The 231,354-nt window shown below is 44.2% G+C and overlaps 2 protein-coding genes across 6 annotated transcripts; one reads left to right on the plus strand and one right to left on the minus strand.

Moving 5' to 3' along the window:
* The first annotated feature begins 18,255 nt into the window (after nt 1-18,255).
* On the plus strand, nt 18,256-24,037 carry LOC308330625 (uncharacterized protein). Its single transcript, XM_080785575.1, has 3 exons — nt 18,256-18,424; nt 20,061-20,183; nt 23,021-24,037. Exons 2-3 carry the CDS (start codon nt 20,111-20,113, stop codon nt 23,659-23,661), a joined length of 714 nt encoding a protein of 237 aa, XP_080641701.1. The 5' UTR covers nt 18,256-18,424; nt 20,061-20,110; the 3' UTR covers nt 23,662-24,037.
* A 9,291-nt stretch (nt 24,038-33,328) lies between these two features.
* Nucleotides 33,329-153,740, minus strand: LOC308330619 (R3H domain-containing protein 1-like). Of its 5 annotated transcripts, none has more exons than XM_080785562.1 (26): nt 153,624-153,740; nt 104,617-104,923; nt 101,076-101,804; nt 97,093-97,131; nt 96,291-96,383; nt 92,547-92,688; nt 91,770-91,848; nt 91,185-91,244; nt 90,065-90,205; nt 89,428-89,536; nt 88,315-88,410; nt 87,897-87,925; nt 87,664-87,717; nt 86,637-86,857; nt 75,219-75,373; nt 73,215-73,316; nt 70,105-70,416; nt 69,160-69,286; nt 62,983-63,149; nt 61,996-62,147; nt 58,295-58,398; nt 53,156-53,331; nt 43,974-44,118; nt 43,251-43,348; nt 42,057-42,147; nt 33,329-34,067 (listed from the first exon to the last, which is right to left on the minus strand). In XM_080785562.1, the coding sequence occupies exons 3-26, from the start codon at nt 101,760-101,762 to the stop codon at nt 33,466-33,468; spliced, it is 3,981 nt and encodes a 1,326-aa protein (XP_080641688.1). In that variant the 5' UTR covers nt 101,763-101,804; nt 104,617-104,923; nt 153,624-153,740; the 3' UTR covers nt 33,329-33,465. The 5 variants fall into 5 exon arrangements, with proteins under 5 accessions (XP_080641688.1, XP_080641689.1, XP_080641690.1 ...); XM_080785563.1 differs by lacking the exon at nt 153,624-153,740 and adding an exon at nt 117,308-117,434; XM_080785566.1 differs by having other exon boundaries at nt 33,920-34,067; nt 42,070-42,147.
* Nucleotides 153,741-231,354: the final 77,614 nt, after the last annotated feature.

Below are 231,354 nucleotides of genomic sequence, written 5' to 3' on the forward strand. Positions count from 1 at the left end.
TTGAAAAAAATGAAAAAATGAAAAAAACGATGGGTTATAGCCCATGTTTTTTGAAATTTTGAAAAAAAAAGTTAGCCTCGTTTCTCATCATTTTGGACCGTGGGCTATAGCCCATATCGTATGGCATACTATGGCACGCCGTTTTTAATCATTTTTGAGGATTTGAAAAAAATGAAAAAATGAAAAAAAACGATGGGTTATAGCCCATGTTTTTTGAAATTTTGAAAAAAAAAGTTAGCCTCGTTTCTAATCATTTTGGAACGTGGGCTATAGCCCATATCGTACGGCATACTATGGCACGCCGTTTTTCATCATTTTTGAGGATTTGAAAAAAATGAAAAAATGAAAAAAACGATGGGTTATAGCCCATGTTTTTTGAAATTTTGAAAAAAAAAGTTAGCCTCGTTTCTCATCATTTTGGACCGTGGGCTATAGCCCATATCGTACGGCATACTATGGCACGCCGTTTTTCATCATTTTTGAGGATTTGAAAAAAATGAGAAAATGAAAAAAACGATGGGTTATAGCCCATGTTTTTTGAAATTTTGAAAAAAAAAGTTAGCCTCGTTTCTCATCATTTTGGACCGTGGGCTATAGCCCATATCGTACGGCATACTATGGCACGCCGTTTTTCATCATTTTTGAGGATTTGAAAAAAATGAAAAAATGAAAAAAACGATGGGTTATAGCCCATGTTTTTTGAAATTTTGAAAAAAAAAGTTAGCCTCGTTTCTCATCATTTTGGACCGTGGGCTATAGCCCATATCGTACGGCATACTATGGCACGCCGTTTTTCATCATTTTTGAGGATTTGAAAAAAATGAAAAAATGAAAAAAACGATGGGTTATAGCCCATGTTTTTTGAAATTTTGAAAAAAAAAGTTAGCCTCGTTTCTCATCATTTTGGACCGTGGGCTATAGCCCATATCGTACGGCATACTATGGCACGCCGTTTTTCATCATTTTTGAGGATTTGAAAAAAATGAAAAAAACGATGGGTTATAGCCCATGTTTTTTGAAATTTTGGAAAAAAAAGTTAGCCTCGTTTCTCATCATTTTGGACCGTGGGCTATAGCCCATATCGTATGGCATACTATGGCACGCCTTTTTTAATCATTTTTGAGGATTTGAAAAAAATGAAAAAATGAAAAAAACGATGGGTTATAGCCCATGTTTTTTGAAATTTTGAAAAAAAAAGTTAGCCTCGTTTCTCATCATTTTGGACCGTGGGCTATAGCCCATATCGTATGGCATACTATGGCACGCCGTTTTTAATCATTTTTGAGGATTTGAAAAAAATGAAAAAATAAAAAAAAACGATGGGTTATAGCCCATGTTTTTTGAAATTTTGAAAAAAAAAGTTAGCCTCGTTTCTAATCATTTTGGAACGTGGGCTATAGCCCATATCGTACGGCATACTATGGCACGCCGTTTTTCATCATTTTTGAGGATTTGAAAAAAATGAAAAAATGAAAAAAACGATGGGTTATAGCCCATGTTTTTTGAAATTTTGAAAAAAAAAGTTAGCCTCGTTTCTCATCATTTTGGACCGTGGGCTATAGCCCATATCGTACGGCATACTATGGCACGCCGTTTTTCATCATTTTTGAGGATTTGAAAAAAATGAGAAAATGAAAAAAACGATGGGTTATAGCCCATGTTTTTTGAAATTTTGAAAAAAAAAGTTAGCCTCGTTTCTCATCATTTTGGACCGTGGGCTATAGCCCATATCGTACGGCATACTATGGCACGCCGTTTTTCATCATTTTTGAGGATTTGAAAAAAATGAAAAAATGAAAAAAACGATGGGTTATAGCCCATGTTTTTTGAAATTTTGAAAAAAAAAGTTAGCCTCGTTTGTCATCATTTTGGACCGTGGGCTATAGCCCGTATCGTATGGCATACTATGGCACGCCGTTTTTAATCATTTTTGAGGATTTGAAAAAAATGAAAAAATGAAAAAAAACGATGGGTTATAGCCCATGTTTTTTGAAATTTTGAAAAAAAAAGTTAGCCTCGTTTCTAATCATTTTGGAACGTGGGCTATAGCCCATATCGTACGGCATACTATGGCACGCCGTTTTTCATCATTTTTGAGGATTTGAAAAAAATGAAAAAATGAAAAAAACGATGGGTTATAGCCCATGTTTTTTGAAATTTTGAAAAAAAAAGTTAGCCTCGTTTCTCATCATTTTGGACCGTGGGCTATAGCCCATATCGTACGGCATACTATGGCACGCCGTTTTTCATCATTTTTGAGGATTTGAAAAAAATGAGAAAATGAAAAAAACGATGGGTTATAGCCCATGTTTTTTGAAATTTTGAAAAAAAAAGTTAGCCTCGTTTCTCATCATTTTGGACCGTGGGCTATAGCCCATATCGTATGGCATACTATGGCACGCCGTTTTTAATCATTTTTGAGGATTTGAAAAAAATGAAAAAATGAAAAAAAACGATGGGTTATAGCCCATGTTTTTTGAAATTTTGAAAAAAAAAGTTAGCCTCGTTTCTAATCATTTTGGAACGTGGGCTATAGCCCATATCGTACGGCATACTATGGCACGCCGTTTTTCATCATTTTTGAGGATTTGAAAAAAATGAAAAAATGAAAAAAACGATGGGTTATAGCCCATGTTTTTTGAAATTTTGAAAAAAAAAGTTAGCCTCGTTTCTCATCATTTTGGACCGTGGGCTATAGCCCATATCGTACGGCATACTATGGCACGCCGTTTTTCATCATTTTTGAGGATTTGAAAAAAATGAAAAAATGAAAAAAACGATGGGTTATAGCCCATGTTTTTTGAAATTTTGAAAAAAAACGTTAGCCTCGTTTCTCATCATTTTGGACCGTGGGCTATAGCCCATATCGTACGGCATACTATGGCACGCCGTTTTTCATCATTTTTGAGGATTTGAAAAAAATGAAAAAATGAAAAAAACGATGGGTTATAGCCCATGTTTTTTGAAATTTTGAAAAAAAAAGTTAGCCTTGTTTCTCATCATTTTGGACCGTGGGCTATAGCCCATATCGTACGGCATACTATGGCACGCCGTTTTTCATCATTTTTGAGGATTTGAAAAAAATGAAAAAATGAAAAAAACGATGGGTTATAGCCCATGTTTTTTGAAATTTTGAAAAAAAAAGTTAGCCTCGTTTCTCATCATTTTGGACCGTGGGCTATAGCCCATATCGTACGGCATACTATGGCACGCCGTTTTTCATCATTTTTGAGGATTTGAAAAAAATGAAAAAATGAAAAAAACGATGGGTTATAGCCCATGTTTTTTGAAATTTTGCAAAAAAAAAGTTAGCCTCGTTTCTCATCATTTTGGACCGTGGGCTATAGCCCATATCGTACGGCATACTATGGCACGCCGTTTTTCATCATTTTTGAGGATTTGAAAAAAATGAAAAAATGAAAAAAACGATGGGTTATAGCCCATGTTTTTTGAAATTTTGAAAAAAAAAGTTAGCCTCGTTTCTCATCATTTTGGACCGTGGGCTATAGCCCATATCGTATGGCATACTATGGCACGCCGTTTTTAATCATTTTTGAGGATTTGAAAAAAATGAAAAAATGAAAAAAAACGATGGGTTATAGCCCATGTTTTTTGAAATTTTGAAAAAAAAAGTTAGCCTCGTTTCTAATCATTTTGGAACGTGGGCTATAGCCCATATCGTACGGCATACTATGGCACGCCGTTTTTCATCATTTTTGAGGATTTGAAAAAAATGAAAAAATGAAAAAAACGATGGGTTATAGCCCATGTTTTTTGAAATTTTGAAAAAAAAAGTTAGCCTCGTTTCTCATCATTTTGGACCGTGGGCTATAGCCCATATCGTACGGCATACTATGGCACGCCGTTTTTCATCATTTTTGAGGATTTGAAAAAAATGAGAAAATGAAAAAAACGATGGGTTATAGCCCATGTTTTTTGAAATTTTGAAAAAAAAAGTTAGCCTCGTTTCTCATCATTTTGGACCGTGGGCTATAGCCCATATCGTACGGCATACTATGGCACGCCGTTTTTCATCATTTTTGAGGATTTGAAAAAAATGAAAAAATGAAAAAAACGATGGGTTATAGCCCATGTTTTTTGAAATTTTGAAAAAAAAAGTTAGCCTCGTTTCTCATCATTTTGGACCGTGGGCTATAGCCCATATCGTATGGCATACTATGGCACGCCGTTTTTAATCATTTTTGAGGATTTGAAAAAAATGAAAAAATGAAAAAAAAACGATGGGTTATAGCCCATGTTTTTTGAAATTTTGAAAAAAAAAGTTAGCCTCGTTTCTAATCATTTTGGAACGTGGGCTATAGCCCATATCGTACGGCATACTATGGCACGCCGTTTTTCATCATTTTTGAGGATTTGAAAAAAATGAAAAAATGAAAAAAACGATGGGTTATAGCCCATGTTTTTTGAAATTTTGAAAAAAAAAGTTAGCCTCGTTTCTCATCATTTTGGACCGTGGGCTATAGCCCATATCGTACGGCATACTATGGCACGCCGTTTTTCATCATTTTTGAGGATTTGAAAAAAATGAGAAAATGAAAAAAACGATGGGTTATAGCCCATGTTTTTTGAAATTTTGAAAAAAAAAGTTAGCCTCGTTTCTCATCATTTTGGACCGTGGGCTATAGCCCATATCGTACGGCATACTATGGCACGCCGTTTTTCATCATTTTTGAGGATTTGAAAAAAATGAAAAAATGAAAAAAACGATGGGTTATAGCCCATGTTTTTTGAAATTTTGAAAAAAAAAGTTAGCCTCGTTTCTCATCATTTTGGACCGTGGGCTATAGCCCATATCGTACGGCATACTATGGCACGCCGTTTTTCATCATTTTTGAGGATTTGAAAAAAATGAAAAAATGAAAAAAACGATGGGTTATAGCCCATGTTTTTTGAAATTTTGAAAAAAAAAGTTAGCCTCGTTTCTCATCATTTTGGACCGTGGGCTATAGGCCATATCGTACGGCATACTATGGCACGCCGTTTTTCATCATTTTTGAGGATTTGAAAAAAATGAAAAAATGAAAAAAACGATGGGTTATAGCCCATGTTTTTTGAAATTTTGGAAAAAAAAGTTAGCCTCGTTTCTCATCATTTTGGACCGTGGGCTATAGCCCATATCGTATGGCATACTATGGCACGCCTTTTTTAATCATTTTTGAGGATTTGAAAAAAATGAAAAAATGAAAAAAACCATGGGTTATAGCCCATGTTTTTTGAAATTTTGAAAAAAAAAAGTTAGCCTCGTTTCTCATCATTTTGGACCGTGGGCTATAGCCCATATCGTACGGCATACTATGGCACGCCGTTTTTCATCATTTTTGAGGATTTGAAAAAAATGAAAAAATGAAAAAAACGATGGGTTATAGCCCATGTTTTTTGAAATTTTGAAAAAAAAAGTTAGCCTCGTTTCTCATCATTTTGGACCGTGGGCTATAGCCCATATCGTACGGCATACTATGGCACGCCGTTTTTCATCATTTTTGAGGATTTGAAAAAAATGAAAAAATGAAAAAAACGATGGGTTATAGCCCATGTTTTTTGAAATTTTGAAAAAAAAAGTTAGCCTCGTTTCTCATCATTTTGGACCGTGGGCTATAGCCCATATCGTACGGCATACTATGGCACGCCGTTTTTCATCATTTTTGAGGATTTGAAAAAAATGAAAAAAAGAAAAAAAAAACGATGGGTTATAGCCCATGTTTTTTGTAATTTTGAAAAAAATAGTTAGCCTCGTTTCTCATCATTTTGGACCGTGGGCTATAGCCCATATCGTATGGCATACTATGGCACGCCGTTTTTAATCATTTTTGAGGATTTGAAAAAAAATAAAAAAATGAAAAAAACGATGGGTTATAGCCCATGTTTTTTGAAATTTTGAAAAAAAAAGTTAGCCTCGTTTCTCATCATTTTGGACCGTGGGCTATAGCCCATATCGTACGGCATACTATGGCACGCCGTTTTTCATCATTTTTGAGGATTTGAAAAAAATGAAAAAATAAAAAAAACGATGGGTTATAGCCCATGTTTTTTGAAATTATGAAAAAAAAAGTTAGCCTCGTTTCTCATCATTTTGGACCGTGGGCTATAGCCCATATCGTACGGCATACTATGGCACGCCGTTTTTCATCATTTTTGAGGATTTGAAAAAAATGAAAAAATGAAAAAAACGATGGGTTATAGCCCATGTTTTTTGAAATTTTGGAAAAAAAAGTTAGCCTCGTTTCTCATCATTTTGGACCGTGGGCTATAGCCCATATCGTACGGCATACTATGGCACGCCGTTTTTCATCATTTTTGAGGATTTGAAAAAAATGAAAAAATGAAAAAAACGATGGGTTATAGCCCATGTTTTTTGAAATTTTGAAAAAAAAAGTTAGCCTCGTTTCTCATCATTTTGGACCGTGGGCTATAGCCCATATCGTACGGCATACTATGGCACGCCGTTTTTCATCATTTTTGAGGATTTGAAAAAAATGAAAAAATGAAAAAAACGATGGGTTATAGCCCATGTTTTTTGAAATTTTGAAAAAAAAAGTTAGCCTCGTTTCTCATCATTTTGGACCGTGGGCTATAGCCCATATCGTATGGCATACTATGGCACGCCGTTTTTAATCATTTTTGAGGATTTGAAAAAAATGAAAAAATGAAAAAAAACGATGGGTTATAGCCCATGTTTTTTGAAATTTTGAAAAAAAAAGTTAGCCTCGTTTCTAATCATTTTGGAACGTGGGCTATAGCCCATATCGTACGGCATACTATGGCACGCCGTTTTTCATCATTTTTGAGGATTTGAAAAAAATGAAAAAATGAAAAAAACGATGGGTTATAGCCCATGTTTTTTGAAATTTTGAAAAAAAAAGTTAGCCTCGTTTCTCATCATTTTGGACCGTGGGCTATAGCCCATATCGTACGGCATACTATGGCACGCCGTTTTTCATCATTTTTGAGGATTTGAAAAAAATGAGAAAATGAAAAAAACGATGGGTTATAGCCCATGTTTTTTGAAATTTTGAAAAAAAAAGTTAGCCTCGTTTCTCATCATTTTGGACCGTGGGCTATAGCCCATATCGTACGGCATACTATGGCACGCCGTTTTTCATCATTTTTGAGGATTTGAAAAAAATGAAAAAATAAAAAAAACGATGGGTTATAGCCCATGTTTTTTGAAATTATGAAAAAAAAAGTTAGCCTCGTTTCTCATCATTTTGGACCGTGGGCTATAGCCCATATCGTACGGCATACTATGGCACGCCGTTTTTCATCATTTTTGAGGATTTGAAAAAAATGAAAAAATGAAAAAAACGATGGGTTATAGCCCATGTTTTTTGAAATTTTGGAAAAAAAAGTTAGCCTCGTTTCTCATCATTTTGGACCGTGGGCTATAGCCCATATCGTACGGCATACTATGGCACGCCGTTTTTCATCATTTTTGAGGATTTGAAAAAAATGAAAAAATGAAAAAAACGATGGGTTATAGCCCATGTTTTTTGAAATTTTGAAAGAAAAAGTTAGCCTCGTTTCTCATCATTTTGGACCGTGGGCTATAGCCCATATCGTACGGCATACTATGGCACGCCGTTTTTCATCATTTTTGAGGATTTGAAAAAAATGAAAAAATGAAAAAAAAAACGATGGGTTAAAGCCCATGTTTTTTGAAATTTTGAAAAAAAAAGTTAGCCTCGTTTCTCATCATTTTGGACCGTGGGCTATAGCCCATATCGTATGGCATACTATGGCACGCCGTTTTTAATCATTTTTGAGGATTTGAAAAAAATGAAAAAAACGATGGGTTATAGCCCATGTTTTTTGAAATTTTGAAAAAAAAAGTTAGCCTCGTTTCTTATCATTTTGGACCGTGGGCTATAGCCCATATCGTACGGCATACTATGGCACGCCGTTTTTCATCATTTTTGAGGATTTGAAAAAAATGAAAAAATGAAAAAAACGATGGGTTATAGCCCATGTTTTTTGAAATTTTGAAAAAAAAAGTTAGCCTCGTTTCTCATCATTTTGGACCGTGGGCTATAGCCCATATCGTATGGCATACTATGGCACGCCGTTTTTAATCATTTTTGAGGATTTGAAAAAAATGAAAAAATGAAAAAAAACGATGGGTTATAGCCCATGTTTTTTGAAATTTTGAAAAAAAAAGTTAGCCTCGTTTCTAATCATTTTGGAACGTGGGCTATAGCCCATATCGTACGGCATACTATGGCACGCCGTTTTTCATCATTTTTGAGGATTTGAAAAAAATGAAAAAATGAAAAAAACGATGGGTTATAGCCCATGTTTTTTGAAATTTTGAAAAAAAAAGTTAGCCTCGTTTCTCATCATTTTGGACCGTGGGCTATAGCCCATATCGTACGGCATACTATGGCACGCCGTTTTTCATCATTTTTGAGGATTTGAAAAAAATGAGAAAATGAAAAAAACGATGGGTTATAGCCCATGTTTTTTGAAATTTTGAAAAAAAAAGTTAGCCTCGTTTCTCATCATTTTGGACCGTGGGCTATAGCCCATATCGTACGGCATACTATGGCACGCCGTTTTTCATCATTTTTGAGGATTTAAAAAAAATGAAAAAATGAAAAAAACGATGGGTTATAGCCCATGTTTTTTGAAATTTTGAAAAAAAAAGTTAGCCTCGTTTCTCATCATTTTGGACCGCGGGCTATAGCCCATATCGTACGGCATACTATGGCACGCCGTTTTTCATCATTTTTGAGGATTTGAAAAAAATGAAAAAATGAAAAAAACGATGGGTTATAGCCCATGTTTTTTGAAATTTTGAAAAAAAAAGTTAGCCTCGTTTCTCATCATTTTGGACCGTGGGCTATAGCCCATATCGTACGGCATACTATGGCACGCCGTTTTTCATCATTTTTGAGGATTTGAAAAAAATGAAAAAATGAAAAAAACGATGGGTTATAGCCCATGTTTTTTGAAATTTTGCAAAAAAAAAGTTAGCCTCGTTTCTCATCATTTTGGACCGTGGGCTATAGCCCATATCGTACGGCATACTATGGCACGCCGTTTTTCATCATTTTTGAGGATTTGAAAAAAATGAAAAAATGAAAAAAACGATGGGTTATAGCCCATGTTTTTTGAAATTTTGGAAAAAAAAGTTAGCCTCGTTTCTCATCATTTTGGACCGTGGGCTATAGCCCATATCGTATGGCATACTATGGCACGCCTTTTTTAATCATTTTTGAGGATTTGAAAAAAATGAAAAAATGAAAAAAACGATGGGTTATAGCCCATGTTTTTTGAAATTTTGAAAAAAAAAGTTAGCCTCGTTTCTCATCATTTTGGACCGTGGGCTATAGCCCATATCGTACGGCATACTATGGCACGCCGTTTTTCATCATTTTTGAGGATTTGAAAAAAATGAAAAAATGAAAAAAACGATGGGTTATAGCCCATGTTTTTTGAAATTTTGAAAAAAAAAGTTAGCCTCGTTTCTCATCATTTTGGACCGTGGGCTATAGCCCATATCGTATGGCATACTATGGCACGCCGTTTTTAATCATTTTTGAGGATTTGAAAAAAATGAAAAAATGAAAAAAAACGATGGGTTATAGCCCATGTTTTTTGAAATTTTGAAAAAAAAAGTTAGCCTCGTTTCTAATCATTTTGGAACGTGGGCTATAGCCCATATCGTACGGCATACTATGGCACGCCGTTTTTCATCATTTTTGAGGATTTGAAAAAAATGAAAAAATGAAAAAAACGATGGGTTATAGCCCATGTTTTTTGAAATTTTGAAAAAAAAAGTTAGCCTCGTTTCTCATCATTTTGGACCGTGGGCTATAGCCCATATCGTACGGCATACTATGGCACGCCGTTTTTCATCATTTTTGAGGATTTGAAAAAAATGAGAAAATGAAAAAAAACGATGGGTTATAGCCCATGTTTTTTGAAATTTTGAAAAAAAAAGTTAGCCTCGTTTCTCATCATTTTGGACCGTGGGCTATAGCCCATATCGTACGGCATACTATGGCACGCCGTTTTTCATCATTTTTGAGGATTTGAAAAAAATGAAAAAATGAAAAAAACGATGGGTTATAGCCCATGTTTTTTGAAATTTTGAAAAAAAAAGTTAGCCTCGTTTCTCATCATTTTGGACCGTGGGCTATAGCCCATATCGTATGGCATACTATGGCACGCCGTTTTTAATCATTTTTGAGGATTTGAAAAAAATGAAAAAATGAAAAAAAACGATGGGTTATAGCCCATGTTTTTTGAAATTTTGAAAAAAAAAGTTAGCCTCGTTTCTAATCATTTTGGAACGTGGGCTATAGCCCATATCGTACGGCATACTATGGCACGCCGTTTTTCATCATTTTTGAGGATTTGAAAAAAATGAAAAAATGAAAAAAACGATGGGTTATAGCCCATGTTTTTTGAAATTTTGAAAAAAAAAGTTAGCCTCGTTTCTCATCATTTTGGACCGTGGGCTATAGCCCATATCGTACGGCATACTATGGCACGCCGTTTTTCATCATTTTTGAGGATTTGAAAAAAATGAGAAAATGAAAAAAACGATGGGTTATAGCCCATGTTTTTTGAAATTTTGAAAAAAAAAGTTAGCCTCGTTTCTCATCATTTTGGACCGTGGGCTATAGCCCATATCGTACGGCATACTATGGCACGCCGTTTTTCATCATTTTTGAGGATTTGAAAAAAATGAAAAAATGAAAAAAACGATGGGTTATAGCCCATGTTTTTTGAAATTTTGAAAAAAAAAGTTAGCCTCGTTTCTCATCATTTTGGACCGTGGGCTATAGCCCATATCGTACGGCATACTATGGCACGCCGTTTTTCATCATTTTTGAGGATTTGAAAAAAATGAAAAAATGAAAAAAACGATGGGTTATAGCCCATGTTTTTTGAAATTTTGAAAAAAAAAGTTAGCCTCGTTTCTCATCATTTTGGACCGTGGGCTATAGCCCATATCGTACGGCATACTATGGCACGCCGTTTTTCATCATTTTTGAGGATTTGAAAAAAATGAAAAAATGAAAAAAACGATGGGTTATAGCCCATGTTTTTTGAAATTTTGGAAAAAAAAGTTAGCCTCGTTTCTCATCATTTTGGACCGTGGGCTATAGCCCATATCGTACGGCATACTATGGCACGCCGTTTTTCATCATTTTTGAGGATTTGAAAAAAATGAAAAAATGAAAAAAACGATGGGTTATAGCCCATGTTTTTTTAAATTTTGGAAAAAAAAGTTAGCCTCGTTTCTCATCATTTTGGACCGTGGGCTATAGCCCATATCGTATGGCATACTATGGCACGCCTTTTTTAATCATTTTTGAGGATTTGAAAAAAATTAAAAAATGAAAAAAACGATGGGTTATAGCCCATGTTTTTTGAAATTTTGAAAAAAAAAAGTTAGCCTCGTTTCTCATCATTTTGGACCGTGGGCTATAGCCCATATCGTACGGCATACTATGGCACGCCGTTTTTCATCATTTTTGAGGATTTGAAAAAAATGAAAAAATGAAAAAAACGATGGGTTATAGCCCATGTTTTTTGAAATTTTGAAAAAAAAAGTTAGCCTCGTTTCTCATCATTTTGGACCGTGGGCTATAGCCCATATCGTACGGCATACTATGGCACGCCGTTTTTCATCATTTTTGAGGATTTGAAAAAAATGAAAAAATGAAAAAAACGATGGGTTATAGCCCATGTTTTTTGAAATTTTGAAAAAAAAAGTTAGCCTCGTTTCTCATCATTTTGGACCGTGGGCTATAGCCCATATCGTACGGCATACTATGGCACGCCGTTTTTCATCATTTTTGAGGATTTGAAAAAAAAGAAAAAAAGAAAAAAAAAACGATGGGTTATAGCCCATGTTTTTTGTAATTTTGAAAAAAATAGTTAGCCTCGTTTCTCATCATTTTGGACCGTGGGCTATAGCCCATATCGTATGGCATACTATGGCACGCCGTTTTTAATCATTTTTGAGGATTTGAAAAAAATTAAAAAATGAAAAAAACGATGGGTTATAGCCCATGTTTTTTGAAATTTTGAAAAAAAAAGTTAGCCTCGTTTCTCATCATTTTGGACCGTGGGCTATAGCCCATATCGTACGGCATACTATGGCACGCCGTTTTTCATCATTTTTGAGGATTTGAAAAAAATGAAAAAATGAAAAAAACGATGGGTTATAGCCCATGTTTTTTGAAATTTTGAAAAAAAAAGTTAGCCTCGTTTCTCATCATTTTGGACCGTGGGCTATAGCCCATATCGTACGGCATACTATGGCACGCCGTTTTTCATCATTTTTGAGGATTTGAAAAAAATGAAAAAAACGATGGGTTATAGCCCATGTTTTTTGAAATTTTGAAAAAAAAAGTTAGCCTCGTTTCTCATCATTTTCGACCGTGGGCTATAGCCCATATCGTATGGCATACTATGGCACGCCTTTTTTAATCATTTTTGAGGATTTGAAAAAAATGAAAAAATGAAAAGAACGATGGGTTATAGCCCATGTTTTTTGAAATTTTGAAAAAAAAAGTTAGCCTCGTTTCTCATCATTTTGGACCGTGGGCTATAGCCCATATCGTACGGCATACTATGGCACGCCGTTTTTCATCATTTTTGAGGATTTGAAAAAAATTAAAAAATTAAAAAAACGATGGGTTATAGCCCATGTTTTTTGAAATTTTGAAAAAAAAAGTTAGCCTCGTTTCTCATCATTTTGGACCGTGGGCTATAGCCCATATCGTACGGCATACTATGGCACGCCGTTTTTCATCATTTTTGAGGATTTGAAAAAAATGAAAAAAAGAAAAAAAAAACGATGGGTTATAGCCCATGTTTTTTGAAATTTTGAAAAAAATAGTTGGCCTCGTTTCTCATCATTTTGGACCGTGGGCTATAGCCCATATCGTATGGCATACTATGGCACGCCGTTTTTAAAGGCGCAGTGAAATGAAAAATAAGTTTTTCACACTTTTAGACCATATCCGTGGTCATCATATGGGCATACCTAACAATGGATGCCAAAACAATGGGAAAATTCTCATTTCTGTGTGTTTTTATATCAAAGGTCCATAAAAACGATTGTATTATTTATTTATTAAAACGAAAACGTGCTGCGTGATGACGTGTAGAGGTACACATCGATAAAAGCCAATAAAAATGAAGCTCACATGTTTAATTCCCCATGTCTGCGCATCCATGCAACACAGCTGCTTCTGATTACAGATTTCTCCGTTTTTATTTCCATTCAAGATAACATTCAGACAGTGTATTACTCGGTTTCAACTTAATCATCACGCTAAAATATGTTTCTGAAAACATTATAGGGTAGAAATAAGCCACATAACAGTAAACTGGTTGTGCTGGGCGACCGTCTGATTTATAAACAAACAACACCACGCTGTTGCGCATAGCATTAGCCACCGTCCCTAGCTACCGTCCCATCGCCTGAAGGGATGCGACACTCTGATTGGTTCAGAAACTTCAGACCGGTGTTTCATGTGGAAACACCATTTTCATGTTGTTCTCCATTTCCGTTTCACTGCGCCTTTAATCATTTTTGAGGATTTGAAAAAAATGAAAAAATGAAAAAAACGATAGGTTATAGCCCATGTTTTTTGAAATTTTGAAAAAAAAAAGTTAGCCTCGTTTCTCATCATTTTGGACCGTGGGCTATAGCTCATATCGTATGGCATACTATGGCACGCCTTTTTTAATCATTTTTGAGGATTTGAAAAAAATGAAAAAATGAAAAAAACGATGGGTTATAGCCCATGTTTTTTGAAATTTTGAAAAAAAAAGTTAGCCTCGTTTCTCATCTTTTGGACCGTGGGCTATAGCCCATTAACCTGACGCTGCCAGATGAGGGCGGTATTGCGGAAACATATTCCCCAACACAACACTCATCTGGGATCTCTGACGGAGTTGAGCCCTGAGTCAGATCTGCTTCGTACCGAACCAATCAGCGTGAGCTAAAGGCGGGATGCGGATGTGACGGTATATAGACACGTCGATATGATTGGTTGTGTTTGCACGCCCACACGGTGATAGACAGACGCTCCCATCCAATCATCTACCATGTATCTTGAAAAAAAGGAACAGCCCCGTCATCGAATTTGCTTCCGCGATCCCAGATCCAAATAAGCTGTGAAACAAATTTGTGTAGCAAGCTTTTTGGATCTGGCAGCGTCAGGTTAATAGCCCATATCGTACGGCATACTATGGCACGCCGTTTTTCATCATTTTTGAGGATTTGAAAAAAATGAAAAAATGAAAAAAACGATGGGTTATAGCCCATGTTTTTTGAAATTTTGGAAAAAAAAGTTAGCCTCGTTTCTCATCATTTTGGACCGTGGGCTATAGCCCATATCGTACGGCATACTATGGCATGCCGTTTTTCATCATTTTTGAGGATTTGAAAAAAATGAAAAAATGAAAAAAACGATGGGTTATAGCCCATGTTTTTTTAAATTTTGAAAAAAAAAGTTAGCCTCGTTTCTCATCATTTTGGACCGTGGGCTATAGCCCATATCGTATGGCATACTATGGCACGCCGTTTTTCATCATTTTTGAGGATTTGAAAAAAATGAAAAAATGAAAAAAAACGATGGGTTATAGCCCATGTTTTTTGAAATTTTGAAAAAAAAAGTTAGCCTCGTTTCTCATCATTTTGGACCGTGGGCTATAGCCCATATCGTATGGCATACTATGGCACGCCGTTTTTCATCATTTTTGAGGATTTGAAAAAAATGAAAAAATGAAAAAAAACGATGGGTTATAGCCCATGTTTTTTGAAATTTTGAAAAAAAAAGTTAGCCTCGTTTCTCATCATTTTGGACCGTGGGCTATAGCCCATATCGTATGGCATACTATGGCACGCCGTTTTTAATCATTTTTGAGGATTTGAAAAAAATGAAAAAATGAAAAAAACGATGGGTTATAGCCCATGTTTTTTGAAATTGTGAAAAAAAAAATTTGCCTCGTTTCTCATCATTTTGGACCGTGGGCTATAGCCCATATCGTACGGCATACTATGGCACGCCGTTTTTCATCATTTTTGAGGATTTGAAAAAAATGAAAAAATGAAAAAAACGATGGGTTATAGCCCATGTTTTTTGAAATTGTGAAAAAAAAAATTTGCCTCGTTTCTCATCATTTTGGACCGTGGGCTATAGCCCATATCGTACGGCATACTATGGCACGCCGTTTTTCATCATTTTTGAGGATTTGAAAAAAATGAAAAAATGAAAAAAACGATGGGTTATAGCCCATGTTTTTTGAAATTTTGAAAAAAAAAGTTAGCCTCGTTTCTCATCATTTTGGACCGTGGGCTATAGCCCATATCGTACGGCATACTATGGCACGCCGTTTTTCATCATTTTTGAGGATTTGAAAAAAATGAAAAAATGAAAAAAAACGATGGGTTATAGCCCATGTTTTTGAAATTTTGAAAAAAAAAGTTAGCCTCGTTTCTCATCATTTTGGACCGTGGGCTATAGCCCATATCGTATGGCATACTATGGCACGCCGTTTTTAATCATTTTTGAGGATTTGAAAAAAATGAAAAAATGAAAAAAACGATGGGTTATAGCCCATGTTTTTTGAAAATTTGAAAAAAATAATTGCCTCGTTTCTCATCATTTTGGACCGTGGGCTATAGCCCATATCGTACGGCATACTATGGCACGCCGTTTTTCATCATTTTTGAGGATTTGAAAAAAAATGAAAAAATGAAAAAAACGATGGGTTATAGCCCATGTTTTTTGAAATTTTGAAAAAAGAAATCCAGGCCCATGATTTGAATTAGAGGATAAAGCTCACATGTTACCCAAATAGTTGAATACACAAAAGCTAAGGCACTGGTGTCGTACTTCTGGTTTACCGGAACGGGGTTCAACTCCCTGCAGTGCCCTGCTCAATGTGTTGTATTTACCGGAAAGTGTTGAGAGTGTTGCGGAGGATGAAAAACATTAGCAAATTACGGAGTGTTGCGGAGGATGAGAAACATTAGCAAATTGCGGAGTGTCGCGGAAAAATTGTGAAAAAACAAAAAAAAACGATGCGTTATAGCCAATCGGTTTTTGATTTTTTTGTTTTTAATTGCGGAAAAATTGGGGAGGAATTACGGAAATTGCGGAAATTGAAAATTGCGGAAATTGAAAATTGCGGAAATTGGAAATGCAGTGTCCTCATTTTTGAGGATTTGAAGAAAAAAAAACAAAAAAAAACGATTTTCACCTTTTTTTAAATCCTCAACAATGATTAAGACTATAGCGATGACCTCTGAGACCATGAACCATGTAAATACAACAAATTGAGCAGGGCACTGCAGGGAGTTGCACCCCGTTCCGGTAAACCAGAAGTACGACACCAGTGCCTTAGTTTTTGTGTTGTCATTTACAGGTCCTTTCGTTGAAATGTAAATTTTACATTTCAACAGTAAAGTAATATATAAAGAAGAGAGTACAAAAATAACATTTTCGAATTACCTGTATTTGCTTTGATTTTTTAAACTTTCTCTAACCATTATTTGACACTTTTGGTTGTTGAAAAACAGCTTCTAACCATTATTTGACACTTTTGGCTGTTGAAAAATAGCTTCTAACCATTATTTGACACTTTTGGTTGTTTCAAAATTTCAAAAAACATGGGCTATAACCCATAGATAAAAAACGGCGTGCTATAGTATGCCGTACGATATGGGCTATAGCCCATGGTCCAAAATGATGAGAAACGAGGATAAACATTAGCAAATTGCGGAGTGTTGCGGAGGATGAGAAACATTAGCATTTATCCTCGTTTTTCATCATTTTGGACCATGGGCAAATAGTACAACTTCACTGGATACAACTGGCAACCATTGCAATAAATTTCATTGGTTTAATTTTTTTGACCAGTAAAATGCATTTCAGAAAACAATTGGATTTTCTGGGCATTGCTGTAAATCACAGACATTCTAGGGCTAGTTCTTGTGTAGCCTACTGCAGGAAGAAAGGAAGGATCAATGCATGGATCATATGATTGGAGGAATTAAATGGAGAGAGCTGTATTAGCAGGAGTAGGAATTAAGGTGAGACACCCCAGGTGAAATCATGATTTTTCTTTTTTTTTTTTTTTTGCTATTTTGCTTCCTAAACATGTTTTCTTTCAAACTAAAGCAAAATACACATTAAAAATACAGATTTAGATGTTTAGTTGGATAGTTTATTTTAGCCAATGACAGCTCGTTTTTCGGGGTGAAAAGCCACCATCTCTATTTTCATGATTGGTTGTTGGTACAAAGGAAGTGACCATATTTGGATCAGACCACAGTCAGCTTGAGGTCCAGACCTTTCCAATGATATATGCCATTATATGTTTTTGCCAAGGTTTGGATGAGATATTTTGTCTCAAAATAGTGGCTTCAAATAAAACGTTTTGGAATTTTACAATTCAAATCTTTAAAGGCCGTTTTCTCAAAATGAGTTTTCCTCATACTTGGGACAAATAATCTCCACTTCAGTTGAACTCACATACACCAAACTTTCCAGTCTTATTCATAACTATATTCCGCAGACATTTACACATGGATTTGTTGATATATCATTCACAGCCTGATTTACATCACATTTTATACCAAAAAAATGCCGAAAATTGGGTTTTTTATGCCTGTTGACACTATTTTCTGATTTGTGGAGTGATAATTAGAGATATCAAAAATCCCATGTGTAATTTTCTTTGTCTCTAATGTGTCAACAAAATTAAATGATAATTTTGAACCTGGCTTTATCCGATCTTCAGATTTATCGTCCCGAAATGTATGCAAATTAGTGCATATAATGCCTAATTTGCATATTTAAACATATAATTTCAGAAAACTTGTAATACAAAAAATCTTAGTTTTAATATAAGTAATCAACTGGAGAAGTTTCATTGTGATAGCTATTATTTAACTTTTTTTCCCTATTCACCTGGGGTGTCTCGCCTTAATGTAGTGGAAGTGTTCAGGGAACTGCTGTCGTCCATAGCTCTAATGCATGGTACATAGTCTAATGCATTTGATTAGAGCTATGGACCAGAGCTAGCAGGGAACTAAAGATAACCAAACTGTTAGGAAGAATAATGGGAAGATGTAGGAGTTAAATAACTCCAGCAGGTGGCAGGAATGCAACACAAATGGATGCGAGCTGCCCGTTACGAAGAAGTTCCGGGGTAAGGTTTCTGTTGACTGTTGGTAAAGCGTGAATCTATAAACCGGGCACACGCACACAGTCGGCTGCCTACCACGGAGCTATAATATAGCTTCTATTTTCATAGTTTGATTACGGTAACGGTAAAGTAAGCACCAGCTCTGAACTGGTTGTGAATAATGTTGATGTGAGCGGCCTTCTCAGCACCGTCTGTCACACTGAACTGCAGTCTGCATCTGAAGGTACAACAACACAGGCCTGCATTTTTGGGGGGATTCGTTGGAATAGAGCTGACTGAGTAGCGTGGGGAAAAAAGATATGATTCCAACGCGATCAAATCTATGATCGTCTTGGTCCAATAAGGTAGCCCGGCCCATTTGGAACCTCCCTCCGATAGAGCGCATAAAGACGCGCTTGCCTTTACAAGTAACGAGGACTGTAAAACAAAGGCACGATATTTCAAATGTAAAGTTCAAACAAAGCGTTGGAATCATGGAAGGCTGGCTGAAAAGTAATTATTTCTCAGAATGGGTTCCATGCTGGACCTCCATGCAGGCGGCAGTGGCAGTATTAATTTAGTTGAAGACTAAAACTTTTCTGGAAAATGTAACATTGCATTAAAGGACCACTTCGTCACTTTTCAACTATACCTTCATTATAATTGGTAGATACTATAGATATACTTTGTTTGTCCTTTTGGGAATTTGACTTGTGCACAGAAATCGTCAGGATACAGAAAACATATAGGCTAAAGGCCGACAATAAAGAAACAATGCCAACAGGAGGCCACCAGTCATAGTTCCAAGAGGCATCAAATCACACTTTATGCACGGAACTGAGACGGGGCCTGCTTGTTCATAAGTCCTACACTTATAGGAACAAACGATCTTGAGGTCCTCATCATGTTCATGATAAAATATTACCATTTTTTTTCCTGTCTCATGGGAGGGCTGTGTGGGCAGTTCAGAAATCCGTCCATTCCACATAATCCACGGGGAATCAAAGCTAATAGAAACTGCAGGCTTTCTATTCCTGAAAAGTTGCAATGCAATAATGGAAGCCATCGTTCTCACGATAATACAAATCTAAATATTTTTTCAAAAAAATATTGTTTAAAACATTTGTCTAATGATGATGTCACTGGTGGACAGGTTTCTGAACTGCCCACAGGCCACAGCCCTCCTATGAGACACAGAAAGTAGAGACACAGACTACGGTTCTGTGACCATCCTCTGGCAAGGATGTTTTGATGATTGATTTGACCTCTATGGACCTTTTACCGAGTAGGAAAAAAATGTAATTTAATCATGAACATTAGTGAGGACCAATTATATGAAAATAGGTTGAAAAGTGGTCCTTTAAGACTAAACGACTAAGGGTAAATAGGACTAAGACTAGGTGTGTTATTCATGAGACTAAATAAAAATATTCTGAAACAATTAACACTGCCCTAGAGGTTTCCTCTCCTATAGTCCCAGCAGACAGTAGAGATGATTGGTTTGCTAAATTGCTAGAGTATGGAATCATTGCTGCTGCTGTGTGTGTGTGTGTGTGTGTGTGTGTGTGTGTGTGTGTGTGTGTGTGTGTGTGTGTGTGTGTGTTGTGGCGGTGGCAGTGGCCCAGGGGTAGCCGGACGGTAACCGCAAGGTTACCAGTTCGATCCCTGTGGGCTCCCCCAGAGTCCGTGTCGAAGTGTCGTTGAGCAAGACACTGAACCCCTTAATATTGCTCCTGATGTGCTGGTTGGTGCCTTGCATGGTTTACGCCGCCATCGGTGTATGGATGCGTGTGTGAATGGGTGAATATAATGCACAATCTATGTAAAGCACCTTGGATAAAGGTGCTATATAAATGTACCGTGTGTGTGTATCCGTCCAGCAGGGACAGACTGTCATCTATCTGGTCACAGCGATCACCCTCAGGACCACATGCTAGCCAAGAGTCAGAGCCTGAACGCTGCTGCCCCCTGTAGGACACTGGAGGACAACAACAACAGCTGCAGTGAGTAACAGACACACACACCACAGATACAAAGATCATACAGTTTTCCATCCATTTTCATATGGAAGGCAAGCCAGCGACATGAAGATGCAAAGATACATCCGACGTTTGTAGCTGCTGCAAAAGGTACAAAGTGCCAGTGTGACCACAGCATTAGGGCGCAAATTATAATTCCAGGACTCATTCCAGCCCACTGCTGGCCCGCCCCAACGTCATTCGGCCACTTGGGGGGCGAATTATCATAGTGAGATCAATAACCTGATTGATATGGTGATCAAAATCGATATAAAAGCAACTATCCCCAGACACGGCGCGCCTCCGTCATTGATACAAAAAGCAAACGCTCCCGTAGTTTCACTTCCGGATTTCCCATGGTGCTGATCACGAACAGTCTCTTGATTAAGGGGTGATAACATCGGAAGTGGGTGGTTGGATTGGGGGTACGTCCCTGCGACATACTAGCGTCATGTCCAGGGAGTGTAATTGTCAATCAAGCTGCCTCACACTACAGAAACAGGAGATAGGCTCCTGCCCCTATGGGCCTCATGGCTACAGAAACAGGAGATAGGCTCCTGCCCTATGGGCCTCATGGCTACAGAAACAGGAGATGGGCTCCTGCCCCTATGGGCCTCATGGCTACAGAAACAGGAGATAGGCTCCTGCCCTATATGGGCCTCATGGCTACAGAAACAGGAGATAGGCTCCTGCCCCTATGGGCCTCATGGCTACAGAAACAGGAGATAGGCTCCTGCCCCTATGGGCCTCATGGCTACAGAAACAGGAGATAGGCTCCTGCCCTATGGGCCTCATGGCTACAGAAACAGGAGATAGGCTCCTGCCCCTATGGGCCTCATGGCTACAGAAACAGGAGATAGGCTCCTGCCCCTATGGGCCTCATGGCTACAGAAACAGGAGATAGGCTCCTGCCCTATGGGCCTCATGGCTACAGAAACAGGAGATAGGCTCCTGCCCCTATGGGCCTCATGGCTACAGAAACAGGAGATAGGCTCCTGCCCTATGGGCCTCATGGCTACAGAAACAGGAGATAGGCTCCTGCCCTATGGGCCTCATGGCTACAGAAACAGGAGATAGGCTCCTGCCCCTATGGGCCTCATGGCTACAGAAACAGGAGATAGGCTCCTGCCCCTATGGGCCTCATGGCTACAGAAACAGGAGATAGGCTCCTGCCCTATATGGGCCTCATGGCTCAGCAAGGCTTACTTACTTATCCTCATCCACATCCACACAGTGTTAATGTTTTATTTTAAATGTTTTTGCATGCCATACACATTGAGTTGCTATCTCAAACCCTCACCCTAAACCTAACCTCCCACGGGGCAGCACACCTAAACCTAACCGTAACCCATGTCTAACCAATGACTAGTCCAAACTAAGGCCCAATCCCAATCCCAATTCGTTTTTTAACCCTACCCCTCAGCCCTTGCCCCTTCCCCTTGTCCCTACATAATGAGTGTCAAGGGGTAGGGAGATAAATCATCCCCCTAGGAATTGGAACGTCCCTAAATATTGAAGGTCCCTTGTAGATATTGATATACAACCTGTTCTCAGAAAATAGCTGATCTGCAAGCTCACTACCAGTGGTCCCCAAACTTTGATGGCATTTCTGTCTCTAGGACCCCCAATTTATATTGTAATATCAATGTCAATTAACTCTGAGTGTACAAACTATCATTTAGCCCATAACCCACTTTGGAAACTGCTTTCCATTTGATTTAAGCTGTAGAGATGGAACGTAAATATAACATTGCTGTGGTTATGATGAAATAAATATATTGTAATTTTATCTCATGTTGGTAGCCCACCATGCAGAATGTAATTCAGCTATATCATTCTGACACCTGCTCAACAGTTGTAGCCTATTAATTGATTATTGTATTAACAGTTTGTATAGCATGGGTACAGATATAGGGTTAGAAAAAGGAAAAACTATTTACAGTACAGAAAGAAGGGGCTGTGGTCACTGGTCATTGTTTTTAATATCATTAAGAACAGAGTAACTTTCTATCAATGAAAATGCCATCGTGATTCATCTCCATCCAATGTACAGTCTGCACAGCAGCTTGCAATCTGTTTCCATAGCTGGTTTGCCTGGGGGAAAAAACAACAAGCATTGCTAATTAGTTATGTAAGTTTTGCAACTTGTGGGGATTATCTTAACATTGGTCATGATAAAACCATAGCTATCACTGCAGCGAGTAACCAACGTTATGCAGCGTCAGCGTTATGTAGGTACAGTAGGCTATTTCACGGCTTTTAAGAGCTCCAAATGTTGACATATCGTGGTCTGGGGGGTCGGACTGATGCCTGCTAATAAGCTAGCTTGCATCCGAGTTGTATCACCGGCGCACCGGCGATAAATAAAAAAGAATAAAGCGCCGATGCGGTGCCAAATGAATGGGTAACGTTGTATGAATGCAACGCCGTATCATATCGTTAGTTCACGTGAGGTAACGTTAACCTTTGCTAGAGATTGCGATATTTTTGCCGATGCAGATTGTTAATACATTCAAATAATATTGGTTATTATAATATTTTTCCATAATAAAGGACATAAAAGACTTCTTACCTCGTCCGCCTTTCAGCCCTCAGTGATGTTGCTCCGTTTTAAGTCCCGTCGAGACATCCCTTCAAACGAAAGGGATTCTACCCCTCGCCCTTGGCCCTACCCCTCCATCCAAAGACAATTGAGATAACACTTCCCCCTCACGTGAACGCGCATAAGCAAGGGCAAGGGCTAAGGGCCAGGACGAAGGGAGGAATTGGGATTGGGCCTAAGTATGCACCCCGTCTGATTACACCTCCCCTCTCCTCTATAGGTTTCCTGCAGCTCTCCGTGTGTAAAGAGGATGATGTGTTCCCTGAACAGCAGGAGAGGAGCTCCAGTCTGCTGCAGGAGGAACCAGAGCCTCCACAGACTAAAGGAGAACAGCAGGAGAGGAGCTCCAGTCTGCTGCAGGAGGAACCAGAGCCTCCACAGACTAAAGGAGAACAGCAGGAGAGGAGCTCCAGTCTGCTGCAGGAGGAACCAGAGCCTCCACAGACTAAAGGAGAACAGGAGGAGGACATCGTTCAAAGACCAGAGGAGGCTCACGGGTCAACGAGCAGCAACTTGCCCCGGGACCTGGAATCAAAAGCACAGACTTCATCGATAAGATACATACAGGGGAAGAAAATCCACAGTTGTACGGAGTGTGGCAAGATCTTTTTAGAGAATAGTCATCTGAAAATACACATGAGGTTTCACACGGGTGAGAAGCCCTACACCTGTACGGTATGTGACAAGAGTTTCACGACCAGCAGTCATAGGACGAGGCACATGAAGACTCATGCGGGTGAAAAAGAGTTCACGTGTGCTACGTGTGGCGAAGTCTTTGGTCAGAAGGGCAGTCTGACGATACACATGCGGATCCATACAGGTGAAAAACCCCTCATTGAGTATATGTTGGCAAAGTCTTAGGGCGCATGACACGAGTCATCTGAAAGAACACACACATGGATTCATGCATGGAAAACCCCTTTAAACTCTGCTATTGAAGGAAGTCTGACAAGGGGAGGACTCAAAACGGGTGAAAAACCCTTTACTTGAGTGTGGCAAAGTCTTTGGTCTAACATGATTTTTTTTTTTCTTCCAAAGAAGCAATTTGTGGTGATCTCAAACACGCATACATATTCACTGTAATCCAATATGACGGTTACACAATCTGACCATGTCAATATTTCAAAATAAAAACAATTCATCTGTACATTCAACATTGTTTTTAAAATAAAGTCTGTATTTCAGCACTCAATCTTACACTATTGTTGTAACTGTTGGTTTATAAAGCACTGAATGTATGCCAGATTAAAGTTCTCTGTTCACTGGTTTCATTCTTTTTTATTAATTAAATATATAAAGAGATATCATACTCGGAAGTTATGCAGGAATGCCTACTGAGTGGTGTAGTAAATTAAATATGGATAATGCCATAATGGTGGAGAATATACCTTGCAGGTTTCAGTAGAACAGATCGGAGAATCCAGGCACATCTCTTTCTTTCAAATAGTATACAAGTTTATTCGGATTAGCCAAAACATGTGACATACAAGGCGGAATGCATCCTTGCAAGTGAGTTCTCACCACGATGCTCCGCTCACATATACATTCAATTGTCCAGTTTCAGTTAGTGCATGTACGTGCATGTGAGTAGACTTTCATTGGTGTTACTGTGTGACAGAGGTGTGTGTGCTTCTTATTTCCTAATGACCCAGGTTACCTTCTGGTACCTTCTGCTCTCTCATGCCCTGGTGCTGACCCCTTATTTTATGGGTCTAAACTGTCTGAGTCACTATCAATAAATCACCTCGCCCAAACTCAGCTTTGTCCTCATCTCCTCCGGCTCTCTGACCTGTATGACCCTGGCCATAATAGACCCTCTGTGTTCAGGCCTCCTGGAATATAACTCCATATATCTCAATGTAAAGTCTCTCACCTGTGCAGCACATACTCCATATGACATTGTGTTTGTGTATGCAAATACAGGTGTATTATTATGTATACTCATGACTTGATCAAACAATTATAACATACTAAAGATGAACGGCTCTCTCTGTCTCTCCAAAGGGGAGAAGCCTAGGGCAGGGGGTGGTCATGGTCTCTTCTGCATACCCACTTTGAGTTCCTCCCGCTGTTTTAGTTGGAGGGAGTCAGATTACTGGGTCTCTTCACATATCTATCCCAGAGTGTGTCTCCACCTCTATTTATCTATATATATATATATGCCTACTGTATAATGCCTATATGTCTGGGCGCCAATACACAACAGTGGCAAAAAAATACAGTGCCTGATATTGAGATGGGAGGGGAGAGACATGACGTAAACATGTGTACGTTATAAAATATTAACATTTTATGTGATTGTATTTATTAAACCATCCGTGGTTCTAATACCATAGTTCAGTGATACTCAACCTCAGGCCCGCGGGCCACATCAGGCCCGCGGGACCATTATGACTGGCCCACCAATGAAAATCTAAAAAAAAGAAAAAAAAATCTGGAAAATGAAATAAAAAAAAAAAAATCTGAATGAAGTTATCTTTAATTACATTATTATAAGTAATACTATTAGAGTTGTACTATTGCTCGAACGAAAATAAAAGCTTGGGGGGGGGGGGGGGGGGGAGATGCAATGCAAATGAAAGACATATACTGTGTATCCCTATTCCCTGACATAATTTTATAGCTAAACGGACAGAATTCTATTTTATTTGAATGATGAAACCCAGCTGCCATTAATAGTTGGAAATGGAAGCGGAAATTGCGGAAATGGTGGAAATGGAAATTGCGGAAATTACGGAAATGCGGAAATTGTGGAAATTGCGGAAATTGCGGAAATGGTAATTGCGGAAATTGTGGAAATTGTGGAAATGGTAATTGCGGAAATGGTAATTGCGGAAATGGTGGAAATGGAAATTGCGGAAATGGTGGAAATGGAAATTGCGGAAATGCGGAAATGGAAATTGCGGAAATGGTAATTGCGGAAATGGTGGAAATGGAAATTGTGGAAATTGCGGAAATGGTAATTGCGGAAATGGTGGAAGAGGAAATTGCGGAAATGGAAATTGCGGAAATGGAAATTGCGGAAATTGCAGAAATTGCTCTTCACTTATAGCTATCTATTTTCAGGTAGATTGTTTTATTTTACTCAGTCAGCCATATCACTACTCATTTTTTTTCATGAAAAAGGTCATAGCTGGGTAATCTATTTTCAGGCAAATTGTGTTTATTGTATTTTATTTTACTCAGCCATAACAATTTATTTTCTGTTAACCAACTTGCTGGCTGGCAGGCAGGCAGGCAGACAGCTACTCATAGACAGGCAGACAGACAGACAGCTACTCATGTAGAATTGGACAGGCAGGCAGTCAGACAGCTACTCATAGACAGGCAGACAGACAGCTACTCATGGAGAATTGGACAGGCAGGCAGACAGCTACTCATGGACAATTGGACAGGCAGGAAGGCAGACAGCTACTCATAGACAGACAGACAGCTACTCATGGACAATTGGACAGGCAGGAAGGCAGACAGCTACTCATAGACAGACAGACAGCTACTCATGGACAATTGGACAGGCAGGCAGACAGCTACTCATAGACAGACAGACAGACAGCTACTCATGGACAATTAGGCAGGCAGGCAGACAGCTACTCAGACAGGCAGACAGACAGCTACTCATGGACAATTGGACAGGCAGGCAGGCAGACAGACAGACAGCTACTCATAGACAGGCAGGCAGACAGCTACTCATAGACAGGCAGACAGTAAGACAGCTACTCATTGACAGACAGACAAATAACTACTCATGGACAGACAGGCAGGCAGGCAGGCAAAGAGCTACTCATGTTATGTTATGTTATTATAACAGCTACTCATGTTATGTGCAATAATTTGTGCAGTTATGGAAACAGCTCTTTGTGTTTATGCAAGAAAATGTAACACATTTATTTATTTACATATTGTGTGCATGCACATTGTAGACTTTGATACATTTTGCGAAAATAAAGCAATTGAAAGAGAGAAGTTATCAAGTATCATTAATGTCGTAATTTTATCTACTGGCCCCTGGCCCCTTGCCATTTTTGTAATGTGGCCCACAGGTAAATCTATTTGAGTATCCCTGCCATAGTTTGTAGGATGATGGTGGCCAAAAGCTGTTGTCTATAGCAGACCTACGCTGCCATCTAGTGGTGATAAGGACTTATTGCTCACACGTTCATAAAGAATATAAAACAAATCGCTCAATACAGCAAGTGGATTCATGAATGTCCCAGATACACTTTTGTCGTTTCCGATCCGATCCCGAAACCACCATTTCTGTGTTAGCCGATACTGAATACCGATACCAGAGAATATTATTTATTTTTATATATCTAGTGTTGTGTTTATAGCAGACTCCTCACTCAAATGTGCACTTGCAGTTTGGGGCAACTCCAAAGCAAACTCTGCATGCCTCAACATTGTATTTACCTGCCATACACTGATACGGAACAATTAAGACAGGAACGCCCCAAAACGTCACATCCGTTTTTTTTTTACCCTGGGCAGAATTTTCTATGGCTGCCAATGCAACTTTTTCCAATCCTTAATCACATACGGACAAACATCTATGCCGATAATATCTAACTTGCGGAGGTAACGTGCCTTGTCCACGCGGGGCAACAGATCTTTCAACGTATGGCATTGCAAATACGTTTGATAATCGCTACTCTGCGCAATATTGTTTTGGAAATGCCGCAAATTGCATTGCAGTGAACGAGAGCAAATCACAACTTACCCTGGGGGGTGGTGACTCCGCCCTGAATACGTGTTGTCGTGTCAGTGTATATAGTATCAACCCCCTTGACACTATAATCTGTGGTTAGACTGGCATATTTGCCGATACCAATACAGTATCAGCACATCTCTAATGTATATAGACAATATTTTAGGCCAAATTTCCCACCCCACAACCGCGGCTGCCGGACTATTATCATAATGGGTTTTTTCTTGCCATGATGAACGGTGTACCAAAGCCAGAAATCACACTATAGCCTCACCAACTGTAATTAAAATAAAATGATTCAAATATGGTCACCAGAAGAAAAAAAAAGTAAGCCCAGAGAATAATTACTTTAGACCAATATAACCCATAACATGAAGACTGAACAGTCAGTAAATGTTCAAATAGTAATAAAAAAAAAACGTCCCATCCAAATAATGCCAGGCAGTCGTTCACTTCTTCCTCTGAATCCTTGGCACTTTATAACTTGATCAAGTGATAATGATCCTTCCGTCCGGGTTAAAGTTTTGAAACGCATCATTGGATCCTCATTTCTTTCCCTATATGTCGACTAAACTTGAGACAATCATTTTCCAAATGTGGGTTCAAGCTGTAAAACATTTGAATATTCAAGGTTGAGTACAGTAAGTTGCTAACTTGCTACTGTATACTTTATACAGGCTAGTATACAGACTGTATACTATAGAGCCAGACGGCTGCTGAGACGTTTCGGTCTCTCCTTTCCACATTGTATATAATGCCTCGTCATCATCACACCTGCTCCAAATGACCTATACCGGGTGTGCGGAAGTCATCTCTCTATGAGCCGTGCAAACCAAAACACTATTATTTCCCAATCAACCACCTGATGAGTGGGTTAGGTGGAGGAGGCTCTGTCTGCACAGCTGGGGAAGTCAAGGCCCATCCCGCTGCATCTGCACAAAAAAAATACATTTTTATCCGATTATGTCTTCACCCCCGTCTTCTAAACTCGATCAGAAATCGCTACATTACACACATGATCTCTGGAGTCATGATGTGATGAATAAACATGGCTGTATATCCGACCCTGTGGCGCCACAAATTAAAGCATTATTTACCTCCACGGCTTCCTCAGGTCCCCGACAGCTGCAACCCCCAACTTATACACAGCCCTCCAGGTACAGTAGGCCACACACATGGCCTGGCAGAGATAGGCACTCCATGGAGTACACCTTTTAACGTTGCATGGCACATGTGGATTGATTGTGCATCTGTGTTCTGAGCAGGCGCACTAGGACTTCAGAAGCTTCAGGGCGATAGAAGCATGCGCAGTATAGCGTTTTAAATGATGACGATATTGCGTGGAAAAACTGTCCCGATATGGAGCAAAGCAAAGTTCTTTGTTTACCCAGGGAAGTGGACTAAGCTCGAGATGCTTGTTTACAGCCACACCCTGCTCATAGAACATTTCATGGTAGGGGTTCAATGCCTTGCTCGAGGGCACTTCAGCGGTGGTAATTATAACGTGCCGGTCCGGGGATTCGAACTGGCGACCTTCCGGTATCAAGACCGGTATCGCAAACCGTTCGGCCACCGCTGCCCGCTGGAGTGTCGGTCATTGCGTTGTGACGTAGTCTGAACCAATCAAATAACCAATAAATAGTAGCGTGTAGATCTCAACCAATAAAAGTATTTGGGGCCTCGAAACCTCACTCAAATAGAGACTCCGCGAGCGAATATAGGAGGGGTGGACGACGTCGCATTCTCATTGAAAAACATTTATTCTAATGACATTTCAGCGCTCACCTTCCTTTCGTGTAACTGCCGCTAACTTGGGAGCTTATTTATGATTTCACCCACTCAAACCTGCAAATAAAAACAAACCTGAAAGCAAGACAAAGCCTACGATAATATTGCCTAGGCCCATTTGTGCCTGTTTTTAACACACAAGCCATTTATTTGCCTTTGGTCCGTTGAGAAATAAAGCTAGCTAAACCAAAATTCTACAAAGTTTAAAAACGGATCGACTCCATCTCAACATGATTGTACACACAAAGAAATAACCAATAATATGCCTCAATAAATTATACATTGATAAATTAAAAGCAATATTTCTATCATACCCCCCTCTTTGCAGACCTACTGATTATTATTTTGCTTCCGAGAACCCCCGCAGTGATTAAACTCGGCTTGCCTGGAGTAGATGAAAAGGTGCAGTGGGAGGAGGTAGATTGGTACGGATACATAAGTGAATTATAACCACGAAAATGTTTCACAACCCGTGTTGAAACAGCATGAATACAGTCTAACACATTTTGAGCAGGAACCCCTTTTGGTGTTAGTATTATGTTGTGCTTTAGCTATTGAAAAATAGCAGATCTACAAGCTCATACGAGCTTGTAGGTCTGCTATTTTAGAAAAATCGAAGAACGACTGACATAGAAACATAGCTTTTTCAGAAAACTGTCAGGATGTAGAAGACATTTTTAGAATCTGATCTCAGGTCAGAATGGTCTAATTGGCCATTAGAAACGTCCAACTAATTGCTTATTAGTGGGCCGTTTCTATCCAGTCATTCGAGGACAGATTGCGGTGGGCCCAGTGCGCCTGGACTTTATACACGTTTATGGCTGAATTAATTCTAATTTAGATCCAAGGTTGAGATTAATTTAGGCTAACCTGCAGTGTCTGTGTTTAATGGCTGTAAAGAATGTCAGTTATGTAAGCCTAAATCTAATAAAATTACAGTGAGGGATACATTAAAATAACCCAAAAAACCCCACAAAAGGTAATAATAGTCTGATACTGAAATGTCCCAGACCAATACTGGAGCGACCGATTCAATAGAGCAGGCGACTTCACAGCCCGTTATCGCAAGTATACACACGACGCGCACACAAAATGTGGGAACAAAGGGGTTGCATAAGGACCGCTGACAGGGACACACCATGCAATTTATCTCCGTCAAGACCAGACGCGGTGGCACCTTAAGTTATTGTGTGTCAGGACTTCAGAGCTCCATTTCCTCTAAAAAGGTCAGGAGGTAGAGGTACAGATATACATGGTCTAGTTCTGTAACATGGCATCAATCTCTTCCCCGGGGCCGTGATCTGCTATAATGAATCACTTACAGTAAAACCCATTTAGACCAGAGGACGGGTCAAACATTTTCATGTCAACGACCCCCACAAATATATATGTATTTGGCTGCCGACCCCCCCATCTGAAAATATGTTGTTCCGAGATTTGAGTTAAAAAAATGTTCGCTCTGAAAGAATATGTTCAAACATTTGGGCCACATTTTCACAATTTTTCAAAAATAGCAGACCTACAAGCTCATAGTGCTCAGAGTGCAGTACTCGGTTTTCATATGACAGAGGGCAGGTTGGTATAGGTTTTCATATGACAGAGGGTAGGTTTTCATATGACAGGGGTTGGTATAGGTTTTCATATGACAGAGGGCAGGTTGGTAGGTTTTCATATGACAGAGGGCAGGTTGGTAGGTTTTCATATGACAGAGGGCAGGTTGGTAGGTTTTCATATGACAGAGGGTAGGTTGGTAGGTTTTCATATGACAGGGCAGGTTGGTAGGTTTTATATGACAGAGGGGCAGGTTGGTAGGTTTTCATATGACAGAGGGCAGGTTGGTATAGGTTTTCATATGACAGAGGGCAGGTTGGTATAGGTTTTCATATGACAGAGGGGCAGATTGTGGTAAATTGTTCTGAACATTTAAAGAGATGAGGTTGGAGGGAGGTTAATGTAGCACACAAATGGCCTCATACAAATGTGAATTGAGATGAATTGCACCAATGACTAAATTAAATGACTTAATAGAGCCCCCATCTTCAGAGCACCTCGGTCCAACGAGCTGTTGCAACTTAATTTAAACTCATTTTACATTTTAATTGGTCAAATATTAAAGCACAAAGTCAGCTGCGAATTACGTCAACAGTCCGAACTTGAGAGAGAGAGAGAGAGAGAGAGAGAGAGAGAGAGAGAGAGAGAGAGAGAGAGAGAGAGAGAGATCGAGCTCAACTTTGAAAAAGTACTTTGTCCTCTGAGCAAAACATCCATTTTGGTGTAAACATTTATTGGTTTTTCCAAACTGAAATAAAAATGACTTTCACCAGCATTGAACAGCCTTTCAAGAATCCACACATTTTTTTTTCTTTGAGAGAAATAAAAGGAAAAAATATAGATATAATATATATTCAGTTGTATAAATGTGCAAACTTTTTTTTTTTTTTTTTTCTTTTCTTCCAGTGACCCAGTTTTCAGTCAGTCGGTTTTAAATTTAAGAAAAAAAAAAACGCAACCTCCTGATGATGAGTAAATAGACACTGTTGGCCTTTTGCCCCGGGGCAGACAGGAGGACCTTTTGCCCCGGGGCAGACAGTAGGACCTTTTGCCCCGGGGCAGACAGTAGGACCTTTTGCACCCCCGGGGCAGAGAGGAGAACCTTTTTCCCCGGGGCAGACAGTAGGACCTTTTGCCCCGGGGGCAGACAGTAGGACCTTTTGCCCCGGGGGCAGACAGGAGGAGGAGGAGGACGGCGGAGATGGGAGGAGGAGGCGGAGGAAGGAACAAAAAAAAAAGAAAAAAAAGAAAATCAAAAAGCTGAGGATTGCTAAAAAATACATTGTCGGTGGAGGAGTTTTCAATTTTGTTTTATTGTATTATTCTCTCAACTTTTTTTTTTTTTAATTTAAATTAAGTTAAAAACCGGGGATGTCAAACAAAAACAAAACAAAAAAAAACAAAAGGAAAAAGAAGCCTTTTTGTCATTCTCACCTGTGCCTGTGTGACCAACGCGTATATCTGTTCACTGTTGGAAAGAGAACTGATTGAATTCTTTATCTACTATATAAATTATTTACAAGAAGCGGGTCTTTTTTTTCTTTCTTCCATTACAATATGGTTTTAAGACACTGCTGTGTCTTCATCTGTGTGTGTGTGTGTGTGTGTGTGTGTGTTATTTTCTTGGAGAACAAAAGCAGTAGACTCTGGAGAGAAGGCACAACAAGAGACCCATTTAGTGTAGCAGAGAGAGAGAGAGAGGGAGAGAGAGGAGGGTTCTGGTTCCGATGTTCTGTTCTGGCCACAATATGGGGCAAAGGTGGGCTGGTGGAAACTTGGGGGGGGGGGGGGGGGTTGTTGGGCGGTACTAAGTTTTATCCATGGGTCATGGGTGGGGGAGGGAGGACGACAGTGGAAGGGGGGGGGGGGGCTTTGGTGAAGTTCTGCTGAGACAAAAAAACAGAACCTCCAATAGAGGGGGGGCGGTAAGACCACTGAGCTTGGTTTCAAACTAAAACAAAACAAAAAAAACATTCACAACTAGGCAATAAAATAAAAAAAATTAAGAGGTTAAGGGGTGTGGGGGGCGGTGGGGGGAGGAGAAACAAGACTGCTCTTTTTGAAGTGTTTTCGCGTCGACCTTCTTCAAAAAGGGAGATGGAGGAGGGAGACCGGTGGTGTCACCAGTATAAGAACTTCAATATAATCGTTTTTTTCTGTCTTTCTCGTTACTGTGTTAACTTTTTGGGATGTTAAAATCTCGAGGGGGACTTTTTTTTTTTTTAAGTTTGTTTGTTTGTTTGTTTGTTTCGCTCCCGCGCCATTTTAATATCCCTCGAAATGGGTCGATTTGACAAAAACACATTTTTCCCCCCAAAAGAAGTCTCTACAAATCAAGTGTAAAAACAAACCCTAATACATCAAACCAGCATCAGGTCGAGTGCGAGGGGGGGGGGGGGGGGGGGGGGTAGGGGGGGGAGTGGGGGAGGGGGGGTGTGTGGAGGGGGAGGGGGGGGGGGGGGGGGGGGGAGTGTGCTGCTGGTGAGGGTGGGGAGAGGGTCAGAATAAAGCCAGAGGTCCTTTTTCGTTGTCGTCGTCGTTGTTAGCAGCCTAATAATGCCCCACCCCCACCTCCCCCCCCACCCACCCACCCACCCTCCTCCCTCTCCCTCCCCCCCCAATTAGGAGCTGGCCCTCTCCAGGGTGGGGGGCTGCTGCTGGGGGCCGGGAGGACCCTTGCTCGTCGCGAGTCTCAAGGTGGCGGAGCGGGGGCCGTTGTTGGCGGGCGGTGGGGGGCGGGGGGAGGAGGCACCCTGGTTGTTGTTGTTGGTGGTAAAGTTCCTGGAGGAGACGATGGCGGCGGGGGACGGCCCCGCCGCGGCATGGGCCAGGATGGTGTAGGCGGAGGCAAAGTCCGCCGGGCCCGGGAAGGTATGTTTGGCATGGTGTTGGTGGACCTGGTGTTGTTGGTGGTGGTGCTGCTGCTGCTGCTGGGCCTGGTGGTGGTGGTGGGGGTGGTGGTGGTGCGGGTCACCGTTGGCCCCGGGCTGACATTCCTGGTGGTGGGGAGGGTGGTGTTGGTGTTGTTGGTGGTGGTGGGGCGGGTGGTGGTGGGGGTGTTGTTGGTGGTGGTGTCCCGGGAGCCTTTGGATGTTGCCCGCCACGCTGGGGAGCGCCACGCCCAGCACGGTGCCGCCACCGCCACCGCCGCCGGCCTGGCCACGCCCCCCACCCCACGCCGTCCTGTCGGGCAGCTCCGTCACCTCCAGGAACCGCCCACTCACTGCAGGAGGAGGAGGAGGAGAGAGAGAGGAGGAAGACGACGTCATCGTCGAGGTTCTTGACCACAATGTTAACCCGTTCGGACCCCGAGGACGAGTTTCTGAAAAACCCAAAACCTTATGTTTCCGTGTCAGTCGGTTCTCCCAACATTTTCATGTCAAGGACTACCCAAAAATAGATGTAATTTTCCAAAAATAGATCAGAAAAAGCAGATCTACAAGCTCGTATGAGCTGCTATTTTCCCAATAGCTAAAGTAAATGGTAAATGGTGCATTTATATAGCGCCTTTATCCAAGGCGCTTTAGATAAATTGTGAATCAATTCACCCATTCATACACCGATGGCAGAGGAAACCATGCAAGGCACCAACCAGCACATCGGGAGCATTCAGGGGTTCAAAGTCTTGCTCAACGACACTGCTCAGGGGGGGGGGGGGGGGAGCCCGGGTTCGAACTAGCAACCTTGCGGTTACCATCCAGCCACACTACCCCTGGGCCACCGCTCAGTAAATACCGCCGAGTATAACATAATAAAATGCTTAAAACACCAAAAGGGGTTCCCGTCCTGCATGGGCTAAAAATGTCATTTAGATAACATACCTGACAAGTTTAGTCAAATGCTAGGTTCATTTGGTATCCTTCAGTTTCAATATACAGATCATTTTCTGATTTTATATTGTTTTTATTTGGGTTTTTTTTTTTTTGACCGATGCTCGGTTCTTCGTTTACCGACTACTTCACCGTCTCTCTGCATTTGGTGTGTTTACCTCACGTTTACCCTAAATGCCTAAATTGTAAGTTGTCATGTCAAGAGGTCACACAGTCTGGCTATTTTTCCAAGTATAATGCTTAAAAACCCAAAAGGGGTTCCCCGCCCAGAATGGGTTAAGTTGTACCCGGTTCCACTACACTGAGATGTGAACGACCCTATAAGGTTTACCTGTGTACACCTACACTGAGATCTGATCTGAGATGTGAGATGTGAACGACCCTAAGGTTTACCTGTGTCACCTACACTGAGATCTGATCTGAGATGTGAGATGTGAACGACCCTAAGGTTTACCTGTGTCACCTATACACTGAGATCTGATCTGAGATGTGAGATGTGAACGACCCTAAGGTTTACCTGTGTCACCTATACACTGAGATCTGATCTGAGATGTGAGATGTGAACGACCCTAAGGTTTACCTGTGTACACCTACACTGAGATCTGATCTGAGATGTGAGATGTGAACGACCCTAAGGTTTACCTGTGTACACCTACACTGAGATCCGATCTGAGATGTGAGACGTGAACGACCCTAAGGTTTACCTGTGTCACCTACACTGAGATCTGATCTGAGATGTGAGATGTGAACGACCCTAAGGTTTACCTGTGTACACCTACACTGAGATCTGATCTGAGATGTGAGATGTGAACGACCCTAAGGTTTACCTGTGTCACCTACACTGAGATCTGATCTGAGATGTGAACGACCCTAAGGTTTACCTGTGTACACCTACACTGAGATCTGATCTGAGATGTGAGACGTGAACGACCCTAAGTTCTATTTCGTCCCTGCTGACCGCCAGAGGCGGTGCTTTAAGCATGAATATGTCCTTCGCGCATGCGTCGTCGAGTGTTGTATACAAACAAAGTCAATTTTGACCCCGTGATGACCCGAAGTAGTCTATATCTTCCGGTAGTCTGCAGGGGATCAGTCTCTAATTTTTCTCGCGCGTCGTGGTGAGAAATTTGCACTGGGCTGCGAGGTATTGCTATGCAATACAATATGCAGCTACGGTGCCTGTACCTGGTCGCCGGTAGTTCTGTGACGGCGTGACTGCCTGTCGGAGTAGCGTTTGTTCGCCCTCCAGGAACTGCGACTATGGTTTTCTATCTCCTCGATGAATGGAGTTTATTTCGCGGATTCACGTGGACGCAGGAGCGTCCAATCTCTCTCGCCGGTAAGGAAGGCTAACCCCCCTCGGACAAAAGGTACGTTATCGTTTAAAGTGGTGCTATCCCCGCTAAACAGACGTCCAAATGATATGATATATATTTTTATCATGGCATAACCTCTTGTGAGTATCTAGGCTGCGTTCGCGCCGCCTCCCTGCTCTGCATAAAAGTTTTGTTCGACTGTGAACGCTAACAGACGTTCAAATTATATGATTATTGTATCATGGCATAACCCCTTGTAAGTATAGGCTGCGTTCGCGCCGCCTCCCTGCTCTGCATAAAAGTTTTGTTCGACTGTGAACGCTAACAGACGTTCAAATTATATGATTATTGTATCATGGCATAACCTCTTGTAAGTATAGGCTGCGTTCGCGCCGCCTCCCTGCTCTGCATACACAGTTTTGTTCAACTGTGAACGCTAGCTTATTATAAGCGACGATAAGACCTGCCGAAGGATATATTACCTTCGTTTGATAAACACGCTACTGTCAAGCTTTGGTTAGCCCCTGCTGATGGCAAGCATTGTCGCTACATACTCTCAGCAGTCGACATATAACTTATGACTTAAGTTAGTTAAGGCTAACCGGCATTTTCTGTTTGACAAGCCCCGCTGGCCAAAGCCATATACCAATATTGGCAGCATTCAAGCTTAACCGCTTTTGCGAATTGCTTGTATTCTTGTTGTTATTATTAGCCCGGTACAGGAGCAGCTACCTGCGTCCTCCCAGGGTATTGATGTTGCTACCAGTATAGTCTGTAGCTAAATAGCTATTGGTGTACATAGCCTGTCTGGTTGTTAACCCAGCTGGCCCCCAGCAGTGGGCCTAGCTGAAGCTGCCACCAGTATGTATTATTATACAGTATTTTATATTATTTTATTTTAATGTGAAGCACTTTGAGTTACATTTTATGTATGAAAATGTGCTATATAAATAAAGTTTATTATTATTATTAGGTCTGGAGCTCAAAGCTCCATTAACAGTTTCTTGCATATACAGTGGGTACAACTTGGTTTGTCCACCTGTAGGTCCCATTAACCCAGCTGGTCCCCAGCACAGGGTATCTGGCACTGCTGCCAGCGTAGCTCACAGCAGCTACCAGTAGTTTAAAGTTAAAGCTGTTTATGAACAGGCTATAGCTTGTCTTGTTTTTTAGTAGCCCAGCTGGTCTCCAGCATAGATCTCTAACTGGCGCTGCTACCTGTAGTTGTAGCCCAAGCGCTTATTATACTATCTAAGATAAAAAAAGCTATCTGTGTATAGCTTGCTTTACTGTTTGTTGGCCCAGCTGGTACAGGGCAGGCAGCGTATGCGCTCCGCTCCTCCAGCATACGGCCAGCTTGATGTTACTTACTACTAATGTTTGTTAGCTCAAGCATTTATTAACAGCTATCGGTGTATAGCTTGTTCTGTTCTTAGCTGCAGCTGATACAGGCAGCGTACGCGCTCCCTTCCTTCGGCAGGCGGCCCCTATTGGTGGAGCCATCGGTTGTAGCCTTTTCTCCAAAACTAGCTTGTGTCGGTTTATTTAACCAAACTTCTGGCTGGGGTAGGCAGCGTTAGTGCTCCCTCCTCCCAGCATGAATGCGTAGTAGTGCACACTTGACTAGTGTATTGGAAGTGTCTTTTGTTTCGCTCTGGACTAGCAAACATAAATTACAATAGTCTGGTTGCCCTTTTAGGGCAACCACACTAATAATAATGCACTTGGAGTTTGGATAAATGTCATAGTGCTGGGATAAGCGTTCGCATAGGAAACACTACAGCTGCTACATAGCAGCGTCCAAACCTTGACTGGAGGCTACTTTATTATCATAATTTATAAGTAAGCCTCCGCCGGGGGTACAGGTAGCGTACGAGCTCCCCTCCCCCACCGCGACCATGCAGGTCGCACAGTCTATCTAACAGCAACATTTGTGTGCTGTTTCTATGATGCACTTTACATCTGGTTGAATCTCAAAGTGCTACAATGAGCATTTGCATAAAGCGTAAATGCATGCTGCGGCAGGTATAGCAGCATTCAGTTTTCGATTAAGTCATTAGATGCCGATCTAAGTTAAAGCCTCTGCTGGTACAGGCAGCGTCCGCGCTCCCTTCCTACAGCATACGGCCCCACCCCTAGCAACCAGTAGCGTCCGCGCCCTGGGCTAGTTGGGACTGGTGTGCACCGGCCGGCCCAAAGGAACCGGTGCCACCACAACGGAAAGTTCCCACTTTTGTACCTGGAAAGCCTCTGCTGGTACAGGCAGCGTACGCGCCTCCTCCCCCCAGCATACGGCCAACACCTAGCAACCAGCAGCGTCCGCGCCCTGGGCTAGTTGGGACTTGTGCGCACCGGCCGGTCCAGAGTAACCGGTGCCACCACAATGGAGAGCTCCCACTTTTGTACCTCGTGTGAAGCTCTCCTTCAGCCGTGAGCCGACCTTGGTCCTGCCCCGTGTGCCAGGAGGAAAAGGTCTGACCGCTGGCTACAGCAGATCCGAGAGGGCTCAGCTATCTGCGGAGTGGCCCACATGAGGTCCATGCTCACTTCGGATGACACCTAGGCACCTCGGAGGGTGCCGAAGCGCCTCCCTCTCTGATGCCACAGCTGACTCGAGGTTGATGTGCTCTCCCCGACAGCTTAAGCTATGCACTTCCATGACTATGAGGAAGATGCAGAAGGCAGTGCCTCCCAGGCATCAGAGCCAGCCTCCCACTTCTCAGCTCATGCGCATAGCCGTGGAACGCATACTAAAGCAGGCAGTCGGCTCCTCCAAGCGCCTTCTGCAGACGCGGCTTTGCGGTCTTCGCCGTCCCCCACGCCTGTACCTGAGTCAGCTACAGGCCTGCCGGGCGGACGATCAGGGCCTTCTCCCATCTCTATACCGATGGTGAAATCCTGGCAGCCCTGCCCTGATTGGAAAAAGTGTCCTGAGACAACCCGTTGCGACTTGACACTTTAATAGATTGGAACGCACAAGGCGATAAGGGCTGGCCTGGGTTACATGCCAGCCACCAAGCCTGTCACTGCATCCCTCATGGTGTTCTCCAGCGAGGCCCGGCGGCAGAACGCTAGGTGACCTCGACCCCAGTACAGGAGCACAGGCAACCTGCTCACTGGGGCCTCCTTTTCACACCTAATAGTGGCAACGTTAATACTGGCTCAGCCACCTTTGGTGTATCACTGGAGGCATTGGCGTCATGTCCTCAGAGCGCGGACGGCTGATGTCCATCGTACCTCTAGCCCGTCGCCAAGCCGGGTTTTCACATTCAAGCTTGACTGATGAGACTAGGCCAACTGTCCGTAGTCTCCCTGAGGAGCCAGGAGCACTAGGTGGTTCAGCTGGGCGAGAAGCGCTGGAGCGAACCATCCAGGTGGGGAAGACCAGGCTGCAGCTTGCAGGCCTACGACACATCACGCCTCCCAAAGGGCCGAGCTCCAACATTGATGAAATCATCTTGACTGCCCTCGGAGCTCGCGTATCACCGCCGGCCCACACTAGAGGCCAGCGTGTTCCCTGGCGTCCCACGCAGGGACCTGACTGTGACTTTCCGGGCTGTGCAGCGCCTTCTGACGCCAGCCCCCCATATCCGGCGGGTCAAATTGGCCATTTTCAGCAACATGACGAGAGCCCTACTATCAGACCAGGAGTGAGGTGTCCTCCTGCACAAGGGCGCAACAGAGGCTGTATATCCTCAGTCACACTAAGGGAAGTCCGATCTACATACTTCCTTGTGACGCAAGACAGACCGGTGTCGTCATGTCTTGAATCTGATGGGACCCAACAGGTCTATGAAGTTCGTGCCAGTCTACTGGGCCGAACACGGCAATGTGCTGGAGCGGCAAGTGGTGTGCTCCGCTCTACAGCACTTCCTGCCGTACAGGAGAGGCGAGCACATTCTCATACGTTCGGGCAACACCTCGATCGTGTATCACGTAAGTCATCGGGCAGGGCCACGTTTGCTCGGCTGCTGTAGGTGTCTATGGACCCCCTCCTGACTTGGGCAGCCTCCCCGCCCGATCAGCCTATAGGCAATTTGTCTGAGTGGAGAGCGGGACTACACGGTAGGCTCTCCCTCCCATCGAAAGCTTCCATGAGGGGAGCAGTACCCCATCCAGTGGTGGTGAACACTAATCAGAGGCTACCCCGGCAGAGCGGAGGTGGACCTCCTCACCCTGGACCTCACTAACCTCCCTGGTTCTCCCTAACGGAGACACCCAGCCCACCGGGCCAGGACGCAAGGGTCCGACGGTTTCATAGAACCTGAACGCCACAAATGGCTGTCAGCCTGCTGGACTTCTTAGGCTTCCTGCCACATGGCCAGTATGAACGGAACGACCTACATCGTTCCTGACACACATGGCCCTAAGCAGACCACCGCCCACAGGGCACTATCCTTTTAAATGCGCACTGCCAGAGGCACTGCATATGCCTTGCCACTGCCTCTCTGATACGACCAGCGCCTCAGAGTTATTTAGGAGGGTCACACCATACTGCTGGTTGCCCCCCCCCCCCCCCCCCCCCCACCCCAGCCAAGAAGTACTTGGTCTCCTCTGCTGAACAGCCCCAGTCGGAGGACGCCATGGCGTCTCCCTGACAGAGGTCTCCCCCAACTGGGAGGCGGTCGGATACGGCATTCAAATGCTCAACGCCCCCAACTGTGCGCTTGGCCACTGGCGGCCCTGAACCGCTGTGTGGAACCAGCCAGGCATGCCACCCTGAATTCAAGGGTGACATCCATGACATCCATCAGGCTACTGTACGATAACCGATGGAACCTATTTCCAACTGAGGCCAGAGCAAAGACCTAGTGCGCTGCCCTGCCTACCTGTCTGGAGTTCCGCAGTCCCTCCTAGACAAGGGCCGATCTCCTACTCTAAAAGCATAAGTAGGGGCAATATCATGTTGATATGCTAGAATCAATATTGCTGTAACGAAGCGTGTCCGTGAGCGGCACGTCCTGTCTGTTAGTGACTTGCGTCCGAAGCAAAGCTCAGACGGCCTGAGTGTCTCTGTGGCCGAACAGTGTTCCTCCTGAGGGTGCTGTCACATACACACCTCAACCAGCCTATACGGCTAGCATAGTTTTACCCTCCACCAGGAGAGTGGATGGACGAGCGGGAACTATTGCGCCCAGTGTGGGCCCTGAGAGCCGCTTGTTAGACCTGCCGAATGCTTTCGGCGGTCAGAATGGCTGTTCCGTTGTGACGATGGCCCTTTCAAAGGTAGCGCTCTCTCCAGACAGCGCCCGCCCCACACTATTGTGGATGCCATCAACCACGTTTATGGGGCGAGTGATCGTACCTTACCATTTGGCGTGAGGTGCCACTCTTAACGGGAGCGTCCCCACATCATGGGCTGCCCCGAGGGAAGTACCCCTGGAATATATCTGTGCCGCTGCCTCATGGGCATCACAGCGAGTTGTTTATGTTCCTCTGGGTGAGTGTTGCCACTCCCCATCCGCTGGACGTGGTCCTCTTACGAGAGTCCTCCAAGCCTACTCCTTATGGTTTGTGATCAGGATCCCTCGTGACTTGGCTGGCATAAGTCATTCATGCTTAAAGCACCGCCTCTGGCGGTCAGCAGGGACGAAATAGAACGATAGTTACGTATGTAACTACGGTTCTATGAGTCCCGAATGACCGCCAGAGGCACTCTGTCACTCAGAATCCTCGTTTTCGCGCGAGAAAATTCTGTAGAGACTGATCCCCTGCAGACTACCGGAAGATATAGACTACTTCGGGTCATCACGGGGTCAAAATTGACTTTGTTTGTATACAACACTCGACGACGCATGCGCGAAGGACATATTCATGCTTAAAGCACCGCCTCTGGCGGTCATTCGGGACTCATAGAACCGTAGTTACATACGTAACTATCGGTTTACCTGTGTACACCTACACTGAGATCTGATCTGAGATGTGAGATGTGAACGACCCTAAGGTTTACCTGTGTCACCTACACTGAGATCTGATCTGAGATGTGAACGACCCTAAGGTTTACCTGTGTACACGTACACTGAGATCTGATCTGAGATGTGAGATGTGAACGACCCTAAGGTTTACCTGTGTCACCTACACTGAGATCTGCGGACAAGGCTTTCCTGGGCTGTTTCCTCCCTCTGCCGCCTCCACCATGTCTCATTCCCATCGGTACCTGGAGGACAAGGGAGAGGCAGTGGACGGAAAATTACTCACTTTTTTTTAGTATCAATACTGTAATTGTAAAGGTTCATTCATTCATTCACAGGATTTTCGGTGGTGGGGTGACCACCGAACTATACAACATGACGTCACGAGCCGCGGTGAAGAGCAAACCACCGCTCCAGCCCTTCTCTCTGTTTTTTACTCACCACCGCTCAACGTACTCGAGTACATTTGATTCAAAAGTACACAACAGTGTTGGCAATTGGCATCAAAATGTACTTTGAAAAAGTAAAAGCACTCATATGGGAAGAATGTCTCCATTTAAAGTTTAACAATTTCTACAAATATTTTGAAAATAGCAGACGTTCTGTGGACCACTGCGTTAAAAAAAAAACAACTACAGAAAATATTTTAAAATTTACATTTTACTAGATCGGCTATTTTCACCAATTATTTCGTATGAAATGTAAATACGTTTGGATCATGGGGGTGATGGCAAATGTATTGTTTGGGGGGTCTGGAGCTGAACAGTTTGGGAAACACTATACCTAAAAGGCCTTTCCCAGACGGGGAGCAACTAACGTGCCTAATAATCCATTTCCAACGAGAGGCGGGTGTTTATTTTGGACGTGCGGAGGCGTTGAGGAGTGATTACGCAAGCATATTTTCACTGGCGCAGTCCCATGAACATGTTGCGTTCGTGGTTGTTTGTGCACCCGGCCGGGGGCGACCAGATCACGATTGTGGTGAGCTTTCCCCCCACGCTACACGTGAGCCCCTCGTGAGCAGGACACCGCTGATCCAGACGAGAACACCTGCATCATCTTGGAAGTACACCTCTCAGAATCCGAGCAAAGGAAGCTGCCATTTCGGTTCACGGAAAAATGCATTTCAAAATATCTGCTAAGCAGCTAGCACGCTATATATATGCTTAGATGATTTAGATTCATATTAGGATGAATGGAAGTGGTCGAGGAGGCTACAATAGCTACAGGCTTGGTGGCGCACTATGAGACCGACCACAGAAACATAGCTTTTTCAGAAAACTGTCAGGATGTAGAAGACATTTATAGAATCTGATCTCGGGTCAGAATGGGTTAGAGGGAGACTCACCTGGTGACTGGGAACCATGGGGGGTGCGTGGAGGAGAGGGGGACGGATCTGTGGGTTGTACTGCAGCGGCTGGCCGAGTAGGGGGTACCGTACGTCCCCTAGGACACACACACACACACACACACACACACACACACACACACACACACACACACACACACGATAAACGTATAGAACAGTGGTTCCCAAACTTTTTTCACGTCAAGGACACCCAAATTGACACTAATTGGCCCCGTCATCATAACAGGCAGACAACATAAATCACATAAAATACAGTAAAGACACATGGTTCACATAAAAAAAACAATAAAACAATGCTCTGCTTTTTGCATGCCATATGAAAGCAGGGAATCATAGCTTCAAATTGACATATTGGTTGTTCAGTTTGACCCACCAGTTTTGGAGATATTAAGCTTATAGAGTAATGTCTTTGCAGAAAACAGCGAGTTGAGAAAACAGGCTTGAAAAGGTTCACTTCTGTGGTCTCTAACGGTTACACCTATAGCTACATGTTTAAGCATTTATTTCATATTTACATGTCGATTTCAGCTCTGACGCTTGTTTCAGACATGCTCTAGTATGTGAAGAGTCAGCCTGTTGTATTATTAAGTCATTTTGAAAACAAATAAAACGTTTTTCTCCTATGGTGAAAAGCTGGAATTTGCGCGATGGCAGTCTCTCAGTCAAATCTGACACAGTGTGTCAGGGAGCCTGGTGTCTTACCTTGCCCTGGCATGAAGGGCCTGGAGAACTGTGGCATGATGGGAGCCGAGGACAGGCCTGGACGGATGTTCTTCACATTGGTCAGGTGAGTGGGCGTTGGTGACTGGGCGGGGCTAGGGGAGGGGCTGCCGAGCTGGGGGCTGCTCTGTAACACACAATAAAACACAATAAAAAAAACTTATTTTTTTTACAATAAAGAAACATTGTTCTATTACATACCTACTGACCGCCAGAGGCGGTGTTTTCAACACCTGGATATACATCGCGCGCACGCGCAGAGGTCGAATATTAATACCAAAAATGTCACTCGTGACCCCCTGTGGGCGTACCGATATAGGTGCCCAGTTCACAGGGTTCATCCTCTTTCATCTTTTCGCCTTCGCAAGTCGATTTATTTTGAGCTCCTGCTAGCCCTTCGAGGCTGCATACAGGGGCTCTCGACGCTGGCCATGCCTACGGAGCCTCTACGCAGGTCGTTGAAACTGAAACAGCTATGCTTTTGTGTCTCGAAACCGACACGGTTGGAGCTGCCTGGTGCCCTCCAGAGACGCGTGGTTTGTTGTTTTTCATGACTGGGGATCCCCCCCGTGCGTTCGGTAGGAGCCACCTTGCGTCCTCCAGAGGCTGCATGGCGGCGATAATTCCCCGCCGGGCTCCCTGGTCCAACTATTATGTTGGACTTTGTTTTCTACAGGTAAGTTGTGTTACTTTACTTGCCCGGCGGGCGCGCCTGCTACAGCGTTAGCTTCGCTTTGCTGTCTGGCGTTACATTGGGTTGGTGTCAGTGTTTGCTCGCTGAAATCCAACTTGTATGATTTGTTACAGTGGTCGGTGGCGGCAGGGGCCGTCCATCCTCCCGACTAATGCATTAAGGGTTAGCGGTTGTGTGTGTTCACTATTAACCAAGAGCTAACTTAATGCTTCGTGGTGCTGTTGTTGTGGTCGCGCAGGTTCGTCTCGACAGCGACCGTGGCGGCGCTTATTTGATTATTAATCAATACTCATGTTGAATGGCCGCACGATGCTAAATGAGCAACAGCAATGTTTTCTGCAAGAAGAGTGTGTTCGCTCTGTCGCAGATGTGCAATCTACCACATATATGTGGCGCTCGGTTGCGTTTGCAACGATGCCTACTAATAAGAGGTTTGTGTGGTCGTGACGTTAATGAGCGTTCCTCCCCAGACGATTTCTGGTTAAGGAACAAACTTTTTCAAAATGCAGGTCAAGTTGTAAACTCAGCTCAGTGCTGACTTGCTAGTTTGTTTTGCTCGTTATATCAAGCAGGAATATGACAATGTTGTCACTATGTGTAGCGTGCTTAACGTCACTGCTTAACTTGAGTGTATACTGCTATCTGAGATGCGCATAGTGTTTGTATCTCATAGCTTGAGTGTGATCCGCTCAGCTGCTTTTCGGGCAATACCCGTTTGTGCTTGGCAGTATAATTACTAATATAATGGTTCAAGCTTCTATCGCTTTACCATTGCGTGGTTATCAAACTACGCCTGCATAGTATTGGTAACTGACTCATTGTATGTCCTTTTGCAAGGCCTTCCTCAGCATTATACATGTACATAACATGTACTGATAACCAATAGGAATAATGCTGTGCTTATCCCTATTTGGACTAGTCCTCATTAGCTGGCTTTGCAGCGACTGCCCTGATCCTCCTCGGGGGCAAGACAGCAGAATACATTGACTAGTACATATGTCATGTACTTGATACTGTAGCTTGAGTGATCCATGCTTTTTGCTGCATTATCACTGACACTGGGGTTGTGTTTCGCTCCACTGCTGTCAGACTGTGTGCTTGGAACTGGCTTGAGTGGCCTTCGCTCTTCGCCATACATAGTATTGTTGACTTACTGTGTACTGATGGTCATCTTTCACTAGCACCGAGGGCATATTCCGCCCCGCCACTATCATATTGTGCACTTGACACAGGCTTGAGTGATCCCCGCTCTTCGCCATGTCGGTATAGTACTAATGACATACTGTGTACAGATGCTTGGCTGTGTTATCACGGGCATTGAGAGTGTGTTTCATTCTGCTGCCTCCCACCGTATTACAGCGTGAAGGCTGCTGGTGTGAATACTTTGTGGTATCCGGTTAACTCATTCAACGCCAAGTGCTGAGTTAACTTAAATTCTTATTAATTGCCCTGTACTAATTGGCATTAATATAGGCTTTGAGAGTGCTTTACGCTCTGCGGCCTGCCACTGTGTCTCAGCATGAAGGCTGCCATAGTGCCCACATAGGCATTAAGAGAGTGTCCCTCGCTCCGCTGCCTGCTGTCGTGGTTCAGCGTGGGAACTACTGTCACGGTGTGCCATTGACTAGTATAAGCACTGAGTGTGTCTCGCTCCACCGCTTCATCTAGTATAAACACTGTGCCCATATAGGCATTAAGAGAGTGTCCCTCGCTCCGCTGCCTGCTGTCGTGGTTCAGCGTGGGAACTACTGTCACGGTGTGCCATTGACTAGTATAAGCACTGAGTGTGTCTCGCTCCACCGCTTCATCTAGTATAAACACTGTGCCCATATAGGCATTAAGAGTGTCCCTCGCTCCGCTGCCTTGGCAACTGTCACGACGTACCGTCACCTAACACAAGCACTGAGAGTGTGTCTCGCTCCACCGCGTCATCTAACAAACGCTGAGAGTGTGTCTCGCTCCACCGCTATTGTCATAGTTGGATAGTATATTGATTACTTCCTACTGTTGTTTCACAACGTGTGTTTGTGCTAACGTAGCAACGAGAGTGTCCCTCGCTCCTCCGCTATCGTTGTAGCTGGATAGTATTTTGATTACGTCCTACTATTGTTTGTCAACGTGTTTAAAGCCGGCGCCGCACGTTTGCGTGCTGTGTTTGTGCTGCTGACGTGAGCAACGAGAGTGTACCTCTGCCGCCTGCCACTGTATTTCAGCAAGGCCTGCTACAGTGTGGTTATATTTTGGTTGTATTGGTTAACCCATTCAACGCCGAGGGCTGATTTGATTTATTTAATTAATTAATATAACTCATTCAGTGCCGTTTCGGTGTAGTGCCCATATAGGCATTAAGAGAGTGTTCCTCGCTCCGCTGCCTTGGCAACTGTCACGGCGTACCGTCACCTAACATAAGCACTGAGAGTGTGTCTCGCTCCACCGCTTCACCTAACACAAACGCTGAGTGTGTCTCGCTCCACTGCGTTATCTAACATAAGCACTGAGAGTGTGTCTCGCTCCACCGCATCACCTAACACAAACGCTGAGAGTGTGTCTCGCTCCATCGCGTCACCTAACACAAGCACTGAGAGTGTGTCTCGCTCCACCGCTTGCCATCATGGACAGCATCTGTACTGAATGCTCAGCCTTACTGAGTCTGGAAGATGGCCATGATATGTGCCCGGGCTGCCTCGGCATTGCCCATCTAAGACAGGCACTGACAGAGGAGGCCTGTACCAACTGTGCCAGCATGCCCTATGCGGCAAGAGTTGTGAGGCTGGCTGCAGTGGAGAATTTCTTTAGCAACACAGCTTGCTCAGTAATGCCCACCTTGAGCCCGGTGAGTGATCCCCGTAAGCGCAAGGGTGTGAGGGCAATGGCCAAGGGCTCAAAGAAGCCCAAAGTAGCCACTGTGGTTAAAGAAGCCACTGTCACCAGCGATGACCCCTTGGCCCACAAGGTGGACACGTTGGCCTCTGAATTTGCGCAGATTAAGGCCCTCCTGCTCAATCTGCAGCCTGGTGTCCCTACCGCCGATACAATGGCTTCAGTGCCTCGGCGCCGGGGCGGAGATGACCTCTATGGTCATGCCAGGGAGGTCAGAGGGCGAGATGAAGATGCCATTTCCATCACAGCCTCTGACTCCCTCTTCACTAGTCTTGAGGACCAGGAAGAGGACGAGGGGGGGGGCACATTCGCTCCACTGCTCAGAGACGAGTTCTCTGGCGTCGGAGGGGGATGCTGCTCGGATGCCTGGGGACGAAGTCTCTTTAACCAGGCAGACCATCCTGGTGGCGTTGTCACGGCTGGGGCTTGACGCCTCTGGGAATACAGCCCCAATTCAAAATGCCTTTTTTAAGGGCACTGAACAGCCGGCCCCCTTCAGTGTGCCTCCCTCTGCAGACTTCATAAGGGAACTCCAGTCGTCTTGGGGGGGACCCGAAGTCCAGGCCCCACGTCCCACGGGACTGCAGGGCCTTGTCAACCATGGAGGGTGCGGCCGCATTGGGTTTGGACCGCATGCCTCCAATTGGTGAGACCATTGCCTCTCTGGTAGTGTCCCCAGACGATGCCCTCAGGCCTGATGCTCGTTGTCCACGAGCGCAGTGCAGAGTCACGGACGACTTCCTGACAAAGAGCTACGACACAGCAGCTCGTATGGCGCGTCTCGGCAACTCCCTCTCACAGGCCCCACTTCCAGGGAAGTACAGTGGGACACTTAACACTGTGCCTGTCGTTCCAGGCCGGATGTTTGGGCCTGCTACCCAACAGACCTTGCAGCATAGTGCACGCTGAACAAGCAGCTTGGTTCAACTGAAGGTTTCTCCTTGATGCATGTTGTGACTGATGGTGGTGGTTTTCGCCTGATCCTCGATCTCAGACCTACCAGCTGCCTCTGGTCATGTATGCTGGGCACAGTGGATGTGCTCCAGGTGGTGCCATATTGAGAATGGGCGGCAAGCATGGCCTTGCTTAAACTCTTAGAGTTAGTGGGGGGCTGCCAGACAGCTTCCACTGACCTGTCTCGTCCTGGATGAGTACAGTGCTGCCAGCCACTCCCTCTGGTTGTCGGGCACACCGAAGCGACATAGACAGTTGCTTCTCTAGGGCTGCTTTCATTGCACCCTTTTACATGTCCTGTCTATAATTTCTGGGCCTCAAACCCCAGAATTCTGCCTACCACCGTGGATACGGTTGGGTTACTGTTTTCAGTTATGTACAGGCATTTAAGTAAGAGCGTGCTTCGCTCTACTGCCTACCACCTCCAGCCAGTGTCTGTGATGTACACAGCCAGTGTGCAGTGGACTTGGCCCTTGGACTTTGTTCGTAACACATGTCAACAGTCGATCTTCCGACCCATTAAGGGGTCGCTCGATCCAGTCAGTCTCTGCAGGAGGTCTTGCCTCATCTTGCCGGTTTCATAGCAATGCTCTTGTTGGGTATACAGTCCAGGTGGCGGACATGCTTCCCATTTAAGCTTCTTGGATCCGATGTTTCGGATCACTCGGCATATGTACGGCAGAGCAGGGTCTTTGGCCTTGAGCGCTTGGTGCGTGGCCAACTGTAGTTCTCCCTTCCGGCGCTGGCCGTTAGGGCAGGACACTCTGGCCCACCCCTGGCCAGGCGACTTTGTAAGTCTTCTCTGCACTGCCACTTTTGGTGTCTTGTATCCTTCACAGGATAGGCAGAGGCAGTCGCACAGTAGTATGGTGCTACCATACCGGTCAGGAAGTATGAGGTTCCATGTTTCCGCCTCAATTTGTCTTTCATATTGGGCGGGCTATAGCGACTAGAGGTTTGTTTTTGGTTACCACTGCAGCCGTGCTTTGGCCTCCCCACAGAGACAGAATCCCTGTCACAGTTTAGGGAGAGGGTGCTTTCTCACCCGGGTCACCTTCAGCGGCGTAAATTGACCACTGACAATCATGCCTATTGTCCGAACCCTACTTCATTCTTGTGCATCCTGCATATAATAAAGGTTGCGCTCTCCCTGGACAGCGCCTGTCTCACTTTATTGTGGGTATGCCATCAGCCACGCTGACGGGGCGAGTAATCGCCCCCCTACCATCTGGTACGAGGTACCACTCTACCAGGTTGGGATGGACTTTGTCCCCAGCCCTTGGATAGGGCCGTTCTCAAATGGCTATCTGCTAGTACCATTTGCCCTCACTGCGACTCTATGGAAGTGAGTAGGTTGTCTTCATGCCCTGCCCGGTGCCTGAGACTGGGATGCCGATGGGTCTGGATTTACCATTCGCCAATCCCTCTTATGTCTTCAAGGACTTTCCGCCTTTCAAGTTGGCTAGCCTATCATTTTCAGTTTGCTCCACAGCCGGGCATGGAGCATTCTAGTACCTACCTATTGTGCCCTGTCCGGGCTCTGTGGCACGGCATAGCCGTCTGTCTGTGATGAAGGGCACAGGAAGGGCTGTGCCTTGATTCGACAGAGACTAACGCAACACTTAGAGGTACTTTGGTTGTTGCGTTGAGGTAGACTTCTTCAGTAGGCCACAAGGCCTCCCCAGAGGCATTTTGACATGCCGGACCAGGGGGTGGACATCTGTGCTGCAGTGCAGCCAAATGGTCTCCATCTGTTTTGGGCTTTTGCCTAGAGCCAGCCAACCGGACTCTCCCTCACCCTGTGGTGATTGATGTTTGGCTGTCTATTAGATCTGCAAACCGACCTCGGTAAGCGCAGATTCCTCGTGACCTTGTTGGTATGAGTCATCCAGGTGTTGAAAACACCGCCTCTGGCGGTCAGTAGGTATGTAATAGAACGCAAGTTATCTATATAACTATGGTTCTATGAATACCGGATGACCGCCAGAGTTCATTGTCACTCGGAATCCCGACGAAAAGATTTCATGAGGATGAACCCTGTGAACTGGGCACCTATATCGGTACGCCCACAGGGGGTCACGAGTGACATTTTTGGTATTAATATTCGACCTCTGCGCGTGCGCGCGATGTATATCCAGGTGTTGAAAACACCGCCTCTGGCGGTCATCCGGTATTCATAGAACCATAGTTATATAGATAACTTGCGTTTTTTATTGTCCATTCTACAATTCTATTAGTAAGATCGATCAAAATCATGAATTCATATGGTTGGAGGACTTCTAGAAACTGAAAGGCCTATTTTCAAAAGTACACCTTTCATTTGCCTCATTCCTTGGCCAAAGGCCTGGTCAATGAGGAGGAGGAGGAGGGCCATTTACATATAAAATGGCCTTGTTTTATTTATTTTCATTTTTATTCAAATTCTGTACAAATATGTATTCATGTATTTAATAATGCATTTCGGAATATGAACAGGAAGGACTCTGTCATATAATCCCATATGGGATGGGCCAAAGTGGCATGACACGAAAATAAATATTACACACACACACACACACACACACACACACACACACACACACACACACACACACACACACACACAGAGGAAGGGGTGAGGGACCGCTAACTAAACGACAATGGCCCAAGCCCAGTCTATAATTCATAGTACATGATGCCGTTGCTTGCATAAGAGAACAGATTGTAAAGGCAACAACACAACATAATGACACATCATCATGCGATGGATGGAGTAAATGATAAGCTTCGCTCTGTAAAAAAACAAGAGCAGCGATAGTTCAGGAAGGTACACGGAGACCAGGAGCTAGACATTAGGTTAGCAGCTCAACTCTCCCCGGATGCTGTTCTTGTGGGTTGTGATCTCAGGAGCACAGTCACACCATTAAACTACTGAATGCAATATCATTGCAGTACATGTTGAATGTTAATCCTTGAGCTGAATTGTCTAATTGATTAAAATTATTCAAGTGAGGAGGTTGTCGTGACTTTGAAATATCCCCCCCAGCCACCAGGAGTCAAAGAGCGGAAATTCAGACTTCAAATGTCAGAACGCTCCACGAGTCTCCGTGAGTAGAAACACGACATTTTATTTTTGAGTGAAAGATAGTCGAGGACTATAATACAATTGTCCAGAATCGATTAGAGACTTGCTAAAGGAAAACCTTATTGATTTCAGTCCACTAGACCAGAGGTTTTCAACAGGTGGTCCGTGGAACCACTGGTGGTCCGTGAAGGTATTTCATGTGGTCCCTGACCTGACCATACATTTAGTAATGTAGGATTTGTTGATTTTTGTCATTTTCTTCCCAATGATGACCGTCCATGTAGCCATTTAATTTACCGACAAGTTGGAGGTCAAGAAATTCATCAACATCAAAAGGGAGTTAGAATCTCAAGAGGGGGAAGTGCACCGGATTGTCTGGTTGAGTCATTATCATTAGGACATTAATAGTAGTCAATGGCTATACACATGGGATTGCATAGCAAGTGTTAACTTACAAAAGCACTAATCTTAGCCCCATATCCCCACCCAACACAATAGTGGTCCCCAGGTTGATTTTAAGTCAGGGTGGTGGTCTTTCGTTCACAATCAGTTGAAAACCCCTGCACTAGACTCCTCACAGGTACAACCAACGAGACTAGACGAGGCGATTCTGGATTAACCCATTTTAGGCCCGACATCGAATGCTGACAGTTTTCTGAAATTCCCCATGTTTCTGTATCAGTGGTGCTCAATATTTCATGCCAAGGACACCGAAAAATATAAGTAATTGGCCGCCGAACCCCATCTGAAAATAGAAGAAAGAGAGGTCGCACAGCTCGTAGTCACGACGCAAAAAAAACACATTTTAATATGAAACCAACTTTTCGGCAACACAATGCCTTCTTCAGGGTACACGAGTAAGTACTTCATCTATCCATTTCCAACCTTTTCTTTTATGAAATAAATGTGCGATCGTCAGGATTTGATCGGGACGACTGAACATGCATTCTATTGCTAGTTTAGCCACTTCAAATTCTCTTTTAATCTTAAAAAAACAACAAATAACCTAAACTAGACTAAAATGTTACGGAGGGGACTAGTGGACAAGAGCTCCAGTACGAGTCATTTTACACTCGGTCGCCTGCTGAAAATAGCCGATCTACAAGCTCACAACGCGTGCGACACAGCGTACGACAGCATCAAGGCCCTGCCAAAATACAATTTAGTCGACTAAATCAACTACAATCTAATGACATTTAGTCAACTAAAACTAGACTAACACTAAGACATTCCAGGTGACTAAAATGTGACTAGAACTAAACGAAAAACGATTCAAGAGACTACGACTTAAAGACAAAAAAAATCTAAATTTGCTGCCAAGAAAGCAACACCGCCAGGCTTTAGTTCCGACATACTATTGATCCCAAACCTCAATCCCTTAACCTAACCATAACCGCAAAGCACGGGAGCAGCGCATGTCGGGACCATCGCATTTTCGCATCGCATGTCCCCGCGCTTCGGAACCTTTGGTGTGTGGGATCTGCGTGTGCACCCCCTGGGCCAGTTGTCAGTACCTGTGAGGTGTGTACCAGTGGGTCAGTACCTGTGAGGCGTGTACCAGTGGGTCAGTACCTGTGAGGTGTCCAGCGCCGACAGCTCCGTAGCCTTGGGGGGGCCTCGGTGGTGGTCCAGGCTGTAGTACTTGTTGTGTTTCCACTGCGGAGGCGAGTGTGGTCGCGGCTGCTGGCCCGGGGGCAACGTCAGCTGCATCATCACCATACCGCCACCTGGTGGAGGAGGGGGGACACCTGCAACGCGCACACACACACACACACACACACACACACACACACACACACACACACACACACACAAAGGAACAAGAGGGTTGAGAAGTTGGTTGCTTTTTTATCATCATTATTTTAATTCGTACAGTGTACACACACACACACACACACACGAGCCACTAACCCTATGCATTTGTTCATGCATCTGTATTAGGTACTGTATATTAGATTGATGCATAAAATAACAGTTTTAACAACTCTCATGATCTGGCACCACACTAATTTAGAACAAACACTAGAAGGAAAGTATACCCGATCTACTTTATTTAAAAAGAAAATAAACAATTTGGGACATTTTCAACTATAACGACATCCTGCCCAGTTTGCCCACAATCGGGTTGTCACAGCCAGGGATGGAAGTGGTTAATTAAGGGAAATAACAGTTATACACGACATTATGAAATCCAACATGTTATCTATCCCCCCTCGAGAACATATTCCAGTTCATCATTATCACCTGGATAACAGTGGATAGAAACACGTTCTAAGTGTCATCGTCACCACACAGCCTCTCCATTATGAGTGTTTTCCTGCTCATTCTAAATGTGATGCCACAGTTATTACATTCAATCCCCTCGCCGTGCAAAGGCGCTGCTGGTCATTAACCCTTTCAGGCCTGGCTGGCGGCAAAAGAATGTCTTCTAAATCATGACAGTTTTCTGAAATACTTATGTTTCTATATCAGTGGTGCTCAATATTTCATGTCAAGGACCCCCAGAATTATCTGTATTTGACGACGACGGACCCCCCCCCCCCCCCCCCCCCCCCCCCGGAAGCAATGATTTCAGTAAAAAAAGTTCGCTCTGAAAGAAGATATTTTCAGATTTCAGAAGATTTGCGCCACATTTTCACGATTTTCCAAAAATAGCAGCCGTACAAGCTCGTAGTGCGCCACTCGGTGGCGCGCTATGAGCTTGTAGATCTGCTATTTTTTTCAATAGCAAAAGTATAACGTAATGCTTATTAAAACACCAAAAGGGGGTTCCCGCCCAGAATGGGTTAAATCCCTCTGTATAAACAAGGTGTTTGCAGAAGCACACACACACACACACACACACGTTATTCGAGTCTGTTTGGCACTGCAGGCCAGCCTTTTCTTCAAGGACAGCCATGGCATTAACTCATTCTGAACGGGAACCCATTTTGGTGTTAGCATCATGTCGTGCTTTAGCTATTGAAAAATAGCAGATCTACAAGCTCATAGCGCGCCACCGAGTGGCGCGCTACGAGCTTGTAGGTCTGCTATTTTTTGAAAAATCGAAGAACGACTGACATTTTTAGAATCTGATCTCAGGTCAGAATGAGGTTAATCAGACCAGTGTGTGTCCTAGTGGAAACCTCGTATGAATCTGATCTCAGGTCAGAATGGGTTAATACTTAATAATTGCGGCAGGAGAAAAACCGCGCCGCCCAAGCATCCAATTAAATTTGTTTGCCCAACAGTAAAGGTCGGGGGGATTTTTATGGATCTAGCGCTGGGGCTTATTACAAGAAGAGCTTATAGCTTTAAATGTAATTATTATTTTTTTCGCTCAAAGTAAACCGTTGCGGTGCCACAGAGGAAAGGAAGCCCTCATCCTGGGTTCCTTTTCTCTGCGACGGAGAAGCAGAGGCTTTTTTGCTTTTGAACTGAACACGTACTGATCTTTATTCAGACTTTAACAAGGAGGCCTTGAGAAAAGGAACTGCCATTAAAGCAGTTGCATAAAAAGAAAAGACACTGGAATAGAATCACGGCACAGACACGCATCCTAAACTAAAAAGGGGGTTTCATATTCACATTATTTAATATTTACCAAAGATATTGTGGTGGTGGTGGACAAAATGTGCTTTAGGGCATTCTGACGGAGAATGCAAAATAGTAATGCACAATAGGGCATTCACTTCTAGTCATTGTTACTAGTTGACTAGTTGCCTAGTTTACTAGTTGTTTAACTCCCTATTTATTTTAAATATTTGTACATTTAAAAACTGTGTACATTGGTGACTATAACTATAATCTACCTGATCTTGAGGCCTACAAAATCGGAAAAAATAAATAAATAAATCAACTAGTCAACTAGTACCAACAAGGTCGACTAGTGGATTTACTAGTCGACTAGTACATTAGTCGGCTAGTTGCTTAATTAATCCCTAGTTGCTTATATGTAATATGCCGCAGACACCCATCTGAAAGTATGTAGTTCCAGGGACCCCCCCCCCCCACGAAGCAAAGATTTTAGTTAAAAACATTAGCTCTGAAAGAATATATATATTCAAAGAGTTGCGCCACATTTTCACGATTTTTCAAAAAATATCAGACCTACAACCTATTTTCCAATAGCTAAAGTATAACGTACTGCTTAAAACACCAAAAGGGGTTCCCCATCCCCGCCCAGAATGGGTTAAAGAGTGGAGAGAACAGCCCCACACACAGACCACCAGAACCACTTCGTTCCAACGGACCCAAAATAGAAATGTGGCCCAATTCTTTTCACTCGGTAATCCCGGCATGAAATTTAAAACATTCCCGACCACCTGCTTTTAGAAAAGGGGCAATCTAATTTAGACATTTTCCTTTTCCCCCGCTATAATTAGTTATTTGAGGAGCGAAGACGCGGCGAAGCAAAAGATCATCAGGGAGAGATCACGGGGGTCTCGTCACCAGAGGAAATTCACATTAACCCATTCAGGACGGGAACCCCTTTTGGTGTTTTAAAGCATTACGTTATGCTTTAGAGCTATTGAAAAACGGCAGATCTACAAGCTCATAGCGCGGCACCGAGTGCCGCGCTACGAGCTTGTAGGTCTGCTATTTTTTGAAATATGGCGAAATGTGGCGCAAATCTTTCAATATAGATCCGTTCAGAGCGAACGTTTTTAACTCAAATCTTTTCTCCCGCGGAGGTTTCCTGGAACAACATATATTCAGATGGTGGTCGGCGGCCAATTTCATATATTCTTGGAGGTCTTTGACATGAAATATTGAGCCCCACTGATAAGGAAACATATCAGGTATTTCAGAAAACAGTCATGATTTATAAGACTTTTTTTTCAGGCCTAAATGGGTTAACGACGGCGACATAAAAACGGAGCAAATTAGAATCAAAGAGAACCCCGGCGTGAAGTCTCTTTTCCCCTCCAAGAGACGGCCATAACCGGGAACAAAGTGGCAGAGGAATTACTTTTTAATTACCACCACCCATATCTGTTCGATAATTAGGTCGTTAAGGCGGAGGAGAGAGTGTAATTTCAATTAGAACTAAAGGCTGAACAAGCGGCGGCGGCGCCTGATGCTGGAGGGTTTGGCTGACGAGCAAGACGTCCGTCGCCATGACTACCTTTTTCCCCCTTTTGTCGTCTGAACCCCCCACCCCCCCTCGTCCGTCCCCGCCCCCCATCCACATCCACACATGAATCGATTCAATCCATTTTGATTTGCCGCGAGAATTTCAAGTAATTTCTCCTGCCGACACCCCCGTTCCTTTGTCTATAGCCCATCTTGGGCGGGAACAACCCCCTTTTTGGTGTTTTAACTATACTAAGCATTATGTTATACTTTAGCTATAGACAAATAGCAGATCTACAAGCTTCATAGCGCGCCACTACGAGCTTGTTGTAGGTCTGCTATTTTTGAAAAAAATCGAAGAACGACCGACATAGAAACATAGCTTTTTCAGAAAACTGGTCAGGATGTATAGAAGACATTTTTTAGAATCTGATCTCAAGGCCTAAATGGGCTATAGTAGTGCAATCTAATTCCAGGGTTAGGTAGAGACGATCTTCCTCCCTTTTTCTTTGAGGTGAGCGGAGCAGAGGTGGGGCCTAAACACGGTCTGTATGTATGTGGTGGGTGGAATTACGTGCGGACAGCGTCGGGAGCTGAAACGGAGGAATGAAGAGGCGAGCCTAGGTAGAGCTGCGGCTATTGATTTTCTTCTTAGCCATCAATTACCGTTTTTCCGATGAAACGATTAGCAAACCGTTTTGTTTTTAAGACAAGTTGGTGGCACTGTGAAACCTGTCAATCTGTGGTGGGAAATATCCTGGGAGGTTTCGGATTTATTAACCCATTCTGACCTGAGATCAGATTCATACGAGGTTTCCACTGGGACACACACTGGTCTGATTAACCCATTCTGACCTGAGATCAGATTCTAAAAAATGTCAGTCGTTCTTCGATTTAAAAAAAAATAGCAGACCTACAAGCTCGTAGCGCGCCACTCGGTGGCGCGCTACGAGCTTGTAGATCTGCTATTTTTCAATAGCTAAAGCATGACATGACGCTAACATGTGGGTTCCCGTTCAGAATGGGTTAAACAGTCGAGCCATATTTTATACTTCTTTGTACAATGGCGTCAAATAGCGGATCTACAATCGTTTGGTGAGGTTGTTGTTGTCGTCAGGCTGAAACTGGTTATAATCAGGAGCACGGCAATTCTGAAATTGTATACCGCTCCGTTTAAAAATCAAAAAACCAAATCTAATCTCATCCGTTTTGTATTCTATACATCCTGTGCTGTCGGATACAGAAACCTCTTATTTCCACACTTTTCATGTTTTTTCCTCCCGTAAATTAATGTCCTGGCTTGATCATACTACAAGTGTCAGCTTCACGCAAAAAGCATCAAAAGTAGCAGATCTTGCAAGCTCAAAAAACGGCAAGTGAAGCGACCCGTCTTGACCTTCTTGCCAGTGTTTTTGTATTGTAATACTATATCTAGAAAAGGCTTCAGGTTGTTGCGATTATTATAGCAATAAGGAGCTCACGTCCAACCAACCAAGCAAGCAAAAAAAAATAAAAAATGCCGGGGGCCTTCGCTTTGCTCGACTCCCTCATCGAGAGCTATTGATCTAGCCTTTCGTGGGTGAAGCCTCCACACAGTAATGGACTGGGGGAGGTGTGTGTGTGTGTGTGTGTGTGTGGGGGGGGGGGTCACAGTACCTGAGCACTGCTGTGTAGGGATCTGCTGGGAGTTACAGGGCGAGGACGGCCGCGGGAACTGCATCTGCTCCGACCCGGGAGGGGGCAGGAACCCCACTGAGGAGCTGCAAACAACAAGAACAACAAGAAGAGAACAACTTCAAGACAAAGAAAAGACTGGTTAATTTAGGAAAAGACACGCCATGCCGATTGGAGCCACTAGAGGGTGGGCATGGTACACACAAAACACTACAAATGGGTCTCCTAAGTGGGAGTGACATGGGCAAAATCGCGCAAACGTGCTAGGTTTACTGGAGCGATATTTTGTATCTTTTAAAAAGTACTACGTGCGACATAAGTATGATGTAGTGAGGAAGAACGTCGATTCAAGCTATAGCCTTGGTGAAGCCCAGCACAGCTACACAGCGCCACCTGGTGGTGGTCACTCTGGTAGGCTGCACTCTTGATTTCATGCTTACTAATCCTTCCGAGAGGCGTTTTAACCCATTTAGGTAGTAGATCTGCTATTTTTCAATAGCTAAATTATAACATAATGTTTAACGGCAGTAATATTGTAAAACTTAACGAGTTCCTTCTAAAAAGTAGCGTTACCCAACACAGAGACCTACACCAGCAGCCCTGCTTCCCTCCCTGTGTTCAGAGACCTACACCAGCAGCCCTGCTTCCCTCCCTGTGTTCAGAGACCTACACCAGCAGCCCTGCTTCCCTCCCTGTATTCAGAGACCTACACCAGCAGCCCTGCTTCCCTCCTTGTGTTCAGAGACCTACACCAGCAGCCCTGCTTCCCTCCCTGTGTTCAGAGACCTACACCAGCAGCCCTGCTTCCCTCCCTGTATTCAGAGACCTACACCAGCAGCCCTGCTTCCCTCCTTGTGTTCAGAGACCTACACCAGCAGCCCTGCTTCCCTCCCTGTGTTCAGAGACCTACACCAGCAGCCCTGCTTCCTTCCCTCCCTGTGTTCAGAGACCTACACCAGCAGCCCTGCTTCCCTCCCTGTGTTCAGAGACCTACACCAGCAGCCCTGCTTCCTTCCCTCCCTGTGTTCAGAGACCTACACCAGCAGCCCTGCTTCCTTCCCTCCCTGTATTCAGCATTCAAGCTCATTGGCCTAAAAGTGGGCTAAATTAGCCAAGTGGAACACGGTGTACACGAGGGGATCGATAGCCTGTATTACATTAGAAGGGCAATAAATATCCTCATCACATGGTAGTGATGGGGGGGAGGGGGGTGGGGGGTATGTTGCCTGCTGGGTCTGGGGGGGGGGGGGGGGGGGGGGGAGCAGGGGGGGGGGTAGTCACGACGGACCTCATTTTCAGCCAAATCAAAACAAATCAAGGGCAATGAGCATTTATCATTGCGGGGCCCCTTCGGTAACCAAATTGCCGGCGTGCCACTTTCGCCTTTTTCTCTTCCCCCCCCCCCTCCTCTCCCCCCTCCTCGCTTTCGAGGGGCTGCGGCTGCTCCTCCTCCATCCTGATTTAACCCATTGTGGACTGAGGTTGATTTAAAAAAAATGATGTTTCTGTATCTGTGGTGCTCAATATTTCATGTCAAGGACCTTCCAAAAATTATATGTAATATGCCTCCGCCAATCTGAAAATATGATGTTCCAGCCGGGACCTCCCCCCAGAAGCAAAGATTTGAGTTAAAATGTCCACTCTGTAACAATATATATATTCAAAGATTTGAGGCCTACATTTCTCGCGATTTTTCAAAAATAATAGCAGACCTACAAGCTCGTAGCGCGGCACTCACGCTATGAGCTGCTATTTTTCAATAGCTAAAAGTATAACATAACGCCAAAAGGGGGTCCCCTCCCGTCCAGAATGGGTTAATAAGGATATAAGCAGAGCGATTGGGGCGGGGGGGGGTGATGCGTCAGCCCCCAAAGCACCGAGGCAGCAGCTGCAGACAGGCGGCGGCAGGCCGCGCGGGAGAGAGAGAGAGAGAGAGAGGCGAGAGAGAGACCCTGAGGAATAGCAGCGCGGGTAGAGAGAGAGAGAGAGAGAGAGAGAGAGAGAGAGAGGCGAGAGAGAGACCCTGAGGAATAGCAGCGCGGCACAGTCAGCGGCGGCACAGCGGTCCAACATGAAGGATGGTTGTAGCTCAACACACGGGACCCGCCGCCGTTATATTAACCCACTCCGGGCGGGAGAACCACCCTTTGGGTTGTTTTAATTTAAAGCATCATGTTAAGGTGTTGAGAAATAGCAGATCTACAAAGCTCGTAGTGGCGGCACTGAAGTGCCGTGCTATACGAGCTTGTGTAGGTCTGCTATTATTTGAAAAAACGTGATTAAAATGTGTGGCGCACAAATCTTTGAATATATGTTATTTCAGAGCGAACGTTTTTTTAACTCAAAGCCATGCTTCTGTGGGGTCCTTGGAACTACATATTTTTAAGATAGGGGGGTCAGCGGCCAAATTATGCATATTATTATTATGTATACTTGGGGGTCCATGTTTGAGAACCACTGACATTAGAAACATGAGGTTTTTTTTTCTCCAGAAAACTGTCAGGATTTAGAAGATATTTGTATAGAACCAAAGCTCAGGTCTGAATGGGTTAAGACTCACTGGATATCTGGCCTTATAAATCATCTTGAAGTTGGCCTACTAAAAAAGAGGCCCCTGGAGGGGTGGGGGGGGGGGGGGTATGGGGGGTGGTATTTCAAAGTGACCCCTTCCTTCCCAAGCGCAGGTTCCCACAGAGGTGACGGCAGCAGCAGCGACAGCAGCAGACTGATGATCGGGGTTGGGGGCGTCTAGTTTTATGCTCTGAACTTGACAAACTTAGTGATGTTTTTGCGAAAACAACTTCTTCTCCTCCTCAGATTAGATTTGTCTTTGCTATCAATCGTACAAAAAGGTTCTCTGGGTTCAATCACCGGGCAGATACAGTACTACTACAACTCGGCATGCGATGTAACACGGCTTGGGGTAAACTATACGTTGTGTGGCGGGTTAGTATACCGGTGCACGCTCAATCTCAGGAATCCACGTCCCAGGGGGCGGGGGGGGGGGGGGGGGGTCTAGATGGCCTGGTTTGCTGGTACTGTACCTACAATAAATTGTCCTGACCTACTTATAACTTAAGGTGGCCTTGCTTACACTAGCCGATAATCGGGCATTTTTGACGCTCGGGAGCGATTCTCGGGCATGAATTATCGTCTAGTGTGAGTGTATAAAAGATCCAATCGTAATCCCTCCGATCTGCTCGGGGAACGCTCACAGCGATCTGCTCGGGGCCGATCTGCTCGGCCCGATCAACATCAAGAATGTTTGATATTTGCGCCCGAGTTTTAAACTCGTGTAGTGTGTGTGCTGTATAAAATAATGGGGCCGGATCATCCTAGTAGTGTGTGGTGATATCACATTTCAGAATGGGCTAGTGTGTAAGGCCACCTTTATGCAGTTAAACCCATTTTGGGGGCGGCCGGGAACCCCTCTTTTATGGATAATCCCTAAAAGTTAGTTACACGTTTCTTTTTGGCTTACTGTACCTCAATGGAGTTCTTTTGGGTTAAAACAAAGTTAGTTAGGAGTGTTCTTTTTTAGCTTACTGTACCTCATGGAGTTCTTTTGGGTTAAAACAAAGTTAGTTAGGAGTGTTCTTTTTTGGCTTACTGTACCTCATATGGAGTTCTTTTGGGTTAAAACAAAGTTCGTCGGGAGTGTTCTTTTTGGCTTAATACTGTACCTCATGGAGTTCTGTTGGTTGGGCGTGAGAACACTGTAGTAAACCTGGACCCCGGAGCCCGGCATGGGGCCCTGGTTGGACTGGTTGGGGATGAGGATTGGCTGCTGATATGTCTGCTGTGGAACACCCTGGGACGCTTGAGGCATGGATACCTGGAGCACACCAACCACAGACACACATTATTAACCACAGACACACATTATTAACCACAGACACACATGATATGTCTGTTGTGGAACACCCTGGGACGCTTGAGGCATGGATACCTGGAGCACACAACCACAGACACACATTATTAACCACAGCCACGCATGATATGTCTGCTGTGGAACACCCTGGGACGCTTGAGGCATGGATACCTGGAGCACACAACCACAGACACACATTAAGGCTGAACTTCTAGTCATGTTTACTATAGTTCACTAGTTGCCTAGTTTACTAGTCGACTAGTCGTTTGACTAGTATGTGAAAAGAAAAAAAAGGGAAAAAAAATTGGTTTGTTTTAGAAATAAATATTTGTACATTTAGAAACATGTGTACATTGGTGACTATAATCTACCTGATCTTGAGGCCCTCAAAATCAGGGTTAAGAAATAAAAGAAATACACATTTTTTTTAATCAACTAGTCGAGTAAACTAGTAGTAAACTAGTAGTAAAACTAGTAGACTAGTTGTTCAAATAACTTATACAAAAAGACATACATTTCGATAATTGCATACTTGGAAACATTTAAACACTAATTGTGGAAATAGCTGATCTATAATTCGTGTCACGTTGTAAGCTTGTAAATCTGCCATTTCAGATTTATTTTTTTGGTGAAAATGTAAGGACATTTTTCCACATGGAAACGATATAGAAGGCTATTAATTTACATTTATTAAGAGGAGAATACACACCTGATAGGACGGCATGGAGGAGTATTGATTATGTAATAATTGTGACGTAGAAGGCTATTCGTTTACATTTATAAGGAGGAGAACACACACCTGATAGGATGGCATGGAGGAGTATTGGACCATCATGCCTTGCATCTGAGTCCCCATATTGCTGTGCTGGCCCGTGACCAGGTTCTGGTGGCTCTGGTTCTGAGGCTGTTGGAGGCCTATCACGCTCTGATAGCTCTGCGCTTGATTTGGCATCACAGTTTGGTAACCTGGAGCAAATGAAAAAACAAAAACAAAATAAAAGTCTATTCTTCAAAAGCAAGTGAGCAGACATGAGTAATGATTTCAGATGATCACGAGAGACTCTGGTGTTGGGGTGAAAAGTAGATTTATGTGACGAATTTATGTGGTGAGATGGTCAATTGTGACTCAATTTGACTGAGGGACTGCCATTGTATTTTTCATGTCATAATTATGAAAGCAGGGAATCATAGCTTCAAATTGACATATTGGTTGTTCAGTTTGACCCACCAGTTTTGGAGATATGGCTTATAGAGTAATGTCTTGCAGAAAACAGCGAGTTGAGAAAACAGGCTTGAAAGGTTCACTTCTGTGGGTCTTTAAGCATTTATTTCATATGTACATGTTGATTTCAGCTTTGACACTTATTTCAGACATGCTCTAGTATGTGAAGAGTCTGCCTGTGCTATTAAGTCATTTAAAACATAAATAAATAAGTTTTCTCCTCTGGTGAAAAGCTGTAATTTGTGCGATGGCAGTCTCTCAGTAAAATCTGGTCACAATTAATTTGGAGTAATCAATGATTCAAGTCGACGAGGAGGCTGAATAAAACAGCCTCAAGTTGGTTTGCTTGAAAAATTGTTTATCCCAAAGTATATTGGTAAGAAATAAAATATTCAATGGAAATGATTGTTAGTGGTTGAAGGACCCTTTGAATATAATAATAACGGCTGGTTTTCTTTCATTGCATAGCATGCACCTCCAGGGTCAAGGATACCCAGCCTGTGCTTGGTGTGGAGAAAGGAGAAAAAAAGCTCCAATGTGAGCGGCTGGAGACCGTTTTCAAACCTGCCGCGACGCACGGTAAGCTCGTATTAAAATTGTTGGCTATTTTCAGCACGCAACTCCCTCCCGTGCACAACCAAGTATAAATGAGGGAGACCGGCGTCTGTGGGGAGACGCAGTGGGAGCGGTGGTGGGGGGATAATTCTTCAATTTCTCCCGGCTTTCGGGCTGAGCGACAGTAATCAATTTGGCCCCAAGATGAGACGAGGAAGTGGGACACAAAAAGGAATGGATGGCCTCCGGCAGGACGGCGACTAGGCAGGGTTATTTATAGACGTCATTCTCTCACCTCCACTTAACCCATTTATGTTATAGTTTTTAGCTATTGAAAAATAGCAATCTACAAGCTCATAGCGCGCCACCGAGTGGCGCGCTTACGAGCTTGTAGGTCTGCTATTTTTGAAAAATCGTTATGTGGAGCAAATCATTGAAGATATATATTTCAGAGCGAACATTTTTAACTAAAATATTTGCTTCTGGGGGGGGGTTCCTGGAACTACATATTTTGAGATGGGGGGGTCCGTGGCCCAATAGAGATAATTCTGGGGGTCCTTGACATGAAAAAGGTTGAGCACCACTGACACAGAAACATGAGTTTTTCAGATTTTTTGGGTGATTTTGAAGCTTTTTCTTTTTTTAATCGACCTCAGTCCAAAATGGGTTAACGAACCCGAGCATGAAGGGATGAAGCCAATATAAAATTAAACATCGTGTCTCTTTGCCCACTGATACATTGTGTCTTTTTGCCCAATGATACACTGTCTCTTTGCCCACTGAGCACACGCATTATTTTACAAGAGCAACAACTGACCCGGGTCCATGAAAATAAAGCCGTTTTACCACTTCAGCCCTATTTGAAATGAGCCGATCTACAAGCTCACAACACGACGTCGCCGACGGTGCGGCGCGTTGTGAGCTTGTAGATCGGCTATTTTCAATAAAATAATCTTGAAAGAAATGCAAAAAATGCTGAATGTTTTACATGGGAGTCCTCAGTCAAATACTGTATACATATTAATTTGGGCCGGCTTTGAGAACCTTTGGTTTAAAACGACATTAGGAAGCAAGAACAAATAATAAGCAACTACACTTCAGAACCCCCCCCTCCCCCCTCAACCAACCAGCAACGAGCGATATTCACAAGCTACTTTACAGAAAAACAAGCTTAAAGTCGCTTATAATGAGCAAACAATGTTGAAAAGAAGAGGTTGAAGTTGGGTGTTTGCAGTGTGCGCTGCCTGTCAGGGCCTTTATAGGAGATACGATGAATCAGGCCTGTTTCACTGCTCCTTGTCATCCCATTCTGGGCTGGAACCCCTTTTGGTGTTTTAAGCATTATGCTATATACTTTAGCCATTGCAAAATAGCAGATCTACAAGCTCATAGTGGGACACTTGGTGCAGCACTATGAGCTTGTAGATCGGCTATTTTTGAAAAATCTTGAGAATGTGGCGCAAATCTTTGAATATGTATTATTTCAGAGTTTTTAACTCAAATCTTTGCTTCTGGGGGGGGTCCCTGGAACTACATATTTTCAGTTGGGGATCGGCGGCCAATTACGTAAATTTGTTCCATGACATGAACAATTTAAAACTCAACAAATTACACATTAAGCTTTCTCATGGTAGGTACTGACCATACATATTCAAGCACTTACAAAAAATATCGGGTGTACATTTGAAATAAGGCATATGCTAGGCTAAGGCTAGGCCATTATTTTTTGCACATTCAAAAACACAAAGTACTATAATAAAGAGGCACAAGTATTGATCAAGGGAACATTTTATTGAGGCTATAAGCAGATCACAACACAGAATAAAGCACCCACAACTCTGACAATCAATATAATGGGTTAATTAACACGATTCTGGTGTTTTAAGGCATTATCTTATGCTTTAGCTATTGAAAAAAAACAGATCTACAAACTCATAGTGTGTCACCGAGTGCCGCGATACGAGCTTGTAGGTCTGCTATTTTTGAAAAATGGTGAAAATGTGGCGCAAATCATTGAATATATATATTCTTTCACAGCAAACGTTTTTAACTAAAATCTTAACTTCTGGGGGGGGGGGTCCCGGGAACAATATCTTTTCAGATGGGGGGGGGGTCAGCGGGACCATTACATATAATCTTGGGTGGTCCTCGACATGAAAATGTTTGAGAACGACTGACAGAAATATGAGGTTTTTCCCCAGAACTAAACGGTCAGGATTTTTAGAAGGCATTTGTAAGAATCGTCCTCAGGTTTAAATGGGTTTTAGGAGGAGGAGGAGGAGTGAGGAGTAGTGAGGGGCAAGAAAAGAGACCGGTTCACTGTGAGAATTATAGGCCTCTCAGACAGCGTTCCGGCCCCGTCTCCGGGCTCTCTGCTTCTTATGCCGCGGCCCCGGTGGGAGGCTGGCGGACGGTGGGACGGCCACTCGTCTCCGGGCTCTCAGTTTCCACACCGCGGGGAGGCCGGTGGAACGCCACTAGTCTCTGGGCTCTCCGTTTCCACGCCGCGGCCCGGCCCGGCGGGCGGAGGCCACTCGTCGGAAGGAAGAAGTAGAGATGTTTCCGATGCCACGTTTCCCTTCCCCCTTCGATAACGATTCCGATAAACTCCCATTGATTCCCCATGACTTGCGGCATCGTCGGTCGATCATACAGAGCACTCCGGGAGGCCCAATCAGGGTTCTTTGAATGGACCTTTATACAGGTCTGTAAACTGGGTCATCATGGGGGGGTCCGTGAAAATTAAAAGGTTTGAGACTGAGCCAAGTATTATTGTGAAGACCCCCCCCCCTAAACGAACCGGAAAAGCCAAATTGGCTAAGCTAACATTGGCTATAGCGTCTTTTTATAAGTCATCCGAAGTGTTAACGTTGTAACCGTGACGTATAGCGACGATTTAATAACAAGCCGTTCTGATAAAAACACCGAAAGGATTCAGAGAATAAAAAAGGGTTTTAAGATTGCAGTTAACTTGGCAGCGGACGAGGGGGGAACCATTTAATGGACGGACCACAGCCGAGCGTTACCTATAGCGACGGAGACGCTGCTAGACGTGAAACGGAATTAATAAAAAAATAAACAAAAGTCGTCAAAGTTGTCTTAGGCAGTGAGAGCCATTGGGGGGGAAAAAAAGTCGTACTGGGAACCACTATGCCGTGCACTCCACGAAACCACTTAAACCCGATAGAAATGTATACACACACACCAGTGGTTTTCAACCCTTATCATATCAAGGCTCATTATTGATTCTGCATTTGAGCCACGGAACCACCGTTTGACGACATTTAGCCTCTCAGACCCAAAACTAAAAGAATGTTCACATTTTTCCATGCTGTATTGATGTTGGTACGATAGGAGATAACAGGCAACAACGATGACAATTCTTCTACAATCTCAAATTGTGTAGACTACTAGACTTCCTGTAAATTAACTTAACCCATTCTGACCTGAGATCAGATTCATACGAGGTTTCCACCGGACACACACTGGTCTGATTAACCCATTCTGACCTGAGATCAGATTCTAAAAAAATGTCAGTCGTTCTTCGATTTTTCAAAAATAGCAGACCTACAAGCTCGTAGCGCGCCACTCGGTGGCGCGCTATGAGCTTGTAGATCTGCTATTTTTCAATAGCTAAAGCATGACATGATGCTAACACCAAAATGGGTGCCCGTTCAGAATGGGTTAAGCAGGCCTAATGCAAGATGTCTAACAATACTTTAACTCTCGAGTGTAAAATGAAACCAAGTGGAGCCAAATGGGGTCCACTACTGTGGCAAAGAGAATGACATATTAAAGGTTTTATGACATTCATTTTTTTTTTTGGTTTTATGGCCTCAATTACACCCAAAAAAATCTGAACTTTGAACATTCAGTGGATTTTCTGTGGTCTGAAATTTTCTTTGGGGTTTGGAAGCCTTTTGAGCTACAATGAAAACAGGCAACACAGTGAAAACAGTGACATCTGCCGGCAAATCCCATTGACATATATGGGATTTGCAGGCTCTTACATCACAAACTGCCGGCAAATCAGAGCACCTGTTTGAGCCAGAAAACCCCAGATCACAGAAAATGTTAAAAGTTCATGTTTTTTGGGTGCAATTGAGATTAGAAAACAAAACAAAAAATAAGAACAATTCCAAAACCTTTTTTTTAATGTCACAATCCCTTTAATGTAAAATGGCAGCCAGTTAGAAAGGTGAGAGAAAATACAACATATGGTTAAATATCTCGGGGCGTTGCAGAGAGTCTCGTCTTCCCCAGACAGGTTTTGGTGCATAACGGTATGTAGTTATGCTGAGCGTGGCAGAGGGGAGGAAAACAATGCTAATTGTTCATGTGATTGGGGACGGGGGTTATTGCGTGGGATTGGATGGACACCAACACAACGGGGGATATATTGCGTGGGCTAGCAAAGACAAAGGGGGCCGATGCCCGAAAAGAAAGGTCGCTATGCGCTGTAATTAGCTCCTAGCTCCTGCTCCTCACACCCCCTCAGGGGGCGCAGACTAATTTCCCTGCCGCAGTTCGCTGCTCGAGATGAGCCCCATTGTGGACCTGCCACAAGAACGCAGAACACGGGGAAAATATAAAAAGTGCTGAGTGCAACAGAAAGAAATGTGGAGGAGGAGGAGGGGGAGGGGAGGTGGGAGAGGAGAAAGTGTGGTAAGCAACTTCCCTCTGCCGTCGCAATCCATGCAGAGCAAACAGAAACGAAGTATTGATCACACATATTGGAGGTGGAGGGGAAGAAGGTACAGGCGTATTTAGCCCATTTTGGGTGGGAACCCCTTTTGGCGTTATAGCATTATGCTATGCTTTAGCTATTGAAAAAAAAAGCAGATCTACAAGCTCATAGCGTGCCACTCGAGCTTGTAGGTCTGCTATTTATTGAAAAATCGAAGACTTGACATAGAAACATAGCTTTTTGAGAAAACCGTCAGGATGTCAGGAAGACATTTTTTAGAATCTGATCTCAGGTCAAAATGGGTTAGACGACGCCCTGGTATCAACTCACGAGTAACAATGAAACGGGAGTCTCTGAACAAGCAGAACACATGCTGGGGGAAGATCTAACGCGCAACACCTGCTTTCATTAAAAAAAAAGATAAATGCTATAAAAAGGGAAAATGCTGGCACCCAGCATTTATAGACTTTCTTTCTTCATGCTCATCACATGTCTGGCTGTGTGTGTTTTACCTGTCTGTTGCGTGGGCGGGGGCATTGGCTGGCTCTGTGGGGCGGTGTTGTACTGCACGGTGCCCACGGGGCGGTACTGCTGGTTGGAGAGGGGGTACTGGCCGGGCGCACAGAAGCAGGCTGGCATCTAGACACACACGCGCACACACGCACGCACACACACACAGAGAGAGAGGTCGAAGCATGCATACATTAAACATGACAGCCAAAAAAAATAAAGTGGTTTGTGTATGTTTTGCAATATTAATCCAAAGCTACAAAGTGTAAGTATAGTAAAAAAATTGCCCTCGAGATGTAGTGGAGTAGAATTAAAAGTAGAATTAAAAAACAAAAAAATTAAAGGTAGAGTAAGTGATTTCACTCAAAAAACCTTCGTTTCGTTTTTGGCTGTGGGACCTAAGCCTTCGTCCAATCAGGATATAGAGTCAAAAACGAAACCTGGTGGTCAGCACATTCTATAGTAGAGGATTATCACAACAAAACAAAAAAAATAAGTGATATTTGAATTAAGTGAAATCACTTACTCTACCTTTAAGCCACAACGACTAAAACTATGACTCAATATCACTGTCGACTTTGTCAACAAATAAAAACTAGACCAAAATGTTAGGAAGAGACTATAGTGGACAAGATAGGCGCAAATCATTGAATATATATTCTTTCAGAGGGAACGTTTAACTCAAATCTTTGCTTCTGGGGGGGGGGTCCATGGAACAACATATTTTGAGATGGGGGGGGGGGGGGTCCATGGAACAACATATTTTGAGATGGGGGGGGGGGGGGGTCCATGGAACAACATATTTTGAGATGGGGGGTCGGCGGCCAATTACATATAATTCTAGGGCTCCTTGACATGAACATGTTTGAGAACCACTGACTGATAGAAACATAGGTTTTTTTTCCGGTCAAAAATGGGCTGAAATAGTCACCAACACGGTTTCTAACCTGCTGCAGGGTCTGTTGCATGTAGGCCTGCTGCTGCTGCATGACTGGCTGGTTGACGGGCGGCGGGCCCCCCTGGGGGCCCTGGGGGTAGGCCCCCTGGGGGGTGAGGCCGGGCTGGGGGACGGTCTGCTGGGGGCCTACCGGGGGTCCCACCATGTAGCCGCCGGCCTGCTGCGGAGGGGCCTGGAGCACCACGGAGGAGGGGTACATGTCCCCCACCCCTCCCCGGCCCCCCTCCACCACGCCGGCCACCACCACCGCCTGCCGACCCCCCAGGCCCAGGTGGTTGAACTGGACGCCCAGGCTGTCCTGCTGCACATTCATTCATGGGGGGAGGTGGAGGAAAAATAAAATATTAGAAATATTATAAAATTCATAAACAAATCGCATGGATTATTAACCGTGCGGTGTACTTAGTGGGGATATATTTTCTTTGTTTTTGAAAATAGCCGATCTATACATGCTCGAGACATGATCGACGTGTCGATATCGTGAGCTTGTAGATCTGCAATTTTATTTCACATATTTTTGATGGCCCGTCCCTCCCTCCCTCAACACTACTCTAGTTAGGTTCTCAAGCTGTGTACATGACGGTGAAGTGACAAGTTAAGGGACTTTTAAGACCTATTATTAATACCTTTTGTTAAAAAGAAATAACAGAAAAAGACCATTACTGCAAAAGTATAATCAACAAACTACTATACTATTAAAAAAAAATGCTATACATCTGCCAGGATTTATTTAAATTTTTACCTGTGGAACGGAGTCAAACATAATTAAATGCCTCGACTCCTTGTTTGGTTGGGGGTGGGGGGGTCCCCAGTTCAAAGAAATATATATGTTGGGGGGAGGGGTTGCTGCATGAAAAGGTTTAGAATGTCTGGTCTACTGTACAGTCTACTGTACAGTCATGCAACAGGCTGTTAACCCATTCTGAACGGGAACCCATTTTGGTGTTAGCATCATGTTATGCTTTAGCTATTGAAAAATAGCAGATCTACAAGCTCATAGCGCGCCACCGAGTGGCGCGCTACGAGCTTGTAGGTCTGCTATTTTTGAAAAATCGAAGAACGACTGACATTTTTAGAATCTGATCTCAGGTCAGAATGGGTTCATCAGACCAGTGTGTTGTCCAGTGGAAACCTCGTATGAATCTGATCTCAGGTCAGAATGGGTTAAGAACTTTCATGGCTGTCCCCATTTTTAAAGCTACGATTTACTTTCTCTCCACCGGGTGCTGGGAGGGAGTGGTGAGGGACTTATTGCCGTTTCTATTCATAGATAAAAAAAAAAATCTAATTCAACATCTGCCGCTGGATTAATTATTCAACACCGTCTTCTACAAATGTAAAACTTTAATCAGTCGTTAAGGGGATATTTATTAGGAGAGTGCACATAGAAAGAAAAAAAAAACCCAAAAAGAGGGTTAGCGGTTAGCACTCGTTTTGCATCAACGGAGGGTAACAAGGGGGCAGCAAAACACAACAAATGAAATGAAATAAAATGACTTCCATAAATCATTAATTGACATTTTAATTGAACCCGACTAAGAAGTGTAATGCTCCGGCTTAAATTTGGAGGTAGAAAGGGCTACACAAACTCTAAAGGGCTCACACAATTATTCTGTTCTGGGCGTTTTAACTAAGCATTATGTTATACTTTAGCTATTGAAAAATAGCAGCTCTACAAGCTCATAGCGCTACGAGCTTGTAGGTCGGCTATTTTTTGAAAAATCGTGAAAATGTGGCACAAATCTTTGAAATATATATTCTTTCAGAGTGAGCGTTTTTTAACTCAAATCTTTGCTCCATGGGAACGTCCCTGGAACAAGATATTTTCAGATGGGGGGTCGGCGGCCAAATTCATATAATTCTTGGGGTCCTCGACACGGAAATGTTTGAGAATGACCGACATAGAGAAACATGAGGCTTTTCAGAAAACTGTCCGGATTTAGAAAGACATTTGTAGAATCGTTTCCAGGTCAAAATGGGTTAAGAAAGAGACATTTAAAGACATATTTAAAAGGGTAAAAATTTAAATAAACCTGACTTTTTTTGTACAGATTTACTACCACCGCTGTACGTCAGGATGATAAGGTTACATTATGTATGCAGAGGTCCAGCGGACATGACACCTAAAATAGAATTAGCTCCATTCATTCTGCTCCATTCATCCCCCCCCCCCCATCTTTCCTAATTCATGAGTCTTTCATCACCGTCCTTGTCAAATTATGCTCCAACATTCTCATCCGTACGGCTATTGGCTACGACGACTACTCAACGCAGAGATTGGAGAACAAAATATATCATGGGCTGTCGGGCAGAAACCTTGTATCTCTGGGTTTCAACTTCTTTCTTTCCGACACTTCTGACGCACCCCTCACCAACCTTAATCTGGTCGTCTTAACACACCCCTCACCAACCATAATCCGGTCGTTTTAACGCACCCCTCACCAACCTTAATCTGGTCGTCTTAACACACCCCTCACCAACCATAATCCGGTCGTTTTAACGCGCCCCTCACCAACCTTAATCTGGTCGTTTTAACGCACCCCTCACAAACCTGATGTCTAACCAATGACTAGTCTGAACTAAGTATGCACCCCGGTGAAGAGAGGAGGAATATGAGAGACGAGCAGGCGTAGGTACCACAGTGTATTGTTGGTTAGTAGCCTGGGCACCATTTCATTTAAGGTATATGATCCTATCGGGAGCGTTACGTCATGTTGTAGTATTGTTTTGTAGTCGACAGGCAGGAACAATATGGCGGCAACATCCTTTTCCCTCAAACCGATTTTTCTCAATAAAAGCTACAGGCTATACGAGAGCTTTTATTGAGAGGGAAAAAGGAAGTTGCCGCCGCCTGTTGTTCCTGCCCGTCGACTACAAAACAATACTACAACATGACGTAACGATATCATCCGCTCCCGACAGGATCATACAGACTTTTGAAACAGAGACCAGGCTTTCCTCCGAGGTGGTGGAAAGCCTGGTGAGGCGAGGTTAGTTGGTTAGAGGAGGAGGAATATAAGAGAAGACTATAGGCATAGGTACCACAGCGTATTGTTGGTTAGGGGAGGAGGAATATAACGGAAGAATAGGCGTAGGTACCACAGTGTATTGTTGGTTAGGGGAGGAGGAGAGCAGAGACGGTGGATAAGAGACCGTCGAGTACTGGATAGTCTGAGCAGAGGGCTGGAGAGCTCTTCCCGGCTGAGAGAGAGAGAGAGGTCAGACAACACAGAGAGGGAAACAGAGAGAGAGAGAACAGAGGAGAGGAGATTAAGAGTCGGAGGGGAAATGTTTGGAGGGCCCTTATTTATCAACGCAGTGTACACCAAAAATTTGGATGTACACCTGGTGTAATTTTTGGTGTACACCGCGTTGATAAATAAGGGCCAAGGAGAGGAAACAGTGCATCAAGAATAGGAACCAAAAGAAAGTTGTGTCCTGCCTAAACAAGTGGCAGAAAGGCCATTAGTTCATGATCCAGAGACAGAAAGAGGGATTGAGAAGCCAGACAGACAGAGAGAGAGAGAGAGAGAGAGAGAGAGAGAGAGAGAGAGAGAGAGAGAGAGAGAGAGAGAAGTCTGAGTGTGGAGTGAGCGAGAGAACAGCCATCCAAGGGAACGATTGTGACCAGTAATGATTCTAATTAAGACAAAGGGGCTTAGTCAACGAGATGACCAATGATACGACTGCTTCCGTCAAGGTCGACTGATGGAAATCAATTAGACAGGCGCTAATGTGAGAGGCGTGGGGTGGGGGGGGGGCTCTTGACTCAGAGCAAACACCTCCTATTCCCAGCAGAACGCCTCTCATCAACCTGCTCTCCCCTCATGGCTGACGGTGTCGAGTATGTATTATTAGGAAAGGGATGTCGTTTTCCCCCGCTGGGGCGAGATTCGAAGCAGCTTCCTTCAGCATGACCCCCGGGGCTGTGCACTGGTGTCACCACCAGGGGTCAACTCAATTTCCAGTCCTGCTATTTCCCACTAATGAAACTCAAAACCTTATGGCTCAGAGTTAAGTAAAAAATAATAATAAAAGAAAAGAAAGAAAGAAATCTAGCCAGAACTTTAGCATGACAGCTTGTGACAAGGAAGTGGGGGACGCTCGCATGATTGCTATTGGTAACTCTACCTGGCCTCTATGAATGCTAATGATAATCGTTTGGGGCTTTCCAATACACCTGGGGCCAGTGGGGGGGGGGGGGGGGGAGGGGGTAAGGGTGGCAATGTTTAATTGACATTTGAACTCAATTCATTTACTCTGACGGGGGCGGCGAGCTACAGGTCGCCAACTTGTGCTAAACGAATGACACGCCGGCGTGAATATCAAGCAAACGCCAGGCCATCCGTGAAATGATTTGAATGATCCGTGCCGCGTGGCGTAATATCTTCTAAAGTGGATTTATGCAAGGACAGATTCGACAAGCATCGACCCGAAGCTAAGGGGATAAAACTTGCTTATACATATTATATTCTATTTTAAGATTATAATCATCAGTAGAGTTCTAACCCGGTTCTCTTTTTTTCAATAGGGGGAAAATCCTGGATACTTCCCCACTGCGTGAAAAGAGGAGTTATAACGGGCAATTATGGTTAAGTTTAGCAAGCATATACAGTTAATATACAGGTGTGATGGTACAATTCGGGAGTTTATACCGGAGTTTGTCGGAAAGTTTAACGGGAGTTTTCCTGTAATATACACATCCGAATTCCATGCTTTTTTGCGCAGTGACTACAGCAATATATAAAACACATACATTGAACTTGTGACGTTGGGTTCTTGTTTAAAGGTAGAGTAAGTGATTTCACTTAATTCAAATATCACTTATTTTTTTGTTTTGTTGTGATAATCCTCTCTACTATAGAGTGTGCTGACCATATAAGGAGTTCCTCCCTGTCCCCAGTTAACCCCTGGGGGTCAAAAAACCGTAGGTTTCGTTTTTGACTCCCTATCCTGATTGGACGAAGGCTTAGGTCCCACAGCCAAAAACGAAACCTACGGTTTTTTGAGTGAAATCACTTACTCTACCTTTAAGCCCTCGTCAAAAACAAATCTACAGTAATATTTATTTGATTGCGACGCCTTTTTGGGCACTAAGCAGACCTGGGAGAGGACATGATTGGCCGGCTGGTGCTGGTGGGGGCCGGGAGGGGGCGGCGGTGGTGGGGGCAGGGGCTGCTGCTGGCTCCTGGCCTGCTGGGGGGCCAAACCGGGGCTGTAGACCACCGCGCTGCCATCTGGGTTCACAAAGGGCTGGCCTGGTGGTGGGAGAGAGAGAGGAGAAACAGCCACTTTGAAACCACTGAAACAAGCCACCGCTCTTCAATGAGAATAATTATTATAAAGCACCTCAATAATTCATCAAACACAATAATTCATCAAAGGTTTAATTAAGAATTAAAAATGCCGTTCACAAATATTTCACGATAACCCCCATCACATGGTATGATTTACAAAGCCCCATCTTCGTGGTAAGATACGTGAATTAGAAAGAAAAGATGAAACTATGATATTTTTCAACACTAGCAACTTGTCAAAATAAATAGATTATGCCTTCCCTCATACTGTGCAGAAGACTGGGCATATTATATCGTATGTATTGTATTATATTACAAAGAGATCCACTCGCATACGCCTGAAGTCCACACAGTTCTTTGCAAAACCTCTGTAATAAATATGTACTGCACTTTTTAATTCAGAAAAATGGCTGCGAATAACAGAGGCACATTATGTGTGGAGAACGTAGTATAATATCTAGCCAGGGCTAGATAGTGAATTTAACCCATTTAGGCCCGACGTCGAAATTAAAAAAAAAAGTCTTCTAAATCTGACAGTTTTCTGAAATACCTCATGTTTCTATGTCAGATGTGCTCAATATTTCAATGTCAAGGACCCCACAAATTATATGTAATTGGCCTCCGACCCCCATCGGAAAATATGTTGTTCCAGGGACCCCACCAGAAGCAAAGATTTGAGTTAAGTTAAGAAAACATATATTTGCGCCACATTTTCACGATTTTTCAAAAGCTAAAATTATAAGATAATGTTTAAAACACCAAAAGGGGTTCCCGCCCCAAAATGGGTTAATATATTTTCCCTCTTTTTTTTATTTATCCCAGGGTTCATATCTGAATTCCTGATGAAAAGAAAAACGTAGAAAAGAAAAGAACAGCGCAGTTCTCCTCCTCTTCCCTCGTGCCTTCCCTGTGCTGAAACATTGTGAATTCATAATATGTATGAATGCATTTCTTCCCGAGGCTCACTGTGAAATAGTACCCGGCTCGGAATGTTGAGCCTTTTGAAAAAAATGTGATTTCTTTTTATGTAAAAAAATATAATAAATAATAATAAAAAAGGTTTGCTGCCTGGCAAGGAGCAAATCTCAGTTTGTGTGTTTCTACCCATCCATCACTTTTATCGATATGTGCCTCACCCGCCTCAGTGCTGGCATTCATTACATGGGTTATCTAAGGCAGTGGTGGTGGTGGGGGCGAAAACATAAATAGATATAAATATGAATGTCTTCTACATCCTGACAGTTTTCTGAAAAAGCTATGTTTCTATGTCGTTCTTTAGATTTTTATAAAATAGCAGACCTACAAGCTCATAGCGCGCCACTCGGTGGCGCGCTATGAGCTTGTAGATCTGCGAGTAATAATGAGGGGAAACTGGACGCAGCTGATCACAGTCGTCAATTGTTACCGATATTAAAATGTGCCCTTTCATTCTTTCAAAATGGCGACCCAGGGTGCCGACTTTTAGACTTTTTTTTTACCAAGACGTCCACAGACGTCCTGCAGGGCACTACATGCGGTAATTCCTAGGACGTCTGTGGACGTTTTGGGCACAAAAAGTGTTAAAAGAAAATACGAAAACAGGCCTCAAAAAGGGGGACTTGGCGACGGGTGAGTTAAAAGCAAGACAGAAGCACTTCATTGGCTCCCCTCAACATCCCGTTTTGGTTCACTCAAAAGTTTTACACAACATGTAGTACTTTTTAAATAACTTTAAAACCAGCTGACAGACAAGAGAGGCCTTGAGAAATTGAGCAAGGCGCTATAGGCGAGGGAGTACACCGACCATGCAGCTGATGCTGGCCTCATGGCGTTGACAGGTGTCACCGTTTCAAGCAGTGGACGGAAGAGGATATTTGCGTTAAACAAAACAAGCGCTCCTATTCCCCCGTCTCAGCAAATCACAGGGCATCTAAGGTCCACACATGCCATCCTAGTAAAAACATTGCCTAGAGTACATACAGTACACATATAAGCCCCAAAATAAATTATGCTTCCAGAGAAAAGATCATGGTTTGACCGAGGCTCAGTTTTGCCCAAGGTGCAAAGAGTCCTTACACTACCCTAAATATTTCGTTGACCGCGGGGGGGGGGGGGGGGGTACAGCTGCCTGTACTTGGTACCTCCTTTTTTGTCCAACTCTCCACCAAATCCAAAAACCAAAAACAGCTGTTCTACAAGCTCACAAGTCACAACCCGTCCTATCGCATTGCATCACGCTGCAAGCTTGCAGATTGGCTATTTTCAAAAATAATGTCGGCCGGCCCCCAGAATAGCCCTCAAACATATCCAGAGCGATTTATATTATTAAGCAAGAACAAAAAGCACGGCAATACATCACAATACATAAAAAGTAGTTATCATAAAACATGGGCAAGCTAAGAGCGTAACCGTGGAATATCTATACGATGAAACTACACATACACTATACATACTATACTATAAAGTGCTAAGACTGCATAAAATGCAATTCTAGTGCCGTCTACGTAACATGCTATAAGTCTGTATGAAATTCTATCCAAGTCTACATAAAGTGCTTATCTAAGGGGGTATAGGGTAAGTGCTATACGGGCCATGATGGAGTCTGAAAAGGTGGGTTTTCAGACTACGACGGAAGGTTGGGGAGTGATGCTGCAGTTCTGATTGCAATGTACAACTCCACATCAATAAGCACTTACAGTGCTTGGTCACACCCTGACCAGGGCGCTATATATATATATATATATATATATATATATATATATATATATAATATAGTCATACACCCTTGCCTTCTCGCCGCCCGTCATGCATATTTAATATGAGCAGAGTGAAGGAGAATACATTAAGACATCAAGAGGCCAGACTATCCGTTTTCCTCCATATTCAATTACGAGTACAGTATGGCTTCATTATCCCGTGTCTCGGCAACACTTTGGGGAATTTGTTTTGACCGGCGTCGGCTGTATTGATCTTGGGTGAGACAGCTATCGTTTCTCAAAGTGCCTTCACGAGTCTAACCGTGGGAGGGAGACGAGGAGTGAAGAGGAGGAGGAGGTCTAATTTGCATGCGAGTCCACATCGTTAGCCGTTAGACTCCCCCGTCGGTTTAAGAATCATTTGGGGGGGAAAACGATACACTTTTCCGCTCATTCAAGTTTACTTTTTAAAAAGGGCACAATCAAAGCAGACGGCGAGGCACGTTCTAATTATCGTCCTCTCTGCAAAGTACTCACGACTTACACATCTCCAAACTCAAATACCCTTTAATAATGCATGACTCTTTGTTTGGACGGCATTTTCACTGTCCTACCAATTTGGCTGTGAAAGGAACATCCCCATCGCCGCGCACACACACACACGCACACGCACACACACACGCACACGCCTACCCCATGGTTGCACTCTGTCTCATTACACCCAGACAAATGAACAAGTTGAGCAAAGGGTTACGCGCTTTAGCTGTGTAAATGTAAGTTGTGTTCGTTTCCAGTTTAGCTGTGTAAATGTAAGTTGTGTTAGTTTCCAGTTTAGCTGTGTAAATGTAAGTTGTGTTAGTTTCCAGTTTAGCTGTGTAAATGTAAGTTGTGTTAGTTTACAGTTTAGCTGTGTAAATGTAAGTTGTGTTAGTTTCCAGTTTAGCTGTGTAAATGTAAGTTGTGTTAGTTTCCAGTTTAGCTGTGTAAATGTAAGTTGTGTTAGTTTCCGCTTTAGCTGTGTAAATGTAAGTTGTGTTAGTTTACAGTTTAGCTGTGTAAATGTAAGTTGTGTTAGTTTACAGTTTAGCTGTGTAAATGTAAGTTGTGTTAGTTTCCAGTTTAGCTGTGTAAATGTAAGTTGTGTTAGTTTACAGTTTAGCTGTGTAAATGTAAGTTGTGTTAGTTTACAGTTTAGCTGTGTAAATGTAAGTTGTGTTAGTTTACAGTTTAGCTGTGTAAATGTAAGTTGTGTTAGTTTACAGTTTAGCTGTGTAAATGTAAGTTGTGTTAGTTTACAGTTTAGCTGTGTAAATGTAAGTTGTGTTATAGTTTACAGTTTAGCTGTGTAAATGTAAGTTGTGTTAGTTTCCGCTTTAGCTGTGTAAATGTAAGTTGTGTTAGTTTACAGTTTAGCTGTGTAAATGTAAGTTGTGTTAGTTTACAGTTTAGCTGTGTAAATGTAAGTTGTGTTAGTTTCCAGTTTAGCTGTGTAAATGTAAGTTGTGTTAGTTTACAGTTTAGCTGTGTAAATGTAAGTTGTGTTAGTTTCCACTTTAGCTGTGTAAATGTAAGTTGTGTTAGTTTACAGTTTAGCTGTGTAAATGTAAGTTGTGTTAGTTTACAGTTTAGCTGTGTAAATGTAAGTTGTGTTAGTTTACAGTTTAGCTGTGTAAATGTAAGTTGTGTTAGTTTACAGTTTAGCTGTGTAAATGTAAGTTGTGTTAGTTTACAGTTTAGCTGTGTAAATGTAAGTTGTGTTAGTTTACAGTTTAGCTGTGTAAATGTAAGTTGTGTTAGTTTACAGTTTAGCTGTGTAAATGTAAGTTGTGTTAGTTTACAGTTTAGCTGTGTAAATGTAAGTTGTGTTAGTTTACAGTTTAGCTGTGTAAATGTAAGTTGTGTTATAGTTTACAGTTTAGCTGTGTAAATGTAAGTTGTGTTAGTTTCCGCTTTAGCTGTGTAAATGTAAGTTGTGTTAGTTTACAGTTTAGCTGTGTAAATGTAAGTTGTGTTAGTTTACAGTTTAGCTGTGTAAATGTAAGTTGTGTTAGTTTCCACTTTAGCTGTGTAAATGTAAGTTGTGTTAGTTTACAGTTTAGCTGTGTAAATGTAAGTTGTGTTAGTTTACAGTTTAGCTGTGTAAATGTAAGTTGTGTTAGTTTACAGTTTAGCTGTGTAAATGTAAGTTGTGTTAGTTTACAGTTTAGCTGTGTAAATGTAAGTTGTGTTAGTTTACAGTTTAGCTGTGTAAATGTAAGTTGTGTTAGTTTACAGTTTAGCTGTGTAAATGTAAGTTGTGTTAGTTTCCGCTTTAGCTGTGAAAATGTAAGTTGTGTTAGTTTACAGTTCAGAATTAAAAAAGGGACAGGACAAGAAGAGACAGACACATATACAGACACATATATACAGACAAACGAGTGACCTTCAAATATGGCTGGTCGTGACTCGTGGGACCACCTGGCTAATATAAAGCAGACTTAAATACTACAACTAGGGTTGGGATCAGGATTTTCATTTCAATCCATTCCTTAAACGATTCCCTCTTAAGAGTCTGACTCTTATAGCGGGTTCCAAAATGGACCCTTAACACAGGTCTGTAACTCTCGAATGGAACCAAAAAATCGACCCGAAATTTTGACATTTTTTGCCTTATACAGGGTGTTAACGGTACGGTCACATATAAACCACAATACAAATAGTTTCTCAATACAGACAGCCGGGTCAGCAAGTGGATTCACGAATGCATGTATATAGACAATATTTTAGGCCGATACAAAAACAATCTATATATATACCAATTTCCTACCCCACCACAACCCCGGCTAGCCGGACGGTACCAGTACGACATACCAGCTTCCGACAGTGTTTCCTCAAAGGAGGAGAGGTTACCCACCTGTATGCGGGTTGACCAAGATACTCCCCGGCGGGATCCCCGTGGCTTCCAGCGGAAGCAAATAGTAGCTAGTGTTAGTCTGAGGAGGAGGTTGTTGAGGTGGTAGTTGAGGAGGAGGAAGAGGAAGAGGAGGAGGCAGGGGTGGGGGAGGTGGAGGCGGGTGGTGGGGGGGCCCGGGGGGGTGGTGGTGGTGGAGCAGCACCGGCACCGGAGGCCCACTCCGGCCCCCCCCCACCACCACCTCGTAAGACACAGAACCACCAGAACTACTAGTGCAGTTGAGCAGCGGGTAGGCGGAGGCGCCGGAGGCCACCACCGGGGGCAGCGTTGGCGGCACGGTGGCGTTCTTATGGTGGCCCGCCTGGGTTAGAGCTGGGATGGGGAGGGGCGGCTGGGAGCGAGAGAGAGACCCCGTGGAGGACCCTACGCTACTAGACGACTCTGAACCTGGGGGAGGGGAGGGGGGGAGGGGGAGAAGGAGGAAAGAGAAGGAAGGCCTTAACCACTAAGGACTAATTCATACCTTCTTTTTTTTTTTGTGTGTCGCTGGATGAAAACCTGACGTCTAAATAAATAAAATAAAACTAGTTTTCTGAAATACCCATGTTTCCATATAAGTGGTTGCTCAAATATTTCATGTCAAGGACCCCCAAATTATATGTAATTGACCACCCAACTGGAAATATATGTACCCACTACGCAAAAGCAAATATTTTTCAGAAATAGCAGATCTACAAGCTCGTATCGGGGGCACTCGGTGCCGCGCTACGAGCTTGTAGATCTGGTATTTCTCCAATAGCTAAAGTATAACATGATGCTTAAAACACCAAAAGGGGCTAATGCATTGCAGTTAATTATTTTGTGGGGTTGGTGGTGTTTGGTGTTGAAAACGGGTTATTTTCATCAAGCGACACGCTCGTATAAGTATAAATTAGGCTTCAGGGCACAGCAAAGACTTTTAGTTTTAGTAGAGAAAAGACAGCACAGGACAGTGAGGACAGTAAGGACCGACAGTAAGGACAGGACAGTCAGGCATGCGGTGAAGGGGTGGAAGGTGGAAGAGTCGATGTTGGTGGTGTTGGTGGAAGAGAGACAAACTCACAGTTTGACTCCATAAAACTAATATTCTACGCTGCCGAGATTTTTTTATTACCTTTAGAGGCATACGCTGAAGTATTTGCAGCTTTCAACGACGAAAACCCGGCGAAAAAAGGTCCGTCGGCATGTTATGATCATCAGTACCTGCAGCGGCCATTACAATGCGCTACAGGATCCGCCTCCATGAGGCATTGTAGTCCAAACAAACCCCCCCCCCCCCCCCCCCCGTCCACTTACACTGAACTCAATTTCCCAGAAGCCCTAGCAGCCCAAGACGATGACTTGATTTTCGGGTTCCGTCATCATAACCTGACGGCCTCGTCGTCATCATCAGGTCCCGGATAAATCCACTGTTTCTTTTTAATTATTTTTAAAACGAATTAAACTCATTAAACAAAAGGTCGGGTATTGCGATTTACGCAACGGTGGAACACTGGATTAAACAATTAGCAGCCGTCAAACTTTTAATTTAGAATAGAACTGCGTCTTCGGCATAGCTTAGCTGCACCGACAAACAAAACTCAAAGAAATACTTTGAGGGGTCAAAACATCAAATTGCAAATGTATATAACTCATTATCTATTCTAATTACCTGTGGGAGAGATGCTGCCATAAACTGGGGAAAAAAAGATAATGATATTACCATCTCTACATGACATGTTAATTAATTTTTTGATTAATGTCTTCATTTAGTTTTTTTCACGTTTTGTTTTTATATATGTGCCACAACTAACTGTGGTGAGTGGGAGCACTTGCGACGTCCCAATATAATTAGCTTATTAAATGATCGGGATCTTGGAGTAAGCCTGATTGAAGGGAGGATATTTGCTTTTGAAAAACAAAACCTCACGGCTCTTGTGATGCAGACAAGATCGACGTCTCAACTTTCTTCCTGGCGGCTTGTTGAACTCATTTTGAAGTCACGCCGTTCTGATATTCTCTTTGCCAATAATCTAATCTAACCAATAAATTAAAAGGGGTGAAAGGGGGGTTGAGTGAGACGAGATGGGAGCCTCTTATACAAGAGGACTGTTTTGGAGACATTCTGGGGCGGTTAAGCCTTGTAGAGCAAACGCTGTCAAGGACAGCAGGAGTACTGGAGATGAGTGAGTGGAGGAGTAATCTGCAGCACAACAGCAGCTACTCTTAACCCATTCTGACCTGAGATCAGATTCATACGAGGTTTCCACTGGACACACACTGGTCCGATTAACCCATTCTGACCTGAGATCAGATTCTAAAAATGTCAGTCGTTCTTTGATTTTTCAAAAATAGCAGACCTACAAGCTCGTAGCGCGCCACTCGGTGGCGCGCTATGAGCTTGTAGATCTGCTATTTTTCAATAGCTAAAGCATAACATAATGCTAACACCAAAAGGGGTTCCCGTCAAAAATGGGTTAACTACAAAGACCTCAGTCTGCTACTGCCAAGCAACGGCCAGGCAAAGCGCTTCGTCAACGTCATCTACTTCCGTCACAAAACTGAAGGAATCAAATCAAATCAAATCGACGGCAATGAAAAAAAAGGAGATGAAAAGATGCATGGCTTGATGGATGATTTCCTGTTGTTGGCTGTATATATATATATATATAGAAGTGTATATTTGTGTATACGTCTCTAAATGTTACGACGAATTGAAAAACGGTGGTGGACCCTCTTGTAAACAAAGTGGTATGTGGTCTAACACTCACAGTTAGTAGTTTTAAGTATCGAGGTGTACTTGAAATGTACTGTAATACATACTTCAATCAATCAATCAAAGCTTGTTTTTCTCTCTAGAATGGCGGCCTGCGCCTGGTGGTGTCAGCGGCGCTTTGGGCCTGTGAACAACGAAGCACCCCGATTTAACATTAAAGGTATATTCAGTGATTTCACTTAATTCAAATATCACTTATTTTTTTGTTTTGTTGTGATAATCCTCTCTACTATAGAGTGTGCTGACCATATAAGGAGTTCCTCCCTGTCCCCCAGTTAACCCCTGGGGGTCAAAAAACCTTAGGTTTCGTTTTTGGTTCTCTATCCTGATTGGATGAAAGCTTGGGTCCCAAGGCAAAAACGAAACCCAAGGGTTTTTGAGTGAAATCACTGAATATACCTTTAAAGTCTGAGCTTTAAACATCCGATGGCTCATTCTAATCCAACTCTAGACGAAGGAGGAGTGGTGCGATGGCGGGGAAGGTGGTTCACGACATTTGTCTTTGTCGGAAATTAATTTGAATATGGGTCACATAATTATTAGACAAGACTAGAGTTGTTCCGGCAGCAGAGAAATGCCTGACAAAATGGTGGTATCGGCTTGTATGCCAATCGGCGTGTATATGCCAGTCTATAATGCACTGATCAAATACCACCCAATATATCACATTATGCTACAGTAGCTTGTTTATCCCATTTAGGCCTGACGTAAAAAAAAAAAAAAAAAAAACATTCGCTCTGAAAGACATTTTCCACGATTTTTCTAAAATAGCAGACCTACAAGCTCGTAGTGTGCTATTTTTCAATAGCTAAAGTATAACATAATGCTTAGTTAAAACACCAAAAGGGGTTCCCGACCAAAATGGGTTATGCTACACGGGTAAACAACAACAACAACATGTGCAGGTGTTTGTTAGCAAGACAATGTAAGGTTAGACTGTCAAAACCATATATCACGGCATTCAATCTCTTCGTGTATTTGTTCATGTATTATTTATTTACTAGGAATAGTAAAGCCTGGAAATCAATGAGGTCTAAACGGAGACTTGGGGGTCCTGTAAGGTTATACTTCTCTCCAGAGACAGGGAGCGACACCGTTTAAATCAAACTGCTGGTGCACAAACATTGGCTGTCGTCGAGTTTTTTTTTAAATACGATTGAATTTCCTGCCAAGTGCCAACTTGGCGATAAAACGCTATGCACGGTGTTGTGTGTTGTCAAGCCAACTTCGTTATTGTACCATTGTGCTTATAATGCTACTAAGCTGAAAAGCTATAAGCGAACGCAAGTGGCCTAGAAAGAAATGACATCGTCATCGAAACTGAAATCTCTTAAAAAGTGACAACCTAAAAAAAATGACAATACAAACATTAACCTTAAAGTGACAATACCAAACATTAACCACAACACCTGAGCCAGGCCATCCCGAACGCCCGATAGCAACTATATCACATCCCGTGCGGGGGGTTAGTGGTATACAGCTTTATACATTTATTTTTTATTATTTTCATTAGTATCACTATTATTATTATTATTATTTTGTTAGGTGTTTCAGTGCAGTTGCTTCTGGTCTTGATGTAGTGTTTGAGTGGTTTGGAGAGAATCTATGTTTTGTTGATGTTGTAAGTGTATTGTTCTGTGTCGCCATGTTTAATGTATTGTTTATGTTTACTGTATGTACTGTATTCATTGTGTTGTGCCCGAGGACCCCCTCTAAAACGAGACGATACATCTCAAGGGGCTATCCTCTAAAAAGGAAATACAAATTTCAATATATTTATTTTTAAATGCACTGGTATCGGACCACTACACTGTATAAGTCAGAAACTCAATTTCAGGTTATCGGGATGGGGATGGGGGGGGATGGTATGGGAACATCTCCAGCTGTGATGTTCTGCACTAATGACCAGCAGGTGGATGGGGGGAGGGGGGGGGGGTGCATGTGGGCTGCTGAGAGTGAGTGGGGGAGTCAAAATAAAAATGTGTGGAAGATGATGGATGGGTATCTAAAGGCCATGAAACCAACCACTTCATCAACTGGCCACAGTGGCATGCGGATTCACCCCCCATAACATGAACAGAGAATCAAGGTTGAATTTAGTTTGTTAGTTTTAACAAAAAAGGGAAAAAAAAGACAGATGGTCGTTGTCCGTGTGGCTACAACAAGGCCAGGCATATAAGCCAAAGTGGCAAGATCAGATTCTAAAAAAAATGTCTTCTACATCCTGACAAGTTTTCTGGAAAAAGCTATGTCGTTCTTCGATTTTTTCAAAAATAGCAGACCTACAATGAGCTTGTAGATCTGCTATTTTTCCAATAGCTAAAGCATAGCATAATTGCTAACACCAAAAAGAGGTTCCTGCCCAAAAAATGGGTTAAATAAACACAGAAACACTGCGGTTGACTTCCAGGCCCCTGGATGAGGAGTAGGAGGAGGATGAGGAGGAGGACACACTCACAACCATGAGCTTACAGTACAGTAGATGCTATTTCTGTGGTTAATTTAAACAAACACAGAAACATAAGGACCCTGGATGACGAGGAGGACACCGGGGACTCACCGGTCTTAGAGAGGAGGACGGAGGACAGAGGAGAGGACTCACCGGTCTTAGGGCCGATTCATACTCCTATTTTAGAGCCGAATAAAAGTCGGTTCGGCGCTGTAGAGCCTACAATGAGACATCATTTGAGGTTCGGGGGGGGGGGGGGGGGGGTACCGTCCTAAAGTCGGCTCTTCGGTGCTACTGAAAATTTCTGACTCATTTCGGCACTACAGCGCCGAAACAGGCGTAAAATAGGAGTATGAATCGGCCCTTAGAGAGGAGGAGGAGGACAGAGGAGGACAGAGGAGAGGAGAACTCACCGGTCTTGGAGAGGCGCCCCATGCTCTTGCTGCTGCCCCCCGAGCTGTCCCCTCGGATGAGAACGGAGATGCCGCTGAAGCTGCTGGCCTTGGTCATGGCCGGCCGCAGGTTGCGGTTGGAGCTGTCCGAGTCCGTGCTGCTCCAGGGCCGCGGGTCGCTGTACTTGGGCTCGTTCTCCGAGCTGCTCTGGCGGCTGTTGGCCGAGCGGCCATCTTTTAACCTGAACGAAGGTGAAGGAGGTCGTGTTAATATACCGTGGCACGGCAACAGCCTGGGTAGTACCGTACCGACGGGGAATTGATTGCCAAAGTATGACAATGGTGTATAGGTTCACAGTTGAGGTCGAATAAAAAAAAAAGGCTCCTAAACATTTTTCTGAAAAACCCATGTTTGTGTCAGTGGTGCTCAACCTTTTTCACGTCAAGGACCCCCAGAATTATCTCTATTGGGCCACGGACCCCCATGTATGTAGTTCCAGGAACCCCCTCCCCCCCAGAAGCCAATATTTTAGTTAAAAATGTTATATAATGTATAACATATTATATAATATATATTAAAAGATTTGCGCCACATTTTCACAACTTTTCAAAAATAGCAGACCTACAAGCTCGTAGTGTGCCACCGAGTGGCGCACTATGAGCTTGTAGATCTGCTATTTTTCAATAGCTAAAGTATAACATAACGCTTAAAACACCAAAAGGGGTTCCCGCCCAGAATGGGTTAAGGTAAAGGTGAGGAAGGAAATGAAAATAAAATTAGCAGAGTCAGTCTGTGGTTCTTTTTTTATGTATCAACAAGAGCTTGTGACTAAATAATAACTACATTTGATACATATGCTGAAAAAGGGCAACTGTTTGACATACAAGGCTTTCAAACCTGACAGTGCCAATATTCTTTGTATAATGCGTTTAATGTCTCAATTGTAGCTGAGAGCACCCCAGACCCACCCCTCGCACTAATAAGAGTGACAATCAAATCCATTATGACCACATAAAAGTACAGTTATGGAAAAAAAGAGACATTCACCTAAATATCTGCCGCCTTTGCTGAGTGCTGTTGCAGGCGTCATCTTCTTGTATCCTGTGGAGTGGACAGTGGACACAGACGATAGCATAATATTATATATTATTATATAATGTATCCTGTGGAGGACACAGACGATATAGCATATTACAATGCAAGAACCTCGCAGGCATAATTCATTATCATGCAAATGAATGGTTCACCTTCAAACAGGTGAGAGAGAGGAGGCGGCATACCTTTTTTCGAGAGCATAGCCATCTGGACCCTGGAACGTAAAATATTGAAGCGTTACTTTACAGACCCAAACTTCCGTCTCAATGTGTTTTTTTACTGGTTAACCCATTTTGGGGGCGGGAACCACTTTTGGTGTTTTAACTAAGCATTATGTTGTACTTTAGCTATTGAAAAATAGCAGATCTACAAGCTCATAGCTTGTAGGTCTGCTATTTTTTTTTTTTTTTTATCGTAAAAATGTGGCACAAATCTTTGAATATATATTCTTTCAGAGCGAACGTTTTTTTTTATTTCGACGTCAGGCCTTAAACTTAAAGGGTTAAAGAAAGGTTAAAAAAAAAAGAATACAGTACAAATTATACGTATATATAATCTCCATTTGTTGATAAAAAAAAAGAAATAAAGAAGAGAAACACTCACGTCTTGAGCAAATATCCTGTCTCTGGCTCGCTGGTACTCCTCCTCTCGCTCCTCGATGGACTTGCTCCGTCTGTCGTCCTTCAGCCGCATTCGCATCTGGAAACGTGGAAAAAAAAAGCCAAAAAGCCCTTTTAATTAAACCACTTAAACTGTACACATTTTGTTCACCGGTGTCCCACAGGGGTCTATACATAGTCCCCTGTTTTTTTTTACCTCTTTACACCAAATCTCTTTGGCGTGTGTGTGTGTATATTGCTCGCCACGACCAGATTGTTGACCTAGTGTGTCTGATGCAGTTTGAAAGTATGTGCCATCTAGTGCAGAAATGTATAAACATTCAAGAGTGTTACCATATTGGTTTAACTGTCCATGCGATGTCTTCGCTAACATCCCGAATACACCTGATGTTGTCTTTGTTGACACCAGTCACAAGGAGGTCCTGATTCTGGAGGTGGGCTGTGTCTTTGATTTGTACATGGACCAGGCATTTCAAGATAAAACATTCCAAGTATCGACCATTACTCGGAAGTATAACAAACCTGGGGTATCGCTGTGGATTTGCCATACTGATATTTGGAAGCAACTGACCATGAGTGGCCTGAGAATATAGCTGGCATGACAAAAAGCAAAGCTAAACAACTTGCCAAATACTATGTTCTGTTTCGGCTGTTATATAGGCAGTTTGTCTGTGTTGGAGGAGGAGGTGCCATGTATATCCTTAAGTGAACATGAACTGTCAACCCCGTTATATTTGTTTGCTTGTAATTTGTGGATTCAAATAAAGAAATCGAAGTGTGTGTGTGTGTGTGTGTGTGTGTGTGTGAGTGTGTGCGTGTGTCAAAGTCGTACGATTTGTCACACACGTTACCGCATCGAAATTTGTTCTCCGCATTTGACCCATCATGCAGCCGGGAATCATTTGATTAGTAGATTGTATGCGTGCATGTGTGTGTGTGTGTGTGGGGGGGGGGGGTTGATGCAGATCGTTGACAATGCTTATGCACCATTCCTCGATAAGCAGAGGCATGGTTGTTTTTTTTAGGTCACGTTTAGTCACGTTCTGAAAAGTTTGAGAACCTCTGGTCTTCAAGTGCGGAAAGGGACCGTACGTACCATGTTGTCATCTTTGTCCGAGCTGGAGTTGTCCCTTTTGAGAATGTACCGCTTCTGGAAGTCGTCTGTCTTGTCGTCTTTGATGTGTTCCGAGAACTTCTGATCAGGTCTGTAGAGGGCAAAGGAGGAGGGGAGGGGAGGGCAAGGAGGACATGGGAGGGGAGGGGAGGGCAGGAGAATGGGACAAAATGAAAACCTGCAGCACTTCATGAGGGGTATGCTTAAAAAAAAAAACCCTGAGATGCTTATTTACACCAGCCTCTTCACATCTCATAAGCCTTGCCTACCTTACCTCTGAGCTGTCCCCCCCTCCCTCCCTCCCTCCCTCCCAACCCCGCACTCTGCGATATTGAAAAAGATGCAGATAATTAGGTTTACCCCGCCAAAAAAAAAAAAAAAAAAAATCATTTCGGCGGTGGGGTACCGACCGCACAGGAAAATCTGTTTTGCCCCCATATTGAAGATACAGAGTCAGTAATTTCTGCAAGGCTAAGCCGTTTGAATTAAAGCGTATAGGCCCAGAGAAATTCAATTCTTGGGGACACTGCAGCGGAGGAGAGGGGATTGGAGGAGACTCTGTGAGTGAGTGTGTGTGTGTGTGTGTGCGTGCTCGTGTAAAGCAAGAGATTTTACTCACATTCTTGTATTGCTAGTTTTGTTGATGATTACACATTTCCCGGTCGGATCGACGTTGTGGTCGAGGCCAAAGTAGGCCGCCACTCGGTGCAGCAGCATTCTGTGGTATGAGGTCATCGGAGGGAACTTCCTCTTCTGGCTCCTGAGGAACGTCGAGGAACAGAGAGAGAGAGAGAGATAAAGAGTGACAGGGACAGAGAGAGAGAGAAAGAGAGAGAGAGAGAGTGAGAGGACAGAGGAAACAAATCAATAATTCAGCAGGGACCAAAGGGGGGACAATTAGAAACACAGTTTTTTTTTTTAACCCATTCTGACCTGAGATCAGATTCATACGAGGTTTTCACTGGACACAGCACTGGTCTGATTAACCCATTCTGACCTGAGATCAGATTCTAAAAATGTCAGTCGTTCTTTCGATTTTTCAAAAATAGCAGACCTACAAGCTCGTAGCACGCCACTCGGTGGCGCGCTATGAGCTTGTAGATCTGCTATTTTTCAATAGCTAAAGCATAACATGATGCTAACACCCAAAACGGGTTCCCGGTCAGAATGGGTTAAAACAGCGCTGCTCGAACACCGCCCGGAGTCAAATCTCATTAGCACTCCCCGGGGCGACGTCGTGTGGAACCATCATAGGGAAAATTATGCGGACTTTAATAGAAATGACAAGGAACGGCTTATTGGCTTTTGAAACGTAAACCCCAAAAGCATTAAACCATTCGGGGCGGGAATCCCGTTTTGGTAGCAGATCAACAAGCTCGTAGCGCGGCACCGAGTGCCGCGCTACGAGCTTGTTGATCTGCTATTTTTTTTGAAAAATCGCGAAAATGTGGCACAAATCTTTGAATATATAATCTTTCAGAGCGAACATTTTTTAACTCAAATATTTGCTTCTGGGGGGGGGGGGGTCCCTGGAACAACATATTTTCAGATGGGGGTTCCGTGGCCCAATAGAGATAATTCTGGGGGTCCTTGACGTGAAAAAGGTTGAGCACCGCTGACATAGAAACATAGGATTTTCAGAAAACTTTTAGGATTTAGAAGTTTTTTTTAAATTTATTTTTAGAATGGGGCCTCAGGTCTAAATGGGTTAAGTGGGCCAAAGGAGAGCGTGCACTCACTCGTTGTTACTGATAAAGTCGAGGATGTCCTGTTCCAGCTTCAGCATCATCATTCTGTCCCTGTGAATGTCACAAAAAGAATGCGATTATAATAGGTCTTCATCCTCATGGCAATGTCAAGTGTTTTAAAAATGTATAACCTTTTGGAGAGCAGGTCTTTTTATAGAACAGCCGAATTATATGGCCGACACGAGGCGAAGACAAAAGAGGCGACACTGAGGGTTGTCGTCATGATCAGGACTTTTTAGCCGATCATGAATATTTAACACATTGAGTGGCGTCGGGTGAAAACCATATCGTTTGTGTCATTTAAAAGAACATTTAAAAATAGTGAACATAGGCCGATCTACAAGCTCACAACAGCTCGCGATGTGAGGCCTTGTGTGCTTGGAGATCTGCTATTTTCACTACTTCTGTGCGACAGACTTCGAGTGATGAAGCAAGGCATTAACTGAATACGAATTTGAAACTTTGGACACACAATGTTTCAGCCTATTATGTAATCATGGTGACAGGTGTGTGTGTGTGTGCGTGTGCGTGTGCGTGTGCGTGTGTGTGTGTGTGTGTGTGTGCGCGCCAACACACCTGGGGTTGTTCTTCAGCGTGTTTACTAAGAACTCGTGCAGATCTATCCCAGTAGAGTCTGTGTATTCCTGACTGGAATCTGAGGACAAAAGGACAAAACAAGTAGAAGGACGAGGAAAAACAAATCTTCAACCTCATTAAAAATCTTATTTTAATGATTAAATCTTATTAAAAATCTTATTTTAATGATGTTTGGGAGACAAGAAGAAACACTTTCCTGCAGGTTTTTACCATTTCCAAGTGTCTCTGATGTCATGGACACTGGGCTCACTTACTTCCTGGACCACAAGGAGGAGCAGTGCAGCAAAGCATTATGGGAATTGTAGTCCAGCAAGGGAAGTGACCCCCCCAAGTGTCCATGAACATCATGGACACTTTGAAATACTAAAAGATCTTAAAACACATATTATATTAGCCACATAAAACCCCGCCAGGAAAGTGTTTCTTGTCTCCCAAAACATCATTCAAATAATATCTGGTTGCAAAAGGGGTGAAGTGTCCCTTTAACCCATTCTGAACGGGAACCCATTTTGGTGTTGGCATCATGTTATGCTTTAGCTATTGAAAAATAGCAGATCTACAAGCTCATAGCGCGCCACCGAGTGGCGCGCTACGAGCTTGTAGGTCTGCTATTTTTGAAAAATCGAAGAACGACTGACATTTTTTAGAATCTGATCTCAGGTCAGAATGGGTTAATCAGACTAGTGTGTGTACCAGTGGAAACGTCGTATGAATCTGATCTCAGGTCAGAATGGGTTAAGTCTTTGCTACACTCACCTCGGGATAACATCTTCCGGGGCATTCTGTCGGTCTTCTCCAGCTTGTCGCCGCTCTTCTCCTTGTCTTCCTCATTCTTGTTCGCCGTCGGTGGCTCCTCTTTGTCAAACGATTGGGTTTGGAGTTGGATCCGAATTTCATCCTGCAAGAAGAACAAAGGTAAAAACAGATAAAAACAGTTATTGCATTCTGCAACCGACCAAGGTTCAAATGTAGCTTTTTTTCCCCAAATTGGCATAACAACAATTCTATTTACTTTCCTAATTACTAAATCAATGTCAGGTAATTGATGAAGACGTGGAAAACTTGGAAAAGCCGACAACCTCTGGCAGAGTTAGTGTCCTTGAGCAAGACACTGAACCCCCTAATTGCTCCCGATGTGCTGGTTGGTGCCTCGCATGGTTTCCGCCGCCATCGGCGTGTGAGTGAATGGGTGAATGTAATGCACAATCTATGTAGAGCGCCTTGGATAAAGAAAGGCGCTATATAAATGCACCATTTACCATTTACCTGCGCGTCAACACAGCACACAGACTGTACGATCCATCACCATGACCCGCACCTTCCTACCTACATGACTGCCTGCCTGCCTAAATATGTCCCAAACCGCCCCCCTAAGGTCTTCCACTGCTGGCCTGCTCGCTTTGCCTAAAAAAAAATGGCAACAGAAAAAACACGGTGAAGCAGCTTTTTTTGCTTCTATACGGGCCGACGGCGTGGAACAAACTCCCACTGTACCTTCGACAGGCAGCCTCTGTAGACATCTTTAAAGCACAGCTCAAGACCCTTGCTTTTAATTTATTTTTTGTTATTCATGTCCTCACTGTATTGCATTACTGCTCTTGTTTTTTTTTAATGTTCATGCCTTGCTTTTCTTTTCTTTTTTTTTCTCCATTGCTCTGTAAAGCACTTTTTAGCTGCATTTCATGTCATGAAAAGTGCTATACAAATAAAGTTTTATTATTATTATTATTATGACCTGCGAGTGTCTCTCTCTCTCTCTCTCCAAGATGGCCGCCGCCTCCTCCTCCTCCTGCTTGTTGTGTTATATTCACACCACTCTAACCATAATGGCTTAAAGAGCCAGAGGGGCTTTCAGGGTTGGAGGAGGAGGACGTGGTGTGAATTATTACCGGGGGCGATGGGGGGGGGGGGGAAACAAACTGAGAAACGGATGAAATAACAGCCTCAGTGGAATGAATGAATGAATGGCCTCAGGGATGCAGGTTGGGGTTCACATGGGAGAATAAAAAAAACAACAACAAACCAACCGCAACAGTTTATTTACTTCTCTGGAGCCACTTAACCCATTCTGACCGGGCACCCATTTTGGTGTTAGCATCATGTTATGCTTTACCTATTGAAAAATAGCAGATCTACAAGCTCATATCGCGCCACCGAGTGGCGCGATACGAGCTTGTAGGTCTGCTATTTTTGAAAAATTCGAAGAACGACTGACATTTTTAGAATCTGATCTCAGGTCAGAATGGGTTCATCAGACCAGTGTGTGTCCAGTGGAAACCTCGTATGAATCTGATCTCAGGTCAGAATGGGTTAAACCCCCCCATCCTAGTTTATTAGACGTCTATTAAAACACATTCTGTAGCGGCTTAGCAGGGGAGCCATGGGGAAGCCCATGTGCATCAAGAGTGCTGGGCTTAACCCATTCTGACCGGGAACCCATTTTGGTGTTAGCATCATGTCATGCTTTAGCTATTGAAAAACAGCAGATCTACAAGCTCATAGCGCGCCACCGAGTGGCGCGCTACGAGCTTGCAGGTCTGCTATTTTTGAAAAATCGAAGAACGACTGACATTTTTAGAATCTGATCTCAGGTCAGAATGGGTTAATCAGACCAGTGTGTGTCCAGTGGAAACTTCGTATGAATCTGATCTCAGGTCAGAATGGGTTAAAGCTTTCCGTCCAAACCGACACAGACAAAGAAGACCCTACGAGGGTTGGGAGGGTGCAGGGGGGAGGCACTGGGATTCAATAAGTCTTCCATTCAAAAAAAAAAAAAAAAGAAAAGTGTTTGATTTGAAATAAAAAGAAAAAATGTGGAGAAAGGAGAAAAAAAAAGCCTCATAAAAAATGCTTTTCAGAGTCAATACAAAAGTAGGAAGAGAGCAGAACAAGTACACAACATGACGAGTGGGACGACTGGGGAGCAAGGGATTTGTTTTTTTTCTTCCCCAGTCTCTGGGGAGATGATTTATACTTTTAGTTTGCGTTGACATGATGTACAACAAGCGCATAAATCACGCATAATGTTTACGTTGGAAGGCATGGTGCGCTCAGCGCTGCTCGCCAAGAGAAAAGCCAGCGTGGGTTCTGAGTTTGCAGCTTTGCTAACAGAGCTTTTAGTGCTGCCGTTGGCGTGTTATTCCAAGGTATAGCGCTGAAGAGAAGAAGGCAGGAGGGCACTATAGGCAGCTCACAGTGAAGTTAACGGAGCTTTAGTGCTGCCGTTGGCGTCTAAGCCAAGGTAGCACGGAGGAGGAGAAGAAGGCAGGAGGCACTAGGCAGCTCACAGTGAAAGTTAAGTACATTTTGCTACCGGTTACAGCGAAGCACTCAATTTAATCCATTCTGAACGGGAACCCCCCTGTTGGTGTTTTAAGCATTATGTTATACTTGAATAATAAATAATGTTATACTTGGAAAGATATCCACAATATATCAACAAAAAAAATAGCGCAGCACTAGTCTCAATTTGCATGTAATTCTAGTTTTACAGAGCTCTACAGAGACTAAATTGCATAGAAATTGTAAGAGATTTGTAAAGAAGAAAAGAAAATGGGTTATTCAAATAGTGGCATTTTCGGTTAAAACGAACCCCAAAACAAAAGAAAAAAAAAGCAAATGGAATTAAACTTGCTCAAGGATGAAATAAACAGCTGGTGAAAGAGGGGGGAATAACATAACGTACTGTATGTACCTTTCTTTTGGCCATTTGGGCATGACTAATGACTATGTATTGAAATGACAGTTGAGACACCAGAGCATGGGTTAGGTTTGTGTGTTGGTGGTGGTGGAGGAGGTGGTGGTGGTGGGTGTTGGTGGTGCCGACTGTTGGAACAACAGGGGGGGGGGGATGGGTTATGGCCTATATTCATAGTCTGGATTTGCGGTGGTGAGGTGACCACCGGAGCTGAAATAACGTTGAGCGGTGGCGAGTAAAAACAGAGAGATTAAGGGCTGGAGCGGTGGCGGTGGTTTTGCTCTTCACCGCGGCTCAGTGACGTCATGTTGTAGTTCGGTGGTCACCTCACCACCGGAAATCCAGACTATGTATGAGCCTTTGGTGGTGGTGGTGGTGCTGACTGTTGGAACAGCAGGAGGGATGGGTTAGGTTTGTGTGTTGGAGGGTTGGTGGAGGTGGTGGTGACTGTTGGAAGAACAGGGGGGATGCGTTAGGTTTGTGTGTTGGTTGGTGGTGGTGGTGGCGACTGTTGGAACAGCAGGAGGGATGCGTTAGGTTTGTGTGTTGGAGGGTTGGTGGAGGTGGTGGTGCCGACTGTTGGAACAACAGGAGGGATGCGTTAGGTTTGTGTGTTGGAGGTGGAGGTGGTGGTGACTGTTGGGAGAACAGGAGGGATGCGTTAGGTTTGTGTGTTGGAGGTGGAGGTGGTGGTGACTGTTGGAACAGCAGGAGGGATGCGTTAGGTTTGTGTGTTGGAGGTGGAGGTGGAGGTGCCGACTGTTGGAACAACAGGGGGGGGGGGGAGTGGGTTTTCTTTTTACCTGATGTCCTCGTGGTAGATCAGAGGTACTAGGGGGAGGACAGGACTCTTCGCAAACAGCCAGGCTCCGAACTAACTTAAACTTTGAGTTAGACTTGGGGGTGGGGGGGGTTGGGTGGGGGAGTGGGGAGAGTGGTGATGGTTAAGAAGAAGAAGAAGAAGTCAGAATGGGACAGAGATTTGTTACAACACCACAAACCAAAGTGCTATGGATGGATGTATCACGAGTCACGACGAGCAAAATATAAAAAATAAAAAAAATGAACAAAAATATACAAACTCAGGTTCCCAGCATGCAATGCAGGCCAACAAAAAACAAAGATTACACACCAGCAACGTACTTGGTCTTAACCCATTTTGACCTGAGATCATATTCTAAAAAAAATCTCTACATCCTGACAGTTTTCTGAAAAAGCTATGTTTCTGTGTCAGTCGTTCTTCGATTTTTCAAAAATAGCAGACCTACAAGCTCGTAGATCTGCTATTTTTCAATAGCTAAAGCATAACATAATGCTAAAAGTGGTTCCGGCCCAAAATGGGTTAATTATTATTTTATTTTTTTTCACCAGAGTTCAAGACTACATCATGCTCTCGGTCATCACAATGTGGCACATTTTGGAGCAAAAAAAAAAAAAAAAAAAAAAAGTTAATGATGTCACTGCAAAGGTGTGAACAAGTGATGGATCTGAACATCTCTGACAGCAACGTGCAGACAAGCAGAAACTCCCTTAACAACCAGCACAACCCAACATTTGATGCAAAACCACGTTGTTACAGACATGCCTCTTGCACACTGACTGTACCTTGGCCCGCTTTCCTGACTGGCCGGGCGCTTGCGCTCGCTGTACGGTAGAGGCAATGAGACAGAGGACGAAACATGAGTTCAGCATTGTGTGTGCAATGCATGGGGTCCAAGTAGAGAGATGTATACCCGAGACTATAACTGATACCACGTTTCACTTCCCCAATAGAAGTAGCGTAAAGAAAATCTAGGATAGTGGTGCGCAAAGTGGCGTCCAGGGACCCTCAGGGTTGCCTGGGGGGGTCCTTGAAATTCAAAAAAGTTTGAGGACTACCGATATAGGAATAAAATATAGGAATTAGAATTCCATTAATAAGTGCAGCTACAATTTAGTCAAATAAAAATGTAAACAGGACACAAGAGTATAAAACAGTTAAAGCGGGTATGACACGCCCCTCGGGAAGCTATTAAGGCTATTAAAACTAGCATCTAGATTGTGACGTAAGGTCGGGCCAGCTCAATTTGACCAATGAAATTGATCTTGTATCTGGGCTAAATGGCAGAGCGGCTCTGGGCTCTGCGAGTTAGCGTTCCTGGTGGCTATCAACTCATGCTAGTGGTTTTGAGGTCACTTTTAGCTTCATAGCTGGGTGAAAGTTTGGTGGAAAAATTATTTTTTTGCTCGAAAATCTTCGTTAGAATGATATTGAGTTGACGTGTAAGTTTTAGGGTAAACTGTTGCGTAATCGCAATTTCGCGTGACGGGTTCCATCGTACCTATCTTGTCTATCTGTCTCCCCCCCGCTGACACGCCCTCAGCCGGCTAAGTGCTGAACAGGGCTCACGGAGCCCTGGAGCTTCACGTAACGTTACAGCAGATTGGAAACAACTCCAGGCCCAACAATAACATGTCTTCAATACCGTGACGGGCAGCGACTAAGTGAAATGATACATGCCCAGGTACTTTCATTCAGGTCCACATAACAAAACAGAAATGAATACAAATAAAGGCTGCTCCACTAAATATGTTTTGTTGACCAGCACTTAAAATAGTTAGACTCCAAACATGGCTTTACGGTCACCATAATAATATACTACAACGGCCTGTCGGATAAAGAAGATTTGATTTTGATCAACAGAGCAGTAGTTTGACTTATTTTGTTTCACGTATTAGTAGAAAAATCTGGTCTTGGTTTCCAATATCAACTTGCAACACTCGCAGGGGAAAAGGATCACCTATCCCGCATGCCCAGAAGCTTGTAGATCGGCTATTTTCAGCAAGTGTAAAATCAGTCATTACGACGGCATCAAGGCCTGCCAAAATGCATTTTAGTCGACTAAATAAAATGTAGATTTAGTCGACTAACACTAAAACATTCCATGTGACTAAAATGAAATGAAAACGATTCAAGAGACTACGACTAAAATTAGAATAAAAATTTGCTGCCAAAAACACTGCAACCGATGTGTCCTGATTTTCAACCTGCCGTTGGGGAGGGGGGGGGGGGGTCATTGTAGGTAGGCAAAATGTGTGTTGTAAACTTAATAGATCAGCTGTATCTGACATAGGGGTTTAAGAGGTTTAATTAAAACTTCTAAAAATCCAATCCACTTTATTTATATAGCACATTTTATACAACGCAAGGTTAACAAGGTGCTGTACAGGGGGAAATAAAAACTAAATACACTAAAGCTAAAAACACAGAAAAGCAACAGCAAGAAGTACACAACACAAAGTAAAAACACCACAAATGGAGACTAATCACTGGGGGCAAAGAAAAAAAACCAAACACAAAATGCAGCAGCGTCAGCAGACAAATTGAAACAAAACGTGGAGCATAGAGACTCTCAACCCCGGGGGTTTAATTAAAGGTGTAAAAAGAAGGGTTTTTAGACGAGATTTTAAAGTCTGGACAGACGGGGGCCAGTTTGACGTGGGGGAGGGGAGGAGCACGTTCCATAATGAGGGGGGGGCTACGACATTGACCTTTAACACCTCAATAACTTCTGACAGATACTGCGCGGTACAATTTTAAAATCAATTTGGAAGCGCACTCAGGGAGCCAGTGAAGTGATGTCAGAACGGCGGTGGTCACACCTGCTGAGTGATTGTGATGTGGTCACACCTGCTGAGTGATGTGATGTGGTCAGGTCACACCTGCGAGGTTCCTGTTAGGAGGCGTGCCGCGGCGTTTTGGACTCACTGAAGCGGGGAGACGGAGGCTTGGGCACGTTTAAAATCATTAACCTATTTTGGACTGAGGTCGATGGAAAAAAAAGGCTTCTAAATGCTGAGTTTTCTGATAAACCCCATGTTTCTGTGTCAGTGGGTACTCAACCTTTTTCATGTCAAGGACGTCCCCAGCATTATCTCTATTGGGCCACGGACCCCCCATCTTCAAATATGTAGTTCCTTCCAGGGACCCCTAAAATGGTTTAAATGCTCATCTGAATTCTAGACGGTTTGGGAGACGTTGCATCGTGACAGTTTCCCCACTGGCCATCCGATCCCGCTACCATGTCATGCAGCAAAGCCGCTTCAGAACCGGCCAAAGTGTAGGAGACAGACAGACAGATGGGGCTGCGAAGACGTTTGTTCTGCTTCCCATACACCCAAGGAGTGACATCGGAGATAGTCGGTGGGATAAGCCCGGGATTTCAGACAAGAGATTATGTGCTTTCCCCTCCTTTTCTCTCTCACAAGCGGAGTGGAGGAGGACAGACTGACTGACTGCTGGCTGGCTGGCTGGCTGGCTGCAGCCTGTGCTCTCTCTCGCTCCCTCCGGCGTTCTGACTATGGCACGGTATTGGACCGGGGCTCTTATAACCCATTTTGGCCTGACGTCGGAATTTTGAAAAAATGTCTCCTAAATCATGACAATTTTCTGAAAAACCTATGTTTGTGTGTCAGTTGGTTCTCAAACTATTTCATGTCAAGGAGCCCCGGAATTAGAATTAGAAGAATGTTTTTTCTCCGCCCGATCCACACCTGGAAATATGTTGTTCCAGGGAGCAAAGATTTGAGTTAAAGATGTTCACTCAAGAATATATATTCCAAAAATTTGCACCACATTTTCACGACTTTTCAAAAAATAGCACATCTAACAAGCTCATAGCGCAGCCACTCGGTGGCGCGCTATGAGCTTGTGTAGATCCGATATCTTTAAATAGCTAAAGCATAACATAACGCTTAAAACACCAAAAGGGGGTTCCTGTCCAGAATGGGTTAAGAAGGAGAGGGTCGTCTCTGAGAGAGGACTGCAATATATACAGTAAAAAAGGCTTCAGCACTCTTTTCAGATGACAACCACACTGGAGACACTGAACGCAGAGCCAAGCCAAAATGTCACAGCGTCGGAGGAGGAGAGGAACTTGGCTGCTCGCTCGCTCGCTGCTCACCTCGTCAGCAGAGAGAGAGAGGAGGACGGGGGGGGATGAAATTTGGACGCCACAGCGCCCACCCCTTCCCTTTTCCCTACACCCACCACACCTCCCTCTCCCTATACACCCGCCCGGCCGCAACCTTCAAGCATATAATAACCGAGGCTTTTTTTTTTTTTTGCACCATCGTTCGCCTGTGCAGGTTCTCATAACTCAATTATCTGCCGATTGATTGGTTGTGCTTCACACCAGAGGATCCCCAGGGCCCCCTCGGCGCGGCGTTTGTATCGGAAAGCAATTATTTCTGCTGCTCAACTCCACTTGCCATTACAAGGCCCAATAATGCCCCCCCACCCCCCCCCCCCAACCCCACCTTGCCCCCTTCACTAGCCCCCCCCCCCACCCCAGACATCTCCTATAGCACATATACCTTTAGTTTATTCCCATGACACCAAGCGAACACCTTTCAACTGACACACTTGCACTCCAATAAGGAAATTGGAGTGGCTCAGAGTTGATTGAGGTGAGTTATATAGGAGGGGAAGGGGAGGTGGGCGGGGGGGGGGCTGAGGCAAACGGTGGGGAAAATGGGCTGACAGGCGTGGGACTGTTGGGGAGGGAGGGGAGGGGGAGAACAGCATGAAAACCTTTATTTTTTTTTACCTGACTTTCGTCCTTGTCTTCTTGGCAGACGCCGACTTCTGCTTCAGGCGGAGGCTGGGGCGGCTGAGACAGCGGCTGGGGGGTGTGAGCAGGAGGAGGAGGAGGCGGTGGCGTTGTTGTTGGCGGTAGCTGCTGGGTGTCAGACCCAGCCTGGGGCCGAGGGGGGGCCTCATGGGTGTCAGACCCAGAACCCTGAGGCCCGGGGGCCTGGGTGTCAGACCCAGAACCCTGAGGCAGGGCCTGGGTGTCAGACGCAGAACCCTGGGTGTCAGACCCAACCTGGGGCCGTGTCGGGGGCTGGGCGTCAGACCCAGAACCCTGGGGCCGGGCCTCGGTGTCAGACCCGGCCTGGGGCCGAGGCGCCTGGGTGTCAGACGCAGAACCCTGAGGCCGGGCCTGAGGATGCTGGGTGTCAGACCCAGAACCCTGGGTGTCAGACCCAGCCTGTGGCTGCTGGGCGTCAGACCCAGAACCCTGGGTGTCATCAGACCCGTCCTCCTGGGGAGCCCGGGGGGCCTGTGGCGGCTCCCTGCAGTCGCTCTTATTGGTCAGGAGGCCGGTGGTGTCGTCGTCCTCGTCGTCTTTGGGGGCGTGGTCCGGCGTGGCGTGCAGGCTCTCCTCCGTCTCCAGGCCTCTCATCGTAGTGTCGCTCGTCTCTTTTACAGTGACAGTATCAGACATCCTCATCAGAGAGGAGGCTACTGGGAGTGTCTACCAAGAGCTGGAGACCTAGAGACAGAGACAGAGACAGAGACAGAGACAGAGAGACAGAGAGAGACAGGGAGATGAGATGAGATGAGATATACTTTATTGTCCCACGAGGGGAAATTTGTCTTGGGCAAAAGTGCATTAGTACATCAACGCTTTTTAAAACAGACAGACAATACACACAAGACAATACACAGTAGCAGCAAAGTACAAGTCAAGAGTATCACAAGAGAAGTGCAAATTGCAATAAGAGAAGAGAGACAGAGAGAGAGAAGAGAGAGAGGGAGAGACAGGGAGAGACAGAGAGGCAGAGAGAGACAGAGAGAGAGAAGAGAGAGAGAGCGAGAAAGAGAGAGACAGAGAGTTTGTCCACAGTTAGCTTTTTTCATGTCGCCCAGAGGCACTGGGAACACTTCACAAACGGATCGATGAGGTCTCCTCAATGACAATTTGATATTAACGTCAGCCGTCTAATAATAATAATAATAAAAATGCAGCACTCAAAGTGCTGTACCCTCCTCCTCCTCCTCCTCCTCCACCAGCCTCTCCAACCCCATCATGCACAGGGATAATGAAAAACCAAAGTGCCGGAGAGCACGGGGAGCACCTGGCACCCGGGGGGGGGGGGGGAGTGAAATCGAAAGTGTCGACGTGCTAATGAGAAGTGTGGGCATCTAAAACCCGAACCATTATCATCACGTTACAGAGTGAGATGCGCGGTGCACCGAGTGGCACTCTTCCCCCCGATCACGCTAAGCCTCTGACAGCATCTGGTGCCACGTCAGTGGGCCCCGAGACGACAGCATCTGGTGCCACGTCAGTGGGCCCAGATGGCACTTCGCTCCGGCTGCGTGCGCCTTCACCTCCCGAAGACACTGACACTCCCATATGCGGGCTTCAGACGGTCAGCCAGCCGGCCACTGGGGACCGGTTCTCCTCCTCCTCATGGAGGGAGGGAGGGGGGGGGGGGGGGTGTGCAGGGAGGAAATCATAGCGAAGCCATCTCTCCCTTTTGTTATCTCCTGTCTGGCAGCAACCCGTCAGCACTCTGGCATCCCCCAGTCATCTTGTGCCTTCGCTCGGTTGCGTCTGCTTGTACGGCTTTGTCTATTCGAGACTGTCGTCATCACCGTAGGACAGTCTCTGTGCTAATGCTCTGTTCAAAGATCTGGTCACTCACAGCCAGGAACGCAACTAATGCACGGAACTGAGGTACTAGTACTGACGGATATTATTAGCGACTTTAAGCAACGACGGCTACGGCAACCGGAAATGGATCAGTGCTCGATACATAAACCTGCTCTCCGTCGCAGCCCTTTCTACTACGGCAGAACCTACACTTCCATCTACGACGCCATGTCATAATAAGCATGTTTATTTAAATGATAGCCGTCATACATTTACATGCTCCATCACCTCTCTTATGCTCAGTGTGATGTGTCGGCATGCTCTGAATGAAGAAATAACACCAATACCATCATATGTCATATTATTAACCATGTTTGTTAAAACGGTTTTAGAATAACACAGATCCACTGCTGATCATGTCCAGCGCATACGAAATAAGCAATATCGGCAAGTTAGCTGATGCTGTTAGCGACAGGGAGTTTGACACACGCTGCATAGACGCGTCACCATGGCAACCAATGTCGCCGCCGTCGCCGACAGCTGTTTGCTTAACGATTTTGACAGCTAAGGTACTTAGCTCCCGTACTTCCGCCTAGCGGAGCCGTCCTGGAAACAGTCGTTACTTGAAGGACCACTTCACCACTTTTCAACCTATCTTCATCTTCATTATTATAATAGGTCCTCAATAATAATCATGATAAAATGGCACGTTTTTTTCCCTACTCAGTCTGTGCCTCATAGGAGGGCTGTGGGCAGTTTAGAAACCGTCTTCAGGTCATCATTAGGCAGACTTTTTTTTTTTTTTTTTTTAACAAGATTCTTTTACAAAAATGTTTAGATTTTCATTATCGTTTCATTTTCGCATTGCAACTTTTCAGGACAAGAAAGCCTGCAGTTTCTATTAGCTTGTATTCCCCATCGATGAGGAAGCAGCTTTCTGCTTCTACGGGCCGTCGGCATGGAACAAGCTCCCACTGTACCTTCGTCAGGCAGCCTCTGTAGACATTTTTAAAGCTCAGCTCAAGACCCACTTCTACAACATTGCTTTTAATTGATCTTTTATTTTTGTTATTCATGTCCTCACTGTATTGCATTACTGCTTGTTTTTTAATGTTGTTGCCTTGCTTTTCTTTCATTCTCCATTTTTCTGTAAAGCACTTTGAGCTGCATTTCATGTCATGAAAGGTACTATACAAATAAAGTTGTATTATTATTATTATCGATGATGTCACTGGAAGACCGTTTCTGAACTGCCCACACAGCCCTCCTATGAGACACAGACAGAGTAGAAAAAAATTGCACCATTTTTTCATGATTATTAGTGAGGACCTATTATAATGAAGATAGGTTGAAAAGTGGTGAAGTGGTCCTTTAACCCATTCTGAACGGGAACCCGTTTTGGTGTCAGCATCATGTCATGCTTTAGCTATTGAAAAATAGCAGATCTACAAGCTCATAGCGCGCCACCGAGTGGCGCGCTACGAGCTTGTAGGTCTGCTATTTTTTGAAAAATCGAAGAACGACTGACATTTTTAGAATCTGATCTCAGGTCAGAATGGGTTATTCAGACCAGTGTGTGTCCAGTGGAAACCTCGTATGAATCTGATCTCAGGTCAGAATGGGTTAATCAGACCAGTGTGTGTCCTAGTGGAAACCTCGTATGAATCTGATCTCAGGTCAGAATGGGATGACAGTGAGATCTTACCAACGGTGCTGCTGCTGAGTGCTGGGTGCCTGCGGTGGCGCTGTGGTGTTGGCGCCAGAGAGGAGGTTCTGGCTGAAGCCCGCGGGGTCCCGTCGAGTTCTGCTGCCGTCGTGGTGGTGCTGGTCGCGTTGGTGGTGCGTGGCGTTGGGGCGGTCACCCGGGTGGTGGTGGCGTGTTGTTGTCGTGTTGTTGTTGTTGTGCGTGCTGGAAGCCCTGAGGAAGAGGCCCATGTCCCCGTCAACAGTGCTGGGTCCAGCTCACGACGCCGTTGGCTGATGACAAGCCTCTCATGCCTCTCCGACGTGACCTGCGAAAAAGGAAAGGAAAGGTACTATGTTTAGTGTTTACCCAGGGTAACTGGACTATAAGCTCAAGAACTTGTTTTTTACAGCCAGGCCCTGCTCATATAGAACATTTCATGGTAGAGAGGTTCAATGCCTTGTCCAAGGGCACTTCAGCGGTGGTAATTTTTTTTTTTTTCACTGAATTTTTATTGAAGGAAGAACAGAGACAAAAACTGGACTAAGAAGAGAGAAAAAGAACTGGAGAAAGAAAAAGAAAAAAGACAAAAAGTAAAAGAAAAAAGGCTGCATTTTTCATATTACAATAAACATTCAATGGAATTCTATTGCAATATCGCTAGGCTGAGAGAAGAGATTCCACTTTTCCATTTTTTATAGAATTTATCCTCTTGTAGTCCAAGTATGAATGTTAGTTTTTCCATAGAATACAGTTCCTCAATAATGTCCATCCAAGCGGTCGTAATTGTAACGTGCCGGTCCGGGGATATACGAACTATAGCGACCTTTCCGATATCAAAGACCGCTTCCGCAAACCGTTCGGCCACCGACCGCTGCAAACTCTTCTAACGCTGCAGGCTTAGAAGAAGAGGAGGGAGGGGAGTTTAGGTCATACGTTTAGCAGTCGTACAAGCTTCGAGCTTCACGTCGATACCTCGTTGTGCAAAGATGAGAGCAATCCTATCGCTATCACCTGCATACTGAGACACTCGAGGAGGGGGGGAAAAAAACGCATTTGAATTCCAGTCATTTCTGAATTAAAAGTCACTATGCGCTGGCTGAGCCGATGATGCCAGGCTGTCTTGGCTTGAATTCTTTCCCCCCCTCCGCTTGCATCTCCCATGGTTTCCCAAGCCAGCCACCCGGTGCAAAGAGGGAAACGTCTCTGAAGGCTATAACGTTTCCATATCCCTGCTCCGCTCGCCCCGCTCTTTAAGCCCGTGGTGTGCTCTGTGAAGTTAACCCATTCTGACCTGAGATCAGATTCATACGAGGTTTCCACCGGACAACACACTGGTCTGATGAACCCATTCTGACCTGAGATCAGATTTAAAAAAATGTCAGTCGTTCTTCGATTTTTCAAAAACAGCAGACCTACAAGCTCGTAGCGCGCCACTCGGTGGCGCGCTATGAGCTTGTAGATCTGCTATTTTTCAATAGCTTAAAGCATAACATAGTGCTAATACCAAAATGGGTGCCCGCCCAGAATGGGTTAAGAGGGCTGGAAGACTGCAACTGCTTGACTGAGAGCCGCTCGCTCGCCCATGCCCAGAGGGGTTGATCAAGCGCTCAAAGAAGGAAGTTCCTTGTCGGAGAGAGAGAGGTGTGGCTGTGGGAAGGTCAAGTTAAGATGTGCGGCTCGCCGCCGTATAATCCGGTTAGCGGCGTATAGCTAGCTGGGCGTAGCTCGTATACTCTGCTGGGTTTCCATGGTTGCTACGCAGAGGTTGAGGTATAATAATGGAGTCTATATACCTCCCTTTAAAAAAAACGCCTGCCAAACTTTTATCTGGCTCGGCTCGGCCATAATTGATAAGCTCTACGTTTTCAGTGCAGCCCCCTCCTCCATCTGTGGCCCAGTAGTATATAGCCTCGATTATTGTGACAGAAGAACCCCCTTTTGGCGTTTTGAAGCGTTATGTTATACTTTAGCGGCCATTGGAAAAATGGCAGATCGACAAGCTCATAGCGCAGCACCGAGTGCCGCGCTACGAGCTTGTAGTTCTGCCATTTTTGATAAAATGGTTCAAGTGTGGCGCAAATCATTGAATATATATTCTTTCAGAGCGAATGCTTTTAACTCAAATCTTTGCTTCTGGGAGTGTCCCTGGAACAACACATTTTCAGATGGGGGGGGGGGGGGGGGGGGGGGGAGTCGGTGGCCAAATACATATATTTACAAATACTGCATACCTACAGTACAGTAGGCCTGTCACAATTGTTACACAAGCACCATTAGTCGAGATAACGACAAGTATCTTTTCGCAATGATCTTCAAATTCATGTTGCAAAAATTTATTTTCAAACATTCAAAACAAAAACAAAAAAATTGTGGAAATAATCTACTCAAAGCTCAAAACGCAATCATACATATCAGCCTTTTAACTCTTTTATTAAATAATTATTTGTCATGTCCCGGCCCCGGCCCCTGTGCACATTTTTGTTTACGCAGCCTATAAAAGCCAAACAGAAATGTAAATTCACGTTCATTGTTTTCAACGACAGAAACACAATCAAATCATCAACAACGTTAAAAAAAAATGTCCCCAATGGGGGACAGACAGACAGCCCGATCGATGCCGGCCGACCGACCGGGCCTCACGCCAGGAGCCTGACACGACGCGGACAGTGGGGGAACGACAGGACACAACAACGCTAAAGCAAACACTTTGCGGAGGGACGGACGGCCTGCCGATGCTCTGACAATGTAGCACATTTCTCACAGTTAATGGAGGGGCTGCTGCATTATTTAAGCTGCTGCTGATGGCCTCGTCTGATTGGAATTCATGTAGACAGGGAGGACTGGAGTTGGTCGGGGGGGGGGGGCTTGGAGCAAAGGACAGTTTGTGGGTGGTTCGGCGGGGGGGGGGGTGCATACCCACACATCTGTTAATTCGGCCATAATATGACGAACACCATCATGCAGTCAGTCAGTGTGTCATCTCACTGCATCAGTCAGTCGCAACATGCATATAACGACATCGCTGTCACACATCAGATGTCCAAAACGATTACCTTTCAGGGAATGGGGACGGGGGGAAAAAAATACCTGTGTTCCAATGGTTCCAAATGTAGTTCACACGCACACACACACACACACACACTTTTTCTCAACAAAGACGCTTGCCTTTTTTTTCGCTATACTTTTGGGAACGCAGTAGTGAGACATGAACAAAAAAAACTATAAACATGAAAAAGGTAAAAACATGGAAGATGCAAGGTTTCTCTAGCCTGACGGCCACGGCGCTATTAAATCTCCAACCTGTCCTCCTATAGGTAGACGGGAGTCGCGGCGGCGGCGCTCCGTCCATCAGGGGCGTGTTGCGTTGCAGCCTTGTCAAAGTCCGCCTTTTTTTCTCCGTTTCCTCTGCGGCCTGCGGCGCCCCCTGCCTGTGTGTGTGGGGGGCGCGCCACGCTCCGCAGGTGAGTGACAACTTGCCAGGGGCCCCCCCGTTCACCACGCCGTCGTCCCCCACATTACATCTTGACTCTCGCCCCGCGCGCCCGCCCGTGACCGCAGCGGGGAGTCGATGATGTGCGGCAGAGGGCACGGCGAAAAGCCACTCCAGAACATTATTTTTTTTCCCCCCACCTCCTCCTCCTCCTCCTCCTCTACGCCTCTCTGTGAGCAGAACAAGCTCAAGGACAATTATGTTTTTAATGCACTGAGAGAGATGCTGCTATGGAATTCATGAGAGCTTGCCCTCCCTCTCTCTCTCTCTCTCTCGCTCTCTACCCTTCCCACCACTCGCCAACACTGCCCCTCCCCCACGGGCTTTAATGGAGGGAGGGGAGAAAAAAAAAAAAACACCCACCCACGCCCGGTCGACCTTTCCCTCAAACACCCCCGCAGTGAGGCATCCACAGATGGAGCCTCGCTGGGTATGGGTTGTGTGTGTGTGTGTGTGTGTGTGTGTGGGGGGGCCTCAACAGTGATGTGATGGAGAGCGGAGCTACTCCAGGTATGAGATAAAGGAGAGGCGGCTACTTGTGAAGCCCTCGGTTCACAGCCTGTGTTGCAGCGGCGGCGGTCAGGCAGGCAGGCTGTCACGACCTCTGACATTAAAACGAGTCACATGATGACACCAACGGCAAGGTATATCCCAAGTGGGCACGCCGATAGAGATGGACAACGTTATTGAATCGTTGGATCTCGTCTCAGCGAAGAAGAAGAAGAAGGCGTCCGTCGGTGTCTTTGTGAGCAGATGCTACACAAAAACACTTGTTTAATAAATACAAATAAAAAAACAACCCCAGAATTCAAATTCATACCGGATGCCAGATGGAGCAACGTCATTGCGATGCATTCTTAAACAGAGAAAGGTTTATTCTTTTCCCTTTTTCTCCCTCTTTCCCCTTTTTCTCCCTCTTTCCTCTCACTCGTACTATCTTCTCCTGGTAGTGTGCGGCTGCGTATGTGTGTGTGTGTGTGTGCGTGCGTGCGTGCCACTTCTTCTTGGCTGGGCGTCTGAGCAGCTGCAGGCTCCGCTGAGCTGAGCTGAGCAGGCGAGGACGATCCGTGTCCACATTTTAGAGCTAATTGGCCAATGTGTCTTTGTACGTCCAGCCACTGGCTGGCTGTGGCAGGCAGCAGGAGAACAGAGGAGAGACGAGACCTCCTCACAGCCTCTCAACAAGACAAGGCTCTGTTCCGAGACAGCTCAGTCAGTGGCCTTGTGACCAGCTCGGTGGCCTTGTGGTTAGAGTGTCCGCCCTGACACTGGGAGGTCGGGGGTTTGATCCCCGGCCGGGTCATACCAAAGACTGTAAAAATGGGACCCAGTGCCTCCCTGCTTGGCATCAAAGGGTTGGATTGGGGGGGTCAAATCTACTGATCAAATTATTCCCGAGCGCGGCGCACGGCTGCAGCTCACCGCTCCAAGAGATATGGGTCAAATGCGGAGAACAAATTTCACTGTGGTAACGTGTGTGACAAATCGTATGACTTTGACAACCAGTGCTGTCATTTAGGGGTTAACCCATTTAGGGCCTGACCTGTCGAAATTTAAAAAAAAATCTTCGGGACAGTTTTCTGAAAAACCTTTTTCTGTATCAGTGGTGGTCAATAGTTCATGTCAAGAACCCCAAAAATGATGTGCAATTGGCCTCCGATCCCCCCCCCCCACCCCCCCATCTGAATATAAATATGTAGTTCCAGGGACCTCCCCTGCAGAAGCAAAGATTTGAGCTAAAAATGTTCGCTCTGAAAGAATATACATTCAAAGATTTGTGCCATATTTTCATGACTTTTCAAAAATAGCAGACCGTAAGAGTTTGTATAGATTGTAGAAGCTTGTAGATCTGCTATTTTTCAATAGCTAAAGTATAACAATGCTTTAAAACAACAAAAGGGGTTAGTTCCCGCCCCAAAATGGGTTAAGATGGACAAGAGAGAAAGAAATAAAAATTAAAAAAAATATATATATACGTCCCATCGAGGAAAAAACCGAGAGGGAAGCAAGAAGCAGACGATTTGCAGTGCAGGTGAACGGATGTAATGGTGCGTCTAAATGCCCAGAGTTGCGTGAGTGTCGCGCACGCCCGTGTGAGAGTGAGTGTCTCTCACACACACACACACACACACACACACACACACAGAGAGAGAATAGATCTCTTTGAAGATACAAATGAGCTATCTGTGTTGGTGTCAGCGAACCGACAGCCAGGCGTGGAGGAGTTATCGATCGGTGTGCCGGGGTGGATAAATAAAGCTGTTGTGGCTCATCCTGCCCCGGTGTGTGTAAAATGAGAGCAGGGGAAGGTGTGTGTGTGTGTGTGTGTGTGTGTGGTGTGTGTGTGTGTGTGTGTGTCTCGGTCGCTCACGCTCCTTCACTATTAACCCATTCTGACCAGAGATCAGATTCTAAAAATGTTCTTCTACATCCTGACAGTTTCTCAAAAAGCTATGTTTCTATGGTCAGTCGTTCTTTAGATTTTTCAAAATACCAGACCTATACAAGCTCGTAGCGTGCCACTCGGTGGCACGCTATGAACTTGTAGATCTGCTATATTTCAATAGCTAAAGTATAACTTAATGCTATAACACCAAAAGGGGTTCCCGGCCCAAAATGGGTTAACCCAGTGTGGACGGGAGAACCCCCTTCTTTTTAATAAAGCACTACGTTATACTTTAGCTATTGAAAAAATAGCAGATCTACAAGTTCGAGCTTCGTGAAAATGTTGGCGCAAATCTTTTAAAAGGTATATTCTTTCAGAGCTAATGTTTTTTTGTACTATGTGGTACTTTGTCTGGATAGTTTATGCACCAGTGCCAACATAGAAGTTGATGGTACCAATGTGGTGCGGGAAAAAATAAATAAACTTGCAGTGGTTTTATTACCACACTGATATGCAACCGGGCATAAAAACAGGTAACAGACCCCCAAGGTCGGGATAACAGTTTGCGTCAAAGAAAGAAATAAAAATTGACAGTACTACTAATTTCTTTCTAATGTAATTTTTTTTTAATCCAAAACCAATAGTGATCATGTTAAGTTAATCTGCAACCATGACATACGACAGACCAAAAGATGGTCGTTTGTGTGGGTGCATGTACTCAGACAACACACACAACACACACACACACACACACACACACACACGAGGGGATATAGCAGGGCTTATAAATATAATCCCCATCAGCCCCCGCGTGTGAACTATCATTATTTCACGGCCAATTATATATTTACGGATGATTGCAGTTGGGGCTGAATACAAAAAATGACAGGAGGGGAGAAGAAGAAGTACTCTGATGGTCGACTCTCTGCCACGCCACGGCGGAGGTGGACGACGGTGGGGGGGGGTACGGACATACGTGGAAGGGGGGGGGGGAGGGTACGGACATACGTGGAGGGGGGGGGGGGAGGGTACGGACATACGGGGAGGGGAGGGTACGGACATACGTGTGGGGGGGGGGGAGGGTACGGACATACAATGGGGGGGGGGGGGGTCTCTTTAATAGCATCCTTTCAGAGCCATAGCGCCATCATCAACCATTCGTAATGTCAAGGACCTTCCGTTCCGTTTTTTTTCTTCTTTTTAGTTAGTCGATCGACAGACAGACACGATGCCTCACACACAAAAGGTGCATCCCGTTCACACTCTGCAGGTTTCACTGCATTTCAAAAAAAGGCACACATACCTCTCGCCCCCCCCCCCCAGAGGCACACACGCTTTTACCAAACGCCATGTGAATCAGGAGGACACACACAAAGCAACCGCAACGTAAAGCCGGTGGGTGTGTGTGGGGGGGGCCTCATGGCTCATCATCACCATCCGAGGCGGACATTTCCTAGTTCTGCGGACTATAATACAATCGGTGGATGTATGAGAGCCTTTAAACCCACTTAAACTCCCCGAGGAATCCTTTTTGCTGAAAATAGCCGATCGAACGAACAGCTCTCTCAACGCGTCGTTGCCGCGGCAGCACATACAGTGTTCTATAGTGAACGCGTTGACAGCTTGTCGATCGGTTTCAATAAAGTCCTTAAGTCCCAACACACGACGACAACCTGCAAAACACACCTGGGCCGAACGACGACTCCACCACCTCCTCCAATCACATGGGATAGACCCTGACGAAAATTTTAAATTGGTCGAAACGCGTATAGGTCCTGTTATGTATTTGCCTTGCTCATCATCAAACAAACTGTTTAATTTTTCACCTAAAGACGGAGGAGTGCCTTGGATTCTTTTCTTTCAAGTCTGCAATTCACATTTTTTGACAAGCAGTACAACTTGGAGGAAAGATACCTTTTGTCTGTATGGTTTTACCTGTATCACCAAAGAGCACCTCCATCTAAGGGCCGATTCATACTCCTATTTTACAGCTGTTTCGGCGCTGTAGTGCCGAAATGATTTCGGCTCGTCAGAATTTTCAGTAGCACCGAAGAGGCGACTTTAGGACGGTACTCAAATGACGTCACATTGTAGGCTCTACAGCGCCGAACCGACTTTTATTCGGCTCTAAAATAAGAGTACGAACCGGCCCTTAGAGCCACTAACAGATCCCTGCAGCGCTTCCATTCCATTCCTCTATTTCCTAACTGCACCATGGGGGTATAAGTTGGTTTAAGTTAACCCACCGGGCATCCTTATTTCAGCGGTGGCATCGTCAATGTCAGCAGGCGAACATCTCTCCCCGGCCGATAATAAAAAAAAGAGGAAAATGGTCCTGGAACAACCCAACAATAAAACACAACCCGCCCGTCCTTGCTTCGTCAGGGGGGAGCAATGAATGTTATAGCTCGGAAACTATTTTCGTACAGCCCCCAAGAGTATATAAAATAGGGTTAACCCATTCTGACCGGGAACCCATTTTGGTGTTCAGCATCATGTTATGCTTTAGCTATTGAAAAATAGCAGATCTACAAGCTCATAGCGCGCCACCGAGTGGCGCGCTACGAGCTTGTAGGTCTGCTATTTTTTGAAAAATCGAAGAACGACTGACATTTTTAGAATCTGATCTCAGGTCAGAATGGGTTCATCAGACCAGTGTGTGTCCTAGTGGAAACCTCGTATGAATCTGATCTCAGGTCAGAATGGGTTAAACAGGCCTGCGGTCAGGTAATGAATGACCATAATATGAGCAATCATCATCCTGGAAAAAACCACAACCCCCATCACAGCATCATCATCGTCGTCTTTCTCCGTACGGAGAGCTTCTTTGGCCCCTCTGCCAGGTGGGACACACACACACACTCACGTACACACACACACACACACACACACACACGCAGTTGTACACAGTATGTCACATGGAGGAAGTCTCTCTCACACACACACACACACACACACACACACAAACAAACACACACCACTGAAAGGCTAGTTGACCCTCAAGGCTAGCGCTGAGGTTACCGCCAAGCATTCCTTTCAATTACCAGCGGGAAAAACGAGGCGGGGGGAACGGGGGGGATGAAGTGAATTCAATGAAACCGGTGCGATAAGGATCAAATAGCCCACCACGCGTCGTCCCCCCTCGTCCCCCCCCCTTCAGCTTGGAAGGCGCCTGCCACTCCGTCGTTCCTTCTAATGAGGAGACTTCCTATATGGAGTTTAGGTTAGCCGCGCGCTACATGCATACAGCAATTACACCACTTAATTGCCTTCATGAGCCTCGATATTCCCTTGCCTTTTCCTCTCTCCTTATCTTAATGCAATTATGCCCTGTTCCTGGCTAATGTTAAACGCTATCTGGAGTGCATCTCTGGGGCTTGTATTGGGTCTGCCATTAACCCCCGCCTCTGACAGAGAGTGAGACACACACACACACACACACACACACACACTTCTCCAACCACCACCTACCACCTTTTACTGAAGCTACAGTAGGAGCCTGATTCATTGCGCCGGGTGGTATTTGAACAAAAGGCCACTGACCTTGGCACCGGGACCAAACCGGGCTGAGTAGGTGTACTAGAACTAGACCCTGTCACTGGGACCAAACCGGGCTGAGGGAGGTGTTCTAGACCTCGGCACCGGGACCAAACCGGGCCGAGGAGGTGTTCTAGACCTTGGCACCGGGACCAAACCGGGCTGAGGAGGTGTACTAGAACTAGACCTTGGCACCGGGACCAAACCGGGCCGAGTAGGTGTACTAGAACTAGACCTTGGCACCGGGACCAAACCGGGCCGGTGTGTACTAGACCTTGGTGGCACTGGGACCAAACCGGGCCCAGGTGTACCAACTAGACCTTGGCACCGGGACCAAACCGGGCCGAGGAGGTGTTCTTGACCTTGGCACCGGGACCAAACCGGGCCGAGGAGGTGTTCTAGACCTTGGCACCGGGACCAAACCGGGCCGGTGTGTACTAGACCTTGGTGGCACTGGGACCAAACCGGGCCCAGGTGTACCAACTAGACCTTGGCACCGGGACCAAACCGGGCCCAGGTGTACTAACTAGACCTTGGCACTGACTGGGACCAAACCGGGCCGGTGTGTACAAGACCTTGGCACCGGGACCAAACCGGGCCGAGGGAGGTGTTCTACACCTTGGCACCGGGACCAAACCGGGCCGAGGGAGGTGTTCTAGACCTTGGCACCGGGACCAAACCGGGCCGAGGAGGTGTTCTAGACCTTGGCACCGGGACCAAACCGGGCCGAGGAGGTGTTCTAGACCGTGGCACCGGGACCAAACCGGGCCGAGGAGGTGTTCTAGACCTTGGCACCGGGACCAAACCGGGCCGAGGAGGTGTTCTAGACCGTGGCACCGGGACCAAACCGGGCCGAGGAGGTGTTCTAGACCTTGGCACTGACTGGGACCAAACCGGGCCGTGGTATAGCGCTGACATTTGGCACCAATAACATTTAGAGTTGGATTCACGAAAATGTGTCCCCGGCCCATTCCTTCATTAGATTTACAATTACAGGAACATTTAAGGACACTGCAAGACCGGGCAGAGAGGAGGAGGGCCTGAATTGACTGCCAAAGCACCAACCCGGCGGCGGCGGTATCCATTAATGTCTGAGAGACCAACCCCATTTCTAACCTTGTCTAAACCATTCCCCCCCCACCCCCCTCCGCCCCCCCAGGGACTTTGATTGCCCCATTTAGCAGAAATGATATGCAGACGTTCGTTCTAGAGAGACTGAATACAAGTGGTCCCGCTCTGCCAATTACGCTACGAACGGTTTCAGGGCATAGTTAGCATAAAAATAATTTGCCAACGGGTCGTCCCCCCCCCCCCTAAGGTATCATATACACGAAATGGAATAACTGCTATTACCAATAAACTGTTAGAAAGGAGAGAAAAAAAAGGTGGAAAAAAAAACCTGATCACTACTTACTGCAGGGCGTTAACGCATTTAGATAAAATTAAAAAGATTAAAAATAATATCATCTGAAAGAATATATATTCAAAGATTTGTGCCAGCATTTTTTTTACGATTTTTTCCCAAAAATAGCAGACCTACAAGCTCGTAGCGCGCCACTCGGTGGCGCGCTACGAGCTTGTAGATCTGCTATTTTTCAATAGCTAAAAAGTATGACATGACATAATGCTTTAGTTAAAACACCAAAAAGAGTGTTCCCGACCGTCCAGAATGGGTTGAAGTCATTTCATCAGCCAAATAACAGAAAGCACAATAATAAAAAAAAGTGCATTAAACTCCCAGAGAACCAGGCAAGCACATACACACAGCATACACAAGACGTCGTCAACCCAATACAACACATGCCTTTTCTCACATGCCTTTCTCAGCGCGCTGGTTAATAGTAGTAGTAGCCGCACAATTAAAATGAAAACAAATCACGGAGAGCATTAACAATGCCGCACGGTGGCGTAACCGTCTGGGCACCCCGACTGGTATAATCCAGTCGCAGTGTAGCCGCGGGTTCGACTCCCGAGCCCGACACGGCCTTTTTACTGCATGTCTTCCCCCCCCCCATCTCTCTCTCTCGTTTCAGGTCAGCCTATACTGTGTCTGTCCCTTCAAAAAACCCAATAAAAGGCGTAAGCCGCAAAAAAATCTTAAAAAAAAATATATATATATATATATATATACACAACACATGCCTTTTCACATGCCTTTCTCAGCCCGCTGGTTATTAGTAGTAGTAGTAGTAGTAGTAGCCGCACAATTAAAACGAAAACACTCTCACGGAAAGAGCATTAACAATGCCGCACAGATGCCAGGCAGCATATATAATATATACAAATGTATTTATTTTTCCCTGCTTTGCAAAAAAAGCCACTTTGTCCTCACAACAAGCCCCGTGGTGGTACATGGGCTGTGAGTGAGAGCGGAGGAGACTCTTTTCAAACATTAGGAGGTAAAATAAAATGCAAGAATGGAGAGCATAAGGTTCAGACAGTTGCACATAGCATTTCCCATCCATGTTCCGAGGAGGCATGGAGGCACAGCGGGGAGGAGGAGAGAGAGAGAGGGGGGTTTTTAGAAAGCCACACTGAGCAGCTTGGGTCCGAGGAGAGGACTGTCGCACTATTCATGCCACATCAAAAGATCGCAGTGGGGGGAGAAAGCACACTGCTTTCACCACCCCCCCCCTCCTCCAGTCGTCAGCCCCAACCGCCCACCATCCCTCCCTTTCTAGCGCTAACCTAGAGAGGGCGAAAAGCCTTTGAAAAAGCAAACGCAAACAATGCAAAAAAGGCAATTATATATACCGGTATATATATATATATATATATACATACATACATACATACACGCATATACATATACACACACACACACACACACACACACACAAAGTATATATATATTATTTTTTTCATATGGCCAACATCAAGGTTATACCGAAAAAACACAAACGACTCAATTCTTTTCACCTTCTTGAATAACGGGGAAGGAAACTTCAGAGAACGCTCAGAAGTTTTAGTTTGTATACTTAAAACAATGTTTGAATCACATAATTAATGGGAGAAAAAAAAACTTGAATCACATGATAAAATAAATAAAAAAGGAAAAAAAGAAAAACAGTAAACAAGACCTCTCTGGACAAGAGACAAAGAAACGGCCCCTTATTCAGTTCAACAGAAAGAAGAGCCTTCAGTCAGACAAAAGCAGGTGTTTAAAACAAGGTGTGGACATTGTGCCGCTATATACCTGCACCGGTGTGTGTGTGTGTGTGTGGTGTGTGCGCGCGTGTGTGTAGTAGTGCGTGTGCACGCGCGCAAACCGAACCGAACCGAAACCACCAACATACCTGCCACATTGTAGTCTGCATTATTTCCATTGGTCAGGGGTTTAGTTTCCATAGTACCAGAGGCTGCATTGGCTGTGAAAGTTGCTGCTCGGAGAGAAAACGCTCTCCGAAAACAGCCCCCCTTTCCTCTCTCTCTCTCTCTCTCTCTCTCTCTCTCTCCCTTCCCCTACTCTGCTCTTCTCCGACCACTTTCCCACTCTCTCTCCGTCTCCCTCTCTCACGCTCTCTCCGTCTCTCTCGCTCTCTAGGACTGGAGGAGCGTCTCTGCTCCGCTCCGCTCTCCGCTCCGTCTCCGTCTAAGCTAAGCACCAGCAGAGCCCCGCATGGTGGTGGTGGTTGAGACTCTCCTCTCTCTCCCTCTCTCTTTCTCTCTCTCTCTCCCCCGAAAGCCTCGGAGACAGCGCCAAATCAACGGCAGGGCTCTGTGATGTCAGCGCGGTGCTCAGCCACTCAGCTCGTTGCAGGGCTGTGTGGCTAGGTATAGGCGACGTCACTGGACTAAATTGAGCTCTTCATTAGCGATACGGTCGCTCGCTCGCTGCTGGGGGGGTGGGGGGGGGAGTGGGGGGTGCGGAAAGGAGCCGTGGGAGGTTTACCTACCTCAACACCCCCCCTCCCTCCTCCCACACACACACACTTTCAACATCAGCACCAATAACCGCCCCCCACCACCCTAGAATATACTTGAGTGGGAGTTTTGGTATAAGCCAGTGTTCTGAAGGTACTACGGGGCGGCTGAGGTGGTCTTCAACTCATTCTTCCGCACAAAGCCCAAAGAAACCGAAAACTATATAAAGGACTAACTTATACTTCCACCACTCAAACTTCTTCCAACCCCCCCCACCCCCGCGCACCCCAATCAACGTTATTGGCCAACTCAAAGAGCTTTCTCTAACGGCGTTCTGAACAAAAAATAATCCAAGATTGGGTTCTAGCTATAGGCACCGTTTGTTTTAACCCATTCTGACCTGAGATCAGATTCTAAAAAAAAAAGTCTTCTACATCCTGACAGTTTTCTGAAAAAGCTATGTTTCCATGTCAGTCGTTCTTCGTCTTTTCAAAAATAGCAGACCTATACAAGCTCGTATAGCGCACTATGAGCTTGTAGATCTGCTATTTTCCAATAGCTAAAGCATAACATGATGCCAACACCAAAAGGTGTTCCTGCCCAAAATGGGATAAATGCCTTCTTCCTCCTCCTCTCCCTCACCTTCCCGTGTGGGAACAGGAACCACAGCTCCGTTAGCTCACACAGGACCACGCCCTGTTTTAGTCCCTCCCACCCACCCCGCGCCCTGCCCAGAACTATACAGCGAATGGCCGAAGGAAAAGCATCAATCATCAAAAAAATCTCCCTCAAACTGCAAGGTTATCGTTTTTTTTTAATTTCCGACAAAACTCAAAGAATGTTATCGGTTAACCCATTTTGGACTGAGGTCGATAATAAAAAAAAGACTTCAAAATCCATTTTTTTTCTGAAAAACCCATGTTTCTATGTCAGTGGTGCTCAACCGCGGAATTATCTCTATTGGGCCACGGACCCCCATCTCAAAATATGTCGTTCCAGAGACGCCCCCAAAAACAAATATTTTTGTTAAAAACGTTCGCTCTGAAATATATCTATATATATATATATATATTCAAAGATTTGCACCACATTTTCACGACTTTTCAAAAATAGCAGACCTACAAGCTCGTAGCGCGCCACTCGGTGGCGCGCTACGAGCTTGTAGATCTGCTATTTTTCAATAGTTAAAGCATAACATAATGCTATAACACCAAAAGGGGTTCCCGTACAAAATGGGTTAATTTCCGCCAAAACTAAAAAAAAAACGCCATTGGTTAACTCACGGTTAAAGAAGATGGGATATAATTTATATAAAAGATCATTTAATTAGCTGTAGGTGTGGATTACCAATCAACGTTAATACACCATTAAAAACTTCAAAATTGATTCCCACTTAGTGTAACCGTAGCCTAATCAATTGGAATCCGATTCCAATTGCAATTAGTGTTTAATGTAGTGTAATTAGATACAGCCATCATAATTACAGCTCGGCACCGTCACCACCATCAACAAGCAGCATCCCACCATAGAAAATACTGCTTAACACATTTGGACGCGAGGACGATTATTCTACAAAATGTCTTCTAAAATCATGAGTTTTCAGAAGAAAAAAAAACATGTTTCTATGTCAGTCGTTCCCAAACTATTTCATGTCAAGGACCCCCAAAGATATATGTAATTGGCCTGAAAATAATGTTGTTCCATGCAGGGACCCTTCCCAGTAGCAAAGATTTGAGTTAACGTTGGCTCTGATAGAATATATATATATTCAAAGATTTCAGGCACATTTTCACGATTTTTCAAAAATAGACCTACAAGCTCGTCAACAGCCAAAGTACAACATAATGCTTAAAACACAAAAAAGGGGCCTGGGCCGTGGCTCAGCGGTCCAGGCACCTTGGCCGGTAGCCCGAGTCTGGCAGTGTGGCCGCTGGTTCGACTCCCGATCCCGACGGCCTTTACTGCATGTCACTCCCCCATCTCTCTCCCCATTCCCTGTCAGCGTACTGTCTGTCCCTCTATAAAAAAATATAAAAATAAAGGCGGAAGCTGCAAAAAAAGACATTAAAAATAAAAAAACACCAAAAGGGGTTCCCGCCCAGAATGGGCGGGAACCCCCGAAAAAGAGCTCAGCCACAGCGTCTGTATCCCATGGAGAAAAAACGACACGGATTGCTCCGAGAAATCCCGTCTGACATCAAAGACAAGACAGATTTTAGGTGAGGTGAAAATTAAGCAATGAACAACTCAAAAAAACACAAATAATCTGCACTCAAGCAACGGCATGTCAAAGCGATATGCTCTCGGTAGGCTTGGGCGATATTGATTTTTTGATATCGGTATTGATACCGTGAATAATATCGCGATTATCGGTATTATCGATTATCAGCCTTTTTAATTTGTCTGGAACCCGAAATGCTGCAAAACATCAGTATGTTTTTTATGAACCAACTTGCTAGGACTCGTTACTCTCACCGGCGCCATGTTTTGTTTGCTTTCCTGGGCGGAGGCGGTTCCGACAACGCTGCTGTCGCCTCGTCACCGTAATTCAGCGTCGGTGCCAGTCAATGCATGGACACTAAGTTTTTAAGCAAATTATAGTTGTTTAAAATGAATTACTTGTAAATTCATCACACAGACACACACATACAGTAATGTAGGTGTTTATTTTAAAGAAAATTCATATTTACATGACGGTAAAATTACGATATTGTGTATTATCGGTATTAAATTACGATATTACGGTATTATCGGTATTCAATATTATTTATATACTCCACGATATTACCGATATTGATTTCAAATATCACGATAAACGGTAATATTGATATATTGCCCAAGCCTAGCTCTCGGGTTCTCGTGGTGTACGAGGAGGAGGAGGAGGACTAAGGAGGATATTGCAAACGGCCTCTCGTTAAAAGACCAATTAAAAACATGAACAATCACAATAAATAAGCATCTCTCCAAGAAGAAGCCAGGTGCTGGAAACAATCCACCACACCACCAGCCAACCATTGATCGTCAGTTGGCGACAATTTTAATCCATTTTGGGCGGGAACCCCCTTTTGGTGTTTTAAAACATTACGTTATAATTTAGCTATTGAAAAATAGCAGATCTACAAGCTCATAGCGCGCCACTGAGTGGCGCGCTATGAGCTTGTAGATCTGCTATTTTTTTGAAAAATCGTTAAAATGTTGGGCGCAAATCATTGAATGAATATATATTTCAGAGCGAACATTTTTAACTAAAATATTTGCTTCTGGGTGGTGGGGGGGGGGTCCCTAAACTACATATTTTGAGATGGGGGGGTCCGTGGCCCAATAGAGATCATTCTGGGGGTCCTTGACATGAAAAAGGTTGAGCACCACTGACATTAGAAACATGAGGTTTTTCAGAAAAAAATTAGGATTTAGAAACCTCAGTCCAAACTGGGTTAAAAGGAGGGGGAGAAGAAAAAAAGAGAAAAAAAATACCCCCACCAGAAAAACATTCACGGCACAGAGACAATTACTGTGTACTTGCGCGTCGCCCCTGTGCTGTAAAGTGTAAACAAATGTGATTTTCACACCTTCTGAATTACAGTTCCGGCCAGCCGCTTTTCCCCTCCTCCTCCTCCTCCTCCTCTCACCAATAATATATCACAAGATAGGCCTGACAAGGTACCATCAGGAGCTGGTGTGTTCATTAACACAGTTAGGCCTGACGTCAAAATAAAGTCACTTTTAAAAAATGTATTTTTTTCCCCCTGAAAAACCTCATGTTTCTATATCATCGGTTCTCAATATTTCATGTCAAGGACCCCCAAAAATATATGAAATTGGTCGCCGACCCCCCCCCCCCCCCCCCCCATCTGAAAATGTGTTGTTTCAGGGACCCACCTCCCATGAAGCAAAGATTTGAGTTAAAAACGTTTACTCTGAAAGAATATATATTCAAAGCTTTGCACCACATGTTCATGATTTTTTCAAAAATAGCAGACCTATACCCAGGGACCCCCCTTATAGCGCGCCACTCGGTGGTGCGCTATACGAGCTTGCAGATCTGCTGTTTTTCAACAGCTAAAGCATAACAATGCTTTAAAACACCCAAAAGGGGTTCCCGCCCAGAATGGGTTAAATTGGCTTACATTATTCTGCTCCCGACATGGGGAGTTGCACGCACGGCGCGGAGCTGATGTTTGGCAATAACACAAGGCGTTGGAAGCACCCGGTAATAAGCAGATGATGAGAAAGTTGAGGAGACTCAATTGAAGGAACGAGGAGGAGAAAAACAGACTATATAAAAAATCCCAGCGTTTTTCTGTCTAGTGTGCAGAGCTGGAAAGAAACCTGGTTTTTGGTATTAACCCATTTTGGGCAGGAACGCCTATTGGTGTTGTAAAAAGCATTATGTTATAATTTAGCTATTGAAAAAATAGCAGATCTACAAGCTCATAGCGTGCCACCGAGTGGCATGCTACGAGCTTGTAGGTCTGCTGTTTTTCTTAAATCGTGAAAATGAGCCTCAAATCTTTCAGAGTTTCAGTTTTTTTTAACTAAAATCTTTTGCTTCTGGAGGTGTCCCTGGAACAACCTATTTTCAGATGGGGGGGTCGGCGGCATATTTCATTATCATTTTTGGGTTCCTTGACATGAAATATTGAGAACCACGGATAACAGAAACATGAGGTTTTTCATTTTGACGTCAGGACTAAATGAGTTAACTGTGGTGGGCCTGATAGGCCGAAGAATAAAACCTAACAGTATACCCCTGGTGTGGGTCCCTGTGGTCATTAATATTTCATGATGGACTCCTTAAACGATTCAAATTGCTGCTTCCTCAATCCTCACACACTACCCATACCTTCCTCTCACACACACACACACACACACACACACACACACACTACACTTCCCCATTCCTGCATGCTGCTACCAAATCTAAAAACTAACAATGTGACTGGTTACATTAAGGACCGCCCCCCCCCCCCCCCCCCCCCCAGGACCAGAAATAGGTTTTGAAACGGTGTGTCCCCGAATCCGACACGTGAACTGACCAACAACAAAACTGCGTTACAGCCCACCCAATCATCAGATGCTTACCCGAGGACAGCCCACCCAATCAGATGCTTAACCGAGGACAGCCCACCCAATCATCAGATGCTTACCCGAGGACAGCCCACCCAATCATCAGATGCTTACCCGAGGACAGCCCACCCAATCATCAGATGCTTACCCGAGGACAGCCCACCCAATCATCAGATGCTTACCCGAGGACAGCCCACCCAATCAGATGCTTACCCGAGGACAGCCCACCCAATCAGATGCTTACCCGAGGACAGCCCACCCAATCAGATGCTTACCCGAGGGGTCCTCATGGCAAAACCCGGGACATTTACAATTCACAACAACAATTTAGTCTAATTTAGTTAGACGCTTTGATTCAGACCCTCTCCCTCCCTCCCTCCCTCCCGTCGACTATAGATTGATGACGCACAAATTCCAACACAATCGCCACCACTTTGAACATAAAAACATCACGTCTACTTTGACATAAAGTCAGCCAGCTTGGTCGGATGCAGTTTGGTCAACGTCACACGGTGACGCGACACGCCGCCGCCGCGGTTAACCCATTCTGACCTGAGATCAGATTCACACGAGGTTTTCCACTGGACACACACTGGTCTGATTAAACCATTCTGACCTGAGATCAGATTCTAAAAATGTCAGTCGTTCTTCGATTTTTCAAAAACAGCAGACCTACAAGCTCGTAGCGCGCCACTCGGTGGCGCGCTATGAGCTTGTAGATCTGCTATTTTTCAATAGCTAAAGCATAACATGATGCCGACACCAAAATGGGTTCCCGTTCAGAATGGTTTAAGCATGACAGATGTGATGGTGGGGGCCAGGATGGCTTGAGGTGCCAACCTCCCCCGTAGACAAGCCAGACAAGGCAACGTGTCCTGGAGGTCGGGACAAAACGACAACAACACACGTCAAGTTTAAGCCATTCTCGGGGCGGGAACCCCTTTTGGTGTTTTTTAAGCATTATGTCATGCTTTAGCTATTGAAAAATAGCAGATATACAAGCTCATAGGTGCCGCGCTATGAGCTTGTGGGTCTGCTATTTTAGAAAAAGAATCGTAAAAATGTGCCTGAAATCTTTGAATATATATTGTTACAGAGCGAGTTTTTTTTACTCAAATCTTTGCTTCTGGGAGGGTCACTGTGGAACAACATATTTGCAGATGGGGGGGGGTCGGCAACCAATGTCATATTTGGGGGGTCCTTGACATGCATATGTTTGAGGACGACTGAAAACTGAAAACTGTCAGGATTTAGAGGACATTTCATTATTTAACCCTTATTGGGCCAAGCAGCAGGCCAGTTATTGTCAGTGTTTTCCGGAGCCAACAGACCGTTTCAGCGGAGAGGGGAGAAAGGATGCGTCTGTGTGTACGTGTGTGTGTGTGTGTGTGTGTGTGTGCCTGGAGGAGGTGGTACAATATTATACACATCAAATGACGGGGGACTGTACTACGGACAGGTATGCAACTTCATGGAAGATGCAGCAATAATCGTGAAATCAGGGTTTATGGAATATACTGTAGTAAAATGCAACGTAATAATATGGGCATGCGTTACGTTTTACTGGGATTTTCCCTTGGATTCATTCATTCGTTCGTTCACTTCCTTATACCCTTTGTTTTAATTATTGAACGTCGTCGTTTTTAACCTCGTCTTTTATCTCGTTACTGTAAAGCCTCCTGTGACCATGTTTTGATTGAAGTGCTTTATGAATAAGTGTATTCTCGTTAAAGTTTATCATTTGTCGTTAAATTAAACCTCACAGTAAGATCACAACAGCGTTACAGGTGCAAAGAAATGAAAGTGACAGTAAACGGGGAATGGTGCATTTATATAGCGCTTTTATCCAAGGTCAGCGCTTTACATAGATTGTGCATCAATTCACCCATTCACACACACACATTCACACACACATTCACACACCGATGGCGGCGGAAACCATGCAAGTCACCAAACGAGCACATCAGGAGCAATTAGGGGTTCAGAGTCTTGCTCAAGGACACTTCGACACTAACTCTGGGGAGCCCACAGGGTTCGAACTGGCAACCTTGCGGTTACCATCCGGCCACTCTACCCCTGACCCACCGCCGCCCCAAACTATGTACACAAACAGTCATCAAAACATACTCTCTCCCCATGCCTTCGGCCTGGTGGAGACAATAAAACATACTCTCTCCCCCCATGCCTTCGGCCTGGTGGAGACAATAAAACATACTCTCTCTCCCCATGCCTTCGGCCTGGTGGAGACAATAAAACATACTCTCTCCCCCCATGCCTTCGGCCTGGTGGAGACGATAAAACATACTCTCTCTCCCCATGCCTTCGGCCTGGTGGAGACAATAAAACATACTCTCTCTCCCCATGCCTTCGGCCTGGTGGAGACAATAAAACATACTCTCTCTCCCCATGCCTTCGCCTGGTGGAGACAATAAAACATGCTCTCTCTCCCCATGCCTTCGGCCTGGTGGAGACAATAAAACATACTCTCTCCCCCATGCCTTCGGCCTGGTGGAGACAATAAAACATACTCTCTCTTCCCATGCCTTCGGCCTGGTGGAGACAATAAAACATGCTCTCTCTCCCCATGCCTTCGGCCTGGTGGAGACAATAAAACATACTCTCTCCCCCATGCCTTCGGCCTGGTGGAGACAATAAAACATACTCTCTCTTCCCATGCCTTCGGCCTGGTGGAGACAATAAAACATACTCTCTCCCCCATGCCTTCGGCCTGGTGGAGACAATAAAACACTCTCTCCCCCATGCCTTCGGCCTGGTGGAGACAATAAAACACTCTCTCCCCATGCCTTTGGCCTGGTGGAGACAATAAAACATACTCTCTCCCCATGCCTTCGGCCTGGTGGAGACAATAAAACATACTCTCTCCCCCATGCCTTCGGCCTGGTGGAGACAATAAAACATACTCTCTCCCCATGCCTTCGGCCTGGTGGAGACAATGAAAAGGGTACTAGCACCTAGGATAAACCCTTAGTATAACTTGACTGGAGAATAAGAACAAGCTTAACTTTAACGAAGTGTTACTGGAAGAACAAGACTGGTAATAAATAATGCCACAGATATAGACCTGCCAACTCGTGTTCTGAAAAAGATGACAAGTTCTGAAATCTAACCAAAGCGTCGCACACAATAATGTCCCCTGGCAAGAGTATAGTTAAAGTTCCAATGCAATTTCACAGAGTTTTGCAAAAACTAGGGATGTGGATTTTTTTTACGTTTAAGTCTAAGAGGAGCCGACAATTTCAGCCTAGGTGGTGAGCCCTATAATAATAATAATAATGATGAATTGCATTTTTTTTATAGCGCTTTTCCTCAAGTGCTCAAAGTGCTTTTACAACGGTTCATTCATTCATACATTGGGAGGTGACGCGGCGAACAGTCGACGCTGGAGTACTCACTTCCCACATTCTCACACCGACGGTGGCGAGCTCACACACCGACCGACTCATTGGAGGCAATGTGGGGTTCAGTGTCTTTGCCCAAGGACACTTCGACATGTAGACATGAAGGAGGAGGAGCCGGGATTCGAACCGCCGACCCCCAGGGATCATTGGACGACCTGCTCTATATACCTCCTGAGCCACAGCCGCCCCAGACTGGATTGGTCTGGGTCTGGTCTGGAGGACTGCAAATGGAGGTTCACTGAATTCTCCGAGGACACAGCTTTGAGAACCAGTTAAGCATTCAGAAGTTAAGTCTTAGATGCACTTTTCCTGGTCATTCAAAAATAAAAGGTTCCCCTGGAGTTTCTGAGTCGATGAAAAGACAATGAGTTTCCACCATAACAATCAACAATGTTGTGCTCTTTCTCTCTCTCTCTCTCTCTCTCTCTGGCCGTTTATAAATTATTATCCGTCATTTTTGGGACAACGGGAGAAAAACGGGACACTGTGCCAAGGATCGACTCCCAACCCCGTTCCATGTGAATAATGAGAGCATTATGGGAGCACAGAGGCTGGCACGTTCTTAACCCATTCTGGACGGGGAACACCCTTTTTGGTGTTTTAAACATTACGTTATAATTTAGCTACTGAAAAAAATGGCAGATCTACAAGCTCATAGCGCGCAAACCGAGTGGCGCGCTACGAGCTTGTAGGTCTGCTATTTTTTTTGAAAAAAATCGTGAAAATGTGCCTCAAATCTTTTAATATATATTGTTGAAGAGTGAACATTTTAACTCAATTCGGTGCTTCTAGGTCCCGGCTGGAACAACATATTTTCAGATGGGGGCGGGCGGAGGCATAATATTACATATAATTTGCGGGATCCTTGACATGAAATATTGAGCACCAACTGATACAGAAACATGAGGTATTTCAGAAAAATGTCAGGATTTTGAAGATTTCTTTTTATAAATGTCAACGTCAGACCTAAATGGGATAATGGGCATTTATAGAGTGTGTTCGAATGGTTGGGAGGATTATTGTTTCACACAGGCGGGGTTTCTAAATTAAGACACATGGGCATTGTTGGAGAGATGGACGACTTGCTCTCAATGACTTTCACAGTTTCCCTCCAGAACACTTCTGGAGTCGGACCGACAGAACCGGTCCTCATTAGAATGATTTGGCTGTCTCTGGGCCTCCTCCACTATATAAGGTGGGCTATACCAGAACAACACTCCCCACCACTACCTCGGCTAATAGACAAAAAGATTAAACTACACCAAAAAAAAAAAAAAAACTGCTTTTGTGTATAGACTGAAAAAGAAAACATGAAAGTACGTTTGTATAACTCAGGTCTTGTTTTGTAACCGTTTTAACCGTGTTAAGGTTGGTTTTTGGAAGTTTGGCAAAGGGGCCGGAGTCCAAACCTATACGCGCATAAAGTTGTGTTTATTTGCATGCCCACCCACCGTCCAGGCCCGTCCTGCCAGAAGAATTGATAGAAGAATTAGAAGAAAGGTAAATACAAGAGGGACACGGCCATCAGAGCTATATGCCCAGCCCCCTAATGAAGGATTGAGATGGGAGGGAAACTGGAGAGATGAAACCAACGCGGAAATGATCCCCCGGAGATGTCTTGTCTACTAATGGACATCAATGTCAAGTGATGGACAGCGCTAGAGCAAATTAGTGGAAGCACAGAGAAGCTCCCAGCCGCTCTCTCTCTCTCTCTCTCATACACACTGTGAGGAAGTGTCTCTCTCTCTCTCATTCTCTCGCTGTGAGGAAGGGAGGCGAACGTCTGGGCAGACAGATGTCCTCTCATCCCCTCCACGCCTCGTTGGAGCTGACTGATCAGTTATCAGCAATACTAGTGGAATATAGATGGGAGATTAAACCATTCTGACCTGAGATCAGATTCATACGAGGTTTCCACTGGACAACACACTGGTCTGATGAACCCATTCTGACCTGAGATCAGATTCTAGAAATGTCAGTCGTTCTTCGATTTTTCAAAAATAGCAGACCTACAAGCTCGTATAGCGTGCCACTCGGTGGCACGCTATGAGCTTGTAGATCTGCTGTTTTTCAATAGCTAATGCATAACATGATGCTATAACACCAAAATGGGTTCCCGTTCAGAATGGGTTAAACCACTTGGACCCGAGGACGAATTCTACGAATGCCTTCTTCTGAAACCCCGACGGGGTTTCTGATAAAAAACCTCATGTTTCTAATGTCAGTCGTTCTGAAACATGTTTCATGTCAAGGACCACCCAAAAGATATGTATTTGGCCACCCATCTGAAAATATGTTGTTCCAGGGGACACCCCCCCCCCACCCTACCCCAGAAGCAAAAGGTATGAGTTTAAAACGTTCACCGTGAAAGAATATATATTCAAGGATTTGCACAAAAATAGCAGACCTACGACGTACAAGCTTGTAGATCTGCTATTTTTCCCAATAGCTAAAGCTTAAAAACACACCAAAAGGTGTGTTCCCGTCCTGAATGGGTTAAACCTGGTACACGCCCCTGGAGGAATAGAGCCTCTGCACAACTAATTAGGGAATATTCACTCAAGACCAATTAATTCAACTCAAATAGCAAAGCAAGCTGGTGAGAATTTCCATTGCAATTAGTAGCGGTTTTTTGTGCAAAACGCCACCGTGAAAGAAATGTATGGCAAATAATCATATCAATTCGTGCTCAGCTGTCTTGATCATCAACGTACAGTACAAGTGCAGTACAGTACCGACAATGACAATAATATGCTATCCATTCAAATGAGCTAACAAACATCTCATTCAACATGCTGGCCGAGGAAGTCGTAATGATGCGTCAACACAGCGAGATGTGAGCGTTGAGCAACGCGTTACCGTAAACAGGCGCTATATATACAGTACGTGAAGAACGATGCACAGTGGGCGTTTCCAGGAATTACATTTTTGGGGCAGCCAAGATGTGTTAACCCATTTTTGGACTGGAAAAAAAGTCTTCTAAATCCTAACATTTTTCAGAAAATCCCATGTTTCTATATGTCAGTTGTGCTCAACCTTTTTCATGTCAAGGACCCCCAGAATTATCTCTATTGGGCCACGGACCCCCATCTCAAAATATGTAGTTCCTCCGGGGACCCCCCCCCCAGAAGCCAATACTTTAGTTAAAAACGTTCGCTCTGAAATATATACATTCAAAGATTTGCGCCACATTTTCACGACTTTTCAAAAATAGCAGACCTACAAGCTCGTAGCGCGCCACTCGGTGGCGCGCTATGAGCTTGTAGATCAGCTATTTTTCAATAGCTAAAGTAGAACAGGATGCTTTAAAAACACCAAAAGGGGTTCCCGCCCCAAAATGTGTTATTTAATTGTCGTCCCCCCCCCCCGCGCACAATCAGTAGCACTAAAGGTCTTCAAAGAGAGATACCTGCCAGACAGACGGTAGGACACAGAGGCTGAAAGGCATGCATTTAATTTGCATTCCAATGGGGTGATTGAGGGTCGCGCTCTATATGGGCAACAACGGCCAAATCCGCTGTCCACTAATAATAGTTCTCAGGTCTTGTTTTTGTCCTCTGAATTTTGGCCAACAATTCTGGGCTCTACACACCCTCCGCCAACCTAGTCCCCATATATGGGGGACAAGGGGAGAGCAACGGACTTGAACTCATGCTTCCTTCATGCCCGAGTGTCCAAGTTGCTCCTTTTACACCTGACAGGGGGGGAGTTTCCCTGGTTGGACGTATAGCGCGTGGAAGGAACACGTTATTCCAACCAGTTCCTTTCCCCTCCATCAGGCGCCACCGGCTGGCCAGGGGGGAGGCAGTTTAGAGACCAGGATTACTGCATGTTTTTTGTGAGGGGTATACCTACCCTAGGGGACACGGGGAGAACATGCAAACTCCACACAGAAAGGCCCTTTTACGATGATGCATTGTACACACATTACTGTATTGTCGTCTTTTGTCTTCAAGATGCAGGACAGCTGCTTCTGTGGTCAACAACACTAATGAAAACTACGTGATGCCAACAGTTCAGCGTACTCTAATCAGTCAATCACTGGCCAGACAGTCTTCGGAGCAAAGCACTAATGACATGAATATCTAATTGTCCTCGCCTGCTCCCAGAAGTGAAGGATTCCTCAACCCTTATTCAATCATAAAAGGAAAACAAGAGTCGAGAGCGCGGCCGTGAATACACAAATTACAAGCCCGTTTATCGACGATAAATCAAGAGTGTACCGCGTACCTCAGAGAACGGGTCGCCGCGCGAGCGCAGAGTGCACGTCGAAATAATGAATGAACAGAACCAGCAGACCTGCTCAAACGCTGCTTAACCCGTTCTGACCTGAGATCAGATTCATACGAGTTTTTCCACTGGACACACACTGGGTCTGATGAACCCATTCTGACCTGAGATCAGATTCTAAAAAAACGTCAGTCGTTCTTCGATTTTTCAAAAAATAGCAGACCTACAAGCTCGTAGCGCGCCTGAGCTTGTAGATCTGCTATTTTTCAATAGCTAAAGCATGACATGATGCCAACACCAAAATGGGTTCCCGGTCAGAATGGGTTAATCAAGAACCATTAAAAAAAAGCTAGCGGCGGAATAGAATTAACCCATTTAGAGACCTGGGAACGATTCTACAAATGTCTTCTGAATCTGTTTTTTCAGTTTTCTGAAAAACCCTATGTTTCCATGTCAGTTGTTCTTAAACATTTTCATGTCAAGGATCCCCAAAATTATATGTAATTGGCCGCCGACAGACCCCCCCCCCCCCCCCCCCCCCCCCCAGGGACCCCCCCAGAAGCAAAGATTTGAGTTAAAAACGTGTGCTCTGAAAGAATATATATATTCAAAGGTTTGCGCCACATTTTCACGATTTTTCAAAAATAGCAGATCTACAAGCTCATAGCGTGGCACAGAGTGCCGCGCTACGAGCTTGCAGATCTGCTATTTTCAATAGCTAACGTGTAACATTATCTCTGAGCAGTATACTTATTTCAAACCCACGATATTACCAAACTAGCCCTGATGGTCCAAAAGTCAATATAAACCTTCCATGTGGCCAAATGTGACATCATTGAGATATTCGCCGCACTGAAAATGAAAAAAAAAAAAAATAGCAGATCTACAAGCTCATAGCGTGGCACAGAGTGCCGCGCTACGAGCTTGCAGATCTGCTATTTTCAATAGCTAACGTGTAACATTATCTCTGAGCAGTATACTTATTTCAAACCCACGATATTACCAAACTAGCCCTGATGGTCCAAAAGTCAATATAAACCTTCCATGTGGCCAAATGTGACATCATTGAGATATTCGCCGCACTAAAAAAAAAAAAAAAAAAAAAAAAAAACGTTTGAAAAATGGAAAACTGGATGGGTATTCTATTCACAGGAAAACAGGCCTATGAAGGAAGGACAGGGGGAAAGAAATTTCAAAAAAAAAAAAAAAAAAACCATCTTCAAAAGGGACCGGCCTGTATCATTGCCTTTCGTATGGAGAAATACACGTCTTTGATGGTTACTCCAAGTCCAGGGCGAAAAACAGCCTGCATTTCTTTGCTCGTGATTTACAATGTAGAAAGCACGCCTTGGTGTCTGGAGCGCCGTATATTAACCCATTCAGACCGGGAACCCATTATGGTGTTCAGCATCATGTTATGCTTTAGCTATTGAAAAATAGCAGATCTACAAGCTCATAGCGCGCCACCGAGTGGCGCGCTACGAGCTTGTAGGTCTGCTATTTTGAAAAATCGAAGAGCGACTGACATTTTTTAGAATCTGATCTCAGGTCAGAATGGGTTCATCAGACCAGTGTGTGTCCAGTGGAAACCTCGTATGAATCTGATCTCAGGTCAGAATGGGTTAATGCCAGTGGTAAATGCCCTGCCAATTCACGATACCGTAACAAACAGGAAAGGACTGTTTCATTGTCTACTCTTAACCCGTTTAGCCCTGACGTCGAATGTCTTCAAATCCTGACGGTTTTCTGAAAATCCTTATGTTTCTGCATCAGTGGTGTTCAATATTTCATGTCAAGGACGTCAAACATTATATGCAATATGCCCCCCCCCCCCCCCTGAAAATATGTTGTTCCAGCAGACTTACAAGCTCGTATCGTGCCATGAGCACGCTATGAGCTTGTAGATCTGCTATTTTTCCAATAGCTAAATTATAACAATGTTTAAAACACCAAAAGGGGTTCCCGACCCAAAATGGGTTAACATTATATAATTGGAGCCTTGCGTTTTTATGGGGATGATGAAAGTCGTTAGTAATAGTAAAGCGATAATGGTATTAAACCAGCCAGTGATATTACAGTATAACTGTAGAATACTGTATTGCAATGTAGAAATTCTGTAGAAAATGTCTGTCTAATTTCAACCCAGCAGGTGATTGCAACTACCGTACTGACACTAAGCTAAAGGCCTATACTCTACTTTTGAATACCTGTCTTTTTTCTGATTGATTGAAATATGTATTAACAGTTTGCAGAAATACAGTACATTTCAAGCACAAACTCAATACATACAAAGACAGTTAACAGTGAGTGGACGACCCAATTAATAAAGCATTACACTTGTTCACAAGAGGGTCCACCTTGTTCAATTCATCAAAACATTTAGAGACGTACAAATAAGACACTTCTATAGCCAAAGAACAGAACAGGAATTCATCCGTTTCATCAGAATTCATCCAATTCAGAAACCAGTTTCATTGTAGATAAATATTATTATAGCACAGATGGATTAACAGGAATTCATCAAATCCATCCAATTCATCAGAATTCATCCAATTCAGAAACCAGCTCATTGTAGATAAATATTATTATATAGTACAGATGATTTGAGTTAATCACGTTTTCTTTCCCATCGTATCGACACCGGGGAACGGAGAAGTAGGACTATAGGCTTCAAAACCGCCCTCAAGACCCACCTCTTCAACATTGCCTTCCCTATAGCTAACCCTTTTCACTGTCTTTTAATGGTTTTTTAGCTTTTAGTGATTATTTCTTTATCTATTAAAGTTGTTTTTATTTGTGTCGTTCTCTGTAAAGAAGACCCCCACCCTCATGTAAAGTGTCTTTGGGTACTCAGAAAAGCGCTAAATAAGTTTGAGATATTATTATTTATTATTAGGTATCGAAAAACATCAAAACATTGCCAGGTACAGCTTATCTGGAACAAAGCTGCCTCGAACTGTGAACGCACATTCAGTGACTTGGCAGCCCAAAACGTGCTGGCTCAGCTCTGGAAGAAGAGAATCTGAGAGGCAGAGCTAACCCATTTTGGGCACCGGGAACCCCCTTTTGGTGTTTTAAAAACATTATGTTATAATTTAGCTATTGAAAAATAGCAGATCTACAAGCTTGTAGCGCGGCACTCGGTGCCGCGCTACGAGCTTGTAGGTCTGCTATTTTTGAAAAGTCGTGAAAATGTGGCCCAAATGTTGGAATATATTCTTTCAGAGCGAACGTTTTTTTAACTCAAATCTTTGCTCTGCCTGGAACTACATTATTTTCAGATGGGGTTCGGCGGCCAATTACAAATATTTTTGGGAGTCCCTCACAAGACACGACTGAATCAGAAACATGAGGTTTTTCAGAAAACTCAGTCGAGATTTAGAAGGCATTTGTAGAATCGTTCCCAGGTCTAAATGGGCTAAGCCGTCGTGTTGTCATCGTACCCAGTTATACTTTGCCTGTGTCTCTACAGTACGTGCGTAGATTTGGAAGATTGAGCCATATGACAGATGGTAGATGCACCAAATAAATATATAAAAAAATTATTAAATGGCAGCCCGCTTGACTCCACTCCATCCAATTCCAAACATTTAACCCATTCTGACCCGAGATCAGATTCTGGAAGAAAAAAAAAGTCTTCTAAAATCCTGACAGTTTTGTGAAATACCTCAGTGTATCAGTGCGGTGCTCAATATTTCAACTCAAGGACCCCGAAAAATGTAATTGACCCTCCGACCCCTTTCTCAAAATATGTTGTTCCAACTTCCAGGGACTTCCCCAGAAGCAAAAGATTTGAGAACAACGTTCGCTCTGAAAGAATATTTTCACGATTTTAAAAAAATAGCAAACTTACAAGCTCGTATAGCGTGGCACTCTACGAGCATGTAGATCTGCTATTTTTTCCAATAGCTGAAGGATAACATAATGCTTAACCCATTCTGAACGGGAACCCATTTTGGGGATAGCATCATGTTATGCTTTAGCTATTGAAAAATAGCAGATCTACAAGCTCATAGCGTGCCACCGAGTGGCGCGCTACGAGCTTGTAGGTCTGCTATTTTAGAAAAATCTAAGGAACGACTGACATTTTTTTAAATCTGATCTCAGGTCAGAATGGGTTATAATCAGACCAGTGTGTGTCCCAGTGGAAACCTCGTATGAATCTGATCTCAGGTCAGAATGGGTTAATCAGACCAGTGTGTTGTCCAGTGGAAACCTCGTTATGAATCTGATCTCAGGTCAGAATGGGTTAAAACACAGGTTTTCCCGTCCAGAATGGATTAATGAGAACTGAGGCACCAGCCAAAGACTTTTCTCCCTCCTGCCTTCTGGACATGCCAGCACACTGAGCTCTCCCTCCGTCGTCCCTCCTCTACAATGTGATCATGGCTGGCTGGGCTTTGGAGGAACGACCACAATAGAGCAACCGAAGTCTGACGTCAATATCGGTAGAGAGGGCGCAAATTCACAGGTTCATGTACTTTTTATTTGCATTATAATCCCCATTGGGGGGGGGGGGGGGGGTTAGATCGCCTCATATAAGAACTGTGTTTGAAAAATAAACATGTCGTCACCGGCCGTTTCACTCATATGGATATGAAGAATCAACTGACTGAGAGAGAAAACGCTAACGTTACCGCTACTGAATTACATTTTCGCTATAGAAGCAGACTGTATCATAGATGAGTGACTGACTGTCGCAAACGATACAGAGACACCTCCCTGACAATAACAAGCCGAGACAGCTTGTTTATTTATTTTTGGACCACAACGCTTATAGTAGACGATATTATAAGATCACCCCCATGTTATTCTCCATGGAGAAATTATACTTCCGCGAACCAGGGGGGGAATCGAAGGGATATGAGCGACTTACGGCAGGACTTCGGTGCTCTATGGGGGCTGCAGTAGAGGAAGATAAGACAATTGGGGACTTTAAGCAACGACTGTTTCCAGGACGGCTCCGCTATAGGCGGAAGTACAGGAGCTGTGACACCGTCGCCGTAAAAAGCGTTACGAGTCGACGACATTGGTTCCCATGGTGACGCGTCTATGCAGCGTGATGTGTCAAACTAGTTTTCTCGTATGCAACGATTATGAAGTACCAAATTTTAATCCATTGATTTATTTGATTTGGGGACAAAATGATGATCGACATGAGCCGTCTCTCTCTCTCTCTCACCTAAATATTTGAATAGTTAAAACTCCCCCCTCAAACTTTTCTGCTCTGCAACGACAAAAAAAAAAAGAAAGAAAAAAAACTTCCCGTCACTCATGTCTTTAACACGACCATGAGCGAAGGGGAACAAGAAAGGAGGGGGGGGGGGGGGAAATAACCCATTTTGGGCGAGAACCTCTTTCGTTTTAAGCAATTATGTTATGCTTTATAGCTATTGAAAAATAGCAGATCTACAAGCTCATAGCGCTACGAGCTTGTAGAGCTGCTATTTTGGAGGAAAAAATCGTGAAAATATGGCACAAATCTTTGAATATATATATATATATATATATATATATATATATTTTTTTTAACTCATATCTTTGCTTCTGGAGGTGGGGTCCCTGAAAGAAGAAACAACATATTTTCAGATGGTGGTCAGCGGGCCAAATACAAATACAAGATAATTCTGGGGTTCTCCTTGACATGAAAATGAGATATAGAAACATGAGGGTTTTTCAGAAAAACCGTCAGGATTTTTGAAGAAGGCATTTGTAGAATAGAATTGTCCTCAGGTCTCAAAGGGATAATTATAGCTTGTCCTACACATTTCACTGTTCACTCGTCTTCTCTTTCACATGAAGAAAAAGGAAAAGATGGGGAAAGGAAAAAAAACAACACACCGACCGAGCAATTCAGATTGCAAACACCTGGCGAGAGGAAGCTTGTGAGACAACACTTCCAAAGCGCTCGACCCGCTCATTTGCATAATAAAGAAAGCGTAATGGCAGCGTTTACTAATTAAGCCTCGAATTGCAATTTGCTCACAGGAAAGGGGAAGGAGGAGAAGAAAAAAAAAGAAAACAGGGAGAGAGAGAGAGGGAAAGTGACAAATGCGTTTATTTACATTTTTCCCCAAGGACGTACCGATTCCTGCACATTTTCAGAGAGAAGGAGGTGTGTGTGTGTGTGTGTGTGTGTGTGGGGGGGGGGGGGGGGGGAGGTGTAGGGAGAGAGAAAAAAAAGGCCTAATGAGGTCCCTTGGGGTGTGAGGAGGAGAGCCTTCCCTGTTTGGTGAGAGAACGTGACAGAACTCCTGTGGACATTGTTCCATCCTCATTAAGCCATTCTGGGCGGGAACGATTCCATACAAATGTCTTCTTCTAAATCCTGACAGTTCTCTGAAAAACCCTGTGTTTCTATGTCAGTCGCTCTCAAACATTTTCACGTCAAGGACCCCCAAAAAAATAGCAGACCTACAAACTCGTAGGGCACCGCTCGGTGGCGCGCTATATGAGCTTGTATATCTGCTAATTTTTCAATAGCTAAAGTATAACATAATGCTTAGTTAAAAAACACCAAAAGGGGTTCCTCCCAGCAGCCCAGAATGGGTTAAGGGAGAGGCAGGATCCTCAAGCTGCATGCAGACACAGACACACTTTGGGTTTTCTGCATGTGTCACACCGAGCGGTGACACTAGTGCTCCTCTTATGGCTGTGACACCCGTATACTGCTGGGACCGAGGACAGGTGGGTGGGTGGGAGAGGGAACAGCTAAGGTAAGGAGAGGGAAGGGAAGGGAGGGTGAGGGCGCTACTGCAAAAAAAAAGAAAGAAAAAAAGGAGGGATCGCAACCACAGGAGCAGCAACGTAATGCATTCCGACAAGCTAAATATCGGGCTTGCAATTTGGAGTTGCTCCACTTGAGCAGGAGCATACATTTGGTTCGAAAACCCTCCTCACCCCCTGTTACAATCTGAGGTCCTCTTAGTAAACCCCTCCTCACCCCCCTGTTACAATCTGAGGTCATCTTAGTAAACCCTCCTCACCACCCTGTTACAATCTGAGGTCATCTTAGTAAACCCTCCCTCGCCCCCCTGTTACAATCTGAGGTCATCTTAGTAAACCCTCCCTCGCCCCCCTGTTACAATCTGAGGTCATCTTAGTAAACCCTCCTCACCACCCTGTTACAATCTGAGGTCATCTTAGTAAACCCTCAGTCCTCACCACCCTGTTACAATCTGAGGTCATGTTAGTAAACCCTCCTCACCACCCTGTTACAATCTGAGGTCATTTTAGTAAACCCTCCGTCCTCACCACCCTGTTACAATCTGAGGTCATCTTAGTAAACCCTCAGTCCTCACCACCCTGTTACAATCTGAGGTCATCTTAGTAAACCCTCAGTCCTCACCCCCCTGTTACAATCTGAGGTCATCTTAGTAAACCCTCAGTCCTCACCACCCTGTTACAATCTGAGGTCATCTTAGTAAACCCTCAGTCCTCACCACCCTGTTACAATCTGAGGTCATCTTAGTAAACCCTCAGTCCTCACCACCCTGTTACAATCTGAGGTCATCTTAGTAAACCCTCCTCACCACCCTGTTACAATCTGAGGTCATCTTAGTAAACCCTCCTCACCACCCTGTTACAATCTGAGGTCCTCTTAGTAAACCCTCAGTCCTCACCACCCTGTTACAATCTGAGGTCATCTTAGTAAACCCTCCTCACCACCCTGTTACAATCTGAGGTCCTCTTAGTAAACCCTCAGTCCTCACCACCCTGTTACAATCTGAGGTCCTCTTAGTAAACCCTCAGTCCTCACCACCCTGTTACAATCTGAGGTCATCTTAGTAAACCCTCAGTCCCTCACCACCCTGTTACAATCTGAGGTCATCTTAGTAAACCCTCAGTCCTCACCACCCTGTTACAATATGAGGTCATCTTAGTAAACCCTCAGTCCTCACCACCCTGTTACAATCTGAGGTCATCTTAGTAAACCCTCAGTCCCCACCACCCTGTTACAATCTGAGGTCATCTTAGTAAACCCTCAGTCCTCACCACCCTGTTACAATCTGAGGTCATCTTAGTAAACCCTCAGTCCTCACCACCCTGTTACAATCTGAGGTCCTCTTAGTAAACCCTCAGTCCTCACACCCTGTTACAATCTGAGGTCATCTTAGTAAACCCTCAGTCCTCACCACCCTGTTACAATCTGAGGTCATCTTAGTAAACCCTCCTCACCCCCCTGTTACAATCTGAGGTCATCTTGTAAACCCTCAGTCCTCACCACCCTGTTACAATCTGAGGTCATCTTAGTAAACCCTCAGTCCTCACCACCCTGTTACAATCTGAGGTCATCTTAGTAAACCCTCAGTCCTCACCACCCTGTTACAATCTGAGGTCATCTTAGTAAACCCTCCGTCCTCACCAACCCTGTTACAATCTGAGGTCATCTTAGTAAACCCTCCGTCCTCACCACCCTGTTACAATCTGAGGGTCATGTTAGTAAACCCTCCTCACCCCCCTGTTACAATCTGAGGTCATGTTAGTAAACCCTCCTCACCCCCTGTTACAATCTGAGGTGATCTTAGTAAACCCTCCTCACCCCCCCTGTTACAATCTGAGGTCCTCTTAGTAAACCCTCAGTCCTCACCACCCTGTTACAATCTGAGGTCATGTTAGTAAACCCTCAGTCCTCACCCCCTATTACAATCTGAGGTCATCTATACACTTCTCATGTGAACACACAGACAAGACAATCGCTCTGCGAGTAAAAGCCAGGCGATCTTACGCCTGCTTCATGTCTTTCAATTCATTGTGCCGAGCGTTGCGTGTAGCCACAATCCAGCACTTGTCGTATATAGGCAGGCTTATGCGTGAAACGAGCACACAAACGCGACAGTTTCACGAGAGCGTGTCCGCTGGTCACTCTGTCAGGATGCAGGTTCCTGCCTGCGCCTGCCCACCTGCCCGCCTGCCCGCTCGCTCTCTTTGGAAACGAATGACTATAGGCGCGTCAGTCACTCGCCGTCTGTAAAAGCCCTCAATGCTTTTGTGGGGGAAAAAAACATTTGTAATACAAAATAATAGTGACGTCGTGTGTGCTTTGCTGAACATGGCCTATAGGTCTGGGTGGGTGTGAACTCTGCCCATGAAATATCAATCACAGATGACACTATACATCTATTGATCTAAAGTTCACGGTCTTTTCACAGGGCTTTTATAGGACGCTGTGTTCCTTAGCAACCCTTATATCTAGCCCCCCCCCCCCCCCCCCCCCCCCCACACACACACACACACACAATATTCCCCCGCAACCCAAAGCCAAGGCTTAAAATGAATATGCAAACTGCAGATCGTGTCACTAGTAGTCCCAACTCCACTCCACACGCTTAAAAAAAGAACACTAGTGCAAATTAACGTTGGAGGAGAACCGGTGGCGGTCACTGCTCATTTATCGATTCCCCAAATGTGCTGCGTACGCGCTGCACAGTAGTGCACGGCCCAACAGATTGGCACCGTCCTATACGGGGAACACTCTGGAAGTATAACCAAGGCTTCAATCCAAACCGTGGCTTATAACCCATTCTGAACGGGAACACATTTTGGTGTTATAGCATCATGTTATGCTTTAGCTATTGAAAAACAGCAGATCTACAAGCTCATAGCGCGCCACCGAGTGGCGCGCTATGAGCTTGTAGGTCTGCTATTTTTGGAAAATCGAAGAACGACTTGACATTTTTTTAGAATCTGATCTCAGGTCAGAATGGGTTAATCAGGCCAGTGTGTGTCCTAGTGAAACCTCGTGTGAATCTGATCTCAGGTCAGAATGGGTTAAGGCATGTATCCACCATGCAACGCTCCCCCATGGGACACTGACCTTCCTATGAACAGGTACAGAGCACGGAGCCCAGAAAAGGGCAACAGTGTTTGTAGAGAGAGAGAGAGAGAGAGAGAGAGAGAGCCATTATGCCCCCCTGTGAGGACGACGTGCCGCCGTGCATTCCACCGTCTCTCTGCAGAGAGCTTCTACACAATCTGCAAGAGAGAGAGAGCAATTGCTAGGGGAAAAAGAAACTAATTAGGAGCACATGGGAGAGATCCGTGGCAATTAAGAGGGAGGCTCGTCAGCTGTGAACCTCAATGGTGCTCCGCGGTGGTGCGTAGCGGGCCGGCAGCACACACACACACGACAAGGTGAGTCCTTGGCATGACTGCTGCAACCCCCCTTTAAACACCCTCATCCTGCCTTGCTCTCTCTCTCGCCTCGCGCTGCACATATACAGCAAAGAGAAAAGAATATGATGCCGGAGCAGAGCTTATACAGTGTTTCTCTGTGTCTGGGATGGGATGGGATGGGGGGAGAGGGGGGAGGAGGTTTCGCCAGCGTATATTCTAATCAGGTCAAGCTCTTGTGCTATAGCGCTCGACCTCTAAGCTTTGATTTGACAGAAGCTGGTGGTGGACCCGGAACCCCCCCTGCCTGTTTTGGCAGACTGTGGAGAGAGGAGATGGGGGTGGGGGGGGGGGCTTACTGAAGGAAGGGGGTTATACGGTCACGCTGCGGCATTAGACAGACAGCAAAACAACACAACACAACACGATGTGGTGGTAGTAGAGTAGACTGCCACCACCGTGGGTTAAACAGGGTTCAATGCCATGATCACAAGTTTCAAAAGCTGTTTTTTGATCTGGTAACTTTTCTTCCAGTCCACTAGTCACCTCCTAAGATGTCGACGTAAAGGCTGTCTACCAACAGCCACCACTGCGCCAGTTATTCCTTTAACCCATTTAGGCCTGACGTAAAAAAATATATCTTCTAAATCATGACAATTTTCTGAAAGTGGTTCTCAAACTATTTCATGTCAAGGAGCCCCAGAATTATATGTATTTCTCTGCCGATCCCCATCTGAAAATATGTTGTTCCCAGGGACCCTCCCAGATTTGAGTTAAAATGTTCACTCTGAAAGAATATATATATTCCAAATTCGCGCCACATTTTCACGACTTTTCAAAAATAGCCGACCTACAAGCTCGTAGCGCGACACTCGGTGGCGCGCTATGAGCTTGTAGATTTGCTATTTTTCAATAGCTAAATTATAACATAATATAATGTTTAAAACACCAAAAGGGGTTCCCGCACAGAATGGGTTAATATTGTTGTGCAATTAAATTGGCAGTGTGACCCTTTTTCCGATGACGGATGGACCGGGCCGGCATTCACACACACACACACACACACACACACACACACACACAGTGAAAGACGGATGGAGTGTTGCGCGGTAATAGTTTTACAGCCAGCAGTCGGGTCACGGCAGGCCGGGGTGCATGAATGAATGGAGGAGCCGACTGTCTCAGAGGGGAGGCTCAGCCATCTCTCCCACCGTGTCACTTTTCTCTAATAACACTGCAAAGTGCAAACAGAGAAAAGGTAAAGGAAGGCACACACTTTCTGTGATGAACATCACATCATAAAAAGGAGGGATGCTGGGATGCGTACCAAGACCATTCAAGTATTTCAGCTGTGACGTGAACGCCACCCTTCTGAGATACTACTTCCGGGTCCTACTTTTGTGTGGCTTTTGTGTCCCCATAGAGTTATACTGTGACGCTCCGTCGGACTAAATCTGAGACGAAAACAACCACGAAAGTCTCATTTTACCGCTTTCCTTTCCTCGCAACAACAAAGCTGCGCTGCTCTCCCAAATCTGGCAGTGACAGGCCGTCTGCCCCCCACGCAATACTATCGCCATTTTATTTTTATTGTGTCAACTAAATCCTCATTAATGCAAACTAGATTCAACATACTCAAGCCTGCACACATTCTAAATATGCCCTTCAAAATATTTTACCGAGCAAATGGTTACCTTCAAAAATAATGATAATAATAGTCTTTATTGTCTCCACATCATATCTTTTTGTTGTCATGGACACACAATTCTACTCGAGTTGGAAGCATTAAGACCCATTTTAACTCTCAATGGCTTCCTTTCTGAAAAATAACGTCATTGTAAAAAGATTCACGCGTTTAGATATTCTATTTACAATGAGATGCGGACGGGAGCTGGTGCCACTTGGACCCGGACGTAACGTACGGTAGCACTACAAAATGACGTCTGACTTAAATACTGAATGGCCTTGCACCGACACAGACATCCGGAATGAGAAGATGGGGAAAAGAAGATTCCTGTCGTCTGCGAGAGATATCAAGATGTAGAGCGGTTGTGTCAAAAAAAGGTCACCAGCAGCAGCAACGCCGGCTCAAATAAAAAATAAGGAACAGTTATGTAAAAATAAAAAAAAGCATCCGACTCTCTCCCGTTATGGAGAGACGGAGGAGAAAAGGAACGGAGGCAAAGCCAGATGACAAGAGGCAATGTAATAATAACCACTTCTCTCTCTCGCTGTTCTCTGAGGGAGTATTACAGGCCCTACAGCCACACTGCAACACATCAGCTCCGCTGGGATCACAAAGTTTCACTGTGTAGAACATGCCAACTTTAAACTGACCCAGAAAACAAGAAAAAAAACATACATTGTGCCGTCGTGGCTGTTTCATAAACTACAGTAGCATGCCCACAACACCAACACGCTATATGCTCTGTAGGCCCAAGTGCCATCGGTGTGATTAATGAAGAGAAACACAAACGGAAAGAAAACTCGCCCTAAATATGACAATGATGGTGGTGTGTGCACTGACCGGGCGCCCATCCAGTCTCGAACAGTCACGACTATGGTATAGTGATCCTTTAGGATTTTACACTTTTATACGTCCATGAAAACGTTATAATCATGGATTATGGGAGCGCCTGCTGGCTGAGCGCATCATGTCACATACAGGCTCTGTCCCGACAGCGTGTCGCGCATTCAAAACGTCCCAGTTCATGACGACCTTTGCTGCATATGTCTCCCCATGACGACCTTTGCTGCATATGTCTCCCCATGACGACCTTTGCTGCATATGTCTCCCCATGACGACATTTATCTGGAGGTACTTGCCATGAAAATGTGTGGGAATCACTGGTTCAAACAACAATATGAAACAAGCCCAAATAAACAACTACCCTTTAGAAACCAGCCCAAATAAGCAACTACCCTTTAGAAACCAGCCCAAATAAGCAACTACCCTTTAGAAAAAAGCCCAAATAAGTAAAGTCCCTTTAGAAACCAGCCCAAATAAGTAACTACCCTTTAGAAAAAAGCCCAAATAAGCAACTACCCTTTAGAAACAAGCCCAAATAAGCAACTAAACTTTTAAAAACAAGCCCCCAAAAAAGCGCAACCTGCAAGTTGTCCCAAAGTCGCTTATAATAAAACTGCATGGCAACGCTGTTGTGAGTGTGACCAATGAGATGTGAACCTGGGGTCTGGGAAGCTCAAAGCTGCAGCCATTGGCTCATGACACGAGCACACGACCAATGGGTCAGCGCATTCAGTGTTGTATTTGTCGCAATTATTCATCAACTTAAAAAAGGAGTAATTCACACAAAAACAAATATTGCATTTGAGTTCAGAAGAGTAGACTGTTCCTTCTAGACTGACACATGTGTAGCTATTCTTTAATCAAATGTATGCAGTCAGAATAAGCCTTAACCCATTCTGACCGGGCACCCATTTTGGTGTTAGCATCATGTTATGCTTTAGCTATTGAAAAATAGCAGATCTACAAGCTCATAGCGCGCCACCGAGTGGCGCGCTACGAGCTTGTAGGTCTGCTATTTTTGAAAAATCGAAGAACGACTGACATTTTTAGAATCTGATCTCAGGTCAGAATGGGTTAATCAGAACCAGTGTGTGTCCAGTGGAAACCTCGTATGAATCTGATCTCAGGTCAGAATGGGTTAAAGACACCATGAGTTGCTTTAATTTATGTTAATTTAGTTTGTCTTTTATTTGAATAGCAGCCTATTAAATCAGCAGCTAATACAAATCATTTTTTGAATGAATTATATGTTGTTAGTTAGAACTAAAATAACCTAAAATATATTTTTAAGGGCGATAGCTAAAAAAAAAGTGTCATAATCCGATGAATCGATTAAATAGTCGGCAGATGAATCGATTATGAAAACAATCGTTAGTTGCAGCCCCAGTGGAGACATTAGTTCACCTTACACGACGCAACAAGCTCCTGCATGCATCAGCATCACGCCAGCGACATTAATAATATAATCTCGCCATTATAATAATAATAATCTCTCCCTGGCTGATGCAGGCCAGGGAGAGAGAGAGAGAAGAAAGACACCATTGGTATTATTGCAAACAATACCGAGGCCTCAGATTAGTCCTCCTAATGCAATTAGACAAGCCAGAAAACTCCAGGCATGGAGAACATTATAGGACCGTTATCTGGAGAGAACGACGCTGCGGTTTAACCCATTATGGGAGGGAAGCGTCATGACGTGCTTTAGCTATTGAAAAATAGCAGATCTGCAAGCTCGTAGCGCGCCACCGAGTGGCGCGCTACGAGCTTGTAGGTATGCTATTTTTGAAAAAAATCGAAAGAACGACTGACATAGAAACATAGCTTTTTCAGAAAACTGTCAGGATGTAGAAGAACATTTATAGAATCTGATCTCAGGTCAGAATGGGTTAATGTTGCTTATTGTTTCCTCCACCACCAAGCAGCGCCACTAGGAAGATAATTGTGTTTTTTCCCCTCCGAGAGAAAACACAAAACGCACATCCACACAATGACGCGCCACTGCACTCAGACCACCTCAGTACCGCTAACCCATACTGTGCGGGAAGGGAACCCCCTTTTGGTGTCACTTTAAGCATTATGTTATATGCTGTTGAAGAATAGCAGATCTACAAGCTCGTAGCTTGTAGATCTGCTATTTTTGAAAAATCATGAAAATGTGGCACAAATTTGGGAATATATATTCTTTCAGAGCGAACGTTTTTAACTCGAATCTTTGTTGTGGTGGGTGGGTGTGGGGGGGGGGGTCCTGGAACAACATATTTAGAGATGGGGGGGGGGTCCACGGCCAAATACATATCATTCTGGGGGTCCTTGACATGAAAAAGGTTCAGCACCACTGACATAGAAACATGGGTTTTTCGTCAATCGACGTCAGGCCTAAACGGGTTAAAACAGCAGAGAAGAAGACCTTGCCGTAGCACCTTGCCCTTAAACGGAGTGCTTTGCAAATTGGCTTAATTCCCTGGAGTGTAGACGGACGCACTGCCCTTATAGATTGGTGACTGACGACACCTGACCCTGGGAGGACAGGAGAATGGACTCCCAGAGCATCTTTTTTTAACCGTTCCTTTTCCATCTCTACTGGAATGGAACTCTCACGTGTTAGATGCCGTCATCAATCACCGCAATCAGACAGGAAGTCCATTTGACGGTCGGTCGGTCTGTGGGTTTGCACAGAGCAGCGCGCTGGCTGTCACCGGGGCTGAAGGAACCCCAGCTGATGAAGTATTTATTGCTTCCAGAGTATGTGCCACTGTTATCCATCATATTAGACAGTGCAGTGCCAATAAGAATCTCAGAGTTGCCAGTGGACGACAGCACTTGTTGATTTTAGTTGGGGGTTTTTTTGTACACCGCGGAGATGTCAAGGACATTGAGAAATAGCTTGATATCGAATGGGACATTGGCTGAAACTTTTTGCTGAAACTTTGGCACTAGATAATTAGCAGGTATCATTTTCCACCTAGTCTCCCGTCGCCAGACAGTCGCGTCTCGCAATGTTCAAACGCTTCCGTCATACAGTCTGGAGCAACGGAAGCTCTGATCATGAGTGAAATATAAATGCTTCCGTCATACAGTCTGGAGCAACGGAAGCTCTGAACATGAGTGAAATATAAATGCTTCCGTCATACAGTCTGGAGCAACGGAAGCTCTGATCATGAGTGAAATATAAATGCTTCCGTCATACAGTCTGGAGCAACGGAAGCTCTGAACATGAGTGAAATATAAATGCTTCCGTCATACAGTCTGGAGCAACGGAAGCTCTGATCATGAGTGAAATATAAATGCTTCCGTCATACAGTCTGGAGCAACGGAAGCTCTGATCATGAGTGAAATATAAATGCTTCCGTCATACGGTCTGGAGCAACGGAAGCTCTGATCATGAGTAAAATATAAATGCTTCCGTCGTACGGTCTGGAGCAACGGAAGCTCTGATCATGAGTGAAATATAAATGCTTCCGTCATACAGTCTGGAGCAACGGAAGCTCTGATCATGAGTGAAATATAAATGCTTCCGTCATACAGTCTGGAGCAACGGAAGCTCTGATCATGAGTAAACGATAAAGCGGAAGAGACTCCTCCCCACTTCTGTTTCGTCTTTACAGTAAAACGTATGTGAACGTATTTTTGTGAACAGAAATGGCAGCTTCCTCACTCTGCATTCGAGAGGTGTAGTTCCAGACTCGATATAGCATTCGGAGACTGTGGAACAGTTGTCTGGCTATACGCGAGACTATATTCCACCCTAAGAATGTAAATAAGTACTGAAAAGGTTAATTGCCAACTCAGGACATCTCTCAACACAAGGCCTACTAACAGATCAAATTATGAGACACTGCAAAAGAAATGCCCTCATATTTGGGCAAACAATGAAACATAGTACACTCTTGGCATCTTGGCATTAGAAATAATTTGCTGTCGGCTACAACCAAAATATCAAAGATAATTGGAGTGAAAAATAAAATGTAACTAAGAAGACCTCATTAGATGAATGTCGGATCGCACGTTTTGACTTTAATAGAAAAGCAATATATCCAGAAGTCATACGTTGAACAATGAGAGGGTGCAAGCAACATGTTGATTATAGAAAAGCCAAATAGCCACCACAGAAGCAAATAAATACTGACATAGAAACATATTTTTCAGAAAACTGTCAGGATGTAGAAAAATGTTTTAGAATCTAATCTCAGGTCAAAATGAGATAAAACAGATTTGATCCAGCCCCCCCAAGCATTCCAAAGAGGAATAGAATCAGGGTTGCCATGTCCTCTTATTATGAGTGCGTTCAGAAATAGCGCACTGAGCAATGCAAACTAAGGCCCTTGTTTACACTGGCAGCCAAATCTAGCCTTAATCAGATCTGAGCCACATCCAGATTGAAATGATCCGATTGGTTTAAATGAGTCCAACAGGTCACATGACTCATTTAAAACAAATCAGATTCCAAGAATCTCTGATCTGATTCGGGCTGGATTTGCCTGCCAATGTAAACGGGGCCTAATAGGAGAGTGCCGAACGTGCCCTATAAGCGATTCGGGCTTGTTTTTTTCTGTAAAGTAACTTGAAAATATTGTTTGTTGTGGGTTACGTTTTTTTGGGGGCGTTTCTTTAAAGTGCAGTTGCTTATTTTTGGGCTTGCTTCCGAATGCCCATTAACCCATTTTGACCTGAGACAAGATTCTACCAATGTCTAAATCCTGTCTAAATCCTGACAGTTTTCTGAAAAACCCTATGTTTCTATGTCAGTGGTTCTCAAACTATTTCACGTCAACAAGGACCCCAAAAATGATATGTAATTGGCAGCCGACCCCCATCTGAAAATATGTTGTTCCAGGGACCCCCCCCCAGAAGCAAAGATTTTGAGTTAAAAACTTTGGCTCTGAAAGAATATATTCAAAGATTTTTCAAAAATAGCTAAAGTATAACTTAATGCTTAAAACACCAAAGGGGTTCCCGCCCCAAAATGGGTCAAGCCAGTGGTTCTCAACAACCATTTTTATATCGAAGACATCCAGATTACTATGCATTTGCCCACGGACCCACATCTGAAAATGACATGTCAGCCAGGGAGCGACCGTCATACCAGATCTGTGTTGTTCAAATGTTTCAAAATGATTTCACGTTTGTGTCCCTTTTTTTGTCAAACATTCAAAATAGCAGATCTACAAGCTCTCAACATGTAGCATAGCAACGCTTTGTGAGCATGTAGATCGGCCATTTTCAAATAGCCTATAGGTCAGATTAAAGTGCTCATGTGGCATACAGTGTCGCTTTTTTGGAGGGGCTTGTTTTCATAGACTCTCTCGCAAAACACCCGACTACACTGAAAAGAATATTGTAGACCACTTCCTTTCAAATGTCAAAATGGGTGTCCAGAGCCTCGAAAAATAACTACAGTTGTTCAGCACACCGTTACAGTATCGTGAAAAGCTGCCGATACTGCCTAGAATTCTGTCGGTGAGTATGTCAGGGGTGGGAGGGGGGGGGGTCCCAGATATGAATGGCATTAAATGGTGGTCAGTAGCCTATGCAGGGCAAGACCTCGACCTCGCGCGTGCGGACTCGGCCCCCAGCCTGGTACCCTATAGTCAAAATATGGCCCTTGAGGAAAATGAATTGGGGAACCCTGGCCTACATAAAAGTTGATCATGTTCTGCTCTGTTGCAAGGTGCGGTCACTAGGTGTGCTATAAAAGCACAAAAATAGCAGATCTACAAGCGCACAGTTTTGAGCTTGTAGCAGAACGATTATTTTCTATTTTTAGAAATAGGGCTTAGGTTAATTATGGGTCCAATATAGGTTCATTATGGGCTTACGCGTTTCGGCATCTGATGAAGGCTGCATAGTTGAAACGTGTAAGCGTTCCTTTTTGGTGTGTGCCAATAAAGAAATGGAAATGTGAGTACTTTGTCCACCGCTTGTTTCATTTTGGAATTGTTTTAATTTTTGGAATTTGTTTTATTCCCATTTTTTTTATGTATACTGGATTTGGGTTTGGCACTCCACTGAAAACCATTGCTGACGCGCAACCTCTTTTTCTCATATCGTTACATCAATGTCATGACAATCTAGAAGAAACAAATAGATTGATTAATTCGCTTTTAGATATTGTTTTACACTGCGCTGCCTGCAACTAGGACAGTGGTGTAGAAAGATACTGCCTACTGGATCAAATTCAATGGACAGAGGAGAGCATCTCAGGACAGGGCTGTGTAGTATAGTAGTAACCGACTACATGTATTCGGGATTACATAATCAGATTAAGGTAAGTACCTATAATGACCCTTAAGCCCAGATTACATGCATATATTATGTATACAGTAGTTAGATTGTCATGGAAGCTTGATTATGATTTTTTTTTCTCACTTAACCCATTCTGTACGGGAACCCGTTTTGGTGTTGGCATTATGTTATGCTTTAGCCATTTAAAAATAGCAGATCTACAAGCTCATAGCGTGCCACGAGCTTGTAGGTCTGCTATTTTAGAAAAATCAAAGAGTGACTGACATAGAAGACACTTTTAGAATCTGATCTCAGGTCAGAATGGAAAACTGTCAGGATGTAGAAGACATTTTTTTAATCTGATCTCAGGTCAGAATGGGTTAATCTACGTGCTACCCCTGGACATTGCACGTTATGCAATGTCCATCACAACCCAGCTTCTGTAATGATATACCAAGACGAAAAATGTTCGACTACTTTTTTCCATGGCGAAAACTAAAAATGGAAACTAAATTAAAACTAAGCTATGATGACTAAAACTAAGACTAAATGTACTGACAATTGTCAACATTAAAAAGTAGACTAAAATGTTAGAAAGGTACTAGTGGACCAGTAATAAAAAAAAGACAAGTCATTTTACACTTGGTTTAGACATGCTTGAAAATAGCAGATCTACAAGCTCACAACGCGTCACAGCGCGGCGCGTTGTGAGCTTGTAGATCTGCACGTAAAATCAGGCAAAATACATTTTAGTCCACTAAATCAACTGTAGATTTAGTCGACTAAAATCTTATGATATATAGTTGACTAAAACTAGACTAACTAAACTAGACTAACACGTGGGCGGCGGTGGTTCAGGGGTAGAGTGGCTGGATGGTAACCATAAGGTTGCCTGTTCGAAACCGGGCTCCCCCAGAGCTAGTGTCGAAGTGTTCTTGGGCAAGACTCTGGACCCCTAATTGCTCCTGATGTGCTCCATGCCTTGCATGGTTTCTGCCGCCATCCGTGTATGAATGTGTGTGTGAATGGGTGAATGTAATGCACAATCTATGTAAAGCGCCTTGGACAAAAGGCGCTATATAAATGCACCATTTACACATTCCAGGTGAACTAAAATGTGACAAAAACTAAATGAAGTTTCAGTCCAAAAGACTAGGACTAAACTAGAAATGTGCTGCCAAAAACAACACTGATCTACACTTGTGGGTTTCAAAATGTGGCCCAAGACGACCAGGGGCCTCTAGGGTGGTAAGCCAAGGGTACTTGAAAGTTCTTCATATATATATATATGAGAGAGAAGTACTACCGTAGCAGACCACCCGCAGCACTCCAGGTTCAAACTAAATCCTTAAAAAAGGTGCAAGGCTCGAAAATATAAGATGAGATGAAGAAAATGCCAGCCTGTCTGGCCTTCCTCAGCGTTTGTAAACGCTGAGGAAGGCCATGAGGCAGGCCGAAATGCGAACGTTTTCAGTCTCAGGAGGTAAATAAAAGTCATGTAAAAGGACATATAATGAGTACTGGCATTTTCTTCATACTGTATATATATCAAATGTATCTCTAACCAACCTAATGTGAGGTGTGCACACCAGGCGCATCTTGGGCCGATATAGATGTGAACGAGTTTTGCCAACGTGCTAAATTTACAACAAAGACGACTTGCATGCTGTAGTTTGCTAGTACCAACAGAAATTTGCATGCACAAGGGCTGTCAAAGTATAGGCTATCTTTTGTTGTTTTTCTTGTTTTCTCACCCCCTCTCTTCGATGTTAGACTGGGCCTACAGCTCTAAACTGACTGGGCCAGGGCCCGCGTCGTGACCCAATAGACCGTACGCCGGTGGTGCACAGTATTCAAAGTATTCAATCAATCAAAAAGAAACTAGCGTACTATACCAATCAATATAAAATATATATGGTTCATGGACAAACCCTGGTCAAATGCCTGTCAATTTGAGGGTCTAGTGAATTGAAATGTTTGAAAAGCCCTGACCTACACCAGTGGTTCTCAAACTGTGGGTCCCCCCATGATTTGGGGGCGGGGGGGGGGGGGTCCCCAGATGACAGTGAAGTGACATCTTAAACTCCGTTTTTAATACCTCAAAATAGGTAATGACTAATGGACTATATACTATACAACTGGTCAAACATTGGCCTAATTGAGAAATGATACAAGAAAGGCAACATTTTGGAAAATAGCCGATCTGCTGTGAGATTATGTAGATCTGCTATCTTCACAATATTTATATATGGGACCGAGTCAAACTAAACATAATGTCATGCCTCAAGTCCTACATTCCAAATGCTTATCAGGATTGGGGTGGGAGGAGGTGGGGGGGGGGCATCCCAAGTTCAGTTCACATTATGATTATTGGGAGAGACTGAAAGGGTTGAGAACCACTGACCTATACACGACACATAAAACAAAACATGGGGAGAGAGGAGGAATCAAACAGTGTGTGTGTGTGCAAGCTCCAGAGCATAGTCTGAGCCCCAGGTTGGGAACTAACATGACAGGCCAGCTATAGGGCCTCACATGGTCCCTATCCCGGCAGGCACACACACAGACAGACAGACAGACAGAGTTAGCTCTGCAAGGCTAGCTGCCTATAGCTCCTTCTCTAAAAGAGAGTAACGGTAAGCTAACCCAACGAGAAATACTAGGAGGAGGCCAGATAAATAAATGAAAAACGAAAACTTGACGCCGGGGAAATAACATCCAATACAAGAACCCAGATTCCACTCAACAAGATGTCGGGGGATGGAAGTCCGTGCTATCGTTCCTTCCACACATTTTCAACACGTTTTGGGTTTTGACAGCTGCTTTGTTTTCATTCCGAGTGGCCCACGGTTTAGCCATTAGCCCCCACAAGTACCTTAACATGCAGGCCTCAAAAGACACTGAACTAAACACCGTTTTAATCTTGTGTTTATTGCTGCTGGCATTGTGTATTAAGGGAATACTAGGGTAAATAATAATAATCCCTGGACAATGCACGTTCTGTCCATTTATGCTATAGTTAACATTTTGGGATTATATGTAGTGGGAAGGGAAATATAAAGTATATGCTGATATATTAGAAGCTAATTCGTGCGACCAAAAAAAGAAATCTTCAACTGGGCAAGAATGCGTCGACGTGACTTATAATTTCAGTACGAAATGTGTTGTCAAGTCAAGAAGACATACAAATAAAAAGGACTCGCAAGAAATGGAACCTTGTATGTTTATAGCAGCCAAGCCGGCCAGCCACCACAGCAGGCAGGCTTATGTTAAGCTCTGCGGCACTTTAATAAAATTATGAACACTTGCACTGCTACCCCTTATTGTTGGAGGTAAAAAAAAAACCCCAGCTCCAAGCCCCGTGCCGACATGTTGACTGTCATCGACATCAAATCTAATTTAGTAGATTTTTCCACTGATCGCACAGGTTGTCCTGGAGTCGGTTAGCCTTTACATCTGTGGCTGGCTGCTAACTAACGCTAGCGAGCTAAAACACTGGAGGAGGAATAGAAAAGTACCCACATGTTTTACTTGAGTAAACGTGTGTAGATATATATACTCTGTTACAAAGTTAAAAGTCCGCAATTCAAAATGTACCAGAGTAAAAAAGTATAAAAGTATTTGTATCAAACTGTACTTTATAAAAGGTACCAAGACAGTATAAAAGCACTCATTATGCTGATATATATCCCATTTCACAAGTTTTAAAATGTACGACAATCTTTGAAAATAGCAGATCTACAGCTTTGTGGGCCGCGGGCCGTAATGTATAGGGCTTTAGTGGTTAATGTATGTTTTATAATAATAATAAAAAACATAATAAGTAACCAGTTTTAAAATAATAGAGTGAAAATGTAATATTTGCCTCTGAAACGTATTGGAGAATAAGTAAATGTAATGGAAATTGGAAATACTATAAAGGGGGGGGGGGGGATTAAAATTAAAAAGAGGTCCTCGAGTACAGTACTTGAGTAAATGTACTCGTTACTTTCCAACCACTGGTGCTAACTATAAGCTAGCGAAGCTAACACCAAAGCAGCAGCAAGCAATGCTTCCAGGTATAGTAGTTAGCTGCTAAGATTAGCCACCACATAACATCCACTTGTTACAGAGATATCACTGTTATTCCGTCTCAGAACCTCCACCCTGGAAGGCTCCGGTCCTTACCCGAACTATGTGGCTGTGTTGTTGTGGTGTGTCGGGGGGAGAAGGCGCCTCGTAAAGGTGTTGATCTTCTGTTTTGCAGGGTGAATCGGCAGCATTGAGTCTTCCAGCATCGGAAGGACAGACAGCAGAGGCAACCACCAGAGCCAGTTGTTGCCAGATTCTGCGAGAGAAATAAGCAGGCCATGTATGGTGGCAGTCCCACGAAAACAAGCCCCCAAAAGAACCCGAGTCAGACCCAAATTCTACGAATGTCAACTGAATCCTGACAGTTTTCTTGAAAACCCCCCTATGTTTATATGTCGGTTGTTCTCAAACATTTTCATATCAAGGACCCCCAACAAATATATGTAATTGGCCACCGATCCCCATCTGAAAATATGTTGTTCCAGGGACCCCCCCCCCCCCCCAGAAGCAAAGATTTGAGGTAAAAACATTTGCTCTGAAAGAATATATATTCAAAGATTTGCTACACATTTTCAAGATTAAAAAAAATAGCAGATCTGCAAGCTCGTATAGTGCGGAACTTGTAGAGCTACTATTTTTTAATAGCTATAAAGTATAACATAAATAAAAGCTTAAATGACCAAAAGGGTTCATGTCCTGAATGGGTTAAAACCTACTGGATATTTGAATAGCAATACACAAAGCGCCTTGTTTTTGTTTGTTTGTTTGTTTTTTGATTTACATTTTTAACAACACAACACTGCAGTGTATTTTCAGATGGGAAGGTTTTTCTTAGCTCTGTCTACATGTGTGCACAAAATATTATTAATTTGGGGGCCTTGACATGACAATGTTTGAGAACCACTCGTTTAAACAACATTTAGGAAGCAAGCTCAAATCTTAGAGTATATATTCTAAGGCTCAAATAAGCAACTACACTTTAGGAAAAAAAAAACAAAAGGACGCAACCTCTAAACTTCTGTAGGCATAAGAATATTTTACAAGCAACTTTACAGAGTAACAAGCCCAAAGTCACTTATAGTAATCTGACATGGCAACCGTGAACAGTGCTAGCAGCCTTCAGCTGAGCTGACTGATGGGGGGGGGGGGGGGCTCAAACATAATAGTGTGACTGACACCTGCACTATCCAATCACTCCGCATGGGGCGCCCTTAAAGGTGGTGGAATTGTATATTTTGTAAAAAAAAAAATCACAAGTTGTCAATCAAAATATTCCGATAATTAACCACTGCACTTTATTATTTTCATATATACTTCTTTCATGTCAAGGACCCCCAAATGGATTGACCTACCTAATGTATACCTTGGCCACAGACCCCAGAGACCCCCAGCCATATACACGATTTTGTATGCTTCAAAAAAATATTATCGTAACGATTTTCAAGATTTTGCTTTTGAGTGGTGCAACCACTCCAAGGAACAGCAATGTCCATGTGACGTTAATGAGCACCAGTATGACTATGAGTACCAGTAGGGGCGCTGTTGTGCCAGAAACAGAGAGAGAGAGAGAGTGCTGCACTGTTGCCTGCTAATATGAGAGAGAGAGAGAGAGAGAGAGAGAGAGAGAGAGAGAGAGAGGGAGAGGAGGGGGGGGGGGAGTTGCACCACTCAGTTCACTTTTTTTTTTTCTTTTTTTTTTAAATAGCAGATCTAACACATTGACAACGAGTTTTCAATTAGCCGATGTTATGTAGTCTATATACAGTATATGTTACAGTGAGATTGACAAAGCTTGCTTAGTCGGATGAAGGTGACTTCGCAACGGGCACTTAAACCATTAAAACAGCAGCTAAAATCATCGGCACTACAGAATTACCCATAGTCTCCATAACATATACACCACTCGCTGTATGGAAAAAGCCCATAACATCATGGAAGACACCAGCCACCCCGCAAATACCCTGTTCAAACTACTCCCTTCCAAAAAACGCTACCAGAGCATCAAATCTCGCACCACCCGTCTCAGTAACAGTTTCTACCCCCAGGCAGTCAGGCTGCTGAACAGCTGACCTCGAACTGTATTGCACTTCACTTCACTTGCACTTTTCTTTTCCTGTTTTTTGTCTTTTTCTTGCACTATAGATGTTTGTTTATGTCCCGTGTATCTAAGACTGAGAGTGCTCTGAGCAAAACAAATGTAATTGTATGTATACTCTGTATCTATACAAATGACAAATAAACCTGAACCTGAACCTGAACCTGAACCTGAACCATGGCGGCAAGTCACCTGCAGGCGACTCCACGCCTCCATCGGGGAGAGCTTTTTCACCTGACCGGTTTTACAATCGTATACTGTGACATATAAGTATAAGGGGTTAAATAGTGCAGGTTAAACCATTTTGAGTGGGAACCCCTTTTGGTGTTATAGCATTATGTTATGCTTTAGCTATTGAAAAATAGCAGATACAAGCTCATAGCGCACCACCGAGTGGCGTGCTACGAGCTTGTAGGTCTGCTATTTTTGAGAAATCGAAGAACGACATATAAACATATCTTTTTCAGAAAACTGTCAGGATGTAGAAGATTTTTTTTAAATCTGATCTCAGGTCAGAATGGATTAAACTGATTTTGATGCTATTTTAACAAATTTAGCTGGAACCCCCCCCCCCCCAATGAAGCCTGGAAATCCCATGGACCCCACTTGGTTCTCAAACCTTTTTTCTTCTTTCTTTTATTTACATAAAAGACCTCGCGTCTCAGAAAACAGTCAAGACGGGCAGTGTCAGTAGACCAATCACAGGCAGGCGGGGTGTTACATATAGAGGCAGCGGTGGCCGAACGGTTTGCGGAGCGGTCTTGATATCGGAAGGTCACTAGTTCGTATCCCCGGACCGGCACGTTAAAATGACCACCGCTGAAGTGCCCTTGGACAAGGCATTGAACCTCTACCATGAAATGTTCTATGAGCAGGGCCTGGCTGTAAACAAGTTGTTGAGCTTAGTCAGAGAGATAGCCTGCAGGACAAAGCATATACAGTAGGACAAACATAAAGAAAATATGGAACTTTGTGATGCAGAGAGGCCCCTTGACCTCTCCTCTGATAGGCCTACTTCCGTTTTCCTTGCTCAACATCTGAGTGTCAATTTTTAGATTTCTTATCAACCAGCTCAGCGTTTGGTGCTGTATTGGGGAAACACAGTCATGGAAATATGGGCAGACAGTGTATTTGTCATCATTTAGTCATATAGATCAAAGGTTAAACAAATGGCTGAATCAATATACTGATATTTTCAAAAATGTATAATACATTTTGTATTTAATCACATTATGCCTTTAAATAAATGGCTCTTTATTTAACATTAATGATTATTTAGATAATAATATGATCAACTGGGTATAATAATTGGATCTCTTTTAACCAATAAACCAACAGGGTATACATTGTGAAAAGAATGCTGAAGCCAGAGCTGGTCCAAAGAGGAGGTTCATGGATGCAGAGAGAGAGAGAGAGAGAGAGAGAGAACATGCTGGTGACTGCATGACCGAGGAAGACGCAGACAACAGAAGCAGATGGAAACAGATGATTGATTGATTGAAATATTTATTAACAGTTTGCAGAATTACACTTACATTTCAAGCACAAACTCAATACAAAGACTGTTAACTGTGAGTGGACGACCCAATTAAGCATTACACTTGTTTACAACAGGGTCCACCATGTTCAATTCATCAAAACATTTAGAGACGTACAAATAGACACTTCTATATATAGTCAAAGAACAGAACAGGAATTCATCATAAAGGAAGCAAAAAGGGAAAAGAAACATATAGAGTGAGGGGAAAAGGGTGATATCCTGATGGAAAAAACTCGTGTGACAATAAAGTTAAAGTTGAAGATTATTCACCATGTAAGGTATAATGGTAAGGTGAGGTAATTGTATTTATAAAGCGCCTTTCAAAACAATCGTTACAAGGTGCTGTACAAAGTAAAATAATAAAATAAAACAAGAAAACACCAGTCAACAAACAGCAAAACAGCAATAACAACAATAACAAACAAAGCAATACATGGAAATAATATATACAGGCAGAACAAGACTCAACAGAAAATAGAGATAATCACTTTAGTAGACCAAAATATTGTGTTTTTAAGTGTGTTTTTAGCAGCTTCTTAAAAGTATCGACTGACTCGACTGCATTTTTTTAAGTTAAGAGGAAACTCGTTCCAAAGAGTAGGTGCTAAGTATCCACACTTTTCCTGGGCTGTGTGTGCTCCAGTTCCTGCCGATTTGATCCAATGAAAGCCAATGAAACTGGTCAGATGACCAATGATATCGAATGAAATCATCAGGAACTGTAGCACACACAGCCCAGGAAAAGTGTGGATAGATGAGAAGGCTTGGTAGCAGGGATAATGAGAAGGCCTTTATCAGAAGACCTAGTTGTCTTGTATATATACCTTAGGGTGGAGTAACTCCGTTAAATATAATGGACCCAGCCCAGAGAGGCATTTATAAGTAACTTGTAAGTAATGTAGGTATAGGCTATAGTTATAGAATGTAGCTAATATAATGTACAGGCAGCGTATTTGTTTGTTAAGGTATAACTCTCCACCAAACATACTACAACTTTACAGTATCTATCTATCTACCGACTGACTGACTGGCTGCTGACTGGCAGTCGAATGAATTCGGGAGATCAGTCGGTTGGTTTCAGAGAAAATGGGACAGCTGACAGCCGTTCGAATGAGACGAGCAACATGAAGCTAGCAGAGCTGGACCATAGAGTAGAAGGATAGAGACTGAATTGGCGTGAAGCTGGACTGAGACAAAAATTCGGCCCTGACATTTTCGCAGAATTTGACCCAGACTGGCCCACCACCACAACCAGCACGCAGACTATACTCTACTGGCGTGTCGGGTCGAGCCACATAGAACTATAGTAGTAATTGTAGAAATTCCCATCATGCCCCATTCCAGGTGGGAGGAGTCAAGGCTCATATACACAGTCTGGATTTTCAGTGGTGGGGTGACCGCCGAACTACAACATGACGTCACGAGCCGCCCAAGCCCCTTCTCTCTGTTTTTACTCACCACCCGCTCAACGTTATTTCAGCTCCGGTGGTCAGCTCACCACCGGAGCTGTGGTCACCTCACCACCGGAGCGGTGGTCACCTCACCACCGAAAATCAGACTGAGAACTGGCACACCTGCACTCAGTTGAGTGGAGTGAGCCCAACACATCACCTGCACAGATTGCAGAAAGCCTTGAAAAAGCACTCACTTCATGGTGCCCTTATTGTGAAGAGAGACACAGATGCTGTTATTCCTTTGGATCCTTATTTATAGTTTTGTTTCCTGTGGTTTCCTAGTACCAGCACCTCGTTTTGATGCATTATTTGAGTAAGTATACCGATTCATCATGTGTTATGTAATGTTATCTACGTTTTAAGTTTGCCTTCAGTCGGTTAATATGTACTTTGTTTATAACTCTGTTTTCCTTTGTTTGTGTCTAGCCTAAAATCATCGTCTGAATATTTATCACCAACCTGTTTCCAACATGTTTCATTATAGCTGCAAAATAAATGAACGCTTTTATATAAACCATCTGCCTGGTCCCAATACTCTCACTGGTATCCCAATGCCCCAATTAAGTGATACTAGACAATGACCCGCAACCTACACATTTCATCTATCTATCTATCTATCTACCTCTGTAATAACCCTAGATTACAACAGGAATGTGTAATTAGAATACAGTGTGTCAAGGAAGCCTGATTACATTTTTGTTTATTACACCACAGGCCACACCTCATCCTATGACCCAACTCCAAAACTAGCGGAAGGTTTGTGACCGGTCCGCCGTCTGGAGATTGCCAAGATGCGTTCCCATGAGATTGCCTTCTTGAAAGAATGCCATCATTGTCGGTCGCGGTCAGAAACCCTGTATGTCCAGAACCGTTATACTGTCCATGGGGACATGGAGGGAAAAAACATTTTAGTCACAAACTCAAACTGCATGGTTTGATATTGAAATTTAGGCCAAAAACGTTTGCTCTGGAAAAAAAATATATTCAAAGATTTGTGCCACATTTTCACGATTTTTCAAAAATAGCAGACCTACAAGCTTGTAGCACGCCACTCGGTGCAGGCGCGCTATGAGATTGTAGATCTGCTATTTTTCAATAGCTAGAGTATAACATGATGCTTAGTTAAAACACCAAAAGGGGTTCCCGCTCAGAATGGGTTATAAAAACGGATGAAAAATGATGGGATGCGTTGTGAGGTTGACAATCGGCTATAAGTCTTATTTTTAAGATTTGTTTTATTTTTTATTTTTGCCTTTATTGATAGATACAAGTGAAGAATGACAAAAAAGAGGGAGAGAGCGAAAAGGGGAGAGACATGGAGCAGCAAAGGTCGTCATGAATGTGACTCGAACACGCAACGCGCTGTCAGGCCAAAGCCTATATATGTGGCCTGATGCGCCTGGACCGCTAGGCCAGAAGGTGCCCCAGACCGGCTATAATTCTATCATGCGTAATATAATCGGTAGCATATAGAAATCAGCCATCAAAATGCCATATCAGTATCAGAATAATCAGATTATTTTCACAGATATTGATGATGCAATGACAATGTGACCGTCAATGGCTTTGCACTCACAGAGCAGAGCAGCCTGTCTCTGTCGCTTTTGTTTGCGTATTTCTAATGTTTGAAGGCAGCAGATAATAATAATAATAATAATAAAGCTTTATTTCTATATAGCACCTTTCAAAACAATGTTACAAAGTGCTTTACAAAAGTAAACAGCACACGAGGCAGAAAAATGTAAAAACAATGCAAAGCAAACAATAATAATACAGACAATCAATTCCGTACAGCAGAGTAAACAATCAATAACACAATTAGGATGATTCTTTAGTAGTAGTAGTAGTAGTAGTAGTAGTATAGGCGACCGGGCCTTTTCAGTAATTGCCCCCAAACCCTGGACTAGTCTCTCACTACAGTGACTACACATCAAATCCATCCCAACCATCGAAAGTTTCCAATTCTTCCTTAAAAAAAACTCACCTTTTCTCCATTGCAATAGTAATTAGTAATTAGTAATTAGTAGGCTATTTGTTGTTTCATGTTCCTTGACATGTTGTTGATGATTTTATAATGGAAAGCACTTTGGGTCAACTTCTGTTTTTAAATGTGCTATATAAAATAAAGGTGACTTGACTTGACTAGTACCTCTATAGTCTAGAACAAAAGCCAAATCAAATATCATGTAAAATCTTAAATAAACCTTACATTTTTTCTACATTAAATTGTGTAGTCATTTCATTCAGTATAGTGAAAACAGACACTTGGAAAGAGTATATTGATTGATTGATTGATTGATTGAATACTTTATTAACAGGCTTTGGGCTAATTAAGCCCCTATAGGGCCTAGGCTTAGTTTCCATTGTGGTGCTCTCGCATAGGAGGCCTTAAGTAAGTTTCACCAGTTTCAATAGAAACAGGCCTCCACCCATAGGGGGGGGGGCCTCCACCCTCAGGGGGGGCCATCCACCCTCAGGGGGGCCTCAACAAAATAATGATGTCATAGGTATATGGGGGCCTCATATTTGGTCTTGAAACTCATTCCTTGCATTGTACTTACATACGTAAGAACAATGCACTGAAGTCCCCTCAATCAACCCCCGCCACTCTCTCTCTCTCTCGCTCCCTCACTGCCTTGCTCTCTCCCACAATGTTAATGTTAAGTTAGTAAAGTTACACCTATTTTATGTAGATAACATGGTAAAATGTGCAGCATTGGGAGGTAAAGGGGAGACACTTTAATTGTGAAGGGACGACAGGGTGAGGAAAGGTGTTGTTGCTGATTGTCGAGAGTAACGGTTGCGTGTGATATTGAACAGTCAAACTATTCGTATCAATATACGGCTGTATCAACAAAATAATTATGTCATAGGTATATGGGGGGCCTCATATTTGGTCTTGAAACGGGCCTCCAGATTCCTAAGGCCGCCCCTGCAGGGTCCTCTGTATAATATCGGAATCGGTCAGAATGCGCAGATAGATATGACCCTGCAAATAATCGTATGGATCTGTCATAATTTCATAATCGCGTATACCCCTAATTGTAATGCACGACACTCAGACTATGACAAAGTAATAAATAGGTACTTCAACTTCTATCAAGATAGCAAACGACCCCTCTCATCCACTCTGCAGGGAGTTCGAACTACTTCCCTCTGGTAGACGGTACAAAGTACCAAGAGCTAACCGTAACATTTAATTTTTTTTATTTCATACCAAATGCCATTAAGGCACTAAATGATACCATGTCTCGCTAGATTTGTTTGTTTTTTCCAATGTATCTGCCACTGTTGTCCTGCACTTTTTTGCCATGAGAAAACAATTGTGTTAAGTGTTGTATGCTGTTGTTGTAACCGTTTGTTTTTTACTGTTTGAGACCGAAGACGAATTTCCACACGTTGACAATAAATGAAACTAACTAACTAACTAACATAGTGCATTCATTTATGAAAACAGGATATCAATAGCCTATAAGGTTATAGCCTGTCGAAAGCGACACAATACACAGAGGTCATTGAAGTGACCACTCCACCATTATGGCCTATTGACCTTCTTTCTGCAAGGAGAGGAAATGGCTTCTTCTTTGGAATACTATAGCTGTATAGTGTGTAACCCACACAGATTACTCTGAAGAAGAAACTAGAATATGTGAGAACAGAGTTGCAAGCAAACACACACGTTTTCCTCTGATGTTATTGGCTCCTGGCTGGCAGTAATGTATAGATGAATGATATACTATTATATAGTATTATATGCAGTCATATATTCACTGTTGTTGGACACATCTGTCTGTCAGTCAGTGTGGCGTGCACAGACATTTAGAGGGGCAGGTGCTTAAGTGAAAAAAAGGGCACCTTGTGCAGCGCATTTTGGGGCGGGAACCCATTTTGGTGCTTTATCTATTCTTTTTAATCGAAGAACCTCTGACATAGAAACACATAGCTTTAGATTGTGGGGGCCTAAATAATATAGTAGAAGCGTTTTTATCAAGAATTGATCAATGTCACCATGGTCCACACACTACAAATTAAAAAAAAAAACTTTTTTCTTCTTTCTTTTTCTTTTTTTTTAAAGAGCACATTGCCAAAAGGGCAGGGGGTGCTCTAGCACCCCCTAGTGTATATCTGTGTGCGCCACTGCTGTCAGTATGTCTGTCTGCACGCACGCACGCGGTCAAGGTTTTGCATCATTGTATAGCACCTGTGTTGTTTCAGCTGCAATGATCATCGTCTGCCCTTGGAAGAGTTAGGTTAAACAAATCGTTATGAATGGATTGAGCTAATGCCTTATATGGATCTTTGATTGATAGATGCAATGAGAGTAAATAGACCCCCCCCCCCCCCCCCACGCGTCGCACACACACACACACACACACACACACACACACACACACACACACACACACACACACACACACACACACACACACACACACACACACACACACACACACACACACACACTCAAACTCTGTTGCGAAACACATTCATCAGAATACGGATGCATGGTTCGTGTTCTTGTTGTTATTTGTGAGAATAAAAATGTGGAAATCTAGAAAGCACAGCTTGATCCAAAGCAACTTATATACAGAGTCTCAAGGTCTCAAGTTTTATGCCATGGACAATCACAAGTGTGTGTGTGTGTGTGTGTGTGTGTGTGTGTGTGTGTTTTGCAGGTGCTTCTACTGTATCTCACAATACCTATTGCACCACAGGCATTATTATATATAGATACATGACCTTCTTGCAGGTGCACTCGACTCTCTCTCACAAATACCGTACCTAATGCACACAGGCATTGTGTATATATATATATATATATATATATATATATATATATATATATATGTACATGACTACACACACACATACATATATACGTAAACAAAACACCCAAATATGTATACTGTCCATTTTCCCCAGTGGTGTTTCAGTACAGCAAAAAAATAAAAAAAGGAAAAAATAGTGGAGCTCGGATATAAAGCCCTACTGTACATATCTACTTATCCCATTTAGGCCCGACGTAAAAAAAATAAATAAAAAAAAGTCTTCTGAAATAATATATATTCAAAGGTTTGTGCCACATTTTCACGGTTTTTCAAAAAAATAGCAGCCCTACAAGCTCGTATAGCTGAGCTTGTAGATCTGCTATTTTTCAATAGTTAAAGTACAACATAATGCTTATATATATAGGGGTTCCCGGCCCAAAATGGGTTAAGCATCTGAACTGATATAATATGAACGACGTATACAGCAGACCAAACCAACGAGGCTTCGTTCTTAATGTATTCTCACTCCCATCATGAAGAGAGAAAAACCGGCAAAGCTAGTATCCTGTTATTTTTTTACATAACGACTGTGTGGGCGAGGCTGGTGTTGATCATGAGAGGCGCGTATAATAACACCGCGTAGCCGTACGGCTACAGCGAGTTCTCCTTTTATCCCATTCTGACCTGAGATCAGATTCATACGAGGTTTCCACTGGACAACACACTGGTCTGATGAACCCATTCTGACCTGAGATCAGATTCTAAAAATGTCAGTTGTTCTTCGATTTTTCAAAAATAGCAGACCTACAAGCTCGTAGCGCGCCACTCGGTGGCACGCTATGAGCTTGTAGATCTGCTATTTTTCAATAGCTAAAGCATAACATGATGCTGACACCAAAATGGCTTCCCGTTCAGAATGGGTTAAGCCGCGGCGGTGGTGGCGGCGGTGTGTAGGCAGAAGAAAACAGTCTCCCAACAAACTGGATTTGGCTCGTGGAAGACTGCATGCGAGCACGGTGTGTGTGTGAAAGAAGGAAGTCACTAGAAAGACATCGTTATTATTATTATGCCATTTTGGACTGAGGTCGATTAAAAAAAAGGCTTCGAAATCCTAAGATTTTTCTGGAAAGCCAGATCTTCAGGGTCCATTCTATAAACGACTCTGTGTCCTGACATGTTTTCTCAATTGAGAGACAATATGCTATACTTATAAACAGTTATTTAAGCTATACTAATGTGAATTGTAGTTCCATATACATCACCTATATGTTTCTATGTGTCAGTGGTGCTCAACCTTTTCCATGTCAAGGGACCCCCAGAATTATCTCTATTATTGGGCCACGGACCCCCATCTCAAAATATGTAGTTCCAGGGACCCCCACCACCGGAAGCAAATAGTTTTGTTGAAAATATATATTCAATGATTTGCACCACGTTATAACGATTTCTTCAAAAATAACAGATCTACAAGCTCATAGCGCGCCACCGAGTGGCGCGCTATGAGCTTGTAGATCTGTTATTTTTCAAAAGCCATGAATTATAACATAATGTTTTAGAACACCAAAATGGGGTTCCCGGCTAAAATGGGTTATGCATATAAAACTGAGATAAAACTATAGATGTTTCAAAACTGGAAATATTTTTTGGGGGGGATTCAAAAGTCTTTCAAAAAATAAAAAAATAAAAAAGAGAGAGAGAGAGATAGAGAAGAAGAGGGTTTGGATTAAAACGAGGGTTTGCATTTAACCCATTCTGACCTGAGATCAGATTCATACGAGGTTTCCACTGGACACACACTGGTCTGATGAACCCATTCTGACCTGAGATCAGATTCTAAAAATGTCAGTCGCTCTTCGATTTTTCAAAAATAGCAGACCTACAAGCTCGTAGTGCGCCACTCGGTGGCGCGCTATGAGCTTGTAGATCTGCTATTTTTCAATAGCTAAAGCATAGCATGATAGCATGACACCAAAATGTGTTCCCGTTCAGAATGGGTTAAATAGAATATGCATGAATGTGTTTATGCATTTTTTGATTCCCCACATTCGTAAAGCAAAGTGTGTTTTTTTTTGCCCTTTGTGTGGAGAGAAGGGAAAATAACGCAATATTTCAAGAAAATGTTCCGGGGGGAAGTTATTCATGCAATAATCTTAAACTGTTGAGTGGAAAAACTATATTTCGAAGGCTTCTGCTGCAGAAAACTAATATCTTACTTAATATTGTCAAACTATATAGTCAAACTTGTGAAATAGGGACTGTAACTATATACTTCAACCCGAAATAATCCATATTCATTATTCTGTCATAATAGGCCATTATGGGGGTGCAGTACTTCGTTTAGACAGTTTTTGGTTTAGACTAGTCATTGGTTAGACCAGTCATTAGTCCTACAACTACAACCTATCCACACTTTTCCTGGGCTGTGTGTGCTCCAGTTCCTGTTGATTTCATTGGATATCATTGGTCATCTGACCAGTTTCATTGGCTTTCATTGGATCAAATCGACAGGAACTGGAGCACACACAGCCCAGGAAAAGTGTGGATAACCCTCACCCTAAACCTCCCACGGGGGCAGAACGTTGGGCCATTCAATGAATCAAAAACCAAAAACGGATCCCCTTGTGTGTCAAGAACAATACAGTCATCAACAGGACGTGACAGCTTTATCTGGCTTATCTGGCCGATCCAATCCATGCTGATGATGTCCACAATGACACCGCCACCACATAATACATAGGCCTATAGTTATTTCCCCTGATCCTCCACTCCACTGACAGTGCAGATCCATGTCTTTGCTCTCACCTCGTTGGATTCGCGGCGCAACACAAAAACCAAGACAGTGCGGCCGAATTTCTATTCCGACGCTATCCCCAGCTCCTTAAATATATGGCTTCTATAGAACCCTCGGGGGGGGGGGGGGTTTCGGCTGGTGGTGTGTCACATTTCTACCCCTCTCCTAACAGCGGGCCGACTGTATAAACCTCACACGAGGCATAGCAAACGGTTATTTATCTGTAAATTGATCGCCCAACATTCCCTCTTCCCGGGGAGGGTGTCTGTCTGTCTGCACGCCGCCGCCTCTCCATCTTAACCCAGTCTGGGCGCCGGGAACCCCTTTTGGTGTTTTAAACATTATGTTATAATTTATAGCTATCGAAAAATAGCAGATCTACAAGCTCGTGCGCTACAAGCTTGTATAGGTCTGCTATTTTTGAAAAATCCTGAAAATGTGGCCGCAAATTTGGTTTGTAACTCAAATCTTTGCTTCGGGGGGGGGGGGGGGTCCCTGGAACAACATATTTTCAGATGGGGGTCGGCGGCCAAATACAGATAATTCTGGGGGGTCCTTGACATGAAATATTGAGCACCATAATAGAAACAGAAAACTGTCATGATTTAGGAGACATTTTTATAGAATCGTTCTCGGGTCAAAATGGGTTAAATGGGGATAGGGGGGAGGCTTTAGACTGTTCTTATTTGGCTCCACTTTAGCCTCATATAATAATGGAGCAATCTCCTCCTTCCCTCCTCAGAGTGTTCATGCATGCATGGCTCTCTCTCTCTCGCTATATGTGTCGTTTTCACTGCAAAATAAAAACAATTCCTAGCCTGTATTGTATTGGTTCTCTCTGTGTGTGCTGGGCAGTTTGACCCGCGGCCTCATTCATATTCATCTGAGCCTTATGACAGGAGCTCCTCCTATATCATCCATTACAGCCATGAGGGACTTTGATTTTCCTCCAAGGGGCCCGGCATCTTAACCCATTCTGACCTGAGATCAGATTCATACGAGGTTTCCACTGGACAACACACTGGTCTGATTATAACCCATTCTGACCTGAGATCAGATTCTAAAAATGTCAGTCGTTCTTCGATTTTTCAAAAATAGCAGACCTACAAGCTCGTAGCGCGCCACTCGGTGGCGCGCTATGAGCTTGTAGATCTGCTATTTTTCAATAGCTAAAGCATAACATGATGCTAATACTAAAATGGGTTCCCGTTCATAATGGGTTAAACCCCGCGGACGCCCGGCGCTATATAGACGGCGTGCTATAGGCATACACAGCTTAGTTATTATTGCTATATATATTTCACAACCAACACGATCGGCTCCAGCATTATCTGTAATAATAATTACCAATTCCAAATGTATACCTGTGCACAGTATACAGTACTACTGATGGCCGGTGTTATCATATAGCAGTGCTATCTCACAGATTAAAGAGTAAAAAAGCGACCAGCCCTATATATGCAGGTTTTAAATCCAGTGACGGCATATTACTCACTGTTCTATACTATTCCATTATTCAGTGAGCTTTTGAGGGGCGATAGCATAAAAAAGCATAAAAAAGATAAATAAATCATTTTGTAAATAGTTTGTGCTAAGATTATTTTTTCTTTTTTTCCATGCTGATAGAATATGCTCCAATAGCCTATACCACTCAGGCCTATAAGAATGTAGAACAACTCTGATCATTTTATGCTTTAGGCTGGTTCCAATCTATACAGTATGCCTACTGTATACCTGTAGTTAGAAGACAGCCAGAGACAGTATATCATCAGAGTTGTCAGACAATGGTCAGACGAGACATGGGGAGAAAGTGTATAGCTAGAGGTGACAGACTGGCTATATAGGAGAAGTTCTTCATGCAGGACACACAGTGATGACATAGACAGCTTAAATGCCAGGCTGTCACAGATTACATCAGGTTCTGTGAGAGAGCGTGTGTGCATTCCCTTCCCCTCACTCAAAAAATGTGCACTATACTTCTCTTAACAACAAACCCTGGATGAAGCATGCAGTGAAATAATTTCCGTCCTTATAAGAGGAAGAGTGCCCCCGCGGCTGGAGGGGTCCTTGGAGGACGATGAGGTAAAACTATATAGCCATAGCTTGGGCCAGAGACAACTACACAGAGCAGATGTCGAGAACTGGCCTACGGCAGAACAACACCAGGGACAGAAAGATTACCGGGTTCGGTTAAGCAAGTGCTGCAGAGACAGGGACCTGTGATGACCATACAGGTCAGCTCACATCACAGGTCGCTGCAGAGACAGCTAGGGACCTGTGATGACCATACAGGTCAGCTCACATCACAGGTCCCTGCAGTGACACAAGGGACATGTGATGACCATACAGGTCAGCTCACATCACAGGTCCCTGCAGAGACAGGGACCTGTGGTGACCATACAGGTCAGCTCACATCACAGGTCCCTGCAGTGACTGCAGCGAACTGTGATGACCATACAGGTCAGCTCACATCACAGGTGCCTGCAGAGAGGGACCTGTGGTGACCATACAGGTCAGCTCACATCACAGGTCCCCTGCAGAGACAGGGACCTGTGGTGACCATACAGGTCAGCTCACATCACAGGTCCCTGCAGTGACTGCAGGGACCTGTGGTGACCATACAGGTCAGCTCACATCACAGGTCCCTGCAGAGACAGACAGGGACCTGTGGTGACCATACAGGTCAGCTCACATCACAGGTCCCTGCAGAGACAGCTAGGGACCTGTGGTGACCATACAGGTCAGCTCACATCACAGGTCCCTGCAGTGACTGCAGGGACCTGTGATGACCATACAGGTCAGCTCACATCACAGGTCCCTGCAGTGACTGCAGGGACCTGTGATGACCATACAGGTCAGCTCACATCACAGGTCCCTGCAGAGACAGGGACCTGTGGTGACCATACAGGTCAGCTCACATCACAGTTCCCTGCAGTGACTGCAGGGACCTGTGATGACCATACAGGTCAGCTCACATCACCTGCTAGCGTGCTAACATTCCCCTGCGTGTCTCCACTCTGATATCAATAATATCACATTATTACTAACGCAACATGCTCTGAAAGGGAATAGGAGGACAGTCCGATCGATCGGTCTAATTTATTATGTTATATCCAAAAACACGGCCATGACAAATTCAGAGATTCAATCTATAACCCCATTTGCACCGTGTGCCTCCCTCATGTTGTGATGTTAAGTGAGCCATATAGAATTGTCTAAATGGGGCCCTATATAACGTCTGAAATAAAATAATATTCAGAGAGTAAGGTGTTTCATTTAAGACTGAAGATTGTGTTTATGCAGCTCGATGATCCATTTAGTCTTGAATTGAGTCTTAACCCATTCTGACCTGAGATCAGATTCATACGAGGTTTCCACTGGACACACACTGGTCTTATAAACCCATTCTGACCTGAGATCAGATTCTAAAAATGTCAGTCGTTCTTCGATTTTTCAAAAATAGCAGACCTACAAGCTCGTAGCGCGCCACTCGGTGGCGCGCTATGAGCTTGTAGATCTGCTATTTTTCAATAGCTAAAGCATAACATGATGCCGACACCAAAACGGGTTCCCGTTCAGAATGGGTTAAATGTGTGTGTAGGCTTGAGTACGTTTTGTAGCCCGTGTGCTGATCAGCATCTCTCCTGCACATTTAATCATCATTATTGGAGCTATAACAGTTGCATGACGACTCGTATCTCAGTCAGAACACACAGTGGGAGCTGATGACAGACCGTGGAAGAGGATTTACAAGAAAACAACATCGGATGACGTTTTTTGGCCGAGCTGTGGTTGAAAAGCAGCCCTTTGGCAAAGTGGGATCTTAAACCATTTTGATCGGGAACCCCTTTTGGTGTTTTAAGCAATTATTTTGTACTTTAGCTGTTGAAAAATAGCAGATCTACAAGCTCATAGCGCGGCACCGAGTGTCGCGCTATATATATATGAACTTGTAGGTCTGCTATTTTTGAAAAATCGTGAAAATGTGCCTGAAATCTTTGAATATATATTGTTACAGGTTTTTAACTCAAATCTTTGCTACTGGGAGGGTCCCTGGAACAACATATTTTCAGATGGGGGGGTCCGCAGCCAAATACAGATAATTCTGGGGGTGTCCTTGACATGAAATAGTTTGAGAAACGCCAATATAGAAACATGATTTTTAGAAGATATTTGTATAGAATCTGGTCTCGGTTTGAAATGGGTTAACAACGTGCGTGTCATTTCATAAAACGGGAGCCGATCGGTTATATAGCAGCAACCGGGCAAGAAAATGTACAACGTTAAAAAAAAATAAAAAAAAAGGCATCTCAAGGTTTTTTTTTTTTTTGGTCGTTTGTTTTTGGATGTTCCTCTTGCAGGAGGAGGAGATTGTGGTATATGGGATAAGGTGGCTGTATTTTCTTTTTTCTTTCTTGGCTGAGTGGGAGTATACAGGAGCAGTGTGCGGGCTCAACATGAAGCCTCTGTGTGATTCACCCTGGTGGGCGAGGAGTTGCACCCACACCGTCGGCCCACTCTCTCCCCATAGCCAACAGCCCCTCAGGCAGGAGCCCATGCACATTCAAAGAGGGGGAAGAAGAAACAAGCGAACGAATAAGAGATCTTTCCTTCTTTATACAAGCCTGTTCCATGTGTCCATGGGGTCACATCCATGCTTTCTTCATGTGGTTATAGTAACCATAGGAACTGAAAGTTATAGTGTTTGCTTATAACCACTTGAACCCTTTGCACCTCTATTCTGTGGGAGAACGACGTTCTGCAAAAAAAAAAAAAAAAAGCAGATCTACAAGAAAATCTATTTTCAGCAAAGAGATTACAGAGTACATGCAGAGCCCTGTGGGACTCGGCGGGGCCAGTAGGGTTTAATCATTAGATGGAATAACAGTCTTTGAATGAGTTTGTCATGGAAGGATATATCTCGTTGAGATCACTTGTGAGAAATTAATCAAGTGAATCAAGTGCTGTTCGTTCCCACATGGGCTCCGCAATGTGCATCTCGGAATTCATGTGGCTGGTAGTCTCGCGTGTATAGCCAGACAATTATTCAGAATTATTATCTCTGAAACCTATCCACACTTTTCCTGGGCTGTGTGTGCTCCAGTTCCTGTTGATTTAATTGGATATCATTGGTCATCTGACCAGTTTCATTGGCTTTCATTGGATCAAATCGACAGGAACTGGAGCACACACAGCCCAGGAAAAGTGTGGATAGAGTATGGAACTACGGCTCCCAAAATCCGAGAGAGAGGAAGCTGTCATTTTGTGTGTCATTTTCTGTTCACAAAATATATCTTAAAAATATCTTTACATTATTTTATTTTTTTCAATTTGCATTTCTGCTGATGAGCAGAAAGCTCATGTTATTCTTAGATTCTTTTTCATTCATATTTGGATCCATTTGCGTGACTGTGTAGAGACGAGTGGGGAGGAGACGTCACTGTTATAGGGTTTAGTATAATATAATAGGACCCAGAAGCAGAACTGGATACAAACTCAGGTATATTTATTCAACCTTAATTCACAAAACAGGTGAAAAAGCAAAACTCAGAGTAACTTAACTTTACCGTTCAGAAACTGACAAACTGCCAAGGGCTGGAGTGAAGAGCCAGGGTTTGTATCAGCTGGGCTTGATGAGGTGATGACCCCCAAGGTGTGCACAGTTCCACAGGAAGTAGACAGCCAGTCACACGCCCATGCCAGACCATATAAGGGAAAAGGGAAAAAAAAAAACAGAAACACAGCAGAAAGTCAGCCAGCCAGATCAGGCCAGTGCATGGTATGAGTGGCCTGATCTGACTCCCATCCATTATCCACACTTTTCCTGGGCTGTGTGTGCTCCTGTTCCTGTTGATTTCATTGGATATCATTGGTCATCTGACCAGTTTCATTGGCTTTCATTGGATCAAATCGACAGGAACTGGAGCAGCCCAGGAAAAGTGTGGATACAATTCAAGTGAAATATTTAGAAAAGTTTAGAAAAAGGTGTCCAAAGTTGACCTTGTGGCACTAGTGTGAACAAGAGATGTGATGATCTTTACACAGCGTTTGGCGAGATTATAGCTTCAGATACACAGACTCTAGGGTTTGTCATTCTGATCTGAGTTCAGCTGACTTGTCTCCCATCCATTATAGGCCTATACACAATTCAAGTGAAATATTTAGAAAAGCTTTGGACACCTCCACAAAATAAATTCACATTATGTTTTTAATAAAAAAATATTGTACAAGTTGACCATATAGTGGCAGTGTGAACAAGAAATGTGATGATCCGTACAGCGTTTGGCGAGGTTAGCTTCAGATACACAGACCCACACGCACACTGTACAGACAGACAGACACCCTCTCACAGATGGCTATAGCCTAATGCAGAGCATGGATCCAAATGGACACGTAGCCTACTGTACACTCTCAGAGTTATGGTGGTCCTTGAAATGTTCAGAACCACATGGGTCTAAAATAAAGAACGCTCGCTGATTTAGTTTTCACTGCATTGAGACAGCTGCAGTCTAGACTATATAATATCATATGCCACGCAGCAAAATGCAACGGCTCTGTGTACGTGTGTGTTTATTAGTTGTCAGCCTGCACGCACGCACGCACGCACGCACAAACGACAAAGTAGGCCTACAGTATACATATAGGAATTTAAGTGGCAATGTATGAGGGAAAATAAGTGCTCAGCTTCTTTCATGAGGGATTGCTTTTTATTTTCAGAGATAGCATATAGCCAGCACAATACATCCCATGGGGGGTTCTGTATTGAGAGACCTTTAGAGAGAGAACTATATACCCAATGCTCCATTCACACTGAGCAAGTTTCGGCTTTTAGACGTCTTTAAATGACCGTCTAAAAATGGGGTGAAAATAGTCTAAAAATGAAAGTTTTTTAGCAGTTGTTTAGCAGTTGTTTCAACGTCTAATCTAAGCCTGGACTGCTAAAAAACTTCTGGTGTCTGTGTCAAGTCCCAGACTCAAAGATTGGAAGTCTTTACTCTGGTTTTCCGCTCGCTCACACATCAGAACCAGGTCCGATGCGTCTGTGTGACACGTGACGCTCCCTCTCCACCGATGTACCGACAGGGGAAACAAAAGCTGACGGGGGGGGGGGGGGGGGGGGGGGAGATAAGACAGCTGTAATGAGCCTGACATGAACACCACCACTGAACCCTACAGAGAGTGAGAGGTGTATTGGAGGGGGCGGTATATGTGCGACACAGCTGCGCTCTGCAGAGACAGAAAGACAGAATTACATTCTGTGGAATCAGGGCCAATAAACCGAGTGGAAATGGAGCTAACACACACATAGCAATTACCGAGAAGCACGCAAACACGAGCACATCATCACAGTGGTGAAAAGGTGATGAAATAGGCGGAATGCAAATTGGCTCCATGTAGCTGTAGCAGAATCCCAGCATTATCTGCCGACTGCCTTACAACTAACTGTACACATGCCGACTGCCCACGTACGGACAGTGTACCTGTGGACTCGTATAACGGAGGCCAGCGACAACTAAGGGAAATAATTACCCCCAGTCATAAGCCCCGAGTTGCCATGGCACTGATGCTTGTTATCTAGCACTACAGAGCTAATGGATTGTAACCACTCCATGTTAACACATTCTGGGTGGGAACCCCTGTTGGTGTTTTAAGCATCATTATGTTATACTTTAGCTATTGAAAAATAGCAGATCTACAAGTGTGCCGCGGGAGGTGGGCGCTTTTCAGACAGGGCATTAGTCCGACATTCATCGGCATGTCGGACTAGCGTCTGCTCCCGTGCTTGCGGTTATGGTTAGGTTAGGAGATGAGGCGGGTTAGTTTAGGAGATGAGGTGGGTTGGGTTATGGTTAGGTTAGGAGATGAGGTGGGTTGGTTATGGTTAGGTTAGGAGATGAGGTGGGTTGGTTATGGTTAGGTTAGGAGATGAGGTGGGTTGGTTATGGTTAGGTTTTAGGAGATGAGGTGGGTTGGTTATGGTTAGGTTAGGAGATGAGGTGGGTTGGTTATGGTTAGGTTAGGAGATGAGGTGGGTTGTCATTTTGTCGGACCAATGACTTGTCTGAACTATACGTACTGCACCCAGTGCCGCTCTATGAGCTTGTAGATCTGCTATTTTTGAAAAATCATGAAAATGTGGTGCAAATCTTTGAAAATACATTCTTACATGTTTAACTCAAATCTTTGCTTCTGGGAGGTGTCCCTGGAAGAACAACATATTAGGGTCGGCGGCCAATTACATATATTGTTGGGGTCCTTGAAATAAAATATTGAGCATCACTGGCACTGGCATAGAAACATGAGGTATTTCAGAAAACTGTCAGGATTTAGAAGACTTTTTTTTTTTAATTTCGACGTCAGGACTAAATGGGTTAGGATATCACAGGCTAGGCTCATAACACATGAAGACAGGAGACCTGCGTGTGTTTATCTTATTTCCACCGGCCCTCTGCCTGTCAACGGTGTCAGTGTGCCACACCTGATCCTCTGTAGAGGACTAATAAAGAAGCTAAGAGTGGCATGGGGGGGGGGGCCTGCGTGATGCCGGTGCCAGATTTCATTTAGCGTCATTACTCTCCTGCCAGGCTGCTGGAGCACTCTGGGGCTGCAGATCTCCTGTCTGGAGCACTCTGGGGCTGCAGACAGATCTCCTGTCTGTAGCACTCTGGGGCTGCAGACAGATCTCCTGTCTGTAGCACTCTGGGGCTGCAGACAGATCTCCTGTCTGTAGCACTCTGTGGCTGCAGATCTCCTGTCTTGAGCACTCTGGGGCTGCAGATCTCCTGTCTTGAGCACTCTGGGGCTGCAGATCTCCTGTCTTGAGCACTCTGGGGCTGCAGACAGATCTCCTGTCTGTAGCACTCTGGGGCTGCAGACAGATCTCCTGTCTGGAGCACTCTGTGGCTGCAGACAGATCTCCTGTCTGTAGCACTCATGGGGCTGCAGACAGATCTCCTGTCTGGAGCACTCTGTGGCTGCAGATCTCCTGTCTTGAGCACTCTGGGGCTGCAGATCTCCTGTCTTGAGCACTCTGGGGCTGCAGATCTCCTGTCTTGAGCACTCTGGGGCTGCAGACAGATCTCCTGTCTGTAGCACTCTGTGGCTGCAGACAGATCTCCTGTCTGTAGCACTCTGTGGCTGCAGACAGATCTCCTGTCTGGAGCACTCTGTGGCTGCAGACAGATCTCCTGTCTGTAGCACTCTGGGGCTGCAGACAGATCTCCTGTCTGGAGCACTCTGTGGCTGCAGATCTCCTGTCTGGAGCACTCTGGGGCTGCAGACTGATCTCCTGTCTGTAGCACTCTGGGGCTGCAGACAGATCTCCTGTCTTGAGCATTCTGGGGCTGCAGACAGATCTCCTGTCTGTAGCACTCTGGGGCTGCAGACAGATCTCCTGTCTGGAGCACTCTGTGGCTGCAGACAGATCTCCTGTCTGGAGCACTCTGTGGCTGCAGATCTCCTGTCTGGAGCACTCTGGGGCTGCAGATCTCCTGTCTGGAGCACTCTGTAGGGCTGCAGATCTCCTGTCTGGAGCACTCTGTGGGGCTACAGATCTCCTGTCTGGAGCACTCTGTGGCTGCAGATCTCCTGTCTGGAGCACTCTGTGTGGCTGCAGACAGATCTCCTGTCTCTAGCACTCTGGGGCTGCAGATCTCCTGTCTGGAGCACTCTGGGGCTGCAGACCTCCTGTCTGGAGCACTCTGGGGCTGCAGCCCCCCCCCGTATTAGAAAGGAGTTTAGTGCTGCAAGACACTCGTGTTTCATTTATCATTTCTCCTCCTGGTGGGAGAGATAAATCAACAAGTACCAACAAACCGCAGCGATCGAGTCCCCCGTCCGACAATTGATCTGTCATGTTGGACCAAAGCACAGTGTTGCAGAATTTAACGCATTCTGTGCAGGGAACCCCCTTTTGGTGTTTTTAGATAATTGAAAAATAGCAGATCTTAAAAGCTCATAATATAGCGAATTGAATCTGATCTCAGGTCAGAATGGCTTAAAGTGTATCATATAGGCCACCACACAACAGATGAATTATAGGCCTATGTGCTTGTTTTTTTAACGAATCGTCTTTTAAGAAACAGGGGGTGTGATTATCTTTGCAGAGTTCAATGAACGGTTGTCACCAGATGGGACCGGCCGCTGCTGCACGTGCTCTGTATAGGCTTCTGTTGAATCCCCCGGCCCTCGTGTCTGTGCTTCTGTTGAATCCCCGGCCCTCGTGTCTGTGCTTCTGTTGAATCCCCGGCCCTCGTGTCTGTGCTTCTGTCCTTCTGTTGAATCCCCGGCCCTCGTGTCTGTGGCTTCTGTTGAATCCCCGGCCCTCGTGTCTGTGGCTTCTGTTGAATCCCCGGCCCTCGTGTCTGTGGCTTTTGTTGAATCCCCGGCCCTCGTGTCTGTGCTTCTGTTGAATCCCCGGCCCTCGTGTCTGTGCTTCTGTCCTTCTGTTGAATCCCCGGCCCTCGTGTCTGTGCTTCTGTCCTTCTGTTGAATCCCCGGCCCTCGTGTCTGTGCTTCTGTTGGATCCCCGGCCCTCGTGTCTGTGCTTCTGTCCTTCTGTTGAATCCCCGGCCCTCGTGTCTGTGCTTCTGTCCTTCTGTTGAATCCCCGGCCCTCGTGTCTGTGCGAGATAACATTTAGCAAGTTCTGCATGCTGTTGTCAGGCAACCACAAGACCCCAGGATGCCTGCTGTTTTTGGGGCGCGCGCGCGAGGAGAGGCGGCACATTCCCAAGAAGACAGAGATGATTAATGCTCCGGGAAGCAGCAGGCACCTGACTGAGCCGTGCCCATTGTTAGATCGCCATCCAACTGGGACACAGAAGAACGGTCTCTGCAATTAACCCATTTAGGCCTGGAAAATGTCTTCAAAATCCTGACAGTTTTCTGAAAAAACCTTATGTTTCTGTATCAGGTGGTGCTCAATATTTCATTTCAAGAACCCCAAAAAATGTAATATGCCCCCCCCCCCCCCCATCTGAAAATATGTTCTTCCAGGGACCCCACAGAACCAAAGATATGTGTTACTCTGTAAGTCTGTAATAATATATATTCAAAGATTTGAGGCACATTTTCACAAAATTTAAATTTAAAAATAGCAGACCTACAAGTTCATGAGCTTGTAGATCTGCTATTTTTCAATAGTTAAAACACCAAAAAAGGGTTCCTGCCCAAAATGGGTAAAAAAAAGGGGGGGGGGGACAGCACTGGCAAAGATGGCATTATACCTACAAAGACAACCGACAGAGGTGGGCTAATTTATTCTGACCTCATAGTTGTTGGCCAAATACTCGCTTTATAATGTGTTTTTTTGTGTCTTTAATTGAAAGAAAGGGATGCAGATGAGAGAAGAAGTATATAAAGAAACAATGTATCAGCCAATTAATTTGCAGACCCCCCCAAAACTGATAATTGCAGAGCAGTGAAAAGGAGGGAAAACAATGGATGGAAGCAAATAATGTCAGAAGCCTTTTAAACCTATCTCCAGGCCCTCACTAATAATCATGATAAAACTGCACAATCTTTTTCTACTGTGTCTGTGTCTCATAGGAGGGCTGTGGGCAGTTCAGAAACCGTCTTCCAGTGACATCATCATTAGGCAGATTTCTTTTAAAACAAGATTTGTTTACAATAATGTTTAGATTTTCATTATCGTGAGAACGACGGCTTCCATGTTCGCATTGCAACTTTTCAGGACTATAGAAAACATGCAGCTTCTATTAGCTTGTATATTCCCCATCGATGATGTCACTGGAAGACGGTTTCTGAACTGCCCAGCACAGCCCTCCTATGAGACACAGACAGAGTAGATTTATTAGTGAGGACCTATTATATGAAGATAGGTTGAAAAGTGGTGAAGTGGTCCTTTAATCCACCGTTTGTTGAGAGGTTTTGTGAATGGCACACGTTTATGCATCCGACACCATTTCTCCTGTTGAATATTGCTGCAGCAGCCACGCTCGCCTCTAAGAAAAGTGCCTGTAATGACACTTATGTCAGGTTTCCGATTGACGCATGAGGTCTCAACGTGTGTTTAATTGTGATGCTGTTAAGAAGAAGTGATAATGAAGAAATCTTTCACTTTTCACAGAAGGTGTCGAAGGATGCAATCTGGTGGGTGTGCGTGCGTGGGCGGCTGAGGTGTTTGTGAGAACAGAATCTATTTTTGAAACCAGCCATGTAGTACTTTAAGATCAGAGCTGAGAGAACATGCATGCTGTCATGCTCGCCTTTTGCCTTCTGACTTGAGTTGAACTTTTTTTTTCTTTTTTTGATTGACAACTCACTGATCTGAACACAAGTTCACAATCATATAAGAAAACTCTAAACTGCAATGCCGTAACTCTTTCCGCAGACGTAAAAGAATTGCAGGCTTTCACCACACAGATATTTTAGTAAGACCTTAACCCATTCTGACCTGAGATCAGATTCATACGAGGTTTCCACTGGACACACACTGGTCTGATGAACCCATTCTGACCTGAGATCAGATTCTAAAAATGTCAGTCGTTCTTCGATTTTTCAAAAATAGCAGACCTACAAGCTCAGATCTACAAGCTCATAGCGCGCCACTCGGTGGCGCGCTATGAGCTTGTAGATCTGATATTTTTCAATAGCTAAAGCATAACATAGTACTAACACCAAAATGGGTTCCCGGCCAGAATGGGTTAAAAATGAGGCCAGCTGCCAATTTTGGACCACATTCCCTATTTTGTTCAGAACCACGGATCCAATCACTGAATGTGACACTATTACCGCCTTGACAGCAGGGATCTCTCCATATATGGCCATTAATGTGACTATATGACTCAGACAACACCATAAACAAACCCGATATGCACCGGCATCTCCATATATGGCCACAATATAGGGGCACAGACAGACAGGTACAAACGGGTATACCCTGACAATATGACTCAGAAATTGATGGTTCGGATTGGCGGTGCGAGGCATGTGGGCCAAATCTATAGACGCAAACCTCTAGTATTGCTTAATTAACAGGTTTTTGCACCACTCAATGTTTAAGGTTTAGGCAGAATTATACTAAGATATAGTAACTTTAGGTATTAATTTAGTTCTTGGGCCAAAGCACTAATCTATATAGAAACTTCAGGGCTTTGTCACTGTTATTCGCCAATAGAAGTTGCTGTAGAAAACTGATGCCCGATGAATGGAGTGACGCAACTCTCCTTATATGGCTCTGGCCTGACGGTGGTCCAACCGACCCACCCATTAGGCAATTTTAAGATAAAGGTTATAGGATAGGGTATTAGAGGGGGGGGTGACTGACTTTGGAACTCCATATTTGGGCATGGCTGACATAGACAGCAACAGCATAATGAAGGTACTACTCCATGTATCTGTTGGGTCTCTTCTGAGTTGATCATACTTTGAGAAGAGCCTTTAGACATAATATTCCCTGGGCCTGCATTGTGCCTTTAAGAGGGCTGGAGCCATTTCTATTGGAACATTCTGTTCACATGCCTATATATATATATATATATATATATATATATATATATATATATATATATATGAGAGCCTTTAGTGCATCGCGTTCATTTAATGTGTCCATCTTGGATCTGAGCGTTATAAGTCCCAGCACGGCAGCTTAGCATTCTCTCGTCGATTTCTCGTCCTATGGGACTTATTTTCCCCTCTAAAATAGCCTTTTCACCGCATGCATCCCCCAGCTCTGTTTGTGGTGATGATGACAAGCCGGCCCCATTCAGACATGCCAGAATGCTGCATGTATACACGGGCCAGGAGGCACAACGAGAGGCCAGGCCGGTGCAAACATGGCGGCTATACAACAGGAGGCGCCGGCCAGGCAGGCATCGACAACAGCTGAGCTTCAATAATCTAGCCCCGGCGGTTTGTTCAGAGCGCTGCCAAACCAAGCAGCAGGCTTCTATAGCGGAAGAACTGACTAGTGGCAACCTGTTTTCTCTCGTCGTAGCCATGATTCATGACTCTCGATACGAGAGTCATGAAGAAACTTCACCCTGTTTTTGGCGCTCGCTGCATTTTCGTATATATAAACATTCAGATTTCAAATATAAAGTACTCACAATTTGTCCCACGGGTGTTAGTTAGTAGCAGCTCCAGCGATTAGAATTTCTGCATCCCGCGTTGTTTAATAAAAAACATTTTCATCCAAGCTGTTATTTTCCCATTGGCTTTCAACTACGCGCCCCTATCGGTCGGGAGGAGGGTGGCACTCGGTGTGTTCGATATAGGTACTCTGACCGCCCTGCCAATACAGACTAATAGGCGAGTGCGCTCCCGGTGTGCAACTGTGGACTTCCCAAACGAACCCCGTTTGAAAAAAGTAGCCGGGGCGCTCGGACAAAAATGCTTTTTATTAAACAACGCGGGATGCAGCAATTCTAATCGCTGGTGCAGCTACTAACTAACACCCGTGGGACAAATTGTGAGTACTTTATATTTGAAATCTGAATGTTTATATATACGGAAATCTTGTAAATGCAGCGAGCGCCAAAAATAGGGTGCAGTTACGTCATGACTGTCATGATAATCATCATGGCAGTCATGTTTCAGGGCTACTCTCGTCGCAGTTCCGCCCGCAAAGAAATATCAAAGCGCCGCCGCCATCCCTGCATGCATGCGCGGAGGTGTAACGCAACATCACACTTCCAAATGTATTAAGAGGTATAAGGAATAATCTTATTGGCCCTCGCCGCTTTCAGATAACATTTTAATCTACGCAAAGGTTAATTAAATGACAGCGAGAAAGGAGTCGGCGCCGGCACGTCTGTGATGGAGGACTTTGTTGTGGCACTTCCTGGAAGCTCTAAACTGGAGAGGATAAATGTCACCTTGCTCGTCTCCCTCCTGCCTAGATAGATGCTGACATTTCACATAATTATTCCTTAATGGGGAAACGCTTGTTCTTTTATTTAACCACCTTAACCCTATACAGTAATACCGTTGACCGGGTCCACCCCTATAGGGGGTCAGCTCCTTTCTTCCCTCTACACCAGGGGTGTCGAACTCAACTTGGGGCGAGGGCCGCATTGGTCAAAAGGTCACTTGATGGGGGCCACAACCAGTTGCGGACGCACGCTCGATGTCTCAGTCAGTCAGTGTCACTGCTATAATATCTATCTATCTATCTATCTATCTATCTATCTATCTATCTATCTATCTATCTATCTATGTATGTATGCTCAGACCCAGCCAGCCAGCCACACACATAGTGCTCAGACCCAGCCAGCCAGCCAGCCACACACAGTGCTCAGACCCAGCCAGCCAGCCAGCCACACACATAGTGCTCAGACCCAGCCAGCCAGCAAGCCACACACAGCTCCGTAAGGGAGTGGTTGCACCACTCAAAAAATCTTCAAAAAACTGAAGAGGCTACTGGAGATTGGAGAACCTGATTTGGACATGATCTGATGCAGGACAATATTATGACAGAAAGAGAAGATAGGTCTTCTCTCTCACACACACACACACACACACACACACACACACACACACACACACACGACTTTGTCCCTATAATGTGCACGGGCTACTGGCATGCACCGTTCCACTTCATCATATCACGCAAGAGACGCCACACACCAGTATGGAAGAGAGATAGTCACTTACTCACTTGTTGTAACTTGTAGGGATGCCACAAAGTGACCAACAGCCAGATCGAATAGTCGACAGCTCTGCCGATTAATAATCTATTAATAGAACCCACCCCCCATATTAATCAATATCAGATAAAACGTTTAAAAAATATATATATATTATGCACATGCCATGGTCACATAACCATTATATGTTGAGTGCATGCTTTGATGGTTACAGTTATATAATCAGTTTTGATGAGTAAACCTTTGTGGAGATCTTCTCAGTTCTCATTGTATGCTAGTTACTGCCATTCAGGATGGAAAATGAAATCCATTTGGATTTGGGGAGAAGTAGTTTCATAAGGGGCTTGTATGAAGTACTTGATATAAAGAGAACATGTTCAGTTCACTAGTCTACACTCTACTCTACACCTGCCTTCATTTCATCTGATTGGGTGTCTGGCAGGCACTTAACAAGCGATCGTTAACTGTGTCTGTTAATGGGGGCAGAGAAGAGTGGCTTTGCTCAACTTGATTTATACTTATATTCTCCACTCTGATGAAGGTACATGTTCGATATATCATGCAGCCTTACTTACCAGTAAGACGCGCAAACGCGGGAAGCGAACGCAGCTGAGACCCTGCAGATCATGTCTGTCTGTCTGTGTGTCTGTCCCGCTGTTACTGTATATGTGGACCTGGCCCCTTTTGTGCCCCATTATATGGAGCTGAGTGGACCTGGCCCCTTTTGTGCCCATATATGGAGCTGAGTGATTGCTGATGCAACACACTCCATATTTGGATAGCGGGACAGACACACGGACAGACAGACAGACAGACAGACATGATCTGCTAGGTCTCATAGTAAGTGCTCACTGCGTTCGCAATCACTGCGTTCGCAATCACTGCGTTCGCAAAAAGCCTATATTTTGCCCGCGGGCCACATTTGGCCCGCGGGCCTTGACTTTGACACCCATGCTCTACACCAAATCTCTTGGCAGAAATTAAAACAAGCTCGCAGTGCGTTGCAGTTGCTGTTTTTTTACCAGGATTCAGAGGCGCTCGGCGGGGGGGTATCCATCCGGACATAAAAATAAAATAAAAACAATATAGCAAGGATATTATTGTTTTCGTAAATTAGTCCCAGGCCATTTCTACATTCCGCCTCTCATAACTATAACTTTCAGCAGTTTGTTGTTTGACAAACATTGACAAAAAATAAACCGTATAAAATCCTCAGCAGGTTCATTCGGATACATGTTCATTGTTCACACTCTCAGAGTTCAGCTAGTATGGTGTGTGTAGTGTACGCACAAATTGACAAAAGCTTAACCCATTCTGAATGGGAACCCGTTTTGGTGTTAGCATCATGTTATGCTTTAGCTATTGAAAAATAGCAGATCTACAAGCTCATAGCGCGCCACCGAGTGGCGCGCTACGAGCTTGTAGGTCTGCTATTTTAAAAAAATCGAAGAACGACTGACATTTTTTAGAATCTGATCTCAGGTCAGAATGGGTTAATCAGACCAGTGTGTGTCCAGTGGAAACCTCGTATGAATCTGATCTCAGGTCAGAGTGGGTTAAAAAAGGTTTCTTGTAAACAGAGCGGAGGATTCCAATGTTGACGGTATAGGTATACCACAGGGAAACAGGTGCTCATAATCCCGTAGAATCAAAACACCACAGACCCAGGGGCGCAATAGCCTAGGGGACGCGGGGGACGCGTCCCCTGCCAGCGTCACATTGGTCCCCCCCAAATGAGTTTGGGCCTGGTACGAGACTATAGGTACAGCTGTTGCTTCTTTCGAAAAATATAACGCAACATAGGAACCCCGCTAGTGTTTTTGGTCTTCGTCTGACAGTTTCTGTAGCAGAAAGACCTCTTTTCTGGAGGGGGGGGGGGACAGTCGGTTTGGGGGGGTTCCCGACGGCTGCGCGTAGCTTCCACCTCTGACAGAGGGGAAGCGAGTAAGCGACGCCGTCAGAAACCCCCTCACTCAGGAAGGCCCCCTCACTCAGATCTCAGACGGACCAAATTGCGACAATACAGCCTAGCCTATGTAAAGAGGAATATAAACAAGACCTTGGCGCAAAACTTCATATTTACCCTGCTCTAATACAACAAAAGTGTGTTCTTACATCCTCCATTTCACATCAGCACTCGTGAGTAAATTTAATTGCCATTATGAAAGTTTTCAGTGACGTTGGACCCACAGGTTGCATTGTCGTCAATAATTAATCTGTCTTTAAAACGTTCTAATGTTAATATAGCATATTGGCATTGCATTTGTATGTGCATTGAGTCACTGGAACAACCTCTCTGTAGTCCGACCCTAACCATAACCCCACGTTTTGGTGGTTAGACCCCCCCATCCCCCCCTCCCCTAGGGTAGTGGGGGGGACGGGGGGGACGGATTTTTCGGCGGCGCCGCTTAGCGGCGCCGCTCTATATCCCCCCCTAGCGTTCGGTCAGTGTTGCGCCTCTGCACAGACCTCAAGTGGCGCGTCGCTATTTTGGGGTTTGTCATCATATCCGAAAACTTTCACGATGATAATTATTTGGGTTTTTTTTTTTTATGTTGCACCACCACGATGCATTGTGAGCTTGTAGATCGGCTATTTTTTGGCAAAAAAAAAAAAAGGTGTGTGTAGTATATATTAGTATGTATTAGAATCCTCAGGTCAAACAATGTCTAACATCTAAAAAAAATAATTGTGTAATTGTGAAGAACATTATGTGTTTCCAGAAGAACATTTTAAGTGGGGCCTTTTTTTCTCGAGCGCTTCGCTGTACTTCTCACAGCTATCTCTGAGAAGTATAAGCGGTTTTGGCAGCGATGAAAACAGCACATGTCCGTGTGGATGAACATCAAGGTGCAACAGGGGGAATATTAATGCGATCATCTTACTTAACCCACTCTGGGCGGGAACCCCTTTTTGTTATAGCATTATGTTATGCTTTAGCTATTGAAAAATCACACCCGTGTGATTGTGCAACTCCACACCCCCCCCAAAGCCCCCCACCCCCCTCCTCTCTCTCTCTCTCTCTCTCTCTCTCTCATTAGGCAACAGTGCAGCACTATCCTCCTCTGTTTCTGGCTCAACAGCACCCCTACTGGTACTGCATAGTCATATACTGGTGCTCATTAACCAACACATGCGGACACATAGGTACATATGGGTGAACATGGACATTGCTGTTCCTTGGGAGTGCCACTCAAAAATAGCAGATCTACAAGCTCGCTTGTATAGGTCTGCTATTTTTGAAAAATCGAAGAACGACTGACATAGAAACATATAGCTTTTTCAGTAAACTGTCAGGATGTAGAGACATTTTTAGAATCTGATCTCAGGTCAGAATGGGTTAATTAAGGAGAATACTGTACACTAACCTGTCAGGAGGAGATTAATTCATCCTGATTGTGAGCAGATGACATAGAATTGTGTCAATTACCAAATATTTTTGGAACCAACTGCTTTGTTTTTGTGGCTGCCGCAATTAATTAATCAAGCGCAAACAACATCAGGAGCGTATGAAGAGGCGGGGGGAGCTAGAGCCAATTATACTCCACGTTTTAAAGCAACTGAGGAGAATTAATACGTGAAGACTTCCCTCGCCGCACAAAACTTCAGGAAAGCTGCAATCCGTGACGGATCTCACAAAGTTGGAACCCATGGAGTTCAAACCGGTGAACGTTCCCCGGCTGATTACAGTGCAAAGGTAGTTCTCCCTGACTTAAAATCTTATCGCACCGTCGCAGTGGAAAAGGTCTTTCTCCCCTATGGAACCTCTTGTGTGACTTCAGGCTATACCCTAACTGATTGAACGTCTTGTTGTCGTCACGCTGTTTACAGTGGAACGGTCGTTCTCCCATGTGTGGAGTCTTCAGATGACCCCGCCTGACTTAAAACTCTTATCGCACCGTCCGTGTGGAAAGGTCTTTCTCCCCTATATATGGAACCTCTCGTGCGTCTTCTTCAGGCTATACCCCGACTGCGTGGATGTGGTGGTGTCTTTTCAGGCTACCTATCACAACAGGCTACCTTATAGGCTAGGTCTAGGACATTGTGTTGGGCTACTGGCCCAACATGTCCAATGCCAACCCGTGGGACCTCATGACTACTGGTCAAGACACCATAGAAGCATAAAACAAGAGGAGGAAATGGACATGGATATAGGACACACACTATGCGAAGACATAACAAATCAATAACAAAACATTCACTATAACGTGGAGGAGGAAGAGAGGAAGACCTAGAGCCACCTGGAGAATTAACCCATTCTGAACGGGAACTCATTTTGGTGTTAGCATCATGTCGTGCTTTAGCTATTGAAAAATAGCAGATCTACAAGCTCGTAGCGCGCCACCGAGTGGCGCGCTACGAGCTTGTAGGTCTGCTATTTTTGAAAAATCGAAGAACGACTGACATTTTTAGAATCTGATCTCAGGTCAGAATGGGTTAATCAGACCAGTGTGTGTCCAGTGGAAACCTCGTATGAATCTGATCTCAGGTCAGAATGGGTTAAGAACCACAGAACAGGAGATGAAGGCCCAAAGGGCTGTCATGGCAACAACTGGAGCGGAGGGCACAAGACCGAAGGGGATATATGTCTCATCGATGGCCTGTGTTCCTCAGGGAATTTAAAGGGATTGTGACATTTAAAAAAAGGTTTTGGAATTGTTCTTATTTTTTTTTACGTTTTCTAAGCTCAATTGCACCCAAAAAACATGAACTTTTAACATTCAGTATAGATTTTCTGTGATCTGGGGTTTTCTGGCTCAAACAGGTGCTCTGATTTGCCGGCAGTTTGTGATGTAAGAGCCTGCAAATCCCATATATGTCAATGGGATTTGCCAGCAGATGTCACTGTTTTCACTGTGTTGCCTGTTTTCATTGTAGCTCAAAAGGCTTCCAAACCCCAAAGAAAACTTCAGACCACAGAAAATCCACTGAATGTTCAAAGTTCAGGTTTTTTGGGGTGTAATTGAGGTCATAAAACCTAAAAGAAAAAAGAAAAATAAATGAAAATGAATGTCATAAAACCTTTAAAGGCCTAAGTAAGTAAGTAAGTAAGTATCTCGCTGAAGCTCTTTATACACTCTTTACAGTGGTAGGGTTAATATTCTCCCGTGTGGACCCTCCGGTGTGCCCTCAGGTTACCCGCAACTGACTCTTTCCACACAGTTTACAGGGGAATGGTTTTTCTTTGGTGTGGCTGCATGCGCTGGCACGTCTTCAAGTGAGTAAAATGACTCCTGAGTCGGTCAGACGATGGATGACGTCTCTTTATACTTCTGATTGAGTTAAAGTGTTGGTGTTAAACCGTTGGCTATATATACAGTATCCTATATGTACCACAAGGCTGCCATGCTGCTTTTGAGCTCCTGCACCAATAATAACGCATTATTAAGATTCACGAGCAGTAAAGGGGCGATTTATTTATTGTGATTTGTGATACCTTATACACATATCACCTGCCGCCATGATTACCTTGCTTAGAGAGCACCATGCATGAGGTCTTATACTTTAAGTTGTGTTCTTCTGTCTAGACTCCGGAAGGATTTAAGGCCGTGAAAACCATTGCGGCGACCGAACTGTCTTCCATTGTTCTAAGAAGCAGAAAGGCGAGGGTGTGCTTCAGGTATAGCTTCACATTATGTGGACCCATTTGAAAGGGGGGGGGGGGGGGTACAAGCATTCCAGAAAGTGCCTGACAGTAAAAAGAAAAGAGATTCAGCTCGGGCGCGGGAACTTCCCCTTTTGGTGTTTAAAACATTGTTATAATTTAGCTATTGAAAAATCAGCAGATCTACAAGCTCTCGGTGGCGCGCTATTCCTGGAACAACATATTTTTCAGATGCGGGGGTCGGAGGCCAATTACATTGACATGAAATATTGAGCACCACTGATACAGAAACATGAGAATTAGAAGACTTTTTTTTATTTCGACGTCAGGCCAAAATGGCTTAATAGTTTGACTCAGTGTATATGTATATATGTGCAGTATGTGTATGTATTATAATACACACACAATATGTACAGTAATATGTCTTGATGTCCCCGGCATGTACACACACAGAACCCTTTCATCACCAGGGCAAGTCCACCTGTCTATTCTGAACGGGAACCCATTTTGGTGTCAGCATCATGTTATGCTTTAGCTATTGAAAAATAGCAGACCTACAAGCAAAAAAATCGAAGAACGACTGACATTTTTAGAATCTGATCTCAGGTCAGAATGGGTTCATCAGACCAGTGTGTGTCCAGTGGAAACCTCGTATGAATCTGATCTCAGGTCAGAATGGGTTAAAGCTGATAATCAGCCCCGCCGGTATGCGTCATATTGAAGTATGATGAACCGATGATGATGATGATGTGGACGACGGAGGATATGAACAGCTCCAGACACACCGTGGAAGCTATACGCTACGAGAATGAACACATCGTTGTTCTGACAGAGAGACAGATACAGTATACCATATACAGTATGTTGTTGTGATGGACTGTCATTATACGCTCAAGAGGGGCATTTTCTCCCCGTTGGGATCTCGCTCGGCAACAGGGCAGATGAAAGAAATCTCCCCACACACACACACACACACCTTGTATCTATCATTATCAGTTCCCCCCCCCCCCATTACAGTTCTGTACTGTACTGTACTGTACTGTACTGTACTGTACTGTACTGTACCTGTATCGTACCGTGTATTGGCCGGGTTGGAGAGTGGATATAATAATGACTTACGCACGCGCGCGCACGCACACACACACACACACACACACACACACACACACACACACACACACACACATTACCGCCCACACTTTTCTTTGTTCCACGCTGTCAGTTAGAATGTGTTATATAGTTTGGAGCTACATCAGTACATCAATGATCAATCATTAACGGATCCCGTTGAACTCCTCCTTCTTCCACTCATGTTCCATAATATGCTGTCGTTGTTATGCAATCACATGTTCAGGATTATAAACACTGAAATAAATTAGTATTATTTAGTATTTAGTATTTTTATAAAAAAAGAAAGAAAAAAAAGCTATGTCAACACTGTTGTGCGACATCATTTCTCGGCAATCGACTCAGTCAGCATGCCGTCGAATTCCTGCAGTGTCACTTCTACAACGACTACCGCAATATAAGGATTTATAACCCATTTTTCGCAAAGGTTATTAATTGATTTATTTCCATTTTAGTCACCGCGTGACGTCGGATGTCAATTTAAAAGCCCAATGTAAAAATAAATGCTTCCATTTTCTTTTTTTTTTACTGAAAGACAGTCAACAATTTTGTTATATCAGATGCTCACCAGATTGTGTTGTATAACCCATTCTGAACGGGAAACCCATTTTGGTGTCAGCATCATGTTATGCTTTAGCTATTGAAAAATAGCAGATCTACAAGCTCATAGCGATATACGAGCTTGTACGTAGGTCTGCTATTTTTTGAAAAAACGAAGAACGACTGACATTTTTTTAATCTGATCTCAGGTCAGAATGGGTTAATCAGACCATGTGTGTGTGTCCAGTGGAAACCTCGTATGAATCTGATCTCAGGTCAGAATGGGATAATCGAGTCATCTAATCTATGAGATATTGCCTGTCAGACGCACAGGGGGACGTGCCTCCTGTTCCACATGTGCTACTGCAGGTGTGCACGGTCTCCATGTGTCACTCATCAGTATATTGCGACATGCAACGGTGGACAGTAATGAAGTACATTCTATCGCTGTGATGAATTCCTGTTCTGTTCTTTGGCTATATATATATCCCATTCTGACCTGAGATCAGATTCATACGAGGTTTCCACTGGACACACACTGGTCTGATTAACCCATTCTGACCTGAGATCAGATTCTAAAAATGTCAGTCGTTCTTCGATTTTTCAAAAATAGCAGACCTACAAGCTCGTAGCGCGCCACTCGGTGGCGCGCTATGAGCTTGTAGATCTGCTATTTTTCAATAGCTAAAGCATAACATGATGCTAACACCAAGAATGGGATATATAAGTGTCTATTTGTACGTCTCTATAAATGTTTTTGATGAATTGAACAAGGTGGACCCTCTTGTAAACAAGTGTAATGCTTTATTGGGTCGTCCACTCACAGTTAACAGTCTTTGTATTGAGTTTGTGTTTGAAATGTGTATACTGTGATTCTGCAAACTGTTGATAAATATTTCAATCAATCAATTCACTACTGTAAACAAAAAGAATGATTATCTGTACTTTTGTGTGTTTTTGAATGCTTATATATATATATGTCTTTGATATGTCAATTGTATATACTTTTGACTCCACTACATTACTAGGAAGGGCAAAAGGTACATTAAAATCAACCATGTCCTTTTTCAAATATAGTGAACATTGAACACTGTAGACATGACATAAACATGTCAGTGTTGTGAGCTTGTGCTATTGTCTGCATGTATTATTGATAGGTTTTTGACTCACCTGCCAGTGAGGAGCCAGCTCCTTCGTCCTGTACTCCACCCCAGCCTGTATAGGATTACATGTAATATGACCAATTATCACAATTAAGCACATCAAAAGCAAGGCTATAGGCTTTATAGTTGTAGTTGAGTAATATATTTAACCCATTCTGGGTCATGGGAACCCCCTTTTGGTGTTTTAAACATTATGTTATAATTTAGCTATTGAAAAAAAAATAGCAGATCTACAAGCTCGTATAGCGTGCCACTCTTGTAGGTCTGCTAATTTTTTTGAAAAATCGTGAAAATGCGGCACAAATCTTTGAATGTATATTCTTTCAGAGCCAACGTTTTTAACTCAAATCTTTGCTTCTGGAGGGGTTCCTTGACTACATGTTTTCAGATGGGGGGGTCGGAGGCCAATTAGCCTATACATAACATTTTTGGGGCCCTTGAACCACTGATACAGAAACATGAGGTATTTCAGAAAACTGTCTTTTAAAAAAAAGTCAGGTCTAAATGGGTCAATAAGGAGGAGTATCTCTACTCGAGTATTTCTATCTACTGGAGGCAACATGACTTAATTTGCATGGAATATCAACTGTCAACCGCAAATGACCTCCCCCGTTTCACGCACGCACCAATCGACGAACGCGCTGCGCTCGCAAACCCCCCCCCCCCCCCCCCCTCTGCTTCCTGCTTTAATGAACGTGATTCGTCATCGTCGGTGATTACATCGGAGGCTTTACGACACATCAGCACATTCTGTCCGAGATTCTAGAGCTCTCAGAGGAATTATGACCGCTTTTAACACATCCTGGGCGGGAACCCCCTTTTGGTGTTAGCATTATGTTATGCTTTATATTAGCTATTGAAAAATAGCAGATCTACAAGCTCATAGCGAGCCACCGAGTGCCGCCCTATACGAGCTTGTATGTCTGCTATTTTTTAAAATTCGTGAAAATGTGGCCTAGAAAAACATAGCTTTTTCAAGAAAACAGTCAGGATTTATAGAAGACATTTGCAGAATCGTTCCCAGGTCAAAATGGGTTAATTGCAGGTGTGCACAAAAAAAACAAAAAAAAACAACAACAACAACAGACACAGAATGCGATGGGCTGCTCACCCCCCCCCCCCCCCACCCCCAAAAAGAAAAAAAATCACATGTGCATCAGCACTTTAACATTGCCTCCGTTCACAGAATCTGCAGAAAAGTGACAGCAAAAAGATTATGTTTTTTTTCTCCCCCAACATACCGCTGCCACCGCAGCACTTGGGTATCAGCATAACCCATATTAGACGGGAACCCCTTTTGGTGTGTTAGCATTACGTTATGCTTTAGCTATTGAAAAATAGCAGATCTACAAGCTCATAGCGCGCCACCGAGTGGCGCGCTACGAGCTTGTAGGTCTGCTATTTTTGAAAAATCGAAGAACCACCGACATAGAAACATGGCCTTTTCAGAAAACTGTCAGGATGTATAGAAGACAGTTTTTTTAATCTGATCTCAGGTCAGAATTGGATAATTGTGAGGCCCGCATGTTGTTCTTCAAAGCCGTTCTGGAAGCAGCAGGAACGCACGGAGAGGAAGAAGCGATCTGTTTTGTTTTGTTCCTCTAAGAGCTTTGAATGTGTCTTTAAGACATTTTGGACTGAGGTCGATTATAAAAAAGAAAAGGCTTCTAGATACTAACATTTTCTGAAAAACGTATGTCCGTGTGGTGCTCAACCTTTTTCATGCCGAGGACCCCCAGAATTATCTCTATTTAGGCCACGGACCCCCCATCTCAAAATATGTAGTTCCAGAGATAGAAGCAAATATTTTAGTTAAAAGAATTTTCTCTGAAATATATATTCAAAAATCTGCGCCACATTTTCGCGATTCTTCAAAAATAGCAGAGCTATATACGCTCGTAGCGCGGCACCCGGTGCCGTGCTATGAGCTTGTAGATCTGCTATTTTTCAATAGCTAAAGCATAACAATGTTTTTTTTTTGTGAATGAAAAAAAAACTGTTTTGTGTAATGTCTCTCTGAAAGATCGAAATAAACTATATCATTCAAACACCATAAAGGGGTTCCCGCCCAGAATGGGTTAAGCATGCACACATGCTTTCTAATTCAATCTTTATGGAAATCGAGGATGCCGATGATGCTCGCATGTTAATTTGTGTAATGCTCCAGCTCTGACTGCCTGACATGCGATGCAATTTATGTAAATCGGCTATATCCACGAGCCAAAATTAAGGAATGATAATAATCCCCCGGCCCCAAACGTGTGTTTTTCCTAATAAAACCGCTTGTGAATCACGTATTATAGCAAGCCATGTTAGTGGCATTTAGAGCAGCAAGCACTCGTTTACTCTCTTATTTTCTGGAGGAATCGAACTGGGAACCCTTACGGTTCCCAACCTGGCAACTCCACGGCCCTGAGCAGCGTGTTTTACTGTATTTAAAGTATCGATAACGCAATGTAGGTTGCAGGTAAAGTCGGGGGATATAAAACTGTTACTTACTTGAGTAAGTATTGGCATATCAACATACTTTAAAGTGCCAAAAGTAAAAGGACTCAGGACGTTATGCCAGAAGGTCCTCATTTCACAAGTTTAGTTTTGAAAATGTATTAAAAAAAACCTTTGAAAACAGCAGATCTACAAGCCTTGTAGTGTTTTTGTATAGTGTTTTGTATAATATTAATCAAAATCTACAAAGTAACTAAAGTCTTCAAATAATTATGACGGAGTGAAACGTGCAATATTTGCCTTTGAGATGTGGAATTATAAAACTATTGAACATTGGAAATACTCCAGGAAAGTAAAAAATGAATAAAACTGGACTTCTATAGTAAATGTACTATAGTTACTTTTCATCGCTTGGTAGAACATCTATAGATCAAGTGGTTCTGAAAGTGGGGTCCAGGGACCCCTAGGGGTCCTTGAGAGACAATTAGGAACCAAATGGACCCTTATGGGTCTGTAACTCAGAGTGTATAGGCTTATATACAAATGGAACCCTATAACGGGTACATTTGGTTCCATTTGTATACACACCAAGAGTTAAACTCACATTTTACAATGTACTGTAAATTGTGGATCCCAGAGATATAAATGCCATTACAGTCCGTATAGCCTACAGTATATTGCATAATATCAAACTGAGCGGGTTGTTGGAATTAAAATGGTTGAGAATCACTGCTAGAGCCGTAAAAAAAAAGTTCTCTTATGAGGTCCGCGGGCAAATTACTGTCAATTTGGGGGTCCTTGACGTGAAAACGTTTAGGGAACCGATGCTGTAGATGAGCCGGGCGGGGCGACGAGGAGACCCTGCAGAGACCCAGAGCAGGACCAGGTCTGTGCCTGGAGTGGAGACCCAGAGCCTGCAGTCGAGCCCACCAAGGAGACCCAGAGCCTGCAGGGCCTGCAGGTCTGTGCCTGGAGTGGAGCCCATCAAGGAGGAGGAGACCCAGAGCCTGCAGCCAGGACCAGGTCTGTGCCTGGAGTGGAGACCCAGGGCCTGCAGGTCAGGACCAGGTCCGTGCCTGGAGTGGAGACCCAGGGCCTGCAGAGCCAGGTCCAGGTCTGTGCCTGGAGTGGAGACCCAGGGCCTGCAGAGCCAGGTCCAGGTCTGTGCCTGGAGTGGAGACCCAGGGCCTGCAGAGCCAGGACCAGGTCTGTGCCTGGAGTGGAGACCCTGCAGGGCCTGCAGAGCCAGGTCCAGGTCTGTGCCTGGAGTGGAGACCCAGGGCCTGCAGAGCCTGCAGGTCCAGGTCTGTGCCTGGAGTGGAGACCCAGGGCCTGCAGAGCCTGCAGGTCCAGGTCTGTGCCTGGAGTGGAGACCCAGGGCCTGCAGAGCCTGCCAGGTCCAGGTCTGTGCCTGGAGTATATAGGAGCCCATCAAACCGAACCTCCGCAAAGGGAAGCAGAGAGAGAGCGCTGATCCTCCTCCTCCTCCTCCCTCCCCGGAGCTCCGGAGCGAGGGGCGCGTGGGCGGATGGAGAGAGAGAGGCAGGCAGGCAGATAAAAATAGAGTTCATTACTCCGTTATTGCCGCCCGCCCATCGGCCGTTGCTAGGCAATGGTATCAGATTAACACTAATTATCATTTTATCACACTCCACCCCCCCCCCCCCCCCCCCCCCTCCACTGGCAGTTTCTCTTTTCATTTCTCACTCCTCTATATTGCTCTATAACCCCCTTTTTCTTTTCACAGCTCGTCTCTTCTCTCGCTCACGTTCTGTCTCCATTATTGTCTCCATTTTGTTTTTGCTAAACACATTTTTTTTACAGTAGGCTAAACACGTTTTTTTTTTACAGTAGGCCTTCACCTACAGATTTAGTCCAAACTTCACGCAAATGTGTACACATATAGTCTCTCTATAGCCATTACACAAAACGGACCTTTCAGATTTATTCAGACTCCATCCTGATTGGCTTATATGATTGGCTTCCAAAGTTCCCAGCATTCCGTTTCCGTTACAAAATGCCGCAAATCATGAACACATCGTGTGATTTCTGTGAAGTTTGGCACGCACATTCCCACTAGAAATGCCACTTGAAAATGTTCAACTCGGGGGCACGGAGGCACAGCTGGTAGTGCTGTCGCCTCACAGCTAAGGTCCTGGGTTCGATTCCCGCTGGGGACGCTGTGGGCACTGGCGGCGTGTTCCCTCCTCCGCGTCATCAGTGCCCATACCCGAGGCGGGGGTTGGCGATAGGGCCTTTCTGTGTGGAGTTTGCATGTTCTCCCCGTGTCCCCTATAGGGTAGATACCCTCACAAAAACATGCCGTAATCCTGGTCTCTAAAACTACCTCCCCCTGGCCAGCCGGGGCGCCTGATGGAGGGGAAAGGAACTGGTCGGAATAACGTGTCCCTTCCACGCGCTACGTCCGGCCGGGGAAATTCCCCTCTGTCAGGTGAAAAGAAGCAGCTTGGACTCCTCATGCATAGAAGGAGGCATGAGGTCAGTCCGCTGCCCCCCCCCCCCCCCAGGTTGGCAGAGGAAGTGTAGCGGCCAGGATTACTTAGATAATTGGCACTGGGTGAAAAGAAAACTGGGTTACAAAATCGTGGGATAAAAAAAAAAGAAAATGTTCAACTCAGCCTCATGGTGGCGCTATAACTGGCCCATTCGTGTTATTACCTCTAACTGCACCGATCTGTGTAAAACCTTGTATGCACATGCACTCCCTGGAGCCCAAAGAAAAACCTTTGCCTGGAATTCTTTATATCTGCTCTTTATAGCGCCACCAGGAGGCCGACATAATGTGAAACACATTTTATTATAGTACTCCTTCAGCTTTTTGTACAAAATGCCGCAAATCATCGACGCAGTGTCCGATTGTGGTGAAACTGTGTAGACATATTCCCACTAGGCCGAGGAAGAAATGCCACTTGACATTTTTCAAACATCCTGATGCGTCTTTACATAATATACAACTTAGTTTGCACACTCCCACCAGCCCAAAAACATCTGGCCTGCATTTTTCAATTCAGCCTTTTCGAGCGCCACCAGGAGGCCCATTTATGTGCGACATGTTTTTTTATATTAGTCTTTCAGATTTGATCGAAATACCAATCCTGGTGGAGACCTGTCCCCCGATGGGGCACTTCTTTCTTTGTGTCTTGTCCTTTCTTTCTTATTTCTCTCTCATTCCTGTCCTTTTAGAGTAGAGGACAGAAAAATAAATCACCTTTGAGATGTTACACGTTGCAGAGGCATTTCATTGTCTGATGTCAGGAGATGTCACGGAGACTTCTTTGTGAGTAAAGGGTTAAGTGCCTAATTATGTTACTATTTTTAGGCACATCGCATTAAAACGCACTGACGACGCGCATAATGACACATAATGACACAATAGGAGAAGGGCCTCTTCCACCTCTTCACAATAAGAGAAGGGCTTCTTCCACCTCTTCACAATAAGAGAAGGGCCACCACCTCTTCACAATAAGAGAAGGGCCTCTTCCACCTCTTCACAATAAGAGAAGGGCCTCTTCCACCTCTTCACAATAAGAGAAGGGCCACCACCTCTTCACAATAAGAGAAGGGCCACCACATCTTCACAATAAGAGAAGGGCCACCACCTCTTCACAATAAGAGAAGGGCCTCTTCCACCTCTTCACAATAAGAGAAGGGCCTCTTCCACCTCTTCACAATAAGAGAAGGGCCACCACCTCTTCACAATAAGAGAAGGGCCTCTTCCACCTCTTCACGATAAGAGAAGGGCCTCTTCCACCTCTTCACGATAAGAGAAGGGCCTCTTCCACCTCTTCACAATAAGAGAAGGGCCACCACCTCTTCACAATAAGAGAAGGGCCACCACATCTTCACAATAAGAGAAGGGCCACCACCTCTTCACAATAAGAGAAGGGCCTCTTCCACCTCTTCACAATAAGAGAAGGGCCTCTTCCACCTCTTCACAATAAGAGAAGGGCCACCACCTCTTCACAATAAGAGAAGGGCCTCTTCCACCTCTTCACGATAAGAGAAGGGCCTCTTCCACCTCTTCACAATAAGAGAAGGGCCTCTTCCACCTCTTCACAATAAGAGAAGGGCCTCTTCCACCTCTTCACGATAAGAGAAGGGCCTCTTCCACCTCTTCACAATAAGAGAAGGGCCTCTTCCACCTCTTCACAATAAGAGAAGGGCCACCACCTCTTCACAATAAGAGAAGGGCCTCTTCCACCTCTTCACAAAAAGAGAAGGGCCTCTTCCACCTCTTCACAATAAGAGAAGGGCCTCTTCCACCTCTTCACAATAAGAGAAGGGCCTCTTCCACCTCTTCACAATAAGAGAAGGGCCACCACCTCTTCACAATAAGAGAAGGACCACCACCTCTTCACAATAAGAGAAGGACCACCACCTCTTCACAATAAGAGAAGGGCCACCACCTCTTCACAATAAGAGAAGGGCCACCACCTCTTCACAATAAGAGAAGGGACTCTTCCACCTCTTCACAATAAGAGAAGGGCCACCACCTCTTCACAATAAGAGAAGGGCCTCTTCCACCTCTTCACAATAAGAGAAGGGCCACAACCTCTTCACAATAAGACCTCTTCCGTCGGCAAAGGCCAATTCCAAGGTAAGGACTAACCCTGCGATCAGCATCGATTGAGTTTCCTCCCGGCTAATGGTGACGAGTGACTGGGCTTCTCACTTAGGCAGAATTCAGAGGAGTGCTACAGTTACAGACAGTTACCAACTAGGAAAATACCCACCGAGAGAGAGAGAGGATCCCATGCACACCACAAAATGACTTCCACCAGCCTCTTCCTTAATGAAAAGGGATGGCATCGGTAATGCAAGCCCTTTTTTGTGTTAAGCCATTGAGACCTGAGACTGATTCCACAAAATGTCTTCTTCTAAATCCTGACAGTTTCCTGAAGAAAAAAAACCCCTATGTTTCGATATCAGTGGTGCTCAATATTTCATGTCAGGGAACACCCAAAAATGATATATATTTGGCTGCGGACCCCCCCCCCCCCCCCCCCATCTGAAAAGATGTTGTTCCAGGGACATCATATCCCCCCCCCCCGTGCGAGGGAAAGATTTGAGTTAAAAAAACGTTCGCTCTGAAAGAATATAATTATATTCAAAATATTTGCTCCACATTTATATATGATTTTTCAAAATAAACAGCAGATCTACAAGCTCGTAGCGCGGCACTCGGTAGCCGCGCTACAAGCTTGTAGATCTGCTATTTGTTTCAATAGCTAAAGTATATATATATATAGTAAGGGCGAAATCCATTTGACCCGACCACCTCGTCGGGAGGGTATAGTCAAGTCCGACGGGCAGTCTGGTGAAATGGATTTCGCCCTCTCACCCTCAAAGTATATAATAACATAATGCTTAATAATAAAACACCTAAAGGGTGTGTTTCCCGTACTGACTGCGTTAACCCATTCTGAACGGGAACCCATTTTGGTGTCAGCATCATGTTATGCTTTAGCTATTGAAAAATAGCAGATCTACAAGCTCATAGCGTGCCACCGAGTGGCGCGCTACGAGCTTGTAGGTCGGCTATTTTTGAAAAATCGAAGAACGACTGACATTTTTAGAATCTGATCTCAGGTCAGAATGGGTTCATCAGACCAGTGTGTGTCCGGTGGAAACCTCGTATGAATCTGATCTCAGGTCAGAATGGGTTAAGTATACGGGCAGAACAGCCAGCTAGCCGCCCCATGCATGGCAGCCGCTGTTCCTCCTCCTTCCGGGGGCCCACGAGGCAGTCGGAGTGATTTATTCCTGTGGAAGCGTGGTGCATGCCGGTGTGTATAGGCCAGCGCTCGGGGCCACGACGCTCACATTGTTCCAGACCTGCCCATTGTTTCTGGATTGTTTTGGCAGTAATGAGAGCCTCCACGGGAACAGAGCCCCATCTCTCCTGTCAGGGTATGAGGAATGCACATGGAGGAGGAGGAGGAGGAGGCGCAGGGCTGATGCAGCGCACACACCACCACACAGACACATGCGGAGGACACACACATGCACGCACGGAGGACACACATGTATGCGCATGCACGCACGCACGCACACCCATGCACACACACTCACACTTTCTCACACTCGAACATCATACTGAAGAGTCACAAATGTACTGTACCGAGAGTAACACATTCATGCGTATACATGCACGCAGGCAGGCACACACACACACACACACACACACACACACACACATGCACACACGTGCACTCGCTTGTCTCTCGCACAACAAAAGCAGAGGGTGGGAGAAGGTGCAAAATGTCAACAGTCAGAGTCACACTCGCGCACACACACACACACACACACACACACACACACACACACACACACACACACACACACACACACACACACACACACACACACACACACACACACACACACACACACACACACACACACACACACACACACAGGTCAGATAAATGCATACACATGCACGCACACACAGACAAACGCACACCCACACCCACACCCACACACACACACAAACACACACACACACACACGCACGCACGCGCACGCACTAGTGTTCACATATACCTCAACAGCCCATAAATCACACAGTGTCATTCCGTACAAGTCTCCTGCAGTTCTGGCAATTAGCGCACAGGAAAATGCATTCCCTCCCAATCTAGCACGCATGCGGGAATAGCATGAATATGCACGCGTGTGTATTTATGTTTTACATAATTCACAATGGACTGCACACTTTTCTGCATGTAATTTGGTATAGATATCATCTGAATGCATCTTCCTATAACTATATACAGTATAGTAGAGCCGCCGTATTTGTCTCCAGAATGGATATTGTTATTCCAATCTAGCCCATTCTGGACGGGAACCGTTGGTGTTTTAACTAAATTAATGATGTTATACTTTAGCTATTGAAAAAAAAAATAGCAGATCTACAAGCTCATAGCGCGCCACCAAGTGGCGCGCTACACACTAAACCCAAGCGTTTAGGTTATAAAGGTTATAAACACTTATTTGTAAGACTTTTTAAACGTGTCACAGTGTTTAGATTATAAACAGAAGAACATGTTTAATCGCCCGTAACACTTTCTAAACACAAACGTGTTTAGTTTTTACAATCAAAGTCAGTCATAGGTGTTTAGAATTCGAAGACTATGGGCTGTATTTTGCGTGTCTTAAGTACCAGGTCTTATTACCTAACTTGAGTAAAATAAAGACCTGGAGGCGTGATCAATGCTCTTTGGCCACTCAGAATAGCCAAAGAGCATTGATCACGCCTCCAGGTCTTTAGTTTACTCAAGTTAGGGTAATAAGACCTGGTACTTAAGACACGCAAAATACATATATATGTGTTCTCGTGAGGTGTTTGAGTGAACTCGTGTTCGTTCTACTGTATTTTATGACCATTAATAAACATTTGGCATTTTATTATTACACACTGGTGTTTATATGTTTTAAACGTGTCACATGTTCCAGGGATTTACAGTGCACGAGCTTGTAGATCTGCTATTTTTGAAAAATCGTTAAAAATGCAGCAACAAATCTTTGAATATAATATATTCTTTCAGAGCGAACGTGCAGGCCTAAATGGGCTAGAGGAGCTGTGCGTGTTGTTGAACAACATCTAACGGGGTTGATTTATATGGCACGGGGGGTGTGAACGGAGCCAAATTACAATACAATATGGACGCGGCAAACCAATGATTATTCTTCAGACTGTCGGCTCATTTTCCAAACGAGCGCAGCTGGAGAGCAGATCGAGGATAGCTTTGGCATCACTTCTCCAGACGATGGAGTCGAGTGAGCAGTGCTCCCATAACATATCCTCCTATTCATCGACCAGAGAAATACCATTCTTTGTTGGGTTTTTTTTTCTTCCCCCAGGCCGGCCGGCCCGGCCGGTATACCTACATCCTTGTTCTTCCTCCCCTTAACCCATTCTGACCTGAGATCAGATTCTAAAAATGTCTTCTACATCCTGACAGTTTTCCATTCTGACCTGAGATCAGATTCTAAAAATGTCTTCTACATCCTGACAGTTTTCCATTCTGACCTGAGATCAGATTCTAAAAATGTCTTCTACATCCTGACAGTTTTCCATTCTGACCTGAGATCAGATTCTAAAAATGTCTTCTACATCCTGACAGTTTTCCATTCTGACCTGAGATCAGATTCTAAAAATGTCTTCTACATCCTGACAGTTTTCCATTCTGACCTGAGATCAGATTCTAAAAATGTCTTCTACATCCTGACAGTTTTCCATTCTGACCTGAGATCAGATTCTAAAAATGTCTTCTACATCCTGACAGTTTTCCATTCTGACCTGAGATCAGATTCTAAAATTGTCTTCTACATCCTGACAGTTTTCCATTCTGACCTGAGATCAAATTCTAAAAATGTCTTCTACATCCTGACAGTTTTCCATTCTGACCTGAAATCAGATTTAAAAAATGTCTTCTATGTCAGTCGCTCTTCGATTTTTCAAAAATAGCAGACCTACAAGCTCGTAGATCTGCTATTTTTCAATAGCTAAAGCACGACATGATGCTAACACCAAAACCGTAAAACGGGTTCCCGCCCAGAATGGTTTAATGTAATTTCTGACTTTCTAACTTCTCTAAATGTGTAGCGCTATGCTGGGCTACTTCACCTTGAGAGGGAGCTATCCGTCTTTGATTTATTACGGCGGTTGCAGAGTTTCCATCTTCGCCCCCTGGCTTGTCACTGCCATGCTATAATTGGGCGAGCCGCGTGACCGACCTAGCCACTGTTGACGTTTCTCTATATACCGTCCGTGAGTGTGCTCAGCGCACTGCTTGTCTTTGGGAAATATCCTATACTCTCTCTCTCTCTCTCTCTCTCTCCCTCTGTCTCTCTCCCCCTCTCCCTCACTCCTATACCCCCTCCTCAACCCACCAATGGGTCCCCCCCCCACCCCCCCAGTGCCCAGAGAGTGAAAGTAGGACGCCATTTGCGTCTTCATTAATTGCTTTGCCCTTTCTCGCTCAAACCCCAAAACAAGATTTAAAAAAAAGCCAAAGACAAAAAAACAAAAAAACACACACTATGTATACACGAAAGGAACGAAGAACAAAAAGTAGGTAGTAAATGCTTTCTTTTTTTAAAGAACAAACTTTCCACCACCTGCCCCCCCCCCCCCCCCCCACACACACACACACTCTGACACACAGATATATTACTGTACATTGTTGCCAGATTTTGGGAGAGAAACAAAGCAAGCAAGGTCTATATGAAAAGTATATACAAGCCCAAAATAAGTGCACAATAATATATATATAGGCCAAACGGCTATATCATTATGTATATACAAAAACGAATCTCGCTGTTGAAACATTTTAACAACACAAATCTTGCACGGGGAATAGCCTATACTAATTTAGGCAGTACACACACACACACACACACACACACACACACACACACACACACACACACACACACACACACACACACACACACACACACACACACACACACACAGCTGGGGTACATCAGTGCCATGGGGACGGGTAGGACGGGGGGGGTCAGGGTATATTAATGAGGCTGTAGTGGACTTAATTTGACTCCAGAGACAATTTGTATGCGCTCTCAGGGGGGGGGGGTCAACACTCAGGATTTGTGTACTGTACTGTACTGTACTGTACTGTACTGTACTGTACTGTACTGTACTGTACTGTACTGTACTGTACTGTACTGTACTGTACCGTTACCGTATATATAGGCCGGGTTGTGTGAGAGTGGAGGATATAATAACGACTTTCACTCAAAGGACGTCCTCAAAGGGTGTCATTAAATGTTCACTTCTCTGTCTCCTTCCCCCTCTCTGCACGCACCACAGTTCACTGGGGCAGTGTGCGTGTGTGCGCGTGTGCGTGCGCGTGCGTGTGAGTGTGTGTGTGTGTGCATGCGTATGCGTGAACGTGTGTGTGTGTGTGTGTGTGTGTCTCTGACCTGACCCCGGGTACGTGAGTGGCCTCAAACTGTCACTTGACCCATGGACCCCCGTCAGTGGGGGGGTGTCTTCCCTCTTCCACATCCTCATTGTGTCATCGCTGCTCGTCACCTGCAGGGGGAGCTGCCATCCATCACCCCCCCCCCACAGCAAGCTCTCTGGGGTAGGGGTGGGGTGGGTGGGGTGGGGGGGGTAGTACCTCTTCCTGTCTCCCTATGAGAAAGTCAACATATGTGGGTTATGTCGCGCAGCATTCATCTTTCTAAAGGATTAGCCACTTAACCCATTTTGGGCGTGAACCCTTTTTTGGTTATATACTTTAGCCATTTAAAAATAGCAGATCTATACAAGCTCATAGCGTGGCACTATGTGAGCTTGTAGGTCTGCTCTTTTGGAAAAATCATTTTTTTTTTAACTCAAAGCTTCGCTTTCTATAGGAGGTCCCACTGGAACATCATATTTTCAGACGGGGGTCGGCGGCCAATTACCAACCACATGTATTTCTGGGAGTCCTTGACGTGAAATTGTTTGAGAATGACTTAACATAGAAACATGTTTCAGAAAACAGATTTAAAGAAGGCATTATAGTATAGAATCGCCCTCAGGTCCAAATGGGTTAAACCGTCTATTCTTAGTTAAAACGGGCCTGCGTTTATATACCCCGAGAATACGTTGTATACCTTTTGGATACTTTCACTCCATTATACATTTCAAAGACAAATACTGTGTAGCCCACTTTTGACTGAAAAAAAACGAAACAAATAAAAAACAAAACTTATATTTTTTCCCAAGTGACTCCAGGCCACATTATGTTTCATTCTCATTATGACACTAGAGTGTGTTTAACTCTATAGCTGGAGTTCTTTGTCACCCGAGTGACATCATCGCTTCTGAGAACAAATTAAAAGTCATTAATAGCGCTCGGTTCGGTATAAATAACAAATGAAAAGGATAACATTCTGCCTGGCAATTTGCACGTGCCAGATCCTGCAAATAGACAACCAGCTTAAACAATAAACGCATCCGTTTTTGTCTTTTTTTATGACGTGCAATTTTAACCATCTTAGCCGTATGGCGATTACTGAAGATATCCGATCTATCTATAAGCTTGTGAGCTTGTAGATCTGCTATTTTTGAGGGGTGCCAGCCGCTTCTATATTCAGCTATTGGTGTAGATTTTCGTCTTACACAGACATTAAATTCCCATTGACAATGAATGGAGAACTTACGTCATATGTAGACGAGCACATCGGCTATTTTTGTCCTACACACAGATTAAACTCCCATTGACCAATGCTGTACGATGATGAGAGCGCCCCTCACTTCACGTGGGTGTGATTTATATTTTTGTTGTTGAGGGGCGCTATAGCCCCTCCTATATATACACACAGGTTTAATGTTTGTCTTTAGTTCAATGTTTGTTTTGTAAACGCCATTGACAGTGAAGGGAAAACCTACGTCATAATGTGTCATTTACGTCATATTGTCTCTTAATTGTTAATGGCGTTTAATGTTTGTGTTGACACCGTTTGTTTTACATCACCTGTAGCGGTCCCCGCCGAAAGAAGGTCAAGACTTGAACTGATGGTAATGAATTTATTTAGTCCATAAACCAACGTGAGAACTGACAAAAAATAAAGAACACAAAAACATATACTGTTAATATTAGACATATTTTTCAATACCATTCTGTAGCTTACTCACAAACTTCAAAGGTAAATAGCATATTCAAAAAACACTTTTAAAGTAATTTCAAGCAAAGCCATATTTACTGTAATTAAAGTCCAATCAATTAAGGCACATGACTTATTTAAATCATCGTATTATAGTGTACCCTTTTACCAGCTGTTTTTAACTCCAATAAAGTAACGAAATAGCCTCTTTTAACCCTTTTTAAATGTAAAGGACATGAAATACTTGTAACCATAATGTATGAAATATAGTCCGAAACAATTACCAATTCCTTTGCAAACATAACACAAAAAATAGCAAATTAAACTCTGGCTTAGTTATAGTTTAGTACATTATCCATACTTAACACCATATACTTAGTTGTAGAAATACGTTTCTTAACGTCTTTCAAACTACCATAACCACAGTTGACGAGGATGTAAACAACACAAGCCCGTACACTTGTACCAATCTTTTCTCCCAAACCCCCCCCCAAAACGTGTTAACATTCTAACATAGCAAACACAGTCCGTGGTTACTAACCTTATGCCTCTTCGGGGGGTGGCTAAAACTATACTGAAAGTCTTAAAAGACTAATCATAAAAAGCGCGGTATGCTTTGTACACAAGCAGCAACACCGCGTCTTCTTTCTCTCGGATTATGTAATCCTTTTTGCGTCGCACATGCTATGACGTCACGCTTCCTCTCTGGGTCGCACAGGTAAATGATAAGCCATACAAAACTTCGAAATAAAAGTATTTGGCTCAACACACAAAAATAACAGGAAAACGACCTAAAAAACATGTAAGTTTCACAATAAAAGGTCTGATCACCCAGGAATATAATGATTTAGTGCAAACTGTAATTTGGTTCGTTACAATGTGTCATTTACGTCATATTGTCTCTTAATTGTTAATGGCGTTTAATGTTTGTGTTGACACCGTTTGTTTTACATCACCATTACATGCACCTAATCAACATGAGGTAATACATATATTAGCGTCCCTCACTTCACACGGGTGTGATTTGTCGTCGTTGTATAATGACATCATTCTCCAAACAGGGACGGGCAGGTTGAAAGCGGTTTTAAAAGAGTGAAGAGGGGGTAGAAGACATCCAGGGTCATCCTCCTCACTGTGCCTCGTGTACACTGGAACTCCCTGGGGAGGCCGAGAGCAATTAGCTGTGAACAGAAGAACGTATTGCTGTTAATTACTCCCGTTTCTTCTGTGTCTGAACAACTCGATCAATAAGAGAGATGGAAGGGAGGAGGGGAGATAACACTGATATGGTCTCTGTCGCATTGTGAGCTTGTAGATCTGCCATTTTCAAAAGACTGTACACATTTTGTATACTTGTGAAGTGGGACATTCTGCAATACGAGTACTTTAAGTACTTTAAGTACATTTTGATGCCGATACTTTCGTACTTTTACTCAAGTACATTTTCAATTCCCTACTTTTACTTGTAACGTAAAGTATAGTTCTAAATTGCACTATTGGTACTTTTACATAAAGTAAAACAATTGATGCACTGTTTTCCACCCGACAGAGACGATGTCAGTAAAAGACCCCCCTGTATATGTTGTTTGAACTGGCTGTGGGGAGGGAGGGGGTCTCCGGCTCTACTGTGGGACAAGCTAAACGTTGTTCATAAACACAGCTCCTACTAGTGGGACAAGCTAAACGTTGTTCATAAACACAGCTACTACTAGTGGGACAAGCTAAACGTTGTTCATAAACACAGCTACTACTAGTGGGACAAGCTAAACGTTGTTTATAAACACATAGCTACTACTAGTGGGACAAGCTAAACGTTGTTCATAAACACAGCTACTAGTGGGACAAGCTAAACGTTGTTCATAAACACAGCTACTACTAGTGGGACAAGCTAAACGTTGTTTATAAACACAGCTACTACTAGTGGGACAAGCTAAACGTTGTTCATAAACACAGCTTTGGACAACAAGCGAGGCGTGTGTTGTGGTCTGGTCTTCTCTCGGCAGACCCTTCGAGGCACGCAGGCAGACGAGAGTTTTTCTCTTATTTTTTTTAAACGAGCACTGCTGGCCGGGCTGAATTGAATGCAATGGTCGGTCGGGCCGGGGACTCAGGGTGGGGGTAGTGGGGGGGGGGGGGGGGGGGGGGTGTACTGTGCTATATTTACCCAGCCCCAATACCCCCTGCAGCGGAGTACAACCTCTCTCTGGCTGCCAGTCCTATACCCTGTTACCTTGGCAACCCACCAGAGCCTTCAAACACCGACCCCCCCCCACACCCCACACCCACCCCCCCCCCACACACACACACACACACACACACCCCACCACCACCACCACCACCACCACCACCACCGTGCACCGCCCGCTGCTCACTTTCGCTCTATATTCTCTTCTTTGAGATGATGATCAGGATAAACCATGCTGGTGCACATGTGGCTCCTGAGGGCGGGGACGGGAACGGTCCGGAAGGAGGAGATGTTCTCCTGGCGGATGGGAACGGTCTCTCTGTGTCCCTGCTGTGGGGACACAGAGAGAGAGAGAGAAGTCTCCCTGCTGTGGGGACACAGAGAGACGTCTGTCTCCCTGCTGTGGGGACACAGAGAGACATGGGCATTTGAAATTATTTCACCATAGTAAATGCTATACATTCGTGGCCTGGAGAGGGTACGTTGACAGTTGTTTTACAGACGGGTAAAAGGGCAGGGGCTCAAGCCCCCTTTGACGCCTGTGTGTTCACGTCCCTGGTCGCGGGACGGGACAGAGAGACCACTCCCTCCACCCGCTCCCTCCGTCATGGGGGCACCGAGGGAGACGGCGTCAGGTTATAGCTCGGTGTGTTTTCCCGCGGCCGCCACAACGATTTCTCTCTGTTTTATACCAGCACCGGATCGGAGGAGGTTCAACATCCCAATTAAAGAGAAGGCAAGAGGCAGGTGCGGCGATGAGAACCCTTATAGCGTATATGTCACCCAAAGTGAGGAGTGTGAGTGTGAGTGTGTGTGTGTGTGTGTGTGTGTGTGTGTGTGTGTGCGCACGTGCGTGTGGTCCACCCCAGGCTGCATGCAGGCAGAACCTAGTGTAAGCTGGTAATTGGTGTCAGTGTGCCTATGAGACAGCTGTGAGAGAGGCCTTAAAGCATGTGTGCACGAGTGTGTGTGTGTGTGTGTGTGTGTGTGTGTGTGTGTGTGTGTGTGTGTGTGTGTGTGTGTGTGTGTGTGTGTGTGTGTTTGTGTGAATTATGAAGGAATTTCAGGAATGTAAAGTTTAACACCACAGGAATGTGCGCGCGCACACACACACACACACACACACACACACACACACACACACACACACACACACACACACACACACACACACACACACACACACACACACACACACACACACACACACACACACACACACACACACACACACACACACACACACACACACACACACACATACACACACAGCCCCCGTGTATGGAAACGAGCATGCCTACACCCACACACAAACAGACACAGACTAAGACAAAAGCTGCAGTTGGTCTGTCCTCACCTGTCACCTGTCAACCAGCGGTGTGGGTGCGTCCGTGCGTGTGTGTGTGCGTGCGTGTCTCACCTCTATGCTTCGTACAATCAACTATACCTGCAAGTTCCTTCCACGCGCTATACGTCCAACCAGGGAAACTCCCCCCTGTCAGGTTGTAAAGGAGCAACTTGGACACTCAGGCATGAAGGAAGCATGTGAGTTCAAGTCCGTTGCTCTCCCCTTGTCCCCCATATATGGGGACTAGGTTGGTGGAGGGTGTGTATAGAGCCCATGCAGGATCACATTAGATGATTGACACAGGGGTGAAAAATGGGTTACAAAATCGTGGGATAAAAAATATATTACAGATAAAGACCTGGAGGCGTGATCAATGCTCTTTGGCCACTCAGAATAGCCAAATGTATAATTGATCACGCCTCCAGGTCTTTAGTTCACTCAAGTTATATAGGGAATAAGACCTGGTACTTATAAGACACGCGAAATCCAGCCCTCTGTGTGTTGAACCGGGCGATAAGGGGTGTGACGTGATGGGGAGGCTGTGTGTTGAACCGGGCGATGAGGAGGGGTCATGTGACATGAGGTCAGGGGTGACGGTGATGGTGCACGGTGCAGGCTAAAGGGGTCCGGAGGGTTGTACAGTGCTATACAGTATGGTTGGACGGTATATGCATTTACTGAAAGGACGATCCCTGGAGAGTTGTTAAGTTGCTGATCTTACAAGAGGGAGTGTGCAGACGGAGGTGTGTGTGTGTGTGTGTGTGTGTGTGTGTGTGTGTGTGTGTGTGTGTGTGTGTGTGTGTGTGTGTGTGTGTGTGTGTGTGTGTGTGTGGAGGGTTGGGGGGGGGGGTTCACCTCTAACAGATGCAGTGCTGAACTCCAAGCCAAAGAAAGATGTGGAGAGACCCCCCCCCGCCCCCCCAGAAGCATTGAAAATTGAAAACAAAATGTACTTATAAGTACCTACAACAGTACTTGAGTATACATGCACTTATAGTTACCTTTGAAATCCTTTGAATAATGCTGTGCAATAAGCCCAGAAGCAACATATATATATCTTTTTTTTTAGAAAACTGTTGGGATTTAGAAGAGATGAATGAGTTTAACCTTGCACTCATAACTATATTCCCCTTATTAATCCTCTTGCAGCATAGCCTCCTCCTAGGTATAAACTGAGGAGAATGGACCTCTGCTGGGCCAGAAAGAAAAGGCAAATTTGCTGATGAAATTATTCATCACGAGCAGCGCCCCAAAAGACAGACTGAGGATGCTGCAACTGCTGTCCCTTCAGCACCAGCAGCAGCCAAAGGAGAGCTGATTTCAGCACCATGGAGAGCAGCCCTGGGAGAGTTGCAGTGTTTCTCTCGCAACAGTTGCAATAGTCAAGATGCAACATACACTGTCGATGTGGAGGGCACTGGAGGCTATGGAGCGCCGCAGCCCCGCCCCCTCCAGAGACCCGGAAAAGAAATCCCCGTTCATTTTCCTCATATAATTTTCAGAAAGTATTTATTTAAAGACATTTAACGCCGCGGACAAAGCCAACTCTTGTCGGCAGGTTATACAACACTTTTTTTGTTGTTGTTTTTCTTCTTTGTAATTATTTGTTTCGGTCCAAACTATCGTGTTCGTTGTCATGATTTGTCACGACTCGAGTTGGCTTCGTACGACGCTTATAAGGTCTTTAAATTAATACTTTTTCAAATGTTTATGGGAAAAATGCATTGGGATTCATTTCCTGGGCCTGGCGTCGTCATGAAAGGGGGGCGGGACTGCGACGCTCTATAGTGAGGACCTATAGTGGACACTTTTTCATGATTGGCTGCCTCTAACGCCTGTAAGCCAATGGGAGATAAAAACCCATAGTCTGAACGCTGCAACGTGAAGCCATATCCTCGTCTAAGCCAATGGGAGATAAAAACCCCATAGTCTGAACGCTGCAACGTGAAGCCATATCCTCGTCTAAGCCAATGGGAGATAAAAACCCATAGTCTGAACACTGCAACGTCAAGCCATATCCTCGTCTAAGCCAATGGGAGATGAAAACCCATAGTCTGAACGCTGCAACGTGAAGCCATATCCTCGAGTCTAAGCCAATGGGAGATAACAACCCATAGTCTGAACGCTGCAACGTGAAGCCATATCCTCGTCTAAGCCAATGGGAGATAAAAACCCATAGTCTGAACGCTGCAACGTGAAGCCATATCCTCGTCTAAGCCAATGGGAGATAACAACCCATAGTCTGAACACTGCAACGTCAAGCCATATCCTCTAAGCCAATGGGAGATAAAACCCCATATAGTCTGAACGCTGCAACGTAAAGCCATATCCTCTAAGCCAATGGGAGATAAAAACCCATAGTCTGAACGCCGCAACGTGAAGCCATATCCTCGTCTAAGCCAATGGGAGATAAAAGATTATAGATCCGTTATTTTCAGCAGGTGTAAAAACAGTCATTACGACGACATCAAGGCCCGCCAAAACACATTTTAGTCGACTAAATCAACTGTAGACTTTAGTCGACTAAAATCTTATGATATTTACTCGACTAAAACTATAGACTAACACTAAAACATTCCAGGTGACAAAAATGTGACTAAAAGCTAAATGCAAAAATATCCAAGAGACTACGACAAAAACAACAATGTATCATAAGTGCATCATATCATGAATCATTCATTATCATGTAAAAATATGATCGTTCCTGTTGGTTCTATAATAACAGCGATCACTGCAGGGGGCAAAACCCTTGCAAATTACAAACTACAGTACGACAATTATAGCTCTACTCATGCATGCACTAATAGAACGCATTGTGAGTCATATTGATCCGCGTTTGGAAAAGAGAATGAGTGTGTGTGAAAGTGCAGCTTTTCTTGTCGCTTATAAACAACCTGCAGATATTGATGTTTTTTCGCTGCTACATTTCTCTCTTCATAAGCCCGTACGTCGCCTCGGTGTCGCCGGTGCACTTCCAGGGGAGTGGAAATGCTATATAGAGTCTTAACCCATTCTGACCTGAGATCAGATTCATACGAGGTTTCCACTGGGGACACACACTGGTCTCATGAACCCATTCTTACCTGAGATCAGATTCTAAAAAATGTCAGTCGTTCTTCGATTTTTCAAAAATAGCAGACCTACAAGCTCGTAGCGCGCCACTCGGTGGCGCGCTATGAGCTTGTAGATCTGCTATTTTTCAATAGCTAAAACATAACATGATGCTAATACCAAAATGGGTTCCCGTTCAGAATGGGTTAACCCATTCTGGACGGGATTCACCCCTTTTGGTGCTTTATAGCTATTGAAAAACAGCAGATCTACAAGCTCGTAGCGCGCCACCAAGTGGCGCGCTACGAGCGTAGGTCTGCTATTTTTTTTAAATGTGGTGCAAATGTTTGAATATATTTTCTTTCAGAGCGAACGTTTTTTTAAAACGCAAATCTTTGCTTCTGGGGGAGGTTCCTGGAACAACATATTTGCAGTGGGGTGGTCGGCGGCCAATTACTGCACATATATTTTTGGGATCCTTGAAATGAAATATAATGGAGCACCACTGATACAGAAACATGTGGTATTTCAGATTTTTATTTTTTATTTTCAGGCCTAAATGGGTTAAAATAAGCAGAAAATGAGATGTTTTATTGGCGTTGTTTGTGTGTGCACGCGCATGTGTGTGTGTGTGTGTGTGTGTGTGTGTGTGTGTGTGTGTGTGTGTGCGTGTGTGCGTGTGTGTGTGTGTGTGTGTGCGTGCGTGCACCGTGGGCCCTCAGAGAGAGACAGCTCTCTCCGCAACTCAGGGAAAGTAATCTCGCCGACACGCCGTTAACCCATTCTGACCTGAGATCAGATTCATACGAGGTTTCCACTGGACACACACTGGTCTGATTAATCCATTCTGACCTCAGATCAGATTCTAAAAATGTCAGTCGTTCTTCGATTTAAAAAGAAATAGCAGACCTACAAGCTCGTAGCGCGCCACTCGGTGGCGCGCTATGAGCTTGTAGATCTGCTATTTTTCAATAGCTAAAGCATAACATGATGCGAACACAAAAATGGGTTCCCGTTCAGAATGGGTTAATAGCGTGCCAGGGAGGTGTGAAGAGAGAGAGAGAGAAAGAGGGAGGGAGGAGAGAAAAAAAGGGGGCGAGAAAACGACAGCAGGAAAGAGAAAACCGTAGACTGCAAAGTATACAATTCCGCCTCCCCGTGCGAACGTTTTCACACTTTATGATTCCTGCACCTCCAATTAGCGAGGAAAGGGAAAGGAGGAGCAGGAGGGTTTTTTTTTTAGAACATGCTAAATTTGATCGGAACACATGGCGAGAGACCTGCAGGGAGGGGGCGGGGGGGATGTTGGGTGTGGGGGGGTGGGCTGTAGGGGCGCGGCGGTAATGTGATTAGCCCATTATAAGGAGTTAAGATTCTACAAAATGTCTTCCACATTTCTTTAAATTCTAAATGGTTGGAGCGCCCGCTGGCCTAGTGGTCCAGGCGTGTGCCAGATGTGAGGGTCTGGCCTGACAGCGCGTCGCGTGTTCGAGTCCCGTTCATGACGACCTTTGCTGCACGTCTCTCCCCTTCTCTCTCTCTCTCTCCCCCTCTTTCCTGTCCGTCTTCACTTGTAGCTATCAGTAAAGGCAGAAAGCAACAAAAAAAAAAAAATCGAACTGGTTTTCTGAAAATAATATGTATGTTGCTATATCACTTGGTTGTTCTCAAACTTTTTCAAGTCAAGGATCCAAAAACAATTTTAGTATTTGGGAGCGGATGGGTTAATCAGACCAGTGTGTGTCCAGTGGAAACCTTGTTTGAATCTGATCTCAGGTCAGAATGGGTTAAGCTGCGAGTGTATAGAGAAGGATGCTATAGCGGTTCGTATATAAGGCGGATCTGAAGGCCTCCCACCGCCAGTCGCAGCAGCTCCACCTCCATTGATCTCATCGCCATATAGCTTCGTCGCGGGAGGCGAAGACCATAGCTTTTCAGAGCACACTTCATGCCAAAGGATGTGGAAAAATGATTGGTGGCCGCGTTGACAAATCGCTCGCATGCGGCGGTCGAATTGATTGGCCAACGCTGCACATTGTTGTTTTGCGCGGCGTGTTGCGTCTTCAATAAAAAGGTTATTACTGTATATATGTCCGCCTTTCATTTTCAATTTCTTTAACAGGAAAGGAAGCGGAAATGTCGATTTACGCGAAGAACGCAATGGCATGGAATAAGCAGACTATAAAGTGTCTTTTCTGTGTGGTTGTTGTTTATAGTTAGACTGCTGCTGTTTCCACACACGGAGTATTGTTCGACTTGGCCACCCACTAACTGTCACCAAGCTTGAACCCTTTAACCCATTCTGACCTGAGATCAGATTCATACGAGGTTTCCACTGGACACACACTGGTCTGATGAACCCATTCTGACCTGAGATCAGATTCTAAAAATGCCAGTCGTTCTTCGATTTTTCAAATATAGCAGACCTACAAGCTCGTAGCGCGCCACTCGGTGGCGCGCTATATGAGCTTGTAGATCTGCTATTTTTCAATAGCTAAAGCATAACATGATGCTAACACCAAAATGGGTTCCCGTTCAGAATGGGTTAAGGGTATAGGTACCCTCACAAAAAACATGCAGTAATCCTGGTCTCCAAACTGCCTCCCCCCTGGCCAGCCGGTGGCGCCTGATGGAGGGGAAAGGAACTGGTCGGAATAACGTGTTCCTTTTCACGTGCTATACGTCCAACCAGGGAAACTCTCCCCCCCTGTCAGGTGTAAAAGGAGCAACTTGGACACTCAGGCATGAAGGAAGCATGAGTTTCAAGTCCGTTGCTCTCCCCTTGTCCCCCATATATATAGGGGACTAGGTTGGCGGAGGGTGTGTTTAGAGCCCAGGATCACATTAGATAATTGACACAGGGGTGAAAAATGGGTTACAAAATCGTGGGATAAAAAAAAAGAAAAAAAACAACCTTTAAGACTTGAGGCCGATTCTACAAATGCCTTCTGAAACAGTAGTTCTGAAACCTTTTTCCATGTCAAGGAGACCCAGAAATTCTCTCTCTCTCTCTCTCTCTCTCTCTCTCTCTCTCTCTCCATATAGTCCATATATATATATATATATATATATATAGATAGATATATTTAAGACTAAAGAGAAGACTATAACAAAAATAAAGAAATGTCCAAAATATTTTCGAAATATTTTAAAGACGTTCCAAATAGATAGATATAATTAAGACTAAAGAGAAGACTAACAAAAATAAAGAAATTACCAAAATATTTTCGAAATATTTTAAAGACGTTCCAAATAGATAGATATATTTAAGACTAAAGAGAAGACTAACAAAAAAAAGGAAATGTCCAAAATATTTTCGAAATATTTTAAAGACGTTCCAAATTAGCAGATGTACAAGCTCGCAGCTCGACCTGGCACACATGTAAGCTTGATTATCTGTTATTCTTGAGAACCACACCGTTCTAAAAACCACTGTTTCCTAAAGAAAACACGGTATAGCTATAAATCTGAAATGACAACAGATGCTTTATAAAAGCACGCGATCATTTCCGACACCCGGAATGACCAGAGACTCTTCCCATGCAGAGCGCCTCCGACATGTCGGAAAACTGCAGCTTTCCTTTTTCTATATGTAATATATATATTTATTTTACAGCATGAGATGTGCTTTGGCCATATTTGTATAGCCTACAGGTATATATATCATTCTGTAGCCTGTATATTGCCAGATATAACTCTGACAATAACCCATTCTGACCTGAGATCAGATTCATACGAGGTTTCCACTGGACACACACACACTGGTCTGATTAACCCATTCTGACCCGAGATCAGATTCTAAAAATGTCAGTCGTTCTTCGATTTTTTTCAAAAATAGCAGACCTACAAGCTCGTAGCGCGCCACTCGGTGGCGCGCTACGAGCTTGTAGATCTGCTATTTTTTCAATATAGCTAAAGCATAACATAATGCACATAACACCAAAAGGGGTCCCCGCACAAAATGGGTTAAGGGACATAGCACTCAAGACTGTGTCCTCGCCAAATGACTTGGACGACGGTCCGCGCTCCCCCTCATGAGGAAAAGGTCAATTTGAGAGGCAGTGAGGCATCTGATTGGACTCTGGGATAGAATAGGGGGAGGAGGGAGAGGGGTGGGTGGTGGGTGGGGTGTCATGCACAGGCACACACACACACACACATACACAGCCACCACACAGACCCCAGGGCACTGCAGTGACATCGTCCTGGGACCCGACGGCATCTATGAAGATGGAATAGATGGGGGGGGGTTACTATAACCGTGTGCCACAGACCCTGGTCCTCCTGACATCATGGCTAATATTGGACAGCTAATGGGGGCCAATGTTCCATAATGCCCTTCAGTAATAAAGTCCTGCTATACTGGGCCCAGCGCCAGACCGACCCCCGGCCCGGTCATACATCTCAATCTGAAACAGGGGAAAAAAACTCCCCCCCCCCCAACGCTTTATACGGGCTATGGGTATATATAATAATAATAATAATAAACTTTATTTGTATAGCACCTTTCATACATAAATGTAGCGCAAAGTGCTTCACAGGGCAAAAATAGAATACAATAAAAATAAGTAGTTAAAATGATAAAACAATGGCAAAGAACAAAATTGAATATAAGAACATAAAATAAATAAAAACAAATAAAAACAAATAAAATAATAATAAAAACACCACATGCAGCAAATCAGTCAGGGCAGGGTGGGAACGTGCAAATTAAAACTCAATTAAAAGCAATGTTGTAGAAGTGGGTCTTGAGCTGAGCTTTAAAAATGTCTACAGAGGCTGCCTGACGAATGTACAGTGGGAGTTTGTTCCATGCCGACGGCCCATAGAAGCAAAAAGCTGCTTCCCCGTATTTTTTAGTTGCCATTTTTTTCGGCAGCGCGAGCAGGCCAGCAGTGGAAGACCTTAGGGGGCGGTTTGGGACATATTTAGGCAGGCAGTCATTTAGGTAGGAAGGTGCGAGGCCATTGAGAGCTTTATAGACAAGTAAAAGAATTTTAAAATCAATCCTAAAAACAACCGGAAGCCAGTGCAGTGATGCCAAAACTGGAGTAATATGTTCTCTCATCTTAGTTCTAGTTAAAACTCTGGCTGCTGCATTTTGGACGAGTTGTAATCTGTCAGTTGTTTTCTTAGGCAGTCCTGAATAAAGTGCATTGCAGTAGTCAAGCCGAGAGAAAACGAAGGCGTGGATTAGCGTTTTTGCATCGTCCAAGGACAAATAGGCTCTGATTCGTGCAATATTTCTAAGGTGAAAAAAGGCAATCTTGGTAACATGATTAATGTGAGAATTAAAATTCAATTCAGAATCAATAATAACCCCCAGGTTCTTTACTGTACTGTTACTTTCTACAGTCAGGTTACCAAGTCTGCTTATTATTGATTGTTTCTGCTCACTAGAACCGATTATGAGAACTTCTGTCTTATCCTCATTTAGCTTGAGAAAGTTCTCACTCATCCAACATTTAATGCTAGACAAACAGGTCAACAGCGGGTCTAAAGCACAGGGATCATCTGGAGCAACAGAAAGATAAAGTTGGGTATCATCAGCATAGAAATGAAAATTGACTCCGTGATTGGTAATGAGTTCGCCCAATGGCAGTATGTACAAGGAAAAAAGCAAGGGGCCAAGAATCGAGCCCTGTGGAATACCAGAGCTGATGTCGTGGTTGTCTGAGTCAAACTCGGCTAGATTGACAAAGTAACTTCTGTTTGATAGGTAGGAGGAAAACCAGGACAGGGCCGTACCAGACAGGCCTATCCAGTGCTCCAGACGCTGTATTAAAATTGAATGATCAATCGTGTCAAATGCAGCCGTTAGATCTAGAAGTAAGAGAACAGATACATGTTTCTTGTCGGCAGACACCCTAAGATCGTTCATTACTTTTACAAGTGCTGTTTCTGTGCTATGGCCTTTCCTAAAGCCAGATTGGAATTTGTTGTGCACATTATTATTCTGTAGAAATACATCCAATTGATGAAAGATGCATTTTTCCAAAACCTTGCCCAGAAAGGGTAGATTTGAAATATGCAGGAGAATGTCACGTACGTTCACGTTGTCCCAACGACAGCACAGCTAGGCCCCGTTCACGTTCCAATGTCCCAACGACAGCACAGCTATAGGCCACGTTCACGTTCTAATGTCCCAACGACAGCACAGCTACAGCTAGGCCCCGTTCACGTTCTAACGTCCCAACGACAGCACAGCTACAGTAGGCCCCGTTCACGTTCTAATGTCCCAACGACAGCACAGCTACAGTAGGCCCCGTTCACGTTCTAACGTCCCAACGACAGCACAGCTATAGGCCCCGTTCACTTTCTAATGTCCCAACGACAGCACACCATATAGGCCCTGTTCATGTTCTAACGTCCCAACGACAGCACAGCTACAGTAGGCCCCGTTCATGTTCTAATGTCCCAACGACAGCACAGCTACAGTAGGCCCCGTTCACGTTCTAACGTCCCAACGACAGCACAGCTATGCCCCGTTCACGTTCTAACGTCCCAACGACAGCACAGCTACAGTAGGCCTCGTTCACGTTCTAATGTCCCAACGACAGCACAGCTACAGTAGGCCAAGTTCACGTTCTAACGTCCCAACGACAGCACAGCTATAGGCCCCGTTCACGTTCTAATGTCTCAACGACGGCACAGCTACAGCTAGGCCCCGTTCACGTTCTAATGTCCCAACGACAGCACAGCTAGGCCCCGTTCACGTTCTAATGTCCCAACGACAGCACAGCTATAGGCCCCGTTCACGTTCCAACGTCCCAACGACAGCACAGCTACAGTAGGCCCCGTTCACGTTCTAATGTCTCAACGACAGCACACCATAGGCCCCGTTCACGTTCCAATGTCCCAACGACAGCACAGCTACAGCTAGGCCCTGTTTACGTTCTAATGTCCCAACGACAGCACAGCTACAGTAGGCCCCGTTCACGTTCTAATGTCTCAATAACAGCACAGCTACAATAGGCCCCGTTCACGTTCTAACGTCCCAACGACAGCACACCATAGGCCCCGTTCACGTTATAATGTCTCAACGACAGCACAGCTATAGGCCCCGTTCACATTCTAATGTCCCAACGAACGACAGCACACCATAGGCCCCGTTCACGTTCTAATGTCCCAACGACAGCACAGCTACAGTAGGCCCCGTTCACGTGCTAACGTCCCAACGACAGCACAGCTACAGTAGGCCCCGTTCACGTTCTAACGTCCCAAAGACAGCACAGTGGTTCTCAACATTCTCAACACCGCAACGGGCAAGTCTTAATCCCCTGCGAGCATCCATCTTCACTTCCACTCAAAATAGCAGAACTTGTAGATCTGCTATATTTTGGCATCCGTAAAATAGTTTTCCTATAAATATCGATGTCTTCACATGTGTAGTATAGTGATATTATACTAATGCGCGTGACTGCGTTTGTGCACGTGCGTGTGCGTGCGTGTGTGCGTGTGTGTGCGTGTGTGTGTGTGTGTGTATAATTCTCCCTCCCTCCACTCCACTCCACTCCACTCAGCCATTAGCAGCCAACCAGGGCAGGTGCAGCCTGCAGGAGGGAACGTCCTTCCCCCTCCTCCAAGGTGCATGAGTAATCCAGGTTGGCTCCTCAGAGGGCCCCCGCCCCCCACCCCCCCCCCGCCCGGTGCTGGGAAAGAGGAGGAGGAGGAGGAGGAGGGGGATGAAGGCAGAGGGGGTACAGCCCCGTATATTAACGGGGCTGTATATATATATAAGGTGTTGTCAAGCCTATAATAATATATGCTCTGGTCGGTGTCGCTTATTATATCTCCGAGAACGGCCGAACCAACCAACAAAACAACCGACCGAGTTCACAACGCATTGGCGTATAGTATCTGTTTAACCCATTCTGACCTGAGATCAGATTCATACGAGGTTTCCACTGGACACACACTGGTCTGATTAACCCATTCTGACCTGAGATCAGATTCTAAAAATGTCAGTCGTTCTTCGATTTTTCAAAAATAGCAGACCTACAAGCTCGTAGCGCGCCACTCGGTGGCGCGCTATGAGCTTGTAGATCTGCTATTTTTCTATAGCTAAAGCATAACGTGATGCCAACACCAAAATGGGTTCCCGTTCAGAATGGGTTAAAGTGCTCTAAAACAAACATTAAAAGTCCATAGACTTGGCTGCCAGCTGCCACATGATGGAATTCCGAAAGCCCAGACGACGACGTTGTTAATAATAACACACAATGATGTGTCATCAACACTTACACAACACTATAGGCTATAGTAATAATAACACAATGATACAATGATGTCATCAACACATATACACAACACTATGTATAAAGGAGAAAAGGGGGGGCAGTGTGGTCTCCGGGTAGATGTTTTTTTTTTTTAAAGAAACCAGTGATTCACATAGTCAAGGGGGCGGGGGTGGGAGAGGGGGGGCTTTAATTGCGGTTGGATAAAAATGGGTTAACGTGCGTGTAACAGGGGAAAGAATGAAGGAGGATGTATAACCCCATGTGCTAGTTCCAAAGGTGCATAACTTAATTGCTAAGCACATGTACTCTGTATACGCCATGAATGAACACCTGACAAAGACCCCTTATAACCCATTTTGTGCGGGAACCCCCTTTGGTGTTTTTCAAAGCATTATATTATACTTTATAGCTATTGAAAAATATAGCAGATCTACAAGCTCATAGCGCGGCCCCCGAGTGCCGCGCTAGGTCTGCTATTTTTGAAAAGTCGTGAAAATGTGGCGCAAGTCTTTGAACAAATCATTTCCGAGTGAACGTTTTTTAACTCAAATCTTTGCTTCTGGTGTGAGGTCCCTGGAACAACATATATTTTCAGATGGGAGTCGGACGGCCATAATTACATTATATTTTTGGGGGTTTCTTGACATGAAAATGTTTGAGAACCACTAGAAACCTAGAAAACTGTCATGATTTATTATAAGTCATTTTGTAGAATCGGTCTCGGTCGAAATGGGTTAATATCAGCCTTTGTATAAGGGTGGCGATACTGTATGTGTGCCAGAAAGCGTATACTGTAGCAATTATACAATGACATACAGATGTGACATTCCAAAGTTTTCAAAGAGCCTGCCGTTGTGGCACTTCAGCATGGATATACTGTACTATATAGTGACTATATAGTCCACGCCTCGTCACAGAGAAAGTGGGAATCATTTACCCAGGTGTGAAAAATGGTACCAGGTGTGAATTGGCCTCTTTTCACACCAAATCAGGCACGACACAGCTATTACAGGCTTTACAGGGAAAAGTGTGAAGTGTGAAGAAGTCAGAAAGATGTCATGAATGTACATTATGTACTTTATGTACATTATTCACCTTTATTATTCACCTTTCTCTGTTTCATCCAATAGACCATTATTCTCACCCGGCGGTGAATATGGTCAAACTTTTGGTTATTTTAGAAACATGTTAACACAAATCTTGTATATGGGGGGGTCCCTGGCACAAAATATTTCCAGATGAGGGTCCGTGCATGGACAAATACATCTGGGGGGGGCCCAATCAGTGTATATCAAGCACAGGCGGGCCCTGAGCGCAGACACCGATTGGCTCTTTCACTCGCCCACCCATGCAGTGCTCGGGGCCACAGACAGAACGCTCTGCAGAAAACATGATGATTTAGCTCTAGCATGCAGGCTGCCTTTCATGAACGCAAGGATGCCTTTCATGAACGCAAGGATGCCTTTCACGAACGCAAGGATGCCTTTCACGAACGCAAGGATGCCTTTCATGAACGCAAGGATGCCTTTCAGGAACGCAAGGATGCCTTTCACGAACGCAAGGATGCCTTTCAGGAACGCAAGGATGCCTTTCACGAACGCAAGGATGCCTTTCAGGAACGCAAGGATGCCTTTCACGAACGCAAGGATGCCTTTCAGGAACGCAAGGATGCCTTTCACGAACGCAAGGATGCCTTTCACGAACGCAAGGATGCCTTTCACGAACGCAAGGCTGCCTTTCATGAACGCAAGGATGCCTTTCACGAACGCAAGGATGCCTTTCACGAACGCAAGGATGCCTTTCACGAACGCATGGATGCCTTTCACGAACGCAAGGATGAATTTCACGAACGCAAGGATGCCTTTCATGAACGCAAGGATGCCTTTCACGAACGCAAGGATGCTTCACATCAAAACCAATAACGGACAACTAACAAACCAACAGACAAAAATAAACGTCAATCCCTATAGACTCCTTCAAAACCGCTTTCAAAGAGCACTTTAGGGGTGGCTGCCATTCGAAATGGCCCCCGGTATAAACAAAGTCAAAGTGTCCCCCAAACCCCTATTCTTTCCACACTGGATCCAGGTCCCTGATCCGAGTGCTTTTTCTGGTTTATCCTCGTCGTAGCAGATTTTGTATTGACCTGTATAGTTTTAACATGTTTAATCAATCAATCAACCAAACAAACCAAAACAACAAAGCTATTTTCCATAACATAAGCCTGGGAGAATGTATGGGTCTTAATAGAGTCAAGAGTCATGGATGTGAATGTCCATTGGGGGAAGAGCCCATCCATCCATCCATCTTCAACCGCTTATCCGTAGTCGGGGCGCGGGGGCAACACAGCTCCACCAGAGAGCTCCAGACTTCCCTCTCCAGAGCAACATCAGTGACTTCCTCCTGGGGGGATCCCGAGACGTTCCAAGGCCAAGTGAGTCGATGTAATCCCTTCATCTGCGCCTTGGTCTCCTCCCAGTGGGACGTGCATCGAGGACCTCCCTATAGGGAGACGCCCGAGAGGCATCCTAACCAGATGCCCCGAACCACCTATAAGCTGGCTCCTTTCCAGGCGAAGGAGCAGCGGTTCTCTACTCAGAGTCTCTCCCGCGTGACTGAACTTCTAACCCTATCTCTAAGGGAGTCCACCCACCGGTCATAAAACTATTGGCTCGGGGAATATGATAAAAAGTTAAAAACATAAAAGTGCACATGAATTTCAAGGCTTCAACAGGGTGTGGAACCGATTAAAAATGTATAGGAACAGGCCAGGAGGCTTGTTCCTTATATACTCTCTGTATGCTGTTTCTCTGCTGAATCCTCTTAATACATTCTCAACATACTTCACCCTGAAAGACTTTGTCAGTCCATCATCTTTGGAAGATTAAAGGTATATTCAGTGATTTCACTTAATTCAAATATCACTTATTTTTTTGTTTTGTTGTGATAATCCTCTCTACTATAGAGTGTGCTGACCATATAAGCAGTTCCTCCCTGTCCCCAGTTAACCAGGGTCAAAAAACCTTAGGTTTCGTTTTTGACTCTATCCTGATTGGACGAAGGCTTAGGTCCCACAGCCAAAAACGAAACCTAAGGTTTTTTGAGTGAAATCACTGAATATACCTTTAACACCACCATCGTCACACAGATACGGGAAGAAAAACCCTTTCTCCTTTCTTGTTTTGTCAGGCCATATAAAAAGGAATTACCAGAAGAGTGACATCAAAAAGTACACAGGCATGCATTTCAATCCGAACACTGCAGGTTTCAAACAGAAAGATATACCGTTCAGATTATTATTGGGTGTGTGTGAGTGAATCTCACTTCTGGGACGTGGTGGTTGTTTTCGTTCACCGTCATGGTTGGTCCGGCGAAAGCAACGAGAGTTTGACACGGGTTGTCTGCATCCCGGTGTCACCCACAGGCTGTGTTCTGTCAACGCTTCTGACACGCCTTGTCCTCCAACCAGCGTCCCTCACCCCCGATGACCCCGTCAGGATGCCAGCCGGGTGAGGGCACCGCACTCCCCTACGTCCCCCCCATGCAACCGGTGAGCGGACATCTGTCCGCCCTGCCAGTCTCTGGGCTGCCTGCCAGTCACTCGCCTCACCTTTCCGTGCTGGGGCGCGTCGTGGCGGTGTGTCTGCCACGTGCGCATAGGGGCAGAACGCGGCCCTGCTGTGGTGCAGGCCAAGTTCTTTTGGTGTCTTGTTTATAGTGCTATAGTGTAAGTTGTTAATTTGGGGTTGCTAATGTTGTTTAATAAACGGTAAATAAATGGTTAAATGGTGCATTTATATATAGGGCCTTTATCCAAGGCGCTTTACAGATATTGTGCATTACATTCACACAACACCGATGCCCGGAGGAAACCATGTTGGAATTAAGGCACCAAACCTGCTCTTCGGGATTCAATTAGGGGGTTCAGAGTCTTGCTCAAGGACACTTCGACACTGTAACTCTGATGGGGGAGCCCACAGGGTTCGAACTGGGAACCTTGCGGTTCACTATCCAGTCACGCTATACGCCTGAGCCACTGCCGCACCAGTGGTTCTCAAACGTGTCAAGGACCCCCCCCCCCCAAAAAAAATAATCTGCATTTGTCCGCGGACCCCCTACCCATCTGAAAATATGTTCTGCCAGGGAACACCACATACAACATTTGTGCATCGAAAATGTTTCAAATACGCCACTTCTTTTGAAAAATGCGAGACGAGATGGGGTCAGATTCGATTCGAACCCGGGTCTTCACACTCACAAGCAGCATATTTGGCTGTGAATGTGCACATGTGAACTATATGCTGAGCCACCCCAGGCCAACCCCAATCTGGTTGCTTTTGTCATTATTAATATTATCATTTCTATTTCCACTGCTTAGCGCATATAAGAGGTGTCACAATAATGTGACCCTGTAGTCGGCGGTTACATATATATATATATTTTGAGCAATCAGCGCAGACATGAGAAGCTATGGCAGTCTGCCCATAAACATAATTAATCATGTCAAGTATAGGCTACTCAGATCCTGAAACCTATATAGCAACAAGATGAAACCAGCTCTATACGGCTTTAACGTTTCAATCCGCGGGTTTGTCTTTGGTAATTGGCAGGCTTTCCAAATTTTCATCGCGGACATGCAGTGCTCTCCCGTCGACCTTTTCTCCTTTTATTTTTAGACCTTAACCCATTCTGACCTGAGATCAGATTTTAAAAAATTCTTCTACTTCCTGACAGTTTTCATTCTGACCTGAGATCAGATTCTAAAAAATGTCAGTCGTTCAAAAAATAGAAGACCTACAAGCTCGTAGCGCGCCACTCGGTGGCGCGCTACGAGCTTGTAGATCTGCTATTTTTCAATAGCTAAAGCATAACATGATGCTAACACCAACATGGGTTCCCGTTCAGAATGGGTTAATGGCCCCGTGATGAAACTAGGCAATATATCAGAGGAGAAGAAGGCGATGTGATCATTAGGATTTCCGGGCCAAAGCACAGGATTTGCTGCCATATACATAGCAGAGCTTTTCTGATTTCCCATGTTGGAGAGAGAGAGAGAGAGAGAGACGCACTTCGACACGCAGACGCAGCTATAATGTCATAAAAATGCAGATTGTGACATTCTGAGAGCTTCTGCTGCTAAGGAACAGAATACACAGATGTTAACCCATTTAAGACTCAAGGACGATTATATACAAATGTCTTCTAAGTTTTCTGAAAAAAACTCATGTTTCTGTCAATCGTATATACCCAAACATTTTCATGTCAAGGACTCACAAAAATATATGTAATTGACTGCTGACGCCCCATCTGAAAATATGTTGTTCCAGGGACCCCCCGCAGAAGCAAAGATTTGAGTTAAAAACGTTTGCTCTGAAAGAATATAATATTCAATGATTTGTGCCACATTTTCACGATTAAAAATAAATAAATAGCAGACCTATACAAGCTCATAGCGTGGCACTCGGTGCCACGCTATGAGCTTGTAGATCTGCTATTTATCAACAGCTAAAGCAGTATAACATAATGCTTATAAGACACCAAAAGGAGTTCTCCGGCCAGAATGGATTAATATATGCCTCGGTTCTCGTCCCTCCGTGCAATTAACAATGCTTGCTCTCTGGCTTTAGCGGTAATAACCGAGCCATCAAATCAAATGTCTAATGTCTACAAAGTTATGCCCTCTGCATCTCACACCTCGGTGTCTCTGCAATGCGACTATTAAACATAATATGGGAAATGTTCGCTTTGTATGAGATAGTGAGAAAATATTACTTTTTTTTTTAAAGCTCCTCTACTATAATGTTTTAGAAACTTTCATTTTCCATGGGGTTGCATTTTGTGGCTTTTCGATGCAGCGTGGACATTTTGTATGGGGGAAAGGAGAATAATGCCACAAACTGCTGTCATCAAAACCTTTATAGGGCCCTGTCTCGTCTTTACAAGCCTTGGTACTATAGGGGGACATAGGCTCTGTAGTTGACTCTATTAGTCACCATTGCTATATAGAGTGAGCTGGTGTATAGTGTTTTTATACCCGTCAGAATGCCTCGGGCACTGTTTGGCAAACGTGTCAGTGTCTGAGAATCTGATTTGACAGAGATAGAAGGAGGCTCTGGTCCATCTGCTCAGTGCTGGAAGAAGGACTCCACGATTCTATACACTTAAACCCATTTTGACCTGAGATCAGATTCTAAAAAAAAATGTCTGTTTGAAATGACAGTTTTCTGAAAAAGCTATGTCAGTCGTTCCTCGATTTTTCAAAAATAGCAGACCTACAAGCTCATAGCGCGCCACTCAGTGGCGCGCTATGAGCTTGTAGATCTGCTAGATCTGTTAGCATAACATAATGCTAACAGTCCCTCAGGGCTCTCTATGCATGGTCTGTTTTCGGTTATTGTGGTGAAAAGCTTTTCGCTGAAAATGGCTGATCGCGCCGCGACACGCTGTGAGCTTCATGTCGACCAGCTATATTTTCTAAAATATGAATGTATATGTTTGGAAATACTTTTCTTTTTTTGAAAGATACGTTTTTGGGCCCTTTTTCTGCCTTTATTGATCGATTGAAAGTATATAGGTTGGCAGGAAATGGGGAGAGAGATGCGGGGGGTGGTTGACACGCAGCAAAGATCGGGAGCGGGATCGGGAGTCGAACCCGCAACACACTGTCTAGGCTGGATTATACCAGCCTAGGTGCCCGGACTGCTTTTTTTTATATCCCACGATTTAGTAACCCATTTTTCACCCCTGTGTCAATCATCTAATCATCTAATGTGATCCTGGGCTCTATACACACACACCCTCCACCAACCTATAAGTCCCCATATATGGGGGACAAGGGGAGAGCATAACGGACTTGAACTCATGCTTCCTTCATGGCTGCGATGAAGCTGCTCCGACATTAAGGATTTGCAGAGGTTCGTTCGGTGCGACAGAGGGTGAACTCGGGTAAAGCAGCTGCCTCCTTATTCCTCCTCCTCCTCCGGGCGGAGGCGAGGAGAGGAGAGGTGAGGAGAGGCGAGGAGGGGAGAGGAGAGGAGAGGAGAGGAGAGGCGAGGAGAGGAGAGGCGGGGAGAGGAGAGGAGAGGAGAGGAGAGGCGAGGAGAGGAGAGGAGAGGAGAGCCTCCACGACCGCCAGCGCTGAGTCTCATTAGGGCCACGTCACGGCCAGGCCTGTTGTCTTTGACACATTGCCAACTACTACTGTACGTGGGCCCCTGATATAGGCTGATACTATACCACTATAGTCTCTTCTCCCAAACGTGGAGGGGAAAACTTTTCCCTGAGTGACACGCATGTGTGTGTGTGTGTGTGTGTGTGTGTGTGTGTGTGTGTGTGTGTGTGTGGCCCCTTGTCACCACCATGGTTAAAAATACAGCCCTAGCATGCTGTTCCCAATCGCCCAATCGCCACATAGCCATAACGACACCGTCCAATCCGTTGAGTCGATGATGCTGTCATGCTAAAAAGCAACAGACGAGAGGCTTTAATAAAAGCCAAAAAGGCAGGAGAAAGAAGGATGAAAAATACATAATGCCAAACTTTTCTAATGCGGCTTGGAGCCGCGCACGCACACACACACACACACACACACACACACACACACACACACACACACACACACACACACACACACACACACACACACACACACACACACACACGTCGGACGCCCTCAACAACGTGAGTCGTATGAGTCATCTTTGGAACCAAACCTTGTCCTTTTCCCTTATATTGCCATGTAGTATTGTATACCGGTATGTATGTTAGAATAAAGTTTCTGAAATTCACACTTTAATAATAATTGCACATCCTTCTCTTGCTCCCACCAACTGAAATACAACAAGCGCCGCTCATGTGCCACATTGTTGTTTCAACCCATTCTGACCTGAGATCAGATTCTAAAAAATGTCTTCTATACATCCTGACAGTTTTCCATTCTGACCTGAGATCAGATTCTAAAAATGTCTTCTATATGTCAGTCACTCTTCGATTTTTCAAAAATAGCAGACCTACAAGCTCGTAGCGCGCCACTCGGTGGCGCGCTATGAGCTTGTAGATCTGCTATTTTTCAATAGCTAAAGCACGACAGTATAAGACATGGGGGGGGGGACGTTAAGGCCTGTATCACACCGTACCAAACCGTATAGCTACCTGGAACACCCTTCGTTTTCCGTCCCCACTGTGCAATATAGCTCCACACAGTCATTATTGCACTAATAAAGTTAAATAAAGTTTTGTTAAATGGGGAAAAAGGGAACTTCGTTAAGACCTCCGTAATATTATGGTCAATGCCACATGTGTGAAAAGGGAGAGCGATTGGTGCAGGCAGTGAGGAGCTGCAGCGGCAGTGTTTCATTCATTCAGACAGATTAAAATGATGAATTAAACATATGAATAGTGCAGGTATAGAAGGCACAATACACTGTTTTACAGCTCAAATCTGAGATGATACAGAATGCTTTCCCGGGTTATAACCCGGCAAGCGATCGTGTGTCGTTGTCATTCACGGAGGAGAAGGCCTGTCACATCACTGAGAAGCTATAAAGTGCAAGTGGTCCACATTTTTTTTAAAGCATGACAATGCAGAAAAAAAGAAAGTTTCTTTGCCCCGTGAATCTCCCCCAGCTATTGAACAATGTGTGATCGAGCCCGCAGGTTGGACAGGGCCAGAAGGCATACTGTAGTGTACAGTATAGCTGCCAATGAGAAAAAGTTAACCCATTCTGACCTGAGATCAGATTCATACGAGGTTTCCACTGTGGACACAACACTGGTCTGATGAACCCATTCTGACCTGAGATCAGATTCTAAAAATGTCAGTCGTTCTTCGATTTTTCAAAAATAGCAGACCTACAAGCTCGTAGCGCGCCACTCGGTGGCGCGCTATGAGCTTGTAGATCTGCTGTTTTTCAATAGCTATAAAGCATGACATGATGCCGACACCAAAATGGGTTCCCGTTCAGAATGGGTTAAACGGCATGACGGATTTAGATCCAATACAAAGTGATGGTGGGAAGGAAGCAGTGACCAACTGACAAAAACTAACATTGAAACTAAATGAAAACTACAGAATAAGCTATACGATGACTCAAACTAAAGACTAAATATATTGTCGACAAATAAAAACTAGAGTGAAAATGTTATAGGAATGGACAAGAGATCCATCCACAAGAGTCAGTTATAGCACTTGGATGCATGCTGAAAATAGCCGATCTTACAAGTAGAGATCGGCTATTTTCAGCAAGTGTAAAATCAGTCATTATATACAACGTTATCACGGCCCCGCCAAAATACATTTCAGTCGACTAAAATCAACTGTAGATTTAGTCGGCTAAAATCTTATGATTTTTTAGTCGACTGAACCTATAGACTAACACTAAAACATTCCCGGTGACTAAAATGTGACTAAAACTAAATGAAAACTATTCAAGATACTATATGACTAAAACTAAAATATGACTAAAACTAAACTAAAAGTGTGCTAGTCAAAAACAACACTGGAGGGAAGGCAACGCTGCAGAGAGAGACATTGCATGTCCCTTCAGTTCAGGATTAGTCCAACAACACCATAAGGAAAGGGAGGAGGGCTAAATGGTAAATGGTGCATGGTGCATTTACAATAGGTTGTGCATTATACATTCACCCATTCACACACACGGACATTCATATGCCGATGGCGGCGGAAACCATGCAAGGTACCAACCAGCACATCAGGTAGCAATTAGGGGTTCAGTGTCTTCTTGCTCAAGGACACTTCGACACTATAGCCTGGGGTCCACCTAATATGCTTTCTCCCGGCGGAAGAATCTAGACACAGCTGCGCGACATGACATGAGACATAATGAATTATTAGAGCGAGAGAGAGAGAGAGAGAGGAGTGTGTGTGTACGTGTGTACGTGTGTGCGTCAATATAACAAAGGTGCAGACGATCAGAAATCAGCAGAGAGTGATGATCGACGTTTGTGCTACTCTACTATGCCTATTTGAAGTGGACTCGACAGGCCCCAGACTTTTTTTTTTCCTCCCATGGAAATATTAAACGTCTGGGTTTCCGAGGCTATACTTCGACACTAACTCTGGGGGAGCCCACACAGGGTTCGAACTGGCAACCTTGCGGTTATATCCTGCAGCTCTACCCCTGAGCCACCACCGCTATCCACGAGGGGGGAAAAAAAGGTATATTATGGCTTTATTGGATAGAGTAAACGCGTCCCAAAATGAAGCCATGGTGTAAGTCACCTTGCAGGCTTAGTTGGTAACGGGCAGAGAATGAATGAATAATTGAACGAAGCCAGACGGCCTAGTTATAGAACCTCGTGGTGGTGGTGGTGGTAAAACTCCTTCCTCCAGCTTATAGAGAGCCTCCCGAGGTTTCCACTAAGGACCGTGCGAGCATGATCTCGCATATCTCACATATCTTATTATGTACATGTAAATCTTAATATGTTAATGAACATATGTCATCCCCGTCAGGTCAGGTCATGTAGAGTTATAACGTTAAATTATGGATGTAAGAGATTTCTGCCCGACCTTATAACGATCGGTCTACTGTATACCTCAATTCTGTGTTTCCCTACATCAGTAGGTAACCAAACTCTTTCATGTCAAGGACCCCCAGATTGACACTAATTATCCGCGCAGACCCCCCATGTGAAGAGATATGCCAGGGACCCCCATAAGAGGAGATTTTTAACAGAGATTCTCAACCCGTTTAATTTCAAGGACCCCCCCCCAGTTTGACATGCATTATAGGCTATACAGACCCCCCCCCCCCCCATTTAATGTCATTTCTGTCTCTGCATGGGACCCCCAATTTATATTGTCAAATCAATGTTAATTTAACTCCCGAGAGTGTACAAATGGAACCAAATGGACCTGTTATACACTCTCAGAGTTACAGACCCCGTAAGGGTCCATTTGGTTCATTTAGCTGGGGGACCCCCTGGAACTCCCTCAAGGACCCCTGGGGGGTCCCCGGACCCCACTTTGGGAACCACTATAGCCCTATACATTACTGCCGTTTGTCACGTATAGCTAAAGGCGAATGTATGGGTCTTTGTTATGGAATGTTTAATGAACGCATTCAGTCAGATGACGACTACACGAAGCTATAAGCTTTTCATTTTCGACATGGAAGGCGATCGCAGGAGCTATAATTCACCGCCAAAATCAATCAAGAGGCTTATGTAGAACGCAATAACACGGGGCAATTTGAACCTAATCAATAAAACATAAGACAACCCGCAAATGCATCATTTATTTATGCTGGGTATAACCCATTCTGACCCGAGATCAGATTCTAAAATACAGTTTGTCTGAAAAAGCTATGTTTCTATATGTCAGTCGTTCTTCGACTTTTCAAAAATAGCAGACCTACAAGCTCGTAGCGCGCCACTCGGTGGCGCGCTACGAGCTTGTAGATCTGCTATTTTTCAATAGCTATAAACCATAACATACTGCTAACACCAAAAGGGGTTCGCCGCCCAGAATGGGATAATCTACATGAATGAAAATGAAAATAGGAAATAAATGTTGCATTATTTCTCATTCCGAGAATAAATCAAGGCATGAATTATTAACAGGCCTTCTATAGGCACACAGGCTACAGTAAACGCGGCGTTGAAGCATTCCCAACGAGTTGGGGGTGAAACAACTGATTATTATTCAGGTTGTCACAATATCCCCACAGTTGGATTTAACCAGGCGTTTGGCTAATTGCTCACTATTTGCGATGATAACAGGAACAGTATATATACTTGTAGTTCAGGGTTTTTTTCAAACCCCTTATAGCTGAGACGGAGAGAGATGAAGCTATATAGGGACCCTGCATGCCACTATACATATACAACTGTGCTCGTGTGCAAAATTAATCCCTTTTCATAGACTTTGAGTTTGGCAGCACTATCATCAGTGTATGTTGTTGGTGGTGTGTGTTGATGTGTGTTGTCAGACATTTAGTACATTTAGCCTCACAATGTGAGCTTGTAGATCTGCTATTTTTTGTCTAATGTTCTCCTCAGAATAGTGATGCTATATATGGGAGGAACGGCCGGAAGACTGCAGGCTGGCGTGCAGAACTCTGGCGTCATTCTGACTCGGACCTAATAGACAGAACCAAACCACGGCCAAACCATAAACGAACACATTTATGTAATATTATACGGTACGCAAAAAAAAGTAAATCTTTCCCCCTGAGATATATATTATGATGAGAAA

This window comes from Protomyctophum bolini (assembly GCF_963924005.1).
Source record: "Protomyctophum bolini genome assembly, chromosome: 16".
Lineage (NCBI taxonomy): Eukaryota > Metazoa > Chordata > Actinopteri > Myctophiformes > Myctophidae > Protomyctophum > Protomyctophum bolini.

What these genes read in the sequence shown, in the direction of transcription:
- LOC308330625 (XM_080785575.1), top strand. Translation starts at nt 20,111, where the DNA reads ATGCTAGCCAAGAGTCAGAGCCTGAACGCTGCTGCCCCCTGTAGGACA. An exon ending in GGACAACAACAACAGCTGCA is followed by an intron (nt 20,184 to 23,020) that starts GTGAGTAACAGA and finishes TCTCCTCTATAG; the next exon opens with GTTTCCTGCAGCTCTCCGTG.
- LOC308330619 (XM_080785562.1), bottom strand. Translation starts at nt 101,762, where the DNA reads ATGAGGATGTCTGATACTGTCACTGTAAAAGAGACGAGCGACACTACG. An exon ending in ATCTACCACGAGGACATCAG is followed by an intron (nt 92,689 to 96,290) that starts GTAAAAAGAAAA and finishes TTCTTCTTGCAG; the next exon opens with GATGAAATTCGGATCCAACT. An exon ending in GCCCTTCATGCCAGGGCAAG is followed by an intron (nt 43,349 to 43,973) that starts GTAAGACACCAG and finishes TGTGTGTCCTAG; the next exon opens with GGGACGTACGGTACCCCCTA.